This window comes from Thunnus thynnus, chromosome 12 (assembly GCF_963924715.1).
Source record: "Thunnus thynnus chromosome 12, fThuThy2.1, whole genome shotgun sequence".
Classification (NCBI taxonomy): domain Eukaryota; kingdom Metazoa; phylum Chordata; class Actinopteri; order Scombriformes; family Scombridae; genus Thunnus; species Thunnus thynnus.
In genome coordinates this window covers 14,713,306-15,001,663 of record NC_089528.1, presented here as the reverse complement: position 1 = coordinate 15,001,663, position 288,358 = coordinate 14,713,306, and the positions used below count along the sequence as shown (strand labels likewise).

The 288,358-nt window shown below is 41.2% G+C and overlaps 2 protein-coding genes across 4 annotated transcripts; both read left to right on the top strand.

The window, feature by feature from the left end:
- Window positions 1-14,047: 14,047 nt before the first annotated feature.
- On the top strand, window positions 14,048-91,271 carry LOC137194150 (glypican-1-like). The gene is made up of 11 exons (XM_067605758.1): window positions 14,048-14,185; window positions 14,317-14,879; window positions 57,222-57,380; window positions 76,735-76,962; window positions 77,302-77,465; window positions 83,782-83,947; window positions 84,125-84,255; window positions 85,825-85,956; window positions 86,280-86,413; window positions 87,039-87,214; window positions 87,653-91,271. The coding sequence occupies exons 2-11, from the start codon at window positions 14,720-14,722 to the stop codon at window positions 87,853-87,855; spliced, it is 1,653 nt and encodes a 550-aa protein (XP_067461859.1). The 5' UTR covers window positions 14,048-14,185; window positions 14,317-14,719; the 3' UTR covers window positions 87,856-91,271.
- Window positions 91,272-109,753: 18,482 nt separating this feature from the next.
- LOC137194149 (ephrin type-B receptor 1-B) lies at window positions 109,754-272,412 on the top strand. Of its 3 annotated transcripts, none has more exons than XM_067605756.1 (17): window positions 109,754-110,021; window positions 164,173-164,237; window positions 183,593-184,274; window positions 210,808-210,963; window positions 218,183-218,518; window positions 230,107-230,231; window positions 239,611-239,773; window positions 242,184-242,292; window positions 243,319-243,383; window positions 248,245-248,367; window positions 249,564-249,811; window positions 251,247-251,462; window positions 262,126-262,275; window positions 264,797-264,990; window positions 266,092-266,247; window positions 267,103-268,582; window positions 271,915-272,412. In XM_067605756.1, exons 1-16 carry the CDS (start codon window positions 109,961-109,963, stop codon window positions 267,209-267,211), a joined length of 2,958 nt encoding a protein of 985 aa, XP_067461857.1. In that variant the 5' UTR covers window positions 109,754-109,960; the 3' UTR covers window positions 267,212-268,582; window positions 271,915-272,412. The 3 variants fall into 3 exon arrangements, with proteins under 3 accessions (XP_067461857.1, XP_067461855.1, XP_067461858.1); XM_067605754.1 differs by having other exon boundaries at window positions 248,179-248,367; XM_067605757.1 differs by lacking the exon at window positions 109,754-110,021 and adding an exon at window positions 144,193-144,973 and having other exon boundaries at window positions 248,179-248,367.
- Window positions 272,413-288,358: the final 15,946 nt, after the last annotated feature.

The following is a 288,358-nucleotide window of genomic DNA, read 5'->3' as shown; positions in this document are numbered from 1 at the left end:
CAGTAACAGGGTGACAGCAGTGGTGCATCCCCCCGGATTGTCTTACTTTTTCAGCCAGGGGATTAGAGTGACAGGCTTGGACCAGGAGGAGGGAGCAAAGGAAAGAGGGAGGCACTGGAAATAGCTTTTCAAAGGGGGACAATTGGGTGAGGTAGAGGGGAAACGGAGGAGGACGTGCGGCTCCTATTAACCACAGCTCTCCTTCTTAAGTTTCAACTGTCAACTGTATCCATTCCCCTCTACTCAGAGCACACTCTGCCCTCACAACAGGCTAACACAAGCTGTCACTGCCAATTCTCCCTCTGTCACCCTGCACCGCTGGCCAGTTAGCATTATGCTCAATGAGCTCTTGAGCTGACTAATTGAATCCAATTAAACAAAAGTTCGACATGACAGACCATCAAGAGGAGCCTCGGCAATATTGACAGATCAAATCTGCAACAGGGACACAAGAAATTTTGCTTAATTCCTCCTCTTCAGTGATTGGCCTCACTTGTCAGTTTTGTTTCCCATCATGCACTACGCTGCTGACAGAGGGCAGGTAAACAGTGTTAGGAGGCATTATCCTCCTGCCAGCTACCATGCGGTTGTTGTCTTTTTCTGTCAGACTGTGGAAAAACTGTTGCGTAGCAATACATTACATGGTTGGCTGTTGACTCCTAAGGCAATTTGTCACTGTCCAACATGCAGGTACAACACATTCATAGATACTAACAATTGTAAAAGTTTAAGATTGCAAAAAAGAAGGCATTCTGCACTCAGCAGACAGCCCCTTCTGGCAAGTCATTTTCTGGTTGTGTATGAACAGCACCAAATATGAATGCAATAATGCAGAACAGCCATTCAGCTGTGCAATAATCTCAGATCCCACAAGAATCCCAACTTATTCCGCCTGTTATGAAAGAAAAATAGAGGCAGACGTGAACTGCCACACCGCAAGCCAGAAGACTGGGCGTCTGGCTGGGACCCCTTTCTAACCACTCGCTGAGGAGACCAAAGGGTGGTAGTGGTTTTCTGAACTTCACTGCCCACCACTCACCAGCCACGAAGGTCTGCTTACTCATGTCCTTCACCATGTCTTAAGTTGATGAGAGACAAGAGAAAGCAGAGCATCTATATCAACTTTCATCTTAGATTGAACAAGATGATAAATATTATATATAAAGAATCGGAATAGATTTTAACCTGACCATTAGGGGTTAAACAGCAGCACTTATCGAGCATCAGTGTGTGAATTGAACCTTCGCCGGCCTTTTTGTTGTTGTTTTAATTAATGCAGACATTACAGTGCATTACACGGTAACTTGACAGAGATAACACATGAACAGGTAACAGTGACCCTGATAGTGGCACAGTGACATCACTGGACATCCATGTAAGTGAGGGGATGCTATAGGGTACTGCTGGGGGAGAACAACTGAGTCAGGCTGGCTGATTTTTTTCGCTCATTCGTTCCTGAGTAGGCCTGGGAGGGCACTGGCCAGTCATAGATCTGATCCCTTTTGGAATCTGCCCTCAGACCTTCAGGAGTGGCCAGTTCTGTAGGGATAGTGAGGAATATTGTTGTTTTAATCAGATAGACTCAGTTCTCTGTCCTCAAATTTTGCCAGCCTTGCTGCTGCTTATATTCATCAGACTAATGTGGGTTGTGGGTGGAAGTAAACAAGCCACCTTTACTGCAGTGGCGTCTCAAAAAACCTGTGCAATAACACTGTTTTGTATTTGAACGACTAACTGCTTTTATGCCGCTTTTGCTAAGTTGTGCACACAGGAGATCCTGCTGCTCCATGCTGTTGAAACAGGGGTTATATGTAGTCTAGATGTCTAAGATTCTTTTCAACAAGAAAAAAACAGCCCAGTTTTAATAGATGCTTTTTCATCTGCAAATAAATATAATCAGCTTACTTAAACTTAGGAATGCTCCGTCTGACAGGATACTCTTTGTATATTTTACATTTCCTCGCTGCAAGAATAAAATTTCACTTTGACAGTTTTATATGTCTCAGAATGTTTTTAAATTATGTATCTAATCTGGTTACAATGTAAGACATCATAGATCGCAAGTGTGTTCATTTATAACTATATGCCAACTTAATGTATCTTAAATATTTCAATTGATTTTTTGCATTATTACAAAAGTAATGTTATTTCAGTCATAGTTTTAGTTAGTTATTCTCCCAACACCTTTCTTATGACCAATTTCATACCAGTGTTTCAAGGCTGAATATCATTCACATGATGTTCGTATTTGGTGTTTGTGTTTTTTTACTATGCCACTGCAGAAATAGTGGCATGGCTGTAGTACACAACACATATATCAGCCCGTGGATTAGTCTCTATATTTGACTAGCAGATGCAAATAGACATTTTTCACAATAGGCATTTTGACATGTCAAAGCAGAAAAGGCACAGGTGCAATTTATAACATTAATGATGGCTGTATTCCATTTAGTTCTTCCTAATTCATGACTCTGTTATAGTGCATGATGGTTCACCAGTATGGCTTCCTTGGACACTTTAATGGAACTGAGCCATTGTTGATGTTATCATTTGCACATGTGCTTTTACTGCTATGATGAGTCAAAATGTCTGCTATGAAAAAGGTCTTTTATTGTACACAACATACACATGACACATATACATTCATGCATGTGCTCACAAAAGACCCAAAGTTATTTCCTGGCCCATGAAAGAAACATAAGTGCTTGCTGAGGATGAGTTGTCATTAGAATGTATTGTGTCTTAATAAGGCAGCGCAGAGGGGCCCGAACATTAGTCACCATGAAAGTCTGGCTGTTAGGAAAACAGATTAACTATGTCACCACATGACAATCGCCAGCCAGAGAGAAATGTAGCCCCAAAAGCATGAGCTCCCATTCCAATTAGACCGGTCGGGTCTGCATAGGTGTGTGTGTGGTGAGAGGCGTGATTGAGGAGCTTGTGTGTGTGTGTGTGATTAAGGAGTGTGTGTGTGTGTGTGTGTGTGTGTGTGTGTGCGTGTGTGTGTGTGTGTGTGTGTGCGCGTGTGTGTCTGTCACACATGTTCAAGGCTGGCCAGCATCTCATGTTAAATTCTCTGTCAGGCTCGTTCTGTTTGGCATGCTACAGGCAGCCTCCTCCCTCATGTCCTGGAGATGGATGAGCACTGGTGTGAATGCTCCCTTGGGTGCCATTCCACCTCTCCAGCTCTCTCTCCCTCTCTTTCTATCTCTATCAGTTTGGAACTGAACTCACATATTCCCCTGTATGACTATTGTATTATTTGGGCCCTCCTTTTTTAATTTATTCCTTCCTTTGCCCTGTCAGGATTTTTTTCCTTGTGCTTTTTTTTTATCTGACTGCATGACATCAATAAGTTCTTTTTCTAACATCGTTTGGTGTTTCACTATGGGGAATCACCTCGATGTGACCAACTACAGAAGCTCCAATGACACCACATCTGTCAGTGACAAACAGGTCAAACTTCGCTCAGGGCACGCCTCCTCGCATTACCACAGTTGATCAACCCCTCTCAAATCATTCTCAATTTCTTCCCATGAAAAACTATACAAAACTCCCTCAGCTCATCTAGGCGAGCTTGGATACCTGCTCAACAGTTCACAGACAACCCGTTAAGGACTACATTGCCGAACGCAGTTCCAAGCTTCAGTCTGGATTTGCTGAATAAGTCCTTCGTAAGAAGTGTACTTTGCTGTTACACAGGATCATTCCATTCGGAGCAGCTTCCACAGCAAGGCGAGCTGTTCCTCCGGCTACCCTGTAATGACTTACTGATGTGGCTGGTGACTGTGTAACATTATACCCACTGGCTAACACGTTACGACGAGTCTACCAGGGTTCACTTAGCTTTAGTTTGTTAGCTGAGCTGAATACCTGGAGTTCAGCTAACATGTCATGAAGAGCAGACTCTTACAGTGCACAGTTAGCTCTGGCTAAACCCTGTGTGCAAGTGCTAGGGACCAGCAGGCTAATGTGCTGTGGCGCGCCTAGTACAGCTAAATATTTATACAATTTTCTTCCTTTCTAGTTGCCATATCTTCAGCCGCTACCCTAAGGGTCGGAACCGAAGATTGAAGAGGCTGTGTTTCGCCTGTGTATCCATCTCGGGCAAGGACCCTCATCCTATGTGCATAGCTTGTATGGGCGCTAAACATACTCAAGCGTCGCTAGCCCCCAGTCATGTTCCCACTGCACATCAATGCCAGAAAAGATCCCGGAAGATCCTTGAATTCGGACCAGGCTGTGAGGATACAGAGAGTGATGCCATCTCTGACCTCCTCGACATGGACAAGATGAGTGAAGAAGAGGATGACTCCACCTTCCCTGTTCAACATTCCAGACCCCCAGGTCTGCAAAGGGGCCACATCGAAATTGGGGAGACAATGGCCCGCAGCGCAGGATGCCGAGGGGATGGAGAGAGACCTGTATGATAGTAAGAGGCTGCTACCGGCCCAACCACCAACAAAACAACTCATACCAGCAGTGCCTGCTTGTATGAAGGAAATGAGCCAGTACTGGTCCAGTCCGTTTAAGAGTAAGCTTCCCACCAAGAGCTACTTTAAGCTGGGGGAACTGGGGCTGGCTGAACCCCCAGTGTTTGAGCCTTCAGTGACTTATCACCTCCACCCTAACCGCTGCTGTCTCTCAGCATCCTCAACCCCTCTCAAATCCTCAGCTTCTAGAGTAGGTGTTTCACTATCACTTCCCTCCTTGCATATACACAGAAAGAAGCTGGTCTAGAATGATTTGAGAGGGGTTGGTTGACTGTGGTAATATGATGGGGCGTGCCCTGAGCACAGTTTGACCTGTCTGTCACTGACAGACATGGTGTCATCAGAGCTTCCATAGTTGGTCACGCCAAGGGGATTCCCCATAGTGGAACACCTCACTCTGTTATCAAAGAACAAGGGATTACGTTAAGTAACCCAAAGTAATATTTGCATGAATGTTATACTTGGAGCGTGAATGTTAACTCATTAATGTGCTGGTTTGTGTATTTGTGAGAGCATGTAGGCTTCATGTGTGTGTATCTGTGTGACCCAGGATGAATGAATGTGTTGGTAGACAGGAGCATCATTGATTGGCTCTGATTATGGATTCAGAGACGCCTGCTGCTGTCCAATTCTGCAGGACCTGAGAGAGGGGAAATCAATGTTGCAGGGCCACTAGGCCTTCACCCTCATACTTATAACACGTACACTCTCCCCTCCTCATACCAGACGGGATTTGGATTACGTTAATGACACAAAACACATTGCTGGGTGACTTGTGTTCTGTTGGGACAACAACATTCCAGTGCATTGTTTTATTTTGACTTGGCACAGTACTAACTGGACTAGAGATGACTTTACACAGGCATATTCTCATGTATTCTCAAGTATTCTCAGGAGGCAGGGTGAGATTGGGGGGTTGGGGTCAAGAAACCAGTAGCTGAAAATTTCCTTATAAATATAGTATCTGGATTATATATTAATCAGTGAGCTTGATAATATGCAGGGCTAAGAACATAAGCTACATTGCCACCATAAATTACACTAATGTCAGTGATGCCCTATGGCAATAATAATAATGATTTACAATGACAAACAAGAACATTTTAATGATTATTCCATTCATATAGTAATTTAGGAGCAATGACATGATTTATGGTAGCTTTGTGAAGCAAAAATGAATCCTAATGTTTCACAAACAAACTTGGGACAAAATTCCACCAAAATCTAGCAACAAGAGAACCAATAGGCCACTACTGTACTCTTAATGGCAAGTTTTGGAGGTAATCTAGTGGAAATGTATGATATTTTACATATTTTATAAATGCTTTGACACAAATGGTTTGCAGTATTTGGGATGTTACTTGAAAAATGTACATTACTTTATTAATTACAAATAAACACAACTGCAAAATACTTGCATAATATATTACTTTACTTTACTTTCATTACTCAGCACAGCTCTAAGTGAAAACTGGCTTCAAACAATGAAATCCTCTACATTGCGCATTCTGTATTGAACAGGCGCAAAAAAAGGAAACAAGACATTATGGTATAAGAAGTCAGCCTATGTATTCTTTTTGGTAACAAACTTTGCTTACTGACCATTACCAGCTATCTTAAAGGTATAGTATGCACGATTTTCCTAAAAAACAATATATGTATATATGTCCCTGTCAATCATCACTTATGAACCACTAGAAGTGTGTGGCAGTAAATTTATCTGCAGAGACCCGGCCTTCTGCCCGTATTTTCTTATTTTTCTGCTGTGTTTGGGACGCTTCTCGGCATCAACCTTTGGGCAGTGGGTGTGTAGCGCCCAGCCAATAAAAGGGCTCAGGGTGTGAGGTTGGAACTCATAGCATAGTGACCAGGTTACATTGCTGTCTCCGTCTCTCTCCACTGCTCTCTGTCTGTGTGTCTGTTTGACCAAAGGTTTTGTTCTCGGTAGCATCAGTCTCTCTTCCCATTCACTCTCTAGCTTGCTTGACCACCCCTGCTCACTCTCTCTCTCTCTCTCTCTCTCTCTCTAGGTCTGCTCTCAGCTCGCTCTAGTGTCGTTGAGCCAGGGAGGAGGGGACAACTTTGAATGATGTGCTTACAAACACCAAGTGACAAATCCTGCATAGTATGCCTTTAACGTTAGCCGCAGTGACTGCACACGGCACTCCTGACATTCACCTGAAGCTGCAGAGTTCACGTGCTTTCAACTCTAAACAAAACCATCCGATTCTGGGAGGTTAATGATAGCAAGCATGTAAATAGGGCAATTCCTTTTGTGAAGGCTATGACCCTCCAGTCCCTGCGCCAAGCTAACATTACCCGACAAGTCTGTCCACTGATCACAGAGATACCCAACTTATTCAACCCTCCATCAAACTCCTCATAAGAGAGTAAAAAAGCTCCCTAACTTGTCAAAGCACAGTATAGGAGCAATGACGGGATTAGTAATTGTAGTGAATATCAGATTGTAATTCTCCTGAAAAAGAAATCACATTACTGTAATTCATTACTAAGTTACAACGTCACTTAATTTTTAACTTTAAATCCTACATCCCAACTGTTTATCAATGGAGCAATTAGTTTTTTTGCTAATTTTCACAATCTGACTAGACATAGCAGAAAAATCATAGGTGCAAATAATAATCAATTATGGCTGCTGTCTATTTGAGAAACAGTTCCAGGGCCCTGGTACTGTGTATGATGGCTTCCTGACACAGCAGTGCAATGGAGTCATGGTTAATGTTTTTAATTACACCTGCGTCTATTATTAAAAACTGGTGACTTAATTCTCTAGGAGCAGAATATGAACAGTGTAGATTTTCACAATACAGCAATAACACTAATGCTTTGATATTATCACATGTAAGTCAATTATAAATAAAGCTGACTTCACTTAATTTTTGATATTCCTATTAAGGAAACAAACATAGTGCCCACACACTGACTCCAATCTACACATTCATTCAAACACTAAGACATACAAAATTTGACTTGATAAAGATCCAATCAGAATCAAAATGTTATTTAAATAAATCTGTAGAGCCTGAGTCTTGCCCAGTTGGTACTTTTCTCCTTCAATAATGGTTTTAGATAGCTTTGCACTTACAAATTATGTCATATAGTGTTTATAGTCTTTCTCCTCTGATGTCCCGAGAAATAAAAGAGCCTCTCACTTGTAAAGCAAGCATGTACAGTATGCATCACTGATTGTGACAATGTTACATGCTACGCAAGCACACAGGTGTTACATGTGCTGCAGTAAATGACACTTCACTCAAAAGGGCCTTTTGCATCAGTGATGAGACACACAGCGTTTTCCACTTCAGGCTGTAGGAAATGTACACCAAGTATTGCGCTTCATTTGAAATCAAACCAAAGACAGTTTCCCAGCTGACATATTTATAAGCTAGATTTGTTTTACAATCCAGTTTACAGCACCATATGAGGGAAGTGCTGAGAGAATCATCCTTCTAAATGACAATCCCCCATTAGTATCTTCACTCTGATCAGAGCAGGCAAGAGAAAAAGGCTTCAGACAAACACATGCTAGTACTGAAGCCAGGCTGCTTTCAAAAATGGATTTCTCAAAATAGAAAAAAAAAAACATGCTCATGAAAGCTGGTAATTTATGTCAGTGGTAAGACTTAATACTTACACAGTCCCTTACTGTATTTGTGTCTGGTGATCAAACTGAGTCAGCACTGATACATCCCACTTTATATGCAGCAAATTGAAGCAATGTGAGGAGGAGTAATGTGATAAACTGCTTCTTTACAGGGGAGGGCTGAGGAATGTTGGAGGAATGTGTGGATATTCTTTAAATGGCAATAATGAAGGACTCCTCATAAGGGGGCTGAGAACCACACAGAGACGTGGACTCCCACTGTTTCCAAGGCCGATGTGGAGGGAGAGGCTGCCAATCTGGACGAAGATCTGCTGTAGAACCGCATACGACCTGAAGGGAGTTGAGGTTAGTTGACTCTGGACCACTGAGTTGTATTAAAAAGTCAGTTTCAATTGTCTGTTATGATACCAAGGTCACTCTCAAGGTCATCCTCAGGAAAATATTATCCAGCAGACTTGTTATTTTTGTAGCAAAGGACATAGAACTTCCCATCAGAAATGCAACGACTGTTTGTACTCCCATGCCTGTATGTTAGTAACAAACAGGCATGGGAGTTGGTTGAAAGAGGTCATCTGAGTCTCTCAGTTTGTCATCGCTTCCCACGAGCTTATGAGCTTTCATGGTGAGAGGCAGATGAGGAGAGTGGCTAATCTATCCTCTTAGACATATGACAAATAGAGGAGGTGAAATATTTATATGAGAACAGCATGCAGGCAAATGAAGAGATTAATTGGATGAGGTTGGTGCAGGAATGAGGAGACACCACAGCCAGATGGGTACAGTTTGCCATTGTGTATGAAAGAGAAAGACATGGGAAAAAGTCCAGCGTTTGAGTTAGTGCAGGCCTCTTATTGGATATGTCTACATAAATGAGATGTGTGCTCTCTTTTCTGTTTTAATGACTACACAAGCAACTACACATTAACAAATATTAAAACACTGCATTCAGTGGCCATTATTCAAATGTAAGTGGTGATTCAATTAAATTCCACGCAGTATAGGATTTATTTTTGAATCTGCACTCCACTAGATCCTGTGGTAACTTATGATGCAGTAATTTGTGGTGTTTTAATAGCGGATTTCATTATATTGTGATGTGTACCTAAGATTTTGTCTCCTCCTGTGTCCATGCTCAGAGAAGACTGGAATGTGCTCAGATTACTGAGCAGAAAAAGTGCCAGGATGCCCACAGAGACATACAAAGACACAACGCAACACACCACAGGGAGCATTTCTCATCAACAACAGTGCCTGTTTACAAGAATAACCCCAAAGAATTCAAGGATCAGACCACATTGGCCATTGGTTGTTTTCAACTAATTCTAACCCTTTTCTTCTTTCTTCTGAAAACTCTGTTTTTATTCCATTCCTGCATTTTATCCTTTCCACTTTGAAAGTACAATCCCTCCCTGCTACTTTTCTCCCAACTCACTCCTGTCATTTTCACCATGTCATCCATCATCATATTCTCTCCCTCCTTATCTTGCCTCATAAGCTCACACCCCCTCCTCCTCCCAGTTTCTCATTTTTCTCTACAGTACTATCTGTCTACCCTTTGCACTTACCATCAAAATTTCTCCTTTTTCTGTCATCATCTGTCTCTCGCAACTGGGGAGGGCTCCGCGTGTGGAGATATGCAGATCCACTGTTTGTGGAGGCTGTGTTTGCACAGACAGACACTGGGTAAATGTGGTGTGAGAAGTGATGTAGCACTGCAAAATGGCAAAGGTACAGACAAGAAGAGAAGGCAAGGTGTTAAAACAACTCTGAATTTAGGTTTTATGCATGAAGGCATTTTAACAGGACGAAGGAACGATCATTTGTTCTCATGAGACATGGATAGGAAGAGGAAGAAGATAGAAAAGACAGAACAGAAAGTGTACATACAAGACAAAATAGAGATGAACTGAAGAAAAGACAATGAACAAGAAAAGAGAATGGGAAGAAACAGTCCCGGTGAGTAATGTGTATAGCACTCCGGTGAATGTGCTGAACTCAGGCTAATGGTTGACATAAAAACCCAGTGAAGAGGCAGAATCGATGCTATCTGTAAGAGGCCAGGATGAGACTGGTTTTAGGGAGAGGACACGATGATCTCCCTCTAAAAGCTGATTACATCTGTTGAAACAGCACACTGATATTTACATAGAAACCCTGCTGAGTCCCGGCAGTGAGCCCTGTAAGCAAGCCAAACCTGCTGCTCCTTCACTGCATCACGTTATTTTTTAAGAAGAACCTCTATCAGATTTGGCTGTACCCTGCCTTTTTTTGGTCATTGATGTCCTCACAAAACTGTACTCATGATGTGGGATGGGTGAGGGCACTCTGCACTCCGTTCAATGCCACAGTATGAAAAGAATAAAAATGAAAAAATATTCCTTTGCACAATTTTCTTACGGTTACATAAGCTGACCTTCAACTGCCTTTTTGGTGTGTCCCTCACATGCAACATCTAAAACTGATTTGGGAACAAAAGTGCACCTGCATTGCCCAAAACTAGAATCTAATGTTAATTTTACTTTAACAGATGTTAAATACAGCAACAGATTTCAAAACTATTATGACTGCACTGCAAAATCTTTTGCAGAGCAAAGGTGAAAACACAGAGGCCTCTAGTTTTAAAGCACTAAACTGGTGGAATCAGCCTTTAATGTCCAAGTGCTACATTTTGGATGTTGCACTCCTGAGGATTATGAATATTCTAACCTGTATAATATTCTACAGGATGCTGATGCATCTCCTGATGCCTTCATATCACAGAAATACAATAATATATTGTTCAAATAAACCCTGCTGTGAATGATGCAATTTGAATGAATGTTTTTTTTTTAAAATAGTTCAGCATTTTGGAAAATACGCTTCTTCACTTTCTTGTTGAGAGTTAGATCAGAGGATGATACAACTCTGTATATCTCTGTCTGTGCATAAGTACAGAGCTAGAGACAGAAATAAATTAATCTAGTTTAACATAAAGACTGGAAGAAGAAAGAGACACCTAAAAAAAACTCAGATTACAGAAGTTAGGTGTACAATACTTAACCAACAGGGAAAGCTGACATTGCTGTAGTCAGCACAGAGGAGCACGAACCAATGCAGGTGCAGGTCCACTACAGTGATCAACAGGAAGAGCAGCATTGAGAGCAGTGGTTCTGATTAAGCTATCTTAGGCTATGCTGGAGTCTTAGTCACTGAAATTGTGTGGATGAAAAATGGAGACACTACTGCCTGGGCACTCTCTTTAGAGTTGACTGGGCTTATCCTGGTTGTCTGTGTACATATTGAATATCAGAATTTCAGTGTCCACACACTGTAAAGTCTACAGAGCATTTAGAGGAAAAAGACTCTGCTAACATTTTCTTTCATTCGTCTCAAGTGTGAGTGCTTTTTGCCCGAAAGGTGTGGTCGAACATCTGTCATATTTCAGTATGGCAGCAATATAATTTTCACTAGAAAACCTCATCACGCCCGAAAATGCCCACCACATAATTACTGCATGTATTCACTGAACTGACAGTTGCTTGGTTGTACAGTCTTTTCACCCCATTCTCTCCTTTCTCTTTGCTACCATTCCGCCTTCCCCTCTGTTGCTCTCCCCGGTCTCCCGAACTTCCCCCAGCATCCTGCTCCTCATTAGAAGGCCTTTCATGGTCAGAGGCAATAAAACTTCAATGGGAGGCAGCCTGAAGAAAACATGGCTGTTCTGAGGCTTTACTGAGCGTTAATTACATGATCTCCATCCCAGACATCGGAGGGCCAATCAGTTACTCCAGCAGCGCTGCCGACCTATGGCCACATGTGGGACGCAGTCAGACACATAAACTCACATTACACACACACCAACTGTCTATGTGCACTCACATATACACATATAGGAATACAAACAGTCATGCACAAACCCATATATAACATGGACAGACATATCATCACACACACACTTTGAGGCCACTAGACTTATTAACCTCTGGCCACATATGCTTAACTCTGCCCGGTATTCCCCCACAGCAGCAAGAAAAGTGCAGCAACCATATTGCACATAATTAGAAAGTGGTTTCCGTCTGCTGTATGGCACATTTACACAATTCTCAACTTAGGCCGAGTGTCTGCAACACTGTAGTGCCAGATTCTCCCGAGTCTACATGCACAGGCTGCAAATGAGTAAGACACTTGACATTGCAGAACGAAGGTGTAATTCATGCCTGCTCATTTCAGAGCTGTAATAATGGGTAGCAAGTGTAGCTATTTGTCAGTTAGTGATATGTGAGACGCTGTCCTCTTTGTTTAGACTCATCTAGTCATGGCGAACAGACTATAGAGTAACATTTCCTAATGTATTCATAAACAACGTCTGCCTTCATAAATAGAATGATTGGGAGGCAGGAAATGACTGTTCTCGCCGCATGACTCTCCTTTTCTCTACTCTCATTTCTCTCTCTGCTTCTCATTTTTGTTTGTCTCTCTGTCGTGTGACGGACAGTTATTTCAGGCTATACTGGAGTTTTTTCCATGTGTCACTGCGATAATGTGTGGTGACATCTCCTTCCGCAAACAATCCTTAATAAGCATCTCCCACAGGAGTGACACCATCAAGCACCATCTGATTCAATTTCACACATTGAGATGACTAAGGATACTTTTTATGTTGAGTGAGAGAACTGTATGTCCCTTTTTTTCTACAGTTTAATATTTGCATAACATAGCTAGGATATTAAGCCTACACACATAGGGTGAGTTTCTGCAACATGAATCCCTTAACACTAGTTGTGGATTCTTCCTGTTTATACCAGGAATGCATCAGTTTTGGAAAACATGACTTTGCACTAAAACCAACGCAATACCCGAAGAGAAATCAGCTCGCTCATTACAGCATGAGACCTTTAAGCTCGAAAGCTGCTTCATTGGAAGAGGGTCCTGCATTTGAACCAACTTGAACTGAGTGACCTTTTTCCTTTTGTGACTTTTCCCCTCTCCTACAAAAACTGAAAAACAAAAACAAACATTGGTTATTGCTGCCATAGGCTGTGACAAGGCCGCTGGATCTGGAGCTGGGAAGCAGGAGTCACTGATCCTATTAGAAGTAATGAATAAACAGAAGAATTCCAAGTATGTACAAAATGTACTTCATAAACACAGCATTTCCTTTAGAGATGCAAGAAGAAGCAGACCTTTCAGGCTTTCACTAAACAAAACCAATTTAGTAAACAGCATTCATATATTTTTTTGAATACAAGCATGTTGACAGCACAACACAAGTGCAAACTTATTACTGAGGGTGAATATAGTTAATGTTTCTTGTCCTCTGTTTTCCACTTTAAATCAAGCCTGAAACTTCATTTTCAGGCTGAAACACACACACGGAAACTCAGATAATGAAGGCATTTTGCAGGTGACAGGTAAACTAGGAACAGCACAGGGCAGGTACTGACTTGTTGGCCCTTTAATTGCACCTTGAGGAGTGATATGGCACATGTATACAGGTACTCTCTGCAGAGTGGAGGAGAGCTACTCAACATTGACCTATATTGGTGGGAGGGTACTGGATGGGGTCGAGTGCACACCTACAGTTCACCTGTGACACCTGGCTGGTGGAGATCAAGCTGTCAGGACGCGCAGCGCGCATTCCTTCACTGAGAACCAGACCACGTTAAGATACAACACACACACACACACACACACACACACACACGCGCGCGCACACACACACACACACACACACACACACACACACACACACACACACACAGGCTAATACAAAATCACAGATGTTTTCTAAACTACACCCACGAATCAAACCTGTAAGACAGTAATGCAGACAGAATTAAACGGAAATGGCAGGAGAACGCAAAACCTTATGCTCTCTCTCTCTCTCTCTCTCTCTCTCTCTCTCTCTCTCTCTCTCTCTGTCTCTCTCTCTCTCTGTCTCTCTCTCTCCCCCCGCCTCCTCCTCTTTCTACAGAGTGGCAGCGCTGGCATAGCATCGTTCAACCCTGTTCTAGACTGGAAACGAGCTGCGGTAGCTGCCTGTGCGCACCTCTTTACTCAGATCCCTCCGGGGCCGTCAAAATAGCCGGTAGGCGTGCGGCGACAGAACCAGGCTGCACAGCGTCAGCGCAATATAGTGCTATTTTCTGACATGACTTACATTATTTCAGCTGTAAGTGCGTAACCTAATTCTTTCATCTCTTGCTTCTGCCTCTCTAGGTGAGCCAACACTCTAAACCTCAACTGTGGAATATATGAGACAGACAGGAGATCTGCGCTCATCCCGTGCACTGCGTGACAAGATAAAATTATTTTGGGAAAAATAATAAGCTGCTGTCCTGTCAACATCGGCCCTGCATAATAGGAGTGGGAAGAGACGGGACCTCTGCGCTGTGAAGAGTCGCTCCTGTACCGTGCAGCAGTGCGCGGAGACCAGCCACAGACTCAGTGAACGCACTGAAAGGGCAGGAGAGAGAAAGGAAGGTGGAGGATATTTTACGCACAGCAGCACTCAGTAGCCACTGTTTGACACGCGGCTACTAACTGGGAGTCTCCGCTCCGTTTAGAACTCAACACAGTCGGATTTGCACTTGACTAAGTCCACATACAGCGATCGGTTGGGATGGATTCCTTCATCATAGCGGCTCTGGCACTGTGCTCTCTAACGGCAACAGCCTATGGGGACAAAGGGACCAGCAAAGCCAGGAGTTGCTCGGATATCAGGCAGTTTTATAGCGGCAAAGGATTCTCTGTGGACGGTGTCCCTCAGGCTGAAATATCAGGTAAGCTCCTTTAAAATACAGTCTGACCAAAGTCTGTTCCCATAATGTTGTGCGCTCTCTGATCTTACCCCCTGAACTAAAAAAATCCTAAATACCATGACACAAGTTATTTAAATTCTTTAATACACTATAAAGTACCACACAGTTGCTTTAAACTCATTGCCACTGAGTACCATAATCCCTCTGCAATCCCCCCAAGGAATGTTAGTCTATTTTGGGGCCAAACTCGCACCTGCAGTAGCACCATTTATTGTAAGAGTTCATGGGTAGATCTGACATATCCTGTAAAAATGAATGATTGTAAGTTTGAGTGTTGATTCCCAAACTCAGTTCTTTGAACTTAGTGTGGCCTGTAGCATACTGGAACTTAAAAATATGTCTTATTAAAACAAGTTTTTTTTTTTTTTTTTTTTTTTTTGGTGAGATAACCCAGTTTCTATATTTATACCTTTTGAACCTGTAGTCACACTCATTTCACGTCACATGGTAAAAGCAGAGGAGCTCTAGCTCTCAGCTATCTCTCAAGATGAAATGTTGCTTTCAAAAGATATTAAGACAGTACAGACATGTCGTAGACAATCTGGCTGTTTGATCACTGATCAAAAAAATGAGAAAGTCCCTTCAAATGTTCTCACACTCGACATTTTTGGAAAAAAACCAGTTGGCAGACCAGTACCTCGCTTTCTGTTCTCTCTTGAGTTTCCCTGTCAGTCTAAACTCTATTCATGAAGACACTCCCTAATCTTTCCTCTTTGAGCTGTCTGGTCTTTGTACTGAGGGGAATTCTTCCTTATAAATCGCCAGCCAGTCACTTGACCATGTGCTGTAACCAGCAAATATGATGTTGCTCACTGTGTCATTCATGGTCTGATGTCAGACGGTCACAAGCCCCTCTGCAGTTCAGATGATTACACGTGTGCCTCCCCTGGAATTTGGTGCAACGCTTCCACACACATGAACACACACACAGTTTACAGCAATTTCAGCTTCTACACTTACAGTAGAGTACATGCATGGACAAGACAGCAGACTGTGACCGTGCATGCTTACAAAACCACTTTCCTGTGTACAGATCCACAGGGAGTATAACTCACTTTTGAACTCACATCCTGTATATTTCATTCTTCCAAAACTGTAGAATAAGTGAATGTGAAGGACCCTTTTCCAAAAAATTGACATCAGTTGGCAAAAGGCAAATATTTGGAAACAAGAAATGAGTGTGGACATGGGAAATGTTCATCTTTTACTGTAACACTGCTGCAGTCCTTCCCAATCTGATAGCATACTGTTCCTCAAAAAGCCCCTTCAGATCTTGCGTCAGACAGCTTCTCTATGTTGTCCAATTCATTTTCCACAGAGTGCTACACTACTGTGACAGCAGATAAACTCTTCTCTCCTGTGAAGATGGCAATGTTTGTCCATTAGCGCAGGCTGAACGGCACTGAGAAGTACAAGGGTGACTTTCTGCAGTATTCACCTAAAGGTCACTCACTCAGGATGATCCTAAAGTAGAAACTGCTCTATTTTCTGATAGCATATGGGCTCGCACACAACACAGCACAGCACAGCACAGCACAGCACTGTTACAGAAAGAGCATTGTGCCTTGACAGAAATAGTATATACAGTGTGATGTGCTGTTGCTTTTCAACTTACAGATAGCAGGTGTCTCCATTTTGTTCGCACTCAGGTTTGCGATGGTCGAGAGCTGCCACTGAGTTGCATAAATGGGACGTTAAGCCTTTGTGGAACATGATATCTGATGCAAAGATATACAGTAGATTCCTACTCTGATAGGATAGGAGAGATTATAAGATTTGATGGTGAGGCAGTAATGTGATGAAACTGTTAGCTCATGTCATCACACCATACATCATAAGGTACTAAGGGCCAAGTAGCAACTGGACGCTTCTAATTTAATTGATTGACCATACTGAATAAATCATTTGACAGAATTAATGCCTGGTACCGATGAAATCCCCTTTTCTTCCAAATGTCTGTAATCCATAATGCTTTAAAGAGCGAATCTGTCTTGTCAGGACACCACCTATTCCTCTTGTTTCAATCAATGATGTGGAGCTTACTTAAGTCTGGGGTCAATGCATTCTTGGTAAGACAGAAAGTCGAGGAGTGAGACAGATATTGAAGGCCAGAAAGAGAGACATAGAGAATTGAAGAGAGAAAAAGAGATAGAGAGAGAAGGGGGAGATTTGGTGTTGTACGTTGACGATATTTCTCCCTGTGTCCCTGTCTCTTGGCTCTCAAGCATAAATAACCGCTGATATGCTTCAGTCTGGCATATTAAACACCTTAGTAAAATATGAGAGCTTTAATTTATGCCTGCAAATTATGAGCCACCTGAATGTTGTGGATGATCCCTGACATTTGCAGCAGGATATTTCCTGCTGTGACACCAGGGCTTGATCAACCTAATGAATTGGCCGGGCCTGACTCAAGGTCACATGCTGAGTACATCACCTCAGTTCAGACTGGGAGGACGATGAGAGATGACTGCATCCCAACCCTAAAAATAATGTTCTGTCACAGCCCTTTCAAAACCTCCGTACAGTTAATGAGATGCAATTCCTTGACACACAAAGTAGCTAATGTACTTCTGAAACTATTATTAAACTTCTTTTTATAGATGCACAAAACTTACATATGATAATGAAACTTGGAAGCATATGCGAATAAAGTCTGCAAGTAATTTGCCCAGAAAGAAAAATTTAAATAAAAATGTGCTCCTAAGCTAATGGAATTTCCAGGATCCAACACCTTGGGGTTTTAAAGTTGATTTTCTTTTTACCTTTGTACCTATCTTCTTTACATTTAGATTAGGCACAACTGAGTGAGAAAGGTAAGAAATCTCCAACCACATGAACACCCCCATCCCATATCGCAATCTCTGTTTGATTATGCTCAGTCAGCGATGAAAGGAGATTGCTAAATATTGCCTTCATGTCGATACACCTCATATAACAACTTGAATAGTCCCCTATTCTTAAGTAATTTGCCCTGCAGGAAAAAGCCATGCGGAAGACAGCTATTGAGTTAAGGGTGAGCTGTTTGTTATCATTGTATTGAAGCTGTGTTTACTGGACCAAGGGAACAGTATCAACTGAGCACAAATGAAAAGCAATGGCTCGCAAATAATCATGTAAACTGATTGATACTCTTAAAATGAATTTGATGATGCTAGTTTAACTTCTTTGGAGAGTAATCAGTTTCGGAAACAGCCTGTTTTGTCACTCTTTACCAAAAAATGGATGATTGATTTTCATGGGACTCATCCGTCTCCTCTCTGCGCTGCCCCCTCCCTGTCCCACCCCATCATTACAGTCTTGATGACTTATCTTTTTGTCTTTCAGAGGATGACATTCTTCATCTCTCTGTTTCCCTCTCTCATCAGCTCTTAAGGAGGGAGGCGCCAGACGCTCTTTGAAAGCAGCTGGCAGGCAATAAGTGTTAGATGCTCAATGTCATATAAGCCTATACAAAAAGACAAGCTACATTAGACATCTGCAGCAAGGCTGGTAACATTCTCATATGGCATTGGCTTTCCCATGCTGTATTTGTGTTGTTGTTGATTGCTGGTTGCTACAGGCTGACTCTGAGTCGCTCAGCACTCTAAAGCATCTCTAACCAGTGTTTGACTAATGACACAGTGGGATTGCTACTCAACAGGCCTGCTAGGAACTGTTGTTGACTAAAAACTGGCTTGTGGGTGGAAATATGGGCTGATCAGTGGGGGTAGCCCACAGCTAAAAGTATGGGAATGTTTTGAACTCAGCAGCTGGACTACAAACATGGGTCTAAGTCTCGAAATGTATTATAGCGTTATAGCATTGTAGCTAAAACAGCATAGATTTTCCCAAATTGAGTAGAAAATCTTCCTGGGCAACTCTCACCTCTTTGACTGAGGCTAATGATTAGATTATGGCTGCTAGTGTGTTTGCTGCCCCCTACGCCACTCCCCAGCCAGAGGTTAAATTGTGATAGGAGTCTCCTGCTGGCACAAAACATAGCTGACCAGCCAGATGGAGGCTGTTAAATCAACAAGAAACACTGCACTAATCAATTTAAAGAAACTTTTGGGAAATTACAGTATTTTTATTTGATCCTTATTGGTGTACAAGCACCCAGCTGTCAAATGTGGCCCATCTGAGTGTTCATGGCCTGCAGTAAAATTCAGATCATGTACATTGTTGTATGTATTTAAGCTCTTGATCTCTGCGGACATACTTATATAGTAACTGTATATTTTTCACTGGATGCTGTTTGCTTAAGACCCTCCGGCTTTTCTCTCCACCAGCGTGCCCCCCTGTGAAGCTGCTTGACCTGTGGTGGTACTTCACTCTTGTCCCCTCAGCAATGTGCTCTCATGCCAGTCAGATGATTAAAAAAATATGTTGACAGTGTTAGCAATGATTTTAGCATTATCGTTCCATTGCATTATTATCAGCATACTCTAAAGTGGATATATTATGTTGATAGGAAAAGGCTATAATATAGTTGGCACCAAATGGGCAAGTGAGGTGGGCACTCCCATAATGAACCCTCCTTAGAAGTTGGCATGGAAACTTGAACTGCGTCCAAATTCAGGGGCACAAAGCACATGAAGGACACCTGGCAAGTAGTATATCACAGTGTATATCCATTGGGAAGTAATGACAATCCTATGTTTGCTTGCGGTTCTGTTACTAATTTAGATGCATGTTTTGTCTTTGTGTAACCTTCCTTTAATATTCAATGTCTCAAATGAAGTTCAGTTTTTTCTTAAGTATATTTTTGGGGGCATTATTTGTATTCATTGTGTGTAAGATACAGTAGCGACAGACAGGAAACAAGGGGAGAAAGAGAGAGAGAGAGACATGCAACAAAGGTCCCCAGTGGGACTTAAAGCGGGGATGGTGTGATTATATGGTCAGCATCTTAAAAACCTGCTCAAATCACTTTTACATCAAAGGTCGGACCTCCACATTTCTGTAACACTTCCAACTAGAGTTGCAACGATCAGTGGATCAACAGAAAATGAGCTGGGAACTATTTGGATATTGTTTAAGTCAATTTTAAAGCAAACATTCTAAACATTTGATGGTTTTAGTTTCTTAAATGAGAGATTTTGCTGCTTATCATCGTAGTAAATTGAATATATTTGGGTTTTAGACTTTCAGGGAAAACAAGACATTTGATAACATCATCTTGGGCTGTAGGAAATTGTGACAGGCATTTTTCAGTTTTGTAATGTCTTATAGACAAAGTGATTAATCAAGAAAATAACCAGCACATTAATCAATAATCAAAATAATCAATGGTTGCAGCCCTGCTTCCTACATGGTACAAATCTGAACTGAATGTAAAGGTGCAGCAGCACAAGAAACAAAATGCTGTCTTGTTTGTCTTATGAAGAGCACTGTAATACAATTGTCACTTAATTATAATCTAATATGCTAAAAAAAAAAAATACATTTAATTTAATTCCACAAAGCATTCGAGCCAGTTTTAAGATTCTTCTAATGTTAGATCTGTCTCTGAAAAGATTGATTTTCCTATACAGATAAAGGGACAGACCAAATGTAACCATAAATAGTAAATACTGTGTGTGTTGAGATAAGCGGGCAGTGTTGTCACTGTGGCCGTTCTGGACAGTAGCCTTATCTTCATCCCATTAATATCCTCGCTTATGTGCTGTTCTTATTCTCCATATAGTGGATAACTAATTGATCACAGTGAATTACATATTGCCGTCTTGTGAATGGAACTCATTAACTGACTTGGAGATAAGAGGGCCAAGGCTTATTGAAGGTTAATGTCAGCATAAAACCTCACACAGTTGTCTGTTGGGCTTCCTCTACAGATAGATTAAAGCAGAGGCAACTGTTGTTTCTGTATCACAATGTGCAAGCTCATAACTCTGCTGCAGTTTCAAGTGTGTGAATCTCTGCATCTGGGCTCCTGCCCGCGCTTGTTTATGTGTACGTGTGTGTGTGCATGTCTGTTTGCATTGGTTTGTGTATGTGTGTTTGCCTACTAACCGAATATGCTAGAGTTGTTAAAATGCTGAAGTCAGTAAGAAGCCTCTTGAGAAACAGACCACAGCGTGTTTGATGTTCACCATAGAGAGAGAGAGAGAGAGATTGAGAGAGGGAGAGAGAGAGAGAGAGAGAGCTGGTGGTCTGCTGACTATGACTCTGGCTGCCCTGGTCTTCTTGGTTTTGCTAGTCCCTACTCCGCCCTGTCACGGGATATATGGAGGAAAAAAGAGAAACAAATTAAAATCGGTAAAAAAGGAAAGCTTGTTTTAAAAAATGTGCCCTGCGCTGCTTCCTTATGTAATCATTTTCAAACCCAGGCCTGTTAGAAACATGGAGATCTGGAGGACAGTCTTTCCAGACTCGTTAAGTCGCTCTGGATGGTGTTTGAACAACCCTTTTTACAGATTACACACTTACCTGTTTTTCATTTATAGCACAGACCATGAAGAAATCATATAAAATTCACTCATTTTTGGACAAACAATTGAAGTCTGACAGGAAATTAGACAATTTTCCATCCTATTTCCTATAAATATACTCATATTTTGAGTCATTATATTGACATAAAAGCTAACAAACATGTCAGTATTTTCTATTCTATTTCCTGTGTCTATTTTAGGGGAGTTACAACAATTTACCTCACGGTGTAAAATGTTGGAAATTGTGGACTGAAAGACGCTGCTTTTCAGAATATGATACACTACCTTGACAAGTATGAGCTGCATTTTCTTTGACCAGAATGCGCTTCAGCTGCTGCCACCCCTCTCGCTTCTCTTGTCTTTTGTTCCCTGTCACTTGTCTAATGCGAGAGTAGGAGTTCACACGTACAACCCTCCCATGGTAAGCACACACACAGATACATAGAGCCAAAGATGACAGCATAGGCCTGTCTTTTTTTTTTTTTTTTGTCACCACAGGGAGCTGCAGTGTCATTGCAACAGGCCTATGTATGTGTACAGAGTGTGGGGGCATGTGTGTTGTTCCTCTGAGGAAGGTAGGGTGTCGGTGTACGATTCCTCTTTTGTCTTCAGAGGAATTGGCTGTGTCAAAAGGAGAATTATTCCCTTGTCACAGGAAGTCCCTTCGTTGTCTCTTGTTGTGTATGTGTGTGTGTGTGTGTGTGGGAGGTTGGGCGCAGATGTGCGTGCATGTGCCTAACGTGTCCACAAGTGAGCAAGAGAATATCTGTCTCTGTGTGCGCCACAGATGTGTGCACTCTGTATGACTTCTAAAGCAGTAGTGAGAACGTTATTAAACTGCTTCCTTTCCATTTCTTGTCCTTGCGTGTGTGTGTGTGTGTGTGCATAATTCCTGGTGTTTGTGTTTTGCCCTTTTGTCGGTTATGTAAATGTGTATATGTGTGTGTGTGTGTGTGTGTGCCATGCCAAGCTGTTGTGGCTCATGTCCCCTCCAGCAGTGCTTTCTGTAGACTAGGTGTGTATTTGAAGTGACAAGGAACTGGCTTTAGCTCTCAGCGTGTCTTCGCCTCTGCTCCAGCTACCTCTCCTCTTGGCCTCCTGCTGCTTGACAGATGGTACTGACCCAAACTGGGACGCCCACTACCATATTAAGTGAGGGCACGCAGTATGAATTTTACTGGGTGACACGCCCTACGCGAACACACACACACACACACACACATACATACCCACTGTCTGCAGCTGTGGACTGGAGTATGTGTTGAGAGACTTTCTTTCCTTTGCTAAGACACATCCCAGAGGGGAAATCCTGTGGCTGTGGCACCAAAGATTCAGCAGGCCCACTGTGACAGACAAATACACACATGCAAACACACATGCGCACACACACAAAAAGGACAACAGGTATTCTTAAGATTTTATTGATTCTTATTCAGATTTATGATTATTATTTATGATCTGACAAAAAACCAAAAATATGTTGAGAGCATAAAACACCTTTATTTCTGGCAGATTTACAGTCATTTACAGTCATACATCATAAATCTTAAGAGTCTCTCTGTGATTAGAAGGCAAAATGAAGAAAAAACAAATATTCTCTACCCTGCTTGTTGCACAGGTTAAATGTTAATGGTATTTTAAAATTACATAAGATTGCAACTCTTTTTTGTCAAATATGTTTTTGATTATGGCTGAAATGACTAGTCAGCTATTTTTTGATTAATAGTTGGGTTAATAGTTTTAGTTTTTCAAGCACAAACACCAAAGATTTGCTGCTTTTCTTTGTGTAAAGTGAAACTGAATATTTCGTGCTTTGGACTTAATTGACTTGGATCAGCTGATTCGGTGGCAGTATGACATGGAAATGCTTTGTCATGTTATTTATCTGTAGCTAATGCATTTACACTCCCTACTGGTTTTTTTGTGCAGCCAACCAACACTTTTTGTGCACTTCTTCCAGCTCAGATCCAGTTCTTGATATCCAATACAATTGCCAAAAAAGATGGATATTCGCTGATGGAGACAGCTTTCAGGCCCCTATCTCTTAGATAAAAAAGAAGAGGAAATAGGAAATTCAAGAGATGAGAGATTGGGGCTGTATATAAAAAAGATAGAATAGCTGATAAAATCAGTAAGGTGTCATCTAACTGTTGAATGGCTGAAATTTGTCCAGCACCTCGCTGCTCCGACGCCTGGTACACACAATACAGATTTAATAAAGATAGGACACGCAGGCACAACAGTACACATATTCCTCAACTACGCACTTCCCTTTGATAGGCAATCATTTCTGTTCTGCTCTGTTCGGCAGTGGCCCTTTCTTCCACACATACTGTAGGTTGTTATTAAAAACACTATAGCTCAAATCCTTGCAGAATAAAATAGTGCAGAAGTAGCTATACAAAAAACTGGACTGCAAGTCATCAAGCCTTCTGTTAGTGTATGTGTTTCTGCATGTGTGTGTGTGTGTGTGTGTGTGTGTGAGGCTGATATCCCAGGTGTTTCTTGTGAATATCTTCTTTGTCTCCAGCTTCCCCTCCTCTCCCCTGAGGTATAAACATTATTCTCCATAGTCTCTTCCAAACGAGAAGCATGTTTCCATACTTGGGATGCAGAACAGTCACCACTTTCTCTTCAGCTCTATCAAATCTTTATCTCTCTGACAGTTCCCTCTTTGGCTCTTAAATTGGTCATTTTGTAGGATTTAGTTTTTAGCTGTTGTAGGCAAGAGGCTCCACACAATAGCGTTATTTGGCGTTATTGTTACTTGGCGTTCATAATTTCCTGAAGATTTTCTCTCATCAAGATAAACTGTTTCACACCAGTTTCCATTATTGTAATTATTTTTTTTTCTCTCTTTCTCTCTCCCTGAGTCGTTTCTGCCTTTAAGGCTTTATCTCTCTCACTCTCTCCCTATCTGCTCTTGCAGGGAAAGTTGTGAATTCATTTATTTTTCATGTGAAACTTACTGCATTCTCACAGATGCTCTCCAAAAAGACATTGCACATTTGTTTCTGGTACTTGTCTGTGATTTTTATGACTCCATGTTTTTGTGATACATTTTTACAATGCATTTAATCGGTTGAATATTAAAGTCATATGCTTCAAGAATACAATTCAAAAATTTTTATTGTCAGTGAAGTTAAACAAGATTGCACCGCAGGACTCCTCGTGTCTTCCGGGCTTCGGGAACAAGATGAATTCATTCTTTAACCGTTACCCTTAAAAGTCAGTGTAATTATATTTGATTTAACGATTCTGTAAAATTTCGGGGCATCTTTTTACTTTCTCTTTTTTAATCTTCCTGTGGGAATCCATTTCTCACACTCACTTTAATCGTCTCCCAATTTCCGTTGCTTCCTTGAGTTTGAATGTAATTACAGTCAAATCTGTGCGTTGTTTTATTGGCTTCCTGGAGTTTTCCAGGCTTTAGTGCTCTGTGATCCTAATGTACAATGTCTCCCTCTGCATCCGCTTCATTTTCGGAATCTCCACTGTATAATTGGCTAAAACTGAAAAGATCCTTAGTCCTCCATAGCATTAGTTCTTCTATCAACCAGAGTACCCAAATGAGTCGGTATAGCTGTGCATTGCAGCCCATTTATATCTCTGTTTCCCCAGTTTGTGGTGAAGCAGCTTTCTTCCAACCACTCTAGTTCTCATCTCCTGTCGGATTTTGTGCTTCCTAAGCGCATTTTTCTGTAATTAGATAGTGAGATCTGGTTTTATGTGACATCATTTCTCAAGCGTTATTTGTGGTTTAGGAAAGCCCCTGTAGTTCATGGTGGTTTGCTTATTTGGCTTGACCATGTACGGCTATTTAGATCTGGAGGTAGAGCGACTGTTTGAAGATGGAAGTGTGGGAATGACCAGAGGATTACTAAGGTCTTATGAGAAGAGGGGCGCATAAAAAAAGCTCATAATTACAGGGGGAAATATGTAATTACTGTCAATTGTCATCCTGTTTTCTGGTACAGGATTAGCTTTTTATTACCTAAATTCTTATTTTTGTTCTTTTTCCACTTTTCCTACTTTTCCTGCCTTCTCTCTGTCTGTCAGTCCGTCTCCCCTCCCTGTAATAGTCTCTCTCACTAATTCCAGTCTGTTTTATTTTTTGTATCCCCTTTTCAGGAAAAATGTTTCTGGAAATCATCTGTATGCATAACCTCTTTACACCCTAAGAAGCATCATATCTTAGACATGGCAAAGTAAAACCGTGTGAAGGAAATGTTGATCTGTTTTTAACATTTCAGATTTTTTTTAGAAACATTTTATAAACTTTTTCCACATTCACTGCAGAAATTGTGGCAAGATTGTAAATGACTAAATGTAAGAAACAGTGATTTATATGGAACTGATGGAGCTGGTGAAGAGGCAATAAAGGGTTTGCAGTAAAAACTGAATTTTTGCTTGTGTAAGAAAAAACGTGTCGATGCAAGCTTAAAACTAATGAAACCATTTTCTACAATTTCAGAGGTGTTGCTACTGTACTGTTACAGTACACCTTTACACACTTTCCCTCTTGTCTCCTTTCTCCCAGGAGGGGATGGCAAGCAGGGAGCTAATGAACTTGAAATGACAATGACTTATTTAGCTTGCATTTCTTCCGCTCAGCCGTAACGGAGGGCATTTCAGTCGGGCCCACTCGTCATCGTTTCATTCGTCTCGTTATTTGCTATCCCCCCACTGCTCCCTCACTATTTTCATCTCTTCTTCTTCCCCTGCAGAGTCTTCTCTCATAAATATTGTACATCTTCCAAATGAACTCTGTCAACCCAAGCTTAGTGCATGGCTGCCTTGTGTGTTTCTAATGCGTTTCAAAGTGTTTATGCATGTGCATGTGCATTTGCCTGTGTGTGTGTGTGTGTGTGTGTGTGTATTTAAATATATACTATGTAAAAGCGTTGAGTGTGAGAGTCTTGGTGCATTACTTTAATGCATGACTGTGTTTCTGCTTGCATATTTTAATAAGTGCGTACATGATACGTGTTTTACATAGTGTTTTCATTTTTTTTTATTCAACTGTTATTCTTCCAGACAAGGTGACCATGTTATTTACAGCAACAACCTGCTGGCTTGTGCAGGATTACATGGCGTACATATTGTACATACAGGATATGCAGTATACTGGGAGCTGCTGAGTAGTATGCCAATCAGCAAGAGCTATAATTATGAAAATTCATTTTAAATAGTCTGATGCTAAGTGCCTCATTCAAGGTCAGTTTGACAGTTGCTTGTGAGCTTTTATCGCTAACACTCTAAACCTGTCTGAGGCTAAAACTCTGCAACCTACTATAAAAATCAGAAGAAACCCTCAGCTATAGGATGGTCATCATATTGTTTTAAGGCACTGCATTCCTTTACTCCTTATGTACTTTTAAGTATGTTTGAACAGCATGTGCACAAGGTGATAGCTACAGTAAGTGCAGCATCTTGCAGCACTGTATTTCCACCGGAATCCCTGACTCAACAGTGTCATATTAGAAGGCCTGAGGGATGCTAGGTGCTTGCTAGCATGTGTGTGCGCGCATGTGTTCAGAACTTATGCAATTTTTATCCGGTGACTGGCGATTATAACAGTGAGCTTTGTCAGAGATAGTCTAGTATCTCTTTTCTCTATTTTGTGTATGAGTATGTGTCTTTGGGATTGGCCATGGTTTAAACTAAAAGCCTTCTCTTTAAATCTTTCATGCTTTCACTACTTTCCTGCTGAGATAAAGAGAGACAGAGATGATGCGCAGGGTTTATATAGCAATTGTAACTTTCACCTGTTTCATCCTGTTATTCTTTGTTTTTGTGTCTCTTGCTTTACTTTTTTTTTTTCACCACAGCATCATTTTGTCTACATTTCTAATCACTCCTCCCACGTTAGCTCTTAATTTATTCAGCACACTTATATCACTCGGCGTGGCATTTTCAAAATCAATTTACATCTCATGCTTCTATTTGTGCGTGTCTGTGTTTATGTCTGCCAACATGCTTGTGTCCTCTAATGAACTGACATGTGTTTTTGCACGTGTGCACGGGTTACGCACATGTACGGTATATGAGTAAATCACCTTCTCTTGCTGTGAAGCAGCAGTAGTGACGCCCTTGTTGCACCCATGTGTCCCTGTACACAGCCACCCTACTTCGCCAAACAATCCCAGCAGCTTCAAGGGCTGGGGCATCACTCAGTCGAATTGAATCACAAGTCCTGTTAGGAAGAGGAGACTGTAAGGCTCAGGATGAATGGCTCTGGTCTGCATGTGATGTCTGCTGATGAATGGCGAAGGCGTCGAAGACTGGATGGACTGAAACAAGAAAAGTGGCTCTGGTGTAGGCTTTTATAATATCAAAAAAAACAGCTTTGACTTATTATGACACATTTAAAGTTTCTAATAGTAACATTTATAGAAATTACGATCCTCCCCATGGGACAGGGGTGAGAGAAGAAAAACTATTTTCTTCTTGTTAAGAGCACAGTAGGTTGATGAAGGGGAGCAACCACCTATTTTTCTTGTCTTGGTTCTGGCAAATTTACCCCTGTTCACAATGTGATGCAAAAAGAGAGGCATCGAGGCTTTGATGTTCCATACTGGGCTGTTTTGTCAAGAGAGTTGTGCGCTCACTGGGAGGAACTCTGCTTCCAACAGTCTCCTTAAATCTTTCATCCCTTTTTCAGGTTCTCAAGTGTAGAGTCAAGACTTTTTCCCCCTCCTCTTCAGTCTTATATCCTATCTTCTTATTTTCCTTCAACGCCTCTTCTTCCTCTCTCCAGTTTTCTTCACCTTTGTTCATTCTTTCTGTGTCCTTCACATCTCTCTTGGCTTACTTCCCTTGATTAAGCACAGCTGTCGTGCTCATCACAAAAGCCCCCTTTTTTTCCCACATTGTTATATAAATTGGCTGGCTTTCTCTTTCTCAGGCCCTGGCCCTGTTGATTTTTGGTGACGTCAATAAAGGTTGTTTATGCCTCGGACACAGAGATGATTCTGCTGTCTCCTCTGACTGCTTTGACTCCGGTCATTCAACCAATACATAAATATATGTGTGTATCTATGTGTTTGTGTGTATGTTTATTGGAGTGTGTGCCGACGAGGCATACTCATTAAATTAAAATCAATCACAAATTGCTTCTCCAAACATATCCCTTCCCTCAGTTTCTTACAACTGACTCGATTATTATCTTTCATGCTTTGGCAGGGCAATTAAATCAAATTCTTATTAATGGTAGGCTGAGGAATAAGGAGGAGAGTAATACATGTGACTGGCACTCTGAATCACATTCAGCCAGGCAGAGATGTGTACCTGCAGAGATGGTAGACTTGGCTGTGACATTGAGGTGATTGGAGCTTAAATCATTGCCATTGTCTTTGTTTATCCACTGCTGGCTGGTCAGCTATAGAGCTGAAGGGTGAGATGACCTCCGGAGAGGAACAGTATGCTGTGGCACACACATACATATATACAGACACACTTTGCCCTCCGTTCTGTATACTTACTGAGCACACCATATGCTTTAACCACTCTGGGACGATAGACTCATAAAACTGGTTTCCAAAAAATGTTACCAAGATGAAATTTAATGAGTGGTTAGATGTATGTTTATGCTGCTTTCTGAAACGGTTATGTGGTAACACTGTGTAGCCAATATGGGCTGCATAAAATATTGTTTGTGGTGTGGTACCCAGCGTGAGATGTATACATTTTTTAGGCATTCTCATGTTTATGGCTAAAATGAGTAATCAAGGAATCAATTAGTCAACTGAAAAAAGTAGTTTTTAATGTCAGTTAATCATATAAAATTAGTTAGATTTACTTCCTTGTTTTCATTTCATGTCATTTTAAATTGAGAACTTTGGCTTTTTCTCTGTTTGTCTGCATCCAAAGGCATCCTTAGACCAAGGGCGTAGGTTTGGTTTTAACTTTGGTGGGGACATTTTTTTGTCAGACGGCCAAAATAATTGTGTATGTGTACTTGCTCTCTATCTCTCTTTTCTCTTTCACAGGCACATATGCGCACACATACACACATAAATAGACTGACACATAAGCAGCTAGTGAAAATGTTTACTTTACTGAATGACAGGCTGACTTGCCTGAAACTGGATGATTTTTTCTCTGATTTTTACATTTTATTTTATTGATAGACTACTTAATTATAAATCTGAGACAAAAAATGAATGTTTTAAAATAACATATCATAGACTGTCATAATAAATTTTGCAATAAAATAAATATATAGAAGCCAGTGAGTAATGTGCTGTTCTGTAATTCGCTGCTGGAAGGTTTTCAAACCTCACCTGAGATTCTGTCCTTCTTTCACTTTGTGGATTTGGGCGGCACAACTCAAGAGTTTAAGATTAAGATTTCTTTATTGTCATATCTCAGTCCTCACATACATTGAAATGAAATTGATCCTCTGCATTTGACCCATTCTATACACGTCCTGTCAGCAGCAGCGTGGGCAGCACAGAGACCCACAGACAGGTGAGCTGCAGCCTCTCAGATGAGTTTCATGTCAGAGCTGCAGTGATGCTCCAACCTATAGTTAAATCATCTCAAAAACCTCTATTTGTATTATTTTTCATCCAACTCCTGAACTTATGGCTAGATCTTTCATTATGACATCAGAGCTCACCTGAGAGGCTGCAGCTCACCTGTCTGTGTGTCTCTGTGCTGCTCAGACTGCTGCTGACAAGATTTTCATAATGAAATGATGCCTGACAGTCACAAACAGATCCGTTGGACAAGCTGTGACTAATTTAGCCTGTTCATGTCTTAATGACATATACACAATAACAACTCTGCTGAAAAGGGGAGAGATGGCATTAGATAGTAACTGTTTCTCCCACTAATTTCAAAGATTAATGTTTGGATTGATCACAGAATATTCCTATTAACTAAGCTCATCTGTTACTGACACTTTGGTTCTTCTTTAAAAGGGACCAGATGTCTTAATTTGCTTTTGGGAGGAATTTTCACCAACAGTAATAGCATTTTTTAATTAGACAGCATGTCTGATACACATTAGCTAACAGCACCTAACGGCTGAAATTAAATATAATACCAAAGTATCTTAGTTTTGTCCAATGAAGTCATTTTCAATTCTGTGACATTTGGAATGTTTAAACTATAAATACTAACCGCTTCAGATTCTCCACCTCACTGACTCCACTACTGCTGCTGCTGTCGGGCTGCTACTAGTCAACAGTGTGTACAGCTTGAAGATGAGGGTTGCCAGATCATCAGGTCAAGTATCCCCCATATCCTGCTCTTTCACTCTATCATAATAGCACACTTTTTTTGCAGAAAACACACAAACCTTGCAACTCTACAGAAATCTTACTGTTAATATTACATGGGGTTTAAGTGACTAGATTGTTTGAGATCGGTAAAAATATTGGTAGGGACAATCCAGCAACACCTTGATATTGGTAGGGACATATCCCTACCGTTCATAATCAAATCTATGCCCATTTGGTCTAGTTTGGCTGTATCAACTTTATTAACAGCAACTTCATGGGTGTTTATTTGTTTGTGGAGTATACTGCTTGTAAAAGTTTTGCACTGTAGAGCCCTTATACTTTAGCTGTGCATAATGTGGAGTAGAAGTGGGAGTGCAATCTAATGCAATCTAATACAACAGCTCTGTCATAAATCCTACTTTTATGAAGCTTATACATTTTCAGTTTTAGTCGACATTGTCAGAAAGGTGAATTCTACTTTATGTTAATTACTGAGGTCATAGTGTGTGGTGGTGGTGTACTGGCGTGCATTATATTGAAAAGTGTTCCTGATATTTTGTTCACCTCACTAACATACATAAAGTGGGCAAAATATTAGTGACACTCCAGTACACCACCTCCACACACCTCAATGATAAACATAAAGTAGAATTATCACCTTTCTGACAATGTCAATAAAACAGCAAATGTGTAAGCTTCATAAAAGTAGAATTTATGGCAGAGCTGTTGTATTAGATTACATTAGATTGCACAGGTGTTCCTAATGAAGTGCTTGGTGAGTTAATAACAAAGTAAGACAAAGATAAAAAAAAAAAAAGTTAAATACAGTAATATTCAAACACCTTGGGGTAACGTTTCATATTTTGCTCTTAAAAGACAAACATGAGAAGGAGAATATCATTTAATAGTGTGAGAGTTAAGCTAGTGACAACAGGCTTTTCAAATCTAACATCAAAGTTTACGCCTAATCACATAAAAGTCGAAAATCATCTGTTGTTAATGCGCTGATAAATGATACTGTTGATATGATTCACATACTACCCAACTAAAATGATGGATTGCTGTAGATTGCAATAAAAACTTTCAGCCAACGGTTGCTGTGAACACATGGTCCAGTTGGCGTTATTTTTTTCCCCAACTGTATTCTGCGAAGACTCACCCCTACTCTGCCTCTGATTGGCTCTGACCCTTCTATTCTTACCCTAGCCCTAACCATCTCAATTCTCATGCCTAAACCTAACCAACCTAACCAACGAAGGCAATGACTACTAGTCGATCAGAGGCAGAGTAGGGCGCGTCTCTGTGGGGGATAATGCCTCGAGTTGCAGTCGCAAGAGAAAATGGCCGCTAACCTGCGCGTATTGCACATGTGCGGAGAAGTACAGAAAGCGTGTTGGGACATTGTTTATGTAGTCAAATGCCTGCAGTACATTTTAAATAACTTGATTACCTAACTTCAGTCAGCACAACTATGTATTCCTGAAACCTTACATTATTATGTTAATGCAATGACACTTTCTTGTTTTGATGCTCAACACTGCAATTATTTAGTAGTTTCACCATAAAACAACTATGTAATGCAAACAACATCCACGTTTCATTTCTTGGAGTGTACATGTGGACTGTACGTGCCGACAAATGTGTGAGGATCAGTATATGCGGACACCCAATGTACACAAGTGTATACAGAATTGCGTGCGTTTTGAACTATATTGGCGCCTTTATAAATAACACACTGAAGTACTATTCTAGTCGTCTTCTAAAGTACCATACAGTAGATTGGCAGCACACTTTGAATAGATGCTAAATGTATCTCAGACAAGCCTCCAAGGACATTTCTGCATTGTGATAGGAAACCACTCCAGCCCTTCTGATGAGATGCATTCACTGTCAAGCAATATGCTCCCCCCACTTTCACCATATTGTTACCTTTTCTAAAAGCACTTTACTCTCTTAGTCTCCCAGTTTGCTTCTCTCAAACAGGCATGGAAAGTTATTCTGTGTGACGGCCTACCAGCTCTTCTCTAGCTAAATGACATGCAGCGGTTGTTAGAAGAGGGAGCTTTAACCATTCAAACTCCCCACCTCCCACATCACCCATTTTGCAAATTGTAGCTCAGCCCCCTCCTCTCTTGGGAACACAGCGCCTAATGCACCATTACACTGCTATAAATACTCTTTTCCATAGACCGTGCTCACACTTTCATTGTAATGTGATTATTATTTTATTTCTACCTACTGTCATGGGCCTTTAGTAGTCTATAAATGTCTATAATTTTTGGAAAAAAATGGAGGAAGAGGAGTCTTGTTCCCACGTGTCTTCTTATTACCAAAGTGAAATGCAAATTGATAATGTGCCTGTTTACAGTTCGTTTAGCATTTAGATATAGCATACATAAGCAGCAAGTGTTCTTTGCTCCATTGTGTTTCTCTAATTGCCCCAAGAGCAGAAGTTGTTTTGATCCATGTACAACAAAAATGTATACAACAGTATTCTTTGTGCATTTGTATGGTTAAATTAAATGAGAAATCAATTTGCAATTTTAATGCTAAGAGGAAAAAAAGAAGAGAACATGGGTGTGTCTGTCCTGTAGTCAAATAGAGATGCTTTTCCTCCAACATGCAAAATCTTCATCTCTCTTAGCCCAAATACCTAAGGGGTTATTTCTTGGTTCTTTTTATAACAACCTTTTTGTATTTCCTTTTATTTTCCTGAAAAGATAGTAGAGGTCGTCACCTGAAGACGTGTTTTTGTGTAATTACTTTTAGCCTATTATGGCCAGAGAGATATAATTTTCCATAAACCACAATACAGTACAAATTCTGAGCTTGGCAAGGTTAATGACATTTTAAAGCACTTTGAGTCATTTCTTACATTTTATAACTTAAGCAATTTAGCTTGCTTTTGCTCTTGTATTCAGATATTTGAAAAGATCTTAGTCTTTAAATAAAGTGAATAATATAATAAGAATTTGCTGAAACCGTCTTGGAAATCCCAAAAACCTTGTTGTTTTTGCTTCCTCTCCACAATGTGTTCATGATCAAGATAATCATTTAATTATAGGGTTTTAATGAGTTTATGTTGAAGGCCCAAGTCCTGATATCATTCTGTTGGTGTCCAATAAAAACCACTCATTAATGTCACTCATCAATTTTGGTGAGTTCAAACTTCCTTTATGTGCTGAGAACATTCTCCAACTTCTGAAGCTCAGTAAACCATTTAAAAGCTCATTGGATTATCTGAAAAATACACTGTCCCAAAGATGAAAACAGGAATGTTTTTCTTAGTTTATGAAAAGTTGACAAAGTTGGCGATGCCCCGGTGGCCTAGAGGTTAGACGCACAATGTTCCAGCTTTTGTCTGGCTGAGGACCTTTGTTGCCCAAATCTAATTTTCAAAAAAAGTTGTCTCATAGTACAGTGACAATGAACTTTCTGTCATTTTCATGTATGCTTAGAATTTGAACAGTTTTTGAGTCAGATTCAGGCATCAATGACTGAAATTCATGTCTAATTCTGTTGATTATAGTCAGGACATAGTTTTTCGCCTCAAGATTTCCCATCCTCAGTTGCTGAGGTGGCAAATGACAGATAAACAAAATGAGAAAAAAATAAAGGAAGTCAAGGATACTGCGGCTCTTCTCTGACCATTCAGTGTTTACTTAGGGATTAGATCCCTATCTCCTCTGATTGAGTTCCCTGGGAATGGCACACTCATAATCTGTCCACAAACACCACTCTGGTCTCTCAGCGTCCCCGAGAATTCCTGGCGTCTGAACCTGCACATTCACAGTAGCAGGCTCAGATGGCTAAGTGTCCCCTTAACTGCTTTAAAGTCTATCTAAAGTTAACTTATCTTTTCACTTGGCAGTAGTGAACGTATGATAAAAAGTTTTCCGGTCGGGAAAGAAAAAATGGAGTGATGCAACTCAAGGTCGTGCAATGTGCCTCTGCGTGTCCTTGTGGAGATGCTTCGGAGGCACGTCTGTCTTCTTGTCAAAATTATATTGTGTCTACCTTGTTTGGCAAACAGAATCTGTCGCGGTTTAGGATTTTTATTGTACCTCTAGGTGTTTCTGCGGTCTGTATGTAGTTACCGTATGTGTGTGTGGAACAACATGGAGGAGATATCTGCTTTTATGAGCAGGTCTGTCCTTGTAGTTAAACCAGCCTGTAGCACTTTTAAAGGCCTTGGTCATGCACTGGAGCAGTATTTGGTGATACAGACATCTGCCCTGGCAGTTAACTGGCGACTACCCCTGTAGTTATTATTGTAGTCTGTAAAGGGAACCTATCGTGCTGTCTGGAGATGGCGGCCTTAATAAGACTCTGTCAAGAACATGTTCCTTTCTCTGAAGTAAAAGGATCTTCTCTTTCTCCTTACTATTCTTCCTTTTCCTTTTTCTTGCATCTCGTCTCAGTCTTTTTTTCCTAAGCAGGGACCACAGGCTGTAAGTTCCTACTGCCTCTCCACCCTCCTCCTCTCTCTCTCTTCCCCTATTTCTAGCCCGAAGTAGGCTTTGATGTTCACTGTCTTTATTCTCTGAAGCAACGCTGCTCTGCTGCAAAAGAAACACCTCATCTCTCTCCCCTCTCTCTTTCGTTTTCCTTTTTTTTTTTAACACTGAAGGTGCACTTGATACCCTGGATTTTTTTGTGACAACAGTGTTCAACCAGCTGTTCGAAAGCCGATGATATTATAGTGAAGCTCTCCTTTCGCCCTCTTTTTTCTGCATATGGCTTGAATCTTAAAGCCTTTCCTACGATTAACTCTAGCTAAGCCAAGGAGAAGGGTAATTAGGAGAAAAGGTCGTTTCCAAGCTCACTTTATTACATTTTCACTTCCAGTGACAGGGGCAATAAAAATAACTTTATACATAAAGGTTAATACTGAGAGCAAGAGAGCAAGACTGGACATTTAAAATTAGCCAACTTACTGTAGACATGAACCTTTAGCAAAATACTTTGTGAGCAGATAATTTACATTACATAAAATTACTAAAATCTGTCATAGCAGACAGGAACTGAAGCTTGTATATCTGCTATCACGGCATCATCCTTTGGTTTCTGTATCATTTTACACTTCTTCATGTGTACAAATTGTTAAATCTAAACAAAATCTTACATATTTCTGAACTGTGGTTTTAAAACCGGGTTAATCTGGCCTTTTCTTTCTTTTGAGGATATGAGCTTCAGAGAAAGTAGCTGGGAGACCCATTTCTGTCTAGTTAGGTATGTAGATATAAAGCTTACTGTACACACAGTGCTTCAGGAACTTGCATAAACACACACACGCACACACACCTGCTGTATAAAGACAGGTGTGCATGTAAGAGATGCCGTCTTACGATGTCAATGCGAGCAAATATCTAGTTTTCGTGTTGGCCTTTTTCTCTTTTTTAAGAAAAAATCCCCTTAAAGATCAAATGGGGCATGATCTGACATGTCTGCTTTGGCATGCCTCAGTGGTAGCTGACAGATATGAAGTTAATCAAATGTGCTCTTTTGTCCGTTGACTGATGCCAGTGCAGCAGGATCTGGGTGGTGTGACGGGTGTGGGTGGAAGGCACAGGCAGGGCCACACAATGGTGGGCTTTGTAGGTGGCTGTGATGCTGGGAGGCTACATGATGTCAGGCGAGTGCTGGCTTCAGCCCATATATTCGAGTCCAGTGGTCTTCAGAGCATTTAAAACACCTTTTCTGCCTCTTTTCCCAGTTTCAAAACAACACGATCTCAGTGTTAGAGGATACAGTCTTCCATATGAATTCCTCCTCCTGCATCTCAGACATCATCCCCACTAAACTGCTCAAGGAGGTATTTTCCACTGTTGGCCCTGTTATTTTGCAAATTTTTAACAATGTCTGGCTTCTGGTTCTTTTCCAAACAGTTTTAAGCATGCCATTATTCACTCACTGCTAAAGAAACCTAATTGCACCCCCTGTCCTTAAGTAGAGACGAATCGCCAAATTGTCTTTTTTATCTAAGGTTCCAGAGAAAGTCATTTCATCCCGACTAATAACTTTTATGAATAATAATAGTGTTTTTAACTGTTTCCAGTCTGATTTTAGAGCACTTCATAGTACAGAGACAGCTCTTGTTAAGTTTAGTAATGACGTACTACTGACAGAGGTGACTGCTTGATTTTAGTTCTTTTAGATTTAAGTGCTGCATTTGATACAGTCGATCATGGTATCCTCTTACATTGCTTAGAAACTTGGGTGGGCCTCAAGGGCGCGGCTCTCAGCTTATTATGTTCATACCTCTCCAGCAAAACTTTTTCCATTGCTCTGGGTAATTGTACTTCCTTGATGGCCCAGTTGAGTTGTGGTGTCCCTCAGGGTTCTGTTCTTGGACCCCTTCTGTTCTTGCTCTCTCTATATATGCTGCCTCTCGGCCATGTTATTCAGAGCCATGATGTGCTTTACCATTCTTGTGCTGACGACACTCAGTTATATCTGCCATTTAAATCCACAGATCCTAGCAGCCTAGCAAATCTTAGAACTTGCCTCGCTGGTATTAAATAATGGATGTCCCAAAACTTTAATTTAATGATGATAAGTCTGAGGTCATTCTGTTCGGTCCCACAAAATTTCATCAGTTCTTCTACTAACCTTGGCAATTTGTCAAATAGTATTAAGCAGGCTGCTAGAAATCTTTTGGTAATATTTGATGCTAACCTCTGTTTTGAACATCAAGTCGAGAATGTTGTAGAGTCATGTTTCTTTCAGCTCAAGATACTCTCTTAAATTAGGACATTTTTATTAGTTGCTGATTTACAAAAGGTTGTACATGCTTTTATCTATTCTCAGCTTGATTACTGCAATGCACTTTACTGGGGTATCAGCCAGGGCTCCCTCCACTGTCTCCAGTTGATACAAAATGCTGCTGCTCGACTTATTACTGGAACAAAGAGGCATGATCACATTACTTCCGTGCGTGCCTCCCTACATTGGCTCCCTTCTAAATTTCATATTGATTTTAAACTCTTATTGCTCACTTTTAAGGCCTTAAATGACCTTGCACCTATATACATCTTTGACTTACTGACTTGGTATGTGCCAGATGTGGCCTTGGTGGTTACTCCCAGGTTACAGTTGGTGAATAAGGGTGTTCGGGCATCCCACACTATGGAACTCTTTGCCTACTGAACTTAGACACACTAATTCGCTAGCTTCTTTTAAACCTCTTCTCAAAAGTTTTCTCTTTGTAAATGCTTTTAGAAATGTTGTATATATATGTTTTTATGTATTTGATCCTATTCATTTTATTGTCTCTACCTTTATCTTCCTTGTCTGGTTTTCTTTTTGTAAAGCACTTTGTAACACTGATAAGAAAGTGCTATATAAATAAAGTTTTATTATTATTATTATTATTATTATTATTATTGTATACAGCTGGATGAGGAGGAAGAAGAGTTGGAAGAGCAGGTGGTGGAAATCTGTCCTGCAGGAGGAGATGTAGTACAATGGATTACATTCCTTGTGGTGAATATAGTGGAGAATAAGGTGGAGAGAAAGATGTATTTTAATAGGAACTTCAATGAGAGCTGTATGTCAAAGGTAGTCATGCACTTGACTGACATTTTCAAATGTCATACTAGTTTTCTCCCAACTGCTGCCTTAGGTCATCAGCACCACAGCATTAAATGTACCAACAGTTAAGGCAAAGAATTAGAAGCAGTGTTTTCTTATTATTGACCAAAACTGTGGAATAGTCTGCCCACAAAAACTAATTATTTTGATTATGGAAATAATGATGCAGATGTGTGTCCTGTTATACGCATTTTTAATACTTTTAGTACACAAAATGGATGGCAGTCTGGGTCTGGTCCAAACTGAAATATCTCAACAACTATTGGATCGATTGCCATGAGATTTGGTACAGATATCTATGTTGCCCAGAGGATGAATTCCAATAAATCTGGTGATTCTGCCACCAGCAGGTCAACATCTATGAGATGGATTGCCACAAAATTTTTTATAAACATCAATGGCTCTGAGATGATGTATTCTAATAACGTTGGTAAAACTCTGACTCTTAATCTAGCATCATCATTATGTGAAAAAGAAGTCCAGATGGATTGCCATGAAATGGCATGTCTCCCTCAGAATTAATTGTAATAAGTTTGTTGATCTCCTAACTCCTCCTCCTCCATCATAAAATCACAAAATTCTACAATACTTTGGTTTATAACCAAATACCTGCAAAACTGATGACATTCCCCTCAGCCTCAACTGTTTAGTAATTAGTGCTAATTAGCAAATGTTAGCATGCTAAAAAGCTGAACTAACATGGTAAACATTATACATATTAAACACCAGCATGTTAACAATGTCATTGTGGGCATGTTAACATACCTGATGAGGCTTTTAGCTAAAAACACTGCTGTGCCTGAGTACAGCCTTGCAGAAGTGGTTGTTAAATGAAGGGTGAACAGATTTCAAACAGTAAACAGTAGTCTCAGACCACAATGATGATGCCAGCTATGTAAGGTTAGTAGCTCATGGTCATTAGCCTGGTAGTTGTACTGTACTGTGTGCTGCTGACTCCAGTAGCATGCCATCATGTGCCCGTTTTTGACTGGCGTCTGGACTGCAGATAAGATGCAGAGTTAGTGGGATAAATAACCACAGAGAGCCCTTCAGTCTTTTTCTCTGTCTCATTGTCTCTTACTCTCCCTCTCTCTCTGTCTTTTTTTCCTTACTCCATACTCTATAAATTCTCAATTTTGTTCTCTACTTTCAACCTCTCCTCCTCTCTCCCTGGCTGGAGGGATAGCCATCTACCCCTTCAGCAAAAGCCAGTGCCCTATCTGTCTCCCTGTGGCCTCCCTCTCAATGCTCTCTCTCCCTCCTTCTCTTCTGCCTTCATCTCACTCTGGGAGGATAACCATCTAGCCTTTCAGCACAGGCCAGCTCTTTCTAATGACTGTTTCCAGTGAGGGAGGACAGAGGAGAAGCTTTGTCCCACTCTCACTGGTGCATTTCAGTCACTCAGAAAAAGTTTATTCTATTTTTTAATATTGGGACAGCACCAAAGGAAAGGATATTTTATGAATCTTATTTTATGAAATAAGATTCTTTAAATTTGACCCTTGCTTATTGAAATAATGTGAAACCAGTGGTCAGATGGCTGACTATGTTTGCTAATTTGATAGTTATGTGGAGTTTTTTAAGGGCAGCAGATCGAGTTCAACAATCATAATCCACTGCAATCAAACTGAAACTTAACTCTCATATCCAGCTAAAAATAAAATGTCAAGGGTCAGATCAAAGTGAGAATTAACCACTGCAACTGCCAGTGCATTGTAGCCATCAGTGGAGAATCATTACAATTTTTTGCACGATGAAGCATCTCATCTGTTGACTGAACTCAGTTACTCAGATGTCACACTGCAGGTGGGAAAGTTTTGACAGCTGATAACAAGAAAGAAGAGTAAAATATGGGGAGATGAAAAAGTTACAAGGAAAGAGATCCAAAAAAGAACACATAGGAATGTTTGAGAAAATCTGATATTTGAAAAACTGCGAAAAGTCTCTAACAAAATCTGGGGATAAAGGAAACTGAGAGGAGCAAGATAGAATTTCAAGCTCCATGTTTAAAGTATAGCTACACAGAAAACCATGAAATCATGACAGGTGACAGAAAAACATCTAGTACTCTGAAGACGACAGGCACATGAGGATTGAGGAAAAACATTAAAAGTATGTATGACAGAGCAAATGCCTGAAGGAAGGAGAGACCAACGGAGGCAGATAGAAAGGAGGACAGAAAAGAGAACTGCTGCACTTCCAAGTTCAGAAGTGCAGATTTGACAAGCATTTAGGTTTTCTTTTTTCAAAGACGAACCTATGAAAAGCCTCCTTTCAGGCCTGGACTGAAAAGGGGATTAGACAGAGGCATACCGACTGAAAGACACAAACATTCCTTTACACATCTTGTGCATTTACCTGTCAGAGCGCTGCAATAAAGCTGCTCCCACTTGGGCAATATGCCAAGATTTTGGATTCTAAAGGCCTAAAGGGCTGTCTGTGAGAATCTTAACACCAGAGAGTCTGTAAATGGCCAAATAACAGCTAAAATTTCTATAATGTATAATATATACAGCACTTTTCAACAACCTTCACTACACTACTAAGAGGTTTTCTTAAAGAAAAAAAAAGTAAATCAAACAACCCATCTTTGATGTCAAATGCATAGCTTTTCCGCTTCCTTGAGTGTTACATTCTAGTCTGACCTTTTAGCATCTGAGCTGCACATCAGTTCCAAGCTCCTGTGGATGTAATTCCCCTTACAGCTATGGTGAAGAGTAATTTGCTGTGGTTCTCGCTGATCTATCTGTGAAGAATGCTTGGATTGTGCTGTGCGGAACATAAATTCTCAAAATGCACATAATCTGTCCACTGTCCCTGTCAGCAGTGAGAGGACTAATGATTTTTTACATCATTAAGCTTGTTCCAGTGCTCGAAGGTTCATTGTGTGACCAGTCAGCCTTGCACTGTCATGCTAAAAAGTGCTAACCCGTGACAAATTCAGTACTGTTTGGGGTTTTGGCTATCAGCTGTGGAATGTGTGAAGGTCTTTTTTTATGTTGTTGTTGTTTTGTTTGTTTTTTTTAAAAATCTTTTAGTTTGATAGAGATCAGGTGGTCCAGTCTGATCTAGTCCAAATGGACCTATTTCCGGGAAATTCTTTTCTTGTTCGTTCCAGTCAAAAATGATTACACCATTATGAAAGGCTATCAAGACCAGCCAGCATAGCAACTGGACTAATGTAGACAACGTTTCACATAATACTGACTTTTCTTTATTTTAAGATTTAGGCCATCTGTTCTATTTCAGTCATATTTAATTTATATACAGTATATAATGCATGGTTATATGCACCATTGTTGGCACACTGTTTTAATTTAATCTGTAAATAGTATAGAAGGCACAGTACAGTCTTTGCTTTTTCCCACTGTGATGACAGAAGGTCATTTATAGTTGCCAGTAATTATGCACAGCTGTGCGCAATGAGAACACAGACGAGAGGATACAGCGATCTGCCGCTACTGGTGTATGTTACTGTAAAGGATACTTTATGAATGTTAACTTTATATGAACTTCAAATCACTTTTAAATCATTTTTTTCATCTTGATGCATGCATCCCTGATTGACTATCTCATTGGTCAGCTATGGTCAGGTTTTATTGCATACACACAGAAACACACAAAAAACTGAATTACAGTGAGATAGATTTACTGTTTAGGGGGGAATTTGTTTCCTCAGAGTGTGCATTATTCATGCCCATATATATATTTGTACAGTACATGCTCTCACATAAAAAAATCCAGTTCCATCGCCACATACATACTGTACATGTAGACAAAAAGAATAATACATAGTGATTTCTTGTAATTAGAGGGACTGATGAGACCTACAATAAAGTCTACCCTGCAGTTATATAGCAAGAACTAAGTGTCAGTCAAAAGTTTTGCACTTGTCCATTTAATCTGCAGTGCATACATGCATACATAATAAATGAATACATAATGCATAAATCATAAATCATATGTGTTTAAAACGGTATTAGCCTAACATAACGCAAACGTACTCCATGATTAGCTGGACAACAGCTAATATTTGCACACTGAGGTTTGTATCTAAAGCTGTTCATCTTGTCAACATGATAAAGTGATGCTTAAACTAAATACTGATTCTTACTTCATAATTTTGGTGCACCACTAACATCCTGAAGGTCAAATGACTCAGCGTCCCAAAATGCCCTGTTTTTCCCAACAAGCGCAGGCACAGCTGGCTCTTGTGGTTCTCCAGTCATTATCTGTGAATGGTCAAGGCCCACGCTGGTTTGCATCAAGCAGGAAAAGTGTGTGACATCAGAGATGGTGGCCTACATAGAACAATGATTTGGTGGCCTGGATTCTGAAATGAGCTACTGTGGCGAATGGTGCTCTGTGCTTTTTCATGGAGTGTCATTGTGGTTTGCTGAGACAACAGGCTGGGTGGAGACGAGGAGGAAAGCAGAGACTTTCTCTCAGCATCTTCATCTTTGTCTTGACAGCGCTGTTGCAGTAGTTTGTGTATATGTTGACTATCTTCCCCATCCGTCTCTGTTTGTTGTCTGCCTACCTGCCTATCTAGAAAATGTCTTCCGCTCAGCTCTCTCACTGCCTATTTGCCATGTGACTTTCATGTTTTTGTTTGTTTGCCTTTCAGTCTCTCCGCCTGGCTGTCAGTTAGCTATCTGTCTGTTGTCAAGACATTTTACTGACTCACAGTGACTAAGAGAGGCCTGAAGTGCTAGCCTGTCCTGACCTGACTTCAAAATAGTCAGCTTGGCACGCACACAATGCACACACAACATTGCCAAAACAGGGCTTTCCTTGTACGGTGTTAGTTCCCATGTCAGGCCCTCTTTCAGATCAGGCTTTTAATATGACTCACTGGTTATGAGACTCGGCGATCACTTGAGAACAATCATTGAAGCACTTAGCTGTAGTCATAATGCATCTGATTGTCAGTTAACAGGAACACACACACACACACACACACTGGAATACACAGCTCTGTCTTTTGACTCACTAATTAAAGTGCAGCTGTTGGTGCTTTGCTGATTGATCAGACCTCTGCTAGACTGTTTGTTTTAAGAAAATGCTTAAACATATGAAGTACACAGAAGCAGCCTCTCCACATAACGGGTAAGTTGTGCAATTTGATTCTCATCAAACCAATAATGCCACCAAATGACAGATGATGATACTACTTATCTTGATTTATATTAAATGTGGACGAATGACATAAATAATACAGATAAGAGAAAAGCCGCAAGGTAAAGATGGTTGTCTCACCCCAGCCATAAATAAAACATGCCAGTGTTTGAGGATCTGGGCAAGTGTGGATCTGCTCTTTGTAAGCCCAGATTCCCTGGCCAGATTCCCAGCCAGAGGCGAAGGAAGGAAAGTGGGGGTGGAGTGTGAGGAGGGAAAGAGGGAGGGAGAGATGAGTGAACTAAGAGAAGGACTGAGAGGCTTGTCTGTGCTTTGATCTGATGACTGAGGAAGAGAGTGTCAGTCATATTTTCTCCAAGCACTGATCTATAATCAGATCACCCAATATTTAAAGGGAAACTTTGGGAGTATTCAATCTGGACCCGATTTTCCCATCATTATGTGTCCAAGTGACTAATGGGGACAACAATTTTTGAAATTGGTCCAGTATTGAGCGAGAACGCTTCAGCCAGCAGCTGCTAAACAGGCTGCAGTGTAATCCGATGGGGCAATAGCGCCTGTCAATGTACGTCCTCTAAAAGTGCTTGTTTCTGCCACTGACGGGCTCATATTGTTATTATAAGTGTCTGAAAACATTATGGAAAGGACCATACAGAGAAATAAAACTTCTATCTTTACCTTTCACCTGATCCAGTCTGTTTGTTGTGCTCAAGGAGAAGTCTCGCTCTGAAATCTCGTGAGAGTTGAGTTGTTGCAGGACTGCATCTAAATAATCAGCTAAATATGCAGCCATGACTTTGAAAATCTTTTAGATAACACTAAGCTACGCTTTCTGTACTCCAACACAACAAACTCTTTATGGCATTTCTCTCTCCACAACTCTCACTCATGTTTCCATCGTTGTCATCCTGCAACAACTCAACTCTCGTGAGACTTCACCTTGAGCGAGACTTGATTAGACACAATAACAAACAAACGGGATCAAGCAAAAAGTAAAGAAAAACTTTTTTTTTTCCATTTATGGTCTTTTCCATAATGTTTTCAGACACTTATAATAACAATCTGAGCCTGTCAGTGGCAAAAAATAAGCACTTCTAGTGGACATACATTGACGGGGTGCTATTGCCCCGTTGGAATACATTGCAGCCCGTTTAGTGGCTGCCGGCTGAAGTGTTCTTGCTCAATACTGGACCAATTTCAAAAATTGTCACTTGGACACATAATGATGGGAAAATAGGGTCCAGATTGAAAACTCCCAAAGTTTCCCTTTAACACTTATCTGGCTCATTATTGGGGATTAAAGAAGATCTGATTGAGGAGTCGATAACCTTTCTATCTAGCTTTGAAAAACGGTTGAATGGGAGTGGCAGGGCGTGTGCTTGTGGGTTAAAAGCTGATGATTGATGGCTTTTTGTGAAGACCTTTGTACTATGGCAGCAGAGAGAAAAGAGTTGGATTAAATAATACAATTACATTCAAGACTTCCATCATATGTGCCATTTCAATTCTATTGAAAATGGATTTCTATTCATTTCTATCCAAAGAAAAAGAGTGAGAGAACAGACTGTTCATTCTTTCTTGGAAGTGGAAACTGAAAGCATCAGTCTGATCTGACGGCATTCAAATGCAGAAACTCTAAGTGGTTTAATATAATTATTAATACCTCTTTATAACAGTAAATCTCTTACTCTGAGACTCCGTGATAAAAATATGACTGTGGATTTCTGCACAATGCCCAAAATGTACAGTTCTGTATGTTGTGTCGTTCAATTTTAAGAGTTCCTACTTTAGTGTGAGGATGATGTGAGAACAAAGAGGTGGGCTTGAGAGGGTCAAAGGTCTTGGCAGATAACAGCTGTGCCTGCAACTCTCTTGCAACTCTGTATACTGCTGGGAAAATGAACCATTTATCAAGTGGCAGAAAATCATTAACATTGAAATTTTGATAACAAGTTGTTTTAGTAATTTTTAGGAAAGAATACTGACTTGTTTGTGATTAATTTCAGTTTCATAATGAACACTTTTAAGTCTTTTTTGGCTTCTTGTCAGACAAATTTTGGAATATCTACTTTGAATTCAATAATTCCAACAATTTACAACAACAATAATTCATAGTTAAATGCCACTTTACAGTCATTTGAGTCCTACTTTCCATTCTCCCTTCCTATCTTTTCTAAGTTTTTGTTTGCTCTCCATTATTCGTAGTGTATCTATGGTGCATTTGTGAAAACGTTTCATCCTCCCTGCTTTTTCTACCACATCACCCCAGTACCCTTTGTGTGCTCATCTTCCCATTTTCACCTACATACACCTCTCTTGGCTGCATCACCCACCACCTTCTGTGTCCACGTCTCTGACTCAGTCCTGGCTGAATGTGTTCTAGCTCTTGTTGCTTTGACAGGCGCTGACAACTGCAGGTCAGCTTCTATCTGTCAGCCTCTCCACCTCTGAGCAGCACAGAGCAGAGGGGAACTGGCTGCTTTGTTTGTTCGTTCGCCATCAGGAGACAGCACTGCCGCGAAGGGAAGCTTGCAAATGTAGGAGTCAAGCCATGAGCGCTCTCTCTCTCTCTCTCTCTCTGTCTCTCTCTCTTTCTCTCTTAAACACACACATAAAAACACACACACACACACACACACATATACACACACTCAGGCTGCTACAAAATGACAGATGTTTTCACATCTGCAGGTATTCACACACATGAATACCTGCACACAGGCACACATACAATACACTGTATTCACTCTCCCCTCCTCTGTCTGTCTGTCTAGACCCTTTCACACATGCAATTAAATGCCATGGCAATTTTACAATGCAGCATCATGTTTGAAAAAGAACCTACTGTGTTTTTACACAAACATTGCTCTGGTAATTTACCTACTCAAGACCTCATAATGGTTCCTCTTATGACCCCTGACTATAAAGCAGCCACATTAATGTATAGAGCATGAACAGTATAACGTATAAAAGTGGTGTGTCTTTCTGACATATTTATCATGTCTCATGTAGAAGGAAGTTACATTTGTCAAGCTAATATAAAATGAAATTGAGCAAATTAGTAGAAGAGATTAGTCTTTAAAGAACTTGTATCCTTAAAGTTGCATTAATTGATAATTTTGGCCACATGTTGGCAGCAGAATAAGCTGTAAACATTTACATATAATCACCTTATTAAGTTGTTATGGAAAATGTGGTAGCAAACAATTGCCTATTTGCACAGAGCAAAATGACCATAAACTGTCTTATGTTTCGGGCCAGCTGGCAAATCTAAACGTATCAAGTACTCTCCTTTCAGCTCTGTTTTGGTCTTCACCCACTCTTAACATCTGGCTGTTGAGCTGCTAAATGCTACACTATGTTTACCAGGTAGTTGCTAATTTTGTTTGTCTGCCATTTTGTGCTGGGCAAGTACACTGGGTTTATCAAAGCTTTTTTTGTGAAAAAACAGCTGCTTGCTGCAGCTGGAAATGAGGTTGATAAAACCAAAACAATTACCCAAAAGACACTAAAATGCTCCAACTGCCCAACTCAGTTCACAGTTTGCCTTGAGTTGGCTGATAATTCTCTGCGTATAAGTCATTATAAGTTACCCATGTCACTTCACACATAGTCATTGGATCCATTGTTAATACAAAAATATTGATTAGTGCAGCTGTAAAGATAGAATTTTACATGACCATCTGCGAAATTTCCCTTAATTCTGTGTTTATGTCGACTGCAAACAGGATAAATATCTTGAAAAACAAGTACAGCTCTAAAATCGACAGCAGAATATGAATTAAGTGAAAGTTTAACTAAGTTGCTTGGGTCCTTTCCATCCTGTATGGAGCTTTGAAGGCATGTTGCAGGACAGAAGGGTGACCCTTTTCTCCAGCACCCCAGTAATGAGACACCCTGTACAAGAAGTGACAACACTCTCCTTCTTTGGTAAATTTTATTATCTAACTGCTCTTCATTTTCAATGTTGCTATCAAATCTATCCAGAACTGTTATGTCCTGCATGTACAATATGGAACTTTTCCTCTATGGGAAACTCAAGTGTAAATTCCTAAAACTATTGCCTTACTTGGACATATGAAGCCAGCAATGTTGTAGTGTCCTTGTGTGAGAATAGCATCTGATATTCCTCTCTCATCCTCCCTCAAGTTTCTAGACTTCATTGCATGCAGTTACAGAGGAGGCAGAAGCTTCAGTCTTCTTTCGTCTGCATCATGTGACAGGATGTTCTGTCTGATGTGTGTCAACTGTTGACGCTTTCTGTCAAAGGCCTTTGCTAGATCATCGGTGGAAAACTCACCCACACACACACACACACACACACACACACACACACAGACTCCAAAGCAATACACACATTCCTTCAGACACAGAAATGAGGTCATCTCTCTGCAGCCTATAGTTACTCCTTTTATTCTGAGATGGTCCATGATACAGTATGTCCAAGATACGTTCAGATACACATCAACAGGATAACCTTCAGGATAACTTTTCAATTACTTTTTTCCACTCCCCGTCTCCCTTATTTTGAGCACACACATGGAGATTCAGTGAGTCAACACACAGACAAGCTCAAGTTAAGGCATGTCTGTAACCTGCAGGAGAATTGTGGGTTATAGGGTGTAACTAGGACAGTGTGTGTCTGTACTGTCTGAATAGTATATTGTTGGATGTGTTATTCTAGTTAGGTCTGAGTAAATTACATTCCCTTGCATTCCAGGCCAGTTCAATTTAATCTCAGTCAACACACCATGTGGGAAAAAAAACCGGTGGGAATGGATAGAGAGTGGAGATGACACCGAAGAAAGCAGGACATGGTTGGGCAAGTTGGAAAGCTGGTTGGAAAGCTAGAACACCCCAATCAGCCTATTTGACAGCACTGTGACTGTACCTGCTAAGTGAATGGGACAGGCTGCTGCCATTATTTAAAGCAGCTGGCACTCACACTCTGGTTATTCACTGACTACCGGGATTTGTGTATTGTCTGTGTGTGGCTGTGTGTGTGTGTGTGTGTGAGAGAGAGAAAAGAGAGAGAGAGCAACACGCAGTCTGACAGAGAAAGAAGGAACAGGACAAAGAGCAAATGTGTGCATTTGTGTGCGTGTCGCTCTGTGCCTGTCTTATCAGAATGGGCAGTCAAGCATGCTTCTCAGGGTTACAGCAACTTAATTATAAAACTTGTTGTAATCCATCATGTTCCTTATGGATCACAGCTCCCATTAGAGGGCTGCAACAGGACTGGGATCCTGCAGGTTCTGTCAGACCCAGCGCAAATATTACGTGGCTTAACATTCATGTGGTGCCTTTTGTTCCACTTAACTGTGCGCCTCCAGATGAGCTACAAAATCAAGTTTCGGTTTAGTTTGACTCTCACCCACTCATATTCGCTCTCTCTTTTTTTGCACTAGTCATGTTCTCTGTTATATAAATTTTGTTGAAACTTTTGTAACATTAGAAATCGCCATTCCTAATCCATTTTTATCTGTAAACAATGACACTATCACAGTTGCTCTGGGCTCTGATTTCCCAACATCTGGTTTGCATCTGTTGTTATGGGAGACATTATAAACTATCAGAGAAACACGGATCACACGATACATAATGATTTTATTCACTTTTAGTTACCACTGCCTCATGCTGAAGCTTTTTGTTTTTACCTCTAAAGGCATTTTTTTCATCTAATATCGTTTAAAGGTGGCCTATAAATATAACAGCTGAATATTTGCATTTTTTAAAATTAAAAAATCTGGAGTGCCCTGGTAGCTGAGTGGTTACTGCGCATGCCTCATAACTGCAGCGTCCCTGATTCGACTCTGGCTAGGGATGCTTGTTCCCTTTCTTGCCTCTTTCTCTTCCCTTGTTTCAGCAGCTATCCATTAAAGGCAAAGTGGGATATGGTAAACAGATTTTCTAAACTGTGCTCTGTGTTGCATAAGAAAGTGATCAGAATCTCTGTGGGAATGGGCATCAGGAATGAGATGATGCATCAGCATGGGAGCATGGTAATGGTCAACAAAAACACAATCCCTTATATGCATCGTAGTATGCGGTTCATACCATCAGTCAGTGGGATATGTTTACTGCTTTCCTTTGCAGGTGATCATAACCATAAGTAGTGGCAAGATGGTTAGTCTTGTCCTCTCTTGTGACATCCTGTTTCACCTCATTCCTTGCCCTTTGCTACTCCCTGCCTCGCTACTCTATTTGTTAACATGGCTGTCCACTGTTTGAGTTCATCACAGCTAGAGCTATTTAACTGAATAATCTTCTTCCCCCCTGCCAACATGATTGTATTACCACATTTATCCATTTAGCCGTTTTCTCCTGTAGTTAAAATGAGTAACTGGTCAAATTTTTCCCCGCCTTTAAAAGTGAGATTCAAGTCAAGTGTGTGGAAGAGCACCTGTTTACTGTGACAGTAGAGAGTGATATTAAACAGTGTGGAGTCCCATTCATGGGTACTTTATGGAGTCTGTTGCTATAGTGGTAACTGTACAAAGGAATAGCTGGTCAGCTACAGTAGCAGCACAGGTAGCCAGATAGCCAATGTGTGCTTGAAAAAGGCACCATGGAAGATCAGTCGGCTTCAGTTGTGTTATTAATGTGTGTGGCTGCCACCTCGTCTGGCTCGAGGAAGCTATTTATGTGACTTTCTGCCTGGCTCACATTACCGGACTGGTCTAGGGTCTGCGTTAAAGCCTGGGTCGCCTATGGGGTTGTTCTGCGTGTGTGTGTGTGTGTGTGAAAGTTTAGAGTACAAAGAAAGGCAGACAAGCAGACGGGCAGGCTGTAAGCAAACAGGCATGCAGGGTGGTAGCTGTTAGACTCAGACTCTAGCAATGAACATTTGTCTGATGAGTATGTGAAATAAGGAGTTCCAGTGTGTACAGTTGGTGGATCAGACATGTCAACCTCTGCTGCCAAATAGCCCTGTTGTTTTTCATCTGTTTAACCCTAATCCGCTGTTCAAGTGTTTGTGCGGGTGTGTGTGTGTGCATGTGTGTGATTCCTGGTGTTACATGGGTGTTTTCCTTAGCGCTGGCAATAATCCACCTAGCTGTGGACACACATGCACACACTCTCACCAATGACTGGATTAGGCTGCTAATCTCTCAGATCTCACAGCATGTGTGCACACGCATGTGTGTGTGTGCAAACAGACACACACACACACACATTTTATACATTACAACTGTGTCAGTTATGCAATGGCAATCATCATCAGGGGCCATCAGTTATTTGTGTCAGCATATCAGTATGGTCGCAGTCATGCCATTTTGTCAAATGTGCTTCTGAAGAAGAGATTTAGCAACTGTTCTCATGTCATGCATCCTAAATTCCTATATTCATACTGCTCCATAGCTTTAGTACCAGCAGTGTCAGACTGAAAACATAAAAGCAGTTCACTTTTAAGTCTAGCAGTAATTATCATCTTTTTATTTGATTAATGCTAATTTATGAAAACATTATTGGTCTGATTGAAACCTTAACTTAAAACTCTACATACTGTCTACCTTCATGTTATGATATGCCAGTTCTGATACTGACTTAAGTACAAACAAGAAATAGAAATACTAATAGATACCACTGAGAAAGAAGATTGAAACTACTAAAGCACAGAAATATGAGGATAACAACATTGATAATATGACACTACAACTGGCATGAGATTTTTAGAAACTGGATGACTTTTCACAACTAATGCCATTTATGTGCTTAATTTTAAACATATCGTCAAACAAGAAGAAGCATGTGGGGCATGTGAAATGTGCCATGAAATTATTTGAATCTGCTCAATTTAACAGACTGATTAGGGCTTGATTTTTGACCTTTGGCAAGCTTTTTTATCCTGGCATTAGGACCTGGATAGCATATCCAGGAAGATCAGTGGAATATCACAGGCCTCTGCCACAATACTTAAAGTTAACACAGGGAAACATTAGGAATACACTGGCACACAGGCACACGATCAAGAGCAGTTCAAGAGACACAAGACATGTGCAAGAGCAGATATCTAAGAAAAGTCATATGTCTAGACATAAACATTGTCTAGACTGTCACACCTTTGGGCATTTCAGAGTCTCCAGTCTACCTGAGTTGCATGCACAGTGTTTGAAATGATGGGATGTAGCCATAAACGAAAGGAAAACATGCAAACTTCAAGCAGAAATTCCTGTTTATGTGAAGCAACAGTCTTAACTGCTAAGCAACTGTCGTTCCAGTTGTCAAAAAGAAACTGAATCAAAGATACACAATGTTTAAAGGCAAAAAAAAAAAACCCTCAACAGAAAACAACAAATAGAGGAACATTATTTGGCCCAATTTTCCACCATAACAGTGTGAAGGCCAAACAAACCAGTGTTTTGAACAAACTGTCTGCAACTGGGGGAATGCCCAAAATCATCAGTGAACACACTGAATAGCCCAGGTCTGAATGGCTCAAAAATACATATCTCAGCATAACACCTGCACAGGTTAACACATTCTGAAATGGTGGAATTGGTGGAAAGCATCAAGACTTGCAGAGGTGAAATAATGCACTACACAGAGCATTCATGTGTGAGGCAAAAGTGTTTCTCTTTATTATCGCTTTAGTGGCTATGACAAGGTGATGGTGAATATTGACACAGTAATGGTGACATCTCTAGACAAGACCAGCATTTTGACTTCTTCTGTTTTGTTCACAGACTCCCAGACAAATAATGGAGACATTCTGGCTTTGAATCATTCTTAATTTCCTGTTACCCTCTCTTTTCTCTGTTTTTCCCACCATCTCTAAAAGCCTCTGACTGTCAGTCTCTCCCATGCTTTATCACAGTGTGCGAAACCTCATTCTGCATTCCCAGATTGCTGTTTAATAGGAGCCTTCCTCCCTGGTGAACAGTGATAAGCTAATGGTTAGGGAATTGCTCACCATTTTGCAGCCGTGTCTGTCAAAAGAAAAGGGGAAAGAAGTGATGGGAGACTATTATGGGGTTAAAGTGAACAGTGAGTGTCCTTAATTTTGCACTCACACATGCACATTAGATTGTTTGGGTGGGTTGTTTATGCAAGTGTGTCATTGTTAGAGAGGCCAGATGATTGGCTTGCTACCTCTGTGTTGATTGGCCTCGCAGGAGGTGGTTGATTAATGCAGAACACCTACTCTGTCAATTTAAATATATTTGAATAGGATAATTTAACTTGGAGCAGATTTTATTCATGCGTGGGTTTTGTTTCAACTCTGTGCAATCAGTTTCAACTCTGTAATTCACCTTCTGTTGCAGGACATATACCGTAGTATTATTATCAACATGTTTTTCACATTTATCATGCATTCCATGAAGTTTATTCAGACCGCAGAAACAATAAAGACAGGAAATGGCGAGGGCAGGCTGGAAATTGGTTAAGGCAAGGGTAAATCTCTAATGTACGAGGAGGGATCTTGTGGTATATAATGAAAACATGTTTTTTTTAGTTATCTCTGAGTGCAGAAAATGGGTTGTGTCTAGCATTGTAAGCACAGAAAATCTCAAGCATTAGTGTTAGCTGCCCTCTCTGATGTGGCCCTTAAGAAGCTACTGCGAGAGCCTCCCACTAACACTGCTCTTCTCAAGATTGTGCTGTCCTCCTCTGCTGATTACTCTAGTATCCTCTGGCTATGAGACTGAGAATGTGTGTGTGTGTGTGAGCATGAGTGTGTGAGAGAGAGAGTGAGGGAGAGAATGAAAGAGTGCAAGTGTAAAAGCAGGGGAGCCATGTCTGGCTGTTAAGGATACATTTCCTCTACACTTTGATCGACTGTGGCCTACTATTGCTCCCACCCAAATAGACACACACACACACACACACACACACACACACACATACTCCAGTTTACTGAGTCAAAGGGAAGAGACCACTCTGTTTGTAACATTAGCCGACTATTAGGTTAGCCAACTGGAAACGTAATGCTCTGTTACAGGTGACCTTTTCCTGCTGTGCGGCAGTGTGTGTGTGTGTGTGTGTGTTTAAAACTGCAGATGTTGTGTGTGTATATACTGAACATCATCACATTGTGTTTTATATGGAAAAATAGACACTCTGAAGAGCCTGTTTCTGCCTGGTTGCATCTGGAATTCTCACACCTTCTTGTATTCATGTGTGTGTTGTGCGCCTGTGTTGTTCTTGGACAGATGTCCTTCAGATGACAGGCAGCAAGCAGATTGCACTGGAAGAAATCGACACAGGCCCATAATGCGCGCACACTCACACACACACACACACACACACACACACACGCAGGCACATAAACACACACACTGAAACCAGCCCAGACATTTAAATGGCTGTCCCACGGGCTGACAGATTGCAGCTGACCCCTGATAGTACTGTATATTATTCCTCCATCAATCTTCTCTCTCTCACTCTACTTCTCACTTTTCTATGCTCTCCTCTCTCCTGTTTTCTTCTCAGTCCTTCTCTTTTTTCTTTGTGCTCTCATCTCCACTTCCTCACCTTCTCACTCAATTTATTTTTCCTCTCACTGAAGTACACAAATCACACAGACTTACAGATAAGTGCTCCACTCCAGGTCCAAACTCTCTCCTTTTGGCGTGTGGGCGTGAGTCACACCATGACCAGTGAGAGGGTGCTGAGAGATGTTCAATGTCACCTTATTCTCCGGTCTGGCCAGCCTGTCCTCCACTTTTTCAAAGAGGAAAATTGCCTTTAATTGCTCCACTTTACAGTTAGGCTGGATGAGGCACTTAAAGGACAGTTACAGAAAACTTGGTTGACACATAATCAGTGAAGTGCATGGATTCTTGTCATATACACTTAAAATACAGCTAAGATCGCGGACTGGACGGGGGTACAAAGTGATTAAGGCAGGCCACAACTACAGTAAATGAAGGTAAAATGCTTCTTGTAATTGTTGAGCCAGTGCAGATTGAAATCATTAGCTTTGAAAAGTATGGCAGGATCAATCTTATCGATAGCAGCACTGTGCCTATAGACTGGCCCTCAGCTGAAGCTTTGCCAGGTGCATGCTAATGACAGTCTGAGGGATGTTAAATCATGAATCCTGTACCTGTGTGTATGTGTGTTTACTGCATTTGTATGTGTCTTTATACTGGCTATGTAAAGCTCAGTGATGTTAGCAAACATACTGATGAAACATTGAAAACACAAGACTTTTAACACTATTAGAATGTGTAAGCCGCAGAGCTTTGATTTTTACTGGACTTATCTTAAGGCTTAGTATTAGAGTGATTATTAGACTTCATCTAATAAAAAAAGGATAAAACAAGGACAAAGATAAGTGTTTTAAGGAAAAACTTGAAGGTGTACAACATTGCAGAGAAAAATCATTTTAGTCTCTCAATTAATGATATCATTGTGCCATTAAGATGCTTAAAATACACGCCAATGGTCTAGGAACCATCACATTAATGTAGTGTCTGTGCAGTAAATTTATCATTGCTGTGACAATGAGAAGCAGGATTAAGACAAATCTAAATATACTCTCAAAAACAAAAATGTTAAGTCAAACTGAGATCAAATAAATAGCCAGAAAATCCTACTTAATAGAAAAGTAGGCCATAACTGTTCAATTTTAGGGTCTGCATATGTGTGTATGGTTGGTCTATACAGTATGTTGGTGTGTGAATGTGAGTGAACCTGTGCACAGTAAGAGACTGAAGGCCATGCAAGAGCATCTCAGAGAGCCCTCAAGCAGGGAAGAGAAGAAAGGGAAAGGAATGGCTGGTTAGGTGGGAATTACAAAGGCAGTGTGAATGCTTGTCACTGTAGTGCCTTTCAGTGAGAAGGTAGACAGGCTGAGGTTCAGTTAGGTGCCTCTTCCATGGAGGGAGTAACAGTGAAAGAAAGTGCTACAATCTGGACTCTAAACACAGCTTAGCACAAAGTGTAACCAGTGACACACTGTTATCAAATGACAATGGAGATGTTGGCTTCTATAATACAGATACAGGACTAGTTAGTAACAAGTACTATATGGCACCTTTCTGCAATATGTAATCTAGCACTGCCTCCTGAGCCAAACAGTGGAATTGGAAAACAGTATAAGACTCATAATTATTTACTGTACTTCTTTGTGGTTTTGATATTTCTTTTGTAAAAGGACACTGTGCCAACATGTGTGTGTTTTTTTTAAAAGTGAAAAACAGTAGTTAGGTGCATCATCAAAATTGCAAATGTATGATACACAGATGGAGATAAAGGCATTGATCTACAGAAAATGTGTATCTCTCAAATCAAATAATGACATGAATGTCGATCTACATTACAGCAGAAGCTCAATCATGTATTATTGAATATTCAATTTTAACACGAGAACCAAATAAAATAGATAAAAATCACAAAACAACAAATATACTGTATACACAAACATAAAATTAAAATCAACGGAAATTCCTCTTAGTTTGTGGCAAGCATAAATACATATTTTGTAGCCAAGAGAGCTATTTTGCTGCTTCCTCCCAAGATGTAGGGAAGTTTACCCTCATTTGTGTGGTGGAGGATTTGTGAATATGATGACATGATAATCATCATGCTAACTTTTTGAAGGTTTTACTCTGTGATGTGAAGCTCCATTTCAACAGCTTGCAGCCAGAACACAGCTTGTCTTCTCTTGTCTACTTGTTTCAATGGCCAGGTTGTGCCACTCTAGTTAATGTTTTCTTCAGCTTTTTATCAGCTATAGTGGTGAGATACAGGGTTAGTGTACAAGTGCCTTTTAGGGTCAAACAACAGTTGAGTTTGTGTGATTTCATTCCAATCTCCCTCTCCCCTTCTCTCTCTGTAGTTGAGCATTAGAAGTCCATATCACAGTGGGGAAAAGGTTTTCCAAAGAGGCCCAGGGTGACACAACATATAGACAAGTGGGCGCTCCTTGTTGAAAATGAAAATATGTGTTAAAACCTTTAATACGCCCACATAAACAACAATTATGATCTCTACACTACCTGTGGAAGAGCACTGAGCAACAAAACTGCATTCCATCCTATCTGCTGCCTTTTTGATGGTTGAACTTCCTGTTGTCTTTATTGACATTGTGTTAGAAGTCCAACAGAAAGCTGAAAGCTTCATTCACTCCTCCTCTTAGGAGAACCTTGTTGCGCCCTATTCTACATAGTACATTTATTTGATCAGTGTATGTATCCTTGTGTCTGGAAATAGAACTAGTGGGGAGGAATCTTCAAAAGCCTTGCATCATACATTATCTGCTCTCTTCACCTGTAAATGAATGTCACCCACATGACTTTTGTTTGCCGTAGGCTTGGTTGTGTTGATGTGGAATTTCCATCATCCACATCATTTGTTCTGATGTCAGCAGATGTAACTGCAGTTTTAACCAACTTTGACAGTCCTGTACACACACACACACACACACACACACACACACACTGACACACAAAGCCTGAGCTTACAGATCCTGTCTACTTCCCTGGTTTTCTGAGTTTGTGTGTCTGTGTACGCACATGTTGTTTGCAAATGCATGCACAGGCATGCGTGTCAGGGGTGCTCATTAAAATTGCATGGGAGCTGATGCTGTACTCCTGCTCCACTGCTCCCATTGCCACAGAGTTCTCCACATCTTGCCAGGTAATCAGGCGGGCAAACACATGCAGCCCTGCCTACGCGACTGCCAGCTGACTGGGTTTAAGGTCGTAAAAAAACAGCCACGGCAGCTAGTTCAGCCTGTCATTTTCATGTTCACTGTTGAGCATTTTATACAGCAGCAAAGAACTATTAATCTCAGTTTTGTAGTTGAGTGCTGACTTATATAATAGAACCTGTTAATACTAATGCCATGTTTCTTTTTTTCATTCCCTCTCCATCTCCTCTTCCTCTATTTGTTTCTCTTTCCTCTGCGATTGCTGCTACTTTCTTCCACCACCTGCCCACCCTTTCTCTTCCTGTTTCTCCACCTGTCCTTGTGCTAGGGGAGCACCTGCGCATCTGTCCCCAGGGTTACACCTGCTGTACCAGTGACATGGAGGACAAACTGGCCACGCTGAGCCGCAGGGAGATGGAGGGAATACTGAAAGACGCTGGACGAAACTTACAGATCTCACTCACTGGACACTACAAGGCTTTCGATGGTGAGTTTGTTCATTTACAGCCTGTGTATAAGTGAGTGAGAAAATGTGTCTATTTTCATCAGTATACTGTCTTGCCAGTTGTGGTGCTTCTCATTTCACTTTTTCACTCTGGACACACCCAGCCTGCACAAAAATGCAGACACACACACACAAAGATGGACAGTGTACTAGACAAGTTAAAGCCCTTTTATCATTCAGAACATTGATCTATTGTCATGCTTCAATAGATGAGGATGGCAATGCCTTACAGTGGTGTTGTCAGAAGGCCAGCTCTTTTATAAAAAGCTTTTGTACCAAAGCAGCCTTAGATGTCACCATATCAAGTCAGTAGCATAGAAAAAAACTGAAACAATTTAAAAAACTTGTTGGTTGGTTGGGAGCCCACACTGATTTTTAGATTTTGCCCTACAGTTTATACCATGGTAGCTATGGCTTTGATGTTTCAGATTGTATAAGGCCACATTGGGCAACGTTACAAATTAGTGAGCAGGACTTATTTATGGCAGTATTGTTTTTTTTTTTGTTTTTTTTACATGATTGCTGCATCAACGTGATCAAGTACCTATTTGTTGAATGAGCCAAAAAAAAAAAGACTAGTTCTAGTTCTGGTTATTTTTTTTTATCCATAATTAGTTTTTCAGTTGATTTTTCAGAAATGCTATTGTATCAAGATACAGTATATATCAATATTGTGATAAAAAATAATTACACATAGCTACAGGATGTTATCCTTGTTGGCCACTCCTAACCTGAATTTATAATGATAACAGACATTTTAGCCAATTATATCTCCAGAAAACAGAAACAAAGGCAAAGACATGTACAATGGGCTGTTATTTTACAACTATTGTGTGTGTGTGTGTGTGTGCTACAAGAGGAAAACTTCTGATTGTAAGTAAGCTAGATCACGACCTTCTGTTTGGTCATAAGGCAACCATAAACACATTTAAACAGAATTATATAATTGGATTTGAATTTGAGAATTTGATAATATTGAGCATAACATGCAACACAACATAAAATGGTTCTTGGAAGAGAAAATAACAGCTTTCAAATAAAATGCCATATCACTGCTGCACATTGGCATCATAATTCATCAATACTCAACTGTTTCATGGAACATTTTGATAACATTTTATTTCATTAATCTGAATAAAATAAGGCTTTATTTAAAAATTAAACCAATACCAAATTTTTACTTCAACTCTCATGTTTCATGACATGTCGTAGTTCCTGCAGTATATCAAAATACCTTTTTAGAGGTTTTATAATGTTACCATAGTGTATGTGGTTTCTGTGTTGTACACTCTTCATCATGTGAAATAATAAGACTTAATTGTAATGCTCAGAGTGTGAGAAAAAGAGAAAGAGAGAGGGATTTTCAATCTTGGAACAGTGGCGCACCAAGGCAATTATATTTGTCTAATGACCTGCTCCAGTTAATAGAAGGGTGTCTCTGTGCTCCACTTGTTCCCCTTGGCCAGTTGGTGACAATGGATCTGTCAGCCAGAGCTCTGAGCTTGGCTAGTTAGCCTGACCTTTCCAGATCACAGTGATTAGTGGCTGAGTGACATTTGTTTACTTTCTTCTATCGCTCTGTGTCGTTCTTTCTCATGGTTCCTCCTTTTCACTCATGGTGCTGCTGCTGTGCCAAAGGGATACAGTCTCCCTGCCAAAATACACAGAAGTGCACACATACACACACACACACACACATAACACACACACCCGCAGACAAACCTGTCAACACATACAAATTCCCTCCAAGTTAGTTTATGTCATCCTACAGTTCTTGAACTTTGCCGTTCTTGAGGAAAACACCTCATTTAGCACAGCAGAGCCAGTAAACAACTTCTACTACAAGGCACACACATTCAAGCAGCACTCAGCTCTGACCTCTAAACAATTCTAATGATGTGCATCGAAAAGCTTGCATATAAATACACACTGACACATGTCATGAGTGCGGTAACTGGTGTTGCCTCACAATGAAGTCATTTGGAGTTTGTTTTTGTTCATGTATGCTTGCCAGACATGTTCTTACAAATTTATAATAGCTCCCGTTGCTTTGAAATGGGAAATTAATCAGACTTTTCTTTTTGTTGACCTAAAATCTGGCCACACCTGTACATCTCCCTTTTTCCTCTCCAAAGCAACCCACGCCTGTTCTGTTCAACTGTATGTTTTTTCCCTGTTTCTCATGTTCCCTTATCTCACCCCAATGAGCATCAGATGGGGACAGCAGAGTTGACAGAGGGAGGAGAGGAGTTTATGTGTGTTGGGACCTTGAGGTCTAAAAACCATCTGTTGTTGACTGTGTCCTCTGAAGATGAGAGCTAAGCGATAGACTGGGGTTAATTGGGCCATAATACGTTACATTTGCTGCCACATAATCAGTACATTTTGACAGGATCCAGCTACTCTTACTAAAGATGTCCTGTTAAAGCCTTAGATGTTAGAATGTGCAAAGTAAGATGACTTACTTCTGTCGCTGGCTTTGGTAAATACCTCAATCCTTTACTGTTTCAAGGGATTGGTAGCTGGATCTGGGTTATTCACAGGCTTAGACACAAAATATTTAGTAAGATTAAAGTAGATTTTTTTTATGGTTAAAAATAGGTGAGGCTTAGAGTTTTTTGTTCATATGACTGAAGGAGAGTACAGTGACATTGTACCATGCTGCCAGTCCCTGCACATCTGGCTGTGTTTAGCAGGGTGTGGGCTAGCTAGCGCCATGTGGCTAAGTGTAGGGTGTTACTGTTCCAGCCCAGGCAGGCTAGGCCTTTTTAGGTCCAGGAACTTTGGAAGAAGCCCCAACCAAGCCACAGATTAGAGGACCAGCATGCTCACATACAGATGGCTCTAGGCTTGCGAGTGTGCACACTGTATATGTGTGAGCATGCAAATGTGTGTTTATATGAATGTGTTTGTAAGTTTAGTAATTTAGTACATGTCACTGTGTGAGCGAGTGAGTGAGTGAAAACGGTCTTTGTGAACAGTATGTGTGCATGTGGTTTGCACTTGGGGTTCCGTATATCTTCACTGTCACTCAAACTGTGTAGAGAGGTGCAAACTAAATAATATATTACACTAAACAAAGGTGCAGCACAAAATTCTGAGGAGTTAATAATGAAAGAAATGGGGTGAAGGAGGGGACTGATCGAAAATGAGACTGAAGGCTGAAGGAGAGAGGAACATAGGAACATAGAGGGGAAGCAAGGACGAGTGGAGGTGGAAATGGAAAATGGTATTGAGGAAAAGTGTGGAAGAGATAAACAGAGAAAGAGAGATGGGGTTACATATGAAAGTGAGAGGGAAAAGGTCGGAGAGGACACAGAGAGTGATGGCACCAAAGGGAGCTGGGTGTTAGATGGCAGCCAGGTGTGTTAGACAGACGGAACCCTTAAACCTGGCAGGTGGTGTTTGGCCTAATGGTGCCATCACTGGCATCTGGATTCACTGTGTGTGTGGGTGTGTATGTGTATGTGTGTTCACTTGTACAGCTGCCACATACTGTATAGCTTTGTACAAATTCTGCATATTCATTTTATTTTGTACAAAGGAATACTTGTTTAAACTTTATTAACAGGATGGAACACAATTCATGCCTCCCTTAACTGACTCCCTGTTATTTTTGAGAGACAAATTTTGAATTTCGTTGTTTGTTCAGAAACAGTCAAAATTTTGGACACACTTTCTCATTCATGGGAATGGAAAGATGTTATTTTATCTTTTACCGAAGTCTTGAGTCATCAACACACACACACACACACAGAATACACACACTTGCACTGGCACACAGCATTTATGAGCAGCCAAAGGCTTATTGGCCAGTGTGTTCCAGCTCATTTCAGTACAAGGCAGATCAGTGGTCCTACAGCTTAATCTGATTTGAAGAGTACTGGCTGGCTGGCTGGCTGGTTTATGGGTACACTCATTTCTAGATGACCAGGCAGGACTCGCTTATTTATTCATTTAAGTAGAGCTCCGAACATCTCCCAGCTGGCCTGTTAAGTAATGACAGCTCCTCTCGTGGAGACTGAGGGGGAGCAATCCATGAGAATGACATCAAGCACACAGAAATGTTTCCTATCAGATTTAGGAAACAGACACCAAACTTGGATTAAAGGACAAGTCTGAATCACGATAAGCAAGCAGCAGCCTGCTGTATATCTTTTCAGCGAAAAGTGTGGCCTACAGCTCAAACATATACTCCAAAAAAACCATGAAGTGAAATCTCTAAAACAGTTTTAACAAAAAAATAGCATTATAAACTTCATGAAGGTAGGATTTATTGCTGGGCTGTTGTATTAGTTTTAGCAAACACACTGGCAACGGATCATTTCAATCAAATTTAGCACAGTGTGCTTTTCTTCTCACACCCAAATCACTAAATCCATGCTTACTTGGAGTCGTGACACATTCTACATCTGTGTTACAACATTGCAACAAACAGTTTTGATTCACTGCCATCTCTCGCTGCCCACCTTCTAATTTCTCGCTTTCAGGGTCACCTCTGATGATGTCATGAAAGACAAGGACATCTGCTCCTATTGTGGTGCTTGATTGGTTCATTTTATCTGCATGCAAATCACGTCGTTTGGGACCCGTAGTACCCTGGCCTAATTATGCCAAACACATTACTCACCAGGAGCAATGGCGCCTTGGAAGGATAAAATGAAAGAGAGAAAGCAAAGAGAGAAAAAGTAAAAGAAGAATACAGTTTGAGAAAAGATGGCGATGGAGCAAGCAGTGGAAAGTAAGTTGAGATAGAGGGAAAAAAGAGAACAAAATGACAATGAGGGCAAGGAATGGTATGGAGCTTGGAAGGAAACAAGCAGGGAGAAAGCTGAAAAAGAGAACCAGATGGATAGGAAAAGAAACAGGCCTGGGTAAATGATGCATAATGCCAGCCATGGAAAGTCAGAAGAGAGACAGAGAGACAGTGGGAGAAAGACTTTCTACAGAGAGCCTGTTGATAAATGACACACATTATGTGATGTGTTGGCTTGTTTAATATAAGGGACCTTTTAATAGCATCTAAATGCTGGCTAAGGGGCTTGCTTTGCTCCTGAGGCACAGTATGTGTGTGATAAGTGTTGTTATTGATGGAGAGTCAGACTGACACATAAACACTCTAATGGCTCCCAGATCATCATTTGTGCATTCAGTGCACCCAGGACAGCAGTATTTGTTTGTGCCTGTTGTGTTTTTTTATTGTCCTTGCACAGGTGGGGGAATAACAAAGGGAAAGACTGAGGATCCTGGGTACTTGTGGATGTGGGAGGGCGGGGTGTGTGTGTGTGTGTGGGGGGGGGGGGGGTAGTTCTGGTAGAAAAAGTAGAGATCACAAAACCATCTGGTGCCTGCTGAGGAGGCTATGGATGATAATTTCTTAACCAGGAGGTATACTGTATAAGTAGGATTCCTTGTTTAAAGACAAGTATCTGTTTAGGCCATATCCAGTTTGGCCAAAAATAAATGTCTGCTATTTTTAAATTTTTTGCCAAACATTTTTTTTTACCACGTCTATAAATTTCATGCATTGCTGAAGACCTTAAATAAACTCCTCAATACATCAGTTTTAACTAAATGCAGGTGACCAATTCATGAATTCTGAGCAATCCTGAAAACATTTTCCTGGCATTAGGTTATAGGTGGCACCACAGCAACATGATAATTTGAAACGGCCCGAACTCAGAGGTCATGAGTCTGAGAGTCACATGCATGTTGCACAATTCATTCTTGTAAAAACCCCTAATATTCCCAGACAGGATTTGAAAACTCTCCAAATGTCGTGGCAGAAATCAGCCAATCGACATTGTGTATTTGAATGTAGATCAGATCCAGATGTAGCTTAAAATGTTCTGTTATTAAAATAACAAATTCAGAGGATTGTGCTCTAAGCGCTTTCTATTTATACTTTTTAATTCACTCCTGCCACCTGATTTTCTCCTTCTTTTCTCTTGGCATATGCCTCATCTTTTGCCCTCTGTCTCCTCTCTGCCAAAGAACCATCCAGCTAATATGATCATTCAGCACTTGTCAAATGGAAAAATACAATTATGGCTGTCTAATATGAAAGAGATATACAATTGCTGGTTTTGCAGCCCTGCTTTTCTCTCTTCCTCCCTCGAATTATTTTACTGATCTTCCTTTTTCTATCCAATCCTCCCTTGACAGTCTCAGGTGCACTGCTAAACTCTGTTGATCTGTCATGTTCCATCTCTTGTTTGCTATTCATGGCCATTTACTCTATGTCAGTGAGTGCATGAACCGCTGGGAGTACAGTATGCTTCAGCATCCATCCATCCAAGCATCAGTATATGAGAATCTGCTTTTATTTTTATTCCATTTCAGTTGTTTAGATATGTCATTGCCCTGCAACAGTTTTGTAATTCAAAAATCTATCTTTTCCAAGTATTCTCCAGTAAATTGGATATTTTACAAACCTTTTTCAGACATCCAGCAATGATCCCGAGTGCTTTTAAACATTTCCTGCACATGCCAGACAATGTTAACTGCCAAATGGAGAAAACAAATACCAAAATGACTTTTCACAGGAGACCAGAGAGTTATGTAAGTATAGACAAGCCATGAAAGAATCAGTGATTTTTGATTACTTAAAGGCAAGGCAAGACAAGGCAAGTTTATTCATAATGTACGTTTCATACACACCAGCAACTCAAGGTGCTTTACATAAGATATAAAAGGACATTTAAAGGCGTAAAAATACAACAAATAAAATAAATAGAATTGAAAAACAAGACAGTAAAATATGCATGAGAAAGATAAAAATCAAAGTTCAAATAAAACCTCTGTCTGCTTAGAAGTATTCAGAAATCACAACCTAAAATTAAACATTCACCATTTTGCATCGGTTCAAAGGCCTTTATACACTGGGGACATGACAAATAAACAACATAAAAATGCGAAACACTCGCCTGCGAATAGTTTGCATCAAAATCATTCATATCAGCAGCGATATGAATTTGTGACAGAAACAGTCAGTCAGTCAGCCTGGCGAGGGCAGTTTGTCCGGCCACTGTCCCTCAGCTCCCCAGGAACTGCTGCTGACAGACGGATGTTTCTGTGGACAGAGACGCTGAATGCAGGTCAGAGTCGGTGTGGATTGAATGGATATAATGCTCTCCTCTTCTTTTGTTGAGTGAGGAGGAGGAGAACAAGATCATCATTGCTGTCAATGTCAATCATCATGTCATGATGATCTCCGACCTACGTTCAGCGTCTCTGTCCACAGAAGTAGCCGTCTGTCAGCAGCAGCTCCTGGGGAGCTCAGAGGATAGCGGCTGGACAATCTGACTTCACCAGGCTGACTGACAGCAGAAATTTACTGAACCAAAATATTTTTCATGTCGACAGTGTTTGTATTTATAAATACATGATGATGATGCATATGATGAAACATGATACATGAATCAATATATTGATCCATTGGCTTTATTTCCCCGCCCACCGTAGCGAGTGAGCTATGGTCTGTCTACCTGCAGTGAAACAGGCAAGGTCACAGACAGACTAGTAGACTTGATTAATCAGTGTAGATACAGTAAATAAGTCCAAAACACATACAGCGGGATATTTGCGTCTTGCATCAACACTACATGTGGGCCTTTGCAATAAACAGCTGTCTGTGTACGCTCGTCCCGAAAAAAATAACGTCACTTTTTTGCTGCATAATATTTGTGTTCTGTGTGAAAGTACACATGACAAAAACAACAGTTCAAAAAAATGTATTGATGTACAAATTAATTGTACGAAAAAAACATCCCCGGTGTGTAAAGGCCTTACAAGAATACCATAGAGAACCTAAAATTTTTTAGCCTGGATTTAAAAGTGGTTAGGGTTAGCATGTTTCTCAAATTCTCAGGAAGTCGTTCCAACAATGAGCGGCGTAATAACTACATGCTGCCTCACCTTGTTTTGTTTTGACTCTGGAAACAGTTAGTAGACCAGTCACGGAAGACCTGAAGCTTCTCAAGGGTTCATAGTGTGAAAGCAAGTCAGAGATGTATTTGTGCCCCAAACCATTCAGTGATTTAAAAACTAGCAGCAATATTTTAATCAATTCTGTGACTCACTGGGAGCCAGTCTAGGGATCTGAGAATGGGTGTGATGTGTTCAGCTTTTTTAGTTCGAGTGAGTGCTCTGGCAGCTGCATTCTGAATGAGCAAAAGCTGTCTGATATATTTTTTCGAGAGAACTGTAAAAAGACCATTGCAGTAATCTAGCCTGCTGAAAATAAAGGCATGAGTGAGTTTTTCTAGGTCTTGTTTGGACTCGAATCTTCTTATTCTGGCTATGTTTTCGAGATGGCTGGACTGTTAACCATCCCATCAGGGGAGTCCAGATTCTTCTCCATCAAAAAACTTTTAAAAATGTACTTCAAAACAGACTGTTTCCATGCACTTTTTCTTGTATGTGAGGGCTACACATTGCTTACAAAATGTGAAAATTGGAGAAGGAAGGGTTTGGATTTGATTTACCATACAATCTGCATATGAATATTCCAACCACTCACAGCCACATTTTGTCTCAAACCAAAGTAAGCGTCATATCAGATACCTACTAACATTATTGTTAGACCTAGATGATGGAAAATCCTCAAAACCCATAATACACTGGCAGTTCCACAAATGAGAGTTGAAAACAGCTAACTACTCAGTGACTGAGTAAACTTTCATAATTTGGTTGCAAAATCATTGCTGATGGTCCTACTTAATATGAACCACAATATATGATTGCACAATATACTGTATATTTTAGATTTAGTGTTTATTTCCTAGTTTAATCTGACATCTCCCGTGAGTGAGACAATTTTTAAACTGACTAACGTTATCAACTCAGCTAGTAGCCTAAAGTTTTGTTTTATGGAAGCTGTGGTAACTTACCTGTCAATGTATGACATGATTAGAAAAAAAGTTGGATTGGTCATAAATTTTGCCTCGGGTGTTATCACTGTTTGTAGGACTCCCAGACCGATAAAATATTAAACATTTTGCCTATCTAACACAAGACTAGGCTAGTTTGGTGTCCCTAGCCAAGGGAAGGCACAACTAGGCTATCATTGCTAGCCAGCTAACAGTTAAGCTGGCTATAGTGCAATGCAAAGTACTTTAATTGTATATAAGTTATGCTCTGCTCATATCATGTTCACATAACTTGGAACTCATACAGACATTTACACACCTTGTTTTTCTGGCTCAGCATGAGTTTGTGCTACTGCTTCAGCTTCAACCCCTTTACCGGTATCTTCGTATATCCATTTTTCCTCACACTGACTGACTGTGTGAGGTTGCGTTTGGCATAGTAACCCCACCAGTTGAAGAACTGACAGAAACCTGTCAGCCAATAAGAACTAGTATTTCCACATACTTCCGTTCACTGAAGATACAAAATTACATCACTGCCATCCTCTTTAGTGACAAATTGCTCAAAGTGGAGAATTATTCAGGCCTAAAGAAAAGATCTACGGGGCTACAGCCCCGAATGCCCAGGCCAGGCGACACCCATGAGGTAGAAGGCTGACTTTGTTATGGACTTGATGTGACTATTAAAGTTAAGATCTGAATTCATAATAACACCAAGATTTCTGACTTGACTTTTAGCCTTCAACAACAGGGAGTCAAGGTGAGCACTAACTTTCAGCCTTTCTTCCTTTGCACCAAAGACAATTATCTCCATTTTGTCTTTATTTAGTTCTAGGAGGTTTTGGCACATCCAATCACTGATATGTTCAGTGTCCTCTGTCAGTGAATCTAGTGAACCATAGACGTGATTATGGTTATCATAATTATGGTAAGAGATTTTGTGTTTTTGACTAAATTGACCTAAGGGCAGCATGTAAAGGTTGAATAGGAGAGGCCCAAGGACTGAACCTTGGGGAATTCCCCAAGTCATGGTGCGTGCGGATGTGTAGTTGCCAAAGGGGAAATGCATCAATTTTACACATCAAAGTATGTTTACGGGTCTTGGGGAGTATTACTGCACATGTGAAATAAAGTTGCAAAAAGCCTTTTGTGGCTTCAGAGGGAGCCGCGCAAAATCTAATATAGTGATGTCACTTTGGGCAATTTTATCAGTTGGGGTTGAGGACTGCAAGTTTGAAAATGAAAAAATCTTGGAATGTGGAGTTAAAAATAAATGAGGTTATTAGAGCTCCTCATCTCTGCTGGGGGTTAGCGGCTCGAGGCTATGTTAGCCACTACTAGCATAACACACCTGAATATCCAACCGAACCTTCGGCAGTCGAGTTGCATTGTGGGTAATGTAGGCACCAGATTTTGATACGGAAGAAGAATGTATTGAATATCAAGCTGATTGATCTACCTCTGTGTTGCACTGTCTAGATTTTTTTCTGTTTTTATTTATATGTGCAGTCTCCAGTACTCCATTTAATATTACATTCACCTGGGAGGAATTGTTGAATATTCAACAGTTCACTTCACAAACTTTTTCACCAGTCTTTACACACCCAGAAACTTTTTCAGAGATTTTGGTCAGAGGAGCAGTAGCTCTCTGTGGATCTTGGAGGAGATACAGGCGAGGGAAGCGCTGATTAAGCTGCAACAGCGAAGGCTCTGAACACCGCTCCTGTCATTACATCTGGCGAATGTCCGCTCTCTGTCCAACAAAATGGATGAACTGCTGCTCATAAACAGAACGAATAGGGATTTTTCAGGATCTGCTGGCCTGTGTTTCACTGAAACCTGGCTTTGTGAGTCCATCCCTGACAGCATTCTACATCTGTCGGGCTTCCAACTCCCCTGAGCAGACCACATAATGGAATTAACTTGGAAAATGATGAGAGGCAGAATCTGCTTCTACATAAATGAAGGTTAGTGTACAGATGTCACAGTGTCAAACAAAATATGCACTCCTCACCTAGAGATTATTTTCATCAACTGCAAACTGTTTTATTCACCGAGGGAGTTTTCCTCCTTTATTCTGGTTGATGTTTACATCCCTCCTCAGGCCTGTATTAGTGAGGCCTTGCAACACCTGGCTGACCAGATAACCAACATGGAGCGAAAACATCCAGACTCCCTTCTCATTATCCATGGGGATTTTAACAGAGCAAACCTCAGCCACATGGTGCCAAAATACAGACAGCATATTAAGTGTCCGACCAGCGATAAAAACACACTGGACCACTGCTACAAAATATTTAAGGACACATATTACTCTGTTCCCTGTACAGCTTTGGAACTCTCTGATCACTGTCTGGTTCATCTTGTCCTAACGTACAGGCAGAAACTAAAATCTGCACAGCGTGTGATTAAAACTGTGGGAAGATGGACCAATGAGTCAAAACTGGAGCTATAGGCCTGCTTTGACAGCACTGTGTTTTTGAGGCTGCATCTACAGACCTGGACTAACTTACTGACACTGACATCTTACATCAGCTTTTGTGAGGACGTGTGTGCCCACCAAAACTTTCTTCACCTTCAATAACAATAAGCCCTGGTTCATAGTAAGACTCAGGCAGCTTCTTCAGGCCAAAGAGGAGGCCTACAGGAGTGGGGACAGGATCCTGTACAACCAGGCCAGAAACACAGACAAAAGAGATCAGGGTAGCAAAGAGGAACTACACTGAAAGCTGAAAAACAGGTTTTCAGCTAACAATCCTGCATCAGTGTGGAGAGGCTTGCAGGACATCACCAACTACAGGACACCCTCCCCCCAAACTGCAGAGAACTTTCAACTAGCTGACAACCTGAATGTGTTTTACTGCAGGTTTGATCAGCCCACTTTCACACCCCTCACCCACTCCAACTCATACATCACACAACCAACCTCACCCCCTGCTATCACACCTCCTTTCCCCCTGAGTCCCCACCGGCACTGACGGTCTGTGAAGAGAATGTGTGTCAGCTCTTTCAGAGACAGAAGATCAGGAAGGCACTAGACCCAGACAGCGTGTCACCCTCCTGTCTGAAAGTCTGCAGTGACCAGCTGGCCCCCATCTTCACACGTATCTTCGACAGATCACTGGAGCTGTGTGAAGTCCCCTCCTGCTTTAAATACCCCACTATCATCCTGGTCCCCGAGAAACCCTTCATCACTGTACTGAACGACTACAGGCCCATCACCCTGTCGTCTGTGGTCATGAAGTCCTTCGAGTCCTCGGAGAGACGGGTGTTGACACACCTGACATCACAGGCCCCCTGCTGGACCCCCTGCAGTTTGCCTACTGCGCAAACAGGTCAGTTGACAATGCAGTCAACATGGGACTGCACTACATTCTGCAACACCAGGGACGTATGTGAGGACCCTATTTGTGGACTTCAGCTTAGCGTTCAACACCATCATCCCAGAAGTCCTCTTCACCAAACTCACCCAGTGTCCTGTGCACGCCTCCACCTGTCAGTGGATCACAAACTTCCTGACAGACAGAAAGTAGCAGGTGAGGCTGGGAGAAATCACATCCAGCACCCAAACTGTCAGCACTGGTGCCCCACAGGGATGTGTGCTCTCCCCACTGCTCTTCTCCTTCTACACTAATGACTGCACCTCAGGAGACCCGTCTGTTCAACTCCTGAAATTTATAGATGACACATCCAAGATGGAGAAGAGTCTGCATACAGATGGGAGGTCAAACAGCTGGCCCTGTGGTGCAGCCCCCCATCATTGCCCCCCCTCACCATATTCAACAGCACAGTGTCAGCTGTGGAATCCTTCAGTTTTCAGGGATCTGCAATCTCCTAGGATCTGAAGTGGGAGTCCAACATCAACACAGTCATCAAAAAGGCTGAGCAGAGGATACTTCCCGCGCCAGCTCAGGAAATACAATCTGCCTCAGGAGCTGCTGATCCAGTTTTACACAGCAGTCATCAAGTCTGTTCTCTGCACTTCCATCACTGTCTGGTTTGGATCAGCCACCAAATAGGACAGGAACAGACTACAACGGGCAGTCGGGTCTGCAGAAAAGATTATTGGTGCCGACCTGCTCACCATCCAGGATCTGTACACCTCCAAAGTCAGGAAACAGGCAGGGAAAATCACTGCAGACCCCTCACACCCTGGACCTAACCTGTTCCAACTTCTCCCTTCTGGTAGACGCTACAGAATACTGTACACCAAAACCACCAGACACAGGAACAGTTTCTTCCCCCTTGCTGTCACACTTATGGACGTCACTGTGGCACTGTGCAATAACTCTGGAATACTAGAATACCTACTGTACCTACTAATTATATATATTTATTTTAGTCTAAAATACAAATGTGCAATACATGTCACTCACTACTGTATATCTGAACAGGCTGTATAAAGTGTACATAACCACCAACTATACAGTAAGAATATAATCTTTTTTTTTACCATCTCTTTTTGACTCCTTGCACTCTTTATTTTGCATTATTTGTTTACAGTTCACAGAAACGGTTTCACCTGTAGTCGTTCCTCGTGTATATTTATGTACATGTATATGTTTATGTATACTATATTGAAGATTGTTGTGTTGTTGTTCTGTGTAAGTACATTGAGAGCCACCAAGCCAGAATCAAATTCCTTGTATGTGTAAACATACTTGGCTGATAAATATGATTCTGATTCTGATGCAGTGATTTTGGCAATGCTAAATCAGTGCAGTATAATTTTAATCACCAATCAATTTTAGAGTTCTAACTGTATTAGATGGTGACAAATGTTACCAGGCTTGCTAAGCCCTCTATGAGAAAACCAATTCAGGATTAGCCTGGAATGACTAGCACAAGCCTCGGTCAGTTAATACATCTGTGTGAGAAAGTAACTCAGGATCAGCCTGAACCCTCAGTGAGAATGACTGGCAGCTGGAGGAACTTCAATGGTACCTCTGTGTTACATAGAATCTCTTGTCAATAAAAGAACTTGAAGCAGGAGACAATGAAAGGAGGGCACAGACTAAAGATAGAGAGACAGACCGGAGGTTCTGTACACACCTGGCATTAAAATGCCTCTTGGGTGAGCTGATCACAAGTGGACAGCTCTAAGTACAGGTATGAATGCAACCAAAACGCATTGAGGACACATTGACATCCGATCGCTCAGACCACATTCGGAGGTGGTCTGGGCTGCATATGGCCACATTTGAATGTGTCCTGGGCCACACAGAAGAACCGCTTACTCAAGTAACATCCTCTGTGTAAGCGGAACTATGTACTCATTTGTGTGCCAACGGAGTCATATTAAAGTGCCAAACAACAAAGGGGCAGGTGAGTGGAGCTGAGAGTATGAAGTTAGCAGTATAGCTGTGAATGTAGCACTGTAGAGTTTAGACTATTTGTCTGTGAATAAATGCTACAACTCCTCAAAACCCAAGCCAAGTTCCTGTGTCTTGCTTGCCACCTGCTGATTAAAGTGAAGGGGGTTAGCCATGAAGTTAGCGACAATGGGTTAGCCTAACCTGACCAGGCTCATGTAAGGTGGACTGACCTTTAAGGTGGACCAGCTATTCTCATTTTAGTGACAATCTCAGCCGTTCTTAATGGAGAAATGTCTGGCTGCTGAATCTCTCCCGAGTTTTGCTCTCCTCTGCACCACATTTGGTCTTTGTGAACGGAAATGATGTACTAGTTTATTTGCATATAGAGTGGGGATGTGGGATCTGATCATAAGTGGTCACTCTGCCACTGTGTGTGACGTGACATGCCAGGTGTGACGTGACATACTTAAAGCTGTTTACTTGTGAACAGATCACCCAAGACGCATGTAATGCCAGGTGTGAACAGGGCCAGAGAGACAGACAGGGAAACTTGGCACCCAGAGGTGGCTGTTTAAAACACTGTATTGATTGATAAAAGTTCAAGAGAGTGTAAAAGAGGGTGGAATACTTGAGAGCCATTTTATGTTATATATGTTTGTGTGTGAACTTCAATATGTGTGTGCATGTGTTTAATCAAGTTTAAAACCAGTGGAATAACGTAGGAATAGAGTAGGAATAGAGTAAAAATAAGCCTCTGACATGTCAAGGTGGCCTGGATGTGAAGCTCATAGTGATTACAAATGAAATCATCACCACAGGAAGAAAGTCATTAAGACACACACGCTTGACTTACCTTGTTCTAAATTTGTGTGTGTGTGTGTGTGTGTGTGTGTGTGTGTGTGTGTGTGTGTGTGTGTGTGTGTGAGAGAGAGAGAGAGAGAGAGAGAGAGAGAGAGAGAAGAAAAAGCAAAAAGCAGAATGTGATGGAGGGAGAGTGTGGCTAGAGAGATTTTCTGAATCTACTGTCAAGAAAAAAAAGCAGTTAATTATGCAAATATGCAGTCAAAGTGGTTGGTCTGCAGTAGGGCTTAGCGTTATGGGTGAAACTATTATGACAATACAAAAGGAGTAATTATAGACATATCACAATGTAACACAAATATATGCTAAACTACTAGGTTAATTTTGTGTGCTTTAAATTACAGCTTGCATGGAATTATTAATTTGGACATAAATTTGTAGCAGACTGATATGATAAGACCATATCATCATGATATGGTTCCTCTAAAAGTCATTAAATGATAATATTGAATTATTGCCCTACACTGCAGACCATTAAAACTATATCCAGTCTGGTATGAATTTAATTTCCAAATAAATTGGAGTTTTGTTGCTCAGACAGTCACAGTACATGAAATCATACAGTGACTTCATGAAGCAGTATTTCTTGTGAGGTTGCTAATAGATAATAGTTTCTTCTTGGCTGCTAAATGCATTAACTCTTGCATGTACAGTACAGAATGGTTTGATTTGAAATGTTTGGATTCAATGGCAAAAGTCACCTAATGCAACTCTTAAAGAGCAATTATCAGTCCTTACAACCATTTGACATTGCTATATTAAAGCTTAGTTTTATAAACTGAGGAGCAATATGCTATCCCCATGATTACCACATTGAAAATGAGTAAAACTGACGAAATATCCCAACCACCCTTTGACCCCTCTTTGTTCCCTCTACACCCAAAGTGCTGGTACAAGCGATTAGGTGCCCTCTCCCATCACTCCTTCCCTGGAGGGAAGATGCTGGAGGACAGATGGTGGAGGTCAAGCTTAAGGGATGATAGAGGATTGTGGGAGAGAGTAAAAAGATAGAGGTGTGAAGGAAGGGATGAGCTTGTTGCTCCCTGTATCATGGAGACACACGCACAGATGAAGAACGAGAAAGGTCATTCCTGTGCACGGAAGCACATGTTTGCACGCATGCACAGGGGCTTTGTGTCATACTAATGATGATCATTATTCACTGGGGCTCAAGGGTAGAGGAGAACTCGACAGCATGATAGCATTTAGCAAGATCTGCCCTCCACATGAGATGAACTCAGTGCACATTAGGAATATACTGTAAACATAAATGTGGATAATTCATTTAATGGAGAAAACAACTTTACTCCATCACCTAGATAAAATAGTTTTTGCTGGAACCCATTTCGCTTAGCCAGACTTATGGTATTTTTACAGTATGGATGACAGTACACAGCAGGAATGAATTCTAATGGGGATTAAAAGCAAAGCTGCACCTGTCACAGCAGCTCCCCGTCTGTCTGTCTGCCTGCCACTGTGTACTCTGGATAGTGTGTGTTTTTTTGTGTGCGTCTGTGATCCTTGTGTGTGTACGTGTACATGTGAATGTGCTGTCACTTTGAAGTTGGTTTCTCTGCGCACATGTGAGTATACACATGTGCTTTTCTGCTGACTCCTCGAAGAATATGTTTGTGTGTTGGCTTGCGCAAATGCACATGTTCGTGTGAGTGACAGAGACGCAGATCTCCTGGTACTTTGAGGCTGGCCCAGAGCTGTGTTTGCAGATAGTTTGAGTGGCAGGAGGTCAGGGAACAAGGGAATGACGTGTCATGCAGCCAGGAAGTCTCAGTATAGAACGAACACTGGACATTCAGCCGCCACTGCATCACACGCAAAGACATAGGCTACACACCATTAATTATGTCGCCATTTGTTCTGTGCTCTGAGGTCTGCAGCTATAATGAGGAGCTTACGAGAAAGGTTTTCTCTATCTGGTTGAGAACATTTTCTTGTTTTCCTTTACCCTCATTTAGACATATCACACAATTTAAACCACCATTCTTATCATCTTACAGTAGGACTTAAAACCAAATAGTTATTTGATTTGGGTTTTTTTTTCATTACTGACATAATTCTAGTGTATTAATTTGACACACAAAAAGGTTTCACTATATTAAAATAGAACATATTCTGTAACATGATAAAACTCCCACGTATTGTTAAAATACAATGTTAAATTAAGAAAAAATGCATTTTATGTTACAACCAGTGAGGAGGAGCAGTCTTAGGAGTTCAGCACAATGTAGCAAAAGGGCCAGTATTTAAAATAAAGGCATTTAAAATTTGGTCTTTAGAGATATAATGAATGACAATATTACACTACTCTTACATTACTGAACTCTACTGAAAGAAATGTGAAAGGGAAATTGGTCTTAGTATATGACTTGATGTGTCTAGGCACACAAACCAAATGTATCCAGAAACATCAAGGGACACTCTTGAAGTTATATCCAACATATAACTTCAAGAGTGTCCCTTGAAGTTTCTAGATTCATTTTTCAGTTACTGTAAGCCTTTTGAAGTACTCTAAATGTAGCAAAAGCAAGGCTATGAAATGACTCATGTCTCAGATTGGTTGTCTGCTAGTGGAATTAGCAATCAGCCTTCACAGGAAAGTGTTTCTCTTAACATTAACTACTAAATATATCTTTTCAAATCAGTGGCTCCGACGAGAGTAGACCTTTTAGCTCCCAGTCTGTGAAAATGCCAGAAGAAAGTAGCAAATAACAGCAGCAGTGAAGCAGGCCGGCTGGTGTTTATTAATGAGTGAGAAAGCAGAACAGAGATACGGTATCCAACAAGGCCAGTGCTTAGATAATGCCACGCAGATGGGTCAGGATGAGCTTAGCATATTAAAATTATATAACACCAAGTACTGTGATTGTCTTCAGGCCCTGCTCATGTAGGTGTTTTGCTACTGTATAACTTGACTTGGTTTTTCCCAATGTTGTCGTTAGGGAAACTGCTAGAGGACGGTTTGTATGTTGATTAAATATGGTAGAGTGTGTGTGTCTATGTGTGTCGCTTGTTTGTGTGTGTCATGATGTTTTTGAAAACAGCTTCGTTAGGGGAATAAGCTAACTCCAGGCTGGGTGTCCCCTGTGGAGGCCGCAAACTCCCCTTTTCTCGTCTCCTCCCGATCTGGGGTGGTGGCAGGCAGAGATAAGACACCTACAAAGTAAACACTGCTGCAGACTACAGCTTCCATCTCCCCGCCACAAACACAGGCAGACAAACAGATAAACATGCACACACACACACACACACACACACACACACACACACACACACACACACACACACACACACACACACACATGCACCAGGTTGATCCCATTGTGTATGTGTAGATGCAAAGCAAATGTTGGCCTCAATGGATGGATGGTCCGGGCACACGGATGCTTGTGCTGAACCTTCTGCTGCCATACTCTTGGCAGAACGGGGGCCTCATTTATAAACATTGTTTGCACACAAAAGGGATGGAAACATCTTGATGCCACTGGTCACAGAAAAACAGGAATTTATAAAAACAGACTTGATATGTGAATGTATGCACCTTGACAGAAACTCTGACCTGTTAAGTACAATACAGTTTTAGCTACACTTGTGCAATCCAATACAACATCCCTGTGTTAAATCTTTTTTTTTTTAAAGCTTACGATTTCAATTTTACATTAGATTACACTCAATTCCGTTGCTTTCTTTTCTTTTTTGCATGTATCAGTCAGACTTCAGCATTCTTCTTTTTTTCTAAGATTGAAAGCCTGCCTATCTGTCTGTTTACCTGTCTGTCTGCTTGACTGCCTGCCTCTGCCTGTTCCCCATCTGTAAATTCTTACTCGGAGCAGTATATACTGCACCCTAAAGCACTGTCAATTCTCTGACATCCCCCAGAAGGACACCCTAACTTACTTCAACTTTAGGTTCACTGACAGTATGAGGCAGTGTTGGTAGGCAGCACAAAGCTTTAAGATTAAGATTATTTATATAGAAAAAACATCACAGTTTCTTTAAAGTTTGAAATTCTTATTAGTAATTTGGGAACACTATAGGCAGTTGTTTGGTTCTTAGAAGCTTTTTTCATGCAGTATTTACATTCATATTGAGCAGTAAAAACACTGTACTTGCTGTGAATGATAAGAGTGAGGATATGGAAGGGGAGAAAGAAAACTAATAGGGCACAGTGAAAAACAATGTATATACTTTCTTACCCTATAAACTATGATATAAGAATCAAAGGCATGTTTTCCTTTTGTTTTTAACCATCAACTTTCTATATTTTGTTTTTAGATTACTTCCAGGAGTTGCTGAACCGCTCTGGGAGTACACTACAGGAGAGTTTCAATCAAAATTGGGGCTCCGTATACACCCAGAATTCCCAGCTGTTCTCTGACCTGTACACAGATTTGAGGAGCTACTACCGAGGCTCCAACCTCAACCTGGAAGAGGTGCTCAATGAATTCTGGGCTAGGCTGCTGGAGAAGCTCTTCTACCAGGCCAACAAGCAGTATTTCATAGGTATGCCAAACATCTCTATAGCAGTGGTTCTCAAAGTAGAATTCGGATACCCACAGGGGTCCTTTAGGGGGTTCCAGGTCCCCAGCAAAAGTGGGAATAATTTATTTTCACTATAATATAATATATAAATTTCACTATAATATCCATAAGTAATACAATGACAGAATGTATGACTATTTTGGCAAAAATCTTATCAGATGGGGGACTCTGGGACAAAATATTATCAAATGGGGGTCCATGGTCTAATTTGTGTCAGTTTAGGGGTCCTTGACATGAAAAAGTTTGAAAACCACTGCTCTATACAACATTATAAAATAATAAAATGTTTGTTGATTACAGGGGAGGACTATCTGGAGTGTGTGTCTAAGCAGATAGAAACACTACGGCCCTTCGGTGACACACCCCGTGACCTGAAGATGAAGGTCACACGCACATTTGTGGCTGCACGTTCGTTTGCTCAGGGACTGGTGATCAGTGGGGACGTGGTGCGCAAGGTCTCCCAGGTAAAACTTCTTTTCCCACCCCCTCACCCCAGTTTTCTTTCCAGTTTCCTCCACATTTTCTTCCCTTTGACTGTCATTTATCATGGCATTGCCCTTTTCTCTTCAGTATTAAGGGAGCCTGACAGACTGGTTACTTTTATTGCTTTTGATGGAAGTGACTAACTGCCTCACAAACCTTTTTACTGGTGTCTAATCTGCCCCAAAGCTAATATTCTGTGCTCACAATGCAGGTCCATTTGTATTCTTGCATTATGAGGTCTCTAGTCATCTTTTTCTATAGTGATCACCATTCTTCTTCCTTGATGTGAACACACACACATAAACACACAAATATATGCCTGTTTTTACCAGTCCGTGCACATAGTATTAAGCAGTGGCAGATCAATGTTGCTGGAAACGAGAGGCTCTATAAAGTATGCCCCATGGCTCAGACAATCAGCCCCTACAACAACAGTTAATGTCAGCTCCTCGCTGAAAAATGTCTCCCTTGGCTGCGGGGAGGGTTAATATCTCCCAAGAGAAATGGTCCCCTCAGAGTATAAGACAAGAGTAAGGTTAAGATCAGAGCAAGACTGAGAAATCATTTCAGCTCCAGAAATGGAGGTGGCCGGTATTGATGCACCAGTGAAAAATATTTCCCGTCAGACACTGGGCAAGGAGAGTTGAGAGCAGTGCCCTCATGAGAAATATACACGTCCTCTGAGGAAACAGATGCTGCAGCAGAGATGAATATTACAATTCGTTTCTTGATGAAATATTACAAGGTCAGGCTGTGTGTAAGCATGAAAAGAAAAGAGCAGGAGGAAATAAAAAAAGTAGCATGACAAAATAGGCTCTGGTGCTACTTTCTGACTGCAAGGCCACACAGTTGGATGAATGTCAAAGAAAAAACTATATGATCCTTTTCCCTTTCATTCTGATGTATGTTTCTTGCTGTATGTGTGTTGCTGGGTGGCACATACTGTATGTTAGTGACAGAGTGAGACAGCCTGGCCAAGCGTTTCTCTATTGGCCTCTCTCTTGCTCAGAAAATTTGATACGGTCATATATCTACATGCTAAAAACAAGAAGCAAGCCACAGAAGAACTATCAGCTTCAATGGTCAATATCTCTAATTGGTTAACAAACTGATGTTTACACCTCACTGTCAGTAAAACTGTATGTTGTTTTTTTTTCAGTCTACAAATATAGACCCAGACCAAGATGTTACAGTGCAGGGAGAAGACTATCAGTAGTGCATGAGTTTAAATATTTAGACATAATAATAGATTCACAACTCACATTCAAAACACAAGTTTAAAAAAGGTGTGAACAGAATCAAATTCAATTTGGTAAATATTAGATACATTAGGAACAATTTAAATAACAAGGCCTCAAAGTTGTAAACCAATGCCATGATTGTCTCACACATGAACCAGCTGGACACAGACAGGTAGGACCACATTACAATCAGTAGAAACACTTTGTAAGCAGGCTTTGAAAACATTGGATTAAAAAATCAAATTCATATCATCATTGCAAAATTTTAACTAAATTTGATATCTTAAACTGGGAAAACATCAAATTTGTAGATATTGTACTTGTGTATAATAAAAATTTTCATGGTCTGGCTCCCCCTCCGCTCAATGAATTCATTAAACAAAGTCAAAACTCATCTACCAGAGCTACTACCAGAGGGGATTGTAAAATACCACATAGAGAAAGTACTTTAGTGCAATCAGCCTTTTCCTATAAAGCAGCACATACAACTCTGTCTCCAGATCTATAAAATAGTGCTTTACTGGACAATCAAACATGCTGTCATAATCTGGAGTTATGTCATTGTTTTACTATTTTGTCTGTGCTTATGGGCTTATGTGCTCTTGTATGTTTTCTTTTAATGTTTTCTATATGCCATCAACTTGCCAGGGACTGCAGATGAAAATTAGCCCATATGGCTAAATCTGACACGTTTACATGATAGATCCAAGTGCTCATGTTAATTAATGTGCATTGTCCCTTCTTAAATAAAATAAACATAAACATTAAATAGATGCAATGTCTCACACCTACACAGAGGGACTGGAGGATGTCTCAATTAAGTACCCGCACACAGCTAAATTAGCACTTCCACAGCCACAGGGGAGAAAAATCAGGAATGACAATGAACAAAGCTAGTCTAGCATAGCAGTTAATTGGTGGAAAAACAAGACACAGCATGACAGTGACAACTAAAACTGCTTGACCTGGAGCTAAGGGACTCGTGTAACTAGTCTAATGTAGACAGACATGAGGTAGCTTAGACTCAAGCAAATGGGAGTGCATTAGCATGGGCAGCACACTGTGTTGAAATTGCTATTCATGATTTGTGACTCATGGGTGTACCCCAGGACCAGCCACGTGGCGTATAACCCCGTTAGAGCTCTGTTAGCAAGATGCTAAGCTGATAAGTATCTCTTTTCATTCCCAAATGCACACCGGAGTACACATGCACACAAGTGGTAGAGGTACACACACACAGACTGTAAGCGCTCTCACACTCATACACACCCCATCATTCCATCATTCCCCTCCGATAGTGATGTATATTTCCCCAGTGTGGCTGCTTCTTAATACATATTTCCTGACTAATGCCATTTTGTTTGTGCTGAAGGACATTGAGCGATGTGTTCATTAAACAAAGCTGGCTAGAGGAAAATGTGTAAATAATAAGCGCCGCTTTTACAAAATTTACAAAATCTCAGCACTAATGCCAGGGCACTGGAACTGCTGCCGCTCTGAATGAGGTCACGGACTGCCTTCTGCCCTATTTACACACTCACAGGAAGTCTTAAGAGGGAAGGCAAGAGCACACTGTATTGCGATAGTCATTATGGACAAACTTGGTCAATCTCTGTAAAAAGGGAATTTTCAAGGTCCATTTAACTATACAAGAAGACGGGATGTCTAATTTTCTTCAAGAGGCCAGTTTGGTGCAATTTGACTGAAAGAAGTACAGATTTCAGTCAACTGTTCAATTTCATATTCATAACTTGTGTGCCAGTCTGTGTTGCTGTCCTCCCCGGCACACAATCAGCACTGTGCTGTGACAGCAACAAATGAGATAGTGAGAGACAGCAAGTGAAGAAGATAATACAAAGACTGTGACAAACTCCAGCATCCTCTCTTGTCCCTGTTTTACTTCTCTTTCAATCCTTTATTCTCCGTCTATGTCCAGTAAATTATACTCTGTCATTTATGTTGATATTTTCCAGAGCTATGCCCTGTGCTGTCTTCTGTCTCCTATAAGTGTGAATAGCTTGGTATACTAATTTGAATCTTAGCTTTCCCCTCCTTTCTCCTGTAATTCTATCTTCGATTGATTGGACCTAATGAGACAACCGCTCCTATTTATAGCTATGTATTGCCACTTAAAGGGCCCAGTGACTGAAGATGTTTACCACATGCTGCTTAGGGAGGTATTACACTGCTTGAGTGCAAACCAGGATAGAATAAAACAAAATTCTCGCTTTGTATGTGTGTGCGCAGGAGGTCTGTTTTTGCTACCAACTAAGAAGAAACATGACATGAATCCCTGCTTTGTATTAGTTTGATTAGCCGTGACAAATAGGAGCTGTAGTGAAAGGTGATGAAAGAATATTGTGAAAGGAGGCTGGGAATAGACCATAGCAGAGCAGAGAGAGACCAAGATGCGTTATTACTGGAAAAGTGAATAAATTAAAAGATGTGCTTGTAAGACAAAAAGAGAGATCTTATCAGTAGAATGCGTTGATGTCTTTCTTTTCTTGTACAGTATTAACTGCTCCCTTGCTTCGCTTTGGGCTGCACCAGTTGCTGTGTCCTCAACTTTTTCTGGACTGTTTTATTCCCTCTGGAAGGGGAGTGGAGGAAGTAGGCCACGCGCCACATAGCTCACTCTGGAGGCAAGGAGTCTGGATTGGCTCACTCTATAACACAAGGGGGAGAGGTCGCTCATATATCCTTACTAATTACAGAGACAGGACAGTTAGGGAGAGAGAGAGAGAGAGAGAGCAAGAGACAGAAGAGTCTTAGGCTCGATTGCCGCGGGCAATACAGAGACAGGTATGGGGAGCATGCTGTGAAGGTGAAGCAAGGACAAGTAAGGGTATGGGTGTTTAAAATGTAACACAGCCACATCAAAGAGACACACATGCAAACTTGCAGAAGAGAGTATTTCAAATCTAAAACTTTCTCTTGATATCTCTTGATAGGCCGGTATAGAGATGATTCAAATGAAGCCAGACTGAGGGCAGTGTTTTTGTTTGTAAGGTGTCGATTGATGCTGAAACATATAGTTTTCTTATTCATTATTTCAACCCATAAGAAAAATGATCAACAGATTGATCTATAATAAAAGTAATCATTAGTTGCAGCAGTTCTTTTAATGGTTTTAATGTGACAGCCTCTCCTTCACAGCGCTTGGTGCACCACAGATCCAAGGTTACAGAGGAAGTTGTCAACATCAACCTCCAATTAGCACTACAGAGAAGTTACACACTGTTTCATGTCTGTTGTGCCTGACCAGGGATTCCCAGCATTAATACTGTGCAGATGATGTAACAGAAACTAGATTAATGACTGCCTCTCCTTGATAAGTATTTCATTAACATAACCCTCGGTTTTCTGCTCCCCTGCCAACGCCCCTTTGGTGAATCTCATAGTTTTTTTAACATCCCCCATATCATTCTCTCTGCCCATCCCCACACGCTCCCTTCCCTCGCTCCTCTCTCTCACCAAAAAAGCATTCGTCTGACTCATCCCTGGCTAATGAGTGGTAGGGTAAGGATGGAAGGAGGGGAGGGGGGGTAGAAAAGGAGGGCAGGAGTGAGGATCTGACTCATGTCTCATATGACTTGAGATTAAGCCTGGGAATGTGGTTATTGCTTTTTCTGTGTCACTTATTTCACTTTAGGCTGTCCTCCTTCTGCAACTGGCAATAATTACCAAATGTTATTGATGTATTTTATGCATCAGAGATGCTTTTACTAATTTAGGCTTATTATGTGTTTTTGTAATGTAATTTAAGATTTCATTCTGAGTTGAAACAGTGTTGAAATAAATTACTTTTGCCTTATGTGGATCACATACAATCCTTGTGGGATATCTGGGTTGATAAACCCATAAATAGTAATAGACTATTGCCAAAGAAAAAGACTAAAGGCAGAAAAATACAACCCAAGCTAGAATGTATCAAATGAAGGTTGTTTGAAACTTAACAACCAATATTTTCAACATTAGAATGTGAGGGAAAGTATGGATCACAAAAAAAGATCCATTCAGAAAACATCAAAAGAGCTATGAACTGCTTAAAGTACATATAATAAAATGCACACCAGAATTTCACGATGAAGGACTACTGTAAAAAGAGGGTTCCTTTTTACTGATTATATTTATCAGGGGTAAAGGCTACTGTTTGTGGTACCAAGGATGTAATTTTAGCCTGAGAATGATCATTTTTGTGAGCATGTAATTATGCTGAGCAAATTTGAATCTGTACTAAACTACTGACAGGTCTGTAGAATGTTGAAAGTGTCAATAATTTGTTTTCCCACCTGATCCCTATTGTTGTCCTATTTCCGCTGTATATTTGTTAAAAGCTGGTTTTAACTGTGACTTTGATGATGGAAGAACAGTTTCCAGGAAAAGCATCAGGCTGGCCCAGATGTCAGCTTAGAGGAGCTTTGTATGCCTAGCTGGGTTTGTTCCATCTTTCTCTCTCTCTCTCTCTTTCTCTCTCACACACACACTTCCTGAGGTTTTGTATGCATAGCTGTACTCTCTTGTGAACAGAGCTTACTGGTATTAACCCAGTTTCACTTTTCACGCACGAAGGCCCTTTCCTGGGGGAACAGCCTTGTGGGATAGTGAGAGAAATGGAAGGGGCAGGAAGGATGGAGTGAGGGACTGAGAATACTCGTATGAATGTCAGGGCCTTTTCATCGCATGTGAAACAAAAAGCAAATTCTCCCAAAGTGGTTTCCAAGGAAACTGTGCTGAATGAAAGTCTGGTGCAAAGTAAAAAAAAAGGTCACCATGGGAGGTGACCTCCCACGGTTCTATGACTGTCATTGTCTAGTATAAGGAATTTACATCTTTACATTCTTATTAAAATTGAACAGTTGTGTATAACAAAAATTTAATTCTCATGTAGCAGCAGAGCTTTTAACAGTCAAAGTGGTCAAATGTACAGTTTGATCACCTGCTGCTATCATTTGTATCTTTTAGACTATTCGATCATGTATGCTTGATAGAACAATTTTCATTTCATTTTTCATCCAGGTGATGTATGTTTATTTTTGTCTTTGCCCTACTACAGGTGCAGCTTAGCCAGGAATGTATGCGGGCCACGATGAGGATGACTTACTGTCCCCACTGCCGTGGCATGGCCTCTGCCAGACCTTGTGCCAACTACTGCAGCAACGTCATGAAGGGCTGTCTGTCCAACCAGGCTGACCTCAACACTGAGTGGAGGCACCTGGCAGGTGGGGAACACACCCACATACACATTCCCACTGGCATCCAATTCAAGCATATGTTTGGGTTCATCCTACACATGATGTTACTTTGTGCGGCTAACACAACTGAATCATTCTACCAAGGTAATACATATGAAACATTTCACACTTTCTTCACACTGACTGTTCCTCCTGTCTTTGTAGAAACGATGATTCAAGTGGTTGATCACTTTGATGGCTCATCTGGTGTGGATGTTGTGGTCCTTTCCCTCCACAATCGCATATCAGAAGCCATGCTCACCATGACGGAGAATATAGACACCATCAACAGCAAGGTCAGAACAATTATTTAGTTTAATGTTATAGAGAAAATCTTGAGAAGATTTGAAACCAAGTTTTAAGGGGCCTTTTAAACTTGGTAAATCCCAAAAAAATACTGTTTACTGTCTTAAGAAAAGCAAATGTGCAAACCATCAAATATTCAGTGAACTAAGTTCAAGCTTAGATCATTTTTGTGATTGAACCTGAATCCCACAGACCGCACACACACCCCTTGCCCCTACATTCATCTGTACAATAAACACCTATCCTACCACTAAATAAATGCTGTTAAAATAAAAGGATGTGAGTCATGACAGAACCTACAGGCCAACCGTTTACTTCACTGTTTAATGGTGTTTGAGAAACACTTTTATATGATCCTTAAAAGGTGCTGGCAGCAATGAAAATCTGAGTTGTTTGGTGGAAGGTGGAAAACAGCGTAGATGGTGAGAGGTAAGACAAAGCTTCCTCTGTGCTGGTTTGCTGTTAAAGAGCCTGGCTGGCTTGAGGTGAACCATAGCCTGGCGGACTGCCTCTGACCTGGTTCAGTATGGTGATCACACACAGCTTCAGCTTCTGATCTTCATCTCATGGGAAAAGTGCTGTTTTGATCCCATAGAAGTCAATTGCTGTCCTTAGTCTAGTATTATAGTAGACACTGTGTAGAACAGATTATCAACCTATTTACATAATCTGCTGACATCAAACCAAAGCCATATGTTGGGTTGTGTGCTTTCTTCATAAAATATACCAAATACAGATATAGAAACTGCAATATTATGTATGCTATGTATATGCAAATGTTCCTGAAGGTATTCTGCCACTTCTCCATTGTAACAGAGTCAACACCACATTTCTTCTACCCATTATTCAATCTACTGTGAACTACACAACACCAGCGAGTTATAGTGACAGACATGACTGGAAGCTTAAGACAGGATTATTTTATAGTTATGTGTGAAGGTTCAAAGGCTTGAGGCTCTCCTAAGAAGGCCAGATTGGATGACAGATTGACTGCAGTACTCCTGTATTCCCTCAGCTCCATTTATATAATTTAAGCCCCATCAGGACAAGTAGCATCCTCTGAGCTGTGAATCATTCTGCTGGAGCGATGCTGTGATTGACTCTTGGGACCCTGCAAATAACCAGTACCAATAATATGCTGAAATGCACTTTGTGTACATATTGATAAGTTGGTTTAACAAACACAAACTGTTTTGCTGATGCAGTATGAATATGGATTTATAGGATTCTATTCAGAGAGCTGCTTTCAGCGTTATCAGATTTCAGTCTTAACACCAATAAAGATATAGGGTATGAACTACATATGGTAGGAAAATAGAGTTTATAGAGTGAGTCTGAAGCCTTATAGTTCAAGTTACTTGTTGAAGCTGAAGATATAATTAATGGTAAAGCACTTACAGTAGATCTATTTCAGACCTTGACATGTTTTGAAAGAAATGGATGTACTTTAAGCTTTTGTCTGAACATTTCCTTGTTGAACACTTTTGGTTAACTTGTCTCTCTTTCCCACATCTTCTCTCTTCTGTTCCGTCTTCTCTTCTTTCTTTCTCCCATCCCAGTTGTTTCAGGCATGTGGCAGCCTCGGAGAGAGAGGAACCAGCAGCACAGGCACAGGAGTGGACGACTTCATGAAGAGAGGGAAGGTTATGGTGGAGGACACAATGGGATCCTCTAACAAACTGGACAAACTGGTTAGTATTTACCCAAGTGAATCTGAATCCCTGTTGTTGCTCTCTGATGGCCTCATCTGGCCCATTCATGGTGCTGTTTTATGATGCAGGAGCCATTGCTCATCATGGGCAATTAAAGCCCTTTTGATGTTCATTTCACCTTTACACAGGCGACTATGAGGTGATTAGAGGGCAATGAATGCTTGGATTGGTGATTAAAGCAGATGACTGAGCACTGCAGTTGGTTATTTACGAGACAGGAGTTTCTCTTAATCTCTTGTTTGAGTGTACCATCAAGCTATGACTTTTTTGGGCCAAAGTATAAAAGAACATGCTCTCTTCAGGTGTCTGATGTAACCGCAAGACTGAAGGAAATGCAGCCGTACTGGGTTTCTCTTCCAAGTCTTCTCTGCAGTGACAGAGTGGCCACCGGTGCAGGGGCTGAGGATAAGTGTTGGAACGGCATGAACCGTGCCAGGTAGGGCATATAACATATGCTGCTTTTAATTAAATGCACACTGTTGGTTACTACTGGGCTCATCGAACATCTCAAACAAACATCTTTACAAAACAGTTTTTTATGCACTAAATGTTGAAGGAATAATCCCAGCCATCAAATTTCAAGTTTCATAATGGATTCAGTGTTGAAATGAATCTTCATATTAAAGTGAGTCTATATATGTTTTGAAAGAAGAAATAACACAATCTTCAATCTTCAATTCATTTGGTATGGTAGTACCAATATCTTATGGTGGCAAATGATAGCAAACTTTAGATAGTAAGTGCTGTGTAACAGACATATTGAGTCACAGACTTTAGATCTTCTCTACTTGCACAACAAATAAACATTTCAAAGGTTTATCACAAAAGTAAAACAAGAAGTAAACATACCAGACCTCACCAGGAGACATGTTAGTTATGTCCTAATTTCGGTCACACTTTAGTCAGGTCTTAAAAGCAACTGAATCCAAAGCTAGAAGTGGAGGAAATTCAATGTCACAGTGGGCTTTGTTCAGCAAAAGTTGCATAGTCACCAATTAACTGTGATGAAATGATGAGAAGTTTAAGATGTCACCTGCTGAGCAACTGTTTGTGTGTGCCAGGTACCTTCCCGAGGTGATGGGCGACGGCCTTGCCAGCCAGATCAACAACCCTGAAGTGGAAATTGACATCACCAAGCCAGACATGACAATACGCCAACAGATCATGCAGCTGAAGATCATGACACACCGCCTGAAGAATGCTCTCAACGGCAATGACGTGGACTTCCAGGACACCAGTGAGTACTTTACAACCAGTACCATCACAACCCACAAGTTTCTAAACATTCACAAGAAACTTCTGAGATGACTCACAGAAAATGGTTTTTCACAAGTTCTAGATTAAGGGGAATAAACAAGTAACAAAAGCAGTATTTTTCGAATTAAGACAATGGTATAAAAATTCTAGGCATACATTCAAAGTACCATTTTGAAAAATTAAGGTCATATCTCTTTTTTCTTTTTTTTGCAATAACTGGCAGTAAAATTTCCACTCATTTTTGGATAGTCAACCTCATATTTTATTGCTAGTTGTATGCATATGTATAGTACTTTTGTATGTATGAGTATATGGCAATTGCATACATATGTTAATTATTTGAATATATTGACAGCACCATTTGTAAATTTGACCTATGTTTTACCATCAGACTCATGTCCTGACCCTCTGTTTGTAGGTGACGATGTCAGCGGTTCAGGAAGCGGCATGTGCACTGACGATATTTGTTCCCGGAGCCAACGCCCTGTTGTCCCCATCACTGAACGACCCAACCTCTACCCTCCAGAACAGGAGAAGGTGATGAAAGCCTCAGCCAACCAGAACCTCCCCTTCATCACCATTTACCTGCTTTCACTGCTTGTTTTGCTGCTCCGGCGATAATTGACGGGGGAATCTACCAACCGGGACTGAGTTTGGGACATGGGGTTAGGGAGAGTCTGAAAGGGGAGGGAGGAGAAGTTGGGGGTTAGTTACTTTGCCAAAACTAAATAAGGAAACAACAAAAAAAATCATTTGGATGGACATGGATGGTTTTGGATTAGAACAAAATGGAATTACGAGTATTCATAAATGTTTTGGTTCTGCTCTCGTCTTTTATTTCTTGCTATATTATTACACCATTAGAGCTGGTCTTTTTGCATCTTCTAATGTTTTGTTTCTGGTGTTTGGGTTCTTTGAGATTATATCTGTACCTAAGACATGAATAAGACTATCGCTAACAGTATGTTGGTGTTGACACCGTGGGGAGAGGGAGAATTGGGCTTGCAGTGGCATTCAGATACATGTATGTGTTATTCCACTCACTTTATTACACAGCACTTAGTTATTCAGTAGAATTATTTATTTATTAATACCTGACAATAGACCCCAGAGTGGTTTACCACTCCCCAATATTTATAGAAGAAGTACACAAACCACAAACTTAATTGATGTATTGATGACTTTTAAAGGACTATAATCTGGACAGCACGGCCCACCAGACCTCCTAATGCATTAAGCCTCACAATATCATTACAGTCACACACACTCTCTCAGAGAGGATGAGAGCACTCTGCGTCAGCATTTTTTGCCATTTCATCATGTAAGCTGTAATAATAGCCGTGATCACATTCACACTGACATGATCATCTAATGTGGGAGTAACGTGACCCATCCGCCACTCCATCCATCCACTCATCCCTACACCCCCCCCCCTCCCCCCTCCCCCCTCCCCGCTGAGGCATTTCTCCCTCTCTCTCCAGACCCTGTAGGATCAACTCAAGAGTCTGGTGTAAGCAAAACACATGTTAGGCTGGGTCAGGTCTCAGATGACAGTATCTTCCCACTATAGAGCACTGTATGTGGAATGTAGGTGTCAGTTTAAGACTGCCCTCGCAGCAAAGGATTGACACTTCATGATTTTGGAAGATGTGTAGCAGAGCAGAAAAGTACACAGAAGCAGAAACACTGCTGTCATGTAGCTTTTTTTCAGTATTCCTTTTATGTGCGCAGTGCAGAGCAAAAATATAATACGCATCAATTTGTGTGTTCCCTGCAAAGGCCCAGTGTTCCTGTGATTAGCATCATAATTGCAGCCAACAATGTCATATGTTTTTGTCGAATAGCAGCAACGATCCCTATCACAGTGAAAGCCACACCTTGCACGTCTTTGAACCGTTCTACTATTTCTATGGCAGACACAACAGTGTACATATTTTTGATTGCTTTTCTGTTGTTTTTCAGGACAAAAAATAGCCAATTAGGTATCAAAATTTTATAATGGGCAAATCATTGTATGCTATAACTCTTATTTCTTTCATCATCTGTCAGAGTATCCGTATCTGCCTTCCAATTTTCTGCAACTTCTCTGTATCAGTGCCTCTTTCCTCCCACCCCCAACTCCCTCTACCCTTCTACCCACTCATCAGTTATAATGACCTTTAAAGCGTTCCTCGTGCTTTTTACATGATAGGCAAGGCAATATGATAATGACACAGTGCTTCGTTATGTGTCAACCTTACTGGGAATGTTGTGGGAACGCATGTGTAAGGCTTTTCCTGATGAGAAGCTTGCTGGGAGGAAACACGCACCACATTTTAATTCAAAGAAATGTCAAAGCTCTCATTTAAGAAACGCCGTGCGCAGGATGACGGGACAATGGTTGCATGTATGTATGTGTGTGGATGTGTGTACTTGTCTATGATTGATATAGCAAACAAAGGATGGACGATCGAGCCTTTATTAATCTTGTTTGGATGGCACAGAAATGAAATGTATCAGACTAACATTGTCTGGCTGAGTGCTATTTAACTCACAGCAATGGAAGATTAATATAGTTAAGTTTTCAAAAATGGGATTTTCAACCTACTACTGTAATAATTCCCAATCCGTATTGATGGTGTCTGTGCTTGTCAGTATTGTATGTGACAGTGAAATGGAATGTGGAGGACGCTAATGGACACGTTTTTTTTTTCAATTACATCATTGCTTCAGTTGCACATTGGGACAATCCACTATAATTAATTTTATGAAAAAATCTAAATGTCCCTACACAGTTAATAATACTGTAGATCCAACTGAGATGTTAAGAGTTAAGTCAAACATTGACAAGCACATCTGTTCAATACTTGGTTAATTACTGCTCTGAAAATGGGTGAGGTTGTTGTCATATTTGTTGCCTGACAGGTTACTTTGATAGTATTTTCTTTTTTTGACATGCTTTATTAATGAATGCTATGTTTCTGTGTGTGCGTATGTGTGTGTGTGTGTCTGTCTCTCTGTTAGTCCCTGGTTAAGAAATCTGCCTGTGACTGCCTTTGACACTTTGTCCAGGGTTGGGGTCAATTTTGAGAAAAGAGACATATAATGTTATTAGATGTTCCATTGGGGGGAAAAAAATACAATTTTTAAACAAAGAGCAAAATAGGAAGAACACCACATGGGTCTTCTTTTTGCGACCCTCGAGAAAAAAAAAAATCTGAATATGAATGTGAAAGTGCACATTATGCCCTGTAAAGAATGAGAAAGGACTCCAACTGTGATGGTGACATTCCAATTCAAAGACGACTTGCGACTTTAGACTCACATCTTCAGTTTCAATGACTGCCTCACAATGTCATCGGCTGAAATTTGCACACCCCCCCCCCAACCCCACCCCTCCCCCACCCACCCACCCACCACACACACAACCCCCCCAACCCCACACCCCCTTCTCTCCTCCTTCACCTTTTGATCTCATTAATTTGTTGCCCAAAGTCCCCCTCCCTTTTATAAAACCTGCACTTTTATGAGGCCAATAAATGGCATTGTCTGCACAAAGACATCACAAGATGTTCGATCAATACGCAAGTCAACACCTTCCAGAAACGACTATTGATTGGGGATGTGTGTATGCAGATAGATACGGCCCAGCAAGATGTCTCCTGTTCAACTGTGGTGAAACAGTGTAAACAAAAAGCCCCTAAGTGTGAGAGGAAGCGGGAGAAAGGTTAGTCTAGCGCACCTCGATCCCTCCCTCATTCACTAGGTGGCAAAATGCAAAGCTGATTATCCTGATAACTGTTTAAAGACAGCTTTATATTCTACACTGAGTTGAACATGGAAGGCATTTCTGAAAGGTGCCAATTTATGAGGAAAAAAAAAGTACTTTTCATTTTCTTGCTTTTATTTACTTTGGTTTTAATGTTAACAGAAATCTATGGAGAGTTTGTGCTTATGGTGAAGATAGATGCCAGAAAGAGGTTGAAAAATACAAATGTCTCATTTGCTGTTGTACCTGAAATCTTGTGTCAATTATATACATTGTAAGATTTTCAAAATGCCTGTGTCCAGTTTCTTTAATGGTGGTGTGTTTTAGTTGGTGTGTGTGTGTGTGTGTGTGTTTGTGTTTGACAAAGAAAATGCGAAAAAAGAATTAAAACCCATATGACATTGTTTTATACTCACATCACAAACTATTTAACTCACACAACTAACATGCAGATCCACTGTATCTCTATTTTTTTTTTTTTTTTTTTTTTAAAGAAAGGAAGTCTCTGCTTTACTTGAGTCTGCCCACGTTGTTTACCAGAGCAAACCGGGGCACACTGCCACCAAGAAAGGGCCAGTTCACCCCAGTGATGATGTCAGAGGTGACAGCTGCTATCTGGTGTTGCCACTCAGGAAAAACTGCCACATGTTCAGAGCACACTAGGCGCTTTGTCTTGTTTCTGTGTGCTCTGTGTAGACAATGAAATGATCACCCCCCTCAGGATAGTTTTAACAAGATGTACTTGACCATGATCCTATGGGATATTGAAATGCCACGCTACATATATATACATAGTGCAACAGTGGCAGCAGTGTTTCCATGTCTGTTGTTAGGTTGCAGATGCCAAAAATGCTGGGAGAAAAGGCAACTTGAAGTCACGTCAGGGCAGAAATATTTAACTAAGATTACGAATATTAAAGTGTGTCACAATAAATCTCAAGTGCCACCCAGCCAGGCTGCCAAAATGCACCGAGTCTATCCTTGTAGGGTCACCAGTCTGATCTTGTTCACACCAGTGTCTGTTTGATGTCACAACACAGGAATCCAAAGACAAACTCAAACTGTGCCCAAATAAATTTAGCAATCCCAGCTCACTTAAAAAAAAAAAAAATCATCTCATACTTAATGCATTTCTACTCACTGATAGCATGCATTTGCTTCTCTGCTGTAAGACAAATGTAAAATAAGTGAGTCTGGTATATTCAATTTAGCTGAAATTATTAGTCATTTTTCTACAGTTCTCCCTGCTGCTGTACACACATGCATGCAGACACATTCACATTCTCAGCTATCGATTGTGTCTGAAGCTTTTCGCCTTCTTTCTTACTCACAACTGCACACATACACAAAGTTATTCCCAGCCTTTTGGCTTTCAGCTTGTCCTTTGGTTTGAAGCACTTTTATGAGCGACTGCTTCACAGCCCTTACATGGTCTCTGTATTTGAAATATCAATTCAACAGGGCAAAACACTTGTCAATAAAATCTCTTCAGCTCAGTTCACCCTGAACTGCCTTTATCTTCAGGCCCCATGACATCTTACAGTAACATGCTACCAGGATTGTGCTCTTATGAAACCCATTAACATATGTTATTTTCAGACATGTAATGCAATGAAAACAGACTAATGACATATAACACATTTCTGAATAGATTTCCATTTCAGCATCTAATTGCGTAGCTGGATTAATTCAAATGTAATCTGTGGAGTAGTGGAGAAAATTGGCTTTCTATCTTATTCTCTCCTCAGCAGCAGGTTCCACATTAAACCTACCAAATCTTTTAACTCTATGTTACAGTAAGTGAATGTTTGATCAAATAAACACAGTATTTGGAGTAGTTATCATATAGTCTTAGCTGCTTTATCCCATCTATTTGAATTTGGATTACACAAAGAATGTGTGCAAGTTTTCACATCAAAATGCCAAAGATTCAAAAAGAGATAGATCCCCTGTAATTTTTTACATCAGTGTCAAGTCTGGAATTTCAGCCAAAAATACTCAGCGGCAGTCTGTTCTCCAGCTAGATTTCCCTACATGGCTGCAAATCCGCACTGTGCTCTTTTGCCATTTGGCTTATTAGACATATTCTCTCACCTTTTTCTCTCTTTGATCTGCTCTGTAATTGAACTAAAGCCTCCCGCTCCCTCTGTGTTTCTCTCTCTCATCCTCTCTGATATCAAGCTGTCTGAGTTGTTATATAATTTTACATCAGTACTTATATTCGAGATCAAGGGCTGCAGATCATTGCCTCTGTCAGATGACTGAATGTGAGATGGGTCAAACTACAAAAACCTCATACTGAAAAATTATACCTCAGGTTACACGGTGCAAATGCACATACTGCCACCTAGTGGAAAAAGGGTTTCATTACATTATAAGGTAAAATGAGACAGATGAAAAAGAGTTGAAATAGACGTTACGGTTATAAGGATGTAGTATGTATGTGTGGAGAGACATCAAACTTGACCAGACAAAACTATCTTTAAGGCATAAATTACAACTTCTATGACAACAATTATTTTGTTAGGATCCATTTATTTTGTTTGCAATTTTTTTTTTTAGCATCCAATGTCTACCACCTGTAAAGTGGCAAGTCTGGTGGAATATGTTGTCGTACTTACAGTATTTGTTCAATTTACTATAAAGAATAACATACAGTAATACCAGCTAAAGCTCTTGTGATTCAAGATTCAACTAGAAGTGTCAGGATGTGTTAGTCCACCCAGTAGTGAAGCTTGGTGTGGTCAGCAGAACTGACATAAGCAGAGAAGGTTTGTGAAGCAATGTTTTTAAGCTTGGTGTTAATTATTCAAAGTAATCTGAGTACCCAAGACCGAGATACTGGATAATACTGTATAATAGACGGTGGTGGCAGATCACAATTTTCTTCAAGTGAAATCATGTGATACTTACAACTTACTTACTTTCAAAATGAAATTACATTTGCCCCTGTGTGTTTCTAGCATAATTATCATTTAATATTTGACAATACTGTATTGATGATTACCATTTACTGTAAATCATGATGCACAACATACTAATGTCAATGCTTTTGCAGAGTTTAAAACTAGAAACTTTTAGAAATACCTCCAATAAACAGGTTAATGACTGCCTACTTTAATGTAGGCAGACATGTCCACATAGTGTAATGTTTGCAATATAAAAGATGTAATAATGTATGTATTAATTGTTTGGTTACATTTTTTCGGCATGCACACAATTAGGCTTCTTGATCCTGTTAGTTCAGGACACATGTTGGTTTGGTTTGTTTTGAGCTGCTCATTTCTATCTTTAGATTGCTGTCAGATCGCACTGCAAAGCTCCAAAGGTCCAATCAAAGATTGTGGTAAAACAAAAACAAAAATTCTAAATCTTTGCAAACATCCAAGCAATGTCTGTTCAGAAATTCTTTTTTAAAGCATTGCAGCCAGAACACATTACAAGACATAGAAATCATAGATTTTAAAATTTAAAAATGTTTGTTTTGTTTAACTGGGTTTGAGAGTCAAGACTGTTGCCTATGGAAGTGAAATACACAACTATGCACCTGAGGATGGTTTCTGTTCGCCTTTGTCACCAGTAGGAGTCAATATGACCATGTCAGATAGAGGTTTTCTGGCAGTGGATGGCTGTATTTTTGGATAGTTGACTCCTACTGTGCCTCTGTTCTTAATTACAGGACTCTAAAAAAGTAGATGTATAGTAGGTCAAAGGCCAAAGCTAAATCAGTACATACACAATACATTGGCTGGTGGAAATACATTTGTACAGGAACACAATATCATACAAAACAGACACTCATACTCACACAGAATACACATGCAATAACTAAAAGTAACCCTTTGTACTGACAGATGGGTAATGGGGGTTTCTATCTAGTGAAAATGCAAAATCATTATCATTTTTGGGTAACATTTCATTCAAGTCCTTATGTCTGGAGCTGGCCAGAACACAGAGATAAACAGAACAACTATTTGTTCTTCCTCTATTTTGGAATACTAGTAGTAGAAGAAGAGGAATACCCGCAACACAGCAGAGCCCACTAATCCCTCAGAGACAGATTATTCTCAACAAGTATTTTAATCATCATGTTCAGACCGCATATACACTATTATATAATTGTTAGAATTATTTAACTATTTTAAATCCTGCATTATTTACAGCCACGTCCATAGTTTACAGTCACAATTCCATTTGTGAATGTTGTTGAGAGCTGATGCCACTTAAGAAATGAAGTTGGTGAAATCAAGGAGGGAGGACTGACTGAAGAACCAGCAGCTGCCCATGGTATCACTGTGGAGAATGAGCTTTTAGTATTGAATGTTCTTATCTTCCAGTCATACTTAAGACATATTTGTTTTTACCATTATGTGTTTACAAGTTAGCTTAGCATCTCATCTAACTGTATAGTGTATGACATGTGGACATGACTGTGTGCTCAAAATATGATGTTAAAAGGATTTAATTCTGTCTCTGAACTAATTGGGAATCCCTCAGTAAAAAATCAGTAGTTACTTGTTAGTTTTTTGGGGTGATGGTTTATTTTACTTTGGGGGGCCCAAAAGGGTAAATTATGGTAAGATAATCATGAAGTAAGGAGGGAGTACTTGGTAACTGTATGATATATCACTTTACTTCAGGGGGCACAAAAAGGGTAGGTAACGGTACAGTAAGATAATGAAGTGATGATGGGCCACTTAGTAATTACTCAGTATGATGTATCACTTTAGAAAACACTTTATAACTAAATAATTAGTAATTGATGAGCTGTTACTAAGTTTGTGCTGCTCACTGGTTGATTCAGAGTTAATCAGGAACTACTCATGAATAAAGTGGTAAGTCTGTAGATTCACAGATATTCATGAACTGACCGATGATTCATTATTACAGTATCCCCTAGTCTGTTCTCTGATAACTCATCATTATCTACTATAAAGTCTTCAATTCAGAGTTATTCAGGAAGTACTTATTAACAGTTCATCAATTATCAGGTCATTCCCGATTCTACAATATACTGAGTGAGCAGAAAAACAGAAACATGTAAAGGCTGATGTGAGGAAATGCAGTCCTGCGATAAATGTTCAGTTTGTGTTGACACTAGTTGTGTGTGTGTTGTCTTAATGATGTGTTATTTTTCAACACCGTAATTTGAGACACTAGTATATAATTTTCAGTAGTAAATTTCATGACTCCCACCCTAACAGAAGTAGTAGTTAATAATCCACAGGCACTATACATCCACACAGTCCTGAGAAGAGGCCTAATTATGCAACAAGTGAAAACACCTGTGAGTGAACCATAGGGGCTGTTGCTCTGTCCCTGTGGAACAAAATCATGTGGTCTCTTAAATCCTATGACTGCGTCATCAGAAGTTGGAGATGGGTGGAATTGTCCTGGGAGTTTGCTGTGATCACAGGCCAAAAAAATCCTAAAGATGTAAGTTATTCCACCTCAACAGAATGCACACAACACGAGAGTCAGACGGTCTAACCAACCCTGTTCTATACAGATCCACACAGTCCTGACAAGGCATTTGATCAGTAAGTGAAAACACCTGTGTGGATGAAACATTGGCTTTGATGAATAAACCAGAGGGTCATATTATCAACCTATCACCAGTCTAAGAATTTTTAAAACCACTGATAGTAAGATGCAAACATCTATGTGTTGTCGCATGATCCATCAAGTTAGGTGAACATCTGTTTTCATGAGAGCCCAGCTTTTCCAGTCATGGGCCAAAATTAAACGGAAAGTGACTACTGAGACTGAAGCCACAAGATTAGATAATAACACAGTAGTTAAAGCCTTACATGCACAATAAAATCACACTTGAAATCTCTCATTATAGCATTATAACAGTGAAATTCAAAAAGGTTTCAAGTACAGTTCCTTTGTACAACTTAATTTGTATATTATTTAGGAAAAATGATGAATACTGTATATACTCCTACAAGCTTGAAAGAGACAAATAAATTACTTTTCTTTGTTATTTTAGCTCAGATTTTGAAAAATGTTTTGCATTCCCACTATATCTATACCATTTTATTTGACTAGAGTTGCTGAATTGGAATAAAATATAGGTTTAGCAATTTATGCACATACAGCTTTTATGGAGAAGAGTTCTGGTTGGTTTGAGGAAGTAAATGACCAATTTGGGAAATTATTATTTTTCTAGATAATCATTCATACACAGACAAAGACATTCTTTATAGTCTACAAAATGATTGCAGACACATTAAAACAAAGCATGAATAATATATTAATATAATAAATGGATATAATCATTAATATAGACACCCCCATAATATAAGTGATAGCACATCTAATGGATGATTCCATGGTTACTATGTTTTGTCTCCAGGTGCATCATTTATATATGATCATCATTTAAATGTAAACAAATCTCTGCAGGAATAAAACATATTTTTCCATAATATATGTAATAATTGGTTTGATATATAATGCAACATAACAATGACTTGACAATAGCATGATATGGATATTTACTGAGATCTTTAATTCTTTAATGGCTGAAAGGGTTGTTATTTTTTCTTATCAGTAGAATAATTTAATCTTATCAGCTAAACACCATCAGAGCTACACATCTGCAAACATAATTTCATTAAAAATTACAGCTCAACTTTTTAAGAAAAATACAGTTAAAATGGATGTTACAATTTGAGGACAAAGATTAGGTCTAGTTCCAGTGAAGATACAATAGAAAATTACTGAAGAAATTGGGTAACTGGAAAATAACAAGAAAATATTTGTCACATGACGATGAATGTGACAATTACACACAGGCTAAAGATGGTAGAAAAGCACATAAGAAAAGAAATCAAATCTAATTTAATCATTTGGCCGGTTTGCAGGTTTTGAGACGAACAGACATATTTTGCTGCTCCAGTGTCAGTTTTATTTCCATTTAAATGTTTAATCTTTGGTGATCTAAGCATGTGTCCAAACTTTGGCATAAAATATTAATTACTGTAATAACGTGCACTGAAAAAATGTTTGTAAACCAATCGTCTGTAATAATATTAAAGGCTGGTTATCTAAATTATAGTTCTGATTAAATAATTTTTTTTTCTAATTCTTCTTTTACTTATCTTTTCTTCTCTCCATTATAACTTTCATTTGACCTGTGCAAACAAAGAAGTGGCCAACTAAAGGAGTGACCAACAAAGACACTAAACTACAAAACACATTTACATTTCTTTCATTAGTTAAGTTTTGCATAATTTCAGGCAGATGTCAGCTGGTCAGTCAGTGGAGCTCCCACAGGCACTATCAAACAGCCCCTGCAGGGTCAGATGCCAATCATTGTGAAGTCCAGATTGTGTAACCTGCGTAGCCTGTCCCCCAAAGACCTGAAGAAGAAGAGGTAAGACACACACCATGATATAAGAAAAAACAGCTCTGATTCTATGTTCATAAAATAATCTTGAATACTGGGTGAAATGTTAGAATATTAAAGTTATTTTGTTCCATGGAGGGGCAGGGTCAGAAAGACTCACTATTAAATTCAACCTGAGAAGAAGCACATGCCAGTGAGCTGAGCCTTTAATTCTACTTTGCCTGCCAAGCCTAGTGGAAGATTCTCTTTTTATGGAAATCGCTGAACTACAGAAGTGATCTCTAGTTTCTAGATATTATGAATAGGAGACACCCTTTTATCTCAGTACCACCAATTTCTCTTCTTAATGGATGTCTGAAGGATGCAGAGATGCTCCAATTGTTGAGTCTTACATTTCTAACCCTGCTTCCCTTAAAAAGACTGCCAGTCACCCTTCTCTATTACCATTACATGTACTTGTAAGCTTATTGTTGCAGTATTGCTCAATAAAACCCAAAAGTCTGTGCAGTCATCAGATCAGTCATTTGAGTCCACGAGAATTACTGTAGCATAAAACATTCTGATATTTGAGATCTTACAGAATATGTGTAATTTTTAATGTTACTTTATTGTTAAGGGGGTAATGGGGGTGGGGGTGGGGGGGGGGGGTTTGTTGTAGGGATGTTGGAAGGGTTGAAGGGGTTGGTAGGGAGGGAGGGGGATAGGAGAGAAGTTACTCCTCCCTCTTCTTCTCTTCTTTCTTTTCTCTATTCTCTCTCTCCTTCCTCTCCTTCTTCTCTTTCTTTAACCTTTCCTCTTTTTCTTTCTTTCAGTTGCTCCTTCTCTTTCTTTTCCTTCTCCTCCTTCTCTTTCCACCACTTCTTCAGCCTCTTTTCAAACTCCCTCTTTGCCTTCATTTCATCTTTTTTCAGTTCTGCCTTCTCTTTATCAGTTTTTTCCAGAAAGCTCCTGAAAACACAGAGACATGATATATTGCATTTCTCTTCCAAGATCTAAATGTGAATCTGAAGCAAATCAATTCAAAATGATCAGCTAATGTAGCATACCTAAAGCTCAATATTTTGCTGGGTCAAGAGCTTGATCTTCTCCTTAATTTGGAATAACTTCGCCACTCCTCTTCCATTTTTTGATTTCTTCCTGCCCTCTCTTCCAGCTTGCCTCCTTCTTTGCTAGCTCCAGACTGAGAGAGTCTTACAGAGCTTTTTATTTTTCTTGCCACTCTGTCTCACTCTGATTAATCTCTATTTCCTGTAGGCTCAGCTTTACCATGGTTTCTACATGAACCTTCTTATTTTCAGTGATTACAGAGATTAGATCATCCTTTTCAAGGGCTTTCCCACTCTGCGATGAAGTCAAACAGGGTTTTGTTGAAAGAACATTCCACCTCAGTGCTTTCCTTCTTCCAGGCTTTCCTGGTGTTCTCCTCCTTCCAGTATGCAGTTACCTGGTAATACTTTGTCTCCCAGAACTGCTCCATCTTCTGGAAGCCAAGCCTGTCCTTCAAAGAGTGGACTTCCACCTCTGTCAAATGTGACAGGTAAAACAGGTAAGAAACTGTCCCATCATAACTTTGGATACACATTGAAAGACAGGAGGTTTTTCACCTTAATATCTATTCACACAGTTGAACGAACTGTAGCCAATTCCATTTGCTTCTAAAGAATGCTGTAAAGCAACTTTTTCATAAACACACTAATCTATCTTCAATTAATCACAAGTGTCTAACCAAATTCAGTCTTTAATAAGCTTTAATCAAGTCCAAACACTCCTTTTCTTATGTATCAGACACAAATAATGACTTTTATTTTTACACAAATGCTAATGTCCAGGCTACAGTAAGAAATTCGAAAGCCAAATTTGAAGCTTGATATAAACAAGATAGATACATTTTGTCTAAAGACTTAACAATAACAATTAAATTATTTTTATGAAACAGTTTCATCCATCAATTAATTATTTCTGCTTGTGAATTTCTCAAAACATTAAATGTAATAGTGAAATGAAATTATACTGTACAGCACAGCACTTCATTTGACCAGGAAAACCTATAACTCTCTCTCAAAACATGTACTGCATGTTTCAAAATTCAGTACATTCATCAACCAGGCAACCACCACCTAAATGAAATTACTCTCCTTCATTGTTTTAACTAAGAGAACATCAGTATTGATGTTTGTCCAGAACATCTGGATTGGTCAATTCAGCGTGAACATAATGGGTGAAATTTATTTACCTGTAGAGCAAAGTAAAAGAAGCTAAACTCAACATACATGAAAGGTGACTTTGGAGAGGTCTTGTGTGCTTTCTGAAGCCATGCAAATTGTGACTTTTATTCTCTCTGTAGGCCTAATGTTTATGGATCTATTCCGGAGCTGAAATGTGGAAAAAAAGCCTGACATTTAGACATTGTCCTGTGTTCAACACAAGTTAAGCTATACAAGTACTCTATATTCAACATTAAGGACTGTCTTTCTTTTATTTGGCGTGAGATTTGTTTGGGTGGGAGAGACAGGGCCTCAAAGTGAGTACCTCAGCCCAAAAGCAATATTAAAGTAAAAACATAAATTAGTAATTCATTCATGCGCACTAATTATTAAATTTAGAGCATGGATTAATTATTTTCCTTCATGATACTTCTGACACTTGTGAAAACTTGTGTCAGGCTATGGAGAAAAAAAAAAAAAAAACTGACAACACTTTTCTTTTACATGACAAGATCATTAAGTAAACAAAGAAAACAAATTCCTTAAAACACATCACCCCACAGAGGCAATACAGATGACACAATCAAAGATCATTTTCTTTCCAAATTCATAAGGTATTACTGTAAAATGGATTTCTCAGTAAAAAAAAAAGTTTCTGTATGGTCTTAAACATTAGCAAGCTGCATTTACATAATAATAAAAAAAAACACTTCGGAAAAAAGTGAAAACTGAAGTTGTGCAACCACCAACACGGCCACACACACAAAAGCTCCAGACTTTCTTCATTTTGCCAGGAAACCTTTGTTGTTCTTCCTACAAATATTAAATAAATCCAAATGAAGAATTTTGGGTTCCTTGAGCATCAGCTTTTGATTTTCTTAACTACTAACACAAAAGGTATGCGTCTTAATAATTGCAGCCATGTCTAACTGCAGTGGCATATTTTGATAACTAGGGGGAGCTGTGGCCTCACCACATGAGCACACAGCAGAAATCAAGTGTTGTGTGGCAACACAGGATGTTTTCACCCAGAGCTGGAAAGTGAGAGAGCATCTCATGCTGTGTACACAAAGAAAAAAAAGCAACACAAATATATAATTAACACAAATGTTACAGTGTTGACATACTTCTCCAGCAGCTTGGACCGATTCCTGATGACACTTCATGAATCCAGCTGACATTTGAGCAACCCACGGGACTTTACCCATCTTCTGTGACCTGAAACAATCAATAAATAATCTCTGACCCCTGACCTTCTCAGTTGTCATGTTGTGGGGGGGCCTAAAGCATTATTGTGTGATTAAATGATTTGTGTAATTTCAACAGAGTTTGATAAAGTATCATAGTGAACTGGGAAACTGATATTCACCCTGCCGTCTTCATGCCATCCAGCACACACAGTAGAGATCAATTTCCTTTCACATTGGTATTAATAGACACTAGTTACAGGGACCCTTCTGGTATTTTGCAGTGCTCCAGGAAAGGATGATTTTGTGATGACTGATGATGACTCTCGGGATGATTATTCTGGGAGGAAAATTGATATGATTTTGGAATTGTGTCTAACAACATGCCAAGATTAAGTGTACTCAATTTTGAGAGTACAGTAATCCCTAACTGCGTCACAATTCCATGCTACTGTTTACACTGTTAGTGTTGGCCACAATAAATCATTTAAGCAGCAAATGATTAAATGTGAGCGCTGACAGGCATCAATCAAACTGCGACGTTGGAATACCACTGACAAACCACATGAAAAGAAAGCAAAAGATTTCTGTCTTTAATTTTTTATTTTTTTTGGTTTTCCAAGAAATCCTCAAACTGTCTCAGCACCATCCACAGTTCATTAATTTTTCTCCAGCTGTGAGTAGCTCCTCCATCTCTCTCAAAGGCATTGTGGGAGAATACTGTATTTTATATCGACGGCTTTTCTGACTTTTTTTTTTAAGTATAATCAGTTTTGTCACTTTTGTGGTGTGAACACATACTACATACTGAAAATCTGCTTAAAATGAGTATGTAGTATGGAATAGAGACAAAACTTTTGGGTCAATCCCTGGAAACAGTGGAACTACTTCTTTTCACAGGAAATCTATAAAACAGTAGAGATTCCCCATGATGAACTGGAGAAAGTTATGTAATGCTTTTTGTGTAATACTCACCATGTTGCCACTCCAACCCTATAGTGGGAATGAATTGATGGATAGGCTAGATGACGCTGATGCAGTCATTATATTGTAGCAATCAAAAAACATGATCTCTTCATCAGGAGAGTTCTGTATAAGATAATTCATTGTATGGGGATTAAACATATTTTAGAAAGTAGATCATTTAAAACATGCTACCATCACTCTGTAGCATTTGAACAATTTATTTATTAACAAAAAAATGTATTTAATAAAGATGCTGTCACTGGGGAATATTAAAACTTTTTAGGACTCTGACCCAACACTCTTAAAATCTAGTTTCTCATTCCACCTGTTTTGTGTCATCACATGGGACCGGTGAGCCCCTCTTCTCACACACACACACACACACACACACACACACACACACACACACACATGCACATGCGCACACGCTCACATACACATATGCATATTCGACAGGTCATCCATCAAGCCCTCAATGAGCTGAGGATCTGGGGAATGTGGCCTAAATGAGAAATCATTGACTAGGAAACTGTGTGGTAATGGGGTCTGCTTCTGATTGGATAAGGAGATTGAACCAAGAAGAGAGAGACGGCTGAGCCCCCTGCATTTATGCGGTATGGGGTGCAGACTAAAAATGAGAGGGCAAAATAAGAGAAAAAAAAGCAGACAGAAAAATGCAGAAAAGGAGTAATAGAGTGAGAGAGATGGGATTTGAACTGTTAATTGCTTTTCTCACTTGTGCTCAATGCATCCATCCACATAACACAAAACACTGATTAACAATTAGTAACGGTCAACAAGTCAATGCTGAGTGATAGTGTGTTTTGAGAGTGTGTATTACAATGGTAGTTACTAATACAACACACATCCTGGGTGCAGCACATGTGGTTTTGACATTTAGGATTTGACATGGGCTTCGTTGCATTTTTGTGTGTGTATGAATGTGTGTGCGCCCTATCGCTAAGCCTGGAACAGACTGATAATGCTCCGAGCATCACCTGGCAGCAATGTTTATTGATCTGATGATGCATGCTGGGAGAAAAGATTGCTTTCAAAGGTCAATGTTAATATCAGAAGGTCAATGTGTTAAATTGGCGCTATTGTTTATTTGCATGTGCGCATGACTGCTTGACTGTTGTGTGGGTGTGTGCATGTGTTAAATTAGGTAATTATCTAAATAATAAATGTCCAAGTGCATTGTTGTCCCATGGCCAAGTCAGTGCTTCAAGCATAAAGCTTTGAGCATCGCTGTTATGACATTTATTGATAGCTTGTGCATCTTTTTATGAATCCTTTTGTTCTTCTTTGCTGTCATAATCATCATCACATCCTGTGTCATTATGTCAAAGTGTGTGTCTGTGAATTTTTTTTGTACACGCTGTGTTTGTGTCTGACTACATGTGCATTTTTCCACATGAATGCAGTATAATAGGAACCAAGGTGCATCTTTTTTTAATTAGACTTGTGTGACCTTGTGGTGCAGAATAAAGTCACAAATTGGAAAAAAAAAAAAATAAAATAAAATAAAAATATGGAATAGCGAATCACAACAACAAATTCAAAAACACAAAATGCAATCACAAGATACAACACTCAGCTGGCAGAGCAATTAAGAAGAAAAGACTATGCAAAATCGCAGAGCAAAACAAACAGAACTTTAATTAAATTGAATCAGTCTCACATAATGAAATTAATTACAGTTAAAGAGACAGACACACTTGGGCCTGGAGTAAAAGGGGTTTCAACTTGCACCGCACAACAACCTCCACTGTTACTAATGTGTATCCCCATGTTGTTTTCTCAGAATTTTAGGATTCCTACATTCAGACTAATTATGACGGATTTGGAGTTATCACAAAAGACAACTTCCATACCTGTTGTTCCCTCGGTAATAACCACAAAGTTAATGGCTACATATTTAAATGTGCGTCGTTATATTTGAAATTATTATGAAACAGGGTCAATGATTACATTTTTGCCCTCTTGTTAATGTCATAAATTCAATGTAATAGGTATTATGTTACAGTAGTGAGAAAGAAATGTTAGTACATCAATAAAAGAAGGTAAAATGTATTACAATAATGAGAAGATTTATATTTATACGATTAAAATGGTTTATAGTTTTTTATGGAAGCTATGGTATTATAATAATTAAGATGAATCCTATTTTCCCTCTTGTCACACCCATTCCAACACCCACTGGCACCACCATTGAGTCCATCTATCAGTAGGTACTCTCATCCACTATGTTCAAGCTAGACTGAAGTGTTGCACTCTTTGTATTCAAATCCAGCACTGGAGTTTCATTTGCTGGGTTTTGCAGAGGTCAGCCTATGACAGAGGATCAGTGTATAGCAGACAAAGGGCAGATTGATTTGACCTACGTTTTTCTCCCTCTCTCCACCGCCAGATGTTTATCCCATTTAGCGTGACGGACTCAGGGATGGGGCTGTTGTGTGTGCGTCCTGTCCACACGTGGCTCTACGAAGCACTAGCTCTGACGGCAGACTGAGGTTGATAGATTGTACTGAACTATCTGTCACGGGCCAGGGAGGGGAGAAAAAGACAGGTCAGAGAAGAAGGGGGGATGCATTTTGATGGTGTCCCTGCGAAACAAACAACTAGATGAGAATGAGTGGGACTGGCTGTCACTGGGAGCTGACATAAAGTGATGAGCTGTCAGTCTAGTTTTGTTTTTCCTCATTAACAAGTCCACCTTCTAAATGTTGCCTTTCTAGCCAGAAAACTACTTTATGAGCCTCTCCAGTCGACCAGCTCATGGCAACATATTCAGGGATACAAAAAACAATTTACTATGTGTCAAATGTTGTTGTTGTCAAGGAACCTCTTTTGAAGGAGGTGGAAAAGGTTGGTGCATAAATTGAAAGGTGTATAACACTGAAGGAGGCTGAGGCCACACTGTTAATGGGAAACTTTCTTAAATGCTGCAACAATGTAGGTGAAAGAATAGGAACCCTATTAACCTCATCAGTGATTAGAGATCCCTAATCATGAGCGAGCAAATACATCCTAATCACCATGGCCATCAAGGAAAATAATTAAGCAGTGAATTGTTATAGGGTCCATGGATGATTATGGCTCATGTTGGATTTTGTGTATTGTGTGTTTTCAACATTGTTTTTTCAGTTGGTGGAACGTTTTGGGAGATGGATCTGGTGTCTGCTACCAGAACGTTGTCTGCAACAGAAAACCCTATGGCAGCTGACAGAACATGGAGTGACTGAAGAAGGGGATGCACTCATCTATTATCCATCATTCTATGTCTGAGTCCCCTGCACCAGACATGCGTGTTTGAGTGTGCACACACGCAAAAGAGTAAATCCAGAACATAGCCTCTTGCACAGGCATTCACTCAGTCAATCTTTTCTCTCTCTCTCTCTCCCTCACACACACACACACACAGACGTACACACTTGACGAAGAGCAAGCTATAATGATGCTCTTACTCATTCGATGCTGAGCAGAATCTCCTCATTGTGTTGTTGTGATTAATGGTAACTTAAGAGCTTGAATCTTGAATAGAATTAATGGGAGATAACGACTTATTAATCAAACTGCAGTACTTAAAACAAATAATTTCACTGCATCTCTACAAGGAGAAATATAGCATCTTCTCCCTCTCTATCTTTCCCACACAAAAACGTAAACATGCAGTCTACTCTGTAAGTGCGTACAGGTATTCTAATATCTGTTTGTGTGCCTGTTTTCCATGTCTATAGTTGTGCCTTTTTATGTGTGTGTGTGTGTCGCTCTGTGTCAGAAAAGTGTGATGAATGTCTCTGAAGTGTCTGTGTGCTGATAGCAGGGGACAGGTACCATCGGTCTTGGCATCATTGGCAGATTAATGAGAGTGCTGTATTTAGCTCCGGCCCTGTCTCCCTGTCCGACCTACTGTCACACAGCCGTTCTACTCATGAAACTCAAAAAAACATCTTATTTCTCGTATGAGTTTTCATCACCGGCATAGCTCTAAACATTAGACTTTTTACAGAGGTCTGGTTGAATGCTGATTTTGCAACCACCTGGTAGACAGTGATAATTTTTCACAGTTACATGTACGTTTCTAGTCCAAAAAAGAAAATTGGAAAAGGTTTGTACTCTGCAATGTAGCTCCAAACAGACTGGCCTTTGCCTGTGCAGCCGTTAAAGAATACATTTTAGGGCAAATTCAACCAACCTCATGCATCCACCACAATGAACCTATTTTCCATCATCTCTCTTGAGCTGTGACCCAGAAAGTACAACTGTGGCTGGGACTCACTAGTGAGTCCTGACCCTCTATTTGGGGAACACTGGTCCAGAGCACATCTGTATTCAGTGCTGGCTCTGTACTCATATTGTCAATGGCCAGCGCCTAGACTCCTGAAGATGGATGAAGCTAAAGCCCAGCCTAATAACCAGTCTATCCCCCCAGGGTGGGTGTAGCACTGCACTCTTCTGTCACCTGGGTCCCTGCACTATCTCCATATTGACTTAGGCATTTCATTTTCATGCATTCATATTCATCACCAGACAAACCTTCCTGGCTTCTGTGGTCTCTGGAAAACATCTCTCTCCTTTTTTCATATGTCTATTTCTGCCTTTCTCATTCTGCATTGTTATAATCATCAAGCTCTTTTTGGTGTGTGTATGCCCTCTTGACATCAACTATACCTCTCTTATGCACGCCTGCATCACAAATCTAAATAATGAGTGTGCCTGAGTAAACATTGCTGTCTTTATGAAATGTTCTTCACTTTCTCATCCTAGGTCTTTACTGCGGGTGCGCTCTTGTTGTTTTTAATATTGTTGTCAGTATAAAATGCGAGCTACATGCCATTTTGTACTTCCTGTCTGACTCCAACAGAACAACAGTGATTTTTTTCCAGCAACCAAATGGGAGTCAGGAAACAGGAGACAGAGAGGAGAAATATAAAGGTCATGGTGCATTGGTCACGGAGAGGCAGATGCTGGTTGGATGTTTACAGGTCAAAAGCACAATAAATTTGGGGTGAGCTCACAAAATGCAGAGGATAAAAAAAATTTTTTGATCAAACTTCTCAGACAATACCACACTTTGAGAGGTTATTTGGTCTTGAATCTGGTCTCAGAATGAAGAAATGAAAACAGAACTGTGATGTTGCACTCACAGGTTTAACCACACATAAAAAATTAGGCCACAGAGAGAATGAGAGGCTCTCTACAATGTGTTTGGGCTCAGTATTGGTATTGGACTGAGGCTCTCGAGCTGAAGTAGGCAAGTGCTTGTGTGGCTTTGTGTGGATCATTATCAGAGTGCTGTGTGGGTGAGAAACTGCACACACATGTTATTCTATGTGTGCGTTTGTCTGTGTGTGCATTGTAAGGGAGGATGTGCTACAGCAGCAGCACTATTGTTCCTACCTCCCCTCATACTCTTCCTTCCTTCCTTCCCCCCCTAGGGCGTGGACAGCAAACAGGGACAGATTGGTCTGTGCTGCTCCTGTATTTGGAGAAGACCTGTAGAGTCATAGGTGATGATGGCTGGTCTGATGAAAAATAAGGCCAGGTGGCTATCATAGGCCTATATAGCAGCCAGCACCAGGGGCCATGCTGCGCTGGGCCATGTCACACTATAGCGCCACTTTTCACCACACCATTAAAAATGACAAATGCGCTCATCAATTGCTTTCCCAAGTTAGAAACCGCTGCCTGATGCTCCTGAAGCACTGGCTCAGTGTGTCTGCCCCAGTTCATCTGCTGGCCTTTGCCACAGTCGGAACTACCATTTATTAAGTGTGAGTCACTTTTCATTTACGATGTGTTTGATTTTTGTCATTGCAAAGGTTAGGAGTTGAATCGCAAAGGGGCACAAAAGATAGAGGCGGTGCAAACAGCTCAGCCTTCATGGAAAAACAGCTGGAGAGACTGTATTTATGCCATCTTTAATAAAAGTTACACAATATTTTGAAAACTCTACTGTTACAACTCATTCATTAAGTTCATGAAAAGTAAAGCAGGTAAAAAGTATCTGGGCCAGTGTGCTGTGAAGAGACAGCACTGAAGTATTAGGCCATCCAGTGGCCCCAGGTAAAACCAGGTCTACTCAGGCTGTAGATTAACAACTCCATCCCAGTTCTTCAGCTTCAGGCACTTGGGGGACATATCTAGCCCAAGACAGGTGTGCGGTTCTGGGCTACAGGGCAAATGTCCCCTTCCTCTGTTGAGACAGACCCTGGTCCTCTGTGTCCCTGCGGGAAAAAGCCCATTGTGTGTACCATCTGTTGCAGGACACATGCACACAAAGGGCTGACGGGGGCAAAGGCAGGGAGCTGATGTGCAACGCCTGTTTAATATCATTAGGAGGTGCAGTTGGATTTGCCAAAGCTATTAAAGAACATTTTCATTGCAAATGGGGTTTGCACTTGTGCAAGTATAATGGAGGAGTGAGGGTGCCAGACCACGTATAAGGCTGTTTCAGTAAATTTAAAAAATGTGTAGTGTTAAGTGGAAGGGTGCGGTGGGAGAGTTGGCAAACAGCCACGCTGTTATATAGTAATGAAAATAGAATAAAAAACCTGGCTCAACTATCTTTTTCGAATATTAATTGTACAAAACATCCCCTGTGATTTATCTTATATCCTAAGTGAAGATAATACCTCATTGTAGCCAATACTTTCAGCTTAGGTAGTGAGCACAGCCATATGGGACATCACAGAGCCTGATAGATGTTCAACAGCAGCATTATTATGAAACATAAGCTGACAGACCACTGAACAAAGTATACAACCGTTTAGATCGTCTCCCATGGGGGGTATAACCGGGCTTGATGTTTACTTGGGATGCAGTAGCTGCAACCACCCGACTGGTGACGCTATTTCCCTTCAGTGAAGCGGACACCGTTTCAAATAGGTCAAGGAAAAGTTTTGTGTTTTGACAATGCGAGGTAGGAGGAGCGGCGGGCTGCCGATTGGTTCGTGAGTTTCAGCTCCCAGTCAGTGATTGGCCCCGGCGTTCTAATGGGGCTGTGAGCAGGCAATGTCGGGTGCCCCCCCACCCACCCTCCCCACTTCTCCTCTCCCCCCTCCTGCTCCTCGCACCCCTCAGCCCCTACACTCCGCTCTTCCCCGGCACTGATTGTCACACATTGTTTACTACGGCTTGAAATGTGACTCACAACACAGGCTATCTGCTGGAGTACCGCTCTGACAACTGAGGGATTCCTTTGACGCGCGCCGTGCGTGTTGGTTATTTGGGGACAAGCTGTGGAGACTACCCTTCTGCCATGACAGTGGATTTGCTTGCGCTTTTATGCGTGCTGGTCATCACATCTTCTGCGATGGAAGGTAAATTAGAAATTGGGATTATGCTTGTTGTAGATGTGGGAATGCTCCTCTCCAAGACGCTCTGTGTACCCCGGGGATGATTGCAGCGTTTTCTGTTGGGCAGCGCTGCGTCTCTGGCATAGGGATACAGGGATGTCATACACGTGGATGGCAGCAGATTGCCGTGGTTATGCTTGTGTTTCGGAGCGTTCAGTCCCCTCGCTCTCCTGGTTGTCACTGATGTTACTTGGTCCATGTGCAGAACAATACTTTTTTTCTGATCTAAATGTGTTTTAATGGCTCATAATAGTTTATCAGTGGCCATTTACGCAAAAATCAGTTTTTCTCACTCCTCTGTCTTCTATACGTCAAGAGTGCAAGAGGACAGGAGGAGTCTCCTTTATAAATTGTTATTTTAGGTTCCAATATCCCAAGAGCAATTAGTTTTTCTCTGTAGAAAACGAATGTTACATTGTAAGTGCCTTCCTCCAAGAATTCCCGTCGTTTTCCCCATAAAATTGGGTAAAATACTACTACCTCAAGCCCCTGAGCATCATTCTGTGGCAATTTGAAGTGGTGAGACGTATCGGCTCAGATTGCACTGACTGGAAAACTCTCCTTTGCAACCTGAATTTTGTATTGGGTAAATTCCTATTTTCTCTTCAAAAAGCACTCAGATGACTCTCCCCCTTTTTTTTTTAGACTGTCTTTGTATTGTCTGTCTTTCCCCCCTTTATTCCCTTCATCCATCATAATTCCCATCTTTCTGTCTTTGTCTTTCTGCATCTCCTCCTATTTCCTCTTTTCTCTCTCACACACACACAGTCATCGGGACAAGCGGTGGTGCCACTAGTAGCTAATATCTTCTCAGTTAAACATGTTTTTCATTTCCGCTGTGGGACCCCAGGGACTGAATACTGGGCTGGAGCCTCAGTCACTGGCTGCTGGATGGATATCCCAGCAGCATCGTGGATATGTTGTGTCTCCTCTCATTTTACTGTACGGTTGCTCATTCTCGCCAATAAAACATATGCAGGAACACCAACACACCAGCTTACCAGTAGCTGCATGTATCCACTTGCTAAAGCTTGCATAAGTAAATTAGAAGCACAAATAAAATGAGTTTTCTCACATGCAGCTTCTTTCTTTAATCATTTTCAACTCTGCTCCTGGACTGCTCCTGGCTCCGGCTGTGCTCTGTAATTCGACAGTGGCTTTCTTGTTTGCGTTCATCAGATTTCAACACAGTTATGGATACCAAGCCCAGGCCCAAATTGCTACCTCTGTGAGGCTGGATATTTTGAGGTTCAAATGTTTACCCAGTGGGAAATGACAGCAGATATGTCAGTTCAGACAGATGAGTGGAGGAGTGAAATTTCCCTGCAAGGAGAGGGAGGTTTGGGATTTCTCCTTTAAAAGATGGGATGAGAGAGAAACAGATGGGCAGGGAGATGGCCTCTGGGTTACCCCGGTAACAAGGATGAAAGTGATTTCCTTGTTTGGGTCGCTAATTGAAAGGAGGTTGTCCCATGGGCTGGTTAAAATCTTCACTGATCTGAACTCCAATCTGTTGCTCTTTCATTTTTTGTGTTTGGGTGTGTGTGAGAGTGAGAGTGGGGCCATTGACCACATTATCTCTGCCTCTCCTGTCACCCTTAATCTGATTATGAGTCCAAGTCAGCAGATAATCACAAAGTGTCAGAGATCTGGGTGTATACATGTCCGAGTGTGTGTTTGATAGGTTAGAGGAAAGAGCAGCACTGACCATATGGACACATACTTGCAATGAATTGAATAATTTATTCGACCTCCCTACACACACACACTAACACACACACACACACACACATACTCACAGTAAACACCCCGAACATCACTGATGAACTGATGAACTGTGGGATGAAAATCATACAGAGGAAACACTCTTAAGTATGGATGAATAGATGAGAGACAACCGTATATAATAGAAAAATGAGATGGTGTGTTTAATTTTGAGGGTGCAGTGGTGTGTGTGTGTGTGTGTCACAGCGTAAAGGTGTGTGTATGTGTGTCTGAATGAGGTGAGATGAAGGACCAAAAACACTTTCATCAAGTGTTATGTTTATTATAGAACTTTTTAGGCACAACTACAGTAAACAGACACAATCCCACACATGAAGAAGTGATATCTGCAAAAAGAAATGCATTCACTGACAAGTTATTGAAGAGGGGCGGAGGGGCAGTCAGGCCTAAAGCAAAGGGCTAACACAGAGGAGAGTGAGGGTGGGGATTTGCATGTCATTAGAAAAAGAAGCATGTGCAGTGCTCTGTTTCACCCTCATTTGTCTCCTCTATCCGTTTCTCCCTATCATCTTCACCTTCTTTCTGCCTACTTTCCTCTGCACCTCCCGTTCCTTTTTCCTCATTTCTCTTTCCCACTCTGTCTTCCATAATTCTCCTCACTAATCTCCCCATTCCCCTCTTGTCTCCCTCCTCTCCTCCTCTGCTCGCTCTCTCTCCGTGGTGTGCGGATAGTTCTTGCCAACAGCAGCAGTAATTCTCCCCTACTTACAGAGCCATTGCTTATTTCTGTTTGCCCTTAAACCAATTAGGCTTAGATAAGCCCGCTCATTTAACGGCCTGGAACTGGGTGGTGGAGGATGAACAGAGGGAAACAGTGGTTGAAAGATAGACAGGGACCGGGGGAGATAAGAAGATGAGAGAGACAGAAGGAGGGAGGTCAGCGAGTTTCAGAAAAGATGCGGTACGCGTGTTTTACAAATGAGTGGCCTGCATTTGAACAAAACTGTGGAAGTGAGGGAACACTGGGCCGTTTCAATTGTCTGACAGATGCCTGAGCAATGCTACGCTGAGGTAAAAAAGCAGCAGCATTCAGTATGAGTATGATAAGAGAACATTAGTATTGTGCCGTAACCAGTCCCTAAGGATACTGTGTTAAGTACGTGCGCTGTACTATGGTAATGTATCATCCTTAGGGGCCAAGTGGATTGAATGGAGAATATCGCAGCTTCCTGAATAAACAATAATAATAATAGCTTAAGCAACAGATGATAGTTATGGAGGTCAGAATCGCCTATTAATATAAATTAATGAGGTGCATTAGAGTGGCATATTGATTAGAGAGGTTAGAGGACAGAGTGTGTTTCCACTGAAGTGCTCTTTAGCAAGACACTGACTCCGCTCCCATAGCTCTGACCTTAAGTTCTGACCTCACTGCGGAGGGAAGTCAGAGTCTGTCTCCTGGGATTCATAAAGTATCATGTTATTGTTATTCTCTTCATGTTATTGTTATTCTCTTGGTGAGTTTTTTTTTTTTCTAATCAGAGCAGTGAAGCCATTAGAGTTGTTATAAAGCAAACTTTGAAAACTGTAGTAGACGTATGAAGCTAACACACACAGCTTTGCCAGACCTCAACTTTGCTGCTTCTATTGTGTTTGGGCAAGGCTCAAGAGGCATTTGCATGTCAGTTCACATTGGATGTACAGTAGATGATTGACAGTTGTCTGCTTCACTTTGATATTCACATGAACCCTTCGTGTGCTGGGTCGGACGAATGGGTGACTCACTGGCCTTCTATTGGTCTTCGCTTTGCATTTTTAAACTAGAAAAGCATGATAGTTGTTCTTGAAATGTTAGATTTCACCCACTCAAATTGACCTGAAGCATAAACAGCTAACACAGTTGGAAAACAATGCTTCTTTTGATATCTTTTATGGATACCTTAAATAATAGCTCCTGATTTCTGCAAGTTTTGAGAGAGGCATGTCACACCATCATCTGAATACACTGTAAATTCTCAGATGGTCTGTATCTGGCGAGGCTCAAATGATTCTCAACTTTTTCTCTGACTTAAATCTTGTGACTGAAAACTGAGCTTGTATTGATGTCGACCGGCTTTGCGAGGCTAGTGTAGTATTGAGTTAAGAGTGCTCTGCTACTGGATGTGTGCGTTGTGCGTACGTGTGAGCTCGCCAGCTGTGCAGAGGAGACAGCCTGTGAAAAGAGTCCTGTTGAGTCTCTAATGGATGTGAATGTGAGATTGATCCTTTTCCTCTGCTCTCTCATTTCAAATGGTTAGAAAAGGGTAAAATGAAAATATAACTGCGACGTCGGCCCGTCGGTTGAGGCGGTAGGACTGAAAAGACATGAAGGATTGCGTATGTGAGTGCTGACATAAGTGTACAAGTGTATTTTGGCCACGGGCACTACTGCTGACCTGGGACCACCTGAAGTAGAATTCAATTTTCCACTCATTTTGTACTGCTGTGTGTGTATTGTACGTTTGGGTGCCTGTGTCGTCAGTAGAGTGCTAAAGCCATTATGGCTGGCAGGGGCAGCAGACATGGCCTCATCCCATAATGGAGGCTTTATTTTGCCCACAGTGAAAAGACTATCGGTGTTAAGGTGTGCTTACGTGGACTAGTCAGCTATGACGATCCCCAGTGCAAACCCCTGCCTGCAGCTTGTGTACCTGCAGTGCTGTAAATGTGCGGTACAGCCTTTTTTTTTGTGGAAGTGTTGTGCTCGCGTGCAGGCAGTGGAGCAAGAATCTGTGGTCTGTGCGGGTTTTCTCTTCACAATATGGTTTTTCACATATCGCAGCATAGGGTATAGTGCGTATGTTCACTTGGATATGACCATTTGCTCCTCACTCTCCCTCTCTGTTTCTCTCCCCCTCTATCTCTCTCACTCACACACACACACACATATGCACATATAATGCATACGCACACAGTCCCTCTCACAGCTCACCTTACCCCAGAGACATCTGAGCCTTGGGAAGGCCAGATGGTGGATGCAAGTTGGGGGCTGGTATGCATGTACACATTTTTCTGTACGTCTCTTTGTGAGAGTGAGCGGTTTCAAGGGAGAGTGGAGAGAGAGAGAGAGAGAGAGAGGATGAGAGCAGTAGGCACTATCCAACATACAAGTCCTCCAAATGAAACACATAGTTCATCTGTACCATGCGCTCCAGAGCGACCCGTAGGAGCGTTCCCCAATATGGTGCCTCTAATGGCAGTAATTGGCAGGACAACATTTCTCTGTGCTTTCCAAAACCATTACAAATCACTGTTAAGAAATACTTAGCTATGTTTTATGGTGTGACAATGCTGTGGTTAAGGTTTGGTAAGGTTTAGACACAAAAAAAACACTTGGTTTGGGTTAAAATGATCACTTGAAATGCAGTGTGGGTTAAAGTTACTACCTTAGTCGTTATGGCAATAGTAAACACCATGACAATCATAGTTACGACTGAATTTATGTATGTGTGTGTGTTTGTGTATCTTATTCCGATCAATTCCAGACTCGGGACTTGTTTTCTCTCCCACGCTTCGTGGATATTTTGTGTTCTTTATCATGTTGTCTTCCAGTGTCTCTCACACATTCCTGTATTCGGAGATTTGCTGTGGAGATGCTATCGGCAGTGTTAGGTTCTGCCTGTCTTGCTTGGTGTTTGGCCCTTATCAGAGCAGGTGGCTGACTGTGGGACAAGGGCTAAGGCCTTATCTGTCCAATCTCAGGGATAAGCAGACCGACTGCATCAGCAACATACGAAACACATTAGAGCGCAGGAGTGAAAGCGGTGACGCTCGTGACACAGTTCAACCTCAAACTGTGTGAGTCATCTGTTTCCTGGTAAAGCCAGTCCTCTAGAATGGCAAACATACAACACACCCACAGACAGACACACTAATCAAGACTCGATGTGCACAAGAGCGCAAACTTAGAGATAACCCTCCAAGCTACACCTAGTGGAAAATGGCAATGCCAGCAATCGATTGGGCGCAGTGACCCAGCTTCCCCACCACTCGAGGACGGTGGTGTGAAAAATGCGCTTTTTTCTAATTCTTTTTCTGTCTCTCAAGCTTTTTTTTTTTCCCCTCCATTATCACCTGTCCTAGAGATTGGGTGACAGTTGTTCAGTCAGCAGGAAAAGGGAGCCTCTTCGATATTTGTTGAGTTGAGAGGCGAGAAGAGAAAGTACTGATTATCGAGTCCTGTTTCCCACTTGTTCACGCAGCCTGGCTCTTGGGGCCTCTATGCTTACAGCCCCTTATCCTCTGCCTTTCCTCCACCCATATCCCCGAGAGCCTCTACCCACCCCGACCCCTCCCTACACCAGCTCCAGCCAGTCCAGATCCACACAGGCCTGTTGTTGACTCGTCTTCCCAGGCTGGTTTGTTTCTTTTTGCCTGCTAGATTGTTCTTTTTCAAGAAATTTTAATTAAATCTGAGAGTAGTTGCAAGTTACACCCCCTTTTCACCCACTTCCCCCCACAAACCTTCCTGCCTGGGAATAATTGGTTCTCTCTTCACTCTTTTTCACTTCTTCCCTCCCTCACCTGCCACTCTCCCCACACTTTTTTTTTTTTTTTTTTTTTTTAGTTAAAAACAGATGCATTTATGAAGCATTATAGGGTTTACTTCAAGGAAGAATGGGAAACATGAGCCTGTCCCTCTGAAGATGTAATGGACACAGTATTGGCAGGAACAGGAAAGAGACTGTTGGGGTTGTAGGCTTGTAGGAACAAAGAGGTTCATTTATGATTGTTATAATGAGATCTGTTTTTGAGTCAGGCCCAGAATGATTTCATTTGACTTGTAAGCCCTAAGGCTCAGGCTTAGGGACTGCAAACGGGATGGCTGGCAGGGCAAAGGCTGAAAAAAAGAATGGGAGGAGGCAGGTGTAGTGGCGCAGACTTTTTTTGTGATTGTGACTGTTAAAGTGTGGGAAACTTTTTCAAATCTACAATCACACTGATAAGCTTATCAATTTTGCTCACTTTGTACACTTGGCAAACAACACAGTGTAAGCTCTCTGCATTTCACTGTGTTTATTTAGCAAATCCCTTTGCCTCTTAAGTCCAAATGTACAATATACAAAGTTCCTACTGTACAGGAAAAAAAACCCAACAACTTTGTAGTACTTTTTGCATTTCAAGTGAATCTGCAGCCCAGAGGATGCTGTGTCTCCAGCGCTCAGAGGAATTAAAGGCAGAACGTTAATAGGGCTGAAATTACGGACGGTGGTGGAAGCTGTTTCACTTCTGATTAAATAAAAGTCGGCTCCTCCACAGGCTGTTTCTCATAGGGACTGACAAGCACACCCACACACACACCAGCACAGATGTGAATGTGCCAACACACATACGCAGTCATACACACACACACACACATAGCTTTGATGTGTGGAAAGGAAATGAGCAAAGACGGAGAGCTAAGGGCCTGGGCCTGGGGCCTGTCCCATTATTAATGAGTAAGTGCCAGTGCCTTTCCCAGGTTCAAGACATGTGGACATATTTCACCATTTGCTTGCCCTTCTCCTCACCATAAATGTAATCTCTTATTAAACATTGGGTTCTTGGCAAGAGAGGGGACGATAGAGAGAAACTGCGCATGAATATTTGTGTCTCTCTGTGTGTGTCATGAGAAATGGAAATTGTGTGGTAGAGAGAAGTGAAGTGCCGGCGCAGTGCAAAATGGGATGCTAGCTTCTGAGAGGGACACTGATGGGCCAATAAGTAGCCGTGGTGGGAGGACACTTTTCACCCTGTATAACACTGAGTCCCTCTGCCAGGCAAATTTCTGCCTGCCCCATGCTGTCCACTTCTCTAGCTGGATAAGAAGAGAGCGTTTTTTGAGGTAATTAACTATTGATTTGAAGCACAGAGGGTAATGGGAAATGAGTGGACGGCATCTCGATCCACCAGCAGTTGTGTGGCTGGCCAGAGTACAACTAGAAAACTGACAGGGTGAAAGAGGCATTTCCCTAAAACCGCCAAAGTCAAAGGTGGTCTGTTTGGCTTTCAAGTTTTGTATTATGTATTTAGGCAAAGGGAATATATCGGTGGGTGGAAAAAAGCGGATCGCGATCAGGAGCCTGGGAACGTCTTTATAGGTTGAATGTTCAGATTCTGTTATCTAATATTCAATATCATTGAATTCATTTTCCCCAGTCTGCATATTTATTATATTCATGCTTTCTTTTGATGATTGACCTGACAAACTGATCCCAGTCTACAGTATGTTGACCTGTTGACCTCCCCTCTGCTTCATGAATAGTTATGACCGCATGAACTTAGAGGCCCCATTTTAATGTGATACATCCCAAGGTCACATCACAACCTGGCATCCTCACATCATAAATCTTGCATTGATAATATTTAACATATACCTTTTGCAGACATACAAATAGGTCTATATGAAATTTCCCATATATTGTTGATATATATTTTAGAGATGCTGTAGTATTCCTTCCTCCGCGTCCTCCTTCTACAGCTCTATGTGCTATTTATTGCATTAGAGGCGAGCTAGAGGACAAGGATTAGGACTCATTTGTGCAAGAGAACAGAGGCGAAGAGGGACAAAGAGACAGAGGGGGAGAGAAGGATAGGCCTGTATCTGCCTACGATCTTATTTGTGCTAATGAGGAGGCTGGTGGTTCTGGCTGCTAACCCTTAAGCACATCCAGCCCTTTCGAGTGTGTGTGCCTGCGTGTATCTTTCTGAGAGTACATCTCTTTGGATGTCTGTGGGGAGTGTGATTTGCCTTTTTATAAAAATCTCTGCTGTAATGAATGATGTGGAGAGAATAGTTTGGCACTGTGAGCGAGGGTAGTTTGTGTATTTGCGGTTGGTGTGAGCTTGTTTGCGAGGGTTGCTGTTAAATCTATGAAGGATGTCTTGATTCGACTGGTTAGCACAGCGGTCCCAGACATACACACCTAACCCAAACCTGCTCTGTAATGGGGCGCACTGAACAGTATAAAATTCATGCCCCTCTCCGATTGTTCCCTCCCTCCTCATCCCTTATTCTTATGAAGTCTTTCCCCTCCCTGCTTTCTCCCAAGGCTGGGCATTTAAAGCGGCATGCCTTTGATGTGAGCTTCACACACTGTTAGACATCCACTCATCAGATTGACACTGATGTCTGGGTGGAGTCAGCCCATTTCTGAGAGCTGAGGAAATGAACTGCTTGGATATACTGTACACACATATGGCATGCGTCGCAGTCAGGTAGTTTTAAATAAAGTAAAGCGGAATGTGGACGTGAGCGAACAGATGTGCTCGTTCAGATGCACGAATTTGCCAGTGTGGCCGTGCTGCACTCAGCCGATGATATGTCAAGATGACAAACGTTCCCGCTAAGCCGGGCTGAATGTAATTGTACAGCGGTTTTCCTGGCTGTGTTTTACAACTGTGTCACATCAGGTTTAGTGGAAATTCAATTTATATCAAAAGATCCATCCTTGACATATAAGTGATGTGAGATTATTAATGTATAATATCAAATGCTGTACTCTTTTATCATAAATTTTCAATCTAAATGCACACTAGAACAGCCTTGGATTTCTACTGCAGGCTCAGTAAATGATAAATGGTTTGTAATAGACTAACTAGACAGGAAGCGTGGAATGTATGTACGTATGTATGTGAGTGTATTTTATAGTGTAAATCAATTTTTTATCCTAAATTATTACTGTGAGTGTGTCTAATTCTGTTTTCTTCTAAGAATATCTCACCCTCCACAGTCTTAGTCGGACTTGTTTTCCATTCTTTAAGTTTAGCTGTGAGTAAGTCTTTGCAGTATAATTATCATCATGCTGTGATTTGTACATCATAGATTTGCAGGAATTACAGGTTTGAGATTTACTTAATATACCAATGAAATCTATCATGAAAATACTGTTGAATGTGTTTGATCCGTCACGCTTACACTGTCTCACATCATGATGTCCTACACAAACGTCATCCATCACACATGGTCAATTAATGATTTAATCAAAACATTACACCGCCTTAGTAAGGCGTGGCTTATGTGTATAATTTAATGCCCACTTAATCGTCCGTTTCTGTTCAGCAATTCATTGTCTGTAGGATTTTAGGTCGGTGCTGCCTCTCGTTAAGGCTCAAGCTGCATTTTATTATTATACTTTTTTTTTTTCTTGTGTATCAGATGACAATAGGAGCCTGTCGGGAGCTGTAGACTACTTCCTGGCTCTGGCTTCCCTCCCTCCTTTACCTTAGAGTTTTGCGTGTATTTTTTACACAATATCTAATACTCATAATTCCATGGATATCATATAATAATATACTCAGATATATATTTAAAAACATGACTTTGTTTAAATTCCCCTAATACTGTGGATATTTCTGTAGACACGCACAAAACAAGACTGATCTCTATCAGGGAGGTCTTAGATATCTTTCTGTGTCTTATCACTTTTATGCCAGAGAGTATAGTACCTCTTCCCTGCAAAAGGGCATCATTTCAGTATTAAGATGCTTAGGTTGGAATAAAGCACATTATTCAGTTCCTCCCAACCAGTTCAGGTGGATATATCATGTTCCAACCTGTGTTAATGTCAATACTGACTGTGCAATACCAATCACAAAACAGCTATTCTAACAAAAGCAGCTGGCCAAGCAGAGTCATGCAGGGATTTGCTTTAGTGTGACAGTCTCAAAGTCCTTTGTTCACCATGCCAAGTCTTTAGTCTTACCTTCCTCAGACAGCACTAAACAGGGTGATGAAGGAATGATGTCTCTGTATTTGTATACTTTTGAGAGCCACTTTGATTTGCATGCTCATATTTGTTCTGAATTTTTGACTTTCTTTTCTTTTCATAATCTAATGAAATCATGAGAAATGTGTATGTCTGCATGTGCATTTGTGCATGTTTATAGACATACATATTTGTGTGCCAATGCATTATTATGTGTTCTTTTACTGTGTATAGAGTGATGTAGTAATGTGTAACAAGTGATGACTCCCCGCTTTGTAAGTGAATAAAGGGACTCCATTAAAATCTTAACAGCCCACCTTGTTCCTGCCATGTTCATGCTATTTTGCAGGTTTTTTAAAAAAAAAAATGTCCAAAAAATGTTCTTTCACATCTCAAAACAATCCTGCAATGCACCATCCATGTTCACATTTATGAAAGCTACTTGATACTTGGACTTACCTAACCCACGGTAGAACTGAGAGGCACAGGGGTTTAATGCTCTCTTCATGTGATGGTTATAACTCCTGACAAGGTCGCTGTGTGAGTCCATGAGTGTGTCCGTGCATGTATGTGTGAGCAGATTCAAGCATGTATTAAAAAAAAAAAAAAAAAAAAAAAACATCACTCAGCTTACTCTAAAAGGGCTTTCACACACCTGTCAGTGATTGCTTGAAAAAGGACACCTTCTTTCTGCTATTATTGACAGTTGAAAATGTGGAGGGACTGTGGAGAGTGACGTGCATTTCTGCACATGTTCTCAATCAATTTAAGGCTCAGGTAATGCTTTGAAAATCTACTTCCTTTGATAAACATCATGCGGCTGCTTCTGAAAGAAAAATGCATGATGGATGGTCGTAGTGCTTCTAAAATGCAGGAAAGACAAAAAGCAAAGGAGAAGCTGCTCTCTCTCTCTCTCTGACTCTCTGTCTGTCTGTTGCTTTGGCTCTGAAGATTGATTATGAATCGTCCGGGACGTATGAGCGTTGCGATCATATCATGGATCACTGCATGGGGAGGGAATGACAGATGTCATAAGCGTCCTCTGTTTATTTCAAAGGCGAATGTGTGTCTGATGGATTGGTTGCGTTATGTGGATACAAGGATGATTTGTCATCTCTTATGTGTCTCTTTGTGTTTTTGTAAACATTTAACAGGGAAAACAAAGAATTTGTCCCATTTGGGCTAAATGTCCCAAAGTTAGCCAGCATCACTACAGAATAAACTCAATGTATATCACTTCAAATATATTTATAGTCTAAATAATAGAATAGAATAGAATTTATATATATAATAATAAGTCCATGATTGCTTTTAAGATACATTTCAAATATTATCTTAACTTTTTTTGCCCCTTCTTGTCATAATTTTCTTTTGGATCTGAGTCCACCACCAACTTGAGCATGGATCATTTTATTAGAACATTTATCTAAATTTTATTGAACATGGGGAAACAATCTTTTCAGATTCAGTTTGACTCAAATAAATGGGACACCTCACTGGGGTGAAGGGTGGTAAGGGGAATGTTGAAGGACAGGTTAAGTGTGCCTCATTCAAAGTCGTTTTGAGTGGCATATGTATTTTATTTAGGAGGCCCTGAAACTACCAAGCTGTGTAGACGTGAGACAATGTTGACAGGCCTGCTCTGCTGTGATCACTACAGTCACACTGCGGATTAGTTACTGGTCCAAACACACACACACACTCTCTCTCACACGCGAACAGAGGGTCCTTTGCTGGACAGTAGATCGGGTCATTAGTATGGACGACCATTTCTGCTCTAACAGCTCCTGATTGCTTTGCCTTTCACATTGTGGTGACATCAGCACATTGCTAATTGACAGATAATTGCCAATAATCACGAGATGGATCAGTGAGAGTCCAATTAAAGGCGCTTGCTGCAGTGTGCCAGTTCCGTTAAGAAATCTGTGCTGATCGCTGTGCCCTTGTTTAGAAGAGCAGGTTAATCAAATAGGTTTTTGAAAGAACAATTTTGAAAACAGCTTCCAATTGCCATAATTTTGTTCCAGCATTGTAGATGGAAATGTTCAGGACGTTCCCTTTTGGAATGTCTATTACTATTTTTGCTGCTACCTCTGTGAGAGATAACAGCTAGGCGTCTTGTAATGGGATCCTGTCTGTCGGGAGAAGATGGAGGAAATCACTGGGAGCAGGAATGCGCTTGACTCGCTCGTTTGGGTCAGCGTAGGAAGTGCCGGTGTGTGTTTGCGTGCGTGTGTGTCCGTGCAGGCGTCTGTGTGTTGTCCAAAACTGTGTTTGCTCAGCGATAGAAAAACTGAAATGTGATATGAATATCCTCTCCATTCTTCCATGAAAGTACCTGAAAATACCCTTGAAAGGGCCCCATTTAGGCTCGCTCCCAGACAATACAGTACAATACCCCTGATGACAGGCTAACTGGGGGAGGAAATAGCCCTGCTAGGGCCAACATAATAGCGGAATATTCTGGAAGTCACAGGAGGGATTTATGGAACCAAATAGTCTTTTTCTAACATTCAGTGAAACAGAATGTGTGGTGTATTTGTGTGTCTGTGTGCCACTGTATGTGTGTGTGTGTCTGACATGCTGACCCTCTTTGCTGTCTGTGCGCCACATTCTGTCATGTGGTAGATGTGTGAATTGGAGCCTTGCCTACCCCGTCAATCAGATGAAGAGATCATTAGAGGTGTCAGACTCAAATCTCTCATCTCTCTAATCAGCTGTCATACTAACAACACCAGCTTCTGCATGCGCACAGCTGCCAAATACAAGTTCACGAGCTGAAACTGAACACACAAAGGAGAGAACGACAGATATTTTCCTTGTGAATTTTGTTCTGGTGTATTATTTATTATAGCTTCAAGTAAGCACCACTCAATTGTTCTTTCTACCCATGATCCTCTAGTGGGCAGGAGATGACTCCATCTTGGGGTCCATATGGACCCCATGTTGAATCCACGCTGCTCTCTATCAGTGGGGGAATGGCAATTAGCGGTACATTTGCTGAGGATGGCATGGAACCAGAGACCTGTCACCTCTGCTTCACAGCTCTGCCTTTGAAGACATGCATGTGTATGTGTGTGCATGTACTTGTGTGTGTGTGTGTGAGTGTGTTTGTGTGTGTCTGTGTGCATGCATGTGTGTCAGCATGCATGGAGGTAGGGAGAATCATATCACGGCACCTGCTTCACAGCATGGGGTGGGACTGCTTCCCTGACAAAAGGTGTGTGTGTGTGTGTGTGTGTGTATGTCTGTGTGTGTGTGTGTGTGTGTGTGCAAGGGGGTAGGGCAGGGTGTAGCGATGGCATATTGTGTGTGATCAGAGGCAGAGCAGCATCTAAATGCATGCGGTTACTTGTAATCAATGTTACAGCAGTTCCCTTTGGGTATGCTAATGTATTCTAAAATGCTAATGTATTTCAGTGCCAAACCCCCAAGTTGTATCATATGAGTGAATGAGCGATCGTGCACGCAGTGACGATGAGATGGAAATCTGCTTGAAGAATGTCATACAGTCTCTTGGGAAAACGAATTCCCACACACAAGAAACAGTATCTCACCACTGCTGGTGTATGGATTCCTTAGATGGCAGCCATTGCATCATGTTTGTTAGAATGATTTGATCACAGTTTAAAAGTCCTTTTGATCTCTGTAGTGAAGGATTGATGTGACACAAAATGGTCGGCAGCCCATTGAGGTTTATGGGGAATCTGTGTCTCTGATGGGATAGGCCTCAGTAGCCTCTGGAGACCAGAAATTGCATGTCCCTGCTTTGAAAGCCCACCTTGATCACAGAACACCTGGATTATGGGGCTTTTTTTCCAATTTTTATTCAAGAGCGTCTTCAAGAGGTCTTTGAATTTGAGAGAATGATTTATTGATTTCACACACAGATTTTGTAATTCTTTCCCTCAAAACGCTGGCCTTGCACTCAGATTTGCTCTGTTCCTGCTCAGACTGTATGCTTGCACTCAGATATATTGTTGCTTGGACAGATTTCCTTCTCCAGCTTCAGCCCGTTCTCCTCGCACTCTGTGCTCCTGTGTGCTCGTGAAACGTTTGCTCTCAGATTTCTGTTCTGCTCTCAGATTGTTTGTGCAACAACCCTATCAAAATTCCCCAACCAATAGAATGTCAGGCGTAGTGTTAGCCAATGAAATGATCCTTTCCTCCTTGTGGGGGCGTTCGCTTTGCTTCTTAGAGCATCCTGTATGGGTGGTTACTCTTTAACTAGGTTCATCCACTCCTGCCCTCCAGAGCTTTATTAGATGTACTTCCCTTGCTTCCTTATATGACTTTTGGAATAAAAGGACAGTTAATATATATAGCAGTGTTCATACTTTTTATTTTACTATAATAGCTACATATAATGGGGGAGGGGGGGGTGTTTGGCAACAACTGTTTCTTTTGACTGACCTTGCTTATACAGACACACCTTTGCCATTATTTGCATTCAGGAAATGTCCCTTGCTAAATGCCCCTTTACGCTGTTTGACTATTGTGAGAGAAACACAGTGAAATATGGTCCTAGAGTGGTGCTATGTGACACATGCCCCATCAATGGCTGCTCTAGAGCTTTGGTAATCAAAGAGAAACTGTGTCAAAATTCTGACAGTGACAGAAATGCAAGACTAAATCCTCCAAATGTAACTGCTGCTACCCAATAACATGAAATAACGCATTTACTTCCCATTCACATCATAGCCTTACAATTCATCAAGCATTCATTACACAGTCTAACATGCCTTAGGGTTTAAGGCACTGATCATGAACTCCATAGTCCCCAATTCGGTCCACCCAGGAACATTTGTTGCATGTCTTTCCCCATCTCTCCCCTTATGTTCTCACTATTGTGCTCAAACAGCACTTAAAAAATGGTACTGTACAATCTGACACAGATTTCGAGATGCATTGTATAACATGCAATGAACCTTCAAGATCACTGTTATGGCATAGTGTGTAGGAGCTTTCTTGCCTTTCTTTCTGCTATGTCCTGGAGGGACCCAAACACTCACTCATGTGATTAACACATCTTCATGTGGCAAATGGGTCATACAGAATCTGCTTCAAACACTGACTGATGGGGTTCATGTTAAGTAGACACTTGCAGTGTATTTTCTGTTTTCTTTTGTTGTGCTCTTAGTCAGCCTTAATCAATAATTCTTCCTCCCTCTCTGTGTCTGTCTCTTTATCTCTCCCTCCCTCCACCCATTAGAACGCCAGGTTGTGTAACATGTTGGTCGGCTTTGTACTCGCAGATGATGACTTCTGACAGTTGCTCACATTTCTGGAATTAGCTTTGTGTAGCAAGCGTGCAAATACATGTGCATGTGCGCGTTGTGTGTGTTTTTGGATAAATGTGCCCACTTGGTGTGTTTGTGTGTGTGTGAGTGCGCATGCTAATGACAGCTGACAGGGCCCACGCTTCTTAAATTAGCCTTGCTGTCTGGCCCCTGGGGAAAGCATGGATGTTCCGATGTAGAAGAAGCTTTAATGCTACAATGCCTGCTTTCCTTCCCTATAGTATCCAACCATCCTAGTCCCGCTCCTATGCCTCCAAGTCAGAGCGAACTTATCCCACAAACGATAACGACAAAAGGGAATCTAGAACTGGGCCCAGCGCCAGTTTCAATGTTTATCATAGAAATGCTTTCGCCTTTTTGGTCTTTGAAGATGGCTTGCAAATAGAAACGGGATGAAAAATATTTTGCCTCTACTTCATATTTGCTGATTTTCTCGAAGCGTGTGTGCAATTGCTTTAAGAAATTGAGTTTCTTTATGGTATTGAATTGCATTGAGCCTACAAAATATTTACATCCGGCATCTTCTCTGTCAGCACTCTAGTAATTTATTCACAGAATGGTGGTGAGGTTATTGTCAGCACTGAATGAATGGCAGTAATTGGCAAAGAGGCATCACATTACTAATGAAGTTCTATAGGTAACGTATTTTAACACCAGTGAAATTATTTTGGAGTTTACAGTCTGATCACTATCTGTGTGGTAGTCTTGGACTGCTAGAGGTTATCAGTGTGGCATGAGACTATACTGTATTGTGTGTGTGTGTGTGTGTGTGTGTGTGTGTGTGAGTGTGTGACTGGATAGATGAAGGAATGAAAGGGTCCCCATGTGACTTGGGCTTTATTAAAGAGAAGTTAATGAGTTCCCCTGTCTGCCTCTCTCATTTTTCTCCCCTCCCCATTTATTCTGAGCTCCATCTCTTCTCCTTCCTATCTCTCTAATATCCCTCTCACTCACGTTGTTGCTTAAAGTATATTCACATTCTTAGGCATGCTGCCTTGCCCTTGTAAGAACATTACAAAAATGAGCCAGTGCAGCATTGGGAGTGAAAATATCAAACTATTTGGTTACATCCCAATCTCAGTTGCCCTTTTCTTTCTCTCTCTCTCTCTCCCTTGCTGTTGGTTGGTCTTCTCTTTTCCTATGCGCCAAAAGAAACTCGCCTTCATCGCTGTGTGCTAGTTGGATTTTCATGCTAATTCAAGCAGATCCATCTGACTAATGCTGATCACAGATGTTCTGCACTGTCCCCAGTGCTGGCGTGTGTGTGTGTGTGTGTGTGCATGTTGGTTCATTTGCGTTTCTCATATCACAGCTTTTGATTCTTTTGATGTTCAAAGATCCTCTGACAACAAAGTGCAGATTCCTTGCTTTTTGAAAACGGGATCTCTAAATCAAATGACTGTTGCAGTAGCGATATCAATGATGCTGATAATTTTCTACAGTGACTTATGGCTTGATTCCACCGGGCACAGCTGCGTCGCGATTTTGTTCCATCCTCTGCACGGCGTCATACCCCACCGGGAGCATTTCAGAAGCAGAGCGTTTTGCTCCAGCAGCGCCAGAGAGATGAGAGCCAGCCCTCTACCTGAAGAGGAAGCCAGGAACCAGGACAGTCATGGCAGCAGTGGTGTCAAATAAAATCTTGTGATTTTCTACTTCCAATATGAACCTCTCGTCATCTCTGGTGACAAATATCCTCTGACCGGTTGACCTCTGGCCTGGTGCCACCTGTTACAACATAATGTTGATGTAGTGATGTGATATACGATTGGGAGTCTGCACAGGGTGTTTTATTTTGAAAATTGACCGGATGCTTTATGTCGTTCCTGTGTCTGACTTCCTGTCTGGCTCTATCTGTTCTGCGCAGCTTGATGTGGCCTCTGTCAAAAATAGACGAGGTATGTATGTTTAGCAGAGCAGGGCAGAGAGACACTCCTGGGACACTTCTGAAACGCACTGTGGGGCGACTGGTGGGATCGCAAGCATTGACTAGAGTGGCCGCAATCAGTTCCTGTGGCAGCGTCACAGCCGGAACGCGATGCAGACGCAACCAGTGGAATCAAGCCGTTTGTCTCCAGTGTTTACCTTGTGGTTCGATACAAAGCGCCCTCGCAGTCTCTCATGTTTTACCAAGCTGCACGGTATCCTGTTGACTTCAGCCGTGCGGCCAACCTGTGTTCTGTTCTCCAAAAGCAGAAATTGGACACTGGAGGAAACTGTCTGTGTCTGCAGGCAGTCAAACGTTGAGGATGACAGGTGTCCCTTTGTAAAACTTGTTAACTTGTGGAGGGAGAAAAGTCTGTGGTCAGAGGAAGAGAGAGACAGAGAGATGAAGAGAGAGCGAACAAGGTAGATGAGGTGGTACTGTAGAAAAAGAGAGAACTTCGTTCTTTTGCTCTCCCCTGAGACACAAAGTGCAGCCAGTGATCTGACATGCTAGTGAGATAGTGCTACACTGCTGTAGCATCAATCTCCTTGTCCTACTGCAGAGGCAGGAAGGGAACAGCAGCAGCAACATGCACTGCCTTGTCATTTCACTCTTTGTACAGTTGCTCCTCTGTTGTGGTCACTGGAGGAATTACACTCAGCAATCACACATGCCAGCAAGCACACATGCACAGACACAGAAATGGGACCAGCACTCTTCTGCCCTCTCTAAAACAACTCAGACATGTGAACAGCAGGTATGGCTCGGGGGGAAAAAGGGATTCTCTCTGTGTCTCTTTATTTCTCTGTTCCTCATGTTTTCCTCCCCATTTCCTGCTATATTTATTTGAGCTGCACACGAATGAACGCAGACCTGTCCCTATGTTCTTGCAGCACAATTTGAATCCAGTATATTCTACGTCATCTGATTTTATTCCAGTCTTTATACTAGAGGCTTTCCCTCTCACTCCCGCTGACTGTAGCCATCTGGGGGTTTGATCCAGTGGAAATACTCTGACAGGCCTATTTGAGAGGCCAAAGGAAGAGAGATGACATTGTATTGCAGCAAATCCATAGGAGGGACATGCTGAGGGCACTATCAGAAGTCTGGGAGAGTCTGTCTTAAAAAGGCAGGGGGACACTGTAGCCATCTGGAAGATCTATGGAGTGTGATGTGAGTGACATGGAATGCTATTTGTTGGATCCTCTCTGGACAGGCCTGAGCTGACACATCTGTGGCAGGAAGCCAAATCAACTCTGATTTATGCCACCCCACCATCTAGAAGGGGGCCTGCCCAGTCACCCAGCCATTACAGAAGATGTATTGTGAGGGGTAGCACAGTATCAAAAAACAATCACTCACAGAGACACACATACACACTCAAACACATAATAAAAGATCTATGACGAGTGGGTTAAAGTATCTCTGCTCACAAGTTATGGCCGCTCATCTTTGACATATATAAATTCACACACACAGACACAGATATCAACTCCATCCGCTGACAGATATTATTGCAAATAAAACAAGATTGGTAGCTGGGCGCCAGTCTGGACTAGTTCTGACTGCATGTTAAACATTTAGTAAACCTTCAACATGTTTTCCTGCTGTTAGCCATCACATTGCTGTGGTTCCTGACACATACAGCAACACAGTAGACAGTGAGCAGGAGAAATAGTGAGATGTGGTGTAGGGAAAAGGAAAGGTGGGGTTTAAGTAATTGAGAAACCAAGAGTGGTACAGAACATTTTGATATAAAGTGGAGGGGTAAGAAATAATTGGTGGCAGACGTTAAGATTGATAGGGGAGAAGAACTGGTCACCCATGGAGAAATTGAGGGCAGTGATTTAGCAGAGAGGAGATGAGGCAATGTCATTCTCATTGAATAGCTATTATAAAGGTAGGTGGTAGATGTGGAACAGGGGAGGGTGTGCGAGGGAGTTCTTCAGCACATCTTGATAAACCTTTCCCTTCCTGGTGTATAAATAATTTTCTTCAGCTAGACACAGTTGGGGTTGGATTTTTCTAAAGCTGCATCAACATGTTCATTATGTTCAAGCGGGGGGAGTTGTGAATCACAGTGCAGGATGAAACTTGGACCAAAATATGTTTGAATGTATCATAACTCCGAAACAGCTTGATTTATCTTGTCATAGCAGAGAGTTAAAATAACTCTTTTAAGTCGACTTACAAGTTAAGAGACTTACACTCTGCACACTTTGCCTAAAACATTAAAAAAATGTATTAATCTGTTGGTCCAACTATAATGTCACACTTAATACATTCAGCAAAAATTGCAGCACTGCAGTATAAAGTGGCACCTCACTAATCTCTCCACTCATTTAGGAGGCTCTTATACTTGCGCACAGACACATACGGCCCAATGTAAACATCCTAATTAGTGGTGAGGTTGACAGAGAGGAGGGCTGCTTGGCCAGAGCCATCTGGCTGGGCCTGGCAGTCTGATCTATAGGTCTCTGGTTTGCCAAGCCCACATGTTTTACATTGTCTCTCAACAAAGGGGAGTACAAGTCAGGGTGAAACCTGCTGCTTTAACCAAAACAAATGTCATGCATAAACCCACATGGAAAAATTTATGTTTGGATGCACACAGAATTTCATTCACATATATTCACAGCCAACTCCAGTTTCTCTCTTTCTCACTCATTCATATTCTCTCTCTCACACACACACTCACACACACACACACACACCCACATCCACACACACACACGCACACACAGGAAAATTAATTAGGGTTGGCACAGCAGCAGCAGCCTCATTCTAATAAATCTCTCCATTATCTAAAGTTATTGGTGGACACAGCAGCTCATTTCCTGTCTCAGAGTTGAGACCCGAGGACAGGCGGGCATTATCCCCATGTTTCCTGTTCTGCCAAGTGCCTACTTCTCAGTTTTGTTAGTGTGTGTATGAGAAAGATTATGGAAGAGGTCATCAAACGGTTCATAGAGAGGGAATTATATAGAAATCTGAAATTTTTTAACATAAAGATTTTATGTTTGAATAAATACATGATGTAATTGCACAGGAGACACTTCTATTGAATGTATTATTGAATAGCATATTTCAATATACTCACAGTACAGACACTTATTGAAGACCTTTTCTCGTTTTTGACATTTAGCATGCATTGGTGAAGATTGGCCCTTTAGTGCGCATCACTGGGCACCGTCATCAGCTTTTATCTGCCAGCATTGTCTTGTCAAGAAAATACCTGCCAGAAAGTTATCGCTCAAGGTCTCATTTTGGATTCTCTGGCTCAGTCTGGATGCTGTACTCAGCCAGCTGGCCTGTAAGGCGCAGTGAATGGACTATTGAGAAACAGACTCAATAGTGTGGCTTAGATTGGTGACCCAGAAATTTGCTAAAGTAAAGTTTTGACTCATAACAATGTTGAAGCCAAGATTAAGTAGTTCTGTACGCAGGGGGAATTTGCAGCGGGACTGTTTCCTGTTCCTGTTCCACCATGACATCACAAGCGTCTAGGGAGCCATTGGAGCACCTGTGTCCCATCTCCATGACAACTGAGCTCAAGGCCATTGGGTGATGGAACACATACATGAAGCCAGCTTGCACAACTGGGCTTACACATGCACACGCGCCTGCACACGCTTGATTTTTTTTTTTTTTTTTTTTTTAAAAAGGACTTTGAGGCCAAATAAATCACACAACATGGAGTCTGGGGTGAGAGCCCCTGATGAGATATAGAGCCTACAGAAATAGGCCATCACAGACCCCATTCCTCCCAGCCAGCACCAGAGTTAATGGCTTTCAGATCTCTGGGTGCCTCACTGACTCTTTCTGTGTTAGCAGGTTTGTCTTTGTTATCTTACAGCTGTTATCTTTGCTCTGCCAATTCCATCTCTTCCACTAGATGGCCACTGTAAACTGCTGTTTTTGCTCTATGTCCTAATAAATGCTTTGCTATGTTATAGATTATTTGTTAACAATAAAGCAAGGCCACATTAATGTCCCTCATTCGTATCAGGATTACAGTGCTTTTTGAAACAGAAGCAGGAGTTGGAATTAAAGATGGAAGGAGAGAGGGATTGAGCAAGGAAGGGAAAGTCAGGACAGGAGTGTAGACAGAAGCAAGGAAGGGAGGAGGATGACTTTTACAGTTCCGCTGGCAGAGAGTCAAGTGAGCTCAGTGAGACAGAATAATATGGCCTAAGTGTGGTGGGCTGAAATGTGCCTTTCCAAGTGTGTGTGTGTGTGTGTGTGTGTGTGTGCTTGCTTTTGCCTGGCGTACAACCCATGACTTTCTATGCTGAAGGCTTCATCTGAATTTTCTCCAAATGAGTGGCTCAACACCTTTGTGTCAGTTTTTATGTAACTGACAGTCCAGACTAACACAGAGCCACTGATTGGACTGAGGCTTTCTTACTTACAATATGACTTAATCTGCCATGACAGTCTGGTACAAGCAGCGTATTTAAACACAGACAGCATGACTCCAGAATCTACTTGTGCTCCAAAGTGCTGGTAAGCTTGTGGACAGCAGCTTTAAAAGTGAACTCATGTCTCAAATGAAACAAATAAGATGCAAATATTGAATGAACTGATGAAGTCAAGCATGGATTCACCACATAAAGCCTGTGGCTTTGACAAGGTCACATACACAAGTTGTAATACACAGCCCCTATTCATTCAGATCTGAATATGGGGTTGCCAGGGGCAACACAGACTGTACAGCATCCTCACACTCACTGTTTGCCAAGCAGTCAAATATCCAGCACCATTAACCTCATCATTGCAACATAATCAGCCGCGGATGAAGCCGCCACTAAATCGAGGCAGCCTTCAAGGCACAATTAGAAATGTTAATTAAATGTTGCTCCGTCTTGCGTTGGCTTGACACATAATCCAAAACCATCATTTGGGGCTGTGCAGTATTAGCTGTCCGTCTATTCAGTCATTGAGGTTCTGAAGCGCACGCACACGTTATAGATCATGGATAGGCAATCATCTAAGACTGCACCAGATGATTTCAATGAGCTGTGTAATTAGCAGAAATAACCAAGTGTTGTCTTTGGTTGGAATAGAAACGTGCATACTTTCATGTTCACCATGGCATGATGGCATAGTCCTGCAGTGGTTGCCCTTTCTGTAGATGTGCTAGTGTTTTTTTTTGTTTGTTTGTTTGTTTGTTATGTGACGTTGACGATATTGCTCTTTGCATCTAAATGTCTCGTTCTTATGATATATTTCCATCCTGCAAAGTGGAGAGTTTTGTTTATCTATTTTTTTATTACTGTGTGTCCAACACATTGAAGACAGAATGGCCTGTGTGTGTATGTATGGGAATGTGCGCGTGTGTTTGTTTGTGTCAGGGTCTTTTTCTGCAGATTTAAGTGCTTTAAGAGCACCCATCATTCACCAGCCTACTGAAAGCACTGAGTTCTCAAAATGTTAGATGGCCATTTTAGAGTTTATTACCGCTAATGGCTGATAGAAATAGCACCTACTCCAACCCTGGAACAAATCTGAATTTGTGCACATCTGTGTTTGATCAGGCGTGTGAAATCGACCTGAGAGAGAGGGTCACCCTCCTCTTGTACAGTTTGCTTCTGCAAGAGGTCTGAAAACAAATCATATCTCAAACAATCTGCAATAAGAAGGAATGCAGACGCATCAGCCCTAAATGGGTTGGACAGATTGGATCGTCTAATACCATTTTATTAGATGCTGCCAGTCTTTGCCCATCATCTTCTGCTTGCTTTGCTGTTTCAGTCCCACAAAGGCTCAGCAAGAGTTAGACTGCAGCTTGTAGTGTATATATATGTGTGTGTGTGTGTGTGTGTGTGTTTGTGGCTGGTCTGACTTAGTTATGCCCACAGACGAAAGAAGCCCAAGAATGACAGGGGAGAGTGAAAGGGATTAAAAGCTAACTCCATTTAGACTATGCCTAAGACAGACAGGTCTGCTCTAAACAGGTGTGTTTATCCTTCTCCAAAGTTACTAAAAAGACTCAGCTGTGGTGGAGTGTGTGTATGTGTGAAAGAGGAAGGAGGGAGAAAAAGACAAAGAATATGTCTGTGTATACAGTGTGTGTGTGTGTGTGTGTGTGAGAGAGAGAGTGTGTTGAGCGTCTCTCCAGAAGACTGGCTAATTTAAACAGGATTAGAGGAAGCACTGATGGACTGTTCACAGTAAATTATACTGTGTTGTAAAGCACTGTACCACCCACACACATCCCACACCTACATGGAAGTCCCATAGTGGCTACATACACTGCACGCATACACACACACACACACACACACACACACACACACACACACACACACATACACACACGCGCACAATTGTGAAAGAAGGTGTGGGTTAGAGTGGGTATGTACGTATAGGCAGAGTGCGAGAGGTTTGTGTGCTGTGTGAATACTTTCCCAGCTCTAATCCGCCCATTCCTGTTGGCATGAAAGACAGGGATTAACAGACGAAAGGTGAACATGGTGAAAAGGCAGGGCCGGAAAAGAACACAGGGAAAGAGAGATAGTATTCCGGAAGCTCTGCAGGATTCTTCCCTGGCTGCTGCGGCGAATGCAGATGAGCAGTCTTTTGTATGAAGTTAAATCCTCTTATTGATCAGCAGATTAGATGCTGTCCTCTTACCTTCTTTAACTTCCAAAACTTCAGAGAGAAGATGTCTCTCAGCAGTCTGTTCAGGATTTGGATAGCTCAAGAAATGGTCAAAATACTGTTATAGAATATAATAGAAATGTGATTGAAGGTATTCAAACAGCATACGTATGCTATGTAGGTAAGCTACCTAAAAATGTGTCTGAAAAGCCTAATTTTAACATGCATTCTGCTGCATTATCTGTGTAACAACATCATGGTTTTGCCTTTAAACATGATCAACATAATGAGACTCATAAGCAAAATTGCCCTCCTGTCTGTAATGTAGCTGCTCACATTTAGGGATTAGCGGTGTAAAGATAAATGTATTCGTCTCGAACTGTTACGTGACTTTCCTTGCTTCGTTATGCTCCATGACCCGAACAATTACTGTCAAAATAGTTTAATAATCCACTTACTTTTACATGCGGAACAATATTTCTAGAGCGCAAGTTCCACCCAGAACATTTTGGCAGCGCACCATTTAGCTGTAGCATGCTCCTGGATGTATGCTAGCTGGCTTAAGCTCTCTTTATATCTTTATTTTTCTCTTTATACATCCATGGGCTTAAGCTAGGTTTATGCTTGACACAGTGTCCCCGGCACAATGGTGCGTGCATCAATGATGTCATGATGCCCATAGGCACCTGAGCAATGGAGCAAGTGGAGCAAATGCATCTCAATTATTCAATAGGGGGTCCAAAGTTATGGTTTTGCTACCCCACTTTTTGTCTTTTTACTGACAAAAACAACCCTAACTCTAACCCTACCCCATTGGTGGAAAGTGACTTATTTAGACTTCTGCAGACTACTTTGCTTTAGTTTGAGTTTTAGTCAGACTTTGGATGGAATAATTTTTAAATACGAGGATGCAGTGCTCCGTGTAATGATCTCTCCTTTCATCCTGCCGCTCTGCGCTGTGCTTTCATTATTATGATTATTCTCTCATTTTCTCATACAGGGTAAATGAGAGGTGCAAGGGGGGGAGGTTTCTCAGTAAGGTCTGGTCCTCGACTAAAACGGCCCTTTTAAGTCTTGAGGAGCAAAAGTCACCTTCTGAGTTGTGCATTAAAATAGTCCTTGATTTGAGATAATGTAGGTTAAAATGATCTGCTTTTGAAGTTATGATTATTCATTCCGGTATAACATCACAACTACATCAGCTAGTAGTGCTATTGAGAATAGCTACCACTAGAAATTGTGTGTAAAATTAATAGGTGGGATTGAAATTAGATAGTTGTTGTGAGGCCATTTCATTCATCCAAATTGTTTGTGTTTTGTTGCAATTGTTAGACTTGAAGATGGCCTTGTGAGTATTGAGAATAGCAGCCCTCAGGTTTAATGTTGTTTAACCAGGTTTAATTACCCAAATAATTTTGTAATGTGTTGCAAGGCTATTTCATTTATATAAATTGTTTGTCCTTGTTTATCCTTTAAGATGGCTTAGTAGCCTGCAACCTACTACCATTTTAGACTACATAAAGTTTTTATTAGCCATTCTTCTAATAATCATTTCCTGTCCTGATCCACCCAATTATATACTGTTCTTGATGCATTCTTAGTTTTCATAGCACCCTCAATCTAACTAATCTGGACAAGTACGGGTGGCTGTTTCTTGACTTCCAAGAGGTTAGGTGGTGTAGAAATGCAGGAAAGTTTGAACTACTTTATACAGAGGTAGACCATAAATCAGCGTAAAACAGCTGTCAGCAGGTGTCTCCCTCACTGTGAGACAAAAGCAAGGTTTTGGCATCAGTAGATGATGCTGCTATCACGGTAATTATAATATCAGGTAGTGTTGTTGTTTGTTATCATGTAGCTTATTTTTATAGCTTTTTTTTTTTTTTAACATAACAACTATCTTGACAAAAAATGGGGTCACAGGCCAAAATGGTTTAGTGAGTGTATAACCATATTTTTATACTTACATACACAATTTCTATACTTTTCTCTCTTTTCAGTGCACCGCTTTTTTGAAAAGGCAACATGAAAACAGCAGGATAAAAATGGTGCTGTCACTGCTGGCATATATGCATAACTTAAGGCTTTTAAAGAACAATTTGTCTCAGCCTTGTGTCAGAATTCATTCAAACTGTCTGGTGTGGCATTGTTTTGATAGAAGGCCTTCTCATCTCAGCGGCTGTGCTGAAAAATTAACCCTGAAGATCTGGGCAGAGATTTGCATCACCGCATGAAAGACTGCAAGCTAGTTATCTGAGCAGCCATTGTGGAAAATTGAGGATGCTTTTAGCCTGCTTTGTGTCCAAGGCCTCATCCGTCTGCTGGAAGACTAAGGTAAAGCAGACACAAAAATAACACAAAAGAAAAATGTGTTAACAAAGGATTGAGAGGACCACCATCTGGTACACTGTGGAAACAAGAGAGATTTTGGAATGCCTCTTAACACAGTTAATGATTAATCTCAATGATAAGAAGCCTAGTCTGTGACTATCCACATACGTACAGTATGATGCTGATTTTAGCATTTTAGCATCATATTTTGGACATGTGCTGGAAGCATAAATAAAAGGCCCACTGTTAGCTGTAGTTGCACCCTCATCATCCTGCATCCTAGTGAGGGTACATGTCTGCATATATGTGTGAGAGACATAATCTACATGTATTTGTGTCTGAGAGTGTGTTTGTATATATGTGTGTGTGTCCTTGCACGCATGAGTGTTTAAATGGTTTCCTTTCAACAACAAAACAAAGTTAATTGCTTCAATTACTGATATTAATTGCAAATTACCCACCATTGGTTGTCTGTGACTCTCAATGTGGAGTCTTATGAGTTTATATCTCAACTCTGCGCTCTGTTTTGTTGTTGTTGTAAATGGTTATGTTAATAGAATTTATTCGCTCTGTCCATAACTCTCTCTCTCTCATTCTCTCTCTCTCATGTATACACAAACAAATACGTAGACACGCATACACAATCGCGCGCTGAACTCTGGGTTTACATATTGGTTGTTTTAGGAAAATGGACAGAGTTTACTCTTTTCTCCTTTGTCCACATTTTTCCGGATTGAATTTAATTGTATTTAATTTGACATTTGAATGGTTGCCCCTCTCACTTTGACTTTCTCGTTCCTGTCGCGTAACCAAACAGTCCAAAAGATGGATGCTATGCACTGTGCTGGCGTCCCTACAGAGTAACAAAAAAAACAGGAAACAGAGCACAGAAACATTTTAAATGTCACTGTCTTGCCCAGACTGTCGTTCTACACATAAAGGTAAACATTTTGGAGCTTAGCGCATTTTGTTGCCGAGGCTAGGAACTGTTTTCTGGTATGCCATTTTCTGTATAGGTATGTGGGCTGATTATTGAGTCAGCCTTGTGTGTGTTTGTTTGCCTGTTGGGTCATCTTTGCTGTGATGTGGGTGTAATGTCTGACAGGTTATTTCTTAGTCCACCCAGGAGTTGGGATATTAAGGTCAGGTATACAGAAGAAGCAACTACAAAATGATTTTTATTCCTCTTTCTTTTCTTCTTCTTCTCTCTGCTTTTTATTCTTCTGAAGCCTGACAGGCCAGATGGGGCACACAAGTTTTACTTTAAAACGGCCCTTATTTGTAAATGGTATGTTTTAGCTAAGTGCTGTTCATATTGTAGAGAGACACCAGGTACTTTTACTGCAGGGTAGCATTTAGATGGTGGAGAATACACCATATCATCTCGCTAATCACCTGTAATGAGCAGATGCAAGGCAGATGTGCATTGCTGCTGGCACAGGTGCTGCACAGTAAAGGTGTCCAAGGTTTGTCTAGGAATCCCTGATAGCTTCGGTACGATCTACCATCCTTCTGCCTGCCAGTCTGCTCTGTTCTTTAGGCAGAGGAAGAATGTATGTGTGTGTCTTTATGCGAGGCTACAAGGGGCAAAAAAGAAAACAGAAACAGTAGGAATAAAAAGTGAGCACAGTGCAGCCGGAAGAGTTTAATTACGAAGGCATAAGTATTCATGAGCCTGTCCTATGCATTTTTTTCCCCACCATCTCTTTTCTGCACTGAGCATGACTCTCAGTACTGGCTTCAGGCCACTGTGAAACCAAGAGGAGAGGTTTTCAGCGCAACAGCCGAGTTGCATTGCTGGAATTGGAACTATCGCAGGTGGACGCCCAAAAAGCTCCACTGCCTGGTTAGGAGTAAGGCCACAGGGGATCTACAGAAAGGAGACATATGGTAGCTTATGATTAAAAGTGGAAAGTTTCATGCTAGTGAATGCTCATGCATATGCACTAACTACAGTTATGGATGTATTAGTTATTTTGCATAATTTAAACAAGCCAAAACTTGTTCTAAATACCAACTCCGTCAACATGACTGTCAAATAAAAGCAAATAAATTGCAGAATCATTCAGTACTGTATAAATTATATCACACATTCAGCTTATAGTCTTTGATGAAGGTTATTAAAAATGTTTTGGACTTTGTGAAATTAGGAGAACTCACGAGTTACAGTTTTCTATCACCCTTCTACCTATTGTTATGACAGTTAAGGCTTTGGATGCACTTGAAAGTGTGTCCAAACTTTTGACTGTATATGAACCAACCATGAAATGTCTTCAACTTTCTTGACGTGTGCTGGCCAATATTTTTCTCTTAAGTATGATTCAGCCAAGTGGGAGACTTGTTTGCTTGCTAGCAGTCTCTAGTGGCTACCCTCTTGTTCATTTTACAAGTGAGACATGTTACAAAATAGAGTAAAAAACAAAAAAATATCCTCCATAACTTTTAGTTTGCTTTTCCTCCTCTCCTTCCTCATTCTTCTTTTAACTGTGCACAAGAAAGCCTCTTCTAGATACTGTGAGATCTTTGAGCCCTGGGAGCTACATTGAGTTTTTTGAGTCCATTGCTGTTGACATCAGTGCATGCCATTTCTTTCTAGAGGGCTCCCTGGATTCCTGTATTGTGTAGAGTGTGCCGCTTACAGCCAATGGTTAATCTGCATGGAACAAAGTTGATACCAAGGGAGCAGTGAGGCAGATGAGCATAATTATGCCTTTTAAGTGGCAATGCTATGATTGTAGACAATAAAGTTGTTTCATCAGACCAACAGGCAATAATGCGGAAAGCCAGTAAACAGCAGGGCAACAATCAAAGTTCCTTGGTGTGAAATTTTATTCAGGTGTACAATGATTCCAACAAAAACTGGATCCACTCCTCAGAACTCCATAGCAACTAAAAGCAGAGAGACAGCACTTCTGTTTCATGTTGTACTTCATCTTCAGAGATGAATTTAATCCATATCTTGGTATTCATATCCACTATAATTTCACACATCTTTACTTTGGACATACAGTAACAAAATGAGAAATCTTTCACTGTCAGAATCTCAAGAACATTTCCTCTACAGTTTCATATTTTACAGTCTACACAGCTATTTACAGCAAAAATAGAAACTACATCATCTGTGGCTGTATAAGACTAAGAGCAATATTGTGACGTTTTTATTGGAAAGACTATGAAAGATGCCATAACTCAAGAAGCGTAATAAACATAATGTGCTTTGATTTTTCTATATTCTTTGTAACGCGAAGCAGACCTGAGGTCTTGCTTACACGTGACCCAGCATTTTATATGATCCTGTCCACTGGGTTTGACATATCAATCTGAACATTTAATGTGCTTCTTGGCTGCATGACTGGGTTTTACATGCACATACAATATACTCCCTCACCCACACTTGCACATATTTGCTCATACCCACACAATGGCTTGTCCTGAAAACTAAAAATATTATCTGAACAGCTAAAATGAAATCCTTTTTGCTTCTTTACAAATCAGATTTAGACAATCTGTGACATGACTATCTACTCCAGCTAAGAAGTGCGGGGGTACTGTGGCCCTGCCATGAACCAGCAGTGTGCAACTCTTAGTCCCTGCCAGGCATGTGTCTCCGCCGGGGATTTGAGTTATTGCTGCCGGGGTCTAAGACCCATTCATCAGCGCTTCATTAAAACCCAAATCGCTTTTTCACTCACAGCCTTCTTTCTGCCAGTCTGACAAGTCCCACATCCAGCTCAATGTCTGGGCTGGGCCTGTTGTTAAGAGCTGTTCAGTTGTGTGACTTTGCAGCCCCTACCTGCTCTTAGTTGAGAATAAGGTGCTCTAAAGAGTACATTACCCACCTGGGAACCTCATAGGCAGGAATGGCTTTTCACTTGGTTAGCAGCAGAGCGAGAAAGACTCACCTAGGTGACATGGGGGTGGATAGAGGGTGGGGGAGAACGAGAGAGGCGAGGCTGTTGAAAGGAACTCTCCAATGGCCTTTTCCTGCTCCGCTTTTGTTTGGTGCTATCTTGCCGTTCCGTGTTATTCAAACCACACAATGAGGTACAAAGCTGCCGGCGGCTGCTCCCACTCCGTCCCTCCGCCCCTCCACCCCATCGTCCTCCTCCTACCTCCGCCGTTTTATAAGTCATTTAAACCGGGTTTTGGCAGAGTGGAGCTGAGGCAGGTGGTACTGGAATGTTCACAGGCCCCCGACCATTCACCGCTTGCAGGAAATTAGTTGTCCATTGTGCCTTTGCTGCAGCAGCTCAGCTGAACTTGGTGCGACTTAAAGGCCAATATCTTATCAACACTGCAGTAAAGCAGTTTGGCAGTGTTGTCATGTCACCTCTTTCAATTCAGTTCAATTCAATAGGCTTTATTGGCATGAAAGTTTCGAGAACAGTGTTGCCAAAGCTTCAAAATACAATTTGTCCAAGTATTTGGACAGTACAAAATAATAATAATATGAAAATTAGCACCACATTAAGATTGATATATATTAATTAAATGCATACAGTATATCCTATGCGTGTGTGTGTGTGTCTTTGTCATTCACTGTCCCTCAGGTTGTGGCATGTTCATACATATTGGGCAGCAAGATATGCCCTGTCTCCTTCTCCTAGGAGGATTTTTTTTAATTATGAGAGGTCATTAAGCTCTTTGAAATCTGAAATTACAGAGTTGAACTTGTTAAAGTAAATGATCCTTATTTCATTGAATGTCTTACAATGTAGGAGGAAGTGCATCTGTCTTAACCTCGCCTGTCGAACAGTGACTACATATTTTGTTTCCTTTTGGTTGCCATGATTTTTTGTGTCCTCCTTTTTCGATTGCCAATTTGTGCTCACTGAGCCTTTACTTGGTTAGGATCTGTCACTGCTTTCTATTTCTGACAGAAGAGAGATATTCTGCCAATTCATTATCTCTTTTTAGGGTCAGATAACATTCTAATCTACTTTGGCTTTTACTGTCTTCTTTCCAATGTTCCAAATACATTAATTTACATTGCGTTATAATGTGGTTTACTCTGATTGGTGTTTGGAAAGCGGTGTTGGTGAGAGACTGGTCAGAGTGTGTCTGAGAGGGGGCAGTTTAGTCTATGTCAGCACCAACTGACATAGGGGACTCTTTTCTGGGCTCAGCACTTGGGTTTGGAGGGCTTTGGAATGGAGAGTGTCTAGGGGGTTGGATCTCTCATTGTCTCTCTCACTCTGTCTCTACTCTGTGAAATATGGTCTACTCTATTAAGTTAGAAGACGTGCCTGAAAGTCTAAGCCATTCATTTCTCCATTACTGCAACACAACAGGTAATCATCTTGACTTAAGTGAGCGCTATAAGTGAGAATGCAGACCAGTCACTGAGTTTTGTACATGTAAGTGTATTCCATTGATAATGGTGAAAGGCATTTAGTATTGATTTTTACAACAAAACAAATAATTCACAGCCAATTGATTCTTTATGGTTTTACTCACTGCATAATTCCTACTCTTTTTAACCCTTTTTGATCTTCCTGCTCCTCTGCTGCAGGTTAAGTGTGTATTATATATATATATATATATATATATATATATATAGTGTGTAGTTTTCCTTTATGCAAGCAAGTGGCAGTAACTTTTTTTTATTCAGGGAAGAGCCACTCGCACTTCGAACAAAGGGTCAATAACATGAGGGAGAGGTCTGGTATGGTATGAAGACCATCACGGGCTGCAAGCCGAGGAATGGCAGTACAACAGATGGTGATGTGGAGGGAGCGAATGAGTTCAACCTCATCTATAACCAGTTGGACTGCCCTGTTCCAGCTTTAGCAGCTACTGTCTGGCTTTTGCTACTGTCTGTCCATCACCCCCACACTTCCCCTCTGCCCGGCTCCTGCTGCTACAACTACTGCCTGTCAAACCATCATCTCCCCACCTCCCCCCATAACTGCGTATGTACCCCTCCCCCAGGCTGCCAGCACAGACAATGCAGCCCCCCCCCCTTTCACATATCGGCACATCAGATCAGGTTAGAAGCCCCCCTGCAGCCCCTCCTCTGCCCCTTCCACACATCGTCACTGCAGATCAGGTCAGAGGAGAGCTGAGGAGACAGTGAATGGCCTGGACAATGTGTGCCCAAGACTACTGAAGGCCTGTGCTGCTGAGCTGGGGAAACCCCATCAGCATATATTTCACCACTTAACCTAAGCCTGCGACTGGGGAAGGTCACCACTATGGAAGACATCTTGCCTCATCCCTGTGCCTAAGAAGGGGAGCCCCAGTGTGCTCAGTGACTTCAGGCTGGTTGCGCTAAAATCACATATAATGAAGACCCTGGAGTGGCTGCTCCTCCACCTCCTCAGACCCCAAGTTCAACATGCACAGGACCCCCTGGTGTTTGTCTACCAGGAGAAGGTGGGTGTAGAAGATGCCATCCTCTACCTTCTCCACCGGGCCTGCTCTCACCTTGACAAGGGAAGTGGCACTGTGAGAATCATGTTTTTTGATTTCTTAAGCACCTTCAACACCATACAGCCCCTCTTACTGAAAGAAAAGCTGGCCAGGATGCAAGTGGACTCACACCTTGTGATCTGGACCACAGATTACCTCACTGGCAGATGACAATATGTCAGGCTGAGGGACTGCACATCAGAGACTGTAGTCAGCAGCACAGGAGCACCACAAGGGACTGTACTTTACTTCCCCCTTTCCTCTTCACCCTATACACAGTGGACTTCAAGTACAACTCAGAGACGTGCCACATGCAGATGTTCTCAGACAACACTGCCATTGTGGGGTGTATCAAGTGGACAAGACTGGGAGTATAGGGCCCTGGTGGATGACTTTGTTGCATGGTGCTGGTCAAACCAGCTACGGTTGAATACATTCAAGACCAAGAAGATGGTGGTGGACTTTTATAGGTCTAGGCCATTCTCACAACCAGTCTCCATTGAGGGGGCTGATGTGGAGGTGGTCAGGACCTATAAGTACCTTGGGCTGCAGCTGGATGACAAACTCGACTGGTCCTAGAACACGGAGATTCTATACAGGAAAGGGCAGAGCCGGCTCTATTTCCTGAGGAGGATGGGGTCCTTAAGCATCTGTAGGAAACTCCTACAGTTTAGTCACATTACTTACTGTCACTGGACATTCTTTTCGCACTGTGGAATTATTCATCTACTCCATCAACAATCTCCATATGTACAGGACCTTGTAGTTCAAGTCAAGTTCAAGTCTATCTATCTATCTATCTATCTATCTATCTATCTGTATATCTGTATATCTGTATATCTATCTGGTTGATGGTTGTACATTCAGGTCAATCCATGAGTTGAGCCGTAGATCTACATAACTACAACTTGTATGTAACCCTTTGGCTTCTCATGTAATTCTGCAGAAGTTGCGCATGCATCCCCATAAGCATTGACAAAGGAAAAAGAACTACAAATCAAGTTCAGTGTTTTTACTTTACAATTTTGAAGTACTTGCTCCTTTTTTAACTGAGCAGCTCAGGTGCCAGTGGCTGTATTTCTCCAGAACATGCTCATTACATTTACTATGACATGTGACCTTTTCCTCTGGTAAATGTAACACAGACCACAAGGGGGAATAGGGAAAACAAGATCGCACATTGTGCACCAGTGAGAAACTGCGAGAAATGAGAAGAAAGTGCCAGTACTGTTTTTCTTTTCTAGCATTGGGATTTATCACCAGCCAAAATACGCACTTGCTCAAGCTCAGAGAAAACACTTTAACTCTCTCCCCCGCTTATGTATACGTGTGCACACGGCGACACTCACACTCCCCAACCCTTCTCCACATCCTGAGGGGAGAGGTCAGGTTAAGTGCTGTGTGGGGCAGTAGGCCTGTTTTTCCTCTTGGCTGGCACCCTGCCCACGTCAACAGTCCCTCTCTTCAAAAGCCACTAATGCAGGGCCCAGTGCTGACAGTGTTCTGACAATGAGTTACTATCTGCCAGCTATGGCCCCTGTCCGACTGCCGGTCCCTCTGAAAAACAGATCTGTGGCGAGAGCAAAGGTTAATCTAGCAGTGAGGCTCCACTGGCGACTGCCTCCGCGGCCATGTGTGACTGAGAATAGGCTGGGAGGAATTAACACTACTGCCTCAGGGAGTGTTGACAGAGGCGTGTGTGTGTGTGTGTGTGTGTCTGCGTCTGTCTGAAAAATCCAAGCTTCTGTGTGCGTGTGTGTGGTGTGTGTCTGTTGATGACGGGATGTAAGGAAGGGGCAGACAACGAGGTTTGAGGAGGTTTTGTGTTCACAATCCATTATCTTCAGGGAGGAATCACGCTGGATAAAGGTTGCTTCATGCCATTTCAAAGATGTAAGACAAATACCAGTGGACTGTGTAAACATTGCGGTGAGAGTATGCATGCTGTCTCCCTTTTGTCCGCTGTATCAATCGCTCTGTCAGCCTGTCTCACTCTATTGTTTTTTCACTTACCTCTATTTTTTTTTACATCCTTCTTGTCTGCCTTCGCGACACAATGAAAAGCTAAATGCAACAAAAAGGCGCCAGCAGCCTGTGTGTTATTTAAGCAGACATGCCCCTGTTAGTGTGTGCGTTTGTATGTAGTTTTGTGTGCCTACATTTGACTGAGTAAGCTAAGGTCAACTTTGTTCATGGCCTCCTGAGGCGTGAGCATTTAAACGGTCTACCTACCACTGTGCCAGCTGTCTGTTTCTAGTCCAAACAGCTCTATTGGCTAAGCCCCTGTTGCCACATCATGGCCCCCTGCCTTATGGCAACATGCTAACTGTTAAGAGCTTATCATTGTTAGCGCGTGCTAACTCCCATGAGTGTTACCTGTACCTTAACTGGTAGGAGGGTTTTTATCCCCTAAATGATCTTGGAAGTGATAGTTGACATTTCCTTTCACTCCCATCATCACAGGTATCAAATGGAGTGTGTTGCTGTGAAGTGATAGTTATAATGCAGCAGATTATAAATCAAATTTTCTCACCTCGGATTTGCCAGATTAGCATATTTGTAGTAGCAATAAACCATGCATCAGCAGTTGAGGATATTTTCAAGGATTTGTGGCTTATAAATCACACAGAAGAAAATACCCAATTTTGTGGATTTCTTCAGATTATCTTTGTGCAGATAAAGTGGAAATTGAGGGATAAATAAGAAAAAGAAAAAAAGAAAGCATCAAGGCGTGCTGGTGCTGGCTCATCACAGTCAATTAGCTCTGTGAGGCACCTCCTGGAGATATTTCACTTCGGATAATGCCTTTTCTGTCATCAACCTGTGTGTGCGCACAGAAGCATGTGGCTGTGTGGGGTATTCATTTGCGTGCGAGTATGGATGTGGGTATGTGTGAGTGGGTTGCCTGTGCACACACCTGCCAAAATACTTTCATATAGCCCTCCTTGTGACACAGGGCAGACTGGAGTGCTTGTTTTCCCACTCACAGTGGGTGTGCATTTCTTTATCTCCTTTGCCTGTCGTGTTGACTGATGGGTAATATGCTAAATGAGGCCTGTGTTTACCTCACCTGTGCCACCGGCAGGCCTCTGTGTGTGCTGGACTGTGACAGGGAGCACTAATAATGCTTTAACTGCTCTGTCAAACTTCAATCACATTGACGCAAGCTCTGGTGTAGCACACCGTCCTGTTAGCAGAGGTGCTGTCACTGGACAGATGTAAGTGAATTGTGTCCCAGTAGTTACATGGCAAATGTTGACTACATGCTGGAGGTCAGGTAAATGGGCTGTGGAGTAGCAGCACCATCACGAGTGCATATGTGCATTTGTGTGAGTGTGTTTATCTGTATTCATGTGTCAATGTATGCAAAAGCTCAATATGTGTTTGCATACGTGGATGTGTGTGTGCCTGAGTGGCTTTTTTTTCTATTTATATGTGTGTGTGTATCTATTGCGGGGTTAGTGGAGCAGTGAGGCCTTGCGGTGAGTCTCTCTACAGGAGTGTGTGATTTATGAGCCTGATGTGAGCACTACTCCCATGCTCCTGCATAATGTCCCCATTAGAGACAGCAGACACTGTGGCTCTGTTCATCATTTAGCCCCAGCCACTAGCACACCTGGGGAGAGAAAGAGAGCGAGAGAGAGGGACAGAGACAGGAACAAGAGACAGAGAGAAGGAAAGGAGGAATAAAGGAAGAGGAGATAGCACAGTGCATTATCTCGCCATCAATTATCGCCCTATGCCTTTACAGAGGCCGTGACCAACTGCATTTGTGTACAGCGTAGCAGAAAAAAGGCGGAAAAGATATATAGAAAAGGGGATGTGGATGAAAAAGGCAGAGAAAAAAAAAACAGTGATATGACTCATTCTTTATACCAGCTAGCCACAGCCGCCACAGCAGTAGCCATGCATCTTGCCAAAGATAGTGAGTTACCTGCCTCGTTTCTTCATCTCCTCTGGCTCTACTTGCTTCTTCTTCTTTTTTTTTTTTTTTGTCTACCTATGTTCTGTATGTGCGTTTGTTTTGGTCTGTCAGCCTCATTATGTGGAGCGAGCTGTCAGGGGACACACTGGCTAACAACACCCCTGGGGAGGAGAAAAGAGGAGTAGTAGTGTGTGAAAACTCTCTGGGAGTCATTCCAACACCCATCTACATTAATAACCGCACAACCGCAGATAACAAACACTTCATGAAATGGTAGTCATATTTGCTCAGCATACACTTAAGCCCGGGCAAAAGCATTTTATGAAACGTACTGTGTATACTGGCAAACATTTGGAAAATTGCCTTTTCTAATAGTGTGGGAACTCTTTGTTCTTGCTAACGTCACACACAGTGTTTTGTACTTTATCATATTTATGAAACTACTGTGTGCACTGAGTTTATGACCAAAGGTACACTGTGTTTTGTTTTTCAATCTCTCATGAGTAATATGTTATACACATACTGTTGATAAGTGGGGTTAGTTTCTTCCTTAGTAACATATAACAGTAAGTAAAACCTGAAATTAAATGGTATTGCTGCAACTTTTTATTTGAATTGAAAGTGTAAAAAAATAAATATTCCATCTAAAACGATCTGTTAGAATTCAAAATGAGGGCAACAGGCCGTGTCTTGAACTTCAGTGGGGGTGTTCACCGATTTTCACTTTGATTCATATGGTTCTAATGTGGGTAGTAACATTCAACTTTCCTCTGACTTTCCCTGTATTGAAATATCTCTCTTTCTCCAGCTGCAAAAATCCTCCAGGTGATGCGTTTGGAGATCTGTCTTGGACTACAATCTACTTTTCCTCATTTTTTTGTAGTGGTGCCTTCAAGGACTGTAAAAGGGGAGTCTTCCGTAACACTCCGTCCGCCATGTTGTTAGCGACAGGGAAAAGTGGACACTAAAATATCAGTGTATTTGGAAGAAAACTAGTTTCATGATATAAAGGTGGACACAGAGGGCTGCGATACAGCTGCAGACGAAAGACAGGCACTGCGGCCAGAGAGGCTTAGCAGCATCGACTGGTGTCTGGGGTTGGCTGGTGTGGTGTTTGTAGCAGATGCACCACAATAGAGACAGAACTGATTCTTCTGACAACGACCCAGAGAATTTTGAGCCTCAGGTGGACAGAAAAGCTGAATCTAATACAAAAAAACAACTAGCTTTACAATATAATGTTGGATCAGAGATGTGGCACTACTGTTATAACTTATTAGGCCAAATATCGTGCTGTGGAATTGGACACAACAGAGTATTTAGGAGTAAGCCACCACCGGAGCTACGTTACAGCCACGGCCAATATAGAGGTGCTACAGCTGGAGTGGCTTTGCAGCATCGACCAGTGCCTGGTGAGGATCGTCAGAAAGAATGGAGACATCTACATTCCATAAACACACCATCAGTAGCTTTGGACGGGACTGCATGCAATGCATTCTGGTTGTTGTAGGATTTCCCCCTTTAGAGCAATAGGGTAATCTACAGCGTTTTTCTCAGTTTTTCTGCAGTCATAGGGCACCAATGTAAAAAATACACATTTCTACTACATAGGTGACCTAGTTTTAAGAAAACATCATATTTACAGCAGTGAAATTGCTTTTTATAGTTCACTGTCCATCTGACCCATTGTAAGCCCTGTTACCCTTTCAGTAAATTGTTGTTGTTCTCTTTGCTATGCAAAATGAAGAACACCAACAAACTGTGATGGATGGATAATCATGACACAGAGAATGTCAAGAGAGAAACTGTGTTGGATATAACAACACAAGTAGAAAAGTTGTGGATAAAGGTAAGGCTGTCTTCTGGCTTTGTAAAATAAAACTGCCTTACGATAATGTTAGCCTCATGAATGAACAGAACAATGTTAATTCTACAAAGGATAAAGCTATTTGGGTTATTAATGTGAAAGAATGAGAACGAACACATAATTTGTTCAAACTTATATTTTTGAAAAAGCGCCAGCCCTATTATCAGTTATTAATTTAGCACTTAAATAATTTCCTTTGTATTATAGTCATGTTTGCACTTGAATCAGGGCAGTAATTGCCTGGAAGAAAGTAGGACCCACTCATTTGTATGGTATCAATAGAAGGTCTTTGGGCTACTGCCTCAGAGGGTTTTCTAACCTGTCCAAAATAAAATCCTCATGGGAAATAGCTGAGTCATTGTTGGCATAACAGTGGTCAAATTTATTTAAAATGGTGTGTGTGTGTGTGTGTGTGTGTGTGTGAGAGAGAGAGAGAGAGAGAGAGAGAGCTAAAAATGGCCACAGGTATTGATATTTGCAAAAAAATCAAAACAAAAGAGATTTGTGTCCTTCCTTGTATTTGTATGTAATCTGCATCGTGTGCCAAGGAGCTGTTTAGCCCTGTGGGTTGGGTTTTAATTTTTTCAGGCATGACAAACAGAGCCTTTCTGCTCTACTTAACATTTGTAATGGAACCTCCCTTAGGTTCTTTCCCTATCTGTCTGTCTCCTGCCTCTTCCAACACAATGCAGGTCGATGGCAGAGATGATTTTAACACCTGCAGTCATCATTGCTTCTCTGGATCAATATAGCTGCTTATGTATCCAGTTTTTGTCCATTTTGCAGTGCGCCATTTACATAGATTCAAAAATGCACAGGATGGATGGAGTTAACTGCAGGCTGAAAGCACTGCCTGTGTTTTAACTATTGTCTAAACCTTTTGGCACATAGAAGTACAGTAAATTCCACCCCTGCCCTCCAAACAGCTTCAAATAAATGCTAAGTATTATATACACTTTCTCCTACACACACACACACACATACACAACACACCCAAAGGTGCATTTATTCACGCCAGCACAAACACTGCTGCCATTTCATCTACAAAATACAGTAGGTCCTGCAGGGGTGCTATTCTCTCCAAACACCTGCAAACTACTTGTGTCTCCCATCAGAGCTATTTACCCCACCAGAAGATACTCACACCCACACACCCACACTGGACAGACACCTGCATCTATTCTAACCCAGTGACACACAACTGGAGGAATAATTTAACAGCTTGGAGCGGCTTTTACAGCTGTATAAGCTGCTTGTTTCCTGTATTTACATGTGCATGTGTGGATGTGTGAATGTGTGTATTTCTGTGTGTGCAAAGTGAGCAGTGCGCTGGTGTTTGCTGCCACTGCTCCTTACGTGTGAAGTAAAAGAACAGCTTGAAGTGGGTTGGTGGCACTACATATTTAACGAGGCGTCTCGGCTCTTTAGCTGCGACGCTGTAGTGCAGCGAGCAGAGTGTCGCACTTTGACTCTCTTTGACTCCTGGAGCACAGCTCACATCACACCAGCAACAGCCTCATCTGGCGGGGCTGCAGAGTAAAGCGCTGCCTGGAAGCTCTCAGCTTACCTCTGCAGGCAGATCTTTAACTGAGAGGGTAACCACAGGCTGTCTGTCTTATTGCATCCAGAAGCTCACCCTCTGATCCATCCATATTGTCTCTGTTACAATAGCAATCAACAGAAGGCTTGAAATGGCAGGATAACAAAAAAAATGTTAAGCTTGTTGGTGGATATTGCCTAAAAGCAGACAGCTAGTACTGGCATAGCTACTGTTGAAAGAGCTGAGAGGGCAAGAGGGATGGCTGATGTTTTCACCCCCCCACTAGTGTCACTGGACAGCTGTGACATTTGAGGTTGCCTTCTGGGCCAAAGCTCAAGTACCCGGGCATCCCGGATGCCAAATCAGATGAGGTCAGATAGAGTGTGTGTATGCATTTGCGCAGATATTTTTGTGGTTGGGTGGCATGGGATCAAAATTACCCACACCAACCGAGTGGCAAAACAGACTGAATGTTATGTGTGTGAAATGACATTTGCTCTCCCAGAAGAGTTCAGTGAGCAGTGGCTTTGCATTCCGAGTGGCTCAGAGAAAGGCAAGTGAGGAGTAGGACTATCAACGAATAGTCTAAATCGATTATATAATCGAATTGTGAAACACAACAGACATACGATTTTGAAAGTTAATATTCAAAAAAAAAAACAGCACTACTGCGGCTGTCTGCCTCGCGAGTTCTCGTGTGGACCTGGACCGCTGCGCTGAATGCACTGCATGACGGACAGGAGTCACACAACATCACTTTCACTGATTGAAAATGGAATGTAGGTCAAGCTGAAACGAGCGAATAATTCAACAACAACTGTGTGGTAATGATGGCAGAGAGTTCACAACCCATCTCGGCCGCAGAGGGAGTGATTTGCACTTGTTCCACACAGGAGGGTGGATTACACTAGTAAAATGTTCTTTTGAACATATTTTCTATCAGCAATAAAGTGTACTACTATTATTACTGAAATAAACAGTAATAATTGCACTGTTTCTCTCTCTCACCACGCCTCCATGTGTGGAAGCAGCTACACTTCAACTGTTCTCTTATTCTTATTATTCATTTTATTATTAATAAGAATAATGATAAATCAAAACTAAATCAAGTGCTTTATAAATGGTGTATCTGCCGTTTCTGACCACGAAAACTATTTGTTCATTTTTTTTCACATTGGTTTCCCCTAGCACAGCAAATTGGCTGGTGCCCTCGAGCACTCACCCAATGCAATATATGGATATACTGGCCCAGTTGTTTGGGCCATATAACAAGTCAAAATATGCAAGCAGAATGGCACATTTGAACTCACTTCAAGGCAACGTCTAGAGAACAATGTGTTGCTTCACGTTATGCAAAGAATACATGCTGCCTTCAGTTGGCTGAAGAGGAGAAGGGAACATGATGCACAGCACAGCTGGCTATGGGAGCTGGTTTAATCCAAAAAAAGCTTCCTGCAGTTGGGTTGGATCACGTTCATACCATAAGCGAATCGTACCAGAGTTCGTATGTAACCGGACCAAGACCACCTCTTCAACAAGGTCTCGGTCAGGTTGTTTTGGTCTGCACCTGAGTGCAATTGCTGTGTTCACACCTGCTCTAACAATTTGCACCAAGGGGGTAAATGAACTAGAATTCAATTCAACTGAACTAAACAAGCCAGGTGTGAAAGCACCCTAAAAAGCCCTGTTTGGAAATAATTTGAAGTATGGTTATTACCTAACCACCACAGGACATCATTTTATTTGTTTATTTTGTAATGTGTAGGTATGTAGATCTTTTAAAAGACATGTTTATGTTGAAATAAATAAACCTATACAAGTAGTTATGTCTCTCTGTGTATTGGTTTGCCTTCTTATGGACATAATGTGCAAAAATAGGTATTTCAATGGTTATTTCAATGTATTGTTTTTAGAAGGAATAATCAAAAGTCATTTTTGGCCAATTTTGACAGCCTTGGTGAGGAGAGAGTGAAAGAGATGCAGAGATTTAACAACTGATTAAAAAGGGAACAAAAGGAAAGAGTGGGCAGGTTGATGTTGGAAATAAAAACGGCAGCATCAAATGGAGGAACATCAAACACAAAGTCTTCCTGGGAGCCACAAGAATCGGCCTCTCTCTTTTTACGGTCTCCATTCCCTAACTCTACAGAAGTACTGAAAAAGCGTGGAGAGGGCATGTAGTGTTTTCCATTGCAGAATGAGAGACCTCCAGACAAATATACTCAAAAAGGTCTGTCTCGCTCTTACTCCCCAGAGGTAAAAATTATCTCCTTTTTCCTTCCTCCTTCCCTTCTTCTCTCTCGTTATAGATTCTCATTGGAGAACCTCAAACGCCTCTGTCAGCCTTATGCTATAAGGTCAGATCTTTTGCTGAAAGTTTTTCTTTTAGCCTCGGGACTATTTTCTATCTCTTACTCCCTCACTGCTGAATGCAGACTCCAGCAAAGCCCCGGAGGAGAAACAAAGCCCATCTCCAAAAATATATAGACTTCCCCAGGCATGTGAGCATATGCTGCAAGAAGGTGGATTTAGTGCTTGCTTTTAATGGAAAGCATTGTGTTTGCTAGGAGGCATTAGAGAGACCACTGGCATTTTTATGGAGATAGATGGCGAGGAAAGAAAGGGAGAGTGAGAGGTGATCTCAACCTGAGAATGTCTGCGGTCGTCATCGCCAATGGTTTGACCAGACTCTTGGGATGTATTCTTTGCCTATGTTGTTGTCTATGTTTTTGTGTATTATCGGTGAAGCTGTGTGTGTTTGTGTATGTGTGTGGTGGAACTGATCCTGGAAGAACACCTCACTCGTGGTTAAGGGAGTGAGATCACACCGTGCCTTTCGTCTGACTCATACCGGCTTAGCCAGCACTGTCCCTGTGGTGAAAAGCACGCATCTGGGGAAAACCAAACTGAGGCATCAATTACCTGAATCTCACTACATCAGTCAAGGGAGAACACGGCTAAATTGAATAACACTTTCCCAATTGCATGTTGGCATATGTGCTTTCGCAGACATGCGAGCACCGGGGTGCGCTAACACACACAAACACACACGCTCGCGGAAAACAATCAGTGATCCATCCCAGTGACATCCTCTCCTGATAGGGTACAGTAACCACTGCTCACCGCCGAGACTCTCTCTCAGTGTGAAAAAGAAGTGCGTCGTATGATTGACTCACTCACACCTCCATATGACTGTTAAATCGTCTTATATGCACAGTCAATTCAGACTTAGTGCCTCTCCCAAGCCCCATGGGTGCGGGTGATAATTTGACTTTTATTGAAATTCAGCTCCAGTGGGTTCAAGGTGGTTGAAGGTCATTCTCCTACTACCAAAGATAAGACTGAGGGAGAGCATGGCATGAAAACCTCAAGACTCTCTCTCTTTCTGACTCTCTCCTGCACTCTCCTGTTTGTTTCCCTCTCTGCCAATGGGGGAATTATTCAGGAGGCACAAGTCAATTTTGTGGTGCATCCAAACATGGTTAACAACAGCATTTAATGAGATTGGATATAGTTAGGTGGTGTTTGCCTCTCCCCTTTGAACACAGTCTTTATTACTTTTTAGTGGTACATTGCTTGTAGCCACCGTGACATCACCCATCGGCTTGCGGACTCTCGTTTTGAAGGTTCGAGTTTGCCATCTTGGATTTTTGGAGCCAGAAGTGACCATATTTGGACAAGAGTGTTGAGCTGTCCCTAACGCGAGCTGCTAGCTTGGTTAGCACGGTGCATTTACAGTCTATGGTTAACTGTTATAAAACCAATGCCAAGGCTAATTTTCGCTAGTGAAAAACCTAAAGTGAAAAAAGTAAAAGACCCCCAACTAGAGGGTCTTTTAGTACAACTAGCCACTGAAGACTTTTTTTAGGCAACCAAAATGTTATAATTGATGCTACAATGAAAATGTTACAATGAAAAAACACTGAAATAGCAATGGCTATAGCTACGCGTATACTCTATGAATCTGGGGTTACACCATGGTTATGTTATCAAACCAACACTGTTGCCATGGTAACGACTTGTCAATCACAACATAGCCATGCCTTAAAGCGTACCCTGCTTTATGGGACCCTCTAAATGGGACCATAATTGACAAAATGCTGTACTGAAGAGGACTTGAAACTAGCGAGGTCATGAATAAAATGAGAAGTAGGGTAATTTTCTCATTGTCTATAAACTTATTATAAAATAAGTTTGATTGTCTCATAGATAGTCAAACTTATTTTTGGAGCCAGTGGATTCATCCCTTGCTGGCCATGAGAGGGAATGCAGGTTTAAGTCACTTCCACATTGGCTTCACTTTTCAGACCCGCAGCTACCCTCTTGGTGGAAAATAGCAGTGACAGTGGTGAATAAATTATTCTTTTTGGGATTAAAGGACAAGATGTACTAATTTTTTTCATTCAGGTTTTCCCTCATTGTCACATTGGTCTGATAAATGCCACCCAAAATTTTGAGTCAGACTCCGAGGGTGTACCAGTGGAGGTGATAGGAGGAGCAGCTGGGCTCTGCTGCATTTAATGGGCGTTGTGAGCATGCATATATCGTGTCTATCTGTGCATGCTCGTGTGAGTGTGTGCATTATGGGACTTTTTTCGTCCCTTTATGCATCTCCTTTTTTTGCTCTTAGCGTGATGCTTGTCTGTGTTAAGGTTAGACAGTTTTGCTCTTGTGTTTTACTGTTCATAAATATTGCAAATGCCAGAGAAGAACAGAGCATGTCTTTGTACATCCATGCTGCAGAACAGAAATGGGGTCAGGTGGTTTCTTAGAAATGATGTGACTCTCATGTTCAGCTAAGGTTAGATCCATTTCTGGATAAGATAACACAGGGCGCTGCCACATGATGCCCTCTCCATTGCAGTGTCTCTCCAATTACTCCTTCCATATCTGATCTAGTATCTTTCTTCATATGAACTGTGTACTCTTTGCTTTTGCTCTCTCTGTCTTACTCACTCCTGTCTTTCTCTCCCTTTCCTCCTTTTCTTTATCTCTCTATCTCTTTCTCTGTTTCTCTCTGGCCTCCGTACAGCTTCCACATATTACGGGATTGTTATCTCAGTTCAAGTGCGTGACAGTGTGACAGAAAAGGACAGTCAGTTCGATCTATTTCTTTGCCCTCCTAACCCCCGGTTGCTATAAAATGCAACCAGGCAAAGCGCACTGAGATGCCATCAGAGACACTTGTGCACTGTGCACATATTTGAAATTAACTTTATTGATTCCTTTATTTCTCTCTATTTTTTTCTGAACTTTATATTGAGAGCTTTTTCTCCCCACATACAAAAGCATCATGCACATCCTCACACACACACAGGACTGCACTAATGACTACCCTTACTGTCTTAATTAGAGTGAAGGACTGCAGTGGGAAGTAATTGAGTGAGTATTCCTGGTCTGCTTGAGAAACAAAGATGCTTTAACTCACCCCGCGTAGCCCATTAGCTATAGCTTATACTGCTAAATGTCAGCCTCACACATTCCCAAAGCGACCGGGACACGGTTCTTCTCTGTCAGTCTGCTCGTGTCTCCAGCCAGTAGAAGTGATGATAGGGCAAAGTCAGGGCTAACTTTAATATGTGAAGTTTAGAAATGTCAAAGCTGTAGTGGATTGACTTTCATTGTAAAGATATTCTCCTTATGGGAAAGGTTAAATTACATTGCCATTTTCTCCGTGTTAGCTTTCCAACATAAACACAGAGTTTGGTACTTGGAGCATTTTTTTCCCTATTCATCAGGCCATCATGGTTCATGTCGGCTATTCTATACTTTTACTTCAGGGCATTGATCGAGGATTTATTTTAGTTGTGTCATTAAAGTGGTCAAATTTCTGTTTGTTTTTATTGGAGAGTGGGTATGAGCCGGAGTTGCAAAGAGAATAAATGACAGTGGGTGGGCGTGGCTGAATGATTGGGAAGCCAGCCAAAGCCTTGTTCCACAACCAGTGAACCATTGGGGAGTAGTCTCCCACTCTCTAAATGCTGTTTTGTGAGGTGAGGAGCCTGATAAGAGTTGTAATTACCTAATTTTACTGCAGCAAATTGCCAGGTTTCTTAAAAGGAGACAGGCTGGCTGAGGTAATATCAGCAGTAATGAGTATTGTGATGGTTGGGGGAGGCTAAGTCTGCTTCCATCTGGATTATTGCTTGGTCACTGCTGCTGGTCTGCTGTTACAGCAAACCTTAGCAGATCCTGGGCTCATTACTGTGAGGTATGTAGAATAGTTTAATATTGAGTTTCTCACCACTACGTGTTTGGCAACCTGATAAGTATGTATGTAAGCATTAACCTTGCACAGTAATACGTTCAATACTCATGACATAAACATTTTTCTTCTTGCTCAAAATTTTATGCTGAAAAATATTTTTTTTTTATATTCAGATTTTTCAAGATACTGTATGTTACTGTAATAGCACTGATGTACAGTACAAATCTTGAACAGCTTGCGAAAATCTGGCCGGAAGCTACATGTCAGTGATTGTGTGTATAATAAATCTACATGCTTGTGTCTGTATATGAACACACATATGCCCTGTGCATTTTCCACTTTCAAGGAGGGGGGTAAAAGAAAACCTTCAATGATGCTTTAATAAAGTAACTGCAGAATTCCCTAAGCGGTGTCATCACAGCCAGACTCACTCCAAAAGACTACATGGAGGGTGATCATATTTCTGCTGTGTGCGTCAGGAGTAGAGAGAAAAGGAGACATTTGAAATGGCATATCCTCTGTCAGAACGCTGAACACTGTTTTTTTGCCAGATTATGTTGATATAATTTAACCTTTTCATGGAAATGTCAATATACTCACTGTTTGGCCTAAAAGCAATACTTAGTGTATGAAATATTTTTGATTTGTTCAGCCTACCTTGATCTGTGTTAAGCATAAACTCTATAGCCATTCCATTGTGTGATTTAGCCATGTTTGCTGCTTACTGGAAATCTTTTGCTCTTACGCTAAAAGTAATGAGGTTGTTTGTTTTAAGTGACCCATATGGGGCTAATTCTTTGTTAGATTCTTTCAATCTGTCTCTGGTAATGGTTAAAGTGTAGAAGAGCACTGGTTTCCTCACCTGCACATCCAGTCGGTGCTTGTTTTATGTATCAGCGTAATAAGCTCAATTGCAGTTCCAACTCTGTGTGCTTAAAGAATATTGTGCATACATGACACTCTCATACAAAACTGTACTTCTGACATTTACATATGCATGTCCACACACACATGCATGTGAATGCATATACATCCATGCACATAGAGAATATTTGTGTTAGGTCTATAGTAGCTAGACATTTGCTTGCTATATGTAAGCTTTAGAAAATGAAGAAATATGAAGTGCATATGTCTGCGTTTGCGCTTTTAAGTTGTTTGTGTGAATGTGTTGAGGATGAGTCCTTTAATTGGAAGCCCAATGTCTTTTGTAATTAGTGCAAGGCCATAGGGTCACACCACAGAGCCATGTGTAAAGCCTAGTGATCCCCACTTTGTCTTACCTCCCAGACTGATTCTTATAAGGTGCATGATGCAGCCAGAAGGCTGAAATGTGCATATGTGTGTTTTTGGGTGTGTCCCTTCTTCTTCCTACCCTGCTCCGAAGGCACACAGGAAGAAAAATCAAACCCAACTGTAGCCTGTCATTAACAGGATGCAGAGAGAAAGAAAGATAAGGGGAAGGAATGGAAGCGAGAAGGCAAAAAAAAAAATAGACAGGAGGAAGAGTGAAGAAGATGAAAGACAGAGGTAAATGGAGAGTGAAGAAACAGCGCAGAGAAGAGGAGGAGATGGGATGCGCTGGGATTAAGGAAAGAGGGGAGAGAGGGAGAGGAGGGAATGATGAGTGCTAGAAGAAAGAGGGAGGAGAAGAAGGTAGCGGTAAAAAGGGAGCGAGAGGGGTGGGTGGTGGGGTTATGATGAATTAAAGATGACACTCTCCAGCAGCCTGGTTTCTAAAGATCACTCTGTCTGCTAATGTAATGTTAATGAATGCAAATGATGTGCCTAACCTCTCTCCCCTGACCAGGGGAGGGAAAGGGAGAGAGAGAGCGAGAGGAAAAGAAGAAAGTGAGAGAGACGTGAAGTGAGGGGTTATGTATAAATGTGCTGTTTCTGTGTTACACCAATAGCTGAGTGAGTGACTGACCACTAAGATATGATTAGATGCATGAGTCTGCCGTTACCAGCCTCTGTGTGTGCACTCACTGCATGTGTACCTGTCTTATGTTTGCCAACCCCGCCTCAGGGTGGGCTCTTGTATTTTCCTGCTTCCCTCCCACAGCAACTCTATTACAAACCGGTAATAGTGGGGAACGAGAGTGTTGGTGTTCACCAAGTGCCGCAAGGTTGAATCTTAAGTTTTATGCGACATGGCATCCCAGATGTGTGAGGCCAGGAGAATGTCACCTTGCTGTGATGAAAGGATAATTTCATCAGTTTCTGCAGATACTGCATGTGTATTAACTTTCCTGTGAGGAATTCTACCTAACATCTGCTGCTGATCTCACTTTGGCTTCTGTCACTTACCTCTTCTGCGCCTCCTCACATCTTTCTTGGATTTCTCTCTTGTCTCTGATAGTGACCTGGTCCTCTTTCAAGCAGAAAATTTTATTTTAACTCTGACTGCGAGCCCAGAACACTGTTAATACAGTTGTGTGTGTGGGTGTGTGTGTGTGTGTGTCCTTGCATGTGTGTGATCAGTCATTTGTGAGCCTGTTCATTTAATTCTGTCTGTGGCTCAGTGATGTGGGACTTGTGTATCCCATCACTCTGCGCTAATGTCTCAGAGGATGGCAGATTATTTTCTGTTCAGTTTTCAAATCAGCCACATTGTCATTTCTGTCTGCGGGGAGACATAGAAGTAACATATTTCTTTTGATGTATTTCTGTTGACTGTTCTGTATCTTCTATTTAAAGCAAAACCCTTCAGTATGAGTGACACAGCTTTAGTGTGGTACAGATTAGAAAAGCGTCTGTGTTCGCAAGGATTGTCTTCTCTGTTGAACACGGTGACTCAATCAGAGATATCACCTCTCTCGTATTCTTTTTTACCCTGAAGCAGCGCTAGGCCATAAACCCATTTCCTAGTTTTAAAATCAGCTCAATGCTGTCAACAGTGCTGGACTTAAGCTGGTCCTAACTCCCAATCCAGTAAACGATCCTTTTTTTTTTTTTTGCGATTTCCCAGGGTGCTGTGACTGAAAGTTGACTGTATGTGTGAGAAATTTCCACTCGATTTCTTCAAAAAATACTTCACTCTGTCAAAAATGTTTCTTTTTTATTCATAAATCCCCCGAGTGGACGGCTGATTAGTTTGGGAGACGCAGCAGCTTTCACTCTTGTTTGTTTGTCCCTTTGTTTTCAGCCCTGTATTAAGATGCCAGGCTCAGCAGGCTACCATGGGGCTTCATCATTGTTAAGTGCTCATTTCAATCCCGCTGATTTCTCCTCTCGCTTTTTCATCTCTGCCTGTCTTTTCCCTTCGATATCTCTCTCTTTGTCCTCCCATCTTGATTCCATCTCTGAGAGAAGATAGGCCCTTCTTAAATAATGTTCAAGGCCCTCGGATCTTATTTCAGTTTGTTGCTATAATCACAAAGAGAAAGCCCTCTCAGCCTAGCATTCAGCATCTGGACATGATTGTCTCATTGAATTACAAAGTGTACCAGCATCCTTGAACAGGAGGACGTAGTGGAGGGGGTTAAAGGATAGATGAATGGAAAAGATGTGTTATGGGATGGATGGGAAGGGAAATCCGCAGAGAATTGTCTGCAGTATTGACTAAGGAGCCAGGGAGCTTCAGAGAGGCGCTTCACCACATGTTCTATCGACCAACAGCCATACAATCACACAGACAGGCCACAAAGGGGTGAATTACATAGACATGTTGCCGTTCTGACTTGCAAACTGTAGAATTAAAGTCATACATAAAGGCTCAAAGAGGTTGAAGCGATTGGGCAATCCATCCCTGCTGTACGTTCTTCTCTGAACTCCCATTCTATAGATGTTCTTCAGCCCAAGTGCTAGCAATATGTAATCATGCGTGTCTATGTGATGTATCATGCGTCTGCTTGCTGACGTGTAATTGTGTGAAGAGGGCTGCCTTATCGATCTCTACCGCAGGGCCCCATCAATGTTTAATGCAGTCTCTTGCTCTATAATTTCTCTCCCTCCCTCCCTCTATCCCTCTCTCTCTATCTGTGGAAACAGCCTACCATTTGGTATTGATCTATCACTTTCTGCTAATGAGAAGGAGCTGTGCTGTCCAGTATTGGAAGCTGTAGGCCCTTGGTTTAGCCTTGGTTTTAGCTGGGCTTGTGACTTCTGGGTTTTTACTAGTACATTGGCAGGGCATCAGCTTGAATGAGCCTTACACAATGAGCCAACCCACATCCGTTGTATGATTTAGAGTAACTAATATTCTGCAATGTAGTCACAATACATCCTTCAGCCTTGCGGCTCTTTGAATCCATTTAAGGCCAGCTACCCTGACACCTACAAGCTATTGTTTTCCAATAGATTTATGAGCCATGGTTACATAGTCAACATTAAGCTCTCTGTGTTAATAATTTTCCCACAGACTGAACTGCTAGTGAACCTGGCTGTTTAATTTATTGGAGCTTGCAGGTGGAGCTGACATAGCAGAATATGAATGCAGGAGAAAACACTCTGGGCTACCCTCCAAACATGAGGGACTACAGCAAGCTGGTGTCTTTCCTTGTCTTCCAAATGACTGAAAGGAGAGTAACAGGATGTGTGGTCAGATATAACTGCCATCAGAACAAGAGAGCCAGGGAAAAGGTGGACTAATTGTTTTTTATGAGGGTTTTATTGTCTAAGCTGAGGAGCAACACGGGCTAAAACTACTGGAGCCCACAGACATTTAGGAGAGTTGAATCAGAGAAAATAAGTGTCCCAGCTGCTTCAAAGGCAAATTAATAAGTTTATAGCATAATTTTTTGAATAGTGTGCACACGCCTAGAGAAGTATTTGATCCTAAAATGAACACATTAATTTGTATCTTTTTTCTGAAATATGTTCTTACATAGAATGGACCAACAGTCCTTTATTTAGTTTTAGCTTTTTTATATATATAACTGATTCATTCCTCTGAAAACCTAATTGTTTTGTAAGCTTCCGTCATAGGACTTATAATTTCAGCAATAAACCAAAATGTGCCTCTTGTAATTTTGAAAGAGCCGGCTTTTCTAATTAATGTAGGTAGCTCATTTTAAAATGAAACTCTTCAAATCCACTTACGATTAAATGGATGAATGGTCCACAAAACAGCTCATTTAAAACTCACACACATCCGCATACACAAGGGACATTTTCCAAATCCCCGGTGCCAGTGGACAGGTGTGTGAGCTGTGGCATGAAGGCTGTGTGAGCCCCACCCCATTGCTAATAACCACTTAGCATACTCCATTTACTCATCTGCTACTCTCCTTTTCTGCTAATGTTAGACATTAGGTCGTATGATGCGGCTCATCCATCCCTCCCATGGGCCTTTGACCCTTTTTTGTCTTCACCTTCTGCATCTTGCGCCCCTTTCCCTCCTCCTTTCTTTTTAAAAGGAAATGGAAAATGGCCTACCAAGTGCCTGTGTGATTTGACTAAAGCTTCTGTGATTTCCCCTGAGAAAGGGTTGGCAGTCCCCACAATGCTGGCTGGCGCTGAGGGCTGTTTCATGCTCCTATCTCCCCAGCTGACAGCAAGTCGCACAGGCAGGCAGGCAGGCTGTAGCTGGCTGGCTGTGGAAACTAGACAAGGCAAGGCTGATCTTAGGGAAATTGAAATACTGTGATGGAAGCTGGGTGTGAACAAGGCTGTCACTGTAGGTGTACACAGAAAATTGCTCTCTGAGTTGGCTGGTGAATGTGAGAGTGTGTGCACGTGCAGCCTCTGTCTATGTGTGTGTGTGTATGTCTTAATGTTGTCTATGTGTGAGAGCTTGCGTGTGTGTAGCAGAATTACCTAGGCTAATTGGTTTCATGTCTGAGGACAGTTTCTCCCAGTAAGTGGAGATTGAGAATGAAAGACCTCATTCCTTCCTACGGATGGCTTGTCACTCATCCTCAGTGTACTTGTTTTTTTAGCAAGACCACTTGAACTGCAGATGACGGGCTTCGAGTGCTCCATCATTTGGAATGATTTCTAAATCACTGCAAGTTCAGTGAGATTCCAAATAAGCAACAGCTGCGGGTGTGTGTTTCCTGTGGAGGAGTAGGTACAGGGAGGGCACGGAGGGCTGGGACCTCTTCTTGAACGAGAGTAGCGTCTGCTGGCTGTGTCTTTGCATTTAATCAGTGAGATTTCTCCCTTATCAACAACGTGTGCGGGTGTCTCTAGCCAACCGTTTGCTGTAATAGTGGATGATGTCCAAGCCATAGAAAACAGCAATCGCAGTTCTTCCGAAAATTCCCACACACCCTGCTTATCTACTACAGATCATCACCCAGACATACCATTCACTCTTCTGTCTCCCAGTTTTTTATCTGTCTTGGACACAACAAACAATTGAGGGCATGTTGTGTCTGTGGGAAATCAAAAAAATGTGAAATGTGCCCTGGTTCACTGTCAGTAAGATTGAGGGTTTAGGCTGGAGAATAAACTGTCTGTTACAGGGAAAATTATGAATCTATCATTACACTGCTAAGGCCAACATGTCACCTAGTCCATCACTCTATAAATCTGTATGTGTGTGTGTGTGTGTGTGAGAGAGAGACAGAGTGGAGAGGCCAGTGGATCATGGTGCCATACTTCTCTCTTCTTTCCTGAAGCTATATCAGGTTTCTAGATTTCAGTCAGTGTGCCAACAAGGCAGATATTAATCAGAACAGGGCCAACAAACTTCTTGAGTGAGCTGCCAGACTTATTTGTCTACAGTGAGAAAGAGAGAGAGAGATTGCGGGGAAGGAGAGGGGAGGAAGGGGGGGAGGAAGGGGGGGGGGGGTAATCTTTGTGTTCTTATATTTCACATATATGGGGCCAGATATGACACCTTGTGTAATACCTCTGTAATAAGTTCAAAGTGAGATCAATTTGAATCTTAGCTGAATTGCTACTCTTTTTCTAAGGTTAAGTGTTTTATTGTCTCATTTTTGTTTGCAACCAATGTACCATATAGTTATCTATTTGGGGATTTTGTGCAAATGTTCAGACAAACAGTGGAGCAAAAGACATTTTTCTGCTTCTCATTAAAGCTCTCACATATACTGTGTGCCCCTCCCGCACCTCTCCCGTAGAAGTTTTTAGGGCCACATTCCCACTAGGAGTAAACATACTAGAATGGCTCCCTCTGAATGTGTGAAGCTTTCTTTGGCTAAACAATGTGACAAAGTTCAGCACAGAGACTCACAAACACAAAAATATCCACACGTTTTTCCACAAATGGCTGCATATCGTGCGAATACATGCGCACACACGAGCGCAAACAAAGACAGGATGCTCATACTGTAGTTTCGTGCTCACACAGAGAGGACACAGTACAAAGCTCAGCGTTTAACAGCATGACAGAGGCTCAGACATTCCTTGCAGCAAAGTGCCAAGGTTTTGTTTCCATGTCTCTTGTCTTAACAGAGCCTAGCAGAGATGGATGAAATGCTGTGAAGGATTCATCTCCTTTCTGTTCATCGATGATAGTGTCAAGTGATCACTGGGGCTTGAATGCAGTTCAACTCTGTGGGATGATACTCAAAATAGCTTTTTTGAGGCTAACCACTGTTTCTCTCTCTCCTTCTCTCTTTTCTTTTTTCTTTCTCTGCTGCAGAAACCGTGATGGACACTCGGGTGGCCACAGCTGAACTAGGCTGGACAGCATATCCTAATTCTGGGGTGAGTCAGTGATTGCCAACACATACGCATGCTGAGTAAAATAAAAAAAAAACAGTTTCAGAAGTTTCTATTCAAACTCTTTCTGTTTGGAGGATGATAATTTGGAAGGGAGATGCGTAACATGAAACACAGTGTACATACAGAGATCCACAGCCAGACAGACAAATAGGCAGGAAGGCAGGCAGGATGGGAGTATAGACTTAAGTAGTGCCCAATGTAGCTTCTATTATGGGTATTATTTTCTCTCTGTCCCGGTTCATAATGACTTAATGACATAATGGGTCCACGTAAGCCCCAGAACACAGTACCTAAGTCCCTGTAAATGGAAGCTGGGGGGGATACCATAGACATAATGATACTGTAATGATACATTTATGCAGGGAAGTAGAGGATGAAACGGGGGAGGAGGAGCTAAGAGGATGGAAACGCTCAGAGCTTTTCAGATTTTAAGGGAACTATTTTCAACTTTCAGGTAGTTTCATGCACATGAAAGGAGTGAAAATGGAAGAAAGTGCCAAGTCATCAGAATAGGAACAGTGTTCTTTCTTTTTTTTCTTTTTTTTTTTTTTTTTTTTGAAAGAATCACTGTATCAGAAGTATGATTGCCCTATTACACTAATGGACCTAAAGAGAATTTTAAGACCTTGTTCTCACTGCTGTAATTCAATAATTGTGAATGAAATGTATGAAAGACTACAGCCCAACATGGACAGCATGAATCTTGCAGGAGGTATCCAGGACAATGAATGTTTCTTGCATTTTCTGGGTCTTTGGGTCTTTATGAGGCATTTTACACACGTGTAAAGGGAGCCTTTATTGCTCTTGAACAGAGCTTTGGCTCTGTTTAAACACTGGAGAGTGTGGCAGCCCAAAGGAGTTCTAACTAAAACAACCTGAAACCTGGAATAAACTAGTGTGGACATTATATGATGTGTGTGTGAGTGTGTGTGTGTGCGCAACAGGATCTCATTGCTGGCATCTTGTTGTCAACTTGTATTGCTAGTATAAATTACATTTATCCTTGAAACATTATATTGATATTCTCAGCTAGCAAAATAATGAATTAGCCTTGCCACTTTTTTTTACCACGCCAAATATAATTTTATAGAATCACCAGTGAAGGAATGTCCTTTAGCATCTGGTGCAATGGTTATGCTGTGGAAAAAAACATTTTCATTTTATACATACGTACATGAGTTGTGTGCAGATTAATCACCAGAAAAAACATACTCTTCATTCCAAATCTGGAGATTTTGAGTTCATCTTTGGGATGTTGGTCTTAAACTTGGTGCTGTTCACGCTGAATGCTGTGAAACACAACGTTTTTTTGTTGTTGTTGTTGTTGTTGTTTTGTTCATTTTAATTGCTAAATTGAGTCAACACATAACTGACAAGGTTCCATCACACTTACTTTATATGCAATGGAATAAACACAATCATTTCATAGATGTGTCATTCTGTAATATCTTTTCTCTCTGAAAAAGATGTAAAGAGGAAGTATTCAGTTAGACCTAGTGAGTAGAGACATCTACAATGCTATTTCCATCGCGGCCTCTTCAGTTCAGCAGGCCTCCAGGCACACAGAGCCTCTTGTCTGTGTTGAGCATAGTTTTTTAAGCTACTCCTGTTGTAAAGGTTCAGGCAGGGAGAGACCTGCTGTAGGGAGAATACACTCATACGGCTCACTAGTAGAACCTACCCTGCTATGCTGCTGCCTTGACCTTGCTGGTAGATTGTACGAGATGCAGCGTGATTGTGTAGCATTGCGCGCTCTCACACACTACCTCACACTCACACTCATGCACGTTTACACACACTAAGTTCCGCAGGTTTTTAATGGATTTCTGTTGTGTTAGAGTCTAAGCGGGCATCCAGACTGAAATCAGCCCTGCATTAAAACAATGCAGGGAGCTGTGTTGGTGGAGGCGTGTTGCTTCAGGTATAGACGAGACATGAAATACGATCCAGGAAGTCCTGTTTCAGTAACTGACCTGAAAATTTGAAGTCTTATCAGATGCCAAAATGCTGCACAGTGGTTTATAATACCCAGAGACAATCTGAAAAGTTATCATGGCAGCAACAATTTTATCTTTCATTGTGATGGTCATGAGCTAAACAACAGAAATATCCCGCTCATGTTATGAAGTAATCTACCAGGAATGTGTGCTTGCACTTGTTTCATCGGTCAACACAGTACCTCGCAGGTTCATTGCGTTGCGGCGAGATTCCAGATCACCCTGCATTTTTTTGCTGGAGCCCTCTGTGTTGACACCCTGCTGGTCTCATTCCAATGAATGAGGAGGCTACAGTTTTACACACAGTGCTAATGTTGGTCTGAAGATATAATTATGTCAAACCTAGACAGATCATTTCTAAATATACAACTGTCATCTTACAGATGAACCATGTGGTTGACTTGGAAACCAAATTTTCAATCAGTAATTACATACATTTGACATGTGTATTCAATGAGTGTTCTATATTTCATGTAATGAGCATAATTTGTACCTCAGCCACAAGTCATAGTGGAAGGTGAAACCTAAAAATATCTTGTAACCATGAATGTAGCCTACAGGGGGTGTGAACAGTAGTGTTAATGTAATGATACAGAGTGTACAGTGCACTTTGACATGTATGATCTTAATGATGATGTATATTTGTAGGTATAGCCAGTGGCTAAGTGGTCAATTTGCTTCTCTTTGCGGACCTGATAACTGCCTCCTTAATGCACACTGAGCAAGAGAAAAGGTGAACACACCTTTCATACATTTCCTTTGGCTCCTTCTCCTTCAGGAGTTCATAAGAAGTGTATAGGTGTGCCAGTGTGTGTGTTTGTGTTTGTTTGACCTGAAGGGTTAATTTAGAAGGATTGCAGAAGCAGTGTCATTAGTTCCAGTGGTGTAAACACGAGGACATATCAGGGTTGGCCATCTGAATATATAATAGAGAGGCGGTATATGGTTGCATGCTCGTATGTTCACATCTGCCAGAGAGAAGGAGAGCTCAGAAGGCAAACAGATGTGTACAGCAAACACTATTACATTCCTTGATAATGTGTATTTTTGCTCCAGCTGTATTATTTCATTTCAGTTGGATATATTCCTTCTTTCCCTCAGTAGACCCCTTATCTCTTTTTTCTCTGTTTCTGTCTCAACTTCATCGTTATGAGTCAGTCCTCTCTCTCTCGCTCTCTCTCTCTCTCTGTCTTCCTCTCACACACACACTTACTCTATGATAAATAAAATATGGAGTCCCAGAAAGGCAAATGCCCCTCGACCTTGCCATGCAGTGATGTGACAGGGCAGACACGGAAGACAATGACTCACACACTAACCTCATGCATGCACTTATAAGTAATGTGATTATTGTGAGCTTTCAACAGTTATCTGGTTTCTGAAACATCATCTAAACCCTGTTTTATTGATCAGGTTAAGTGATTAAACTAGTTAACACAACCATATTTCTGCCAGAGAAAATATAGCGTTTGCATGGCCTGTTTCTTGGTCATATATACACTTCACCTAAAGGGTTTTAACATGCAAGTATTTCTACCAAAGCTACATAGATTCCTTACATAATATGTACGGTTAATACTATTAAGTAATGCTGATGTTGGTTGAAGACATGATAAGGGACAGGGACTAAATCAGATTATTAATCAATTGAATGAGTTATCCTATTTTTGTTGTGGATAGAAACATATTATCTAATTTCCTGCTTCATCTATCACAGTAATCTGTATGCATGATGTAAACACTATCTTGTTGCAGAGAAGAGGATAAGGAATGTGATAAGTTGGGGTGTTGGATTACAAATATTTTGAAAGAGGAAGTCTTATTTAAAGTTTTCCATAATTTTTACCGCAAAATGCTTTGATGTCAACATGAAACCCCTTTCTCCTTAACTGTTATTGTTCCGTTTGTGAAAAATGAAATTTATGAGTGTTTTAACTTTGTAAATTAGTAGATTTTCAATTCAGATGCTTGGGATAAAAGAGTGAGTACTCTGAAAGAAAAAAATGCAGGTGATTCTGGCAAAAACAAAAAGATGTTGGCACTCAGTCCACTTAGCAAAAGGTGTTAAGTGGACAATGTGCATGGTTATGCACATTGAGGAAATCATTTAATGAAGAGAAACAAGTTTCTTTATCTCCAATTTATTTCTGCATCATTCTTGAATGATTTAGATAAAAAGGGGAAGCAGCTAAAAATTGGTTTCCTTTGGGAGTAGGCTGATGGGATTAGGTGGAGTGTGGAGTGGAAGGGGACGAGGGCGAGAGATGAAAGGTGAGAGGTGAGGGGAAGAGAAATGTGTTTCTGGCGGAGGGGCAGAAGGGGTTACAGGATCAGGAAGGGGGGCGGGGGAGGGATTAGGAGAAACCGGAGCAAGAGAGGGTAAGAAATCAATTGTGTGTGAACAGGACCAAAAAAAAAAAAAGAAAAAGTAGCCCTTCAACATATCGCTGGGTGTGTGCATGGAGGAGAGCTTGGACTAACTCATGTGACTCTGGGGGACAGCCTGAGGGGGAGCGGGGGAGGGGGGGGGTTCGGGGCGCTATGGGGTCAGTGGGGTGGCGGTGGCTGCGCTGACAGAGGCTGTGGGTGCTGTCAAGCGCGGAGAAACAGGGCAAGTTGGTGTGGTCGCAAGGGCTTGGGGAGGAGAGGGATAAAGAGGGGGCCAAGTGAGCAGTGAGAGGGCTGCAGGGGATAAACGCTGACGGACAGGAAAAGGTGTGGCGGAGCGAGAGTAGAAAGATAAAAAGGAGATTTGGGGGGAAAAGCCATCAGTGCTTTGGTTGTAGCAGGTGCAACAGAACGGTTGGAGAAAGAATAGATCTCATCCTGACATGTTTGTTTGTATTTACACTCACTTGTGTTTCTACATGTAGGCTTGTGTGTGCTCAGGCATAAATTCAAGTGCCTGTGTGTGCTGTTGCATATCTGCACCTGCGGATGTGAGCGTGTGCAAGTGCAGGTGCCGTTAGAGGAGAGGCGTATCTGGATGTGCCCGGCCTAGCTCCCTGATGTGCGCTGTGCCTCAGCGAAGCTCCTGTGGGCCTTAACTGGACAGGTGTCAGTATATACTCAGCGATTCCTAAAGAGCACAGATAGATCCATAACAGCCATCTCACCATCTGCTGACCGGACTCAATACACCTCAATTATTCATACATTGACAGACAGACAGGCAGTGGCTCAATGGGTATAAGGGAACGTGGGAGAGAAAAGAAAAGTGAAGAAAGTGAAAAAGAGGAAAGAGGAAGGAGAAAAGGATTGATTGAATGTAGATAATAAGTCAGAGAGAGAGAGAGATGGACAGGAAAAAAGATGGAGGGTGAGTGGGAGGGAATAAGAAAGAGAGACAGAGGGATGGAGGTGAACTCTGAACCTGGAGAGCCGGAGCTGAAATGGAATGAGAGGAGAAAAACGACAGTGAGTCATGATGGCTGCGCTTCAGCGGCCAGGTGAGAAGAGTGCCTTCATTACATGCACGCACATACACACACACACACACACACACACACACACACACACACATACACATACAAATAAGCTGATGAAAACCGCAGACAAAATGCACTCGTTTGCACATTCACACATCTATCTCCTTTTTAAATTCTTCAGGAATGAGTTATGGTTAAAAATGAATTGAATATATGTGCACATTCATGGAAATACATACACACACATGCACACCAGACATTGTCATACCAGTGGGAGACCTGTTTCATTTTGCCTCTATCGTCATTGAGCGTGTGTAGCCAGACAGTTGAATTTGCTCGCAGCTCAGACACAGACATCTCTGCTCAGCATGAAGAATGGTAAGACAACGAATTGCTTAGATCACAACACATCTTTGGCTTTCTGTCTGTGTGTGTTTTTGTGTGTGTATGTCTATGTTTATAGCTGTTTTTGTGTGTCTGTTTGGATGCCTGTCTGTTAGGTTATTGTCTTTAGAACCACTCCCATATCGTATTTTAGTTCTAAACATTTGTTTTAAAAGGAAGGATTTCATTTAGATTCCAAAACTTGCACGGAGACACGCCCACAGCGTACACGTAGTTACAATCTAAGTAAGTGTACAACACAAACAGGATGTAGTTACAGGATAAACTAGGCTGGTTTCATATTGTGTGCCACATTTCTCTACTCTTCATTTTTTACCATTCCCCCATTTTCTTCCCCCCCCTCTTTGAAACGAAATAACATGTGGCTACCTCAATTATTGATTTCCTTCCTGTGGATTTCTGTTCCATATTTCGCATGTAAGAATTCTCTTGGATGTATTAGGAACCAAGGACATTTTTTTTAGTCAAAGAATAAATAAAAGAACAAAGTGATAGAACTAGGGCAAAAAAAGAAAGAAGAAATGAGTCCATCCTTAATTTCGTGTGAATTTGGAGGAGTGTGAAGCAGTAGCTGGAGGCTCAGTCTTGTATATGTGGGAGTGTGTCTACCTCAGTACCTGCAGTACCTGCTTTTTCAGCAGTCCTACAAAGCTGGCAGAAATAGCAGTAAACCCTCCCATTCTTCACCTCCATTCTTTTAACCACACTGTTTCCGTGCCTTTTTTTCTGCCTTTCTTTACTCCAGCTTGTCTGTCTCAGAGCTCTGACTCCCTTTTTGCTCTATCTTCACCTTACCAACCTCCCCACCTCCCCCTCTGTGTCTTTGTGTCTGGAGGATAGGGCTGTCAGGTGTCATGCCTTGCAGGATTTTTATACACACACATTCATACATACGCTCAGACAGGCAGGGGCCCCTTTGCACCCAAAAGCTCTGATACCCTGCCATTCACCGGTCCCCTGCTGACACGCTCTTTGTGATTTGTCCCTAAATGGCCTCGCCTTGGGCCATAGGGGGCCAGGGAGCCTGCGGGGTGACAGCTTTCACTCTTTTTCTCTCCCCTTGCGTTTCTCTCACTCCCTTTACCCCTTGTTATCACATTCCATTTCTGTTCATTATTTTTATACCTCCCGTCCACTCTAAATTATTTAAGCTCTTACTCTTTACATTCTACGCAGTCCTTCTGTGGATTCTTCTCTGGAGTCTCTCTTGCTCTTCCTCTTCCACTTTTTTTAACATTTTATTTTCTTCTCTTTACAGACCTTGTAGTGCATCAGGGCACATCTCCAATTTCAATATATATACACAGTGATGGTGAATCATTTAGTCTTCCTCCTTATCATCCTCCACAATAGATCCATAAGGTTGCAGAAGCTATCAGATTTCAACACAATACGTGGCTTGAGCCTTTTTCACTGGGTGACTCAGGCTAATGTTGCTACTGGTAACTGAAAGCCCTGCTGAGGCAGTGTCAGAAACATGGTTTCTCTGAAGGTACTTGAGTGGGTGTTACCAGGTGCATCGTGAGATACAGTACAAGTCTTGAGGAAACAGCTCTCACCACCTCCCCTCAGTCTTTCACATCCCTTCGCGATTTTACTGAGTGAAGAGCTGATACATCCAGCGGATCTCTCCATGGATGTAGCCACCGACCCGCACCCTGCTGCTGGCCCGAGGTCTGGAAGAACTGTGCCCATGGCTGCTTGTGTCTTCCCCGCTCAGTCCACAGCTGGCTGCAATGGCAACAGCGCCCTGGGTTCCTCCTCTGCTGCAGAGGCCATATCCCATCCTGCAACCGTTGATCCTCCTGTGATCACCTCAACTGGCTCCTCTTTCACATCATGGCCTGGGAATTCCCAGTTTCGCCACCCCAGGCAACATAATTGGAGCACCAAGGTGCATCCCCAATCAGATCTGCCACTGCCACAATCTCTGTCTCTGCCTCGCCCCTCAACACTTCATCTTTATATCTGGTGCAATCCCATCCCTCGGGCAGTCCTGTGGCCATTTTTCCAGTTTACTGTCAGTACAACTTGCTAAAAGGAGAACTAGTGCAGCATGAATGAACCTGGATTTTATTGACAATTTCGACCTGTTCTGGAACCGCAGACAATTGTACAGAACCAGCGGACTTCATCCAAACCTGCATGGGGCAAGGCTGCTCTCTGCAAACATTGACTATGCATTGGTTAGCTTGCAAAATGACTGTTTGAGACAGTGCATGCCACCATAAAGTAATCCACACATACAATCAAAATAATGTTCACTGCCATCCTTTTAACAGTCCCTGTTAAAAATGAATCTAGCCAAATTTATCCCCAACCACACATGGGGCATAGACTGTCAAACTCACATTCAGCTGCTCCACCTGTAAATCACATCCCAATCTGTCTAACACTGTAATTCTATCTCCAAAGTACCCCGTTCAGTAAATTATGACAATCTTATTACACGCACTATAATTCCATCCTCGCCTCCCTCCATATTTGGTCTGCTAAATGTGGGATCACTGTCTAACAAATAATTTATCTGTCAAGATTTTATTGTCTCCCAAAATCTAAACTTTTTTCAATCACTGAGTCATGGCTTACCCCTGATGACCTCTCCGCTCTCATTGATGCCACTCCTTCAGGCTACTCTCACTTTCATCAACTCAGGTCACATGCACAAGGTGGTGGGGTTGCCATACTTCACAAAAATGCCCCCAAGTGCTCCATGATCTGTATAGGCCTTTTCATCTTTTGAATTTCTGGCCTTTGTGATAGATGGCATGCTGCTGGTCTTCTGCCTAATAGTATACAGACCCTCCAAGTCCAATATTGATTTTATCAGTGAATTCTCTGATCTCTCCCACATTGCTCTGAAATACAACAATATTCTCATTCTCACAGGTTTCAACATCCACATTTGCTGTCCCCCTGAAGCAATGACCCGTGATTTTATAAATTTACTTGAATCCTTTGGTCTCCAACAATCTGTGAATGGCCCAACCCATGTTAAAGGCCATACCCTAGATTTAGTTCTCTCCTCAGGTCTCTCTAACCTCTCTTACATATGCAGTCTATCCCTGAAATGTTCAGGAACTTTTCCCGCATGGGGTCATGTGTGAATGGGAGCAGGGAACAATATTCAGAGAAATCTGCTCTGCTTTTTCCCACCTCAAGACCTTGTAACATTTCAGGGAAAATGCTGGTATGGCTGTCTTGTGAATAAAAGCAGTAACATTGCAGGGACAATCACATAAAGGGTTATGTCCATCTGATGGAAGGCGCTTTCACTTGGAGTGAACAAACCAATTACAAAATTCCGCTGATGATGTATTTGAATCCGCGACTTGTTTACTGTTGCCTGTTGCCTACTGTCGCGCAAACTTGTTGAATATTAAATACATTACAAGAACAGGACAAAAACAGCTTATCACCTGTCATGTTCCTGAAAACAATAAGAGAGCCTCGCCTCATCTTATTCTTCCTCTGAGTTTTATGGCAGTTGGCATCCATGAGTGTTGCATTACCGCCATCTACTGGACTGTCCGTTGTTCTATCTATTCTGGCATTGCCATGGCATGTGTGAAAAGCCACAAGATGGAAATGTTCCTGAATGTAGCTACATGTGCGAATAGTGAAAATCACTAGCAATGCCTGAAAGGTTATCCCAGTAATTTACCAGGAACTATGTGTGAAAGAAGCTTATATATCCAACCCTGTGATAAAGGATTTTCACCTATCTGATCACAGGGCAATCATTTTTGACCTCAATTTGCCACACGCTTCTCCTGTCTGCCCTGCTCTTCTCTGCTCTTGCATTCTAAACTGTTTCACTGCCACTAGGTTTGCAGAAGCCTATAGAGAGGCTCCCATCACTACCAGTACCAAGGCTGCTCCATCCTATGTGAGCACAGAAGAACTTGTCTCGCTTTTCAACAATACTGTTCGGCCACCCTTGACGCTGTTGCACCGGTCAAAACTAAAAAACATAAGCCTTTGGCCTCACCTTGGCTTAATAACAGTATCAACAGAGAAATAAGGAGAGCATGCAGAAGGACAGAGCAGAGGTGGAAGTGGGATAAATTGCAGATCTCATTTCAAATTCTGAAGGGTTTCTTGGATTAATACCAGCTAGCTGTCAAAAATGCCAGGGCTCAATACTTTTCCAATTTTATTGACAAAAACTGTCATAATCCTAGGGTACTTTTTAATGTGTTAAACTCTGTCACCTCCTCCACTCCCATCCCCTGCTTAGAAGCATCTCTATATGTGAGGATTTCCTAAACTTCTTTAGAGACAAAGTACTTGACATCAGAGCTAGTATTAGTCCACCTGTAAATATCCTATCCATCTCCTCTGAGAACACTGCAGTTCTAAATTCCTTTAACTCCATCACTTTACCAGAACCAAGACCTCCACCTGTTCTCTCAACATTATTCCAACTAAACTCTTCAAAAAAGTTTTTGGCACCATTGGCCCCGTTCTTTCAATTATCAGTAGCTCCCTGGAAACAAGCCATGTTCCCCAATCTTTCAAACATGTAGTGGTCCAGCCACTTAAAAAAAATCTAGATTCTTCAGTCCTCAATAATTATAGACCAATCTCCAAACTCCCCTTCTTTCTAAAATCCTTGAAAAAGTAGTTTTTAACTAACTGTTGTCCCACTTGGCTCAAAACTGTATTTTTGAAAATTTCCAATCTGGTTTCAGAGCTCTTCACAGTAGTGAATCTGCATTACTAAGAATAACAATCTCCTTCTAGCTTCTGACTCAGATAACTGCTCCATCCTCTTGCTCCTAGATCTAACTGCAGTCTTTGACACAGTAGATCATTCTGTTCTCATTCACAGGTTAAACAAATAGGCAGGGGTTCTGCCTTACCTGGATCTCTTCATATTTATCCAACAGATCTTTCAGTGTCTCTGTTAGCAACTCATTCTCATTCATTCCTCTACCCCCATGTCCTGTGGTGTCCCCCAAGGTTCCATACTCAGTCCTATCCTCTTCTCCATGTATTTGCTTCCACTAGGCCACATTATTCAAAACATAACATTTCTTTTCACTGTTATGCGGATGATACATAGATCTACCTCCCCCTAAAGCCTAATAACTACAACAAACTAACTGACCTCAATAATTGTCTTCAAGACATCAAATCCTGGATGGCTACAAACTTTCTCCATTGCAATGAGAATAAAACTATTGTTTTATTTGGACCACAGCATTTGACCAACATTATTTTTCCTCATCTTGGCCCATTGGCCCCTTCTGTTAAATCACGTGCAAAAAATCTTCAATCAAAAACAAATCAATCAGGTAAAATCAAGCTTCATGCAGCCCCGCATCATCTCCAAACTCAGATCAGTTGTCTGTACTTCTGACCTGGAGAAAGTCATTCATACATTCATATCCCCCACCTTTAATATTACAACTCATTATATTTTGGTGTCACTCAGTCTTGTTTATCTTGTCTCCATTTAGTTCAAAAGGCAGCAGCAAGAATTTTCACAAGGTCAAAAAAGAGGGAGAATATTACTCCCATTCTTGCCTCCCTACACTGGCTGCCTGTAAGCTACAGAATTGATTTTAAAATCCTGATGTTTGTTTACAAGGTGTTAAATGGTTTCGCCCCCTTTTACGTCACAGAACTTCTGTCCCCATATCACACTGTCAGAGCTCCAAAACTATGGAATACTCTTCCTCCTGCCAAGAGTCATCTTAAAACACACTTCTACTCATTAGCTTTAAACTGTGCCTAACTAAACCAGCTGAGGTATTTCTTCTGAAATCTCTGTAGGTCTGTGTTGCCACTATGGGCTCTGTGTGACCATTTGCCTCTTCTATTATTATTATTATTATTATTATTATTATTATTATTATTATTATTATTTATCATCACTGATTTTTCCCTTTTTCTTCTCTTCTATTGTGTTTGTTTACTTCTTCTGTTTTTTGTTTTCCTCTGCATCTGCTATAAAGCAGTTTGAAGCAACTGTGTTGTGTGTAAAGTGCTATATAAATAAAGTTGAATTGAGTTCTCAGTGTTTCAAGACGATTACATTAACCTTGTTGTTGTCATTTAAAGACCAGTTGACTTAATAAAGGTCTCCAAACCTTTCACTGCTTTATTTGTAGGTTTATTCATTCAAATCTAATTAGGGTAATTGTATAAAGCTCTTAAACAAGAACATATTTAAAAGGACTATAATATTAGTACTTTCCTTTATTTCTGCAGTCAAAATAAATAATTGGAGAGTAAAAATTACTTCTATAGTTTAGAATTATTGCCTCATTTCTTTGTTAATTAATTGTCATAATTTTGTGACTTTGTTTTTTTGAGTCAATTAAAAAAGAAAAAAAAAAAGAATTACTACTAAAGTTGCCAGTGTTTATATTGATATCCCAACATCTGAAATGTGCAGTAGAATATGTATGTAAAACATTTACTCAAAAACTTGCAGCTGTAATTCCAACTATTACATTTTTCAGATGCAAAATATAATTCAAATATTTTCAGTACAATTAATTCAATTCAGTTTTCATGTATATTCAGTTGTTTCTGTTTTCTTACCTACAGTGTCAAGCAGCCTTGTAACTGCTCCACCACCCACCAATCTCCTTGAATAATGCTTGTATTAATAATGAGGTCCACATTTTTTAAATCTTCTGTGGGAACCATGAGACTAAATTGCATGCAGTTAACATTTAAATGTTACTCTTCTTGGGTAGAGTAAAACACATTTATGTTCACTTTCAGCCTGCCGTCTTCAGTGTACACAGTAAAGACTGCATGTAGTAGCTACAATATCTAGGAGGGTTGTATATACCAGCTACATCTTTAGCCCAGCAGATCATTTACTGCTTCAAAGAAACCAGCACATAATTGAAAATGCGAGTGTTAATAATGATATTACAAAAGTTGGATGAAAGAGTGGGAGAGTGAGGCGCCTGGGTGGATTGTTCACTTGAATGGCACAGCATGATGCCACATTATGTGCATCACTTACAGGATCTAAGAAAAATGGCATATCAAAGACATTTGAGAGCATGTAATGTGACCAAATTGTAAATAATGTGTCAACGCAGCACATTTCTCACACAGCATAAATGCACATTCAGATAGTTTGGAAATCATCAGGACCGAAAAAAACAAAAAAACCTTTTTGTTTGTACATCCAGCAACATCAACATAAACCTGCTTGCTTAACCCCACGTATTGATAAATGTGTAAACGTATTGATCAGAACATGCGTGGTCAGGGAGCAAATCTTCAATGAGTCTCATTCTGACTCGGACGGACAGACGGACAGTGTTCTATTTGAGTTCAGTCAAACTGTGTGACTGTAATTATAGAGTGGCTGGGATCTGGCAGGACTGGGAGTGTTTCAGACATCACCATTTCCTCCCCATCCATCACATTCAGCCAGGCGGAACTAGGCCTCAGATGCCCGCAAAATAATCATTCCCATGCAACTGGCCTGACAGCAGCCCTCATTCAATAACACAGCTGATCAGAAATGATAATAGCAATCATGCCACTGCATATTTTAGTGGCTGCACTCTGTTTGTGTGTGTGTAAGTATGTGTGAGGGGGGAGATGAGGCGTAGCTTTCAAAATATATGAATTTACAAGAGACAATAGGCATGTGTCTCAAGGCTTGTAAGGGGATGTGAGTAAATGTAGCTGCAGTTATTGTTACCAAAGCAAACCAGCTGTTGCTTTATATGACATGTCCATTCTATCGACTTCAAGGAACCAGAACCTAAGGTCGAAATGCAAATGTCCTCATTAAGTCAGACAGATTCGAAACAGCCTTTGGAAAGAAAAAGTTATCTGGCTTGTGATTACTGACAGTGGTGAGCTTTGCAAAATGAGAAGAGCATCTTTCAGCAGGGGCATAAAGAGTTCAATCCCTATTTCAGCTTTTCATGTCCAGCTATAATCCACTGTCCTTCTGAGACCTTGGCCTTTACAAATCAGTCAATGTGAATTTCACCTGCATGGGTGCGATTCCTTTTTCTTCTCGTCTCTCTTTTATCAAAAGTCAGCTCTTTAAATGCTGATTTATTCATGCCTAATTATTAAAAAATGGATTCTATGAAGGTATACTTTCCCTGCCTCAGTGCAGTGTTGTGTTGTCATGAATAACAAATAGGCTCATTATTGAAATGTCCATCCTAATCCTGTAGTATGAAAAGCAATCTCCTGTTTGCCTCCACCCACGTTTTAGTCCTGCAATGATAGATGAACAGGACAACTCTTAGGTAGAAAGTGCTCTAAAATGTGCCAGCCATTCCTCTTGAGGTTACAGATGTAAACACAACACCCTAGCTATACTGTTAGCGGAAACACTATATAAGAACCCTGAATCCTTTCGGGAACACATGAAAAATGAAGCAGCCTCTGCTACTTACTGTATTCCTTTGAAGGGTAAGCTCAAAGTTGAGTACTTCTTCTGAAAAGGGCGCCAAAAAGTCAGTTGTAAACTGCATCAGCAGAGCATAGACAGGGACAAAGGTGAGGGGAACACGGTGGCGGTGAAGCAGTTCCATTTGGCCATTGCTCTCTACTATTTAATACATCTCTTGCCTTGGGTCCTGCTATAAAAGCCCATCATCGGCCTGAGTAATGGGGGTTTTGACGGCCATTCAAGAAACAGTTGTCAGACACTCATCTACTATTTGCAGTGGCATTTTGTAGACCTTTTGTAGGCTGAGGAGCTTTAAATGTGGAAATGCTGTGAACTGCTCATCACCCATCTGTGTTCAGTATGTCTTAGCATGTAGCTGTATTAACTGGCGCTGATTGATTTGAAAAGCAGTTTGTGAGTGTGACTCCAGAGAGGATCAGACAGCAGACTGGAGGTTAAAGATCAGCCCGATAGATGCTTCTGTACTCAAGCCTCTGTCGCGTGTGAATTGACTGAGGTTGAATGATGAGCTAAAAGTAGTCAAGACACATCTTTATGTATGTGCAGTTAAGCCCAAGCCACAACCAGATTGCTGCCAAGTGTTTTGGCTGGTCTGTATGATTTAGGGTAAGTTACAGTACATCAGGACAGAAGTTGTATTGCTCATATTTTATTCCTGAATTGCATTTTGTGGCAACCACTGGCCCTTTTCCACCAAATAGTCCCAGGAAAAATGAGCACCAGAAACTAAACACAGGAAGTAAATCAGGAAATAAACGTCCTTTTTTGCAATCTCTCTTTGTTTTTCTACAGCATCTGACGATAGGTAAATCATACCCATAGCAGAAAGCAACAGCTTTTCTAGAGACACAATTCATTTATGTCAAGACAAAAACACAGTCATTGTTGTTCTTTATTTACTCCTTTATAACTGCCCATGCAAATCCTGACTCCCATTTATAATACTGATACTATTAGTACCCACTGCTGATTACTGTGTGAATGACTCCTGTACACAAGTTGTGGCAGCTTTGAGGCCTGACCAATCAGCAATAGTCAGGCTCTGCCCTGGTAGGTCCTTGGCCATCAGAAAGTACAACCCCCAGGACAGGAACTTTTGGGGACAGGAAACGTATGAAGTTCTAAGTTTGTTCAGTTGAACAGCAAGTTAAGTTCCTGAACTCCTAAAAAAAATGTTCCTAAAATGTTCCAGGGTTACTGAAAGAAATCCTGCAGTAAAAAAAGGGGCAATGAATATGACCAATCGTATTATTCTCACACTAGACGCACAGTATTATCTGCAGTTTTTGCTGTATCAGTATCAATCTTGACTGAAATCTTGCAGTATGTGTACAGTAGCGCCTGTCCTGTTCCCACCGTCCCTGCTCCAAATGACTCATTAGTCCAGCCCATTTCTCCTGTTATTATCCACAGGTGTTACATCCATGCTCCGATAGGTTAGTCATCTCAGCCCTGTGACTGCAGCTCTGCTTGTCCCTAGTTCGCTGCTGGGTGTTGTAGGCCTCTATAGAGCAAGACTGGCCATCTGAGCTGCTCTTTGTTATTTTAGCCTTTGAAGGTAATGGCAGGAGATCAATGTGATGAATGGCCTTTATGAGGGCAGAGTATCGATGGCTTGATGGCAGTGAGCTGAAGCTGTGGGAAGGGGAACATCAGCCTGAATATATTACCGGCTTCTCCCTCTCGTCTCCTTGATTTCTCTCCACTCTATATTTTTCTTTTACCTATCACTCTGTCTCTTTCTTTTCTCCGCCCTCTCCTCTCCAGCTCAGCTAGCTGTGACTGGTCATTAACACAAACATTAAGCGCTCTGTGAATCCATAGCTCCTTCATCTCCTCGCTACTGCCTATAAAACAAAGCAGCCATAATGACACACACAATGGCCACACTTGACAATCAGGGGCAAGGGAAGAGTGTTTTCTGTATTACTGGCAAAAGCAAAGCTATTGGAGAGGAGCCAATAGGTACATTTGGTTGGCGTCAAAATGAGGGTTGTGTAAAGTGGTTTTCAATATTTATCTGGTGTTTCATCAGCAACAAAGTTGGAGTTCAATTGCTTAATAAACTGAGAAAGGGTTGACTTTATAGAGACACATAAAAGTGAGACTCTAAGTGATGTGGATCATTCTTATATACCATACATTCAAGCCATGACTACAGTGTCATGAAGACATAATCCACATCTATGGTTTCTGTCCTGATTGCCACAAAGAAAACATTTTCTCTTGTCACTTGTACCTATGAAAGATCTGCAAAAGGGAAACGTGGTATGGTAGTACAAAAGAGGAGATGCAGTTGGGAGTATAAAGATAATCACATTCCTGTCTCTCCTCCGCACCTTGTTCACCTTGAGCCGATATGAATGATACATGCCAGCAACAAACATCTATGCTTAGGTCTATAATGCATGGACTAAATATACACAGTGCAGGACTAACAGTGTTATTTTATGCACAAATCCTTGAAGAGGAAATGGATGCAAGGACCAGGGAATTCCATTATCGGTAAGGTGACAGGTGATGATGCTTTCTCTTTTCTCTCTTCTCTGCCAAGGTCAGAAAGATGTCACGGAGTAGTACAGGAGATAGATTTGATTTAAATGATGTAAAAGGTCTGGGAAAGAGCAAAGAAATAGAAAGAGGAAACCAAGCCTCGGTATTGATGTGATTGTAGGGTATGTGCTGCTAACGTAGATGGTGTCCTTGCTTCTTAAATGCATGTATCTCATGCATTTCAATGCTGTTAGAACAGGGTAAATGATACAGATGCTTAAGAATGGATACCAATATTAATACCCAGAGTAATCAAATATTTTAGACTTACAGAAGCAGAAATGTGGCGTGTAGCCACAAGCTCTTCAGCAGCAAAACAACACCCAGCAAATCAATATATGGTCGGTAAACCATCAAATTATAAACAGCATGTTCTGTGATCACACACACACACACACACACACACACACAAACACACTGACGTAAACAGCAGATGAAAACACAAGAGGAGACAAGAGGAAACTGTTGTAAAGTTTGATGTTGGCTTAGTTACTGATGCACCTGTAATACTTTTGTTCGTCTTTGACACAGTGGTGACACAAAATATCTACCAAAGAGGAAATAAAAAAAATTGTAGTTCATTATTATATGAACCAATGAATTTCTGGACAGATTTCAGACGGGCATTATCGTAGATGCCTCGGGCCTCTCTCTGGCGTGAAAGATGGTGGTCATTTGGCTAGACGAGGGGCGGTGAGGACCCCCTCCTAGACTGGAGCAGACGGGTGCAGAGGGGCCTAGGGCTGGCTGTATTAATGAACAGGCAGTGCTGAAAGGGACAGGTTCCTGTAATGCTGATGAATGGTCATTACAGAGCAGAGACGAGAGAAGAGAGCAGAAGGGGAAGAGAGGAGAGGGGGAGAAGAGTATAGAGCAGAGTGGGCACAGAGGGAGCAGCGGTGAAAAAAGGCTTTAATTTGCACCTCAGATTTCTGTAAACTCGTTTATCATGTCAGCAGTGTCACTGTTCTCCACGTGTCTTCTCCCCCTCCCTCTCCTTGCCCTCACCCAACCCAAACCTTCTTATTTTTCTCCAGACACTGTCATGTATCCCTTGGGCTAAATATTCTTATCATCTACATTATTCTTTTGTTTCTTTGAATGACAAATTTGGTGGCTCACATACAAACCTATATCGTGTCTCTTATCATTTTATGGACTCGTCTAACAAGATCTCTGAGTCCTTTCCATCATTTGACCCGTTGTTGGGGTTGTGTGTGGAGAGTTGATGTCTTCTACTCTCCATTAGGCCTGATTGAGCAGCTGGGGCTTTAAAGGTCAGAAGAAGGAGGAAACACCAGGAGATATATTCACACAAGAAACATGAACTGACTGGAGGCCCACTCACTCCACTATAGACCTCATTAACTCCTCCTCGCCTACAGCTGTTTGGATCACTGGTGTTGTTGGGGGGGGGGGGGGGGGGGGGGGGGGGGGGGGTTGGAGAAATAAATCTGTGAGTGAAGATGCTGCCTTAGTAGGAGTAAAAAAGAATGGTATTATTACAGGCAGACAGGGGAAGTGATCTAAGAAGAGACATTTCAAAACAGTTTCAAATCACCCTCTCTACTCCAGAATATATCCATTTCAAGTTAGTGGGCTTTTATGTGACTGTCTCAATCCATACAGCCTTTAAGTAACTTACTATATGCCAAAGTATAACAAATGCCTTATAAAAATAGCTTTTCAAAGACGTTGCATTTAGAATATCAGTAGACTCTAACATTTTGAGTTTGACCAGCTTTTGCACAGTTGGAGAGTTAATTCTAAAATGTTAATCTGAAAGCAAGCTTCTCTATCTCTTTATTTCAGTGATTTCTCCTCCCGATGCTCAGTGATTCCTGCCAAATGTAAATGGCACAATTTCATCATGATTTGGTGCACTGAGTTAATACCCCAAGGGGTCTCTGATGCTCATCCAACATACTTTCTGGGTCACACCTGCAAGAAGCATCCTGCGGTGTATTTCAGTTCAGCCTGCATTCAAATGTCTTTCCCTTAGACCGTCTCTTGGCTGCCATGTAGTAGTCTCCGTCTGTTTAATTGTAATTCAATAGTGCATAATCTTGAATTTGTTACACACCATATTTTATAATTCGTCAACTGAGTGCATAGCCACGCTCGACATGGATGGCAAATAGCAGCACATCCAAAGTAATTACTGGGTTTGTGCTTATACAGTGGCAGCACACATACTACAGATTTTGAGCATATTTAGAGAACAAGACGGAAAAGTGGTATTTTTGCTGTTGCTGCACTTAAAAAAAATGTTTATGATTCAGAAAAGAAGGGCGTTTGTGTATTCTCAGTGGATGAAGCTACCACTTGGCTGGCTGATTCTTTTCTGTTAATCCAGGAAGTAAGCTCAAATTTAGTGCCTGAGGGAGATTACTGATATGTGTACCAAGTCTCTGTAGCTCAGCCAATATTAGCATGCTGTATCAGAAAATGAAAAGGCACCGTGGCTTTATTACTAATGATTACTAATCAACCATGTGCACTCTCCTCTCCCTCTTCTCTCTCTTTCTCTTTCTGTAGTGGGAGGAGGTGAGTGGCTATGATGAAAACCTCAACACCATCAGGACCTACCAGGTGTGTAATGTCTTCGAGCCCAGTCAAAACAACTGGCTCCTCACCACCTTCATTGATCGGCGTGGAGCACAGCGCATCTACGTGGAGATTCGATTCACTGTGCGAGACTGCAGCTCCATCCCCAACGTCCCTGGCTCCTGCAAGGAGACTTTTAATCTCTACTACTATGAAACTGATGCTGTTATTGCCACCAAAGGCACCGCCTTCTGGATGGAGGCCCCTTACCTTAAGGTGGACACCATAGCTGCTGATGAAAGCTTCTCACAGGTGGACTTTGGAGGACGCCTGATGAAGGTCAACACAGAGGTGCGGAGCTTTGGTCCACTGTCTAAAAATGGCTTCTACCTGGCCTTTCAGGACTATGGTGCCTGCATGTCTTTGCTGTCAGTCAGGGTCTTTTATAAGAAGTGCCCGAGTGTGGTCCAGAACTTTGCAATCTTTCCAGAGACCATGACAGGAGCTGAAAGCACCTCCCTGGTCATTGCCCGAGGGATCTGCATCCCTAATTCAGAGGAAGTTGACGTCCCAATAAAGCTCTACTGCAACGGAGACGGAGAGTGGATGGTTCCTATCGGCAGCTGCACATGCAAGGCTGGGTTTGAACCTGACAATGGCAACGTATGCCGAGGTGAGTAATAAATAGAACTAGATATATTTGTCATATAAGGATCTTATTTTTACCATGTTATAGTATTACGTCTGCCAGTTGCCAGCACCCTTCTTACAAGTTCTTTGCTTTTCATCACTCACTCTCATTTTAAATGATGGACTACTCATAATAGAACAAATCGCTTCATCATAGACAGGCGACAGGAATTTGTTCTATTTTAGGCTTGCGTATAACAAGGCATCAGCGCACCTTGGATCACAGATTTTCCGCATCATTGAAAGGGATGAATTGATTGTGTTTCATGCGTTTTGCTGAGCATGATGTGCCACACTTCTTCCTTGATCATATCCACCTCCAGCGTACTAGAAAGGCACATTAGCATTGATTCTTAAGCTGTAGCGAATGCCAGCCTTCTGTGCAGCCTACTTTACAGATGGCAAGAGGTTTGATTCTGCCTCAGTATGATGTGCGGAGGACTAAGTTCTGAGGAATAGATAATAACACGTACATAAAGATGAGGTTAATCTGGGTTTTGGGTTCAAGCTGTCACTTTCTCTTTCTGTCTGTCCTCTAATGCACCTTTACGCTCTGCACCCTGTTATTCTCACACATTCACATACTTCCACACACACACACACACACACACACATTCAAAGAGAAAATTTGCTCAAGGTGTCTGACGATAATACGAGTGGCTTGGGGCTCTCAGTGTGGCGCAGTATTGGTTGGCCTGCCTCTGGAGGTTAGCTGGAGAGTGTGTGGAGCCCAGATAAGATTGATTGACGCACATCTGCTCTGATCAATAAACAGATACGAGAGTGCCACATATCTACAAAGCGCACTGTGTGTGACTGTGTCTACTGTATCCTTCTCAAATTGCTCGATGTCCTAAGCAAAACACACCCACACACTTACATATACACACACCCATACCCACACATGCAGTCCTTGACTGAGGTGGAATGACTTTCAACTGAAAATGACAAGGCAGAAGTTTGTAGTCTTTAGTCAGCTCATGTCAACACAGACTTTAAGGAAATACTGTGAGTTTGTATATCACATCTAATTTTCTCATCATCTCATCCCCAACTCTGTTTTACATTATTCACACATCATTTCATTTTACATGATTTTATTTCTATGATTATTAACATTTCACATTTCACAGTTCAAGGTACATTTAATTTACATATTTGAAAAAGAACTTTGTTGTCTAACCCATATTTACGGAAAATGATTTCAGTACATTATGTGCGAAATAATGATTTTCTGTTGTTTCCCTGCTGTGAATCGTGATCGTACATTCTCATTTTTCAAACACACATGATAGGTGTGATGTACTGAACAACCTCAGCATCATTATGTCTAATAGAAAGTTTCAAACTGATGAAAAAGTAAGCTGAATAACAGGGCCCTACAGTGAGAGAAATATAATGCATCTACTTTGTAAAGAGGTACTTGTTTTGTTTTGTTTTTTTAAATAGACCTCAGGCAGCTGTGCTCCATTCTGACTTCAGGTCACCCCATTCATTTAATATTTCCCTTTTTCCTGGCTTGTTTAATCAATTTGTCTCTAATAAATGTACGCCTTTGTTCCTACTTTCTTCTACAACATTTTCTGTCAAGTACAATAAATTTCAGTTCGAAATATGACTGAAACCCAGATGATTTTCAGTTTTTATCCCTACTATATGTGACTTTATGTATTAAAACAACTCTCAGTTGTTTCCATGAAGATTCTTCTAAGATATCATGATAACACACATTATTGAATTGACAGTTGATTGTATGTGGCTCCCTTTAAACTAGTTGTACTCTGTGGTTGTATCTCAGCAGAGCTAGTTATTAGTGTATGTGAAATATGTTGTTTGAAGGTTAAACATGTAAAGCAAAGTTCAATACAGGAATTCTATAGCAAATGAGCAAATAACCTTGCCTGACGAACCTGCTGAATTTAATGGACAATTTTTTATTTGTCCTGCAAACTCCGTTGTTGCTGATTCATGTCTCTTTTCCTGTCCATCTTTTCTCTATAGCATTTTCTTTTTTCCCTCTTTTATTTACTTCAACCTCATACATGCTCACAGCACAGTCATTGGAGCCTAAGGTGTCCCTGAGTAGGAGGCTTGTTGTGGCTTGTGTTAGTGGGGGGCACTGGCACTGCTCTAAACACCACAAGCATACACAAGCACATACATATACACAGTCCCCCAGTAGGAACTGAACTACAAAGACTCTTTGAACAGAGGAGACGTATATTTCCACTAATTCCCACAATCCCCTTGACTTCCTTCTCTAAATACCCACAGTAAGTAGACTTCCTGCTGTGTTAAGTTTGACAGCTCTACTTCATTCTCTCTGCCTCTCTCCGATGGAAATGTAGCATTCTGGGAGTCGTGAAAATAGCCTGTGGAGTCTGTAGTTATAGTCGTATAACACTATAAACTCTTGTGTAGGTTGACCTTAAGCCTCAGGACACATATGTGAACTTGCATACTTGTTTAGAGAAAAAAAGAGTTAGAGAGATAGAGAAAAAGAGATGATCTTGCCTTTTCTATCTCTCATAACTAGCTTACTCTCTGGAGACTCGTATGGAATCTGTTCTCCTCTCATCTCCGCTGAAAGGCCCCTCCAATAAGAGCAATCGCAACCTTTTATTTTCCACACGGTCTCTTTTCATGGGCTTGTAATCCATTATTTAAACAGGGAAATCTAACCTTAAAGTGCTTGTGGAAGCTGCTGAGTACTATGGGCAACCAATCAATTGGGGGTTGGTGCAATAACATGGCCTCAGCATTGGGTCTGAAGTAATTGCCCATTAGAGATGAAGTAACAGGAACAGGAACAAAAAGAATATGAGAGCACGCAGTTTCATGCTGAAATGATTTCCCTCATTGAGAACAACATGAGAAGGAGAAGTATTACACGGGCAAGGGAAGGCACTGTGGTGGTTAAAGGCACAGCGGGGTATCCAAAAAAAAAGACGTTTCGAGAGATGCTTAACAATCTGATACTCTGTTACAATATATTGTATTAATAATATGTAAGAGAAAATAGCTTAGAAAGCACTGTTTGCCTACAGAACACCCACCTAGTTACCCACATAAATATGTAAAATTTGTCCATTGGGTGAATTTATGTATAATAATACATTTTGTTTAATTGTTAAACATAGAAAATAAACATTTATTTAAATGGGCTTAACCCAGCTAATGGCAAAATAATCAGTCTCAGCTGTTTGAGACAGTATTGAGTGTCATGCACATTAACATTTGGACATAAAATGACAGAAGAAAACAAATTCAGTCTACTGTAGCATATATCACTGTCAGTTTTCACCTGGCATAACAAACCATACAGTTGTCAGTCCCAGACATACTGAAGTGTGGTAATCCGTGTGGTAATCCATGTTTTTGATATATTTATGTCTTTAAAGTGAAAAGCAAACAGTATGAAAGATGACAAACACAGTTTTTAAATGACAAATTAATCATTTCTTTACTCGTTTAATTTGTGTGTCATTTGTTATGACTGTGAAAATAGGCCTAATTGCTACAGGGTGTGCTTGTGTGTGTGTGTGTGTGTGCATGTTCCAACATGTGTCAGTTTGGGTGTCGTGGCAGTGTGTGTGTGTGTGTGAGAGCCTCTCTGTACCTGATTGCACTTTCTCTAATCTATATGTTTTAATTAGTGACAGGTAGCGTGGTGTGTGCGCGTGCGGCCTGCTGTCAGTTGGGCAGGGAGACCATGTAGAGTTGTTGTGCTCTGTAACGATGATGCCAGCATGCCATCCTCATTACCAGCTCCCCAGCTCCCACACAAGCCATTTGGGTATCCCCCCCTTCTCTCTCTCTCTCTCTCTTTCTCTCCCTCTTTCTCCCTTTCTCCCTCTCTCTCTCTCCCCCTTGGCTATGTAAGCAATCTGCTAAATATTTTATCACCTCCCTGTTAAATCGAGCGGAGACACTCCAAATAGCACCCCACTACCTCCACCAGCGCAAAGCTTGTCTTGTGTGTGTGTCCTGCTCGGCTCGAGTATGTAAGGACTGATTTGATGGTTTTACTTGAACCCTCTTGTTGTCGTGGTGGTCTCCAGCTGAGTGATTGATAGAATGAACTTGATTAGTTTTGCTCCACATCCATCTCTGTTTTTTTTTTTTAATAATCTGATAATACTCATTGATCACTTTAATGTTTATTGTATTCTAATATATTAAGTGATTAAAACTCCCCCGGTAAGCTAATTATTCTGACGTTTAAACTCTTAAAAGTGAATGATGTGGCGTAAAGAGTAAACAGGGCTAAATTACATACTCTGAAGAGCAATTCAAAACTTTGAACTGTTTGTTCTTCATTTAGCTTTTTCCTTTGGGGAACAGAATTTCCTTTGAGCTGATAAACGCACGCTTGGAGTCTATAAAACTGGCAGTCTTATTTTATGAGGCCTTCTACTATATTTTGTCTTCTTTTGTAGTTGGTTAACCATGCATGTTAACCAAGCTTATTGCTTCTCTCCCACCCCCCTTCTGTGGGTCATTCCGATGCAAAGCACATACTGTAGCTTCTCTCAGTCTCCTCACCCACATGGACTCGGATTGGGCCAGGGGATAGTAAGGGCATTGGGATTATTTCAGCTATTGATTGTATAAGACGTGAATTGGATACGAGTGAAATAGAAACTTAATGTCTAATATCACTATCTATTATATCATCTGGTTACTTATTCATGGAATTCTATTCTATCCCATCCAGCCATCCATCCATAATCCAATACACTGCTCATTATTATGTATTTATTTAGTTGAGTATTTACGTAATTCCTCACCAGAGCAGTCCTATAGGCCTACACAGCAATATGAATGCCCTCATATTTTCTCTCACCGTTAGGCTCCAGCAGGCTTTTGACACGCTGGCACATTAATATTACAAATATTCAAATAACTTTATTTAACATTCTGCAGGCTGACAGTGGCAGCGGGAGATTCACAGCCCATTGAGCAAGTGCGCTTCCCTGGGCTAAGTGCCGATTCATCATGGCTGCCTTACTCCTGTCTAATGGCTGCCATCATGGGGCACGAGCATACACGCGCACCGACGCACACATAAACACACATCTTGGGCATAAGCTCAGAGAAAGTATGAGTTCTTCCATGTGTGCATTTTAAAAGTGTTAAATGTAGTGTTCCAGGCACATTTATCACATTATTAACCCTAGCCTAAAAGCTTATAAACCCCAATATATACCCCTATAGAGTTCATTGTCATGGATGGCAACCAGCTGGCTTATTTCTCCATATCAGAGAGATAAGAGTATCGAACAAAGATAAGATGATAACTATTTCAAATCATACCTGAAACACATACAAGCACTGAAACTCCCCAGACATTTTCATTTACTCAAAGCTTTAAAGTTTGGCTTTGGAGGATGTTTACGCTAAACTTTTGGTCTTACAGTTTTCCGCTCTAGTGAGGCTTTGATTTCTTCTTTATATGTCTTATCTGAGTGTAAAGGATCTGGCAGACAGGACCCACAAAGGCCCAGTAAGCTATTAGAGCCAATTCCAGCCCATTTGGCCTTGTCTACTTCCGTTCCACAGAGTTTACTTCATTTGCCGAGAAGCATCCATGTGTACCCACCAACACACACTCACAAACACACACGCTGACATCTACTAAGTCACCTTGAAGGCCAATTAAGTAAGCGTCTGACTCTTCCCGTTCCTATTAGTCCTATGGCAGTGAGAACCAGTGTGATGAAGACAAAAATGGAGTGGTGGGAGGAAGAGACAGAGAAAAGCTATAAGAAAGAGCAGAGACTGAAAGACTTCTTGTTTCCATGGCTCTCAATGGGCTGAATAGGGGGATGGCAGAGAGCAGTGGTGAAAGAGTGTGACCCAAACAAAGACTCTTTGAATTTAAGGCCCAAACAGAGTGTTTGTAATGACCCCAAACACAGATGCGCTGCTCTCACTGCAACGACAGAGTCAGTCCCTAATGATGCGAGGGGAATCCAGAGATTTTGTTCACACATAATGGAAATACCCACCACACACAGAGCTGTTCTTATCCCCCATGGAGGGACACATACTCCTACCCCTATTATTTTTCACTCTATCTGTCTTTCCTTTCATTGGATATATTTTTTTTTGTCTGGTTCTCTAACCTTCAGTCCCTTTCAGGCCATGTATTTGGTGGCTGAGGTTTTTTTTTTTTTTTCCCTAGCCTTTCATTGTCATCTCTCACTTGGTCTTCTTTCCCTCAGTTGCTGCAGAGGAACTTTTTCAAAAAGGCTCCACTTTGACCTGACATCTCCAATCTTCCTCGCCAAACCCTTTTCTGTGCTTTTCCTCTACTTCTCCTCTACTTCAGTCTCAGTCGTCTTTTCAGTCCTCTCCTCTCCTCTCCTCTCCTCTCCTCTCCTCTCCTCTCCTCTCCTCTCCTCTCCTCTTTGAGTGATGGACATTGGGTGTTGAGGCCAGTAACAGACACAGGGACACAGTGGGACATAAAAGACTCCTTACGCTCAGCAGATGGCTGTGGCTCTGCTTAATTTGCCTATGTCACCCTCACTGGCAAAACACAAAAGCCCGGCGCTATGAGGGGCTCTACTTCACCCTCTCACACCAGCAGTGACCTCAATCAATCAAATCCCTTACCTTAAGCTTTTAAATTATGACTGCACAATTAAGTACACAATGAAGACATCATCAATAATGCTGTGTTGTTGTCTTCAAATGGGACCAAAAGTTAAATGTCAAGAGAAACTTCAATTTGGACAGCATGTAGAAAACTATTTTCATTCTCTGTATACTTTCTGCCCGCACAAGTCACCCTTTCTTTCTTCTCACTCTTCCCCTCTGGAGTATCCTCCAGCAGGCAGTAATGAGGAGACGTGGCGAGCCTCTCCACAGAGTGCCCCCCCCCCCCAGTTGAGAAAGCACAAATTCCCCCCCAACCCCCCCCCCCCAAACCTCATTTGTTGACTCTCCCTCTCTCCTCATCAGTGTCCATCAATATTCACTGTTCCGCTAATAAAACAGCCAGGCCTGTTTTGTTTGACGGCAAAGGGACACATTTCAATTCTAGGAAATTGTCTCATGCCTTCCTGGAGGTTATCAGCACGGAGATAGATGTGGATTAGTCAAGGTTATGTTGTGGAACTTGTGGACTGAGGATCTAATTAGAATTGAATTGCAATTATGGTAGGGCCAATACACCTCCTGTCACATTCCTTGAGCCACATGCAATAAGAACTAGTCGACAAAGCAACCAAGAGGAATGTGTTGGTTAATCAGGTCGGAAAAAGGTCCGACTTTTCTACTCTAGGAGCAGATTAAAAGGTCAGTTCATCAAAATTACAAAAATACATCTAGTGGTATCTAGCCATGCAGAATTGCAGATAATTTTTAGTTTTTTTGGCCATTTTAGGGATATTTCTGTCTGATTTTGTTGAAAGTAGTTCTGAAACCTGTTGACAGTGAGGTCTGTCTGTGGATTTGTCTGTGAAAGAATAATAAAGACGCTATTTTTGGTTAAGAGATATTGAATTTTTTGAATGTCATTTATGATGCTGTAAGCACCAGAAACAAAGTTACATGTGCCTCCATTGCATTGGGACAGAAACAGTAATGTCAGAGACAGATATCTCAAAATTTGAGCAAATAAAACCAAAACTGTGTGTGTAATTGAGAGAAAAAAAGTTTTTTTGTATAATAAATGGACCATTTACTGTTATCTGTACAAAATTCAACTGACAAAGAGAGTAAATTTGTTAGTCTCTTTCATGGAGTCTCTACGTTACAAGCCTGTGCTTTTAATAATAGTTGAGGAGGTGCAGATTACAGTTACTGGTAGATGGACTGATTGAACCTGCTCACAATACAGTCAGCATGAACAGATTGGTTTTTGCAATAGGTGTATCCTATAAATCAAAAATGCATTTCTTCCATGCTTTGTGTTGATGTTTGTTCTCTTTTGTTGGAGGCCTGTAAACAGTCCACATACACATAAACATGTACACAAACACAATTTCCATCCTCCAGCTGAACTTTGTGTGTCCAATTTCATAATCTAATCATGGCATAATTCCCCCCATACTTGAAGCAAACAGCATTACAGTTCCATTTTAAGTGCTCCTTAAGTATCCATGATTAAACATACGTGAAGAATTATGTCTGTGTAATCTATGTTATGACACCGTGCATTATCCTAAAACAACTCGGCTCTGTATAACCGGGCAGGTCATATCAAACACAACCTCAAAACCTTCACAATATGCAATTATCCGGCAATTAGACAACTCCCATAATCCACAGCACACTATGTCATTGTGCACATGTAATTGCATGTTTTCGTTGACAGTAAACACAGCCTGTACTTTTCAGGGTCAGGGCATGTGGTTCTACAGAAACCAGAGGAAACATCTCTTTTGAGACTGACAGACAGGAAGAGCCTATGAAGCTCAATCTGGAAGACACATCTCTGTGACAAATTATTGATCTTGGCTTTGTTTGTGACTCCTCATGCCAAGGACCCCCTGCGATTGCAGACTTCCGACAACGCCCACCAGAGAAGACATTTTGTGAATATTGAATTTTGAGAGCAAGATTGGGGAGACGAGGGGAGTGTGTTTCTATCTATATATGTATGTGTGTGTATGGGGGGGGGGGGAGTGAGACAAAAGGAGAAAAACAAAAAGAGAAAGAGAGCGACTTGGTAATCCTCTCTTTGAGCACTTTGTGCTTTGTGCTCCATTTGTTTACTGAGTTCCCACACTGGCTGGGGGGCTGCAGCTTTTTCTCCCACACTGGCATTAGCATAGCCAGACATGAAGTCAGATCTGTGTAGGGCTTCATACAGTATGAATATGTTTCCCTGCTTATTTCTATGTGTGCGTGTGCAGTTTAAAAGAGGTGAGAGCTTAGCGTTTCCTCATCGGCTGGTGCAACCCGACTTAAATGAAATCTTCAAAGTATGTGCGGTTTTATAGAGTCTAATCAAGCCTGCTAACCTCTCAGACAGCCTCTCTTTTGGCTGCATTTTGTGATGAAAACCCATCACACGCCCATTATGCTTCCACTGTGTGCTGAGTGGGAACAGAGTCTGTGTCAACAGGTTGAGTGCTGCCTACGTGTTGCAGTGGACGGTATCTCTTAACAGGAGGTTGGACTGATTGCTTTTGTTGTGTGCCATAGTTTCCAGACATTTAATAGGACATAATGTAACAATGCTAGACAGAAGGTTGGGCACATACTTATATTACATGTCAAAACATGATACTGTTTACATGATACTGTCAAACTAGATTTTGAGCAATCCTGACATTACATTCCTCACTAATTAAAACAGCATCGTAAAACAGACTCAGTGCAATTCATGATTTGTGTTTAAGGAGGTAACCTTTGCAATTGGTTGTAGTAGCTTGAATGATATATGAAACCCAACTCAAACAGTATATGAAATCTGATGACTGACTAAAACATTGTGCTACCTATTAGAACTGATAGCCCCTATCTTTGGTATACTGTTCCTCCTTGTTCTCTTCTGTTTTTGAGCAGACTTAAAATTTCAGAAATGGTTTCTACAGACAAGGACTTGTATCACTGACAAGAGGACTTAGGTTATTTTGTGAGTCAAATTGTGCAGTTAATAGATATGCATCATGCTACTATCTTCTATAGTATATAGGTGCGCTATCAGTGCCAAGTTCTCTGCGTCCATCTCTCTCATTCTTTAAAAGCAGTGGATTCCGTGCACAGTCGAGATATGCAGTCTGCACTCGGTTTTCATCTGTGCTGTGCTGCAAGGATTGGATTAAATGACTGCTTTTAAAAACAGGATGTTATGTTCCCTTTACTCAATTGACAGTTATCCCCAAGGCATATTTTGCTGTTAATAACATCCCAATAATCCTCAGCCAATCCAATATCCAACAATTTGGACAACACCTTTTAAAGGGGTAGTATATAGTCCCCTACTACATCTGACTACTGTACATGGCATTTCTGTAACTGGTGAATAATATGTGAATAATATGGAAGGGGAAATACTTTTATTGAAGTAATGACCTCATCATTAGATAGATAATAATTGGATGTACAGAGAGATACCATTATAACTCGCCCTCTAACACTGTTTTATGATGTTTATGCGCAGTGTCTGTACACAAAAGTCTTCTCTGAAAGAGCAGAGATGGTATCTCAGTGCTGGGCCAGCGTTACTGTAGTGCTAGGCCAGACTGCACAGTGGTATGCTTCTCAAAGAGAATGATATCTGATTAGACCAAGTCCGAATAGAGGCAAAAGCTGACAAACAAATGGATTTGCTGTGTCTAGAATGTTCTCTGGGGGAGCTGGATGGGCCGAGATACAGAGATGCTGCCTTTGTGTTGGAGCCAGCGCAAAGCATAATAAGACCCTTTGGGGAATGAACCAAACACAGAGTGATAGGGACACAAAGGCACACATGCTCATACACTCAGTCAATTTCACAATCTCTCTGCCTCTCTCTTGCTCTCTCTTTTTTTACCCTACCTATTTTTCCTCTGTTACTTCCCTATAAACTGACCTTTATATTACTGGCTACGATAGTTGGCCTATCATTATGTGTTTGCCTTTGCGGGTCTGTTGAGTTTCTTCACTCAAGCCAAGTTTATTGTGTCAGCCAAGTGTCATGTCAGACTCCCACAAAAAGAAATCACAGCAACCTTTTTATAAGGATATTATGGTTGGTGTATGCGTATGCGCATGTGTGTGTGCGCTCGAACGTGCATGCAGGCATGCCTCGGTGTGCTTCACACCCATCACGGCATGAATGGGCCAGCAAATCCTATTCCCTCCCTCATTTGTTTTCCCTCTCTATCTCATCTTTTCTGCCTCTTTAATTCCCTCTCTACCACTGTTCTCTTGTGTTCTGCTAGGAGAGCAGCAGTAGAGGTAGCGCGACAATAGAAGTATTAACCAAATGTATATTGAGCTTGCCTGACTCGAGCTTTTACACCCCTAATGCCATGTGAATAGGGCTGCTGCTCCCCAAGAAATGCCTCTGTGAGCACTTAGAGCGAGGGGCCCTTTCACTGGCTCTCGTGACCCTGGTCCACATCGCCTGCACCAGCCCCATTCTCATAAGCGCTTAATCTGGATTGGAAGCCTCTCCATTGTGGAAATGATTTGAGAGGGGGACCATGGCCAGACAAAAGGACTTGCCTTTGGTAGAAGCTTGGGCCTCCTTAGCCCCCCGTTCCTCCCTTCTCATTCTTCCATACAGAACCCCTAGCAGGAGCAGCTAATTGTTGTGTGAAGAGGAAGAGTGATGGAGTGTGGAGTGGATGTCCTGCTTAACACTGCCCCCAGTGGAATACAAATGTGACGAAGAGGAAGATGAATGCAGGCTTAGGAAACAGATATAGGAGAAGAGCTACCTTGTAAGAAAATAATTTATCCACCTCTCTCAGTTTATTTATCATTTGATCCAGGTCAGAACAGATCCTGTGATGCCGGCTGATCGTAAAGTTTCGTTTGATTCCACGCGGTTACTGTGCATAAGACTTTGGAGCTGGAATGTGTAACAAACTCAGAGTGAAGCTTTGAAGTGTAATGCTGTTGCCCCCGGCTACTTAGCTTCAGGGTCAAATGAGATTACACCCTTGATCTGTGTTAGTGCCTTCTGATCTAAAGGATTGCAATGTAGAGGTGTGTGTGTGGGGGTGTGTGTGTGTGTGTGTGTGTGTGTGTGCATGCGTGTTTGCGAGTATTATGCATTTAACATCTGTCTGTGTGTGTATGTGAATGCCTTTGTTATACAGAGATGCTGTATGTGTGCAGTAAATTGATTTATATATCTATGCCATGTGCCACTTATTCAAATATACTCTTATCCCTTATGATTTGTCTCTACACGTGTGTGTATGAAACACCCATAAGTTGGTGTGCTTACATGGTCTTCTCCGCATAGAAATGGGTTGTTAACTAATTAGTAATGTTGTTGGCCTGATCTTAGTGCTTTGTTGGTGTATCTCCCTGGCTGGAAAGCCTGCTCTCTCTCCCTCTCTTTCTCTTTGGCTCTATATCTCTCTCTGCCTCTGTTTCTCTCTCCCTGCTCACTGCCCCGGAACACCTTAATCCAGTGTGAAAGCAATTGGCTCTCTCAGATCTAATCAATAGAGGGCCAGGGCAGCGAGCCAGGGGGAACATCTCTGGCCCCTGCTCAGCTACAATCAATTTAGAACCATCGATTCAGTGATTGAAATACAAAGAGCAGACGCGCTGGACCGTACAGGTGCTTTAGTGTTTGGGTGTGCCAACATGTTATATATCTCCCTGTGTGAGCGTTTCTTGGTATTTATGTGTGTTTGTTTGTGCATGTGTGTATGTACTGTATGTGTGTGGGAGTGTGTGTGTGTGTGTGTGCAAATTCCTTCATGTGTGTGTATATATGGATAGTATGATTTATTTTCGAGCCATCTGTAGTAAAGTGGGAATGGCATTTAATCTAGCACCTCTGAGACGGAGCCAAGAAAAAAAATCACTCCTAATCCAATATGTCCTGCCCAGGGAAGGTGTGTGTATGTGTTTGTGTTAAGTTAGCCTGTACATTTGTGTGCACCCAAGGGTTTCCTAGTCACCATGATTGTGTCAGAGTAGGTGTGCGCACCCCATGTGTTGATGCATAAATTGTATTGAACGTACAGTGTTTTTGTATGCTCATGTCTGAGTGTATGCACACACAGTTTAGAAGGGTCTTTGCATAATACTTGCATGCAGAATGAATGCATGCGTTGTGACTACAAGAATGTGTGTGTTCCCGACTTTTCTTCGCTTCGCTTTGCATTGCGTGCTTATGTGTGTATTCATGCATGCATTGTGTCAGTGCGTATCATATTTATTTGACCCTGTTTATGTAGTTATGCACTGCCATGTGTACACATATGTTAGTGTTTTCATTTCTGCAATTTGTTGCTATGCAATTACAGGGTTGTGGTGCATGGTGTATGTCACTGTGTGTGTATTTGTGTAAATTCCAGTTGTGCTGAATGTGTCTGGGTCATCATCTGCACTAGCAATATATCAATAAATGAAGCATTTAATATTTGTCTTGAAACTAATGTCTTTACAGCAACTGTACAACATGTATCCATGTGCTGCAGTTCTGCTTGAATAGTTAAGGCAGTAACCACCTGAGCGAGCCTTATTGTTTGTCAAATTGCAATAGTAGAAGAATTTTCAAGAGAAAATATAACTGTGACCAGTAAAGCATGAACTGGAAAACTTTTAAAATCCCAAACCTAAATGGGATTCATCTTGTTGTCACATTTGTAGACTTTTGTCATTAAAAGTAATTTCTACAGTCTGTGTGAGGGCTGCTGGGATGGATTTCAGGATTGATAAAAACATACAAAGTCAAATCTCTCTCTTTCATCTGTCTCCCCTCATGCACATACAGTACAGTACAGATGCGCACACTTGTTACTGCACCTTGTTAGACTGTACCCCTCATGTTAATGGCTTTCTGCCATTTATACAGTTAATCCAGTTTCCCAGTTGGCCACGTTGTGTTTTTCTGCCTAATTCTCTGCTGGACAAGGTGATGATGCCTTTCACAAAGTCCACAATGTCATGAGGCCTAATGAGAATGTGTCACACACACAGTCTTAACACACACACACACACACATACACACACACACACACTGTATATATACAATTAAAAACAAAGAAAGTGTGCACTTCCTTTCTACTGATTTTACCAAACCACTTTTGTCAACGCCATCAGTGCCCTCAGAGCAGCACAACGTACTTCACTGACAGAGCTGCCAAAGTATAAATTGGCCTTTATTGTGGCAAAAGTAACCCCTGAATACTTTCTCAATAACTTTACAAATGACTGCACATCACATCACAAAGTAACTGAAACTCAACTTAAACTGAAATGTAAAGATGTAAGAGAAAATGTAAGAGTATGTTATATTTGACAAATGTTGGACAGGACATTTGTATGATCATACATTTATATAATAGATAAGGTCATAATCATCACAAACCAGTATAAACCAGTGCTAAACTTTTTGCTGTGAGACTGCTGTAATGCTTATAATTGCTTTTTCCATACACAAAATAGAAATCTTTTGCTTCCCCGCCCTCTACTTCCCACATCCAGTTATTCTGATGGTCCAGTTGATCTCTAAATGTCCAACATAGTATTATCTTTCAGCACTAGTCCGTCACTGTCCATCATTCATTCTCCATAACTTCCAGTCTCCATCAATCCGACTAATGTAAAGATCTGCACGCGGCGTGAGGAGGTCCCACATGGCTCCCTTTAGGCACACACGCAAACACACATGCAGTCACACAAAAATGAACACATATGTTTGCCAGTTTCATAGCTCAGGGCGTATTGACTAAGGCTGCCTGATAAAGGTCAACGCTGTCCGGATTTGGACAGGTGGGCTCAGGGCTACAGTTCACCATCACACACACCGTTCTTGTGTGTCAGTACGTGTCTGTTTGTCTGGAAAACGATACAGCTTTCTGATAAGGTTGTGTTGAGGTCATGCAGATGTAAGTATGACATGAATATAGATGTGCTGTGTGCCTGTATGTTACCTTTGGAGGATTTCATGTTGCAGGTGCATTGCGTGCCAGCAAATGGGGTCAACCTCTGCTCGTTCACACGATAAAACAGAATATTTGATGAGCGCATCCGTTTGTCTTTGTACAGTAAAAACAAAATATATTTCCATGAACGTCATTCATCCATTGAGGTTTTCTCGTCATGTCTGGGCCTGATATCTCCAGAATTGTTTTTTTTTGTGTATATAGAAGCACACCCATCCTAGATGGAGCTGTCTAAGTTGGGCAGGGCAGATGCATATTCACTTCAAACAGCATTTATTAACCAGCCTTTTTTATTCCTTGTTCCCTATTGTCGGCTTTAGAAATAATAGCTTGGCCGTCACTTAGTATGCAATGAGAAATGGCTGCTTTGTACAACACACATATTGTAGGACTTTGCCACCAACAATTTGAGTGACAAGATGCACTCCTGAGTGCTTTCTCACTTTGTTTTGCTCTCACTTCCACACTTCTCTGCAGCCTCTCCCTTTCTCACACTCTATTTCCCTGATCCCGGTCACCCTGTGTCTCCCACGCTTCGCTCATAATTTCTGCTTTCTCTTTTGATGCGGAGCATTTTATCATTACTTTCCATTAGGCATAATAGCAGCAGGGGTGATGAACAGTGTATATGCTAGTGCAGTCAGAGGAACATCTTGCTGGTGAATGCATAATTGTACAACGGGAGGTGTGTTGTTGTAGCTGTTTTTAGTGGCAGTTGATGTCATCGCCAACCCCGGTGCAGCGCTGCTCTCGATGACCTCACCATCAGCGCATTGCTCACGCTACCCCCTTCCTTCCTTTGTTCTCCAACCTCACCTATCCACCTCTTGTCCTGTCATCAGTGATGCGGTCTACAGCCGCAGGGTAGGCTCTGAGCCTACTATTGGATTTCAAAAAGCCAGACTTATGTTTTTCCTCTCCTTTCCTTTCTTGTCACCTGAAAATCCACTCTACCGCTAACCTCTGGCCTCCTACTGTGTCTGACAGCCTCTTTGCCATGTGTGAAAATGTCAGCATCAGCATGACAGGGTGCAGACGCTTATGAGTGGGTTATAGGTTGGAGATATGTCACCGCGCTTCTACGTGGTGGAGGTGCTGGGGATGGAGGGGGCCTCCCATGGTTCTACTCTCCAAGATCATCAGAGGGAAGAGTAGGCAGTGTTCAGCTGTGTGATTCTGCCATGGGTGCTTGTCTTTGCCAGAATATTTTGGTGTAAACATTGTATTACGTACGCTCAATTAGGAATCAAATTAGGGAATGGTAAACAGTGAAGGGACCTTTGTTTTCCAGTTGTTTTATCATTCTACTCCTCTGCTACGTTCAGATGTGCATAATTACTCATTCCCCTTCACAGGCCTCTACACTCATTAGCAGGGCCTCAACCCTGAGCCAAGGGGCTGGGAATTTTAGGATGCATTTGGTATTTGAAGCTACTGTTAAGCCTTGCTAGAACAATTCTCAGAGCATTTTAACATTAAATGGTCTGGTAAGAAAGCGTTTTTGAAATCAGGACTTTTTACAGTTTAGGATGGAGGTAAAGATAGTTACCGTTGTAGGTTCCACAGACTTTCTTTTCAGCTTCAATTCTCCTTATAGTTCACAGAACTACTAGTTCTTTCCAAGGGCTTTATGTTTAACACTGTATCTCATCTATAGTTAATTATGTATACATCTGTTTACAACTTAACTTCAAACAAGTGGAGTAAATAATGTAGCTTTGCAAACAAAACCTCCTCTCTGAGTTTACACCAGTGTTTTAAGGCATTCCCTCTGCTAATGTTAGCATGAATAAATAACATGCTTACCTTTTAATTGTGAAAAAGCAAATTGGTATTTTAGTTGATGGTATTTTCTTATGGAGAAAAAAAAAAAGTTTTGTTTTCTTTCAGAAAAATATTTTCCAAGTAATGTTAGGTCCTCCTGAGAGTCTTATCTTCAATCAGAAATATTGTGCAGCCTTGCTGCAACATAAGCACACAGACTTCATACCAGCTCTGTTGACTCACTTTAAACAGTCTGTTTGGGTGATATTTTGGTGACAGCTTTGTAGCTACCAGCAGGTAGATTATTTCCTTGAACACAGCTGATGTGCATGACTCATTAAAACTCTTTAGAGTCAACTGTTTTTAGATGGCAAAACGGGACAACTAGGACAAACATGACCATGAAGGAACTGTTAGTAGATACTATTCGAGGGTCTAAGGATATGTTGCATTGCTGTACAGATTTTAAAGCCCCTTGAGGCAAATTTGTGATTTGTGATGCTGGGCTTTACAAATAAAATTGACTTGGCTACAGTACCTGCAAGACAAATAAAGAAAATGTTTGTTTTGTTTTTTTTTTCTTCTCTCCTAATTAGTTCATAGGAAAGAATCAAGCAGCTGGGAAAAAATCAATCCACAAGGCAGATCTTGTTGGCTCAGGGACCGCATTCATCAAAATCCTTGTTACTCCAATACTACACTTGAAAATGACTCTTATTATGTTGTTGCATGTAAAGTTTGTGTGATATTCAATCAATTTAACAGGCCTTGCTTCAGTGCCAAACAACGTAGCAATAAGCGTGTGCTGTATAGACATGCGCATACAAATTCAAAAGCATCTAAAATAATTAACTTATGTTAATATTTTTTTCTTAATTTATCAACAAATCATTTTCTGTGTAGTTTCTATGCTACTAATAGCTACTTAATTATACTATTCACCAGCTAGTTGTTTGTATTATAAGTAGAACAAGGTTATTTCAATCAAACAATTCAAATAAAACAATGAAAAATCAAATTATGTATATAAAAAAACAACAACAAAACCTTTCAAGAAGCCGATGGTTCTCTTTGATCATAAATGACAAAACAAACTTCTCATTTACATGAATAGATTTTCTTTTCGCACCACTTAACTGCACAGTATATCCTTTCCCTTTGTTGTTTTCTGTAATGACTGAATCTTTAGTCACATCCACTACCATTTTCAATCACACACTAAACAAAGACAAAACAAAACAAAAATTTAATTTGGCACCTATGCATTCATATATTAGGCAAAGCTGCACAGGTTGTGTCGCAAGATGTATTGTGTTGCCAAATAACTAGACTGGCTGATAACAGAATCTGTGAACTTGATCAAATACCTGTTTGTGTGTCTGCATTTTTGTCAGTTTCCAATTGTATCATATTATGAAATCAAGGGTAAACTGAGCAAGTCCCTTGTTTTTTTTCCCCCCCTTATCCTTTCCCAACATAATGATTTATTGTTCACAATCTACAGTTTCTCAAAAGGTTACACTAAGTTCATCTTATGACAGACTGAGCAGTGAAAAAAATAAATCTGCAAATGTAATAGACAACGTTGAGCAGAGGAACAGCATAGGAGCGGAAAGAGCAAGAGTGGGCATCTTTGGCTAACTGCTATAGATTAATTGATCTAGCCATGAAGTTAATGAGCTAGATCCTTTTTAAAAGAGACAAGTGCTGAGACAGAGGAAGCTAATGGTCTCTCACAACTTGGAGTGGTAAGAAAGAGAGAGCTATTTATCTTGGAACATATACTTTATTCACCGTGTGACAGAATCACAAGGTAATTGACAGGGCCTGTAACTGCTGATTTTATTACCTCACTCTGATCATCCTTCTTTGCAAGTCATGATCCACGGACAAGTCCACAAAAGACACAACAATTGATTTTGGATCATGGACTCTAAATAGCTGAAAAGCAATTATCTGTGAGAGTTGAAAATTGGGTTTTTGTGCATTTTTGACAGTAAAATTTGTGAGCATCCTTCCACTATCGAATTAATGTCTCTAAATGGGCAATAGGCAGCTTTTGTGATTTCAGTTCTTACTTGCTATCAGAGTGAAGGTAGATTGATCAAATCTATACTACAATCATATCGCAATCAAACACTAACACTAAAATGCTCCTTGCTCACATAACTTCCTTTGACTGATTTCACCCCTCATCAAGTAACTTTCCATCTCTGCCTCCCTTGCCCCACCCTGTTTTTTTTTTCTGTGTTAGTTGGCAGTGGGCAGTGAGCCTGTTCAGTCCCCGGTTAGGTTCTGATTACATTGTAGATTGTAGTGCAAGCACATGTTACTGCCTGCTGAGCGGCGATATGTTTCGGAGGACGGTTTTCTCTACTACCTTGCCAACCAGGGATGGATTGGCACAGTGGAGTTTCCTTGAATACCAATGCCTCCTCATCTTTTCTATCTCTTTTCCCTGCTCCTCTCTGACCACTCCTCTATCTGAAAGATATGCTCGGTGCCTTGGCACATAGCTGCATCTTCCTGGAAATAAAATTGACCTGCGCCAATGTGCCAGGCATGATACAGAGCAGCCAACTGCCAACGCAACGCTTGGTTATGACGAGTCTGCGTGGAGCTTAGAGATTATATAGCTTTCTTGATCTGTATCATGCTCATATTATGTGCACACACACACACACACACACGCACACACATAGATATACTTGCACATGCAGACACACATCTCATGCATGCGCTTTCAGTAAGCCAGATTTCCCAGTCGGCTGGTGTGTCATTGGCCGGCTGTTCAAAGGGAAAGTGTGGGCCAAAAAAATACTGGCTGTGAGGTTACCATGGTAACAGCCTGCCCAGGGGCGTGGGCTGTCTGCTAAATTGTGCGCTGGTTTGTTAAGGCTCACACACATACACACACACATGCACGCACGCACACACCTTAATTTTAACAGAATGCATCTTCCTGTATTCATTGTCTAGCAGACACCTGCTCTGTTCATCAGCATTAGTAGGCAGACTGTTGGATTTCACGCCTTTATGTGAAGCAAACTGATTATTTTGGAGAAATCACACACAGGCCTATTTATTTTCTTTAGCTGGACACTGTCTCATCTTCGAGTTATTTTACCACTGCACTGCCCTCTATTGAATCCAGTCAGGCATGGTTTTCATTCTCCAGACATATTCACATGCAGGACCACAGTACTGAACTATTATTTACAGAATGCAAGGACATCGTGGTGTCAAAAATTAATCAGAGGAAGCATTTTTCCTGTAATGCAAATTTGTCTGTTTTTTTTTCTCCTTTTTCTTTTCTCCTTTCGTGTGTATGATGTTGCCTCTCTCCTCTGATGCAAGACAACACAGCAATATAGAGCTGCGTAGAGTTTCAAAGCCTAATTGGAGGATATCGCAGCTTTCTCATGGGGCTTTAAGTATTGTTCACTGGAATTTCTGCAGCGTCAGACATTGCTGTATTAGCTAGTCGAGAGGACAGGTATGTCAAGATGAGCGGTGTTTGGTGAAGGTAACTAAGGCAGCAGAAAGTTTAGGAGAGTTGTGTGTGTGTGTGTGTGTGTGAATTTATGTGTGTGTCAGTGAGTTTAGTGTGTACGTGGGTGGTTGTGGGTGTAGCTGCATGTTTTAGTGTGGAAGAGAGGCTCAGACAGGGCCAGAATGGACAGATGATTAATGATCAGGGGGAGTGTTCTGTGGGAGGAACTCTTCAGCACCACAGCTCTTAACAAAAGCAGACGAGGTATGCTCCAAGCGCTGCCCTCTTTCAACCATCCCTTTATTCTTGAGAAAACCTCTCTGGCCCTCTTTTATACCTCCTCACATTCTCTCTTTCAGAGAGATTAGAAGGTGATGACAGAGTGTAGAGGAGACTTACACTGACCAGACTTGCCAAGTGATGTCAGCACTGTGAACCCTAGATGCCTTCAAGTGAAAATGAAATGAGCATACTTGCGAGTAGTTACATACATCTAAGTACCAGATCTTGGACTGAAATCATTTTCATGAGTCCCTGTTGACCCATGTTAGCGGTTTATGAGGAATATGCAAAACTGCTCTTGAATTAGTTTTCTATGCGTGAATAAATCAGAACCCTAAAAGGCAGTTTACCCCAACTTTTAATATCCTGCGGGCATTTTGTGATGATTCTGACAAGCCTTTGTTGCGAGTCATGCCTTTGTCTCAAATAATTGTATTGTTTTTCAATGACCTTGTGGAGAAATGGAACACCTGGGTTGGAAAAGCAGCTCATTACGTGGATTGTGGCAGGAAAATGAACAATGTCAGAAGAGCGAGACTGAATACCAATAGGCTGTGCCACTGATTGCCTTTTTGTTTTAAGATGTTGGCTGTCCTGCCACGTTTTGTGTCCCCTCTGTCAAACAAATGTGTTAATTTCACCACCGACTGATAAGCTCAGATTTAGCACATAAGCAAATCTATACATGCACGCACTTGGCATCTACGCAGCCCCCTGCGGTTTGAGTGGGAGAGCTTTCTTTCTGGGCAACAAAGTAGTGAAATAGGGGTCAACTGGGGTCTCGACCCAATCATAAGCATGTCTGTATGAGTGTTTGTGAGTGAGGGGGGTGTATGCATGACTCCAAAGCCTCTAAAGACTGTGATCCATCCCATGTGATGGATGAGGGCTGGGGTTAAGGGTGTATTGGTGGGGGGCCAAGAGTTGTACTTAAGGGTCACTGACACTGACTCACAACTTGTGCCCTAGTGTCATGCACCCTCTATGCACAATGTCTTAAAACTTCAGACAAGTAGGTATTTCAAAGCTGAGATTGGTAAAAAAAAAAAAAAAGAAGAAGAAGAAGAAGAAGTTTAATCAGGCAAATAGCTATTTAATTTTTTTTTTAAAAAAGAGTCCCCACATAATATGAGTCCTAACTTTAATATGTTTGATTTTAGTTCTAACAGTCAGTATTGAAGAGTTCAAGAAAAAAGTGATAAATATCTCATATTATAGAATGAAACTCTTTCCTTCAAATATCAGATGTATCATATATGCTTGAGTACCTTCACTTTCCACATCAGCTGCTGCATACGTTTGATTGCATTTCCCCACCCCAATTTGCTGCCAAGCCATTTCTGGTGGTTTAAAACCTCATACATACTTCAGAGAGATGCCAAAGGAAAAGTGAGGGGAAGACTTACTGTACTGTAACTTTGATTGGGTTTTAGTAGAAAAGCTATTTCCAAACCCATCTTGGTCATAATCCTTTACACTGGCTTCCTGCAACTCTTAACTGTACATTACCATTTTATCTTGCACACACCTGGTGATACCTGCGTGACAAGCGAATGTAATTCTTGTTCCGCTCCATCTATAAATCCCATGTCTCCACTTACCTCTGATTCATATGGATTATATACATTTTGCAACTTCACATTCTAATCACATGCACCGTATGTGACACAGTGCTTCCGTATATGATATATTGCCTGCGCTGTGCACAATATTATATGTTCAGCAGGCTCATTGCTTAGTCTAACCCCTGAACACTAACTCCCGACTCTGTACATCAGCTATTGTTAAAGCCTGCTCATAGAGACTAGCTCTTCTTGCCAATCATCTCATTTTAGCACTCATCCAGGCCAATCAATACATCATTGTTGTGTGAAAAGAAGATCAAGGGTTTCTTCAAATTCATTTTGTGTTTTTCAGATGCGTGGTATACAAGTTGGTCTATATATGTGCTTGTTTATGAGTAGCCATATGCAGATTGTTGTCATTATCAATAATCTAAAGAGGAAGAATACCTGCTGGGGAAGTGACTGACAGCTAAGATATCATCATCTCATCTCTCCCGGTCAGGCTGGAAGTGACATGAGGTCATCACTGTTAGACTGTGATGATTAGCGAGCAGTGATCCACAGCTTCCATAACTCTGTCAACTCACTGCAGAGTGAGTTAGAGACAGAAAGAGAGAAAGAGAGAAAGATGGGCAACCTTAACAAGCATCCAAGCCTGTCAATCAAGGCAAGAAAGCAACACCAGGAGGAAAGGTGGGAGAAGGAGAGATTCATTACCAGTGGGACAGACAAAAAAAGATGTGAGGGCAGAGAAGAAATGAGAGGGAGAGGAGGAGAGAACAATGCGGAGAGAATCCTGTAGAGACCACTTGAAAAAGCAGGAGTGTTTTGTTTCTGCATGCAGCCAGTTCAGTTGTGGGTTATTTTCCCACAAGGGAGACTAATTGCTTGTTGATCTAATGTTCTATTCCCTCCTGTCCCTGAAAACTAACACATTTGATGAGTGATGAGTCTATGTTTTTTTTTTGTTTTTTTTTTTCTGCGGGACAGGAACTCCTGGCCTCCTCCAACCTAAATATTCACAAATCAAAGAAAAGACTTTGGGCCCAGTTCCAAATTCGACGAAGCATAACGATACTCATCCCACCGCTGCCTGACCTTAAAACAAGACCTCTGAGGGTTTACCGACATTGTTCACATTACTTTCTCGTTCTCTCTCTCTCTTTGGCCATGTCTGTTTTTTTTTTTGCGCTGTGAGGCAGAGCAGTGAGCAGCTAATTAATGAGTTTAATGCTAGGATTCATGCAGACATTATGTGTCAATTAGAGAAAGAGCCCCAGCTCCAAGGTAGGAGTTATAATCTAGATGAACATTCATCCTGCGTGTGAAGTGTGTGCCTGTGTGGCTGCCTGTTTGTTTTTGCCTGGCTGTCACTTACCTAACCTCCTGTAATGCTGATCACAGAATCTCCAGTTGTCCGAGGAGAGGCGTTAAATTGTCTCAGGTTCTGTAAAACATATGCTAGTCAAGTGGCGGAAAATGCGGGTGCGCCATTTCATTTAATGGGGTCAGCAGTGGTTACATATGTCGCTGTGTAAATCAGTTCAGTAAATGTATTCAGGAGGCGAGGATAGCATTGTTGTGATGAGTGTTTCTAAGGGTTATGGAGTGTGTGTACATGAGAATAAGAATGTGTGTACAGTATATGCATTCTTCTGCTCACGAGTTTACCTTGAGGCACTTTTGCAGCATTGCTATCTCAGACGGCTGATTCAGCACAGCATCCCTCTTTTCTCTTCACTTTTGCCTGTTTATGAGTGTCCAGGCTAGCTACTGTCTGTCTGTAAACACACAACCCGAGGGCAGAGCCCAATGCACATATTCCGCTCACACCCCATTAAACACACACTGAACAGCTTATCGTGATCCCTTTTCATAGGAGTCGACACAATAGATTCGAAAGCCTTTGCTTTGCGTGTACGGCCACGTGCACTAGTGTTCTGCCGGCGTCTGCTCACCCTGATGTATGAATTTCATACAGCAAAGATGATGACACATAAGTTCTCTCCCCTCTCCTGCTGAAAATGAATTTTTGATCTGTGTTTTATCGTCTTGTAATCTCTGATATCTTTAGAAGTTATAGCTGTGCAGCTGGTTTGTGCTTCCCCATATGGCCAGGGAGTGTTTTTAAGAGTCTCAATGTTCGTGTATTAGAAGGCGCTTGATCTTCTCACACATGAAATCTGTGTATTACAATTCAAGAGAGGTCACAGACTTCCTCTCCCAGACACCAGAATATAGGCTCATACTCCCCGTAGAAACATTATTACCTTTATAGTGCTTTCTTACAAACCCCGCAGAACTCTTTTATACTCTTCCACACATGCATCTATAGTTTCAAGACAGCTCTGGAGCATCCACAGCATAGCAATGTGTTTTACTCACGGGGGGATATCCTTGTGCATTGCAGCTGCGATTTGCCTTACAGCTCCTAGGGTTGTTTTATAAGCTCTTTGTGGCTGTTGTGGTCTGGCCGTGCATGTGTGTTTGTATGTGGTGGTCTGGCCGTGTGCGGACTGTGTTGTGTGACTAGACACGAGGTCAGTCAGTTAGCCTCTGGTGTGTCTGTCAGCCCCACCAAAGGAGATGGGAGAACAGTCGCGGTTGGAGGCTGCAGCTTCAGTGTGCATATGCCTCTTTCTTCTCCTTCACCCACTTTTCTCTCTACCTTTATCTTTATATCTTTCACTAACAGCCCATCAGAGAGGCTGGCTGAATGATATGAATGGAGAAGTCATAAAAACAGGAGCCTGCCCTTTTTTACAGCGTAGTAAAGTCAACTGTAACTTCCAAACCCAGCCTCTCAGTGCATTTTTAATGAAGCATAAATTTTTTTAATTATATCTTAAAAGCCTGTTGATACAAAGGTCTACAGGTTTTTCTCTCATAGCCAGAGCACTACATTGTCCACTGTTTGACCCAGCAATGAGGGGAAATGAGACCAACTCTTGTCATTATTGCCTTAAATAACTCTCCATTTACTAAGTCCTGCATAAATATTGGAAGAGAGGGCTCTTAGTCAGATAAAAAAGAGCCATTTTGTCTTAAGCAAATTCAATATTGACTTAAAAGATCTCTTTTGCTTTTAAATTCTGAAACACATTTTGTTTTTCAGAGTGTCTGTCACTGCCTGCAGACCTTCGTGAACCATTTGTGGTTAATCTTCATCTTCACAGCACATACCTTGTCTTTATTTTTTCATTTTAAATTTCCATACCACCCTCACCCCAATGCTTTTGGCAGATGTTTAACATAGTCTTTTTTATAACGAGAAATTACGTGTGTTGTTACAATCACTGTATGAGAAGACCCCTCATCTCATCTTTCAGCCACAGTCAAGCTCTTACGATCTTTTACTCAAGCAAATAGACGCAGCTGGAGAAACTGTAAGATGCTTGTCCCATTAAATTTATAACCCTTCCCCCATGGATTGCAGCTACACCACAGCTTCCTCCCCCATCAGTAAGCCTGCTAAAATATTAGACATTTATCATGGTTATTATAGTTAGTAAATCCTTTCACACAGTGCACAAACCCCTCAGCTTAGTATTCTTTTGGGATATGAAAGTAAATAGATTAGGTTATTGCCTGGACTTAGTTGCAGTGATATCAGCCGCAATAATCTTTCTCCTCCACCATGGCCTTTAGAATTTAAGGCTCAAGCATATGAAGGCAACCTCCACAAACCAGCATTAATGACAATGACATAATGATGCATTGCTTCGCATTGCCTCACTGTTAAAATGTGTACTTGAACACATCACAAACACTATAGCTGACTGGCAGAGGACCATTGATAGAATATACAGTAGCCTCTGGGGGAGACTGTATTCATAATCTAAAAATCAACATGGAAAGGCAAACAAAGTGATGCCACTGCCGCATTCCACTGTAAATCTGATTAAACATGTGCACTATATGATTAGAATACAAATTGAGAATGTGTCTGATACAGTATTGCAGCTGACAGTTTTAACTGTTTTTTTTTTTTTGCTGTACATTGGTGTTGTCAGTTTGTAGTCTTTTGCTTGTGGAAGAAGAAAAGTAACAGTGGAGGACAAAAATAAGATCAAGAACAAGGAGAAATCACTACTTTTTTAAGGCTGAAAAAAACAGTCAAACAGCTTTTCTCTTCCCGACTCCCTCAACTGTCGATTGAACATGCTGAAATGGCGTGTGTTGATAAGGGGTGACAAGGGGTGTGAATGGTGACCATCACAGTGTAAAAACTACCTATTGGTCAGTCACAGATCTTTAGTAATGATCCAACAGCATGTCATGGCCAACTGTCAGCTTGATATATCAGTGCTTTCAGAGCAAAACAGAGCGAGTCTAGTGCTTGTGCACATTTGAAGGGCTAATATGATCGTACACTCAATGGGAACTTTATTTTTTCTTATAAATAGAGTTTTTCACCAAAATGCACCAGGTGTATACTTGAGGTATATAAATGCATTTGCAAAGTGTATTTTTGTCCTTGTTCATGTTCATAATACAAACAAAAGGAGAACCACATGTAAAAATATTGCTCCGTAGTGCTACTAGTGGTCAAAAACAGGGAACCTTGAAATGTATGAGATGCAAAATAGACCAAAGGCAAGGTGGATGTTTTTGCAAGAAATATGGACGCTCAAATACAAAATCAGATATTTAGAACTTGAATTTAATCAGCTTCAACTCAGTCTCCTTTCTGTCTCAGTCTGTTTTCATCTCTGCTCACCCTTCTGGCCGATACAGCAGACCCAGATGCCTGCATTGTGGTTGGCTCCTGGGTTTTTTTTTGTTGTTTTTTTTTTCCATTCATTGTCTGACATTGTTTTTCTGTTCTCACAGCATGCCCACCGGGTACCTTCAAGTCAACCCAGGGTCCAGGTCTGTGTCTACAGTGCCCTCCTAACAGCCGTTCCACAGCTGAGGCTGCCACCATATGTGTGTGCCGCAATGGCTACTACCGTGGTGATGCTGATCAGCCGGATGAACCCTGCACAAGTGAGTATATCATAGATGACATTAGATACACACTCTAACACTGTCACACACTTATATTCTTATGGGACACGCACCTGTAACAAGTATATCCATGTATACATGATCCATTTTAGTGTATTGTGACATCAATATTGAATAGACTGGTCACACATATAAACCACTTTATTTTCATAACGACAGTGTAGAGATTGATTTTTTTTTTCCATCCCACTCCCTATCTGTCTATTTCTCTCCGTCGTCAAATCAGCACATGTAGTAGCATTTAAATGAGCATCTAGAGCCCTAGTTGTCCTCTCAGTCTGGTCATAATAATCACATCGCAGGGTTTCCATCATTGACATCTCCATCACTGTGCCAATGAACTTCCTCTCTGTTTCCCCACAGTTATCTCCTTCTCTCTGTCTCTCGTTCTTGCTGTTGCTGTTTCTCTCTGTCTGCTATCATCCCCTGAAGTCCTAATTACTCAGGCAGGTGCTGCATAGCTTCGACACTATCCTGCTGTTATCCGCTGGAGATCCAATAAGGCTTCTCACAGCATCATAGTTATCTTAATATGATGTAAAAGCAATATGCTAAGGCTTTCTGCCATCCCTGCTGACACACGGTTACACAGGAGGAGAGCACTGTTAGACCCCAAAAAGTTTGTTTACCTCTTTTCCTTCCCTGCCACTGGGGAGTTGCTTAATGGTTCGTTCTCCTCAGAAAAGCAGATCTGGAAGCATTATTGGTGTGGTTATGTATTCATTTAGTTTTGATTTACTCACAGAGACCTGACTAATTGGCCTCGGGAATAGACTCAGGACCACACTCCTTTCCTAATCGGTTAACAGCTGCATAGTGAAGCCTTCACGGTTGAAACAAGCATTGAATGCACCTCCTTTGACAGGTTTCCATTTTAAAACTCTGAATAAGTGCCTTAAAGCTGTGGAAGAACTCCAATGTAGCACGGGTGTCTGTCTGAGTGTTTGAATGCTTCCCAAGTGTATCCATCCACACCTTTAGGCTTTGGATGTTCTCAACGGATGACACCCTTCTTTCACCTTGAGTTTTCTCCGCCCTCCCATGGTATACTACATAGCTCTCTGGTGAATTTGTGAATGCTCCATCAAGTATAGCATCTGCCTCTACCTCGAGGCCTTTAATTTTCCCCAAGCAGTCTCCACCACAACTCCCCAGTGGAGCATCTTGAACAGATCCCTCTGGTCTGCCTTCAGTTACTTTTTTACTGTTTCACACTCTGTTTTCCTCTCACGCTCAGTACAACCTCAAGCCTCTCCATATATTCTCTAACATTTAGGCTAGACTATTTTTGTTTTTTAATGATAACGCATCCTAGGTGTCCAGTTACATAACTGTTCATAGGTTAAAAAAGGAGAAATAGTCATTGCAGTCACAATTACAGTCTACTACAACATAACATATGCATAGCAGGAAACTATATCCCAATTCTTGAAAATTTTATTTTTATTTCCCATGCATGTTTTAAAAACGTCCTACCGAGAATTGTGTTTCTTACCACCCCTTTTAACATTAACATCTTAAAACCAACTTCAGTTCCTCCTCAATATGCGTTAACAGAATTCTCTTGCGACAGCATATTCAAAGGCTCCTCTGAAGGTTTAACCATAGAGTAGCAGCTGAGTTTCATGCTCAGGGTTCCCTAGATCTCAGCAGGGGGGGGGGGCAGTGAGATCATCCGAGTAAGCATGTCTTTAATACTGTGGGGTCCTGATAAGAGCACTGCTAGTATCTTAAATCAGGTCAATCTGTAGCAGCAGAAGCTTTAGCTTTAGCGCTCCTCGTCAGTGTCAGAGGCACGGGTTTCTGTGTGCTCCAGATCAGTCTGATTAGCTTGCTGATGGATTGTCCAGTGCCTGGCTCTGTCAGCGGGGGCCTTCATGACAATCACCCCCTCCTCCTCCTCTCAGGGATATGCCAAGCCTGGGTTGAAATCAAACTACCCCTCCATCTCCCATCCCTCCTTTATCCCAATCCTCTGCTGACTCAAGTCTACGCCTGAGGACAGAAACACCAAGTGTTCTGTCTCTCAGCATGAAGCCCACTCCTCTCAGCTTGGCTACCCAGCGTAGTGGGCCATGGGACAGTGGTTTGCATTGCACCTCTTCCCTTCCTGGTCCCTTCTCCAGGCTCCAGGCCCCAGTCTGACGTACCTCTACTTCCCTATGGGTGTGTACGTGTGAAAAAAAATTAATGTGTATGTGTGAGAATGGTGCGGTGAGGGGAGATCATCCAGTTCCAGCATGCTGGGCCAGTGGGTTTCTCTCAATGTGTGAGTCAGAGGAGGAGAATGACAAGCTGAGTGGTTACTGAGGGGAGTCAGGCGGTGAAACCAGTGCTGATTGGTCTGTGGGGGGAGAAGGGATGCAGAGATGCAGCGTCCTGGTGTGAGGAATTGTAGAGAATGGCAGAAAAAGGGAAGGGCTTGATGGGAAGGAACGGCTAATTAACAAAGATAGGAAAAAAATGCATTGACACAGTGGGACAAACTAAGATATGAATCTGCACATTTAAAGGTTTAGTCTGAATTTACAAAGAATAAGGGATTGCAAAAAAAAATCTGTCTGGGGAGCTTCTACACATAGCCCGCAGTCAGGCAGGATATGAGAGAGTCAGAATCAGGCATAATACGATGTGAAAAACATGCTGCATATGCATGTTTACATCTTGGAAACCACCACTGCCAGCCACATAAGGAAAATCTTTGGAATGTAATTGAATCAACATAAATATAGGGAAAGAGACGGAAAATAGGATGGTTCTGATGGGTTTCCACATTCCTGATCTGCACCATATTGGCTCTAGATCTTGTGGCTGTCACACAGTACACATATCTGTGGCCAGTACCCAGAAAGCCATCTTGATCCCCATCACACACTGTCCACGCCTCATAACACAGACAAAACCATCAAGACGCCTGACTGAAAGGACAGTTATCTGTTTTTCCATTCCCCTAATCATCCCTTTTAGTTGTTTTTTTTTTCTTCTTTGCTCACCTATTCACTTCCTCTCCACTCTCCTTGTTCGTTTTCAAAGAGAAAAGGGAGTGAGCTGTCAAAGTGCATAAATATTCTGTTCTTTTCTCCAAGTTTTTTTTTTTTTTTTCCCCCCACTTCAACTCAGTTGTCAGTTCTGGAGTCAGTTGAGGGTGCTTTCCACAGTGCAGCAGTCAGCTGGCCAGTTTCCTGTCTCAGTAATGCAGTAGTAAATAGAGCTAAATCAAGGTAATTGTCTGGCCTACTCTAATCCTTGTACTGGCTTGGAAGACATAATGCTATCCAGACTGGAGTGTGTATGTACATGCACGCATGTTCAAGAGTGCCGTCAGTCTCTGTCACATCTAGAGATTTATGAATGCAGAGTCACGGTAATTCAACATAGTTCCTATAGAGAGTAACGTGGGTGTGTAGATTATCCTTTAGACAATTAAAGAAAAACTGCAGCGTATTCATATTGTGTCTCCTCAGACTGTTCATTGCAGATGCACCCACATCTCCCAGGCTGCATTGCACGCACACATACGCGCTAATACATACAGTCTATCCGTGACTCCCTCAGTCTCTCAGCCAGGCAACATTAGTCCCTATAACATGTTTTATTTCATGTCTCACCAGCCCACACAGCCCTTCTTTCTCTCTCCCAGCTCCTTTGGCTGTGATCAGTATCTCCACACAGGGACCTTCTGTCGGTCCCTCAAGGCCTGTTTCACATCATAAAAACAAACACTTTGAAAGAAGAGAAACGCCGGCCTCAAACCACTCAAAGGGTGGATGAGTAAACAATGTGCAGAAGTGTTTATTTTGGGCAAAAGGGCACTCTTGATATTAGAAGCCAGGGGAGAAAACTGGGCTGTGCTCGTTCACAGCCACCTGTTAAAGCCCTCTTACTACCAGCCCACCTGTAGCAGTAGCCACCAGTCAGTAACTTTCAAGTGCCTGATCAGAAACATGTACGAGTGTGGAAGACCTGATGAGCGGCATGGTACAAATTATTATAACACTGGAGATAACGTACATCCCAATATTGCAGAATTTAAGTATGTATTTTTTTAATGCCTTTTGTACTTGTCTATAGTAGCGCAAATGGTCATCATCATGCTTCAGCTCGTTCTCATAAGAAAAATGACAGTATAGGTCTAAAATTCAGGCCAGCAAAAATGACCTATAGTTACGGTTACGCCATCTAGCAGCCATAGTAATCCTGATCCGGGGGAGTGACGCAGTTCAGATGACGTCATTATAAGATAACAGTTGCCTTATTAGGAGGAGGTGGGTTGGGTGGATGGCTAGATAGTTAGAAAAAGTTGTTAGTTGGCAAAATGTAGACTTTGGTGCAGGAGACTGCTGTTCGCTTCCCATTTCCAACTAGATAGCTAGATAATTAGATGACAAAAAGTGGACTTAGCACACATTACAATTCCATATAAAATACATTGCAGTTTGTCATAGGGGCATATACTTGTTCAAAACATGTTACAGTATGTATTTGTGTGGAACTGATCTACTCCCACATAGCCCATTTTGATGTTTTGCTGCTGTAAAGACTAGCGTAAGGTATGCTACTGTTGGTGTCTTCCTGACCTTAAAATGCCCTTGTCCATTTTTGTATATTCATGCCCTGTGAAGCATGGTATTGAAGTATGCAATGTGGTGCAGATGGGTGTTACTTGCACTTCAAGACCCAATGGGTGGATTTTTTTTTTAAGTCTTGCACTGAGAATAGATGTCATGTCTGATTTTAATAAAACAATATGACATGATACAGCAGAATTATGATTGAGATTCAAATTTTATTTAATAGGATTGACTCAAGAAACATGTTGTTAGAAAAAAGCTCTCCAGATAGTCATGTAGACAAAATTATTTTCTGTTCCTTGACACACAGTTTTGGCAGCAATTGCGTTGTTGTTGCAAGTGAACATAGGCAAACCTAATTGAATACAAACATAATAATTGGGGGAGGTGGGGGGGGCTAAGTTTTGGCTGAGCTGAAGGCCCAGCTCTAATAGTCACAGTTAACGATATTGATTTCCTACTTGGAGAAGCCGGTCTTCACTCTCCTGTCTATTTGGTTAGCCAGTATCGTCATATGCCACTGTAATTGCCCTGGCTGTTTAAAAGGTATGACACGTATAATGTGACTGGCTGAGATGACATGATTCATCCCTCCACTCCTCCTATTCGCATTCCCCTTCACCAAACGCTTTTGTGCATAATGCAATTGCCTTTACTAAACAAAAATAACAAGTGCGCTTTGATACACCCTCATTGTCCTTGTGCAAATGACCTGGCACTTTGCACTGGTTGTTGTGATTGCATCATTAAAATAGAGCCCTTACTGTGTTGTGATACAGTGCATGTCAGTAAGGGTGCAGGGGCTGCTTGGAGATGATGTTAGGCTCCTACAGTATAACCTACGTGAAAGCAACATGTATGTAAGCATAACCAAGTCTGACTGGCATGGCTAAATGAACACCAGCTGAGAGCCTGTAAGTAACGTTCTCAACAAATTAAATCCTATGGCAAATTAAAACAGCCAAAGGCTGCAGTAATAGTCTGCAAATCACTAGTTAAGTGGCAGTCACATCTGATTTCTCATGCCGTCTCTGCATATGTGGAGCTTGGTTGTAATTGGGATGAAGGAGTGAGACACCATGTTCACACCTCAACTTTATCCCCCCCCCCCCCCAGTGCTGTATAAATGCATTGATACAGACAGTGCAGGCATGAATACATGGAAACAGATTGTTCAGGCATGTGTGCTCGTGCCACATGCATATTCCACGTGAGCAGTTGTGCATTGCTTGTCCCAGCAATGCAAATTTAAGGGCGAGTGCATGTGTGTGATGGATGATACAGAGGATGCAAGTGGTGTGTATAACATATGAAGTGCCTATTGTGCAGTCCCTGAGGGGAAAAGTGCTGTCAATTCCCTTATATGGTCTGGACCTATACAACACATACCCTTTTTGTTGTATTCTCCCTCTACAATACATCTGGTAGCATCCAAAGACCAAATTATGTTTCATTTGACCATGTATCTGGAGCATATACTGTCCTCTCAGCCAGACCATAATAATTACACCATGGAGGTCACACCCTTCCTGTCACTGACCTCTCTGTTATGGAGGCGCTGAGCCGAGGTCGCAGAAGCAACAGTGCCATTCCCTCACCCTTGTGTATTTTGCCGCTTTGTCCCAGCTCCCCAGGGCTATCCCACATGGCTTTGCAGTAACAATGATTAATTGTATCTGTGTTGACTGAAGTAACTATCTGCTCTATACAGTACCCAAAGAAATGAGAAACTCAAGTGCTATATCATAATATGCTGAAAAATCTCTATGTATTCCTCTTGCTGTCATGTTTTTCTCAGTTTTAAAAGAAAGCAGAATAGTAAAGGAATTGCAGTATGTAAGAGAACTGAATAATTTTTGAAATGGTCTCTAGAACTGAGTGAATTTTCAGTTTCACTGTAGTCATGGGTCTAGAAATAGGTCAGTTTAACTTCTCCCTTAATGATAAAGGTCAGGATTTATGGAGGATAAATTGGTACCAGATCAGCTCTGCAGGGCAGTCTCACTCAACCTAAGCAGCACTGACTAAGGGCTTTGGCGAGCTTCTGCTTTATTGGCAGTATCTGGTATCTGAGAAGAAAGCACTGCCTCTGAGCAGCCGGGGGGACCAAGTCTCAGCTAAGCAAAATTCTGCACTGCCATTTGAATAGATTTTCACTACTAAAGAATTGTACTCCAATTGCAGGAGGCTGAACAAGTCACTTTTCTGCACCCTAATATTAAGCTACCACTCAAGCAAAACAACGGTTTTATTATTTCTTGATTTCTCTCTGAATATCATCTTTGAGGTTCTGCTCCAGCTGCGGGCTATGAGGGAGTGAACAGGAGCGTGAATCTCCAGAGCCACATGGATAAGAATACTCCATGCAACACTGCATTTTGCTAAATAACCAATGTTTGATAGACACAAACGTTTCGCTGTATGATCTCTCTGGGTGTGAACGGAATAAATTAGCATTCCAATTGTGCTAAAGATGAAGAAAAAGAAGAAAAAGACAAGTTGCTTTTGGCCAACAATACTTATATTTATTACAGGGTTGTGCAACTAATACATTCTTTTTTAGTTAGTTTAGTTTTTTAGTTATATGACTCTGGCCACACAGGCTTACATCTTTGCTCTGTCTACAGGTGTCCCATCCAGCCCAAGGAATGTGATCTCCATTGTGAATGAAACCTCTGTGATCCTGGAGTGGCATTCTCCCAGGGAGACGGGCGGCCGTGATGATGTTGTTTACAACATAGTGTGCAAGAAGTGCCGAGCTGACCGGCGCTCCTGCTCCCACTGTGACGACAACGTTGATTTCATCCCTCGACAGCTGGGTCTGACTGAGACCAGGGTGTTCATCAGCAACCTGTGGGCTCACACTCTCTACAGCTTCGAGATACAGGCAGTCAACGGAGTCAGCAATAAGAGCCCGTATCCCGCACAGCATGTCTCCATTGACATCACCACCAACCAGGCTGGTAAGTGGCTGCTATGACAAGGTGTGATGATGATAATGATGATGTGACAGTGGCACATGATGATGACAACTATGCTGATCCATCTATAATATCATCATCATCATCATGTTACTGTCCATACAGGCATTGTTCTTCATTAAATAGTTATTCTTTGTAAGCAATCTAGTTTTCCCCTTCCCTGAACAGTTTTATTTCATTTTACATTTGTGAAATGGCAAATGCTGCTGTCATAGCATGAGTGTGAAACATTTCAACTCAAAGAGCACGATGTGAATTCCAGAGTCTCACTTCACAGCATAGCTGGCTGCAGGGCCACTAAGATTTCACATTGCTCCACCGTGAATAATGACTTTAAGGCTTGAAGCGCAAGGGCAGCTGGTTTAGTGAAAGTTATACATACATGCTCCCTTTCTGGGCCTTCCTTCCCTGAATCAAAGTAACGGCTTTGCCTTTTGAAAACACGATAGAGGAGTTCAAACCCAGACCCAAGACACAGCATGTTAAATTTTGTGGCAGGACAAGCGCAATTCACTGCACTGTCTCTCTTTCCTTTGTAGTTTATTTACACATCAAATCCGATGACAGAAATAGCCCCAGTTTGCATATCTCTCTGCGCACTCCAGAAATTCTTGCTTTTTAACATTGAGAAAGGTAATCATACCTCTACAAACAACATATGAGTCATTCGTGAAACCTCTTGTTTTTGTGGAGTTTTTTTTTTTTTTGAGGTTCACATCTGGAGGTTGCAGGCTGTTTGCTTCACAGTCTGACATGTCTCTTTGTTGTTTTTCTTTGGTCTTTGTTTAATGAGACTCTGTTTTGAGAGCAATGCCGCACAGCAAGTCTCTACTTCTACCTTCACAGAAGACTACACCCGACTTGAAACCTGTCTGTAAATCCTCAGATTGATACACTGACACACTGCTGCTCTTTGAATTAACAAAAACAACAAGAGGATTCATCGTACTTAATTTTGTCCCTGTTATATCTTAGAGTTATACTGAGAATTTGATATCGGGAGTGAGCCACAAAGCCATTATTTCTTTGGTTCTTAGCTGAGCTGAGAGGGCTGTGGCAACAGACACAGATATGTTGAACTACAAGTTTCACCTTTAGCGTTGTATAACGGCTACCCAGGTTCATCTCTGTTCACTGTTCAATACTTTAATGTCAGCCCGGAGGAGACCGACCCAAGATAGATACATAGGCAGCTGCTGTTTTCAGGCCACGCTGACATATTCTTCACTCCTGCTCTTTCCCTGTTCTCTCTCTCCTTGTCTGTCTCTCTGTATGTTTGTATGCTTATGTGTGCTTTCTCCGACTTTGCCTGTGATGGATCTGAGCCCAGCCAGTAAAAATGACCTTCATCTCGTTTCTCTCTCCTTTCCTCTCTTTTTCCCCCCGTTCTGTCTCTCTGTATGTTTGTGTGTGTATGGCATGTGTGTGCTCATCCTCTAACTATGCCTGTGATGGGATCTGAGCCCAGCCAGTGGAAATGACAGGTCGAGGATATTGTCTTTGCCGGTCCTTTTTGCTACAGCGTTTTTCATGCTCTTGTAGGTCTTTGACTTGTAGTCAGAAGCACCTATCAAGGGACAGATATTGACCAAGTGAAAAATTTAAATGAGACTCTCTTCATTTTTCTGTGTTTCTGTGGGTGAAGCGGACCGTGAAAATCACAGCTTGTGGGACCTAATAACAGACATGAGGTGGAGTTACAGTGTGGTGAAAGACGAGATATTGTCTGTTGAGTTTATACTGGCAAGGTTCCCATAAGAAAAGAGTTACTAGGTTTGTCAACTTGAGCCTGTGCAACCTTCTGACTATGCCTCACGATTTTCTGTGTCACATTGTCATGTTTTCTGTCATATACAGTTGAGTGCTTGCGTCAGCAAATGTGTATTCTGATCCAATGATTAAATACCTGCTGTCAAATGAATTCAGAATTACTGATGCACATTTCCTCTTTAATCGCAGAATGAACTCGCTTCACATTTATCTCAGAGAGCAATGAAACAGTAATTGCTTTATCCAGATCCCTTTTGTATAGGAGTACATTTTGAAATTAAATTTGGCCCAGTTGGTGGAGGGCATACCGTATTTGATTACGACGACTCTCAGAGGAATGTAATGACCAACTGAACTTGTCTTTATCTCAGAATGAGTCAGGAGAGGAGTGGGAGGGAAGACAGGCCGGGAAGGAGAAAGGGAACAGGTTTTTTTTTTTTTTTTTTTTTTACCAAACTGCAAGACTGTGACAGTGAAGGAGAGGAAAATGAGGGAGTAAATAGGTCTGATTATCAGGGTGGCCTAATGGTGCTGACTGTCCCCATTTGACGGGCTAATAGCACACTTGACAGATGTAGAAGAAGCGATGCCTAGGCCTATTGTTGAAGTCTGCTGCAGTAATGAGGTGTCTGCCAGTAATCTGCCAGGCCTATGTCCAGCCCTATGTGGCTTTGTAGCCAGGTAATTGCACTGTTCTTAGTTCCTAGAGGCAGAAGTAACCAGAAGGGATTGATGTTAATAATGCACTTCAAAACCTAAAAGCAGCGACTGTCTTAAAACGTAGGGCTCAATTTTTGTGTGTTCACAAAAAGGGTTGCATGAAGGAATAAAACATGTTGCCATATTCGGGAACCTTGAAATCCTCTTGTCCATTCATTTGGTATTTTTATGCCCTGTATCCTTGCATGATGCAAGGATGGGAGAGGTGGCGCAACAACATGCCGTGTAAATTTCCAATGCAACACCAGTCATCCATTTCATCATGTCACTCATGCCAATATACTGTAATTCTTGCAAATGTGAATTTGGAAAAAAGCAAACTGTAAACCAAATGAATATATAATCACTCTTTTATTCAGCTGGTATGTTATTAGTTCTCAAATATAAAGGCAAATATTTCCTTCACTTCACTTTTAAAGCAGAGGAATGACTGGTCCAGCACAATCAAAACCCTGTTGAAACATATTTGATCCCTGCAGCGTCAGAATGACAGGTTTAACACTTAACTGTGTGACGCTGTTTAGACTTAACAGACAAACAATGCTAAACCCTAATTTAAAATGATGCCCTAGCTATACTAGAGCCAGTAGACCAGACAGATTTCTTTGTTTATGTGACATAGCCAATACACATCAGGCGATACACAGGTACGAGAATGTCCAGGATGTGAAAGTTGAAATTTGTCCATTGAATATTTTGACTGCAATGCTGTATTCCATTGGACTCAGTTATCTAAAACATGCTTTGGACAGCTACTGATTTAGAAAGTAATTTGTGATAAACGTAAAAGTGAAATGTGGCACAGTAAAAGGTAAGGAGTGCACTGCTCACAGTCTCCTCTAAATCCCTCTTAACTCTGTCTTTCAAGGTGAGCCATTTTTGTCAGTGCAGTTATGCTCAGCGCAGCTATTAAAAAGGTTTTGGGATGAGTAATACTGTGTGTTTGCTTAGCAGATAATAATTAATCAACTCATCCTCATATTTATTTTCCATTTCACTGTGTGTGAGCTATTAGCTTCACCGTGTCACTAAAATGAGTGCCTGTAGTGTCAATCACATGCAGTACATCTCAGTTTAAAGGACCACTTCATTGTTTCCCAACCATTTCTCAATGCACGGCCCTTGTCATATAGATTTGTGATATTCTACATTTTATTTAGCACCACAAAACCTGATGATGAAGTTTCAGGCCAAGCAAAAGTAAGAAAAGCTGCAGTTTTCCTGGTATTTCAGTGGAGTCTTTGCCTGCTCAGTTTGACGTGGCTTTAGTGTGGACTTTTGTGAGATTAAAGAAAACCTACCTAGAAAACAATAAGGCAGCAGTAGTTAGAAGGGTTTTTGTGAAATGGCTATGAGAAGTCAAAGGTGGGGGGAGGAAATGGAGAGCATGGGCGAGGAGGAGGAGGAGAGGAGGAAATAATGGAGGTGAGGAGGGAGTTGAAGGGATTTAGTGTGAATCACTGAAGAGGCCATTTAACTGCCCTAGATCCCACCGTGTGTCTGGGAGGAAGGACTGATCAATAGTGTGATTTAGGAGTTCATTCACAGCCTGTGCTCTCCAGGAGATACACGCACACACACATCCAGATACAGACACACAAAGGTTATATATCGCCCTCTTTTAGGCTATCATTCATGCCTGGCCTGAATTTAGTCATATTTATCAATGTTTGCTATTGAAAAATAGCCATTTTATGTCCCTTTTGTGAAGTAGTATGGTTTAATTTATGAGGTAATAGACACTCTACTTCTAGTGAATTTATTAAAATGTTAAATGACCACAAAGATAAATATACTTTATATGGTAGTCAGGTGGTGGCAGTAAAAGTACTTGAGGTGAAAACTACTGTGCAGACATGGCAGCCATGTTTTCTTATGTAATCCATCCTGGACACTTAACCTACATCCGCTGCTTCAGATGAGGAGGGTATTTTTCTTCCTTTACACATTGTATGACTCCTTTCTACTTTGATTGGTTGTGTGGGGGTGGGGTGGTTTGGTGAACAATGCATGAGGAAAAAAAGTCTATAAATCTCATGACTGGTGCTATCTTTTTCAACTAATGCCTGATGCTCAACATTTCTCTGATCTTACTGGCACAGCCTGCTTGACCTAGATTATGTACCAGCAATCCCTCAGACCACAGAATGCCAAGTATATCTCCAAACAATCCTCCTCCACTTAGCTTTTCTGTTTGGAGAGCTATTCCCACTGAAATGTAAACATCGCTATCCTCGGCCTTCTATGGACAAGTCCGCCCGGGAGGGTTGCATTCAAGATACTAAGATGACATGCACCAGACTGAAATCCAAACAGCTAGATGAATTAAAGAGATTTGCGCTCTGTGGGGTTCAAAAATCAGATGAGATGTTAGGCAAACATGTCCATGGAGGGTATTCAAGACACTACTCATTATGTCTTTTCAGTTTAGAGCATACACAGTCTTGCCATCTGTGTTTTGGGGGGTTGCCATTGTCCTTGTTCCTTCCATCTATGTATCAGAGCAAGGGTGTCTGAGCGTTTCATCACCTTAGACAGTTCTTCAGAGTCTCTCCGGGTGCCATTTTTATTTCATTTGATGCCCGTTCTTATACTGTAAATGTTGGATCCTGTCTCTGGACCATGAAAATGACGTTTTAGCTAGAGGCAAAAGTGTGGGCTGAAATGCAAATGAGCCTGTCGTCAATTTTGATGTCTTTATATAGTGTATTAAGTGACATAGGAAGCGTCTATTTCTATGTTTGTGTCTGTGTGAAAGTATGTGAACTCCTTTTTTTTTTTTTTTTCAAATAGAGCTACAGTACCAGTCAAAAGTTTGGACACAGCTTCCCATTCAAGCTGTATCCAAACTTTTGACTGGTCCGTACGTTCAGAATCCTCCACGTATAATGTGATTTTGAAAATAATTCCAACCATGGTTCCTTGACAGAAATCCGTGGTGCTGAACTGATCCCTCTTTATGATGTTTGAGAGAGGCCCATTACCATGTAGTCATGGCTGGCTTGGCCCTCTGAGCCCCTGCTAATAGGGAGGGTAGTAGTTAAACCTATGCCTTTGACAGAGGCACAGCACATGACTATAGGCCGCTCTCCTCATCTGAGACACTGAGCCCCTATTAGGAGGCTGCATGGTTCAATGGTGTGCCAGCATCCTAAAGCACAAATCACAAGTGCACTACAGAGAAAGAATAACTCGGTTTATATACTGTGTGAATGTATCCATATGTATCTGTGTGTTTTCTGTATACAACATGGCTGAATGGGCCTCTGGTCTGAGATCAGCTGACCAATTTTGTGTAACTTTCTGTCCAATCATTTCACTGAATAACTGAGGCAAAGCAGGAACTTCGAGCTGAGTATTGTGAAAGCTGTGCTGCATGAAGAACACAGATGGCAGCTTGCACTCAGTCTATCCCAGAAATCTCACAAGGAAGGGGTTACAGTAGGAGAGAGTTGGAGACATGGAACTTACATACTCATTTTGGGGTTGAATTAATAAAACAAGTGACAGATATTAGCTATTTCATTGGCGATACATATGTATAGAGTTTTTACTTGCAATTTTATGAACTTCAGTTCATTTTGCTGGGAGTGCTGCTCACCCTGTGAAAACAATTGTGTAATGTTTCCTGTGGCTCTGGAGGGAGTTTTCTCAGGTCTGAGAAAATAACCTAATGTCATCAGGGTTAGTTGGAGACTACAAAAGTTTAACAGACAGCCTGCATTACCAACTTGAGGCATGGAGTTTGAAAACATTGGGCATTTAGGGGCGTAGGGTCTAACGAAGACACGCTATTGAGTTGCATTAAGAGAAATGTAGGATGACAAGTTTTTGGAGCTTTACCAAGGGACTAAAAGTCAGCAAATTTCAGCCTCTGAATCAGTTTTGACTCTTTTTTTCTCTCGTGAGTCCAACTTTTTGGAAGTACAATAAGAAATCTCTGGAGCTCTCTTTTAAGATGTAGAACGGCACATTTGACTCCTCACTGTACTATATGAATTATGGTGACAACACTGAAGTAAGAAATAATGAAAACAACGGCTCAGGTCTGTGCCAGACATGTAAAATGATGCTCCAACTCATCTGTATTCCATAGTAGATTAATTGTACAAAAGTAAAGAAGTTTTTCATTCTTTCATCACTTTTTTTTTCATACTCCCTCTTTCTTTTTCTTCCCCTGTCTGTCTCTCCCTCTCTGCCCCTCCTTCCTTTTCTTCCTCTCTCTCTGTCTCAGCCAGACACAGAGAGGCTTTGACTTTGATTAATGGTGAGCCAAGCTCTGCATTAAAAGCCAGGGGCAGCAAGTGGGGCCAGATAAAAGTGGAGCACAGGAGCAAGGGATGGGAGGGATGTAGGGAGGAGAGAGGAGTGCAGGACACAGTCACCAATCACTGTCAGCATCATCGTCCCAGGGTGACAGTGGGGGACGCAGTTGGAGGGGACAGCGGTGCTTCATTGGGCTGAACCTCACCCTCATACAGGCACGACACATTGTCTATGACAGGCTCTTCACACATAGGCTACTAGGACACATGGACACACATACATGTGCACACACTCTTTATCTCTCTCTTCTGCTTTTCCTCTCAAAAACATGGTCACTGTCTGTCCAGTGGGACACACCAGTGATGAAAGATTTTTTTTTTTTCTTTTAGCAAGGAGTGAGGTAAGAATGTGTGTTGCAAGGGTATAGCTGGATAATCAGACTAAATTGCCATTTAGTTTTCACCTCTTTATGCAGTCAGACATTGTGTTCAATTAAGCTAGGGTTATCTTGAATTTTCATGAATATAAACCCCCCATTAAATGTTGCACAGACAGTTCCGAGATGTAAGAGTTTTTTTGTGGATTCTGGTTCTGACACAGGAAGATGATGTCTCAATCCTTAATCCCACCTACAAATCTCTGATTGGCTCGGTTGCTTCCCCAACTGGGGTGAACATGCATCAATAAGCACAATACCAGACCTTTTTTTTTGAATCGCTGAAAAAAGATGTGGCTGGTGAGTCAGAGATCGACGATAGACACTTAGCACAAAAAAAATTTCCATGATGAAAACTGATGTTTCTCTGTCTGTGCGCCTGAATGCATGAATTGAGTTGGGATCGGGACTTGGGGCTGGGGTTGTGTAAAATACCTCTCCTCCACAGCCCCTTTTTCCACTGCAGGAATTTCTGTGTGGAGTGCCCCTCCCTTGGGTCTGTCAGGAACAGTGTGTGCCTGTGGCCGGTAATTGATAATGCGGCCCAGGCAGCCCTAGCCCTGGTCAGTGGAGCGTGAACCAGCCTGAGAGGCAGAGAGGCTGAAGTGCACCGAGGTGAAGCTTAGCCCTCACACTCTCTGTCTAGGGTATGAGAGAAGGAGGGAGGGCAGGAGGTGAGAGCCAAGGGAGGCAGATGGAACAGTATCCATTCACACTGACAGGATAAACAGAGCCCTTTCATTTGTTTACATTTTAGGCAATTATCTGACACTCAAATCAAGAAATACTTACCCTAATCAAAACTGTAGAATAAGCCTTCTTTCCTACAAAACATGATTTAGAAGCAACCATGACGACCGAAAAGGTCAGGGCCTTTCTCCGTACAGAATCCCTGTGGCAATAGAGTGAGGGTGAAGTATGAAGAGAAGGAAAAGAAATAGAATAACCACTAAGGAGTCAGATAAAAAGGATCATTTACTTGAGAGAGGGTGCTATTTGCTGCCTTTTGAATAGAGGAGTTATTCAGAAAGATGGCGAGTGGAGACCAGGTGGAGCGATGACTAGTCCTCAGCAGTGAGCAGGCCCAGAGCCAAGTGGCTGATAGGCACATAATGTAGCACATGGGCTTGTTTGAGGCTGTATTTATGCCTGCAGACATGGGGGTGGAGATTTCTTTCCAGCCATGTATACAAACACCAAGGCTTTGAACGTAATATGAGCAGTCACAGAATCAGTTTTTAATCAAACTTACTTGTATGCTCACAAATTGGTTTGATGAGTAAGTTTGGTTGGATTCATCTGTGAACTTTAAATTAGAGTTTATTTTAGCACCTTGGAGGAGTTTGTGATTCTTAAGTAGGTTTCTGCCATATTCGCTTACAGTATGCTATTCAGGAGATTGATTTTTATATAGAAGCTAAGCAATTTGTACCTTTTATTTTAAAATTGCATCATTTTAAATAAACACATTTCTGTTTTACTTTTATCTATCGTAGATTGATATATTCACACTAAGTATTCTACTTAAACCCACTTCATAAAAAGGTCACATTTGCTTTTCTGGAAATCCTTAGTCACGTTTCCCAATGAAAAACTCCTCTGCTGTGCAGGAGGTGGTGCATTAAAAAAAAAAAAACACACACACACACACATATACCAACAGTAACAGTGGCAACAGAGAAAAAATATCAGTTAGCATGGTTGGTGAAAAGACAAAACACCTCCAGAACCTCTAACTTGATTACCAGGCATCCAAGTGATCCCTAGTAAGTGTATGACTTCAAAAAACACTCACTGCTATTGAGCTTGAGCTGAAATCCTCACTAACCAAGTCTGTGACATTTAGGAACTTGTCAGCCTGCTCTAGATTACACATATTAACACAACAAATAGATGCAGGAAACGTCAGTATCAGCACCAGGGAAATTTACTTTTTCCTCACAGAGCGGAAAGTCTGGGGTATTGAACATTGACGCTACTGTCAGCAGTGACAAGATATCTGTGGATTTGTAAATGTCAACAGTGAGAAAATCTGCCAAAGTATGATAGCGAAAAGACGGCAGCAATGGACTCTGCAATGGCATATGACACCTGTTCTGAAGGTAAAAATTCAGGTTAATTTCAGTCTAATTTGATTCTTTTTATTTCAGACTTGCATTTCATTTAAAAAAAAAAAATAAAAGTGTTAAAAGATGAGAAATAAATATTTTCATCTTATTTAATGCTGCACTGGTTCAGACTCTGGTTTGGTTGGACCTTAGTAAAAAGCAGTGCTTCAACAAGGTGTGTTAGCAGTAATGCCTACAGTGAAGACAGGCAGTTGAACGTGGTCCTTAAAGATGTGAAACCACACAGGCACACGCACGCACACACACACACACACACACACGCACACACAGAGTTTTATTACGGATGATGTCTTTCCTCTGTCCAATAACACAATCTCTGAGCAGCAAGTGCAGAGCGAAGAGGAGCAGGGGATGATGGAGGGATGACAGTATAGTGGACAAAAATGATGGAATGAGCAGGAAATTGCTCATTCCAGAGTGTCTGGGTTAATTGACAGCCCGTGTGTGTGCATTCAGGTGTACTGGTGCTGAAGGATAAAATACACTGTGCAGCTGGCCTAAAACAATCACTGTACTACATCAGGTTAGATTCCGAAGTGTTTCATTCAGTGACTGGGTCTTTTACATGTTTGCATAGCTCGAGAATACTCTGTTTATGAGAATAGATAGAAACTTGTAATGACTCCTTATAATGTTGCAGGTCCAGTGCAGTCTGGTTTATTGGTTGCATATTTTTTCCTGCCTTCACTGTTTAGTAATTTCATGGCTCACCATGACATCATTTGCACAGAAATCATCAGTGGAGTGTACCAACGGGAGAATTTCACAATAAATCATTTGACATAAATTTTCATAAAATTTTACATGTGTCTCTGTTTACTGCAAGACCACATATTATAACTCTATCAATTCTGTGTCATTTTTATGGTCTTACTGCAACATAGGCAAATTAGATAAACCTCTGTTACTGTATATATGTTATATTTGCCCATTTCATTTAAATATAAATTCTCAAACTAATGACCAAGTGACAGGCCCTGAATGAAAACAATTTAATAAGACCTACTGCAGACTATCTTGAATAATACATTTCTATTGTGCGGTACATTATATTTTAAAGTTAGTTGTATTTGCACATGTTTACTAGATGCATTTACATGTGAATAACTGTGGTATTACTGTAACACAAAACCCCAATTAGGCAATCTACATGACTGAGTGAATTAATAACTAAACCTGCATTTAAATTAGTGAATTATTTATATCGAAACAGAATGTTTAAAAAAAACATTAAATAGCTGTTGATTGCAAATTTAAAATGTCAACCAGCTACTACTTTTGAGCAAGGAGACTCCTGTAGAAAATGAGCATTTCTCTACAGAGATTTGGTGCAGGACTCTGTGAATGGGCACTCCTGGAAAAATCTCAGTATTGGAGCCTGCAGAGAGGACTGTGTTAACTATTGCACCCAGTGCATCCTGAGGATGCCACACACCTTGCTCATGTTTTCTGCCCATGTAGCCAAAACTGCTCCGTCCAACAGTGGACTAAATTCAACACGATTGGTTGCCGGACTCATGCCAGACTCGTGGTGGCTGACGAGGCGCAAAGGTAGTTGGAGTCTTGCTAACTGGAGCTGATTCTCAGCCCAAGTCCACACCCTCACATCTCAGCCAAATATGGCATGCATGTATCGGCCAAAGCCGACTCATATTTGGTCCTGCAGTGCCAAAATATGGCTGAGTGCAGTTCTAATCGGCCTGAATCAGCTGGCTACCTAGGTGCTGATGAGAGTGGCAGTTGTACTGTTTAAACCTGGATTATGTACAGAGCACTGATAGCTGGTGAGTTTAGTGTGTGTTTCTGAAACAGCATGCAGGTGATAATGCATGATTTATTCTAGGTACCCACATTGGATGAACGTTGCAATAGTGCTGTATTTAAAAAAAAAAGTGAATTATCACCCCTGACATCATCGGTGTTTGTAATGCACCCACTTTGATTTGCTATCATTGATCTTTTTGGCATATCACAATTACTTCTTAACCATGACCTCATGACTCCACACGTCCACACAGTCATGTATATGGTTGAAACTGGAAACCCAATGAAAGGAAACCTCTCAGGCTAGTGGCTTCTGCTCACTGCACCATGCACTCAGGATTAGCAAAATGACTGGTGTGTTTTATTATCTTGAAATAAAGATCTTCTTACATCCTTCAAACAGGTGTGGATGAGACAAATCTGTAATTCTCAGCAGTTAATCTAGAAATGTACTAATGCTGTGTTTCTGTTTCTGTGCCTTACAGCCCCTTCCATAGTTCCCATCATGCACCAGATCAGCTCCACCATGAATAGCTTCACACTATCATGGCCACAACCGGAACAACCTAATGGTATCATTCTGGACTATGAGCTGCGCTATTACGAGAAGGTAAGATAAGTGTATGTCTGTGTGGAGATGTATGTTTTTATATGTTTTAATATCTGGTTGCATATATGCATTTTCAGAGTGCAGTTTTTTCAGATGCAGGTGTGTCTCTCACTCTGCACATGCATAGCAAAATGCATGTAATGCCCCCAAAAATCTGAGCTCTCCCGGATATCTGTGAGCGGAGTCCCCTGGGTTGATAATACGTTCTTTCACTGTGTTCACTCCATCTCTCCCACTGTTCTTTGGTTGCTGCTGCAGATGAAGGGAATAGGTTGACCTCTGCTCTAGGCCCACTCTGCACAGTGCAGCAACCTGTCCTGCTGTGAAAATGCATTGCGTCTGGGGGGAGTCACATCGACCCGTCTGCTCACACACAATACGTCTGCTTTATTAAGTCGCCAGCCCTACCCCACAGAGCCTATGTTGCTTCAGTATTGACCTGTAGGCTTTTCCCAAGGCCTTGGACATAATGATACCGAGAGATCGGAGACTCTGGCTTTTTGTTTGGGCCCTTGTTTGTCCTCCTAAAGCTGATCGATAGGTATAGCAAGGTTGGTCATGCACATTTTTTTTTTCTCTTTCCCCAGTCTTTGTCACCTGAAGCTAAGACTTTTGCAAGCCTTGGTGCACCTTCACCTATGTTCTGCTTTCCAAATAATAGATAAAAATCGATAAGAGTTTTATAAATGTTTTTCTTTTTCTGTTGAGTTGTTTATTTCTAACAAACTCATTTTGGCTAAGGTTTGTGGATCAATATTCACAACTCCACCATAGAATAGTGTTTGCCACCTTTTGCATTTTCTATCAGGGAGAACAACAATCATGTTTTTAAATGATGTTTGCAGTTGGAAACTCAGTTATCCAATAATAGCTGCGTTGCTCGCTGTTTTCCCCTCTGGCATTGCACAGGTCATGAAATTGAATCCGATTGCCATGGCCCTGAGAAACCTTATCTGCCAGACAGCTTAGTGTTGTGTAAATAACACTTATACAGCCTCCCATTAGCTCATGAATATCAATGAAACCTAATCCTATTGATGTTTATGTAGCGTGTCCTCACACAAATAGATGAGCACAGCGTAATCACAAATTAGTGAATTAACAAGGACAAGATTACTAATTGCACTGGGATGATTCAGGTGACAGAGAGGTTGCGCTCTACGCTGTCTACCTCTGTCTAAAGGTACCTTTATATCCCCGCTGTACATGTTTCTGTCTATCTAGAAAATGTACCACCATGTGAGTGAGAATAAGACACAGAAGGTGAGTCAGAGTGATTGCTTTGTGACACACTGGGCTGTGGAGATGAGATTTCCACATTGGTGGTCCTCTTTTGACACTCTGTATTTTGGATCTGACGAGGCTTTTTATAGGCCCTAAACAGACTTTCTCGTCAGCCAGCCACTGCTGTCCAAAGTGTCACTGTCGCTATGTGCCTGACTATGATAATGCACCAACCCTCCGAAGAAATAAAATATTTTACCGCTTATTATACACATGCATGATGATAAGTCCACCTAAATTCTCAGTGTCACACACTTAGAATTGGGTTACTTGCATACATGTTTAGCATGCTTGTTGTATATGTAATCGCAGGGGAGTAAATTGCATTCCATCGAGGTCAGTCCTGCCAGCTCTCCATTGATTCTCTGATTGCTTGAGAGGTCTAGAAAATCTGGAAGTTCCACGCAGCTGTAATGTGATGATGTGGCCTTTTCCTCATAAAAGGCAATTATAGAGGGATGTTTCTCACCATGTCTATCACACACTCCCTGCACACTCCCAGCTTTTCCCAGTGCCATGGGTAACTTATCGGCTGGATAATACAACCATAAAAATTTTTGCTTTATATGAAAATGGGCTTGCTATATTCGCCTTCTTTTTTATGCATTTCACCGATGCCTGCATTAATCTAAGCATAGTCACACTGTTATGGTTCTGGAGTTGATTGTCTCAGCGTGCCTGGCACAGTCAGCTAGTCCTTAGCGCAGCAGAGAGCTGTCTCTCTGTACACTCCATCTCACAGCAAGCCTCCTATACCCATTTACAAAGGCAGCTTCTCCAGCAGCATGGCATTGTCACACTTTGTGTCGAGTAATACCTAAGGATTATCGTAAAAGAAAACTCTACCTTTTTGGCCGCCATTCTGAGCTCACAAGTGTTATTGTTGTAGATATAGCTTTACATATTTTAAACTGCTAATTTTTGTTTAGCTGAAGATTATTTTTCTGGCATGTTTCTGTTTATTTGATAGTTTACAGTAGAGAGTGAAAGGAAGAATAGTATGAAAGATTGGGGGAAATGCAACAAAGGTCCCAAGTTGGATTCAAATCAGGGACATTGCAGGTATGTGACATTGACTGCTGGGCCACCAAGATGCCCTGTGGGGTCACAATTAGACACTGCTTCAAAGTGTTGGACCAAGGCTGTCTCAGGGGCAGGGGTGAAAAAATATAAAGGGCACCTGATACATTCAATGAGCCCCCACTTCACAATGTTTTTTCTCCCATACAGTGCACCCTATAAGGCAGCTTTTTCATTAAAAGGGCACCCGAATTCTGCAATTCAGTATGTTAGGCTTAGGGGAACCATAAATTTTCCTTTTTTTTTTTTTTTGTTCACTGGAAGAGTACCCATACAGAACCTTCAGCTCAACCAGTCACATATAACTAGACAGTTATTACAGAACTTTGGTATGTTTTCTCCTTTGTGGGGGCAGCTCAGAGGGCACTTCCATAGTACTTTTTTGGCCTTGGGGGCATTACGGGGGCAGTTGCCCACCCTGCACACCCCTTTAGTCCACTAGTGTTGCTTCATAATGTTGTCTTCCCAGAGGTGGAATTAGTATTCAGATCATTTATTTCATTACGAGTGAATATATTGCCATCAAAAGCAAAAGTATGGAAGTCTTATCAGCTAAATGTACTTAAATTATCAAAAGGGAAAGTAGTTGTTTTGCAGAGTGACTCTTTTCACAAAGTTATAATAATACATACATATATATATTATATATACATATATTATGTTACTGGATTATCATTACTGCTGCATTAATGTGTGAACAGCATTGGTGTTGTAGCTGATTGAGGTGGGGATTATTTTGATTACTTTTAGCTTATGGTTTCATTTAGAATAATAGATGGAATAATTGTAGTGAAGCTATATTTTCCTGATATGTAGTGGAGTAGAAAGTAACAGAACATGGAAATACTCAGCAGGTGGAATGAGTAAACATCACACAGGTTTAAGCCAATCAATGACACTGTAAATTATTTGTTACTTTTATATACAAAAGTCATAAAGCACATACAGTATGTAGATATTAAATGCAAATATGCAGTACAAAATGTTAGAGCTGAACCAGAGGGTCACTAGTCCAGACAATGAAAAATTATGACAGTCATTCAAGGTAATAAAATTTTCATTTCCACTTTGAAGTAAGTTGTCTAGAAAAGTTGGCTATATTGCACTTGTTAAAACATGCCCGAGGCTTGTGTTCCGTGGCACCAATATCACTGTAACAATGTGTTTGTTTGACCAGAATTGCAATTGTGATGTTGAAATTGAAATGTTACCAATAGTAACATTTCCCAAAACAACAAAAATAAGAGCCAGCCTTCTGCCTATAGTTGCAATTTAGGCTGTAGTCGCATGACTACAATTGAAGGAGATGGTAATGACCCAAAAAGACTGAATTTTGACAATTTCACCTGAAAGCTGTATTGAGTGCTGAAGGCTGTTCTCTCAACAGGCTTTACTCCCTTTTTCAACCACTTTCTCATTACAAAGTAAGTGGTCCCAGGACGCTGTAAATTGGGAAGCGAGATGAAATGAATTAAAGGTTTGCAGAGAAAAAGTAGAATCCCATGCTCTCTTTCGGTCCATTTTTCTCAGACCCTTTTTCCTCTGATTCCCTGAAAATTTGGGGAGGGTGGAAATAACTCAGCATAGCTGAGGTCAGGCCCTCCATTAAGGCTGGAGCAGAGCAGCCACTGGCTCTGGGTACTGATGGCTCTCTGTGTGTGTCGGTGTTGGAGAGAGGGTGTGTGCACGCGTGTGTGAGCTTGTGTCAGTGTTTGTGTGCGGGTGTCAGCAGCAGTTCAGGTGTATCCATTCTAGATGACAGCGGCACTGTCATGCAGCAGTGGGAGAAATTCAAGAGCAAATAAAAGTTTACTGCATGTCACCTGGATCCGCAGCAGATTGACCGTACCACCATCTGCATTTTTGGCACTCTGAAATCCCCTTTGTGCTTTACATACAATTAGCTATTCCTCAGAAGAGAAGCCAGGAGAAAGTATTTATTATTCTTTTCTTCTCTCCCTGCCAGCCTTCAGAGTAGACCGCAGCACTTTTGTCGACACACACAGATGTTGTATAGACAAGTTTAGATTTTTAATGGAACCTATGAAAAGCTGGACTTGTGCAGCACTCCCTCAGTCCCCCAGCTAGGGTATTCACATTTCCTCCTCTAGATTCTCTTTTTGTCCCCCTCTTTGTTTGTCTCCCACCCCACTCACTCAGGCCTCCTTGTTAGTCTCCAGGTGAATGGAATGCATACAAAGAGTCATCTCAAAAGGAGCTGGCTGCAAAGAACAAGAAAAACAAACTTACTTAAAATTTACTGAAGATAACTGAAGATAAGATGATTTTTCTCATCTCTCTCTTACCATGCTCACTGGTGTTTAATGGCTGTCTGTGCTGTGCAGTGAGAGGAAAATCATTGTTTTTTTTTTTTTCTTTTTTTATCGTGATATAATTTGTTTATTAAGATTAAGACACTTTAATTGTCTTTAATATCAAATTTTATCATCATTGTATTTCCATACAAAATAATTACCATTTCCTTTTTAGATTAGAATTCATGATTTAATGGTAATTATTTGCATTTGGTAATAAAACCAATCTAGTTTTAGCCCATGCTCCCCTCTTTTTCTTTTCTTTTTCACCTTAGGCAATACATTTAAATTATGAACATTAATAGGAGAGATTTGCTTCTTTCATTTCCACTTTACAAACATAATGTTCTCTCTCATACACTCCACCCCCCCATCCCCTTTCCCTTTGTGTGTGTGTGTGTGTGTGTGTGTGTGTGTGTATTTGCATGCATGCATGTGTGTGAGCCTGAGGACACATGGTATCCCACCATGTCTGCTTTTGTGCCAGGTGGCCATGCTGTCCATTTTGGGTGGTTGGCATTTTGGAAAAAAACAGGCACACAAACATAGGCACACACACGCACACACAAACGTCAAGTGAAATGAAGGGAAGTCAAGTTTATTTTTATCGTCTAATATCACATATAGTGTATCAGTGGCCTTTACAGGCCCACAACAGTGATGGGTCCTGACTGAAAAAATCCACCCAAAAAATCATAGGAAATAAGGGGGAAAAAATTACAAAAAGTGGCAGAGAGGAAATTCAAAGGCAGATCTCCCCTGCTTGGTCCGATGGCAATTGGTAGGAGATTGGTTATTACCAAAATGATTTGAAAGTTGTAAAATGTTGAAGAGAAATACAATATTGGACCTCCAGTCATAGGATTACAACGGATCCAGTACTAATGTAGTAAATCCAGTGTAGCCATAATGAGTCCAATGAATTGTGTCCAGGTAGATTTGGTAGGTAATTGCACATAACTAGCTCATCTTTTCAGAGAAGGGACAGGGGAGATTAATTCGGCCTCTTTACTAGAGAACATGTAAAAAGGTATGAGTGTGCTTTACCATCACTCAGAACATGAGAGGCATATTTAGACAATAACCAATCATTCATATTTATCACAAAGACCTTTCTTGCTAAGTTTTTCTCAGTGATTTTATCAGATGCTGCAGAGACCAAACTCCCCCCAGTGCTTCCTGTCTATCACCCCTGGCAATGCTTTTGATTGGCTGCTCTGCCATCTGCCTTCCCACCTGCAACTTTGTCTTTATTTAGCAAGTTAAGGTGTGGTCCTTCTAATCCCCATTTGACTGGCGGCAGGAGGGGACCTCTCATGGCTGGAAGTCCCTCCTGGCATGGCCTTTTATTGGCTATCCCCTAACCTGCTGTAGTGCCAAATACCAGCTCATTTTTAAGTGGCAGATGTGGGTGTGTATGTGTGTGTGTCACATAATCCCCATTTGACTGGCAGCATGAAAGGGCCATTCCAAGCTGGTGCTCCCTCAAGGGATGCTCCCCCATTGGCGGTTTGCCATCTGTCTGCTCACCTGTCCTCCATGCAAACTCAACAGATGGGGGTGTGGTTCTGAGAGATGCAGAATGACTGATAGCAGGAGCAGGCAAATCCTGACCCCAAGTGGTCCATGTGCACTCAACCGTGTCCTATAGCAGATGAATAGGTGACTATGATTCCAGTCTCTCTCGGGGCTTCTTGTCTTCTTTTTAGTTACAAGCCTTTTCAAATGCTCAGCTGCTGCTTTCATGTCAAGTTTCAGAATTTTAGAGTATTTGTGTGCAGCACATCAGAGAGATGACAGATTGTGTGATCTAATGGACGAAAGGTCTGTGAAATGATTAAACTTTCTAAACCAGTTACATCCAGCATTCCATTTATAAACATCTCTTTCCTCTCAGAATGAAAGCCTGTTGGTGCAATGCTCTCCCATCTCAAGCCCAAACATTTGTCTTCATCAGGCCCAGAGTGTCCAATAAGAGCTAATGTGATTGCACACATCATTATGTGGGGGAGCAGATTTCATAGCTATGTTTACCTCGTCTGCTCAATGACGGAGCAACCGGAATGATTCAATTACACCAATCAGATTGGATAATGATTTCGATGTGGGTTGCTTCTGCCTCGAGATTCTTATCGCTTCCTGCCATCATCTTCCATCCTCCTCCTCCTCCTCCTCTTCCTCTTTCCTCCCTTGCTTCCTCCTTGCCTGTCTACTTTTTCCACTCCACACTGTTGTTCTCTCAGATTTTTTATTCATATTTTCTCAGAGCAGTCATACGTGTATTATACTGTAAGATGTAGTCCAGCATTAAACAATAGTGTGTTTACCGAGCTTAAAAAAAGCCAACCTGCCTCTATTTACGCTGTTTTATGGACACAGAGAATTTTGCCCCCTTAACTTTCAACTGCCCCCTGCCTCTCTACAGTATGTCTGCATCTAGCTATCAGCAGCCCGCAGCGGTGGGTGTAGTGTAGGTGCAGTCTTATTTTCTGGCTGTCATATTTACTCTGGGTTATGGGAAGGTGACAGGCCTAAGTAATTACTGATCCCTCATAGCAGATACCTCCAGTGAGCCCCAAACTACACTGCAGCAGACTGCATGACTGGCTCTCTTGAGCCTGGAGAGAGAAAGATAGAGCTGCACGATCTGCAGGGCAGTTCCCATGGTCCAAATCATACATTTACATAATGAATTGCTATATGCATGCATCCATACATGCATAAGAAAATCCATTTATTCATAAAGTATGTCCACATGAAACCTTTAACAGGATCTAAACAGATTTTCAAACCTTCTCCCCTGTAACCTGAAAACAATGCATGAAAAAAGGGCAATTTAGAATTATCCTTAATGAAAAAAGAAAATGCTTTCTATGGGTGGAATTGGCCTGCCATCATATTTAAAAGCAACCTACTGTATTTCAAACAACAAAACAAGAAGGGTTTTATTTCAAAATTTAAATAGAGGATAAACCCCTTGAGATGTACCATCTCTTTTTCAAGGGGGTCCTCAGGCACAGTAAATTAAAGTTACAACATTAAAACAAAACAAAATACATTAGTAATAATAATGATAATAAATTGAACAGTACATTAACACAAAACAGTCAACATTATAACATCAGCATGGACATACAGATAAGGGCTCTCCCATTATCTCAAACCCCACCCGCTACATCTGTTACACAAATAATCTGTACAAAGAATGAAGGAGACATAAAATAAATTAATAGATCAAATAACATTATGTCAAAGTACAGAGTCTACGGCAGGGTACAGAGGTACAGACAATGAAAAACAAGAACAAGTAGATTTAAGGTAAGCAAGCAAAGAAGTCTTGAAGTTGTGGAAAGAATTAATCGATTGGAGTGAGTTAGGCAAATTATTCCAGTCTGATGGTGCTTTAAACTTAAAAGCAAGTCTCCCAATTTCCTTAAAGATTCTAGGAACAATAAAAAAGGATGTTGAGTGTGTCTGAGTGAATATATGAAGTGAATGGAAGCAAAAGATGTTTTAAGTATAAAGGATAGTTAAAGTAAATGCATTTGAAAACAAAGAGCAACCAATGAAAATGTCTCCTAGAGTGAAGTGGTAGCCAGTTCAGTGTGTCATACATCAAACAATGATGCGTGCGGTAAGGACACCTCAGGACAAATCTACAAATATAATTGTAAACAACTTCTACAACTACTACTACTACTACTACTACTACTACTGCTACTATTACCACTACTTATTGTAAACTAAGATTATAACTAGTACCAAACAAAATGCTGCAAGACTTCTGCTTGTTTAATATGAGATTGTTATTTAAAAAACATTTTTGAACAAAAGAAATTTCTGATTGCAGAGAGCTTTGAATTTTAGTTGTATCGGAGTCAGATGTGTATATAACCATGTCATCTGCATATAACTGAACAATTAGAACAAATTTTAGGAAGATCATTAATAAAGATAGAGAAAGTAAAGGTTCAAAAATAGATCTTTGCAGTACACCCTTTTCAACAGTTAAATAATCCCATTGAGTGTGATGAAAAGAAACACACTGACGACGGTTATGAAAGTAAGAATTAAACCATAATAATGCCTGTTGAGAGACACCAGAGAAGATAATGGTCAACTAAATTGAAAGCCTTGGTTAAATCAATAAAAATTGCAGATGTGAATTGAAGAAGATGCAATGCTATTCTGTTACTGTTAAGAAGTAGCTATTACACTTTGTGTGTATGTCACTGTATGAATGGGACATACTGAGGGTTTTAGTGTGCAGAGTGCTTGCTGCAGCATTGTATTGGATGTTCAAACTGACCAAAGCCTGATTAGATTTAAAAAAAAAGAACAGAAAAACTATCCTCAAATGCACTTTTCTGTCTCTGCTGTTAATCTGCTCTTCTGTACTATCTTCTGTTTCCATCAGTCCTGTGTTAGTGTTGTACACTACATTTCCTGTGGCTCTGGTTTAAAACAACTAAAATATACAACCTAAACTGATTTCCTCCAGTGCTTTCCCCATGATATTTCCTGAATATGTGATGCTTAATAAGTGTGTTTGTTGTCTCACTGTCAGACTTTATCCAGCACTGTATCTTGTTACACCATAGTTTTCTTAACTGTGTTGTTTACCACTTTGCTGCCGACATCTTCTCTGTGTGTGTTTTATCATCCTTAACCTACTTCCTTGTGTTCCTTGCTCCTTTTAGGACCATGCAGAGATTAACTCCACCATCCTGCGGAGCCAAACTAACACTGCACGCGTCGAGGGCCTCCGGCCGGGTACAGTGTACGTTGTACAGGTGCGGGCACGGACTGTGGCTGGCTTTGGCAAATACAGCAGCAAGATGTGCTTCCAAACCCTCACAGATGGTAAGGATCGCCGAGCCAGAAGAAGCAGCTCTCTCTGTCGCTCTCTATCCTTCTCTGTCTCACTTTCTCTCTCACACACACACATACACCCTAACTCTTTCTAACACTCTTGTCTCACTTTGTATTTGTTGTTGCATTATTATTAGTAGGTGAGATAGAGGGGAACCGTAATGTTTGATTGCACTTCTATTTCTACTGCTAAATTAATTTCCTTCACGGTCAGGTTTGAGTGTGTGCGTGGGTGCTTTGAATATGTAGAACGCTGAGTGTCTTTTGTTTGTGCAACTAACTGTGCTTGATCCAAAATGCTTAGCTAATTGGTTTTTCACCCGGCCCTTCTGTTGCTGAAGAGCCATCCCAGAATGCATAGCTGTGATTAGTGGTTGATGAGATTAATTTTTTGCCATGGGGGGGTTGAATTGTTGGAGAGGGAAGGGGCTAAAGAGAGGATGCAACACCTGCTACACTGGCAAGGTTGTGGAACTAGGTTTATTAGTGGAAGTGCAAGGAAGTGTGTGTGCAGGGTTGGTTGAGGTGGCGTTGCAATAACTGTAGTACTTCTTCATAGCCTTGCCAGGCAATCAAATTAGTGCTAAAATTAAAATAGCATGATTCAGTCTAGATGGATGAAGCATTTGACTGGAAATTTATAACATTCACAAGATTTGCCAAAGAACTGCTTTGTCAGTGCTTGCTGGACTACCAGCTTGCTATGCTCTTGTGGCCATAGTCTATAATATATCAAAGACAGGAGTGACATTTCCACATTGTATTGTGTTAATGAAGATGATAACGATGAATGGGAGGGTGATGATCTTGAGGGAGGGGAAGATGGGAGGGATAATAATGACGATGAAGGTGATCAGTGCGGCTATTTACCTGTGCAGAGCAGATGTAGTGGCACAGTCATGGCCCCTTTGCTCTCCCTCACAGTTGCAAATTATCTGTCCCTCAAAGACATACGCATTGGTGCACATACACGCACGCACTTCATGCTCGCTCACACAAACACCGTTTACAGTTCATTCATTGGCTCGCTGCCATAGCACGACATTCGTCAAAGCAATTAGCAGCAGACGCTAGAGAGCTGCTGACAATCACACCCACGGCTCCACCTCCTGCCCTTCTACTGGTCTCCTCTCCCCCGCTCCACTCTCTCAGGAAGACACCACCTCACCACCCAACCGCTGCTGTCCCTGCACAAAACATATAATCCCTTTTGTCTTCCTTTCAGCACGTTTTCATACACCTCCACAAGGTGTCCTTTTGCCACCTCTGCACACACAAACAGACATACTCACGTAGTGAAGACTTGATTGACAGGTGTGATGAAAAAGAGGTGATTGGTTCATCAGTAAGGTGACTGATGTCACAGTTCTCCCGTTTTCTAATAGGCGAAGGACTTGAGAGCTAACTGATTGTAATAGGAGCCTATTTACCACTGGAGCAGGTAGCTGCGTGATTTCTGGCTGTCAGGGAAAATCACCATTCTCATATGGGTGAAGAGGAGATTCATCTGGACCTCTCACGCCTAATATGCATCTAAAGAGAAAACTGCCTGCAAGCTTGAGTAGCTAGAACATCATTCACACTGTTTGGTTGAAACATTCTTGATAAATGTTCAAGTTAAAAGAGTGAGCAATTGATGTCACATTGAGTTTCCTCATATATCCCAGCTCTCACACTGCTCCAAAGATGCATTAGTTCTCCCGTTATCACTTTAATCCAATAGGCCCATTCTATACGGGGGATTGGATTTAGAAGCTGCTGATTTGCCTGCAGCATGCTAAATCGTGCATTGCTTTAACTACAGTGTTTGCTGGTGCCAAAGTCATGGGAAGACAGGCACGCAAAAAGATAACCGAGGATTCTGCTGTGTAGCATTTTTAGACGGGCATTTAGGCTGTAGTCTGAACTATCAGCCTGCCCCAGCTATGTACATAAGACATATTTGGGCTAGACTTGTGATTGGCAGTGGATGACTTCCTTTTCAACACCTGAGAAACAACATTCCAAGGTGCACTTTCTTGTCCGCTCTTTTCTGACAGGTATGGCAACAGAGAAGGCTGAGAGGCCCCCCTCACTCTTTGTCACCATCAGTCTTATGGTTCTCTCTCTATGTCTCTCTGTCTCTCTCCCAGTTTATCAAACACAGCCTGTCAGTCAGTCTAGCTAAAGCTCGCTGGATTTCAGTCAGCACCTCTCAGCAGAGAGATCTATATGTTTTCTTTATCCATCAGTACACCCAGTCTAACTATCCTGCTCTGCCTCTTCGTCTCCCTATCTCTCCCCTACCCGCCCCAAAACACACATTCCCACACACCTCCAAATAAACACAGTCGTGCTCCTTAAGCTTTACCTAAGCCGTTCTCAATATCTGTCTGTCTGTCTTTCTCTTTGTGTAACTCAGATGACTTCAAGTCGGAGCTGAGGGAACAGCTTCCTCTGATTGCAGGGTCAGCGGCAGCAGGAGTGGTCTTCATTGTTTCCCTTGTTGCTATCTCCATTGTGTGCAGCAGGTAACTACATTTTCCTTCCTCTTCCTCTTGCAATACATGCCAAATCTGCTGTTAAGCAAGTGAGTTCATTGCTATATTTGTCCCTGACAAATAAACTTAAAATATTTATAATTTACCTTCTTTTCAGGCTCCCAATTTTTTCACCTCAAAATGAAAATCCAGCCAACCTTTGCTGTTGTAATGGCAGTTTCCCTTACACACCATAAAGCTTCTTAGATAACATGAACACCTACCCAATCATGTTACCCAATACAGTAGCCCTGCATGATCCCCATTTGCTAGTAACTGTTGAAAGACAGATGGCAACACTGCATGAAGACAAAACTCCATCATATTTTGATGTACAGTACAGTTTCTTAATCTGAATCTGACCACACATGATCACTTTGCTATGTGCTTTTTGCTTATACCAACATAAAACTCAACAAAGATATGTCTTGAAAATTAATCTTGATATTACTCTGACATTCTTTGACATTGCAACACCCCTGATTATACATTGGACCATGTGTGAGCTTCTTACACATGCATACACACAGAGTATTTAGTAATAGCAATAGATTTGATGGAAAGGAAAGCTGACATACTCAATTCCAAAGAGAACGTAACAGCTCCGACTTTGGCCTGTTAACTTACTTAAGTCAAGGCAATTTAATTTTGCATCAGTTTGTCACATTGTCACATTCCTATCTTGCTCCTCTTTAGATATATGAAAGTCGAATTTTCTGCAGTGCTGTGTGCAACTTTGAGTAAGTAAGTGTTCATCAAATGGGCCAGGCTCTTTTGATGCTGAGGCAGAGGAGACAGATGAAAAGCAGAGAGATCCTATCAAGGTCTAATTAAAAATCAGCTCATTTTCATAAACTTCGTTTGCCACTGCTAAGACTCAGCGACTGATTCAATTTCAGCCACGTCATTTTCAGTCCTTACAGAGATACATGAACAGTAATAAGGCCTCGTTTACCCTTCCTTTCATCCTGTCATCTCTCTCTCTCTCTCTTCTCTCAATATTCATTGATCCCTTAGGAAAAGGGCATACACCAAGGAAGCAGTGTACAGCGATAAGCTGCAACATTACAGCACAGGAAGAGGTGAGTCTACCCTACTACTATGATCCTTTTACTAGCAAACTAGTGGTTCGTGTTTGGTCCCATATACTTGTCTGTTAATTAGCAGCATACCTCAAGACTTGTAAAAACTTTGTAAAAGATTTTGGCCGCATGGTGGCCATCACATCATAAATGTTTACGAAGCACATTTTCACTCAATTCCAGAACTGTTAGACTTTTCCAGGATTTCATGTAGTTCAAGATGAATTCATCAGTATATGCCATGTCAATTCTCACAATAGAAATATATTTGTATAGTAGAATTTTTTTTTTTAGTCTTCAACTAATTTAATCAAATCTTTACCATACATACATAATAGTTCTTATTCATTTGCCTCTTCATTTGGTGTTTTTGAATTTGGTTGCCGGATAAATACATATACTGTACTATCTCCTGAATTAATTGTGCAGTTGCAATGAAATTAGATGACACATGCACATACTATGCATACAAAAATATGATGGTATTTCAGGTATAGGTTGCATTACAGTCATATGATAAAATTAACTGGCCATAAATTAGTGTCAGTCCAACTTGCTTTAAATTTAGCAAAATTCATCCTTGCAAAAAGCCCTAATACTTTGTGTTTAGATATTTTTAAACACTTGTGAAGCCTTGGTGAATATATGTGCTCTCTTAGTTTTTTGTTCTGACCTCCATTTCTCCTTTCCCAGTCTTCTTCTGCTGTCATGTATGATGTTAGACATGTATGTAAATCATGTAGTCTTTCATAATACAGAAGTGAAAAGGAGGTAAGGTAAAGGAGAAATTACCTTAAGTAGAAGGTGTCTGTTGATGTAAATGACATTTTCCTTCCTTTGCACAGTGACACTGACTGACATCTCTCAGGGCTGTACAATAGCTGTGATTGAGTCATGTTTTAAGCACTCCCCTGGCACTGACTGAAGGAGCCTGGAGGGACACATATATAACCTCTGACAAATAGACACACACACTAATACACACAAAAGGGTGTGTAGGAGTTTTGTACCTCAAATGAAAGCCCCATGTACTGCCGACCTAGCAGTTTGAAAAGGGGCCCACTCAAGGGGATCGAGTTTTGTTGAGCCTGACACAGCAAAGCGTTTCAACACAGTTACTTTGTGTCAAAGCTACAACAGTGGCAGCCGGGACTCATTAAAACTGCTGTGGGCAGAAGAGTCAGTTTTGTCACAGGCTATCTCTGAGAAAACCAAATGCAATTAACATAAGTGGGGAAAATAAACAAAAGATGAGAGACGCTTGCAGCCCTGATCATCAAATGAGCAATTTCAAGTGGAGAGGAAATAAAACGCTGATAAGGGATCCTATTCATAGGTTTATTCCTTCAACCTTCATAATGCCAAACACTCATGAAGTAATCCCCCACCCCACGATGCATTGTTTTCTCCCATTCTCTCAAGATTTGACTGACAGTTTTGTAATTACAGTATTCAACGCAACAATAAAACAGCGCCACTCAGCCAATTGTTTTGGGTGAAACTCCAAAAATGTGCCAGCTTTCACCCAGCTGCCTACTGTTTCAGCTGTTGCCACACACGTCAGGTGATGTCTCCTCATTTCCAGCCCACCTAATGTGACAGGCATCAAGAGGGATGCTGTTCATACTGTAAATTCAGTAGTGCGGCTGAATGATCATGGTTATAAAAATCAGACCTTTACCATTATACCAAACACTGGGTGGGATGTCATGACAAGCAGATTGGAACACACACACACACAAACACACTCATCATTACTACGGATTAATCAAATGCTGCTTGTGTGGGGATTTTTTTTGTTGTTGTTGTATGTTTTAATTGGTCATATCAACACATCATAAATATTACAAGTGTTCATCCCCACATATTACACACACCTCACAAACCACAATTTTTCTCATTCTCTTTTACTCTTTTCCACACATCAGCAACCCATCAACATTAACAGACTAGACATTTCTAAACGCTGCATGTTTACTGTACGCCCTAATGCTTCTCTGCATATGAATACCAACACATCCTTAAATCACTAATGTTGGAACCCTGTTTGTCGCTTCTGTAGCTTCAGCTGTTGTTTGTGCTTCAGCATCTGGTGCTCACACTGAATGAGAATGAGATTAGAAAACCCATTTAACAGATCTGGTTGTTTTTAGATGCCAAATATGTTTATATTTGAGTTATCTCTTATTTTTCTGTCAGTGCACACTGCATTCATATATGTCACTTTATTGTGTGTGAACTAAACAAAACAAAAATGACAAGCATCTGTAGATAGTTGTGACGTTTTTCGTTCATCATTCTAAACAATACAGGCCTTATTCTTATTTTGCTGATCAGAATTTTCTTTCACAATGTGAAGATTTGCAGAAGGCACCACGTGCATGATAAATCAGATCTAACGTTTCATTATCTATACAAATGTGACTGTTAATCCCAGATGATTTTTAGATCCCATCTGTGATTTCCATACTAATAAGCCACACTTGGTGTCTGACAAATGATTTTCTGACATCAAATGATGGATAATTAGTTTGTGTTTAGGAAGTAAACTCAACTCATTATATTCAGAGCCACAGAATAGATTAGTGTGCATCTTGGACTGACATGAAATGGGAATGTATTCACTATAGGCATACAGTGTCCTGTAATTGTTTATGTTAATTTCTCAAAGTGGATAATCACATAAAACATATAATTGCTATATACGGAAATGGCTAAATTACAAATATTGTCAGGCAAAAGGAATTAGAAGAAGTTATGTTTCCTTTGTGATAGACTTGCATATGAACAAGTTCCTTTAACTTAAAAAGATGAGCATTTATGGAGCTACAGTTTTACTTTGACATTGCTGTTTGTATTTGGGCAATATGTAAATTCTGTATAGTAGAAGCAGTAATTTGATTGTACCCATTGCCGGTAATAGATTAATGAAAGCATTACTGCAGTACAGTTGATTTGTGGATACATTAGGGCCATTGAGTAAATGAGCAGGGCAAACTAATAGCAGGGTAAATGCTAGACATTGGTGAAAATAACATGGTTAAGTGCAGTGCAGTCAACTGTAATATATAATGCTGGTCAACTAAATACTCTTAACTGTTCCAGCAATTGTGTCATTGACTGGAGATTTTGTTGAGATTTATAATCTAAATTCAACTAATTAATGAGTCTATCCATTTTTCCCGTTTAGGCATTATATGTGGCCATCTAATTGAAAAAGGTAGGAATTTATATTGTGTGTTATACTGTATGCCCGTGAGTCTTTGCAGCAGCCATACATTTTCTCCTGACAGGGTTGTTGTGTTTTTATGTTGGGTAAAAATAGAACTGACGTTTGGATACATTTGCTTCATGCACTCAGATGAAGGACCTATGAAATATTAAAGCAGGGATCTATTTTTTATCTGTTGGCCATAAAAAGATGAGTCCAGTTAACCAGGGCTGTACCAGAGGGAGGAAGCGAGATAAACTGTTTGCATTTTAAATTATACATGAAAGTGGGCTCTGGACTGTGGATTAGAAAGTAATGGGTTCACGTGTGTGTACAAGGAAAAGCGTGCTAGAGATTTTGAGTGAGTTCTCATATGTTTGTTGTTGTATATGTTCCCTGCTGAGATTTTGAGTCCCACCCAGTGGTGCTGCTGAGTGAGCAGCTTGGCGACACTTGTAAATAAAACGTCTTTATGGAATGCAAAGCTGTAAACCCTCTGATGGATTAACTTGAATCCAATCTGTATGGAATCTCTAATGAGCAATTACATTCACACAGACAGGGTTCAAGGCAATTAGTACAGTAACTAGAATCGGCTTCTAGTCAAGAGCAAGGTGAGTGAGGTGAGGCACCTTGATCCCCCTAAGACCAGGCCTTAAATCCTCCTTCTGTCTCTTGAGACCCCACCATCTCTCTATGTGGCTTATGCAAATGAGCAACAAATTGACTTGATGGAGATGGGTTTATTCAAATCATGGCTGCCAAGGTTTTGACTAAACAGCTCTGAGAAAGAGGGCTGCCCTTGGGTGTTACTGTAGAAATGATGATTTGACGTCTGCTTGCTTGCCGTAATGTCCATTTTGTGTCAGTGTGTATTGAATGTGTTTACAAGTGTTTTTCGGCAGTCCTCCCCACCCAGTCTGTCAACACAGAAAATCTGTCCTCTGTTTGCTGACGTCTGTGAACTGAGCTCACCTATCGCGGAATGGCATAAAGAGCTAGTTGATAGCGCAGTGGTTTTATCTCTTTATGAGCTCCTATAGGGAAAGGCTGTGCGGAAATTGGTTCTACCACTATCAAAGAGCAGAGACTGCTAGGGTAAGGGATAAAAGGGTAGAAAAAATCTGTCTACATTTACTCTTTCTATATACCGTTATCCCTCCTACTATCCCTTCATCTTTCTTTCTCACTGTTTTTTTTTTCTTTTATATTCTGGTCTGCTTCCTCCTTCCAAACACTGAATCATCAAACCACTATTTTGTTGTCCACAATACTCGGAACTAAAGCGGTTTCTTTAATCATCCACCTATACTTTTTAATATGTGACAGCAACGCGTTAATATTCATTTACATACTGAAGTGCTCTTGTCTGTCTCTGAGGAGGCCTATAGAGCAAATGGAGTTATCATCATTTACCACTGTTAAAAGCGTGTATTGATAGGAAGTAATGCTGTGTCACATTGTGATTTAAGCTACGTCTTGAAGGGTAATTGCATTCATCAACCATTAAAACAAGACATGAGCCAAAAGAAAAAGAATAACAGTTTCTTCTGGAAAGCTCACTGGGCACTTTGGTTGTTCTAGAACTCTCTTTGAGAGCCGACATGTCTAACTGCCCCTCCCCACTGGGCTGCCCGACCCACTTCTCAGGCTCCCCGGGGATGAAGATCTACATTGACCCCTTTACTTACGAAGACCCCAACGAAGCTGTCCGCGAATTCGCCAAGGAGATCGACGTCTCCACTGTCAAGATCGAGGAGGTCATCGGTGCAGGTACAGTTAATGGATGTTGTGCTGAAGTTTGTGGGTATGCGAAGTGAATGTAAGTTGCCATATTTGAATGTATTTCTGTATTTTGTATGTTTACATACGTGTACTTGCATGCAAACAAGTTTAGCCTGAATCTGTTCAAGGTCATAAAGCCCAGCCCTTTTGGCAACCACATCAGATGGGTACATGTCAAGGGCCCATGTCAAGTGCACGAGCAGCATATAGGCCAGCTACCCTGGGACCTAATGGCATTAGAAATAACTCAGGCCTTGCGGCCTATTCCCTGTGCTTCTCTGTTTTTGGATCCTATTAGTGTTGCTCTCTGACATGTTCTACCTTGCATCATCCCTTTTCACTTACTTTACATGTAAAATGGATTGATATGGATTTGTTTTCTGTCTTTGTTTCAGAACATGTGTTTGTTAAAATTGATAAACTGTTAATTAATTGCTGATTGCTTTAAGGTATATTCTAAGAAACATTGGTGGCTAAAATAAGCCTAGGTCCAAGTGTCTCCAATATGTCCTTTTCCTTTTGGGACAGGACACACCTTCTTTACAGCACAAAGGGCTTGCTGATAACCTACAGTACGTGTTGGTTCGTACAGACACTAAAATACCCCTGGTAATGAGACTGGGCCTAGAATAGCTCCTGCCGACCGGCCTACTCAGCAAGCTAGGTGTGAGGAAGTAACAGAGATAGGATAGGGATAAGGATGCAGGGGGACTAACCAATTAAAGATTTCCGTTTTTGTTGATTTCACTGTGTGGTCTCTCTGCAGGACAGCGAGGTGGTGATAATTAATCAAACAAGTTCCAGATATTTACCAGATATTGTTTGCCTTTTATTTTTTGATTGGGGAATATGGAGCCACTTGGCAGGCTTCTAGGATAGATGACTACTGTGAGTCAGAAGAGCCATACTGTTAAGAATACGTTTAGGGAGCAATGCTACTGGAGTTCTGGGCAACACTTAGCATGCTTAATATAGACTAAATTAAGATCAGAGCTATAATAGCTCTTTGGGTAATATGTATGGCCAGGGACATGAGATGAAAACAAGTTTGATAAAATAAGCAAGTAGATTTTTATCTAATCAACTCTACTAAGCTTTTGTCTGATCACTTTTTGACCAAAAGTTGATCAGTTCTTGTCTCCAGCTGAGCAGCAACCATGTGCTTCTCTGGTTTACCCCACTAGGTGAATTTGGGGAAGTGTACAAGGGCCGTTTGAAGCTGCCTGGTAAGAGGGAGATCTATGTAGCCATCAAAACCCTGAAGGCAGGCTACGTGGAGAAGCAGAGGCGAGACTTCCTGTCTGAGGCGTCAATCATGGGCCAGTTTGACCACCCAAACATAATCCGTCTGGAGGGAGTTGTCACAAAGAGCCGTCCAGTCATGATTGTCACAGAGTTTATGGAGAATGGTGCCCTCGACTCATTCCTCAGGGTGAGTGATTTTTGAACACATAGGCACTCTATCATATCAAGCTGCAAACAGTCACTGTATATACGGTGATCAGACTATGACATTAGATCGACAAGAGTCACATTCAGGAGCTGACTAGAAGCTTGCATTATGGAATTGAGGAGCAAATTGGAAATGAACTGTTAAGCAATCCCAGAAAAGATGTTCATGCTAAGAATGCCTCCTAATACAAATTGGATTCAGCCCTCTAAACCTATCCATTGCCAATGGAGTATATGTTTCATGACAATGAACATGATTTCAATCATTCTTAATTTAAAACACTTCCACACTAGCTAGCCCTATCAGCCTTTAATTTCTCTATTAATGCCTGGAGCTATTAATGGACTCCTAACGCTTTCTTTTATATTCAGTATTGAGCGGACATACAGCTTAATCAATATTCAACTCGCTTTTTTCCTCCTTCAATCTCATGGATTGGTGTTCTATTCCGCTTTGATCTAGGGTGGGTTTAAAGGGGCTCTTTGAAGTTGGCTTTGCTAACCGCCACATCCGACTAGTGTTTCCATCGATCTCCCTTACCCTCTTATTTGTTACTGTGTTTCAGGGGTTCAAAGCTTGCTCTTCAGAGCATTCACACAGGGGTAGGGGCACCACGCATGGATGTTAAAGAGAGGAATGCCTGCATGCCCGAATGGAACGATGCTTTAACACTGCACAATGAGCGAGATTTGCTTCAGGAATCCATTTTGCTTATCTAATACAAGTATACTCCTCTGGACATCATGAATATTTGAAAGGCGAGAAAGTAGCTCAGGATGTAGATTTTGTAATGGCAAAGTATAAACAACAAATGAATTAAAACAAAGGGAAAGAAAAAAAAATCCTAACCCGAAATAAATGAACATAATTACTTGCTTTGAAAAAATGAAGCTCCAAGCTCAAATAGATGAGCAAAGCGGTAGATAAGGCTGTTCGTCACTTGAGTACATGCTAGATGTGACAACACATCTTGTCCTCATGCCAATGTATGTGCATACCCTCCGGCTGTGTTAGTAATGATATACAACAAGGCTTTTCTAATTTGATAATAAGAGTCCCACTGGGCAGCCGTGATGCTTACTACATTTCTGGAAATATCAAGACTACATGTTGTCTAGATAATATATTGGAAAATACCACAAACATGCAATCTGTTTTTTATTGAAATTATTCAATAGAGGATCACATTTAAATGGTAGGTATTTAAAATTACAACATTCACGCCTGGGATTTTTAGTCAACATTATATCTATGATTCAGTGAAGAACCAACATAATTAGCTCATTATCATTAAAAGCAGTAATATTAGCATTTGCTGAAATCTCTCTATCCTCTAGCTATGCTCATTCATATTAATCATGCCAAGATAAAATCTAAATACCCATTTTCGTTTGTTGTCCTCTCTGTCCTCTAGCAAAATGATGGTCAGTTCACAGTGATCCAGCTGGTTGGAATGATGCGTGGGATCTCAGCCGGGATGAAATATCTCTCAGAAATGAACTATGTGCACCGTGACCTGGCTGCACGCAACATTCTAGTCAACAGCAACTTGGTGTGTAAAGTGTCTGATTTCGGCTTGTCACGCTACCTGCAGGATGACACCTCTGATCCCAGCTATACCAGCTCTCTGGTGAGTACTTGCAATGTGTCTTGTCAATCTAAAAAAAACAAAAAAAAACATACAGCGACCAAAATATCCTAAAAACATCACCTATCAGTCTAATCAGTTTTGCTTCTATCTGACGCTGTCTCATTCTTTTTGAGGATTTTAGAAACCTTTCACCTTTTCAGTGCCTTTCATTTTATGTGAGCTGTCGCTCTCTTGTTCTTCCTCATCCTCCTTCCTCGTCTTCCCTATACTCTGCAAGTCACGGACCGGAGGTCTGTCACATCTTCATTAGTGTGGAGACAAGTCTCCTCTGGGAAGGCTCCTCTCTCGTTGACATGCCCAGAGTGCAGAGAAACCAAAGGGCATTGCGGCCTCTCAAACTGACAGCTCCCATCCTCTCTCTCTCTCCCTCCCTCCTCTCTCTCACTCCTCATTTATTATTACTGGGGCATCATGGGAGGCTTTGGCTCCTCATTAACTCCTCCACACTACAGATCTGTAATTATTAGCAGCCATCGTTAGTTCATCTTCTGCCTCTCCTCTTCCTAATTCAAAACACACTCTTACACCCTTGCAAACACAGGGTGCAGGTCATTATGACTCTCGGCACGCCTGAGTTTGTATGTGTGTTTTTATTTGAGTGTGTGTGTGAGAGCATATAAACAATGTTGTGTACATGCACAGGCATAGATGTGTGGGTGGGTGTGCATGTGAATGTATGCAAGTATCACCTCATTGACTCTGCTTTGAGACTTTGGTGCAAATCAGCTTGTTTTCCTGTAGATGCAGTTTGTAGACAATGAGGTCTTCTGCAGACTCTGTTCTATAGAGGATAAAGTTGCTGGTTCTATATTATTTAACCTAAAAGTAGATTTTTTTTATCTTGAGCACTATAAACTTACAATATGAATACACTTACAATAGCTATGCATTTTTTGCCATACGCTTTTATCTTTCAGTTCACTGAGCCATGTTGTGTCCTCTTCTTATTTTGGGTCACCAGCTTCCAGCGCACCTACGCATCCTATTCTGCCAGTCTTACCTGGGGGAAGAGATTTTCACTTGTTTCATAAAACCACCTTGGGGACTCTTTCAGAAAATGATGTATACGTTGTGAATGTACAGGATTGTGGTAGCTCTGTATATATTATGAATAAATATGAATATATTAGGTTATGAAAAGGGGCCTATTTTTGGATTTGCATCAGAGGTATTTCAACACATGCAAAACTTTAGATCAAAAGCATGCAGTCAAAATAGACTATGAATCAGTGCTACCTGGGTATGAAAAGAGAGTTCTCAAAATAATTTGTCTTTATCCAAGTACCTGTGAAGATACAAAACAATGATACAAAACGCACATTGAACTTTATTTCTTTTTTATTTACCCTTTGTGTCTTAGCTCGGGTGGAAAGAATTATTACTTAAGCTTGCATGCACAAACAAACATGCACAACATGAGCCCTTTGGACACAACTGATTGGCAGAAGGTGGTGGCTAGGTGTTGAACAGGAAGTGTCATAAGGGCTGGAGGAGATATGACCTCACATTGGTTTGGCTGAGAGCTAATTGCTCCCCAGGAATAGCTTGCTTTGTATGCTTGACCCCTGTGGCTAAACCTTGCTGAATGGGTCTTATTGAGCAACAAAGAGGAGCAGCACCTCTGTTGTCTGCGCCGCTGAACCTGCTAATAAAACAGAGTGTAAAAGGTGGGGATTGGATTATAGATTGTGGTCGGCATTTTGATGTTGTTTAATGCAAACAAAGTCTCCTTGAGGGCATTTTCTGGAGAGTCAATAAAGAAGGTGAGGTTTGAAGTTTGAACCTGGCGAGTTGTTTTGATGGTAACACGTTCAGGTTTTTCGATGGTGTGTTTTTTACTGATAGAGATTTTAAAATGCGCACATCAAAGCTTTGGCTGTGCTTCACTCTTGTACTGAGTGCTACCTTATTATCATGAGCATCCAGATTAAATCTTCAATTCCATAACTTTTTTTGTTCCTTCCTATTCAAAAGAGCAGTTTTATTCATATCCCACCACATACCAAGAGGTTGAGTCCATCAATATTTCAGTCAAGGTCTTAAATAGTAAATGTTATCAGCTTATGTACAGTGTGAGGACAGTTCATCAAGACTTAGCTGATTTTGCCACAGACTTTTTATCTCACCTGTCCTCCTGATCCCTTATCACCTGTATTATGGGGAACATGCAAACAAGCGTGGGGGGAAGTTAGGGTCCACAGGTCCTGTACATGGTCCTTTACTGTAATTAAGCTATGCATGGTGCCCTTCACTCCATGACCTCTTTAGCTATGACCTGACGCTAACCAATCAGTGAGCAAGGCTAGCGTGGCAGACAAGGCTGAGGGAATCAGGGAAATTAAATTGCGCTGACATGTAGTGATTTACATCGCCATCGACCTCCTCCTCCAGCAAATTAATCACCTCTTTCCCTCTACTGCTTTTCTAATTTTTCCCTGCAATTCTGGGCACACCAATTATAGTGCCTGTGGTGTGATGCTGGATGTATGGTTGGGAGGACATGCTGGTAATTGTGTTAACCCTGGATGTGGGTTCACTCTGGAGCAATGTTGTGGAGGTTTCAGACAGAAGGGGGCTGTCCTCCCTCTCTGTTGGCTGCTCACCAAAGTCGTGATTAATTAGGCTCACAGGACAATGCTTGGACTGCACTGGTCTTGCTAAGGTGATGTGTGCTAATTAATTTAAAGACTATGTTTCATTGCAGCTGTGGCATTCTGGTGTTTGTATTTTGATCGCTGCCTGATTACATATACATGGTTAACAAGTAGTAAGGGGCACATCGCAAGTCCAGGTGAGATATGAGTGACCCTCCTTACCTGACAGAGGAGAGGATTCATTTTTTTAACACCTAACAATCCAGGAACATTCACATCACTCTCTGTGTCCACCAATCCATCTATCTAAGGACCCATCCATCCACATATCCATTCATCTATCAGTTGTCCACTTCTTTCCCATTTCAAGTCTTTCCCTGGAGCATCACAAAGGCACATCGGAATGGCATACTCTGAAGATGTGACGAATGATGCTTCAACCTGTTTGCGGCGTTGATGGGTCATATGTTTCATTGTGTGTTTTGTATTCATGGGTGAGTGAAAGCTAGAGATCTGTGTGGGGTCAATGGGGTTTAATGCACAGTTTGTGGCAAAGATAAGAGAGCAAGTGGCCAATAGGGAGTGTGGGTGTGTGTGTGTGTGTGTGTGTGTGTGTGTGTGTGTGTGTGTGTGTGTGTGTGTGCGGATAGGTTTCCAAAATCTGACGTGCAAGTATAGCGTGCCAAGTCTATAACAGCTTAGACAAGTGGTGTTACCCATACTATTGAGGGTTCATGCCCACAGGGCTATAGTGAGGAGATCATGTATGGGTCAAGAATTTTTGCTTGTGCCTCAGCTGACGATGTGGAAAGGCTGTCATTGCCTTGCATGTCACGCGATGTGTACTGTATGTTGTGACTGAGTGGGAATGTGGTTAGAAGTGTGTGTGTTTGTGCTACGTTCCTGGGTATACACATATATGTCCCTCAGGTGCCTTACCCTGAGTGTGTGTATGAGTGTGTGTGTTTGTTTGTTTGTTTGTGTCATTGAGGCTGAGAGGGGTTGAAAGGCGAGGTCACATGGAGCCAGTAACAAAGCTCATCCGTCAAATCCCTGTGACCTGAGTGACATTCTCTCAGCTCCGCTCCAGTGCTCACACTATGTGGACCGTGCTGTTGTTTCTGTCATTTGTCTGTTTTCTATTTGCATCCTTTCCCCCTCTCTCTGGCTTCAGGCCCATGCACTTTTTTGGCTCGTCTGTTCTCCTTGTAGTGAAATATTTATGCATTGCGAGTTACGGGGACAGAGTCTCTAAGTAAACAAGAAGTGAAATAGAAATGTCCATATGGACAAGGCCAATAGCAAACAAAGGGAAAGTCTTTGGGATTTTTTTCCTGACGTATCACATTTGTATTCAAACGTAAAATACATATTTTTCTAGACATTAAACCTCTAACAGTTTTTGCCACATCTTCCCTGAGGCACTGTGGCATCAACTTGATGGCCACAACTCATTTCACGGGTAGCCATGCCCATACACCACACAGCGAGGTGTAAGTGTACACACCGAAATGTCCCCATTATCACAGCCAACTTCAGGCAAAATGTTAATTTACACAAAGATCAGATAGGCACTGACTGGAAATGAATACAACATCTCCTTTGTTTATTGACATTTATGTGAAAAATACATATTTTGCAGAATTTGGGTGAGGAAGCATTTGAATAAGACCACAGTTGTTTCTACCAAGGCGCTAAAAGTGCTTGCATTATAGAAGACAGTAAATACAGATCTCACATTCTTTCTGTAGTTCACACTACACCACATGGCAATTTCATACAACATATTGTCAATAATGGACATATGTTCCACTCTTTCTAATATTAAAACATTGCAAGATTAAAAGTTTTTTTTACTTTCTTGGTATAGGTAAAGGCAAGACGCAATCCACTGATTCTCTTTGATGATGCACAACAGTCAGTCAGTTACTCTCCCTCTATAATTCGACAACCCTAGGCTCACTGTAGGCTATTTTTTGATGTTCAAAAACAACCCACGAATACACATGCTTTGGTGATGTAAGAAAAAAAAACAAAAAAAAAGTCTGTTCTTGTATTTTGTAGTTTGAACAACACAAATTCAACTTCATGTTTTCTCCAGCTCTCACTGGTTATAGTTTCCAGCTGGTGGTTTGACATCAGTCATGTTGGAAAACAATCTAGGACTGATATCTCCAAATGTCTGAGATGATGCTCATGGGTGATGTATGGTAGAAACCTCCAAACTTTTTTTTTTATTCCCCTTTTCTCCCAAATTTAATTGCTGGCTCCTGTCAACTTAAGGAAGGTGCTAGCACATACACATGAAAATGCTAGGTACTTATTTTCATCTGTCAGTTTAACTGGGAAAGCATAACACACATGGACAGGTTCACACTCTGCTGCACAGACCCCCCACTTCCCCACTCCCCATAAGTATGAGTCACCAGTGCAGTGACCAAGCGCGATCCGCAACTGCCTTCCCACCTGGGTATCCTGCCAAGCTGGATGTACTGCTGCTGGGAATCGAATCCCTGTCACGCTCCTTCATAATTGCAGCGAAATCATAAACATCCAACCTTATCCTAGTTTATTTTTTATCTCTTGTTTTTGCATTTTAAACTAATTATGATGTTTCCAGGCTAATTGTATTCAGATTGTAGGGTTTAATTTGCTCATTCTTGAGATAAATAAAGTAGCGAACAATACACAGGAAAGGAAATGAATATGAATATGGAGAGGATAATGTATAGGCTCTGGAAAAAAAAGAAAGAAAGGAACATGATCCATACCTGGTCCCTGCATCAAAGAGGGAACAAACATCCAAAGCAAACACCTTGATTTATACACTCTGTCATGTTTGCCAGAGTCACTGTAAGGTGGGCATTGATTCACCATCTGTGGATGTTGGACTGCATTTGCATTTGAGCAGGAATCACGATGAAGTGGTTTTTGTACTACTAAATCTGTGAAAGAGACACCTCTTTTATGTGAACCAATGTCTCCACGACAAACACTACTGCAGAGTTACAAAACGGGAGATTTAATTTGTTGATTTACCAAGGCAGTAATTTCTCTTAAAAATAAGAACTTCTACTCTTTAAAAATTTAACAGGTGGAACTACCTTCACAGCAGCTTTAACAACACGAAAAACAATATTCGCCTCAAAAATTAACGGAAAAATCAGGTTAGGTTGTGCTCCAGTTTGATAAGACTGCCTGTAGATGTAATTGCCTATTTTCCATATCCTGTGAAGGAATCATGGGGTCAAGGTCACTTTCTAATATTAGCATGGAATAATGCAAGTAAGATGGGATATTTGCTAGGTCTAATTTAATGGTGCGGGAGGGAGTTGAAATTTATGTTTAATGAAACACAATAAGATGCTAATAATGCTGGGGAAAGGGGAATGGAGTAAATAATTAAAGACAGAGAAAATACTTATAGTCAACATAGGGTAAAATTGTTTTTCCAAACCTATTTAGGTGCATATTTGTATACTGAGCAAAGCATCTGAAGTTACAGAAGGTATCAAGTAACAAGTAATCAAGTAAATTATCATAGTTCCATTGGCTTTTCTGAGAAAAGTTCAAAAGCCTGGATAGTGGGCCATTTCTATGAAAAAAAAATCAAATTATGAAATCAAAAGGGCTACATAAATATTGCAAACAACCCCAAGACATCACACAAAACAAACCCACATAGTTAGGTTTCCCTGGCGCCTTCACAGTATGACGTTGTAGGCATTTAACTGCGGATGCTACAAAAAGCTTCTCATAGCCTTTAACTGTATGTTTAAGGCAGACAAGCTTTAACAGCCTAAACACTCTGGATGAGTAGCGCCAAATTAATTCAACACAATAAATCAATGAATAGCATAACAAGGCCTGTATGTTTTCTGGAATGGTATAGTTATAGCAGTAAAATACAGTATGTGTTGCGTACTAGTTGTCTAATTAATTTAATGGCAACAAATTACTGTCTCTGTAAATTCACAGTTCTCAGCTGGTATTGAAATAAATGGAACTGCGGTGTCCTGCACTAAATCGTGTTTACCAAGCTCTTACATTTTCTCACATCTAATTAGGGAATCATTGACCCGTTAATCATATATCAACAATGATCTCTAGGAGGAACAGTATTCCATATTTGGGACCTTTAACTGTGACAAATGGCAAATGGTCAACTGTGACAAACAATTCACCATCTGCTAAACCCCCCGCCCCTCTTAGTTACTGTATATATCACAAGCTTTCCATTCTCACATAGCACATATTGCAGCTAACAATGATAATGGTGTCAGATTCACTACTCGAGATTCTTAGTAATTTTTTCCCTTGGTTTAAGACAGAGGTACTGTACACAACAGCAGACTTCTCATTTCTAGCCAGTGACTGTGGATTTTTCCAGCTAAATGTTTCCTTTAAGTTTTGTTTAACTTCATTATATGGTCAAGGACCTGTGTCTTTCTCTCCACCAGACATTCCCATGGGTGTCTGAAAAACCAACATCTCTGTCACCCAACCTCCTCTTCTTTTTTTTTTTCTTGTTTTGTTGTTCTCCCCATCTTTCTATGTCACTCTTCCTCTCTCAACGTCTCTCTCCATCTTTCTCCATCTCCTTTACTCTCTTTCCCATTCTATTTGGGCAGACATCCAGGGCACATCGTTGCTCTCAGGATTTCATTAAAAGGATGTTGATGGAGCACTCTCCCCAGCCTAAGTAAATGTGCTCAAGTTCATTTGAGTGTGCATTGTTTGGAAATGGATTACTGAAGTTGAGGGGGGGGGGGAGTAAAGGAAAGAAGAGAAGAGAACGAGGGAGCGAAAAAGAGAAGAGAATGAGATCTACATGTTTGTCTTCCAGATGAAGGATAAAGTTTATTTGGAATCTTTAAATAGCTTCTGTGAAGTGAAGAAGCTGCGTAAAAACAAGAACAAACACTGAACTCTTCTTTTTCAATTACAGCAAGTTTATCTGGGACATTGCTGCATGTTAGCGATGACTGTTCGTTGTACTTTGACAGGTCTATTTGCTTCCGATTTTCCTTCACTCTGCAGCACCATGTCAGTGACAGTATACATGAAGGTATCTGGCACATTGGTGGATGCATACCTCGAGCCACTGTAAAAGACATGACAGGTGTTTCATATCCTTGCTATGTGTATTTGTGTCTATACACACACACACACACACACACACACACACACACACATTAATGGGCCAAGGGAGCATAACTGACACCAGTAAGTACACACACTGCCTGGTCACCACATGTTTATCCTTCATCTTTCAGACCTGACTGTCACAGGAACACACTTGTCCCACCGTGATACCTCGTAACCTGACAGTCTCTGCACATATCCATTGTAGCCGCACTCCAGACGTATCGCTAGCTGTCACCACTGGTCACAACCTGTCACAGACGGTCTCAACCAGGTGGAACCGGTCACGTACTGTAATCTCATTCTGGTGACATGAGGAAGAGTGTGTGGAACAGACACATGCGTTTGTGTCTGTTCAAGATGTTCTAGGAGGGAATTTTGGTTTGGTTGAATGTGTTGCCACATACATGACTTGGGAACTGACACAAAAATCCCAAATTTAAGGAGTGAAAAAAAATGGGAAAAGTTTTTGGGCAGTATATAGAAAGGTATCTTTGTGGCGCATTTATTTCAAGTTTTCACACCCTCATGAGCACTTGCTTTTTCTCCATACTGCCAGCATTTATCAACCAGAAAATAGAGTCATCCAATATTTCTGGAAAATCAGACAGGGAAGTTTAAAGTATCACTTGACATCATATCATATAACAGATCATTCCTCTCTATGCTCGGTAGGTTTGCAGCTGCAGTAGCCGTGCTACAGTCTATCTCATCTACACAAATTCTGAGTTTAACTGTCCGAGATAATCGGAGTGTGTGAATTCTGTTTTAGGGGCGATATTTCACTTCAAAGCAAACAGAAAACAGCTTGTTCCTTTTTCGGTAGCCAGCATAATATACCATATCCAAAGAGCTGTCCCCATGCTTCTGGGCTTCACAAAGCCCTCGTGCTTTTGTGTTGACACTTGGTCTGTTTTAATTCCCATCATCACTTTTCCCCCTCCCCCCTACAACTCATTCCCTATGGTATTAACGTTCTTTCTACTGAAAAAAAAAAAAAGCTCCAATGCTTTTTATTATGTTTTGTCTCCTTCCTTGTATGCATGAGCTGTTCAGCACTTCATGTTATTAAAGCAGGATTTTGGCAAAGCTATCACTGGCCCACAGCAGTAATTACTAAGGGTTTGCATAGCTGCCTCTGACTCACCCGCCTTGGAAATGTTATTACTAAAGTCTGTCTCATTGGAGGCACGCAGGGAGCTTCTTGTGAAGCCTGTGTCTTTGCTCAGGCCATTCCAGCGACACTCAGCTCATATCCCAACAGGGTCCTGGGGCGTGAGACCAGATGTACAGAGTGAGGCAGGGAGTAAGCGAATAATGATAAAGAGAGGATGTAATAGATAGCATTTCGCTTGGAGCAGTCATTTTTTTCATGTTGTTCTGCATTTATTTCTTCATTTGTCAGCTTATGTATGTTCATCCAAACAAAATAAGTGACTTGAAGCATTGCCCCTCACAAAGTGACAGATGAAGAAGAAGCAGTTTGGCCTTTTTATGTTTTTGTATGGACAATGTTTGGCTTGTATCTGTGTAGCTACAAAGCCTGCAGACAAAGGATAGGGCAAGAGAAAGTGTCCTGGGGTCTCGATTTAGATGAAACGATTCAGATATGAACTAGTCGGAGATATGAGAAAAGCATTGAAGTCGCTGGGGCTTAGACAGCCTTTATTTGACTATTGATCTCTTCCTCTCCATATTTCTTTCTTGTTCTCTCATTTTTTTCTCTGTCACACTCTCACGCACACACACAACACTGCCTTATACTTTCAATCCTTCATGTCTTTTCCTGCACTGACTGGTGTGCTCAGCGAGAGCCGAGTGTTGCCTCTGCGTGTTGTAGTGTGTCCTGACAGCAATCTCCATCTGGGGTCAGATGTTAAATCTCTTTTTGGGGTCAGCAACCTCTCAAAGGTCAAACCCTAAAGAGATTAATGAGCTCAGACTCTCCACTTCTGTAATGCCACACAGCCCTGACCTGGAAACCCTACATAAGTGTGTTTAGACACGCACATACAAGAAAACACACAAGTGAACCATGTGTTTATTTCTGTCCAGCATTTCAGTGCAACCTGCTGTAAAGAAACTCCCCAGAACAATCATTGTCTGTATCTTTCTGTGTCACTTCAGTTTCCCTCTCTTTCTCTACCTCCCTCATCCTCCTCTCTCTCCGACTTCCTCTGTTCTCAGAAAGCGAGCAGGGAACCGGGTGGTCTGTGTAGGTTTTTCTCTGTGTTTGGGTTTGTTTCCAACAGCGGCTTATCTGCAAATGCTCAGGTTCGGCTAATTGGCATTATTAAACTGGTGGTGAGCTCAGCTCAGATATGAAGAGTGCTGCTGTGGGGGGGGATTTATGTTTGTTTGTGTGTGTTGGTGCCCCCGCATAATCATCTATGTCTGTGCCTGTGCATATGTTCGTAACTGTGCCTGTATATGTGTGTGAGTGTGCGTGTGGAATTTTAAACAAGCAGCTGTCAATTTCAATCAACAGGGCGCGTGGCATGCCTGAGGCCCAGGTAGCCCAATTACAGGCAGACATGCTCAACGTGCGAGCAGATGCCCAGGCCTATCTTCCTTTATTCAGACAGGGCTGTGGTAGAGGTAATGCTAAATGTAGTCTTGGTCGATGTGTGAAGGGCGAACACTGTTGGGAGCCGCTGCTGAGACAGATGCAGAATCTTGTGTATGTTTTGGCTGCTAGAGGATTGATGCACCTATTAGATGAAGGGATAAAGAGGTAGAGGGATGAAGGTGGAAAGTCAAGGCAAGGGGGTGTTGGTGTTGAGGGTAATGGCTGGCTTTAATGTGCTACAACTGAAAAGAATGTTGGCAATAAACAGTTTTGGAAGTCAGAAATTTCTCACTTTTCCCCTTGTGCCTCTTTTGTTCCTTTCTCATTTTCTCAGGGTGGTAAGATCCCAGTGAGGTGGACAGCACCAGAGGCCATCGCTTACAGAAAGTTCACCTCGGCCAGTGATGTGTGGAGCTATGGCATCGTTATGTGGGAAGTGATGTCATTTGGAGAGAGGCCATACTGGGACATGTCCAACCAGGATGTAAGTGTTTATTTGTAAAAACCAAGGAGCCATGAAATGGTATCATAGCTTTATGTGAAAGGACAGGCACAAATGCTGAATTGTTAAAAACATTTGTGGTGATTATTGGTTGGGCTTTTTAGTTACAACCATTAATCCAGCAGGAGGTCACTACAGAAGAAACACTGTTCTCTACAAAGAAGCAGTTCAGATGCCTATTTCATGGGATCTTTCAGAGAGATAATAAAAGGGAACATTTAAGTTATCTCTTTTCTCAACTCCCTGAACTCCCATGCTATAAAACAACAAGTTTGAAATCGGAATAAACTGCCTCATTAATAGGACAGCCATTTCCGTACAGATGTGGTTATACTGTCTTTTCACCCCACAGATACACAATCAAGGATAACTCATAAGAGAGGAATTGGTGATAAATCACACATTTTTATCATCTCCCATCTAGCATCATCATTGAAGATGTCCTTGACTCTGACTTTGAAAGCAGACTTATTATGGGCACAGTCTCACACTATCCCTTTTCCTTCCTGGCCGGCTTTTGAGAGCAATGAATGATTGCTGAGAGCTCTGCTTTGTCCCCCATGTCCGTTTGGATAAGGTCCAGACACAGACTCCCACAAACACACAGGCACCAACACAAACACACACAACCATTGGATATAGTCCCATACTATGAGGTCTCTCTTCCTAAGCTCCCTTTAGTGAGACAACTAGCCAACCATCAGGCCTCTATGGACCCTGCTCCACAAGGACCGTCCAACCCAGCAGATGTTGCCTCAGTGGGCCAGCAGCAAACACTGCCTGGTGGGACTAATGCAGAGAAGAGGACTGGCTCCGCTCAGCATGTCCGGCTGCTCAGTCCACACACACACACACACACATAAAAACACGCACACACACACAAACACACAACCACTTCTCCATATGTACCATTTGTCAAGATTCTGCTGAGTTGCACTCAACTCGGGGGTGGAGTTGGCTTCCTACAGAGCAGCCTCTAATTTCTAATGATTGTATCTGTTATACTTGATTTCACACCAGATCCTTATCTCAGAAGTGTGCATTTTCATGAAAAGTTTACATCTAAGGTGGTATTCAGACCAAATCAGGCGGTGCAGTGATTCATTTGAATGAGGGTAGTGAGTTTAGGCTGTGGGGGTTTTGGCCGCAGCGGCGCCACACTGGCCTGCGGTGAGAAAGTTGATCCAGAGTCAACTTTTAGAGAAACACAACCTGACGTCACTTCAGCTGAAGGCTGCAGTGGCCAATCACAGCCAGCAAACAGACTGATCAGAACTGTACAACCTTGCCATGAGGGAGAGCAAAGACGTTACTAGGAAGAGGGGAGGACATTTCTCTTCGTTTGATAACGTTGAAAGTAAAGTTAGGCTTTGCTGCATTTTAAAAAAAGACGAGAAAAAGAAGGAGAGAGAGAGCGAGAGAGAGAGAGCTTAGAGCACAAGCAAGCGAGAGCAGCTGTGGTTGAGCGAGCTAGAGACTGAATGAAGAGAGGGAGCAGTGGTAGCGAGAAAGCCGGTGAATCAGATCAATAAAACGTTATTTTCTGATTGTTTCACAGCGGTCACATTATAGAGCACAAACACGCCCACACACCTCTGCTCAACCCTGCAGCGGTGGGCCGCATCGTCTGATTTGGTCTGAAAACGGCCTAAAGACAGTATGGATATATGGATATGGGTGAGCGCTAGGTCAGTCAGTGTGCAATACTGCAATCTGGATCATCTTTAGTCTTTGTGTCAAAGAAGTGGCTTCATAGCTGCAGAATAAGCATGATTTACTATGAAATAAAGTATCTATTTCGACTTTATTGTTTGTATAACTATTACAAACCCCACAGTGTAGCTAACAAACAAATTGAGTTATACTATAGCTAGTCCACTTCTATCTAAAGTCTTCAAATTCACCTCAGGTTCCAATCGAACTTTGTTCAACTCTCACAAAACACTTGACTCTAGTATAACTCTGACTCCCCCGAAACTCTTAGCTCGTAGCTTCTCTATAACAAGGTGGGGATAGCCTGTGCAGCCTCTAAGAGACATGTGTCTAGTGGCTATACTTCACAGTGTTAATTATATGCAATCTGCCCATTCCCTTGCGACTTCTTTCCACAATGACACTGGATCTGCTCTCCTTTCCCTCTCTTTCCTCACTCTGTCCTCCAGGAGTGACATGTGATTGGCTAGAGTCAAGAGGAAGGGCACGTCAGTCTGAATAACTGTCTCTTGACTGACCAGAGAGAGTGTGTCTGTATAGGGTGGGGGTGGGGTGCTGGTTGCAGCGGGTGCGAGCGTGACAGTATTACAGAGTGGATATGCTTAATGTCATCAATCACTGAAACCTTAGTTAAATTAGTATTTTTAACACACTCATCAACAAACACTATAACTGGCAGCAATTAGTATTAATTACTGTATGAGTGTTGCGCAATTTATACAATTATCAATTATCTAAATTTCAGAATAGATAACCCCTCTACTGAACCCTCCCACCTCTTCTCCTCCAGGTTATTAATGCTATTGAACAGGATTACCGCCTGCCGCCACCCATGGACTGTCCCAGCGCCCTGCACCAGTTGATGCTGGACTGTTGGCAGAAGGACCGCAACGTACGACCCCGCTTCACCGACATCGTCAGTACCCTGGACAAGATGATCCGTAACCCAACCAGCCTCAAAGCTGTAGCCAACATCCCTTCAGTGTGAGTAAAAACACTTTTTTTTCAACAGCATAAACTGTAACACACAAGCATTCACCCTGAAGTGGACACTGAGAACACAGACACGCAGATATGCTTTTCATCTGTTTATATATACAATATTTACAAATGCTTTCTGCAGAAGCTAACTCAGCACGCACATGCTTACTTTTTTATCCTCTCATAGAATAAACATGAATTTATTACTCTTGATTGCATCAAACACGAACTTTTCCTCCCTAGGACTTTTTTTTCCAGCTGCTTTTAAGTAATCCGCAATCCACCTCCCATATTGGCTGTGGAAAGTTCAGTTTCTCCAGATTTTAACCCATAATGACAGAGCACAAACATGTTTTTTTTTCAGAAAAATTCAAACTAAAACATACGGAAACATCTCATTTACATAAGTATTCAGAATGCTTATGCGCTATTTTGTAGAGGCATCATTGGCCTTAATTTGGTTTTATCTTATTGGAGGCATAGTTTTGCACATCTTGTTTTAGGCAATTTATCCATCCTTTCTCTCGAGCTTGGCTAGATTGGATGTGGTCTCTCTATGAACTTCGAGCTTTAGGTTTCTTAACAGATTTTCCAGTCCAATTTCTGGGCTTTGGCTCAGCCACTCAGGGTCATTCAGAGACTTGTTCTGAAGCCACTTGTTTTGGCTGTGTGCTTTGTGCTGCTGCCATGTTGAAAGGTGAACTTTTGGCCCAATGTGAGTTTGGTTGAACGATGGATCAAGTTTTTCTTCAAGGTCCCCCCTGTATTTCTGTCAGTTTACTGTTTTAACCGTTTAATTGTGACCAGTTTCCTAATGCCTGACAATGAGCACCATCACCATGACATAAGGACACTAGGGAATTTTTTTCTTCCTCTTTTTAATCTTTATATTAGATAGATAGATAGATAGATACTTTCCAAAGCCAATATTCATACAACACACACACAAACATACACACACACAAACACCATAACCTAAGTTTCTCTCCTTCTCTTTAAATCCCCCATGTTTAATATTGCATCAAAGCCCAGCTTTATATATCCTCTCTCTCTCTCAATCTCTCTCGCTCTCTCGCTCGCTCTCGCTCTCGCTCTCTCCTACAGGCCTTCTCAGCCACTGTTGGACAGATCCATACCTGACTTTAACACCTTCAGCTCAGTAGAGGACTGGCTCGCTGCCATCAAGATGAACCAGTACAGAGACAACTTCCTCAACTCAGGGTTTACCTCTCTGCAGCTGGTGGCTCAAATGACCTCAGAGTAAGTTCACCTGCTCGTGTGCAAATGAAGAGTTCCAATACCCATATGGCACTTGATGGGCACATTTATAAAAGTATACAAAATGACTCGTCAAGTGCATGTATTTTTAACATTAATGCCCCCCAGTGAGTCAAGTCTCTGAATGATTGGATCAATGTAATTCCTGTATGATTAATGCATGAAAATACAACTCATTACGACAGCAAATACCAAAGTAATTTTGGTAAGAATATTCCCATCTGTGCTTTTCAAGTATTGTGATTTCTATTTCATAATAGGGATTTTTATGAACAATTTTCAGAAATGGATATGGAAGTGAATCTTTTAACCACACATTAGGAGGCATATTTATTCGCTGCTGTTTATGTATTTCAAAACTTGGGTCATGACAGCCTCTCTTGTAGTACTTGTGGAACCAATAGACTCAAATATTGCACTTCATTTTTTTTTAAATTAACAATGTTGCTTGGTCTACATATTCATGTAAAAATGTAAAAAAAAAAAAAATTTTTATTAAAAATGTATGCTTGGGGCTCGGTGGCATTCATGCAGTCTCTTTGCAATGCAAAGCAACATGCATTACTAAGTCTTCTCTCAAGTGATATTAAGTGGTATTAATTTTGCAAATTTGTGTTTTCTGCTCATTGCCACTAGCTTTCCATCCTGAAATTGTGCTTTTCTATATAGTCATGTTGCACCATGAAATGATTTATGATGGCATTTTTTGCCAGTATTATCGCTTCATACTGAAATGATTCATTCCATCTTCAATAGGATGGAAATCCTTTCATCTATTGCTTCAAAATATGTTCTTACTTTTCAATTTTCTTTCTCTCTGCCTCTTTCTGTCTCTAGGGACTTGCTGAGAATAGGAGTGACCCTGGCAGGCCACCAGAAGAAGATCCTCAGTAATATCCAGTCCATGAGGGTGCAGATGAGCCAGTCACCCACAACCATGGCATGACTACAGGGGGCGCTGTACCACGGAACGGGCAGCATTCGCAGGACCAACAACAATGGCAGCCCTCGAATGACCCCCGATCCATCGGAACGCGCCAGAGTCGAGACTATTGTCTTAATCTAATCCACTACCGTGACAACAGGAGACCAGGGTCTACTCTACCACATGGTTAACAGCTACTACACTTCATGCAATCCACATCAGGAGTTCAGGGTCCAGACTTGATACTGTTTCTCTATTTATCCACAAAAGGAAGACAGACGTTATTAGCTGTGGTTATGAACTGCCATTCGTGTCATTGTAAACCAAAATAACTCCAACAATCAAACATCAACACAGGGAATATCTCACAATTCCAGACTGTATGGTAAAATGAGTGATATTGTACTTCTATATTATCTGGACTAGAAGATGTTAAAAATTGTAAACAGAAGTGTGAGACATGTAGAAACAACGTGTGACCTGTGATTTTACCCATACCGTCGTCAACGTGTGCAATGAAGATGCCTTGACCTGGCCAGAAATAAGTCCCAGAAGAAAAAGCAATTACTAGTAGGAATTATTAGAGAGAGAAGAATACAGGGATGTACAGTGGAGCACCATCTTCAACTTTCACATCATCTTTTGCTTGTTTAAAGAATTTGAAAAATGTATCGTAAATGAACTGGTGAAAATTCAGAGCTTAGTTATATTTTTGTCTTTTACCATCTGTTTGTTTTATCACTATAGCAAGATGCCGCCCACTCATATTTTAACTTTAACACTACCTGTGGAGTTCTGGGTGGAAGGCCTTGCCAAAGGACTTCTCAACCAGCCCCACCCAGATTCAGAGAATATAAATGTTTATCTCTTGTTAAATATGATTATATCTTTCATAATAAACCTTCATATTGAAGGTGATATGTATGAATATTTATGTACAGAACTCTCTGCTTGCATTTTTGGCAAAGACATGTTTGTTGACTAGATTGTGATAGGCACATGCAATGTATAGATTCCTACAGTCCCCTGGTTCCCTTTGGATGACTCAACAATGGACACTGGGTTTGTACGTCTCCTCGATCCAGGGGCACAAGGACAATCCTCACTGAATCTTTACTTGAGGAATATGTAAAAGGAATCATGGGCAAAGAATTGGTATTGTAGATCTACATGAACATTGCTGTAGGAGTTAAAATAATTGACAAAATATCCATATATTGGAGATCATGTTAAATGTGGGTGTACACATGCTGTCTCTTGCTGGTGAGCCCTTACTTGTACAGATATGTTTTATGTTTTTATTTCTTTTTGATCTGTTGTTTTTTGTGTGGGAGTGCTCAGCACCATCCAGAGGGGATGGAAACTTCACACCTTGGCCGGCCCAAAACCACGGTAAGTACCTGCTGATCATACAGATGAAACACTACTTAACATCAAATTGCTCTATATCTGGTAGATTTTATTTCAGGCAAATCCAGTTAGTCTTTCTCATGGGCGCCACAAATATCCTGGCCGAGGAAAGATTTGCAGCAAGTTTGATATGCATAGCAGAGTAGCTAATCAAGGCACTGGAAATCGAAGTGAATCAGCATCACTTCTCCACACAGTAAACATGAACATCTGGGCTGAGGTTTGCCAACAGACGCCTGATGCCATTCCGATGAACACACAGACTTAAACAGCCCACATGGGTACACTGCTTACAGCGTAGCACAGCCTCCCATAGACTGCAGTAGCTAAGCCGCTAATTTAATCTATGCACTCTCAGTATATGGCTGTATATGCTGTACATAACTGTCTACTATGTGAATTAATACCACTTTTTTACCCATACAGTATTTCAGCACTCTGTTTAATATTTATTTCAGCACTCTGGCACTCTTCACACCTTGGCACTATTTGTATCCTGCTTACAGTTTACAGGAACGGTTTCACCTGTATATAGACATTGTACATTGTTGTCCACATGTTGTTTTTATATTTATGTATCTGTTTTTCACCCATTTGCTTGTACATAATAGTGATATGTTTATGTGTAATTATCTTTGTTCGGCTTGTTTTAGCTGTATCTTTCTGAAGATTGTTGTGTGTAAGAACAGAAAGAGCCACTAGAAACCGGGGTGTCAAATTCCTTGTATGCATAAACATACTTGGCCAATAAAGCTGAATATGCTGCTGCCATATGGGCAGACAGGTTGAGCACAAATGCTGTGGTGCCACAGAGAGTTTCACGCATATATGAATCTCTCCATAACTCTTGCTGCAGGAATTGGTGTTTGGAAATGCACTCTTTGGTTGTATTTGATTGCGAGTTGTCTACATTATTCTCCGGGGAAGCCATGGATGACTGTCTACGAAATTACAGTGCAGTATTTCAGAATTTAGGATTTGAATATATTTTGTAGATAGTTTTTGACAGTGCACAAGGTTGATTTCTCTCTTTTAGTCTGGGGATGGTGCTCTATGATTGCAGTGTGATTGGTCTGTGCACTGTGATGGTGTCACAGTTGCAGCGACTTCAGGACAGATTGGTGATGAGTAGTGGTGGTTTTGCTGTTAGTATTACTTTTGGCTTTTTTGCTGGTCTCTTGCTTCAAGCTGTGGCTTTAGCAAATAGGTTATACTTTATGAATTAAGGGGGACCTATTATACTTTTTGTGATTTTCTGTTTTTTTATACCGTTATGTTGTTGGATGTCTATGTTCCAAAGTTCCAAAACTTGAGTTGACATATGTAAAAATGCTCCCTGAAAGTTACCTCTACTTCCTCCTCAAAATGACATCAGATTGTTTGTGCATACCCACAAAAGGCTGTCTGTTCTGTAGTCTTTGTTGCTAAGGTTGTTCCATGGGTTGTTCACATTGTCCACTCACATATTTCGGATCAGGTTAGAACATGTACAGATATATTTGAGAAGTTTCCAATTGGAGTACAGAATGAGTAAAAGAAGTGAAATCCAGCTACTATTGTTTCTTTACGTAGCCTCTTGAGTAGCCGGAAGTCGTCCAAAACACAGCTTCTGGAAGCTAACCAATCAGAACAGATTGCTCTCAACAGTAGGGGGGCCTTAAAGAGACAGGAGCTAAAACAGCCTGTGTCAGACAGAGGCTGAACTGAGGGGCTGTGTAGAGGGTCAGTATAAGATAAGGAGTTTATGTTTGAACTGTAAATCATGCAAAGATATTCCTGTAGAGCCCCAAAATATAAATATAGACCTGGAGATGTGCATGATACGTCCCCTTTCAGTTCCATCAAATGTTGATGAAATAATGTTAACAACACTGTTTTTTAAACCTAAGAGAAAACTGGCCACAATGTTTAAGCTCACAATATCCTTTGATATACAGCAGTGGTGGTGACTTCTTTTGACTTCAACACAATTATCACAAGCTACTGTAGTAGCAATTCTTTGCAGTAGCTGTGACCCCTGTTGAAATCCCTTTTGGCCCTATTTGAAGAGACGTGAATGACGACAGTTCTAACCACCTTGCATCCAAAATTAGAAATTGATGGCAGGCCCATTAGCAGATTATTAAGTACACTCACCCCCCCTCAAGTCATCCTCTTCCTCCCCCTCCTCTGTCTGTCCTGCCCTCTCTCCCACTCCCGCTGGCTGGCAAACCTCCAGCTCGTTTATCGTGGGTGTAACCAAGCTGTCCTGGGCCTGCGCTGGGCTGGGTTGGGCCAGGGCCGGCCTGAGAAATGGTTAGCTCCATGCTCCACTGGGCCCAGGCGGGAGAGCAGACACCTGCTGGGACCCCCGTCTGACAGGCATCTGACCAGCCACGGGGAGGGAGACTGATGGGACAGTCAAAAGACAAACACACAACACACACACACTGAGGAACCCTCAGTTATGTTATTCTCGTGTCTGGTTTCTAGCCTGCTATGGGATGAGACCCGGCAGAGTTTGTGCATTTGTGATAGAAAGAGGGGAATGAGTCAGTTTACAGGATGGTGGGGTCGGGAGGCAAAGTGGCAAGAGGAAGGAATGGTTAGATGAAAGTCAGAAAGTTAGTTAATTGAAGTGACTCAGTTCCTTTCATCTTGTCGTGAGGTTTATGTGGCAACATCTCTCTCATTATATAAATGTGAATTGGCTTAGTTTGGTAATGGAAAATACTGTAATCAAGCAACTGGTTTGCTTCATGGGCAAAATCAATTGCTTTTTCTTTTGAATTTGCCAACTCATTGATTTACCAAGTATTGCTAAATATAATCACATGCTCCTCAAGATTGGCATAAATCCCTTTCACTGATGCCAGTGATTCAATTTGAATGCATTAGTCCTCTATTCAGCTCAGTCTCATGTATTTGCTTTTCAACCCAAGAGCCTGTGAATGAGATGATAGAATGTATTCATTATGCAACAGTGTAATTCTTTTCCCCCCATTTGCTCTGTTTGTCTTTCTAAATATCTGACTGTAATGACACTCCAGTGTGATAAATGGAGAGGCGGTTCGCCATCCCTCTCTGAAAGCCGTTTCGTATGGAAACCATTCATCACACACTGATACAAAACACAAGAACAGAGCTTGTTAAATGTTTCATGATGCTGTAACTGTCGGGAAGTGACCAACGATCCCCTTAGTTGCCTATTTCATGTCTATCATTTATAGGTCAGAATAGTAGAAGCCGTGTTCACCTGAAAATGACCTGACGTGACTCCCTACAAAACTTAGCTTATTAAACTACTGCATTCTCTTTTTTTTCTTTTGTTTCAGACTGTGAACTCAAAGATTTACACACATAAAACAGCATACACACAACACTTCATGTCCACACATTCATATGCACACACCGACAGTAAACACACTGAAGAACTGCAGTGGGCAGCCAATCAGGAGGGAAAACCAGGTGAAAATGGACCTTTACCAAGGATACCAGTCACAACCTCCATCTATGGTACACATTGGATGGGGAAGCTGATCGTGAGCGTGCACATGTCATTGTTTGTTTATTTGTGTGTGCAAGAGTGAGAGAATGTACTGTATGTGTGAGTGTGTGTGTGCGCATAGTAGCCACATTTGTGTGTACAGACATTTATGTGTGCACAGGTACATTGCTTAAGAGCGTGAACGGTTTCTTTTTTTTTTTTTTTTGTTGGTTTCTGTATAGCTACCACTTGTAAATTGTGACAAGTACGTGTCAAGAGTTTGTAAGCTGTAACTTTCTGAAAACTATTGTACTAAAATGCACTCAATAAACGCCTTTGAAAACAAGTCAATCACAGTATGGTCTGTGACTCAATGGGCAATAATTCTGTTTTCATTAATCGTGACTCAAGAAAGCAGAGAGGAAGGGTCATTATCCACTAACACTACTGTCAGCACTGTGGGTGACATCTAATGCTTGGTTTCATAATAGCTGGAGAAATAAACAGCTTTTTGTCACCACCAGTCTGGCTGGCAGCACGTGTTAAAAGCCATCAGCCACTAATAAACGAGCCGTCGCTCAGAAACACGCAAACTCCTCAAAAAATGGCTTAGAGTTTCACCAAGAAAAGTGACAATATTTTGACAAACTAGTGGAAATTATCCTTCCATCTAAAATCTTATCTGTGTCTCAAACACACAAGCAAACACACACTTGCACACACACACACATACAAGTACACAAACAGTCACAGTAGTCTCATAAATTCCAGTTGCCAGAGATGGAGACTTTTAGAACATTTCACACACTGGAAAGCTTGTTCCACAGTAATGATATGGTTAATGAGGTGAGTCAAAAGATATGGGGATGTATCCAGCTCTCAGTGTTCCTCCATAACTGTTTATTGACTCTAATTGATTGATAATATCCTGCTTCATATTAGCAGAGAGACTGCTGTGCAGGGGATGTGCCAAACAGAGAAGAAGCCAACTAGATTTATGAAACAGTCAATTTTCTGTCTTTTCAAGTTTGTGATATAAATAAAGTGCTTCTGTCGTCACTTTGTCCTTTCATGAGAGCATATGCAATGATGTCACTAAAGGACTGGTGAAAGCTCCCACTGCCTTCCAAACAACTAGTGTTGATGAAAATCTTAAGAATAACCCCTTTACAGGAGTAGTTTGATATTTTTGGAAATAAACACTGTCCACCACTCCACGGTGGCTGTTTAGCTCATAGCACAAAGACTGGAAACACAGGCAATAGCCAGCCTGGCTCTGTTCAAAGGTAACAAAACCGTCCACCAGCACCTCTAAAACTCACTAATTAACACTTCAATATCTCATTAGTTTAGTTTGTACAAGTACAAGAACCAAAGAAAACAACATTTTGTGTTAAATTACAGGGGCTATGTGCCAGACCATTTCTTGACTGAGCACAGTAACTTTGGTTTAAAAAAAAGAAATGACATTTTAATTTAAGATGAGATACTCACATTAAGGTTTTAAACATTTATTGCAACAATATGCATTGTAGTTTGGCGGTGTGGCTCATGTGATGATATGGGACAAATCTTAGCAAGCTTGACACAGACTGAGCTCACAAACCCCCCCTGGCAGAGCCTGAGATACAAATTCCCTGATGAGTATGAGCATATATTAAATGAAACATTCACAATTCATGAACAACTAAATGTTAATACAAGAGGAGGCTGGCATTTCTGAAAGCAGGCAGCAGTGTAGCAACAAGGATGCAGAGTCAGTGTTGTTGTATGCAGACTGAATGAGTACCAAATGTTTATATAAACCCCCAATTGAGACAGAGATAGTGTGGAGATACATGATTGGAGGATGTAGGGAACTATATGTATGTGACTATAAAATGACTTCCATGCCCACCTGAACTACTTTAAAGCTCCATTAGAGAGGTTTAAAGGTGCTGTTAGGTAGATTTTGTAAACTGTGGACAGAGGCAGCTAGCTGTTTCCCTTTTTAGTGCTAAGCTAAGCTAACCATGCAAGCTTTAGTAACATCATTAATGTACTGACATGAGAGTGATATCTATGTTCTCACCAACTCTTGGCAAAAAAGCAAATAAATATACATATTAAAAATCATAAACTAATTATTTAAAGGAAAAATGTGATTTTATACAAATTCTGTCTTATTTTTGTAGTTGTGGCCATAAATCAACAATAGCATTGTAACATTGTTAATTGCTTAAATATGGGAGTGACTAACAAGAAGTCAGAGTGGGCAAGAAACATAAGCATTTTATATATAAATATATATATATATATATATATATATATATATATATATATATATATATATTCAGGCTAGCGAAACCTATTAAGAAGAGAAATGAAGCCAAATTACCCAAACTGTCAGTTGAAAACATCCATCACCACATCTAACTTCCTGGTTCAACTTTGAACTACCATACCATAGTTACCATAGCAATGTACACATACAGTGTTCCTGTAAAATAAGAGATTACTACCAACATGATAGGTGTACTCACATTCAGTTTCACCACTAATTAAAGTGCTTTAAATAATCTCGCTAAACAGCTTGTTTACAAGGTGTCTGATCTTCTGAATGCTCATTTCTCACCTCGTCAGACTTTGTTGTAGCGATGTCACCCTGTTCCCAAATCTAAGTAACTACTCTGGCAAATAGAATGTTATCATAACCTTTACAAATGATTGCTGAATCTACAAAAATAAGACCTAAATTGTATTTGATTATTGTGGTCTGTGAAAGGAAATGCTTCCTCACCAACCACACGTTTACAGGAGCTGTCTTATTGCTCAGGAGACAGTTCAAGGTCATACAGATGGTTTAATTGCACTTGTAGAGCTCCGCTAATAGTTAAACAGACGTAATGACCATTGATGTGGTGATACTCTTTATGGTGTTCTTCTCTTACGCCTTTAGCTTAATTGGGCCTGTTTGTCACTTTAATCAGAGCAATTAGAGCAATAGCAGAAGATATGTGCCCTCATGACAAGGAGTACTACATTACGTTGGTGTGAAAGCTGACGTGTGTGTGTGTGTGCATGTGTGCGTGCGTGCGTGTGTAAGAGAAATGGGAAGAAACAGAAAAATTGAGGCTGACAGAAAGCCAAAGAGATGAAGACGGAGATGAGTATGGAGAGTGTTCTCTTAAAAGTATACTTCATCTGAAACAGGGTGTTTATCACTGACGAGGGAGTCAGCTCACTTTATTTCACATTAAAGTCGCAGGAAGTTTGAAAAGTGACTTCTCAGCAGCAAATCTTTGCCTTAATCAATATTCCCTGAGCAATCACCTGTGAGAAAGGGATTGGTGCACAGCAGGGAACTCCTGCAGAGAGAAGGGGAGAGAGTTGGAGAAAAAGCAATCCATCCAGCGGTGCAGATCAGACTGTGGGAGTAGAAAACTGAGAAAGCTAGAAAAGTGAATACTGAGTGAAGGACAGTGAAGGAACATTGCAAACTTAAAAGCATGGGACAAAGATGATGGCACAGAGGTGGAGAGAGAGGAATGGTAGAACTCAAAGTGGGCATTTCTCAAATCCCTGTCAGCTCTCTGTATGTATGCTTACCTGTGCATGTGTGTACCTGCATTTTTAAAAGAAATATTTATTTAGCAAAAGACAAAGAACATAACATGACCGAAGTTGTGTCACTCCCCAGTGACTGGTTGCTCGCCTTGTGAGATTGTCCGAGGCCTAAATCTAATCTCAGCACTTGCTGGCTGCAGGGTGTCAGTAAGCTGCCTGCATATTTACAGTGATCTTGGGGGCCTAGGAAAAGCCTGGAGCACAAACTACTCTTGGAGACCTGAGTCTGAGTTTGGTTCACAAGCTCTATGAAGCACTGTATTTTTTGTTTCCTTTTTAATATGTGTAATTTTTTTTTTTACAAATGATGAAATGTAGTATGCAGATGAGTAAGGGATTCAAGGAAAAACCAACAAAAAGCGTTTTGGTAAGGTGAACCCGTGTCCCAACAGGAGTTGTATTAGTCAGTCAGCTTGATTAACAAGTCAGTTGAGATTTGGGAGGTGTGCATGTTGGCTCCTCTTCAACAAACTACCTCTGCAACATACAGTTACCCATAACACCCTGTAGGTTCACAGAGACATTAATGTGTCTCTCTATAGAAGTATAAATCCAGTTGAATATGTCAGTCCAAAATCTCCTATAGGTGATCAATTGGTTTGACATCTTGTGTCTGTGAAGGCCATATAATTCACATTCATTTTCATACTCATCAAACTATTTTATGATCCCTCATGCCCTGTATGGAAGCATCTGCATTTGTTATGTTTTTCTGCTCTTTTTTTTTTTTTTTTTTTAACTTTTTTATCCTTAGTTTTGTCACCCATCTATAGCATAAAGCATGAGCTGGCCTTCTAAACGTCATAACTGATGTGTCTACTTTTTAATGAGATTCACCAGTATGAAAAAAAAAAAGAATAAGCAGAAGACTGCCTCTGTGTCTGCCTTTATAAATAGTGCTGGGACACATGTGGAGCCCACTGACTCATGCGGCTACGTGTGGTCTGGCTGAACAGGTATTGACCTTCAGCTCTTTTTTCTTGCTTTGGCCTTTTGTGGAACAACATAGCTAATCCTGCTCAATTCATCCTGCCATAATGATGGAGAATTAGCATTTCTCTTGTTCAGTAATTACGTTATTGATGGACCTCGGTGAATTCAGTAAATGTGGAAATACTGCTTTGCTTAATCAAGATGTCAGTTGCAAGATTCAAAGTGTATCTCTCTTAATGGTAGCAGAAATGTATCCTTTTGTGTATAGGAAGAGAAATGCAGCACCTGGGTCAAATGAGATTTTATGTCTCGGAGGAGTTCATCAAATTTAATTATGATACATATAATTACCAAAAGCAATCTTCTGTGTGGTAGGAATAATCATTTCAGAGAGATGTTGGCACCTGCAGGGGTAAGACGTAATTTAGAGACAGTCTAGAGTGACAGGAGAAAGAAGAGTGAGGGAGAAAGAGACAGAAACGGGTGATTGCTGTATACTCTGCAGGGAAAACAGCAGTAGACGGCCTGCGACGGTCTCCTTTCTCTTACTGTAAGAGTTTAAAAACTAACTGAAAATGCAAACCCCACTTAACCAATGTTAATGTCATTCTACTGTTTAGTATCCGATAAAATTACAAAAGAACAATTGACAAGTACATGATTTAGTTTGATTATGAAACATAGCCATCCTTCATCATACTTGCGCTCGGGGGAACATAAACAAAAGCCTTGATGAATCCAGATGTTTGTAAAAGAGCTGGATTTATCACAACACTATGTGAAGGAAGACAGTCTGCAGTACAGCAGGTACGCTAGTGAACAATGAGAGCTGGAGGAAGAGGTGAGTTATGATGGCTCGAGGATCACTGCCGTAATTGGTTCCTTCTAAAGGGTGAGAAGGGGTAGGGTTATATAGTGAGACATTGCCCCCCTTCCACACAAACACACACACACACACACACACACACACACACACACGTACCCGCTGCCTCGCAAGCTCCCCACCCATCCCAGAAAACCCCCCGCAGAGTCTAATCCCACACAGAGCCCCTCTCAGCTCCGCCCGCCTTCGATTGCTGCAAAAATCAATGAAATATTTTCCCACCAAAATGAAGAGGAACAATGGATGAAATCCGCATGTCAAGGTCTCCCTAATTAGAGAGTTCACACAAAAGGGCTCCTTTGCTTCATGGCTTGCAGAGGAGATAGAGGGAGGATAGAAGAAGAGAAAGAATGGATAGTGAGCGATGAAGGTCATACACTTCCCACTCGTCGCTCCCTTCTCTCTAATATCAACTTCATAACTCAACCTTGGCTGCCAAAGCACATCTGATCCGCTGACATCCCTCCATGTGTCAAGCCATAGCTGTGCACACAGCATGCCATGCCAGAAGCTACAAGCTTTTCCTCTCTTTGTCTCCTTCCCTGATGTGTAAAGAGAAATATCACTGTGTTTTATCACATCTAACCCTCAAAATGGAAGTGGAAACCCTGCCATATTGTTGTATTATTGAAAGGCCTTCGAATGTCTTTGCCCTGGGTAAGTGCAGAAGGTAAACTGTGTCTTTCTTGTGTAGAAATTCCACACTGTCTTCACAGGGTGATGCAAGAGAGCAGATGATAGCACAAAATGTTGACCTCTCTCTAATGAGGGCGTTGGGATGAAGATATGTGAATTTACAATCACGTTTGCCTTCAGCCCTTTGTGCCAAGGAGGAACGATACACTGTACCTATAATTCTGCTATAGATACCTGTGTCATGAATGCTGATGATTAAAGAAAACCTTCCTCGAGTGTATGATGCATAGATCATCATTAATAATACAGTACCTCACTTTTCCCCCACACTGATAGCGCCCTTTCAAAGTTTGCTCATATGGCCGAGCACTGCGCAGTAGTGATGCATGTGAAGCAGAATTATGTAGAGCAGTGAAACATTGGTTAATGGCAGTCATTACGGCTCTTAACCAGCAGCTGCCATCTTAACAGATGCTCATAGAATCAAGAGCTACGTTCCATAGATGCACTTCAGTTGGTATAATGGTATTCATATTTGGTAAAGAGGGATACACTGCACAGTCATACTTTATGTGACACTGTTAACTGGATGTTGCAGAGCTCCATGGGGAAAATATAACACATTCAGCTTTATGACTTGCCAGAGAGGCCATATTGACTAAAGAATGTATAAAATGTATACTTCCAGTCCCAAGCTCTGATGGCTTAAATACCCAGCATAAATACAGACCTGTGTCAGTTTAACTCAAACCAAACATCCTTCATACTAATACTACAGGTATTGTGGCGAGCATGGGTTGTCAGACGGGAAAAAAATAGACAAAAGATCTCATTTCATAACACCAATAACAACATAGAAACACAAATACAACAAGACACGTCCATGAGTCTGTTACCCTAGAGCATGCTAGGAAGGCCTCCCCCGCAATATGTATCTTAGTGGAAGTAGATAATAGTACTAATATTTTGTAATCACTATTGATTTCAATGCTCAGCTCACACAAACCACTTAAAACAACAAAAACTACATTTCTCACTTGCCTCGAGAGATATCTAGCCATGCAAACAATTTTGGTTTTATTTTTCTGGTTATTAAGATATTCATCTCTGTCTCTGAGATTTTAGTTCCCACCCGAAGACAATGAAGGGGAATGGAATTTCATTTGTGGTGATCAACGATGGCTGTATTAAGGAGAGCTGGATACCGTGTTACAAGATGGTGCCCCACTCATTCGCATACGCCAAAAAAAACCAAAAAACCTTCATGCTTTCAGCTTCTGGCCATAAAAATCATCTGAATGTTCTGCACACTTCTGTGTTTTTGGGCCTATAGAGCATATACACTAGAGTCCTTCTGCAGCAGAGCCAGTTGAAAGCATGCACGGCCGAGACTTATACTGGCTGAGCAGGCTGACATTGTATCGGCTCCCTGCACACATAAATGGGATAAAATAAATAAATCCTCTAGACTTTCCAGATGTTATTGGACTGAACTGATCAAATTCTGACAATATAATCAAATTATGATTATAATATTGTGGGATTTGTGATGCTCAGTTAAATTTATTCACTGTTTATTCCCGCTCCTTTTGCAAGGACTGTATATCTGTTTGATAATGGCTCAGAGAGGCAGATATCTCAACCGACATTCATATATTGTCCACTGAAAGGATTTTGAAGAGAGAGACTATAGATGTGTGTTGGAGAACATTCTTGTCATTTTACCCACTTCACTTAACGAATGCCACTAGAATGTGACGATTGAGATGATTACAGTGGAGAGTTATCATGGAAAAATGATTAATTTCTCATGGCTGTGGGTCCCTGAGAAAGCTGTCTGTACCATATTAGTCAATATAGTGCTGTATACATTGCAGTGTGCATTCCAGTTCACGGATGCACGTATACTATGTGTCAATTTTTGAGTGTTTCCATATGTGTCTTAGCTGTAACTCAAGAGGCTGGATGGAGGACAGACTAAGTGGCTCTCAGGGGAGAGTCGATCGGTTGTTAAAGACAGTGGAAAGGGACACAACAGCCTCAGCACACGCTAACAGCCAAAACTTACACGCAGTCTTGGTTAGTGTAATAGCTGTAGACAGGCAGTCATCTGAATGCCCTTTACTCTGAAAAACTCACAGAAATCTTTTACCTTCTTGTAGTCACTTATGCCAAAAGAAACAGGATGCAATATAGTGACTGAATAGGAGAAAATAGTGGGTACAATGTATTCCCATAGAGTCTGTCTCAGTAACCACCAAGGAATCCCCAACTGAGAGCTCTACAAACCGGAAATTTCCTCTTGCCTTCTTAGCATGATGTTCTGATAGATGTGACAATTAGGCAGACAGCTCATGAAAATGTTATGTTGTTTCAAATGAATATATTCCTCTCTTTGTCCATTATCACAGGTTTTTATTCTCCTCACTCCTGCATGAACTCAGTGCTTCCATCATCTGGATTGAAAGCTCTATTGTTTCAGATCAGATGCCTGTGGTACGTGTTTGTCACAACTCAGAGCTCACAAAGCCTGGAGGAACAAGGGTGAGGAGGGAGTACGAGGGGCGATGCCTTCAAAACTTCAATACGATTCAAAATTGCGTCTACCTAGAGCAGGATCCCTCCTCCCCCCCCAGCACCCTCCCCTTCCCCATGATATTCCCTTCCCACCCACATGTGAGGCATTATCCAAAGTGATGAAAGGAGCAGAGGAATGCCAAATGATAACTAAGTCCCTCTGGACGGCTCCATCCCATTCTCAACCCTGCCTTCCTTTCTACTGTCCTCTCTACTTACCGTCTCCACCACCACCACCACCATCCTCATAAGGCTGGGAAATGCAGCTGCTGTCAGCTGCCGAGGGCCTCCAGGCTGATCTCTCACTTTCTGGAATTTGCAGTGCCATAATGAGCACTGCCCCCTCCTCCATCTACTATGTTCTTCCTCCATCTTGTTTCCAAGAGCCCCACTTTCCTCCTTTTGTATGGAATATGTGAACCGCACACACAGCCTGATGAATGGTTAAAAAAAAAAGAAGAAAGTAATGAAAAGCATTATTTCTCCAAATTCATAAAACGCAGCTCAGAAGTGAATCCATTTGACGAATAAATGAGGTTTTTGTTGAAATAAAGGATACCCAAATAATTCTGCACTAATCAAATGAACCGATTAAAATGAATAAAAGAGCAGCCGAATCATAAAAAAAAGAGAGTAATTGCTTTATAGGAGCAAAAACATGTTATTAATTAACATCATTTGTTCACAGGCAGAGTTTTCACTCAATGATGGAATTCTCAGGGAGGTATGGACTGTGTATCAGAGGTTACACGCAGCTGTGCTTGGCCTGTGTGCTTATGTTGTCTCATGACCTCTGAACTTGAGTCATTACTTTACACCTGTCATTCAATGGAGGCCTGGCCTCTGGAGAGGATCTATGACAGCTGAAGGGTGAATGAGACATGCCTAGCACCCTAAATCCTACACCCCATACTCCCTTGTGGTCGCAATAATCATAACTCAAGGGCTGACCTCTGACACATCATTTATTACACCGGTGAGATGTGGGCCTACAATAGAATAGTATATCCAGAAATAAACATCGCTACTGCAGCCATCTTGATAAACACAGCGACATTATTCTCTGATCTGATCGTAGCTATTGTAAGATATAGTTATCCTCAAAGTGAACTCAAAGCATTCCTTACTCCACTCTTTGAGTGGGATTGGCTTTCTTTGCATATTTACTAGTGTAGTGTTTCTCATTTCATCTGAGTAGCCAGGATTAGGTTAGATTTCAGTGTAGCCCGCAAAAGGTACGCAGCCTGGTCCCAGACTCATAAATTATAACAGGCTGAATTGTTCAGCAGTGACCTGCCCTCAGATACAGACAGAATGAGGAGCTTGAATCTCATGCATTTGTGGAGCTCTATATTACCAGCATAATTTGCCAAACACAACACAGTGGGAGTCAACTAACTTGACAGTTTTCTCAGGCTTGAACTCAACCTTATCTTTGTTTTGTTTGAAAACCATTACCGGTACTTATTTCCTTTTTGTTATGTTTGTTTATCTGTGCATGGAACTGTATGTATTCTCCCTGCATTACATTTTGCCATGTCATTAGCATATTTGTTCATTCTACTCTCAACCCATCGCCTGGCCCAATCTGTTGTCTATGGAGAAATGGTATTTGCAGAATGAGCCCCTGAAGGAGCCACATAGTGTTGATAATAATGACAGAAATCTAGTTTTCCTTTTGATGCATGAACGCCTTTTAGATTTAATAGCCATATGCCGGAGCTGTTTTTGTGGCTGCTGCTGCTGTTGTTATTGTTGTTGATTGTTTTTAATCTTGCCGAGTGTTGGACATCAAACGGACTATCCAAGGCTACCCCTGACTGGGTGATGTAGAGGATAAGAGAACCAACAAACTCTTAAGGCAGTGTGCATGTGCATGTATGTCAGTGTATACACATAAATGTGAATGTGTTCCAAAGTGAAAATACATAAAAATGTGCGTGCATGGGTGACTTTTAGTATACACATTCTTGTCTGTGTGTGTATGAAACCCTTCCTAATTGTGTGTGTATGCTGCAGAACCTTCTATCAAGCAATAGATAAGCTGCAGCCTTGCTGGGTCAGGTCCTTTGAGAAAGGAACCTATGGCAATCTGAAACCCAAGACCACTGCTCAGATAGGAGATTTCCCTCTGCGTCAGGCCAATTACTTCATGCGGCAGACGGGAGGTTGGATCGTGGGAGCGTGTATCTATAATGTGTGTGTTTGTGACTTGACAAGGATTTTTAGAAAAAAAAGCTAACCATGTGTCCAGTGTTCACTGACCTTGTATGTGCAGCTGAGAGTGGACACATAGCAAAATAGTCTGAAGTTCTTCAGTATGCTTGTAAGTTGAACATTCTGTTTTTGCCTAAGGCATGTTCAGAAACTTTCTGTTATAGCCCTTCACAAAAAATAACAATTTCTCGGTATCCAGTCCCTGCTGTGCTCAGGTTGGTCTTCTAAAGGGTGAAGCCTTGAAGCTGCACACTGTTGTGGTACTGACTCTTATGACTTCATCAGTTTCCAGTTGTGATAACAGCCTTGTCTGTTGGGGGTCGCTACATGTTTCTCAGTGAGTGTGGATGCTGATCTATTGAGCATTCATGTGGTGCATATATCAACTATTATTGAGTTTGCTGTTCAAGTAACAACTTTTCCAGGTTTTTGTCCATTAATGTTTGGAACACGAATATGACTCTCTTTGCTCTAGTCTTTCTCATTTGGACTTTAGCAGGTGAGTTTGGAGACAGAAGTGTTACTGGAGAGCACTTAGGTGTATTTGTTCTAATCTGATCATTGATTATTGAACAGTTGCAAAATGACCTCTGCTTATTTGGACAAAATCCTCTGCCCTCAATAGGCTCTTGAGTGATTCCACAGACTGACAAGGAAATGGAGAACCTCACACCTGCAATTCTTATGTCACTCCTTTATCTCGGCAACTAGGCCATCACAACTTAAAATGCAACTTTGTGAAATGAAATACCATTACAGTATGCAGTTGTTCTTGCAATTTCACTAGAATACCCTTCTAAGACGTTCATTTTTTTGTTAATGTTTTATTTAAGATCTTAAGATCAAAATATTTATGTCCAGTGCATCAAATACTAGATATTTTTACCCACCCATGCCAAACAAAAAAAGAGACAAAAACATAAAGCTATGCTAATTATTGACATATTTTACTATGGTATTCATGAAAAGTAAAATGTAGGAAAGGTGTGTTCTTTAACAGTCCTTACTCAGATTTAGAGTCCATATCCTTTTCCAGGCAATTTAAAATTGGTCCACAAATATTATTGAACTTTTAAACAGTGAACCATGACCATCCCAAACATACTTTTTTGTACACTGAAAGGCAGCAACAGAACATCTTCAGAGTAACCAAAAAGAACCAGTACATAATCCACCTGGATCTTTCTGTAAAAAAAAATATTTTCAATATTTAACCAAATGTAGTTAAAAAAGGTGAGAATGTGTGCCCTACTAAACTTAATATCTATCACAGAGAGGCAATACTGAAACTAAACTACATGGATAAGTTGAGCGCTAGCATTTACCGAACAATAATCTATCCTTTTCAGATTCCCCTTCCATACATACATATTTCCTTTTTTTAAGACTTTTTTTTTGGCATTTTTTGCCTTTATTGGACAGTTAGTAGCAAAGAGGCCAACATGAAACAAGAGGAAAGAGAGATGGGTATTACTTTAAGTATGTGCAACAAAGGTCCATTGCCGGACTCAAACCTGTGATTTTGCAGATATATGGCATGCACAATAACCATTGGGCTACCAGAGTGCTCCATATTTAGATATTTCTATACCTAACTCTTTGCTCCATGCCAACTTGAGATGGTTTGTATAGAATATGGAGCAAGATGAGAAAAAAAGATACAAACTGAGGTATTATCCTTCAAGATAATCTCTTTTCAGCACTCTTACCACCTTCAGTGGCATAAAATATTCTTGTGAGAAAAAAAATTGAAAATGGAGAAAGAAAAACAGAATATTAAGAAGACTAGCTCAATAATTTTACACGATAACAAAAGGAATATGTGTTAACAGGTAGTCTGCCAGACTATAGCTTGTGACAATCCAGGTGTCAGGGAAAAAGAAACTAGTTAATGAAACTGTCACCTAATAGCAGATGCATCAAATTACCTTGTCAAATCTATTCTGATTTAATGAAGAATTTGATCCCTGAAGCACCCAGTCTTAAAATAAAAGGATAGAGTTGTCAATTACCGTAATCCACAATATAGGAAACACATTAATCTTATCACTTAAGGACCGACTCCGGTGTCTGATCAGACTTGAAATGAGTGGATATAGAGTTTGTCACTTTGAGAGTAAGTGTGAGTTATTTTGTTACTCTGTGGGTTATTTCAGTCCAGGACATCATGTTCAGTGGAATGATTTCCCTGGAACCAATCAGCAGTGCTGCACATAATCATGCAGATGGAACAGGCTGACTGGATTTCCTAGAACAAAATAAGACTCTCACAGCCTTGGAGGAAAAGAGGAGAAGGAGGAGAGGTAAGGAAAGGAGATGAGAGAGGAGACCATAGCGTGGGAAATAAGGAGAAAACAGGAAAGAGAAAAAACAGACAACTAAGGGGAATATGATGGGGAAATAGAGAAAGGAGGTGGTTCAAGACAAGAGGAAGGGACAGGACTGAGGATATGACAGGCTGAGATAGGTGAGGAAAGAAGAAGAAGAATGATATTTGAGTGGAAAGAATTTTCAGAGGAGAGGAGAAGAGAATTAACCTAATGACCTGTCTAAAATGGAGTGTGGCTGAAAACCTAACAGACTGAGACATAAAAGCAACAGAACAGAAGAGCAGCAAGACAGAGAAAACAAACAGAATAGGAGGCGGAAATAAATCCAGGATGCATGCAAGAGGGGAGAGGATAGAAACAAGAGATAATAGCAGAGCAAAGCTATGGATCTCTTGCATCTTTACACTGGATAGGGAGATATGTGTGTCTGAACAGCCTTCCCAGATAGATAGGACAGCGTAAGATGAATGAGACGGGTAAATATGCTTGTGCTCATCCTATAACCATCATGGACATTCTGATGATAACAGCAGGTGTGTTATCATCTCCGTGTGTGTGTGTGTGTGTGTGTGTGTGTGTGTGTGTGTCTCTGTGTCCTTATCTACAATATGTGTGTGTGTGTGTGTGTGTGTGTGTGTGTGTGTGTGTGTGTGTGTGTGTGTGTGTGTGGGTCTGTCTACAAATGCTGATACACTGTGTTTACGTTTTAGGTGCATATAGTGTAGTATGCAGAATGAGTCAAGAATATTTATTTCTTATTTTGACCATTATAGTTCATTTATTATGTATTTGATGGTTTCTCACCAGAGTGTCTCTAGTGCCACAAATCCAAATCATATTTCAAAGTGTATATATATGTAAGTGTATATTATAGAATTTAAAGTTTGTTTAATGAGTTAAGAAGTTGATGTATTATTGCGCGAATCATTACAACCTAAATGGCTGGAAAATCTTATAATTTGTAGGTTATAGTTTATAGTTTGTACAAGTGGTAACTACCACAGCTTGAGGCTGAAGCTAATGCGAAAGTACCTTAACATGCAATGACATCGATGACCACGAGATCCAGAAAACCCCCGGCTCCAATGACTCCCATTCAAAAACCTTCAACTTCTCTCTAGAAATACTAAGTTGTTTTTTATTTTTCAAGAAGTCATTATGGACTCAATCACTAAATTCTGGCTCTCTAATCTGCGTGCTGGAGGTCATTTTGGAAATTATTGCTCTGGAACTCGCACTGCATAGGACTATTCTCGCAATATTTCTGTAAGTTTAACGTTACTTGATTATGATACCTATCCCGTTATCACAATTTAGTAGAGTTGCTGACATTAGCCCACGTGTGCACCGCTTGGTATTCCCAGTAATCTAGCATTTGCTTAGGTCTGAAGTAGTGGGACATATTTCCAGAGCGTGAAAGGCAACACCCTGCACTCCTTATTTCAAAGGTCCTGGCTCCAAACTGGAATGTGTTGACCATAAACAGCAATTCTGGGCTCCAAACCAGCTCCAATGCATGCCAATGGGTGACGTTACACCTCGTAGAAATAGTAGTAATAGAATGTTTTGTTTGATGCCTGTTGATGGTTTTGCGGGATTTAAGTAAGGAGGAAAGTTTGCAGTCAAAGGTAATGAAATATGTTAGTTGCACTAGTACAATCTAATATGAACAACAGTGACAAATATCGATATGGGTTGATTTTAAATTCATAAATGAATATGTGGTCTGTCCAACAAGAGAAACACAAACTAGATGAAGTCCTTCACTTCTTCAGTTGCACAGTGCTTCAATAACACACAAACTTATTGAACTATATTTGAGGGCATTTAAGTTTCAACATCAAATATGGAGGAAAAAAATAACCTTCCCCCCCTTCTGGGCCCTCATGTATGAAACAATGCATAGGATCCATACCAAAAGTGTGTGTGTGCAAAAGCCAAAAATAGTGAGTGCCAAAAAGTAATTGGATTTATAAAATTTTTTGGGCAGGCACGAATGCAAGCATTTTTCGCTTTATAAATCACAATACACTTTAAAAAGGGGGGCATGTGGACAAACCTAATATTCCTCCCCCTACACTCGCACAATTAACCATGAATGGTCAATTCAAAATACCTCATGAATACTGATGTACATGTTGTTCCTGTGGAGAATGGCAGCAGTAACAGAAAGTTTTGAGAGGCCGATGGCTGCAGCAGCTGGTTGGCCTAATGCAGTCAAAATTAAACAAATTGGTCAGACATGGAGGTAGATGCCAAGAAGCACATTGCTGCACACTTTCAGGCTGTGGACTAGTGGAGGCACAGGGACACTGGAGCTCACCGTAGCCTATTCGTTAAGCATCTACTGTATATAGACAAATACATGACTGATGAGAACGCACACTCAATATCTAAAATACAATAAACACTATATACATTTTTTCCAAAATTCAGCACACAGGTGTTTCTCTAATTTACTCAATCCATATCTGAGTGCAGGCGGTGAAGACATGTCGGTGAGGTGACTGGAGAAGGCAGTGTGTGTGTGTGTGTGTGTGTGTGTGTGGCAGCCTCTGTGCACTTGACAGCACAGTCGCGTTCACACAAAAGCTATGTGAAAACTAATTAAAATCCTACTTGGTGATATATGCGCAGTATTAATATATATTATTAAAAATCTATTAGCGCTCTGTTCTGCAATTCTCTAAAGTTATTTGATGTCATCTTGGATTTCTACAACTGATGATGATAATTTCATCAGTTAGTTAATATGGTTGAAGTGAAAAGGAATCTGTATAGTCACAATTAATATTAAGGAAAGGCAAACCAGACTCTACTGAATCCTGACACCTGCCGCATCCTGGCATCATCCTGGTATTTCAGTAGGACTGTGCTGCTCCACAACTGACCATGAGTGTGAGCACCATACAATATGACCCTCTCCTCTGCGCTCTGGGGGTTGGGAATATGATGGTGAGACATCACATTGGGCTCAATATTTCATTAATAGTTCAGTAATAAATCACATATGTAACTGGTTAAGATCTGAGTTGACTTATATCTTTTAAAATTGACAAGTGCTTATGGAATAGTTATGACTCACTACAAGCAGTAACAGTACTGGCTTG

Coding starts and splice junctions, on each gene's coding strand:
- LOC137194150 (XM_067605758.1), top strand. CDS start 14,720: ATGGATTCCTTCATCATAGCGGCTCTGGCACTGTGCTCTCTAACGGCA. Junction 77,466..83,781: donor TGGTGCGCAAGGTCTCCCAG/GTAAAACTTCTT, acceptor GCCCTACTACAG/GTGCAGCTTAGCCAGGAATG. Junction 87,215..87,652: donor CGTGGACTTCCAGGACACCA/GTGAGTACTTTA, acceptor CTCTGTTTGTAG/GTGACGATGTCAGCGGTTCA.
- LOC137194149 (XM_067605754.1), top strand. CDS start 109,961: ATGACAGTGGATTTGCTTGCGCTTTTATGCGTGCTGGTCATCACATCT. Junction 248,368..249,563: donor CGAGGAGGTCATCGGTGCAG/GTACAGTTAATG, acceptor TTACCCCACTAG/GTGAATTTGGGGAAGTGTAC. Junction 262,276..264,796: donor GGGACATGTCCAACCAGGAT/GTAAGTGTTTAT, acceptor CTTCTCCTCCAG/GTTATTAATGCTATTGAACA.